This window comes from Phallusia mammillata, chromosome 7 (genome assembly GCF_965637545.1).
Source record: "Phallusia mammillata chromosome 7, kaPhaMamm4.hap1.1, whole genome shotgun sequence".
Taxonomy (NCBI): domain Eukaryota; kingdom Metazoa; phylum Chordata; class Ascidiacea; order Phlebobranchia; family Ascidiidae; genus Phallusia; species Phallusia mammillata.
The window spans coordinates 24,724,012-24,967,805 of NC_137258.1; the positions used below are offsets into that span (position 1 = coordinate 24,724,012).

The following is a 243,794-nucleotide window of genomic DNA, read 5'->3' on the forward strand; positions in this document are numbered from 1 at the left end:
GCGGTCGAATGATTCACAACTTGTGACATCAGATGTTTCGGGTTTAGAGATTAAATCTTAATCCGTCCCCCCTGTTTAAACAAACAAACCACAACGCCGCCACCTTCCCGGATCTGACGCACGTCGTCGTTGCGTACAAGTGACGTCACTCAAGGTTACACAAGGTTAGTGGAGATGACGTCACATCCACTGTTGTCATTTAAACCACATCAAGGTCATTTGTCCTTGTACGAGGCTGCATATAATCCTGGACCATGACGAGGGTTAAGAGATATTTTCGTACAGTCAAAGAGTATTTTGAACAAATTGTTTAATTTTTTTGAGTTGTTGCTTTTTAGGCCAATAAAGTCGTTAATATTTTCAATGTTTACAAGATGGTCCACAAACTAATCAAAACAATTTTAAACATTTGTTTTAATAAAATAAAAAAAAAATTTTTGAAACTAAAGATGTATTAGTACACAAATCATCCCTGAACCACTGATGATCATTTTAGGCGATTTCACTTTCCAATATTTAGTAATATACATAAAACTTTCAGCACTTTAGTCAAACTGCGTATATTTCTTATTGTTCAATAAAACACAATCAATTATGTAACAGTAAAACTTAACTTCAATCGCCACATATGAAACCTGCCCTGTACTGGAAGCTAATCCAATACATACACAACGAACGCAATCGCTAATTTACTTCAAACTTGATAATAGAATCACCAACTCGTTAGTGGATGACGACTATGGTGAACCTTATGTCAACAGATTTAAGTTGATGAATATGTAATATATGTATCTCAAAATCTTAAGGACGAACGACCAATGGATTTACATTTACGCACTTTAATTTACAGCAAAATACGTTGCAAATTTTAATAACTTGAGTAGTACCACGAATAATACCAAAATTTCAGAAAGCATTGTTACAACGAACAAGCTAAACGGTTTTTTGCAGGATTAACTAGGTTAATAAACGTAACATGATCTATGTTCACCAGCTTTTACGTCGACCACAATCGCCATTGTAAACTGGCGGTATAACAACAGAAAACAGACCTGCGTGGTTTGAAAACGGCAACTATCAAACAGCTGTGATCAGTTCGTGACATACCCACGCATGTTGTGGTATTAAAGCCACTCCTGAGGTCAATTGATGAAATGCTTTGCTGTGCTAATTACAAATTCGCCCAACAAACTATGTCAAGCACTGTAGTTACGCAACTTAGCGGTCAAGTTAACTATAACCTTGAAAATGTCATCTGACTTCCGGTGGTCGTATTCTGGTAGTTTCCGATCAAATCAACCATATACAACAAGTTGTCTCTATTTGTTCACAGTTTTGCTTTTTTGTACAGGGGAAAAATTGCATGCAATGTTTGTTTTTTCAACAACCTTGTATCAGTTATAAACCATTTAAAAGTCGTCTCAACAAAAAATGCAAACTTTCAAAAGGACATCATGGTAGTTTGTAATACTTAAATTAAATGGTAAAAATGTAGCAAGAAATAAAATAACGTGGCTTATTATGCTACCATATACTCCAGTTGGGGGGTAAAACATATTTGACGATTTTCTGGCGTACAAGATTTTACTCGCTTGGATAAAGTTAAGGGCAGTGTAACGGATACCAGGGAAAGAATTTGCATATTGTGGAGTCGATCACGAAGCTAAAAACGCACACGAACCGAGGAAGCAACACTTTCCAGCTTGTGTGGAATTTCCAAACTCGTTTTGATCGCAATAAATCAAAGTCAGGCCTTTATTTAAAGATTAACATAACTTAAAAGTTAAACATTAACAAGCGAAAACAAACTTGCAACGAAAAGTCCACAAGTAAAAGATTTAGGGCGTAGCAAACAGAAATCCCCAGTTAAGAATTAACTTCCTTCAAAAATTAAATTTAAAGTTTTATTTCATTTAACCATAAAGTTTTTCGAACAATCCAAAACTACCACAGTAAAATAAATGTGCAAACATTTCGGCTTGAATTCGACGAGCCTCGCCCCCCGATAAACGACAATGCCCTACCTTGCGCACACAATTGAGCAATGTGACGTCACAATTCACCGGAACGGAAGTGAGTTTCTTTTCAAACAAACGTCCTTGAAAGTTAGTCAAGCGTTACCACCACACAACACGTATTTTGAGTGTGACAAAGGTTGGACGTTGAATCGTATGTTATCGTGCAAATTTTATATGCTACTGTACAACTGTGTTTCGTAACTAGAAGATCAATTTAACACGCGTTGGAGGTATCGGTATTGGCGATGAAATGTTTTAGTGCCATATTTGTTTTCATACAATGCAGATTTTGTATAAAGCTCGTTTATTGTCCGTTATTTTCCTACAATATTTTCCAACAATGGGCAAACTAAAGTAAAAAGATAAAGAACATCTGCTTCACAAGTTTAAACTTTACTAAGCCGCATGTTTTAAAGGTTGTGTAGCATCAACCGAGTGCCACTGTGAAAATATTGACTGAATGTTCCGTTTTTTCGATGGCTTGCTTTGGCTACGAAAATAATGAAACATTTGTCAAAAATTCCACACTACACATAAATAACGTGAAAATGATGTCGGTTTCAGAGTGGCCAAATGGTCACAAATTTACGGTTCGCAAAATTTGACTGATTACCACAACGTAAATTTCCTAAAAGCTATATTTTTCTATGAGCGATCGAGTGAAATGTTGGCACATCGAGGGTGAAACTGATTAGAAATTCGGTCACACGTGGAACATTTGCTGTGCACACAAACCTGGATTCGCCAAATCGTATCAATTATTCACGAAAGCCACAAACGAATAAAAAAGCCTTGTCGCAAAAATAAATACCACTATTGAGTTAGAAAGAATGTTTTACGCTGATTTGCGACGAATAGAGGTTCTTACAGGTTTGAAGATCAACTATATCAGATCAAGCTAATCATATTATAATTTCGTGATATTTTATTTCGTAAAAATCAGCTCACAAACACCACCAAGTGGCGACGACCTCACAAAACGTTAAAATCATTTGGTGCTAAAACAGAAAAGTAAAACAAACAAACGTTAAAACCGCGCAGCTTATAAGCGCGTAAAAACGCCATCTTTAACTGCAAAACATGGTTATTAACAACTAAACTAGTTTTGTTTCTATAATCACACATTGCAAATATTATTGGAAGCGTATTTATGCAGCTTGCAAACACATGCATGCATTTTCTGGCTAGCTTTGGCGCGCTGTGAGCTCGAGCGATCTTGTAATTCGACACCGACAAAGGAAACGCCATTTAATCCCGAAGCAGCCTTCCAGCAATCCTGGATACTGCCGCTGCAATAATAACCGACATCCCACTTAAACTGCAGCAAACAAACGGCAAATACAAAATGGATTAAAGACAAACGGGACGGGCGTCTTTCCCCGACAGACGGTAAAATTAATTTGTTTTTGCAAACCATGGTAGACAATATCAATATTAATGCAATGTGCTGATACAATGATAAGTAAGCTGCAGATAGTGCACACTGTTTCACACACAAGGTCTCATCAGTGCAGCTGGTCACAAGACATTTGCCATACAGGCTACTGAGGCTAGTATCCACTGTACACCAGATTGCATAGGTGCAATGATGTAATGCCAAATGTTTGCTGCTCCCCAAAATTATTTGTTCAAAAAATGCAATACTTATAATATAATGGATCCATGCATTTATATTTCTGTAAGTTTTGTATGGTTGTAGTGGTATGTAACAAAAATAACACTAAGGCAACAGACGAAAAAATACCAACTGTATAGAATTAAAATGTTTAAGCAGAGAAACATAAGAAGCGAAGCAGTCCATTCTGCACTGCATGATTTAAGCAAACCAACATATTTTCAAGTTACCTTCGTGGATTAAATTGACTTAATGGTTCATGATATATTCTCGTTATGACATGGTTTTCATAAAATGCAAAATTTATGTTGTAAGAGACAAAAGCTCGAATGTGTTTACACAACCATATGCCAGCTGTCTCTAGTTATTTTAACAACAAACAAGTGAATATAAAAAGTTGGAAAGTTTCTTTTACAGGTCCAATAAGGTTTTTGGTAAAATCAGTGATAGTTGAATTACCATGCTATGAATGAGCAAATACACCAAATGGTGCAAATGGTAAAATACCAACAATCCTCAAAAGAAATCACATAGCAAAAAAAATTAAGATCAACCAATCAACCTTGTATATCATAAGAGTGACCATAACCCACAGCAACATTCCAGCAGCCCCAAATAACACAAACAAAAGTTTTATAAAAAGATGGAAACTTTGGGTTGTCCGACTAAAATCAAAAATTTAAATCATCGCAAAACACCAGGTAACAATTAAACTTATATGGTTAACTATACACATATTGAAACAGTTACACAAATGGTAATAGTTATTGCAACTTTGCCTAGTTGTTAAACATACTTGTGGGTTGTGCACACTGCACATTATGCACCGGAAAGTCTGATTTCAACTAAACCATCAAATCAATGATAAACTGTTTGACAAAATATATTTCTGGGCCTGGTTACAATCCTGCTTCTAATACTTGGTGCTTTGTGTTAAAAAGGTGACAACAAAAAGACCTGTGAGAACTTAATAACATATGTTGTTTATAAATTTGCAATCAAACAGAAAAGCTAACTGCCTATGCATATTGCTAAACCATCACTTGGAAATACAGCCTACCAAAAAGAAACCAATTTATTACACATAAAAATAAAACTATTATACAAAAAAACTATTCCAGTGTGACTTGACTGTTAAATTGCTTGAATTTCACGACACAGTACAGACATGTGTGTACTTTCATAAACTTTCAACAATTTGCTTCCAAAGCTTGGAACTGTACAATACACAAATGATGTAAGAACTGTATCTTGTCGTTTTGCTACAAACAGAAAATTCGCAATTCCCATAAATTTTAAGTTTTCTCAAAACTTGTGCTTTGTTGCCGGCACAACTACTACGTCACAGGTCATGTGACTCGTTTTAGCGGCAAATCTCTCCACGCTCTGAAGAATTTTACAAATTTTAACCTGGCTGACTGAATAAAATGCTTTACAACCCTAAACAAACACTAATTGTCATAAAAAAATAAAATAAACTAACTTCAGAAAATATATACATGTTGGGTTGCTGTTAATTGTGCAATGAATTTGCTTGTATTTTTTTTAACAAAGCAGTTATTTGGCAACGATTTAACATGTCTTCGGCCAGGCATATAGATGGATTTTTTAAGTTTTGAACACATTTATTCTATTCAACAAACTTACTGCGGCAACATGCCAATGTATTTTGTTAGTGTTCCCGCTGCAAAACATTACCAAGAAAATTATGGGAAAGAGTTTGGTGACATCGATATGGGAGAAATTTGTTTGACTCCCGCGCTTTTTTGGAACGCAGACCAAACTCGTTAATTTGCTGTTTCACAGTCGGGTGCAGCGGCTAACTTTGGTACTAATTGTATTTTTCTCAAGATTCTGTTCGCAATTTTTCACTATTTTGCTATCAGTGTTAAGGTGATGGATGGCCTAACATTGTTTATCCTTAACCCTGGATTAACTAGAAAGGTGGCTTACTAATCTACTTTTTTATATATTCTGTATCCTATTTATCAATTTGCCAGACACATCATTTGAACTAGCCTACACATATGATTGTTTTTGCAAACAAAAACGAATGGGTCTCCACATGCGTGTTTGTGCGGATTTAAGGTAAACAAATGTTGCGGTTATTTTTAGATTCGTAAGGATAAATTTTTAGACAGTATTAACCCAACTTTCAAAAAGTGTTGTCCGTATAATTTTTGCATCAATATTGTCATATCATTTCAAAAACAAATCGTTACCACATTCACATTTTATACTTCGTCGTTTTTTTGCTGCTATTTAGGTTATCAGTATACCAAAGTCAAATTCCGATTGATAACTAACATCTGTCCAAATTTGAATAAGTTTTAAGCACTCTTTCTTGACCAAACGAGCGTTACAAACCAGCGTTCGACAGAAAAAAAATACGGACAAAAACAATATGTGTCCCAGCATGGAAGGGGACCCATAATAAGTTTTAAACGGTAAAATTGAAAAGTTTCTTTGAATAAACAGACGATGCAGTAACAAGATTTATTTGCTCACAACAAACCATTATCGTTCATTATGACGCAACACAAGGTCGCGAAAATAAAACACCCACTTTTAGAAAAGAGGGGGCGTACATGTTGATGACGTCACAAAGAGGAGTTTGCGCGCGCGGAGTGTGACGTAACAAAGGTTGCGGGACGGAGTGATACTGCAAAAAGATTGAACTTTCAAAAGGTGCAAAACACAAATGATCAAATGCAAACAATGAAGTGGCGCGGTACGGCATTGTGACGTCATATACAAATGTGGAACAAAAACTGATAAGCGCAACAGGAATTGCCGGTGGTAAAAAAATCTAAAAAAACACAAACGAAACTATGGGGTCACGTGATTAAGCAGTGAGGGGGAGCGGACGATTTATTATCGACGAAATCGCGATAAATTATCGACCATTTTAGTTCAAGTTCATTTCCACAATCAACAACGCTCTACTTCGATGACGTCATCAGTCTAAGTGCGAGTTCCACTACTAAACTACGAGTATGACGTCATATACCCTATCATTGTGACGTCACGACCACTATGCGCGAAGGTCTTCCTCAGAAAAATTTTTGAATGGAAAAATTGTGATTTGAAAAAAATAAAATTGATGGAAAAAGAAAAGTTTGTGGTAAAAAAACTCCGACGTATACCGCGCAGCACACGAAGATATTTCATCTAAAACCTCGAAAACATAAAACTCCGCCAGATGAGAAACCTCCCGGTGTGCGTAAAAGTGTAACCAGCAGTCGTTGTGTACCACACGAGAGAAGAGAAAGAAAAAAGGGAGAGAGAGAGCGACCCTTTCGCTCTGGATCAATAAAATTTGTCACTTTGTGCTCGTGCTCCCACTGGTGGTCACTTTTTCGGCGATTGTGTGTCGCGGGGGGAGTGATGGGCGTGCTGGGATGCGATAAAGGCTTGTGGGAGAGTGTTGGATGTGAAACCTTCTGGTGGGTTGTGCATGTTGGTGTGTGTCAGGAACATGGGAGCGATGCCAGGTGGAATGGCAGATGCCACGCAACCTGACACGTTTAACCGGGACAGCTGGGTCGATGTCGCCTGAAGAAAATACAAGATGATAAAAATATAGAAAATAAACACACAATAATGAGTATTCGTATTCTGAGGAGACCAACTATCAGTGATTCTCAAATGGTCCCAAAATGACAAAAATTTAATTCAAATGATCCTCTTTCACCAGAAATGACTGATTTTTTTTATAATACTACCAACAGTGCGCCCTTAAAATTTTCGCACGTTGCAATCGGAAATACTTTTACTGTCATTTACTTACGTCACCACTTACGCAATCACTTCTCATTACTTACATCGTCGTAAATTACCTGGAGCGCTTGAGGCCAGTTTGGAACACGTGACGACATCATGACGTCAGGAATACGTGACGCAGGAACCGGAGATGTTGAGGTTCCTGGTTCAAATACCAACAAAGTTAGTTGGGGGGTTTGTAAAAAAATTGCAAAATGAAGATTCGAGGTTACTTTAGGTCATTCCGTTCAGAGAATACGTTAAGAAAGTTTGATGTTTCTTACGATAAACGAAGCAACGCCCCATAAGGCATATAACCTTCTGTTGGAATACCATTGACCTCTTATATTCCTAATTATGTTTTCCTATTATGAAGCAACTATTTGTTTTCTGCACGTCGCTGAATATTGCTTACTGGCGGTGCTGAAATTCAAAATTTCTAAACTTATTTTCTCGTGTTGCCCTCATTACTCTTCGAAACGATCTTGTACATCGAGTGTAACCTTGTTGACCATTGTTAGGTTTACTGAAGATATATTTTTATCAAAGCGTTAAATCGAATGCCAGTCCATTTAAGCAGGTTTGGCTCAAATACGTTTGCAATCCACGACAGAGACCACATTGCAATATCTCTCCTAACATATCGAATTAACGCCTTGGGGAAATTGACTTTCATGTGTCAACCGCTGACATAGTAAAACAGCCTCAAACCTGCACCAATCACATTCTGCCGCATCACAACTTAACCCCAGCATTGCAGTATAACATTACCTGGCATAACTCCAGGTGGGATCCGACTTTCCACAGCCTTCTGACGAACAAACCTCAACATCGCGCGTTTCTGTCGCTTCTCGTTCGGTATGAGCGGCATCACGCTGTCAAGATGCTGAGATTTCCGTTTCAAATCCTGCTCGTATTTTTTCTGCTCGGCCAGCTTCTTCTCCAACTCTGCAAGTAAAAAACCTTGTAGAGATTTACAATAGAACTTGCCTTGTAGAGATTTACAATAGAACATTAGCAAATAGAACAATTTTAGTCAAAGGATTTTGTAACGATGAAAAGTGAATGATAAACTGCACTCTGCTAATGATACCAATGTCAACGAGAAAGTACTGCAACCTTATGAATGTATGGGAATCGATATGTTAACAAATCCATAGAAATTGTTGTACTGTTTCAAACATTTTTGTAGTGGGGTGAACCGAAAGTTTTTCGACACATTTATTCTGGACAAACATTTCTATTAAAAAAAATACATCACCAAGTTTCTAAACCCGCATATTCAAATTTTAAAAAAATGTTCAAATTTTTGTTTTGTAGTATTCACCCCAAAAGTGAGGCATATTTGTTCACGATTAAGAAGCCCATGTAAAACTGCATGAATTTGTGAACAGTAGTTGCAGAAAAACAACAACATTTCAACATGTGCAGTTTCAGCAACGTTACGCTTTTAAGAATTTCTTAAGCTGAGTTCAGGTTTGAGTAAAAACCTGAAGACTGTGCTTGGTTAAAGTAAATACAGCAGTTTGGCGAAAGACAAGTAACCGTTCGTGAAGCGCAGAATCAGATGCAGGTTTGCTGTGTATCTGGTTATCCTGGATCACACACGGTAAATTTTCCCTCAAACAACCATTTAATTTTCTCACCTTGTATAGCTTGGTTGGATTTTTCAGCTTGTTCCTCCATGTTATGTTTGTAAACCGACAATCTCTGTGTGATGGTAGGAATCATCTCAAGAGCGCTCACCAAGTTTGTTAAAGTTCCAGCGTCTGTAAAATGAAAAACACATTGTTCGGCGTTTCATGGTTTTGGGATTCTTAGTTTGTTTTATAATAAGTTCGGATTAAAAAAGCTTCGGGTCGTTCAAAGCAACTCGGAACAGAACTGGAGAAAGTTGAGTTGAAATATTTTTTAGATTCTTTTCCATATTTCGATCAACCACAAAAATGTCAGAGAGTTTCTACAGAGTAAAGACATTTTAATAAAGACGCTTTAAATCGCTGGTGTCATATTCACTACATTTGACATCCGGCTCCCAAACAGTTTTGATTTTAATCAAACTAGGTTTTAGGTCCGCGTTTGGTTTTTGCAAAACTATTACAACTAGAAAGGTGGCTTTCTAATATACTTCCATTTTATATCTTCTATATCCTATTTACCAATTTACTATACACATAATTTGATCTACACATATGATTGTTTTTGCAAAAACTATCACATTTTACCACTGCATGGAAAGTAACAATTTTTTTTTTTGAATTAAGTTATTCAACAAAACGCGACATCATGTAAACGTCATCACTTCTGAAATTATCACGTGGTTAGTTGACATTGACACTGACCTTCAACTGACACGACGTTGGTGACTTTGGTTTTGGCGTGGAGGTTTGTGATGTGAGTTATAACATCCCGCACGATGTCGTCAAAGAGCTCTGACCGAATAATTCCGTTCCAGAAATTCTGAAGGTCTGAAAAAAATCAAATCTTGTGAAAATGTTGGTTTTGCAAAACATGACAAAAACCGAAACATAAAAACGGGAATTTTCGGTCTATGGAGATGCCCTGACTGGCAAAGCGGAAAACTGAACTGATATTAAAAGTTAACGGTTTGTGAAGTTCGTCTTGTTGCACCTGAACCTCAGTGAGATATTTCATGCAAGTTCAGCTGCATGTGAGCCTCGCGTGAAAACAATACGAAACTTAGCAGAGAGTTAATAAAAGGATAGCACAAATGCAGATGATAGTTCACCAACTAACGTAAATGAATCCGACAATGTAAAAATTAGGCGACTAAAAAGCTGGTAATCGAAGCTTTAATTTTGACCAGGAAAAGTCAAGCGAAAACTTATGTACAAACTCGGGTCTAATATTATGTGCGTTGTTGTCTTAATTGAATAGAAATGTGAGAATTTCACCAACCGCCCGTTTTATTATTACTTCTGTGTAAAAATCAGCATGTTTTTGTAGCGTTTGATTAATAAAGCATGTCGCTTTTTAAGTCTATTTGGGCCGTTATTTTCATCATTATTTTTCGAGTGTTGTTTGCTAAACTTTAAACCAGGGGTGGGGAACCTGCGGCCCGTTTGCCTTTTTAATGTGGCCCCCGTCACAATTTTGTTAAAGGACAACATAGCGTAAAAAAATCAATTAAATTTCCTTTTTACAAATATTCCGTTGAAATGACTTCGACATTATTGGTAATCTCCCCATTCCACATTATGACGCCAAACTTATTAAAATTGCGACACTTTCAACCGCTTGCTATATTTGTGACGTAACAGTCACTCGATTGCCTCTCATTGCAGTAACAAAACATTTGCTATGTGGTGTTAGTTTAAAATGGATGTTAGAGCTATTAGCGTGAAAATTATTTGGCCCGCCCGAAAATGTGTTGCAATTCATGTGGCCCGCGGCTCTAAGTAGGTTCCCCACCCCTGCTTTAAACAAATGAAACCAAAACAGCACGCACAAACTCCAAGTAAATACACAAAAACTAAGAATGAAAATTTTGTGGTTTTGAAAACTTTACCCTGCAATACACACGGGGGTTGAAATTCCCCGCGAGTCACCCACGCGCATGGGGTTGGGGGGGTACGTGCGAAGGGGGAATTCTACGCTTGCGGTTTAGCGGAGTTTCCCTGCCACGTTTACCAGCTATTCTGAAATCCAACCCCTGTACGCAGGAGAACTCGTTACGACCTTTTAACAACGAAGTGGTTTGAGGTGGAAAATTTGCTCTGATGAGAATTTGGTGATTTCCAACAAAGTGTTGGCGGGAAACTTAGTAAAGATGTGGGCAGTAAAAAAAGACGCAAAAAACGACAAAAACATTGTAAACTGAGAAAAAACTTGTAAATTATACCAAAAATGTAATAATACCGTTAGCAGTCGTTGACAAAATGCTTTGAAAGATACAATGCTTCGACAAAAAAATGTGGGAATTGTAATTTGATTGATTCAAATTAAGATGTTTGTGTGATTATTAGAATTTAAGATTTTAGTGTCATTAAGATAAATTAGGATGATTGTGTGGATAAGAAAATACAATTTTAGTCAAAGGTGCGGATGGAGGTCATTGGAAATGACAAGTTTAATTTAAGAATCGTCGCAACATCCGAACCACTACGAGCCACTTTACCTTGCAGCTTCTCAGCGGACGCGAACACTTCCTTCATAATGATCGAGTCGAGATGAGGGGACGGAGCCAAACCCGAATCCTCCGAACTTGAACGCTCCAATGAACCTGTGATTGACAGGCTCGTATTACCTGTTAAATACACAAAGTTCTAAACTTCTAAAAACCGAACACGGGAATTTACGATTGGATTTTTCGGTTGATTTAATTTTTCGAGTGGTATTTTCATTTTACAGTTTTTTTTCTAAATGTTTTAAATTTTGGCTTGTCTAAAAACGAAACCAGATTTCGTTTTTCTATTGTTTAAGTGCAAAGGTTTAACATTTGTATCAAGGCATGATTTGCGTTTTAAAACTGCGGATCTGGTCATTTTTATCAAGTTAACATCGTCACCAAAATTCTGTGTCGGATAACATTTAATTTCCTCTTACTTTCTTGAGACTTGGGCATTCCTTGTCGTTTTGCTCCCAAATAGGGAAGATCTTCTGAATTGGACCGAGCTGGGAGGCTGTCAGCGGAAGGCTGGGACGGCATACTCCGGTACGAGTGCTGTAACGAATCGATGTGAAGTCAAACACGACGCAGGGCAAGAAACGATCAACATTTAATCAAGCCGTAACAAGGAAAGGTTGAATGTCAATTAATACGAGGCAGATGCGGGCAGGTCAAAATAATCGATATTAGCAGATGCCTTAGCTGCTCGGGACATGTGCCGACCTTATACGCTGTCCGTGGTATTTGCATTTAAGAAAGCTCACCAGAAAATGTGGCCCGGTGGAACTGACAGGTTTTTGATGTTATATCGATTTCATTTTCGTCGGTTACAGCTGAATTATTCCCAACAAATGAACGCAAATCTCTGGGCACTAATTGCTCATTAGGTTGTTCGTGGTTTCAAGTTGTTTCTTACACAATTTACCCACTTATGGTTGTAGTAGGAATTTAAAGTGATAAACTAAATCAAACGGAAATTGGAAATTAAGTTTAATTTGCACAACAACATAAATTTTATTACCACAAATTAAAGTCAACTTTATCCGGAAAAACTCTGCAATCACAAACAACGTGACGAGGTTGTGCCCAAATTAACAGATTTCCAGCAACAAATATCCTGTGGAAATTGTTTTGGGAAACACTGCGGAAATGGCAGCAATGTTTACGTTCAAGATTTGCGACCCAACGTGTTAGTTCATCACCAGAAATAGCAAAGTAGCACTTAGATTTGCATCTAAATATGCGGCCCATGTAAATGTGTCACAGATTACTAAAACACTCGGTATATCACCATAGCAACGTCACGGTACAATTACGTAGTACGTGTAAGTCGCTTAGCGGCGTTTTGAGCTGTTTTACGTGTCGCAGAGCGGTACATCGCATAGCTTCGTGCTTGTGGTCAGATATAGTTAGCGCAAACGCCCAAATGCCAAATGTTGCGCTGCCAAAATACACCAGGACCGATTTAGTGTGAAAATGCGCCATAAGTAACAACGGGAATCTCATGAACGAACCAAAAATATCTAAATACTCTTCAAGTTATATCTGACATTATTACTTCTGGGTTTGTTTATAGGAAAAGGATGAAATTGTTCACTGATCCATAACTTACATTGCACGTTTGTATCAAAATTACGTTTGTAATAAAACGCACACCATGTTTTCACCAACGTTTAGATTCGCTTGCCTTAAACCGTGTACATAGGACGAAATTGAGAGGTTGTTTTGGTCTAAGGTTAGGAGAAATATTCCGTGGCCAATTTTCGACGGAGCAAGCCAGTAATTTCGGTGGGCGCAAATCGCATGGTAACCGCACACTTGCACGCCTACAGTGACTTTCTCATAACCTTTCCCGGGGAAGCGATCCGCAACCCACGCTCCTACGAAAATCCAATGCATCCGAAAAACATCTGCCACTTTCCCAAGCCCCGCATTGTTACCCAACACACACGATATGTTTGTTACGAAACATAGAATCGATTTGTGACGCAACAAAGACGGGCGTCGCGCTTTCGAAATGTCAGAAATGATATTTTTTTAGAGGGATTAGATTTTTCAGTTGTTTGTTAAATTACAAACACGAAACAGTGTGACATGCGTGACTTGGCACGAAAGAAACGGGTTTCCAGCAAGCTTCGTGCAATCAACCCTGACATAACGACTTTGTACAACCTAAATCAGTGGTTCTCAAACTTTTTTATTGTCGGGGCCAAATGGCATTCTTTAAGTGTGGAGGGAGCCGCAAAATAACGAAACCTTGAGAAAATCACTAAAGAAGATGACTTTGAAAGCTAAAATAGCAATGTTTGGTGGTTTTCTGAGGTCTGGTGCGAGCCGCAAAATAAGTAGTTGGGAGCCGCATGCGGCCCCGAAAACCGAGTTTGAGAACCACTGACCTAAATTTTAAAAAAAATCCAAGGAAGTTTAAATTGTGACAACGTAGTTACATAACGGTCATGGTTGATTGGAGGAAGTTGGTATGAAACCCGCTTGAGGAACTTGCGCACGCAGGCATATGGTGGTTAACCATATTTCGTGTTGTCTATAGTTGGAAACACTTGATTTCCAAACCGCCGCGGGGTGACAAGGTTTTCAGGAGGTTCAAGGCATTCGAATCCTGCCTCCTACTTGGCGCTGTAAGCCCGTTCCTCAGCTGTCCGACCTTTACACGGAGGAACGATGACCTTTGTCAGGCCACAATGCACTTACGCGGATGAAATGGTATTTTCGAAAATATTTCACAGAAACGCCACTTTTTGCGATCACACAGTCTGTGCCATTTCAACTGGTCGCAGTTTAAGCAAAATATCCCAAAGAAAACTGGTTGCAATCCTTATCTATTACTGGGTTTTTACAAATATTTGTCAAACATTTACCAAAACTACAGCGAATTTGTAGCAGGTAAGACTTGACGTTTAAGTCAACCACTATTTTATAACATGACAATTTATCCTGAGCGTTAGACTCACCAGATCTCTCGGATCGCTCTCAAACGAATTGTAGGGTTTATCCGAGTTGTCGAAAGACGAGTTCTTGTTACTCCGACACTGATTCGAGCAGTTGTTGTCGTGGTCGTAATAGTTCAGCTCACCGCTCTCGATCAGCTTCCTGGATCGATGTGAACATAAGTTTAAACACTTGGACATTTATATTGCAATGTGAAAAAAATGTTTGTTGGAAAAAAATGCGAATTGCTGCTGCTCACAATGTGTAAATGTGGTTTATTAAAATCACAGGACGAGTATGACTAAATGTTTACGTAATTCACTGTCATGCGGTTTAATCCATCACCATACAAGAGACAGAGTGAATGCGATATTTAAGGATAAGTTACAGATATTGCCCGCTTTTGTGAACGGAAATAGAAGTTTAAACTCATTTGACTAGTTTGTTTAATCAATTTTCGGCAAAGTTTGTTTGAAATAATTCAAACTTGAATTGTAAATCTCCTATTTGATGAAACATGGCGAGGTATGTATTACGGGGTTAGCGTGGTGTTCGAACCTACAACCCTCGGGTTATTATCACAACAACTATCGCATCCTGTGATTGTATCGTGCACATTGTGACGTGATGCAGATAGAATGGAGCCGCGCTTCGTTAAATTCGAGCGTTTCGCGTCTCGTGGTTCGCGCTTCCACCACAGACCGGATGTCGCTCTATGACTCACAATCATGTCGGGCGACTCTATGACGTCATAACGTCGTGTCGCGCTGTTCGAATTTGTAAACAACAAACAGCGGTGAAAAGCGGGGGACGTTTTGTGGCAATGATCGCCGCCAGTTTGGTGATTAACAGGTGAAAACTCACGCTCGTGCAAATATGAAAACATGTGTTGGTGAAGTTTTTAGTGCAAGAAAAATATTTCGTGAATTAAATCACCGAATCATCGGCAAAACAAATTGCAAGATTTCACATCAAGTGAATAAATGTTTAGACGTCTGCCAGATAGGTAAGTGGACAAAACAGTTGATGACGAGGTTTTCAGAGATTTAATACGATAGATAAAAAATGTTCAGGTGTCTGAACTTTTGGACCATAAAAACACAGTTTGTTTTCAGACGCCTTTCAAACGGTAAGGTAATATTTGGTCCATTATTGGAGCGGTAAATTCACATAAAATATGAAGTTCTAATTCCAGCCACTTAACTTGCAACTATTAGGTGACCAAATCACATGAATATTAACTCCGAAAAAACAAACATGAAACCACAACAAACAAAAGCAACATGATTTTACCGTAACATCGTCCCGTTGATTCGGATTGCTCGCTTCCAATCTTTCAACGTTGATTTTCCGGCGCAGTTTACAAATTCTTTCGGGGTCAGCCATTGATCTCCGCACTGTAGAATAATGGACGTATATATAAGTAAGTACAGACAACATACAAGCGAACTACAGGATACGAACAACTCGTGTTAATTTGAACCTCTAACAAAATTTGTATCAACTACAACACGTTTCAAGTTTAACTTGTTTATATGACATGTAATACGGTATTTTGAACCAGTGACCATTTCGTTTCTGTATAATTTCATAAATAGGTTATTTCAGACGCCATACGGGTAAACTACACCAACGACTCGTATTACTATATATCTCTTTTTAGAGACTCCAACAATATTAAATATTAGGATAAACAAAAATAACACAGAAGTCATCTTTTTGGCAAGTATATTTAGACGTAACGTGACATTGTAAACCTTTTTTTTGTATCAGTGTTATTTTCAACAACACAACCAATATAAGTTAGATTGTGACAAACCTTTACACATTTTGCGTTAATTCCAGGACAGATAAATTTCTTCCAAACCAGGTCAGCCTTGTTGTTTCCGCATGTGATGGGGTAAGTTGTGTCTTCACTCGGTCTAAACAACATCGAGTTATTTTATCAACAAAATTGGTGGATGGTAATTTTCCAAACATATTCATGGACTGCACGTTACCTTATTATAATTGAACTGGCAGGCTATGGATTTATAACACACAGTTTTCGACCATAAATTTTTTTGAGTTTTACCAAACGCTCCATAGCATAGAGAACAAGCCCAAATAGGGTGTGTGCAATGTATAGCATTTTGTTGTCGCACTAAAAAGCGCACAAAACAATGCAGAACATGTTCAAAATGGTAAAAAAGTGAACGTTTTTTTGCGGCCACAGCAATGAAGCTACTCCATTGCATACTTTTTTCCGGATGTTTTGAAGTCTTTGTATGTGGAGGAGTAGATAATGAAATACGGGTAGTTAATTTTGGAATCGACCAAATTAAAGTGGTGTCACCCAAGTTTATGTGTCGGTGGACATAAAGTGCCAATAGTGATCTCATAATGGTCCAAGACGACAACTGACGTCAGTAAGGTCATGAATTATTAAATTCTTAATCGTCAACTCAAAGGTCTGAAGGTTTTTTAAAGTCCGAAAAATGTTTAAGCTCCGTTTACCCAAAGTCGCGTGAAATTTTCGGGATTTGTTGATTGCGAAGTTGCATTCCCAGTATGAACAGAAGTTGTTTTAGCTTAAAACTACGTGCTGTGCTGCCTGTGTAAACTTTTATCACTATCAAACTTTACCAGATTATTTGTTTGGAGCTGATTCGATAAATAACCGGGAAAATGTACAATTTGGCGGGTGCCGTCGTTACTATGCCAACATATTGTCGTTGGTTGCTATGCCAACCGAGTTAATAAGGGAAGTTTGCGACGCAACCCGCTTTCAAACCGCGATTAATCGTGACATCACCGCGCGGTTGATTCATCCTACGATGAAACGAACAACTCTGCGTCGACGATAAAATGTTTCCATTCAACTGTCAGTTCACGGACACACACACACACACACACACACTCACATACACACACACACGCACACACACACATGGGGCGGTGCTGGATACGCAAGTCACATGCATTTCTGTGTGTTAACTGGCGTTCAATGTTGACTTTCGTGTTTGTTGAGCGAACGAGCCGGTTTCCTAACTTGTTTGCTCTCAGTCTGGGGGCTTTCCAATTAACCGTCTCTAACATTTATTGGAATATTTTCTGACACCAAGATCACACATAGAAACACTATACACGGACTTGACAAACGATTTATTTAATAAAAATAAAGTACTTCTGTATATAGAATACATCATGCAGACGTTTCAACAATCATAAGTTGCCATCATCAGTGCATGCTGTCAGTTGACCATAAGATTAAACTTGCAAACGTAAAATTTTTCCATTCATTTTTCGAAAATTTAATTGTAGTTTAGATATTGTTTATGCTTTGGCCATTTGACTTATAATAAGTTTTTTTTAGCACATCGTAAAAAACATCGTCAAAACGTTTTATTTCAGCCATTTTTTGTAATTTGCTCTTTGAGTTTCGCACTTTAAATTTGTTGTTGGCATTAAAACTTTTCTTATAAATCAACTCTCAAAGTCACATTGGCGCTGCAAGCTGCGTCAAGAGGTTTACGTAACCCGATTTCGGCAACCAACCAAAACCGAAAATTGTCGAAAATCAAGTTTTCTTGTTTTGGCAGAAAAACCTTAAAAACCAAATAAAACTTTTAAAAACTTTGCATTTACAGAATAATTTGAACATCGGTTCGGTGTAGTTGGGTTGTTACATGTGTTTTGGTTTGCCACAATTACAACGTTGCAAGTTGTAACATTTCACATTTCAGTTTCAACATCAAGGTTTTACGTGAATACGTGTGAAAACATCGTGCCTCTTTGGAACTTGAGTGCGCTTGGTGCATGACCAGGTGAGGGTAAATATAGAAATCGGTGAAAAACGTGAACCCGTACGATCTTTATGTGAAAACCGCGGGATTAAGGCGAGCGGAGAAAACGTGCAAGAGATGCGACTCAAATTTTCTGCGTTAGAGCGATGAGATTGTTGGGTTCATGTTTCAACCAGCCTGTGTTTTAACGTATTGAGATTTTCTTGGTCTAATTTGTTACCAGTTTCGCATTAACTGCTAACAATTCGGAACTGCACAACTATCAAACTGAAAGTCTCGTGTAACACAACCGTTGTTTCAGTTTTCTTGTCAACCGTATGTCTGTAAGTCTTAACTCTAATAGTTTAATTAAAACTCATTAGTTAAAACGTTTCCAAGTTATAAAGCCTAAAAAATGTGGTGTTAGAATGTAGCTTGACGAGTTTGGCACACGAAAAACTTTGGTTTGGTGCGTTTGTAAAGTTCAAAACCACTGCACTGTGTCGTAACAAACCACCTTAATAAAGTTCGCCGTCGTTCCCCCGTAAAAGTGAAACAACTTACTTTTCGAGTTCAGTGTGGGAATCGCTTTTGTAATCCTTTGGCAGCAAATGCATGTGTGATGCGGTTAACATTGGGTCGCTCCTGAAAAAAATAAGATTGTTTAAAAAATAAAAATAACAAAAGCCTCACTGTAAAGTACAGGCGTGAATACTAATAATAATTAGATCTCCTGAAAAATCTTGAAATTGTTTATGGGGTTTGTTTGCGCAAACAGCAGTTATTTCCACAACGTTTTACTTAAACGCAGTTTTTTTTCTGCTGCAAAAACCGCAAATCTTCAAAAATGGTTTGCAAACGAACAAAATAAAATTCTTCTTCCCACAAACCGCATTGTTGTGGCATTCATACGTCACAATAAAAAGACACTGCAATAAACGGTTTGGTGACATTACGCAGAAAAGGTCACACTGAAAAAACAAGGACGACTGGGCGGGAGGAATAAACAAAATTTCCATGCAGCAAAACTGTTTTCGTTTGAGATTATCACGAAACAATCAAGCGGACGTGGTTCGTTCCACAATAAACAATCGCGCTGTGATGTCACAAGTAAAAGTTTGAAAGTTAGTGTGACCAAACAAACGGAAAGAAAATGTTGTTTTGAAGTTCACAAAAACGCATTTATACAAACGATGACATTTTATGCAAAGCAGCTACAACTGAATAGATGAAGTTACTTTATAACAGTTGTCGGCAACCGTCGGTCCGCGAGGATTTCGTATACTTTTTCAGGTTAAATGCTTTAAAACATTTTGCCCATGGATCCCGAGGTTGATAAACTAATTTTATTTTCATTGCTAAATATTTGTAGGTTTGAAGGCCGGTCCGCGATGAAATTTCGGTTTTAAAAACGGTCCGCAGTGCAAAAAAAGTTGCCGACCCCTGCTTTAATAGAGTGACGTTCATAAACTTAACATTTAATCACGTGACAACACATCGCCCACATCCGGGACCTTTTAACTTGACGTCAGCGCAAAACATCTTCTGCTCAGCTGTTTCGACTCGTGTCATTAAATTATTTAAACTCCATCAAAGTTAGCGGGAACGTTCGACCCCCGGTTACTAGGGGTTACCGATTGACGCATTGTGACGTCAGTACGTCGATCTTGGGTAAAGGTTAGAACTCATAGGTCGCCGCGCGCGGAGGTTCGACGATATTTGTTTTAGAGTGAAGCAAATGCCGGCGGACACATCAGACCAGGGAGAGGAATTAAGTGAAGGGGAAGTGCTGCAAATATCACATGGAGCGACATGTTCGATAAACTGGATCACTACACACTGATCGAGACAGTTTTTGTTTCACACTGTCGTTGGTTTGCATCAGTTGATGTGAACATGTCAAATCATAAGCGGAGTTGTTGAAACACCATTAAAAACGCAATTACATGTTCAGCTAATGATAAATACTTGCGGACATTTACATCGGCAATTGGAAGCGTAGAGACGTAAAAATCTCAAAAAAATGAAAAAAGAAAAAAAGTAGCAGAATAGATGTATTTTCAGCGGGAAAAGTGGGTTAAATGGAAACAATTACGACGTTCTATAACAAAGCATAGATGATTGTCGCACCGGTTTATTAGTAGCATCTGAATCAGCACTACACTGTAAGCGTCACAGCGTATACCCCCTTACCTGTCATGACTGTAGTGGAATATTCCAGCTGGTCGGGTGTCGCCGTTCATCGCTTGATGGATCGAAGTTGGAGGGGTAACCGTCACTAGATGGGGCTCTTTACCGTCGTTTCTACAACATTTTAACGTCACAATGGCACACTAACGTCACAATGACAAGTTCAGCCAAGACTTGGTCGCGCAAGAGGCAATATACTAACAACAAATCACTCAATACACGAGTTTTTAGCTTTTTGCACAATTACATTTTTGGAATCTGGGCAATAAAGTGGGAAAATATATATGCTAGTGTTTTCGTTGCGTTGTGACTTTTCCTTTGTTTATCGTGCACTGTACTACGCGCGTTCGGTGTTATTTACCCTGATAAAGGCGACCTGTATAGGACGTCGAAACGTCGGAATAAAAATACTTGCCAGAAGAGCTCTATAAAGTGGGAAAATGTTCACAATACCTGGGTTCACTGAGCAAAACAACGGTTTTTTCGTGATCTTCGCTGGTAAAGTGGCCGTTTGGTGGCGCAGTCTCCATCGGACGTGGTGCAGGGGAGTCGCAGTCCTTTAAACAATCATCAGTTAACTATGACCAATATTCTGGTGATGTGTAAATTCGGGCAAACGCATATATGACGTCATACCTGCGAAGCTTGCTTGAGAAGAGATCTCGTCGGTTGCGGGCTGGGGGAATTACCCACCTCCATCTGATCAACCAATGGGGCAGAACTGCGTGAGAAATAAACTAGGTGAGAGGTCACGTTAGGTTAGGTTTGCATTAAAAGCGTTTTGACCGTTTTTGCGCTCATCGAATAATGGTAAGAGCACAATTCAAGTTACTGTTAACCGATCAGCAGTAAGGTTTGTAAACGCATAACGGCAGCTGGTTACAACATGTATGACAGAAAGATTGCGTGTACAGAGGTCAGGTGACGGTCAAAACATTGTACAGCGCAATGATCAGTCATCGTACTTGCGTCAATCGGGTTTACATAACCACTGATTATGCTACAGCAGGTGTGGGCTATGCAGGCTTGCTATGGTGGACGGACATAGTATAGAACTGCAAAGTAAATTCATGTCTTCTTTAACCACAACAAATCTTTGAAATAACTTTATAATTTCCAATTACAAACGAAATATAGGGTTCACTTGTGTGATACTTTCAGAATTCAGATAGTTTGTTATTGTGATACCACAACAAAGCTATAAATGCGCACCGCAATACCACGACAATGTATAAAACGTTGTTGTATAATACGCTGGGGCATACATTGGAAGTGTGACAGTAAAATACAGCGGTTCTTTCAAGCGTTCGTGTCGTGTTTTGCTGGTGGATGTTTGACGGAGCGCTGAGACGCGCACATCAAATAAGACACAAAGCACGCACAAACGCACCACCGAGAACCGCGCTCTCCTGTTTGCTCGCTTTTCGCGTACATTCTAAATCTTTTATTATGACGCATGCGTAGGCGCCTCTTCCGAAAACGTCACAATCACAAAACAAAGGAGCGCGCGATCTCTCGCACACAGATGCTTTGGCCCGAGGCTAGCACGTAAAAATATACGCGCGCTCCACTATTACGTCACAATAGCATCACAGTCACGCACACATGCTCGTTCTACATTTCCTTGTTGAGGCGTGTGTGTGCGCGCGCGCCACCGACTATTATTACGCCACAGTTGGTCTAGGTCGCGTGACAGTGAGGGTGTTGTGAGCTAACAACGCGATGTGAGTTCGCTCTGACTCGACTCAACGAAACCCGACGCAACTTTGCGAACAAATTTGTCTTTGGAAATTCACGGCGGAGTGCTATTTACGTTTGGGGCAAGGCGTTTCGCACAAACACTGTAAAATATCAACGCGGTTCCAACGCTTACATCGCACTGCATGACATTCCTCACAAACGCTTCTCCCACTCCGCTCCTGCCTTTCTCTTCCATTCTCCTGCTCCTCACACCGCAACGTTGAGCCTCCAAACACACAGAGCTGGCGTCGCTAGGAATTACCGAGGGCCCATCAATAATGTAAGGGTTCCACCAGACCCCTGGGACGGGCCTTGGCGTTCGCGAGGTTGCCCCTTAAGTCACGTGACCGTATAAGGCGCGTGGAATACGAGACTGTGACGTCACAAGGAGTTTGATTATTGATTCCCCAGTTAGGGAACTTTGGTCGTTTGTTGCGCTCACGTTCGAGAAGTGGCGCAAAATAACCGTGGACATAAGCGCGTTGAACGTTTTTTGCACGCCAACACACATATTCGAAGCTTTCAATTGTCGAAACTTGGGTCAAAAAATGAACCAAGCTTGGCTAACCACAGTGATTTACTGTGTTTGAGTTTCGGTTTGGTTGCAAGCATCAATAGAAGGTTTTAAGGAAGCGAAAGTTACAAACACGTAAGTGACGTCACCCATCACGTGATTAGAGGATCAACTATTCCTGGAAGAGTCAGTAAAGCGTATCTCCGCAGTTTTCGTCTATAAACAGATTTTATGAAGTTCCGTGAAAAAAATGCTCATGCGTGTCGCGTGACGTCAAAACCAAAAGAATATTTCTGTTCCGTAAAACTTGGTAAACTGTCACGTGACAATTGGGGGGTCACGTGAGTAAAACTCGTGATTCTGAACTTGGACGTCAGTAAATGATTGAAACGTAACAACGACAATCTTATGGAACCAACGGGATTTTGCCAACGGAGAAAATCGCACACATTTCACACCTGTTCAACCATAAAATTGCGCGAGATATGACAACCCAACAGTAAATTTTAACGACTTGCTTTCAATTCCATCCACTTTACAATATTTTTAATCAATACGAATTGAAATATGAAGTTTCCACTAAAAGACGGACACATAACTATCGGCACAGTGTCATAATTTCAAGAAAATGTCGACCCAAACAATAATTTTAAGTTCCACACAAACTTGGCTAATGTTTTCCTCAGAAAATGCAGAACCTTGGAACCGACGAACGATAAAAATACCTGAAATGTCAAAACACTTCTGAGCTTGTAAAATTACCCGTGTCGCGTTAAGTATTTGCGTTTCCACAATTCAAACACATGAATCTAAAAACCTGGTGCTAAAAATGGCAGTTCGAGATAAAACGAATCCCGGAAACAAATATATAACTATTTTAACAATAAAAACTTTCGTGCTGAAAATAGATCGTCAGGTTTAAACGGGTGATGTGTAATTATTTGTTACATCGGTGACCTCGGTGCAATGGTGATTCGAGGTTCACAAAAACGAGAAATTTCCACAGATGGAAGAAGCTTTATGAAGAATGACGACAATTTGCGTCACAGAATTGCGTCAGGGGAAAAATGAGACGACGAGATGTAGAAGAAACTTCACGGAAGGTCTGAAATGCGTGCAGGAAATGCCAGGAAGGGAACGGCGGCTTGTAGGCTATGTGACGTGCAGTATTGAACTTGGAACGGGGAAACGCGACCTTTTTGAATATTGTGAGGAGATTCGATGTTTGGTATAAAAGTGAAATGTCGGCCAAACAACAGGAAAATATGATAGGAACGCAGCCAGAACGAAAGGGTAAAAAACTGCCATAAAAACGACAAACTGTTGAGCCCCACACAGCAATCCCAGCACCCAAGAAGTTATATTTTACAGTTCTTTACTAAATTAGCTTTTTTAAACAAAAAATGTTCAACAGCACAGTCATGTTGTGTTTCATGATTTTTCATTTGATTAACTTTCTTTAATGTTTCATCTTGACATAATGGTGACAACCACAGCTGTTTTTTGTGTCTACAAATCTATTTTACCACCCATGTTCTTCAGACACAATAAAACCAGACTACATCGAAAATACAAATCTAGGGAGCAGTCTGGTAAAGCAAGAATCAATACCACATACCTACGAACAACTGCTTGGTTAGAATTCACTGTGAAATGTGATATGCATGTGACCTGCTAAGTAAGATGCTTCGACACAGACTTGCAGCTGTTTTTCAACAAGTAATTTAATGTTTACAAGGTGGGACAACAACAATAAACCTAAATACTTGACAAGTCAGGCATGGGTAGAATGATGCAAACAGTTTAAATCTAAGCGGATATGTGCAGTAACATTATGACCTTTAGTCCAGCTCTGCTTTGACTCCAAACCGCTGTAATACTAATTCCACAATATTAAATCTCCAACTACGCCAATATGAAACGAACATGTACACTTTGTACACAAACAATACAAAAACTACATATGCAACTTCAAATCCAAAATGCCTGCTTTAAACAGAAAAAAATGTAAACTATCCCTATCGCAGATGGTTCTAATCCCAAAACAAAATAGGGGCAAAACAATATGTCCCTTTTGCAGCAGTAGACCCAAGCAATGGTTAAAAAAGACTCTCCATAAAAATCAATAACCAACGTGTATTATGAAAATTTCCCAAAATGAAAGCCTGTCTACATTAATTGATAACACAACTGAATTAATACAAGACTCAACCATGGACATCAAAAAATACAATCAGGCATTGCTAACAGCTGTACTAAGCACACAACAACAAAAAATACAACAGATAAATGTATCCTACCTTCTTGGTCTTGGAGATCCACTACTTTGTTGTGAAATGTGCTGAGTCGTTTCAGGTGCCAAGGAAACAGTAGAAACTTGAGGTGACTCTGCAATAATTTGTAATTTTCAAATACCAGACATGTTTGTAACCATAGCACAACTAAGTAAGTACATTAGCATAACGTGTATGACGTTCAGCCTCATTAGAAGGAAAAAATCAATTGTTTAATGCTCACAGAGTGTTACATTCTAAGTAAAGCAGTCCTTACACAAAGCACAGAAATGCATTTTTGGTTTTAGGATGCATAGCTGGTATAAATTGCTATGACAAAAAATCAAAAAAAAAACATTACCTGGTGATATTACGTTGGCGGTTGACATTGCCGTTGCAACAATATTGGTTGTGGGGGAGGATGCAGGTTTTTCCATTGCTTGTTGAATGTCGCTGGATTTATTCCATATATTCCACAAATAAACGGGCAAACTTTGAAATTGCTAATTTTTACTTTCTTAGAATTCTTATCATCACAGTTTTACAGGATTGCAATTACTTTCAACACACAAGATTCAGGGTGATGCAATTTTGGTAAAATTCTATTAAACTGCACCTAGACGGAAAAAAGACAAAATATAAGCAAAACATTCTACATTTTGTTTTGATCACAGACAACATATATAACTGTTTTGTTTACAAAAATAAGCTAAAAATAATAACTTCCTCAAAACTTTATGCACATAAGTCTGTTAGTTTAATGCTTGTGTCAGACACAGCTAACCGTTACATAAACAATACAAAATTCCTTTATGTTTAATTTATGACTGTCAGCAACCAAAGTATTATTCAAAAAGTGTTGCATACAATTAATGTTAAAAAGTCCATTTTGTTGTTAACAGGTTAATAGAACTACCACATAATTTCAAAATTAGATTATAATTCTTTAACTGTGTAACCCAAATATAGACGCAGATATTACATATTAGGTTGACCAATAAACTGACAAAAATATATAACATAGGTGTTGTACATGTTATTGTGCATGACATAATACATTTTCGTAATATGGACTTTAATATACACTCTCCAATATATACCTAACATAAACAGGCAGTGAAGAAGTTGTTTTATTTTTTTTTTATTTTTTTTTTTTGCATGGACCATGTTCACTTATTTAGAATAAAAAATCCCAAGACTTGAAAATTGAGTTCACACATTTTGTCTGTCAATAATGACCAACCAAACCCTCAAAATAAATAAAGTAGATGTGACTCATATCTACAACAATGGCTCCATTGAAGCAAGCGTTTAATATCAAGGACTCAAGAAAATTGGGGCAAAGTTAATGATTTGTAGCAAACCAAGGAATGCAGATTGGTAAAGGTGGAAGTAATCACTTAACTGCGAAACTTTAGTAGATGTTGTTACTAACATGCATGATCCTATAATATCTATTATATCAAACATGTTTAACCATGTTGCCACAACAAAAAGCACTTTTAATCATTTTGCAAAATGTTCAAAATAGATTTTGACTAATTTTTGTTGTCAAATTGACTTAAAACCAGAAAATTGCTGACGTTTAGACATCTAAACAAAACTCTAAAGGTTTTAAAAATTCTAGAAACCAGAAACATTAACATGTAATCACTACACAATAACAATTTCCGTAGTTATATAATTGTGCTGGGTTGAAAATGTAGGTCATATATGCACTGGTGATGCAAATGAATCATAAATTCGTATCAAATTAGCCACAAACTAATGATTAACTCTCCAAAAACTCTGCTACATTCATAACAGGCCCGATATAAACTTTTTCTGCGCTTAAACTTCAGCAATTTCAACGAAATATGGCGACAGACCAGTTTTGCAAGTTAACGTCCGACAACCTTCATGCAGTTATGGCAAATATGCCCCACACATCCACGCATATAAGGTCAACGAACTGGGCTTTGAAGCCTAATCTCAGGCACAAGAAACAAATGCACATGTTGAAACGGATTGACGTCAAACTGAGTAGAATGAACTTTGTCGAAGAGCGAGGCCTAAATCCCCTGGCGATAAAACCTTCATCACAATCAGATTGAATTATTTCTGGCGTAATTGCGGTTCTACGTTCACTAGCTCGCGCCAAATCAAATCTAGGCTGAATAAAAACCCGACACAGGCTCGTTCAGAGCAGGGAAGGCTTCTACGCTTTATCGACGTCGTTTTGCGGAACTGCGCAATGACTGTGTGACGCGCCATTCACGCACACGCAAGCGCCACGCCACGCTCGCGCGCTGCACACACATGCGATAACGTACCTCTCTGGTTTATGCGAGTAAACCGAGGCTGCATTGAAGAAACAGACTGCTCCGTTGGCGCTGGACAAAAACTCGCTGAAATTTCTCCACAGCTAAATTGCCTGGCCTTGGAAAGAACAAGTAACACGTAGCAAGGGGAAACTCCTAAATTGTTTTCACGCAAAACTTCTAGGTCGCCACAAAGTTTCTTGAAATGTTTGAGTGTTTATTCCAGGAAAAATTGGACAAAAAATTCCGCTTCAAGATATTTTTGTCCATTCCCTATTCCCATACCCTTTATATATTTCGCTTTTATCTTTATTCCAAGTCAGTGACTTTAACTGGGCAGCAGCGATTTAGTCCGAAACAAAGTAACGGATAATACAACAACACAAGAAATACCGCCTTCCTTCGAGGCAGGTCAATTATGTTCTAAAAATATGCGCAGAGATTTGTGCCAGCCGTCGACTCTTGCTTTTCTGCGACAAAAACATGTCTTGGTGGATTGAGCAGACTGTGCCCCGCTATATTTAGACGAAATTCACCATTTAACTATGTGCCCCACTAAAATGCCAACGTCTAAATTTGTGAAATAACCTTTCGGCTGTAAAAAGCCAACACGCCCAGTTGTCTATTTCAAGTGTTCGACAAAACATGAAATGTCCGACAGAGCATCTAATGAAAACGGTTATATGTTATATTAAAATGAACAAAGCGATTTGTTTAATTGATTTATTCGAACAGCATGGTCACGCAAAGGTTAGTAAAGTGCGACCTTGTGCGGATGTTTTTCGGATATATTTCGAGCAGGAATTCGACGTAAAAGGACTAGAGCGCACACAATAAGTGTAAAGTAGCCTAAACAACAATTTTACGTTTAATCTTAAAATGTTCGGTCGAATGCAAATATTCGTACAAATCGCCTCCGATACGCCATAGTTTTAAACACAAAATATAATACTTTACTTTACGATGCATTATAGAAAACAAGAAAACAGAAAATTTAGGTCTGTAACTTACGTCTCGTGGACTAAAAATTTGTCGCTGCCATTTCAACGCTTATCTTTCAAACACAAATACCTTTCGTTGCTTCGAGTTTCGCCTGCTGGTAAAAAAAGTGCTCCCCGTCGGGGAATCGAACCCCGGTCTCCCGCGTGACAGGCGGGGATACTTACCACTATACTAACGAGGACGAGAAACAAACGTTCTAAACTACCATTATGAAACATAAACATTTTTGCATAAAATGCGTTTTTTTTTGTAAATATTTTATGGAATAAACGTTATTTTTGATCAGACGTTGTTTAATTCCACTAATTTTATCGAAATAAACGTTACGAAGATCGACTACTCCTGCTCTAATGGGTTATTATATTTCTATTATAATTGGCGGGAAAGTTGAGATACACGAAGCTGACTTGCAGGGGCATCAAGTTTTGTATAAAAGGTGGAGAGCTGTAATGTGACGCCATTACACGAGTGAAAAAAGTTGATCGCAAGAAATTGAAACAAATCAGAGAGATGAAGCTACTAGTGGATGAAGGTGGGACGATATATATAAATGTTTTTACTTCTCAACAATATTTCAATCAGTTTTATTGTATGTTTAGTTACCGAAAATTTTCAAATGAGAAATGTCGTGTTCATTTCCAATAATATTTAATAACATTTGTTGTGTTAATCTTTCCGGCTATTTAATATGGAACGTCGGGTTTCATCAATTGATAGTTAGGCTAACGTTCGGTTTAAAGTTCAATTTACCTTTTTTAATGCAAATGAACATTTATGTCCGTGTAACACGGATAGAGACCCTTCAATTTTATCCTATTGCAAAAAGCTTTGTTTGCGCATCGAGATTCATAGTTTTTTATCATAAAGAGAATGAGAAACTTGTGTTAAGATACAATTTAAAAAAACAAAATATCTTTAACATACACAACCTTACAGATTCATCCAACAAAGATTGTATTCGACTTCGCACAATCGAAGCATTAACAATCAATTCTGCTTGCGGGATATTTTGACGCGTCTCGCGTTGATTGCCTGGAAACGTGGAACAACTTCATTTATTTACAAACGCTTTGTTGATGACTTGGTAAGTTAAATTGAATTTAAATTTTACCTGTAACCCAAAAATATATCTGTTGTTATTAATATTTTTTTATACTTTTAGCATTTTCAGACCAACTGCTGCTGCCGGTGATGCGGAATGTCGTCATACACATTTGCGCAAAACGTCATTAATTTATTTAATTAATATGTCGTAATAAATTGAACCCCCAGAACCTTCCTCCATGTGTGTGCGTCTCATTTTATTTCTCTTTATTTTCACTTTCTTTATTTCTTTTTGTTCAATTTGTATTTTATGTTGGCCGGACTCGTAATGGGAAGGATGTGCACGGTTCTTCACGTTACGGCCCGGTTTGAAACAAGGTTCTGGGATGTTTCAAGCGCAATAAGTCAGTTAAAATATTTATCGAGTAAAATCGCTCAAAATCCGTCTCATCGCGAAAAATATTATTGCTTGTCGATGAAGTAATAAGTTTGGTTGTTTGAAACAACTCTGCGTTATAATTGATTCGCTCTAATCACATGTGTATGACGTCATTCAATCACCTCGCATGACGTCATCAACTTGCCCCCGAATGACGTCATCCACCTAGCACCAGGCCCGAACACGACTGCTGAACGAGAAATGTAAGTTCGATGTTGTTAATTGTTGTTAAAGTTGATGAAATAAATGTTTAACGAACGAACACATCCGGTCAAGGAGGCGTATCTGAAACAAGGACGAGAACTTCCAGATTCAAACCACGTAAAGGAACTTGTGTAATAATTGTGTTTGATGCAACCTATAATATTATGTTGTCGTCACCGTACAGGCACATCACGTCGTTTGATGACGTCATGAATGACGAAACAGAATGACGTCACTCTCGGATAATAATACGACAAGATGACGTAAGGTTGTGTGATGGTGTGGTTGTTTGACTTGTTTTGCAGAAAGAAAGGTTGCGATCCGAAGTATGAGAGATAGTGATTGGACGAGAAGCGAGGAACAGAAATAAAGAGGATTTAACGAACACAGGACAATGGAAGTGGAATCTGACGCGACGTCCAAACACTAGCGCGGACATTGAGGCAGAAGTGAGTGGAAAAATTATTTGTTTCAAGTTTCATTTATTGTGTTTTGCAACATTTAAACGTGGGTAAATGCTCTCCACTAAAGCTAAATATCTCGCACTGGTGTAGCTTCATGCAGCGCGTCTTTATTAAAACTATATAAATCTAACACACCAAAAGTTGTTTGCAACAAGCACGTGACGACCTGTGACCAACAACTTTTTGTCTATCGTGCGAACCAGAAAAAAAGAACTTTTTGCCACTGAAAGCTCATTTTGTAAGTGCTGGATTGGCAAAGCAGCGCGCTCCAGGCCAATCAACGCACCTCGTGTAGCCCTACAGGCAAAGAAAGGGAATGCTAACAACGTGCCACAAACCAAATAACACAAGGAAAAACGAATACGCATAAAAGTGCCAAATCAGAAAACAAGGTTTACAAAAGACATAATCGTGCATGACCAAAATATTCAACCACACATGTGTTGTTTAGTAATGAGATTTATTTATGTTTCTGCACATGCAATCCGGTGGTTTGATTTTCAGAAAGATGAAGAAACCACAACGGAACAAAATCCGGAAGATTTCCTGGTAAGATTTGTTTGTTGGATTTGTTTGTAAAATGATGTTCCTTTAAACCGGAGTTGTGAGCGGACCTGAAATAGAAGCCTAAACCTAAAACCAGAGGCTTCCGGGCCAAATATGATTTGTTTTCTTGACCAAGCCGGAATCGGAGCCAAAAGTTGCGGAAAAATCCCGCCCAACTTACAACTTTGCTTTACCACTCAGCATTTTATTACGTTCTACTTTGTAGATACTGCTGAAACAGTAGAAGATGTGAATTCTGCAACTATTGGATTCGAGCAGCGATCCCTCAGTGACAAGAAACAGAAAAGGTGTTTTTAGAGGGAAAATAATTGGGCTTCTTGGGTAGTTGTAAATGTTGCTGAAATAAATACTTAACCAACCAGGTCAAGGTGACGAATTGAAAAACGGAAACGACGTGGATTGATGACATCATGCATGTGGACACCGAATGACGTCACTGGGACAAGTTAACGTAAGGTTGTGTGATGGTGTGGTTGTTTAACTTGTTTTGCAGAAAGATGAAAGGTTGCGATCCGAAGTGTGAGAGACGGTGATTGGACGAGAAGCGAGGAACAGAAATAAAGAGGATTTAACGAACACAGGACAATGGGAATTGAATCTGACGCGACGTGGAAAAAGTGAGTGAGAAAATTTTTCAAAATGTTAAGTATATTTTGTTTTGATGCATTCGCACGCACATGTGGGAAAATAAATGCGTTGTTTTGTAATGGGATTTATTTATGTTCCTACACTAGTTATTTGGTGGTGTGTGTTGTTTTAGAAAGACGGAGAAACGACAACGGAGGAAAATCCAGAGGAATTCCTGGTAATATTTGTTTGTGAAACAGTGTTCCTTTAAACCAGAGTTGCAAGCGGGCTTGAAATGAGTCTAAACCAGAACGTACAAACCCAAAACCCGAACCTGTTTTTTTCTTAACAAAGTCAAAAGTCAAGCACCGAAAGTTATTGAAAATGCGGAACTGAGGTCAAATGTAGTTTCAGTCTAAATTAATTCCGTTTTGTTGAAACTTTAGCCCGAACCCGACTCGAAAATCCCGCCCAATTGACAACTGTGCTTTAAGCACAACTTTGCATTCAGCATTTTCTTACATTCAGCTTCACAGATACTTCTGACACAGTCGAAGATGTGAATTCTGCAACTATTGGATTCGGGCAGCGATCCCATAATGACAAGAAACAGAAAAGGTGATTTGTGGTGGAAAATAGTTTCGGCCTAAAAAGAGAAATTTAAGAAATATTTTAAAATTTTAGGGAATTCACCATCACTGCAACCTCTACCCCACAATGCATCTCTTCCATGAACATTTCCATCAACTTGAAACCGATAAGTTTTTGTGTTACGAGTCTGTCGTGTGATTCACCCAGGGTTGTCAGTTGTAACAAACCTAACCAACATGACCACGATTTTTCCTCAGCATTTCTTACCGGGAAAACGAAATATCTTGTCGGTATTTTTCGTTCGGTATTCGGTCATTATTCGTTCTTTGCGGGATTCGTTGTTTTGTTGTTTACGCTGTTTCTTGTTCGTGTATATTTATAAATATTGTTGATAGAATAACAATTTAACCCTGGGTGAACTTGGCAGTTTTTTTAAAAATAAACTTTTCACGTAATCGATAGCTGACCTGTGATTGGACGGTCAAAATGCACGACAGACTTGCCTTTTATATTTTTACAACTGTAGCTTTTTCAATGTTTTGACATTGTGAAAACTTTCCAACCCTAACTCTGACCTTTTCGAATTTTTAGACTTGTTGAAACGTCTAAATGTTAAAGGATTCGCCACCACCATATTAGCTATTGTATTATCTTTAAATTTTAATTTTAATCCTAACCCCATAACCTTTAATTTTTTCCGGCTTCCGCAGGTTTCAAGTTAGTTAGTTGAGTCAGATTAGTGAAAGATTGGAGAAGACGGCGGTTCATTGGTTGAATTTGCGAAACCTCGACAGCGCTGACAAAAACGGTTTAATTAAGTTTTAAAACAGTTTAATTTAAACCGCCGTTATAAGAATTTAGCAAAAAATAGCCCTGAGAAATTAAAATAGCCCATGACTAATTGGGTCCTTTTTTAAAATTAAATTTGTTTTGTTTATTTAAACTGGCCCGTAGTAAACAATTATAAATTTTTCGCCTTCCACCTGTAAATAATGGCCGAAGTGTTAACAACAAAGACACCAACAAGTCCGCACTTAAAAGCGAAAGGATCAAAAACGCTCGGTTCTGGATAAAAAAATAATTTTCTGAGTAATTTCGTGAAATTCTCGGTACATTGTTTGTTGTGTGGTTCTCACTTTTATTTCTCATTTATTTCACTTCCTCTTTTTTCTTTACATTCCTCGTATTTTTATTTTGCCGCAAACCGTAATATGGAGGATCTAGTGCACCGGTCCTCCATGTCATGTTTGCGGATTTTAAACAATGTTCCGCGTAATAAAGTTAAAATGCGTAGAACAATATTCGAAATTCCCGTCTAGTATGTGTGACGTCATAGAAGGGTGTGACGTAAATACCCCTGTATACGTCATCAGTTGTCAGAATAAACCAAAAAAATCCTAATTGGGAACCATTTTACGACACAAATAAAATTTGGAGAATTGGAATAATTTTGAGAATTCGTAATTTACCCGCTGAACCGCCATCGTCAGTAATCTAGTGGAGGTTCAGTTATGAATGGAAACAAGCAAACGTTTTGTTTACGAATGTAAGTATCATACAATAGTTTTGTTTATGGTATAATTTCTTTAAAATGAAATTTAAAATTTTTATTTTTAGATCCCATCGGCTGCCAGCGCTTTTCGTGTGCCAGTCTGTTTTCCTCGTTTCGGTTGTAGTTCTGCACCGAACGAGGGTTTCTCTACTGCCTTAGACGAAACCCATTGCGTGGGTTGACACCTTGACGCGGTGCAATGGCTTTCAAACCAAGATCAACCCGCAGAACCTTTTGTATAAAGTTTTTTGTTGTTCTGCCAAATGATTCAGCTACCAACGAGCTGGTCAAAAGATTATTTCCAGACAAACGTATTTGTGGTTGATTCTGCCATTGTTGACATGGTAAAAAACTGGGTTGGAATAAAATACATGTTGAAAGAGACTTGATGTTATTTTTATTTACGCGTAACCCGAAAAACTTACACTTTTGGATTGTAGCGCTATACAAATGAATTAGGAGGTGTTGAGTCGAATTATGCCGCCAGATGCATTTGTGACAAATTTTAAACAAGTCATTGGTTATGCATCAAAAACACTGTTTCAATGTTCTTGTCTTAAATCTTGACTTGGCAAAAAAGTGCTCCCCGTCGGGGAATCGAACCCCGGTCTCCCGCGTGACAGGCGGGGATACTTACCACTATACTAACGAGGACGGGAAATAAAACATTCCGAATTGACATTATGAAGTGCGTTAGAATCCTCACAACACTACTGTTATTTTTCTGTTCCTGCGAATGGTGCCTACTGCCTATATTTCTTCGCCAACTCATTTATGGGCTTTCCGATAAAAAAATGCATTTTTGTTACACAATGTTTTATTTTTAACATAAAACCAAGCGGTTTTTTTTTAGCAACAAACGAAAAATCCCCTCAATAAATATAGACTACTGTTAAGACGTTAAAAAAACTTTAATTTCATCTTTGCATATTTGTATGTTTTAAAATTTCACAAACGGCCATTCAGATCCAGTGTCTATCTTTCTTTTTACTTTTTGAATCTGCACATTTTTGTGACCCCTTTAGGGGCGCTGGGGGAATAACCTTGGGGGTATTTCTTCCACATTCAGTTTTAGGTCTAATCCCAGCAAATCTTAAAGGAGTTTGTGTTTGCCCGAAATTGTTGTGAGTTTGAATTCTGGACTGGGACAATCCAAGTCTCATCGGGGAATGAGTTTCGGGTCGATGAACTTTCTGCCGAGTTTGTTGTCTCACATTGGTTTGGGATATTTGGGGGTTGTATTGATTCCGTGGGGCATCACTGGGGTTGCACATCACCCATGGTTTGGGGTTAACATATGTTGGTTGGGGATTTGAAATCTTCTTCTGTAAAGCTGTAAGAAATGTATTGTTCATTTACCCTGATGAAGGCGATCTGTACAGGACGTCGAAACGTCTGTATAAAAATACAATTGCCAGAAGAGATCTATAAACTTGGTATATAGTTATAGTATACTGTATGATTTAAAATGATAATAATAAATGCAAAATATTTATATTTGAGTTGCTGTTCTGTTAACAATTACATTATGATTTAACATTACACAGAGATGATACAAAGTAACAAATCCTACCATTAATTCTCCCCTTGTTATTTTCCAGCCAATTTTGGTAATGCTCTTCATTTGCCTTTTTCTTTTCTTCTTTTTCTCGTTTTTGTTTTTCCAATTGCTTCTGTTTCTACAATATATATTTATGCTGGTATAATAATTCAGTGAACATCTGCATGATGTATTTTATATGCACCAGTTCTTTGGCAGTCATGTTTATGATTAAATTCAGTGAACATTTCATAAAAAAGGCAATGACATGTAAGTTATGCTTGATGTTGTGTGTTTTATTTATTTTTTATTTCACACCTAATTATCATTTTTTCACTTTTTTCACAACTAAGCAATATTTTTCTAGTACCTTTTGTTCATTTTCTTTATCAATTTGATCCTGCTTTCGTTTCCACTCGTCATATTTTTGTTGTGCTTCTTTTTCAATTTGCTGTTTCTTTGTGTTTTCAAGTTCTTGCTTTATTCTTTCTTGTCTCTTTTCTGCGATTTTTTGTATTTTTAGCTGCAAAAACATCGAAAGCACATTAGTAAATTTAACACAACTAATATTGTAAAAAAACCTTACTTTTAACATTTTTTCTTCCACCCATTGTTGGTGTTTTTCTTTTGCAGTTTGCAATCTCTCTTCTTTTTTCTTTTTTTCTTCCCTTTCTGCCGCAATTTTTTCCCTAATTTCTTTTTTCTGTTGAATAAAATTAGAGTTTAATAAATCTGATTTTATTTGGTTCCATTTACCCAGGAAATTATTTAGGTTTTTGTAGTTTAACCTATATGTATATATTTTAATTTTCCAATATTGTTCAAAAACAACTTCATCTTATCTTACTCTAATTTTGCTTTTTTCCCGTTCCAACTCCAACTTGTTGATCAACCATTTTTCCCACACACTGATTTCGTGGTCGGACAAAATATCATCTGTTGTGTTTGGATTTTTTTGCATTGACTTTGTGTGTGAAAATTCATCACTGAATGAATATGAGTTATCAAGTAAAGGATGTTGCTTATTGCAAGTTGATGACAACCTCGGTGGAAGAATCCTAAACAAAGTTCAATTATGTTGTTTATAAGCAGTTTGAATACAGAACAGTTGGTATTAGGCTAAAATTAAAAAGATTTAAAGCAACTAGAACTATTAAAAACATGCGCTTATTCAAATGCTTGGGGTTACAAATCAACATACACAAATGCTGTAGCAATATACTTATGTTTTTGGTATAACAAATATAATTTATCTTGTTTACATACAGTTTTAACAAAGGACAATTAGTATTAAATTTAAATAAAGTAATTGAAAACCAATAAGACTATTAAAAACATGTGCTAAAACAAATGCTGTGGTTATCTGATAAAGTTACAGAAATGCTGTGGTTATGTTTAAGCACACACTTTTGTTTTTTGCAATTACTTACAGAAGATCATCGTTTTTTCTACTATGTTTTGTTCCACCTTCTTCAGAAAGTAACGAACCCGATGAAAAGGTTTCATCAGAATCACTGTTGAATAAATCACTCTGGTACTTTCCAGATGAAATAACTGGAGATGCTGCATCCAAATATGAACCACTCATTGCAAACTTATTAAATATAAATAACTTATTAAATATTCAGTCAAAGTTCTGATCTAAAAAAATAATTACTCTTACTACCGCTCTTATAAAAGTTTAGCAATTGCAGTTCACTACGTCGCATTATGTGAAACACACAAATCAGCCGTACGCTAGTAACCAAACCCGGGTCGCTCAGCCAGTCTACAGTTGAGTTGAACAAACAAAACACACGCGACACAAGCGTCCTTCGAATTCGACGTTTTGTTGATGTTTTCACCACATTTCACTAATTCAAGCTGTTAAGTTTACATGTTTACCACACTAATGCTAAAAAATTGTATTACATATTTATTTCACAGGACTATATTTAAAATTACTTACGTTTAGTGCAAGATTTCGAAAAATAAAATAAAATTAGAATGATTGCGAATTTAAATTTTATGTATTAAAGCCGTTTACGTAAAAGTAACAAAACACTTTGACGTACCCTTCAGCGTCCAACAGTTGGCGGCAGATTGTAATCACGTGACATGTCACAAGTTAGTGTTTTTGGATAAAAACCAACAAACTGGAAAAAGTAAACATGGAAACTTGTGTTCTGAATTACGATGTAAATATTTGTATTGAACTCAAATTATTTTTCCTTGCTTGGGTTTTGGGAAAGGTACTTTACTACTTGGGAAAGGTTAAACGGGAGCCTTACAAAGTTTTGGGTTAATACGCAGAGTTTAGAGTTTAGACATATTATACGACTTGGAATAATTTTGCTACATTAAACGCATTGTGTATGTTGGAAGCGTCGGAAAGGTCCATGCATTTATAGATTAATATGTCCTTATTACAAGCAGGGTAGTAGTTTATGTTTAAAAAGTTACAAACAAATAAAAAGTTACAAACAAATAAAACGTTACGTATTACATACAAAAACCTGTTTTCCTTATAGTAGTTAACAACACAATGAATGTTTAGTGCTAATCAGCATCAGGAAGTTACTTACCCGACCATTTTAGGTGAACCATATGTCTCAGGTCTCAGCGTTCATGATATCAAATGTATAACTTGTGTTTTTTTGTTTTCTATATCTGAAACTGATCTGTTTTTTGTGTTAGAACTCCTAGTAGCTGTGATTGTGTTTTAAACAATGATTTTTGTCATTTCTACAGAAAATTAACATCTTTGGACCTTTACACATTAATGGCTTCAAAAACTGAACTCGCAAATTTTTCAGACCCCGTTAAAAATTATTCCTACACGGACAATGAGGCCGATACAGTGCCCACATTTCTGGAGCGACATGCTACGGAGATTGAGCATCTTAATCTGAGTCACAACAAAATACGAAATCTTTCAGGCCTGGAAATGTTTAAAAACTTGGAGGAACTTAATCTCGACAACAACCAAATTGATGACAGCACTGAATTTCCCACGCTTCTACCTTTAAAAACTCTTACTCTGAACAACAACCATATTTCAGAGTTGGAGGAGTTTCTTGAAAAGTTGCTTGCAGCTTTTCCAAGGCTTACCTATGTGAGTTTGCTGGGCAATGAAGCATGTCCCAGCGATGTTCTTAACCCGAAATGTACAAAGGAACTGTATCACCAATACCGATGCATTGTTGCATACAAAATCCCAACCCTAAAGTTTTTGGATTTCAAAAATGTTACAGACATTGAAAGGGCTGTGGGCTACAGAATTTGTGTTCACCAAGTTAAAACTGGTGATACACCTGCAACTGAAGGCCATGACACAGACCCTACATATGCTAGTGATTCTAACTCATCAAACAGAAAAGTTTTGCTCGGTCGTTTGCGCTATACTTATGTCGGCAAAAACTCTGAGGGCAATAGGTTTATCAGAAACAATGATTTGTAATTGTGTATTGTATGTTTTGAATTTTTCCTGTTCTTGAACAAATTATATTTACGAAGTGAAGATTTGTGCAATATCTTGTTTATGCAAACAGAGTAAATGCAAATTAGCTGTGAGATTAAGATGTTAATGCATTTGTAACATACATGTATATGCAAATTAACTGTGAAAAAATGTAATTGATCGATATGCTGTATTATAATGTACTTGTGCCTTGTCATTTGCAATATGTGGTTTATATACTGTTGCCTAAAGTTTGTGCAATTAACGAAGTATATTTATGGGTAAAATTTGTACAATTTCTTTTTTATGCAAACATGTCGTTTATAAATTAAAGTTCAAATTAACCTGTGGTCTATAGATGTTTCATGCGGTATTCTCACATTGGTCTTTTACTGTGTTACATTCTAATAAAAAATAGCGCATTGTGTAAAACAGCAATGTTTTTGGGTTTGTTACAATTGATTTAATGATTGTGTTTATGTGGTATTTTACAGATTAAAGCTGAATAAAGGAGGTTTTAATGGAACCGACCACTGAACAGTCGGTAAATTTGCCAGAGGACCTGACTTCTGATGCTGCAATAAACACGAAACAAATCACCACTGAAACACAATGTTGCGAAGATTCCAACAAAACTGAAAACAATAAAGATGATTCTCGGCTGATTGGTCAAAGTCTTCAGAGGAATCGTGATGATGCTGAACAGTTAAATCCTGTTCTGGGTGAAACTTTGCAGCAAATTGATAATATGACATTCTTAAATAGTAAAGACCAACATCCCTACCCACAATGTTACCATGACAACAGTCAATCTCCTCCCCTTGTCCAAGTTGGAGAAACTCCAAAGGAACAACCTAATGTTACTGATAATGTTTTACCTGCAGAAGATCTGGCCACCGCTCCAACTGCGGAGCAAGTCAAATTTGAGATAGTTGATGAAGAAGTGGTAAACTTGCTGGACTCTGTTGTGAACCAAATTTGCTTAGTTGTTGTTGATGAAAAAGAAACAAAAGAAAAAGAAGTTGTTGTGAAGCCTGTAACAGTTGAAGTTAAATCGAAACCTGCTGGAGTAAGCCACACTGGAAGAGTGATTGATCCCATATGTCTACAGCAAAATATGTAAGAGCTACTTTCAAAACTAAATTTAGTGGTTTTTATGCAGTTCAATCTCAGGAATTGTTATACCCAACCAAAATTAGGCATCTTCTGGGGAACTTAATGCTTTTTCCTGTCATAAACTTGGATCATCACTGGCCAATAGAAAAATAATTGCTATATCACTACTACTATGTTTGTTTAAAAGACATAAACAAATCATAAATGTACTGTGCACTGGTATACATTTCTGTAGTTTTAAGAAGTGATTTTTTTAGGGCCATTGTGTCCATAAGGTTTTTAATCTTCATGTAACTAATGCATGGGTTATTTCTATTTTCAGATTTTCTTCGATTGTTGCTGAGAACCTGGTTGAATATCAGTGGCCAGCCGACAGCTCGGGTGATTACTATATGCTACAAGAACAAGTCAGCACTTTCTTAAGCATCACTTCATTCAAAAGAAAATATCCAGGTGAGTTTTGACTAAAAGATGTAACAGAAAGCAGCAAATAACAGATGTTCATAGAATGAGCTAATGAACTTTTCGACTGGATTTAATTTTTTGTTTTTGAAATTCAGAAATTCAGCGTCGCAAACTTGACCCTGCTGAGGTGAACCACTTGTTAGCTGGACATTTTATAAGCGAAGTCCAAGTCACCTTGGGTAAGTTGATATTATTACTATTACACAGTCATTGCTTAATAAAAGAACGAAACATAATCATCAAAAATGAAAATAAAAACTTGTTGTTTGTTTATCCACTATGGTTTTTTTGTATTATTTTGCAATGATGTTTTCAGGACTTACTGCGCTGAAGAGTTCTGATGTTTGTGACATGATGGCAAAAGAATATCCAGAAAAATACAACGAGTATCAGTTGGTGATGCAGGAGCGAGAAAAACAAAAGCTGCAAAACAAATACAAGGAATATGCGTCGGTAATTGTTGGCCAAGAACACTATTTTTTTAAACTTTGGGATGAATCTAACTTTTCAAGTAATGCAAACCCCCAAATAGAATGATTTGCAAAGTTGTGTTTTCTTTAAACATGCTCTGTGGTTAAATTTTCTGACGCGTTATTGTCTGATGGGTTTTAAGTGGCTTCTAATATGTGTATATGATACCAATGATTTTTTTACTAAAGGAGGATAAAAGGTTAAACAGAAAGTCAAAATCAGTTGTTGTTTGGGATGTCTTTCAATGTGTTGTTTGTTTGTAGTCAAGCGTTCAAGTTGAAAAGTCGCAGATGCCGGGATATTTGAAGAAAGCAATGAAACAAGCTGCTGCGTACAACGCGAGTCTCAACAGACAGCGAAGGGATGAATTTGCTGCTTATTACGACATGCAAACTAATGTAGGTGGAATTGTAAAGTGTAGGTAACAACTGACCATTAAGTAATGAAGGAAATAATTAATTTTTGTTTAGTTTGAAGTTATACATTGCTGGACAAAATGTTATTTAACCAAATATTTTGTGTGTTGCTGCTTTGTTGTTTATATAAATTTTGTCTTAGCTCTTAAAGATACTCATGCTCAAAACATCTTAAAACATATGCGGATTTAAAGTCTTAAAAGAGACTATATTTTGCATTGTGTTATTGACAGTTTTTCATGAGTTTTCAGAAAACAGCTTTTCTAGCTTTAAACATTGGTGTCGAGTGTCGACTACACCATCATTCTTGAGTTTACAAACACATTATTTTCCAAGAAAGCATCTGCAAACAACTGTATTGCTAAATTGTCACTACTTTTGTAAAAGTTACACTTCTTTACAATGTCATGTTACAAAATGTGCAGTGATTTAATCAGACCAATTGTGAAATAAACTAAAAAAAAACTCTAAAACAAAATGTGCAAAAACAATTGAAATTTTGATTATTTGATTTTTACTTCAGTTTAATTCCATTCAGGTTCTTCAATACCCGAGAAACAAAGTTCGCAAACTTGACCCTGAATTGACGAGACCGAGTTTGTATCCATGTGCGTTGATCCCTGGGCAGTTTCAGGAATATTACAAAACGTAAATAAGATTATAAAAGTATAAGACTTTGAAAATTTCAAATTTGGGAATTCGATTATAGCAGGGGTTCCCAACCTTTTTATGACCCCGTACCACCTGGACGCTCTGCACTGCCACGCGTACCACCATAGAGCACTAATGTGCTCTACAGTGCTCCATGGCAGGGGTCCGCAAATACTTTTTGACGCGACCCTAAAAAATTTGCTCTAAATTCTCGCGACCCAAGCATTTTGTTAGCATGTAAGTTTGTGGAAAATACTAAACAACTAAATATCAATGTTAAGACTAGTATTATGCTATTGTTAGTTGATATTTTCACATAAAACAGTAGGTAAACGAACGTATTTATTCTAACAAATAAGAACCGCATCCTTGCACAGGTGCGCTTATCTTGTTGCATTCTTACATAGACTGTATGTAACAGTTACGTAGTCATACGTAACAATGTAAAAATTAATCAAAAGGTCGGAAAAAGCCGAAGTTCATTAATACTGTAGATGAGACGCTTATATTCATATTATATTCATGGTAAATAAAATATTTCGCGACCCAGACTGGAAGGTCTCGCGACCCACTATTTGCGGACCCCTGCTCTATGGTACCACTTCTTGCAGAACAACTAATTTGTTTGAATCATATTTCATTCAACGCTATCTTAAGCACCAAAACAGTAGATATATCTATCAAGAGCAATCATTTGACATAATTAACGCCCACTGTGCCACAGCGTTGTTCGGCTTTTCATAGCAAGTAGCAACTATGCTTTTTGTTGAGAATTGACATGACCTGTATTTTGAAGATCGTAATGATACGAAACAACAGGAATAGTTACGTAACAATGACAATAGGCCTGGGGACTGTTTTTTTGTAAACAAAACCAGACAAACAAAATATAAAGTTGCAAATTGAGGTTTTTGTGAACAAAACAGAAGCTACTCGCGTACCACCTGAAAACCCTTCGCGTACCACTAGTGGTACGCGTACCACCGGTTGGGAACCCCTGGATTATAGGATGAAAATAAAAAAAGCATCCATACTTTCTTTAATGTGGTGAAAACAATTTACTCCTAAGTAATGATTTTTTTATGTTCAGTTATACGCGAAATGATATGATGTTTATGCCAATGACAACTGCACTGTATGGACCCCCTCATCCTAATGAACCAATCAACGACATCGAAAGTTCAGGATCTGAAGTAGACTCGGTTTGTTCGCAATAAAATAGAAATGTTTTATGTTTCTGTAATGTAGAAAAAATTCAGACAAAGTTGATTTCGATTAATACTCCCTAAAATTTCTTCTGATATATATATGGCTTTTTTTAGTTGTTTGCTACATCCATCCCTGCACATTAACTGTAAGGTTTCTATAGTTGTATAAAATGCTTATGCAGCATTATTCCCTTGTTATCTGGTTAACAACAAGAAATATCAGGATGTGGGACAGAAAAATATTCTTCTGTTGATGGTTTCAACCCTAGTGGTAAAATTCCTTACATGGTTTCTCTGGAACTCTCTCATTGAGCTCATTGTCCAAACCCCCAGTCTGGAACTACTAAATTAAAGATTTTGCAAATTTTTAGTAAATAATTCAAACTTTGGCCAGTAGCCTGATGTAGTGATCAGGTTTTGCGTTTTTTTATACGGTGACATAAAATGTGTTTTACCAGGAACCAGATTCTGTGACTACTTTGTCATCGGTCCCTCACAGCATTCGATCAATTTCTTCTGCAAAACCCAAGGATCGATCGGGTAAAGTTTGGAATTGGCTTCATATGTCATGATTACAGTTTGTAATTTGAGTTGTTCAACAGTTTCTGCACGATCGTCGATCGCTGGAGACATTCAACCGATGGAAACAAACCAAAAAGAAACAAATCAAGAGGAGGGAGGCGAAAATGATGAGAGTGAGAATGAAGAATCGGTAAGGAACACTATACACATACTTGGAAGAGAAATTTAATCATAAACATAACTGCCAAAGAACTTGTGTATATAGAATACATTATAGTACAGATGTTTTAACAATCACGGTTGTCACCAGTATTCTTTATGCAGTAATTTAGGTAAACCTGCACTGATATTGACAACAGTGGTTGTTGAAACGCCTGCATAATGTATTCCATATAAGTTCTTTGGCAGTTATGTTTAAAGAATCGGTAAATAATAAAAATTTGAGAAGACCTGGTCCTGGTTAATAGCATGAAATTGTCTCTGCACCAATGTATGTCTGTATTGTGACAGTAGTAAGTGCTGTTAGATGGAAAACAGGCTTTGCATGCTAAAGCTGGCATAGCAGAAAACCCACAAGCTGTGTTTTAAATTTTAGCTAATGCTCACATGTGTTTAAGTTTATGCATTTGTTATTGTAAACCTCTTTTCCTTCGTTTAATTTCAGGGTCCGTTTAATCCCATTTGTGGTATTTGTGGGAAAGATGAGACGTGCAATAAAAAGGATGAGCCGGAAGATCTAATAAAATGTTCACAATGTGACAATCACGGTGGGTGAAATATCAAATAACTTCTGGTTTGTCAAACTGCCTCTGGTAACCAGCAATACAAAGATTTTGTCAATAAAAGTCTGACCATTATTTACATGTATTGCACACTTTTTTGTATTTTAGTCATCAAAATTAGTCATCTTCACAAATTAACATATTATTAAATGTGTAATATTAAATTACTCCCGGTTTATTATAACCTTTGGTGAACTGGAAATCATAACCAGAAATATCAAACATATTGTCAATAAAAGTCTGACCATTATTTCAATGTGTTGCATAGTTTGTAAATTATCAGTTGTGTTTATAAAGGCTTTTGTGGATTATTACAGTGTGTTGCAATTTTAAAATTACCAGTCAGCTTTACGAATGCTTTTGCGGATAGGCCACCCGACATGTTTGGAGATGTCTTCAGACTTGGTATCTGTAATTCTGACGTACAACTGGCAATGTATGGAGTGCAAGACATGCACGATATGTAGCATGCCACATCGTGAAGATCTCATGATGTTTTGTGATCGATGTGACAGAGGTTACCACACTTTCTGTGTCAGTCTACGAGCTATTCCATCAGGTAAAACATCTGCTGCTGTGCCGATGTTTAGTATATTTTATTGTAGAAAATTTGATGTAGTGTTCATGTTTTCAACAAAGGCTAAATAACAATGCTGCATGTTGTTAATTACAAACCCTCAGCGCCCAACCCGAATAGCTCTAACTGTTAACGCTTTCAAAAGTCTGCAAACTTATATTTTCGTAGTCGTGTGATACATGTGGTAGACCATGCGGTATCATTTGGTATTTAGTACCACCACCAAATAACACTCTACTCTGTTGTGCTTTTTAACGTCTCCGCATTGTGCAGATATTTTGGAGTGGTGAATATTTTAGCAGATGTGTGTTGCCTTTGCAAACTCAACTCAACCAAAACATATGTGCGTGACTGATTAAAACCACAAAAAACACACAAGGCTAGTCATTGTTCTTAGTTGATTTGTTGCAGTAAAATTTACAACTCATTATTACATGTTAGTAGCAGCTGACATTTCCCAAATGAGGCAGAATCAATTTGCATGGAAGTCTAACATCTAGTTATTATTTGCACTCTGTGATTTTCTAACTCTGTTTTATTTTGCAGGTGTTTGGGCTTGCTCCAGATGCACTCATGCCGATCCCGACTTCCTCAGAAGAAGAAGGAAGCAGCTGAAGCAGATGTTGGGGATCAAGAGCACTCGTGGAAGAGGAGGGAGAAGGAGGGGAAGAGGAGGGAGAAGAGGAGAACCGAAAACAACGGTTGAAGTGGACATGGATGACTCTGTCATGTCCATCGACAGCTTGGAGTCATCACAGCAGGGAAAAATAGATGAGGACTCCAACACAAGAGATGAGATCCCAAACACTGATACTCCACCTGTGGATGAGGAAGGGAACAGTTTGTTAGCCAATATTGATGACAATGCCCAACATGCAGATGTAGAGCAAGATCATGTTTTCCAAACACCAGAAAATAATGTTACATTAACTAGTGACACTCCAGTTGCCGACACAAAGCCAGCATTGCCAGAAACCGATTCTTCAGTTCAAAGTGTTACTTCTGAATGAAATTTGCAAACCTTATGAGGAATGTTAAACTTTTCCAAACTCGTAGACAAAATTTGACTTTGTTCAGTTTTCCCAACTGCCAAATAAAACCTGCATTTACCAAAATACTTAGAAAAAACGGTTCAAAATAGATGCTTTATTGAACAAAAATAGGTGCACATTGAAAAGCATATATGTTGTGTCAATCTTTTCTTTTCAGTCGGTCCAAAGCAGGTTTACTAAAAAGTTTCTCAAATAAAGCTTGATTCCAAATAGTTCCGTATCGAAAGGAAATAAAAAAGAAAGTGGATGAATTGACCAACTGAAGCTTGACCAGACGTTTAAGATAATTTTGAGTTGGATCATCTAACAATGGAATACTGCTCACTGGAACAGTTAGATCTTTGCGTTTGCCCCAAAATGACAAATAAGCAATTTTGACTAATTTCTTCTCTTCATTGTAAAAGACAAGTCCTATAAGTCTCCTTGTGACATATGAAAAGTACATCATCAAACCTGTTACAATGCCTCCAGCGATTGCAAAACTGTGAGCAGTGGGTGTATTTAGTTGTCCGGCAAAACTCAGTGCATAAGCAATTGGTGTGCAAGTGACAAAAAAACCTGTCTGATATAATTTTATCCGCGAAAACACACGAACCCAATTGACAGGTTGGCATCGAAATACAACTTTAAAACCATCATGGCTCTCTCTTGGCATCACTTCATGTTTTTTGTAGGTTTTTTCTTCCATTTTGTAAGATTCGTGCTTCAAACATGCGGTTGTACTTAATAATCTTTTGCACAAGCTCAGATTTAAAGTTGTTAACTTACAAAAACTCCTAACCAACATTATGGTTGTCTGCCTGAAAAGATTCTGGTGAATTTATAGGAAATTTATAACATAACAAGCGTATTTTATTGCGCATTGTATATTTCAGTACTTTTAAGATAAATACAACATATATGGCACTTTTACACGACAGGAACTTTGAATTTGTTTTCGTCTTTGTTATTTAAACAAAACAATGGAACAGACTTCACAATATTTTACCAAACTGAGTAATATTGAAATGAAAACATAACATGCAACAATGATTGTTTGACAGCAAAACAGGATTTCCTAAATATTGTAACATTAACTAAAAAACTATGCTGATTGTATTGAAAAGTTTATTCATAAACCCAGTTTTGGCTGCATGAGGTCCACTCGTTAAGTTCGCACGGTTTGAACCACAGCGCGATTTCTTTTTGAGCAGATTCCACTGCGTCTGATCCATGGCAGATGTTGCGACCAACCTGGATGCAATAATCTCCACGGATTGTTCCAGGAAGAGAATCTTTAGGATTGGTTTCACCGAGCATCTTTCGTCCCGTTGCAACCACATTTTCACCTTCCCATACCATCGCTACTACTGGGCCAGACGCCATATATTTCACCAGACCGGGGAAAAATGGCTTCTTGGAAAGATCAGCGTAGTGAAGTTTTAGGTGATCTTCAGTTGCAATGGTTTGTTTCAACGCGACAAGTTTGAATCCTTTTTCTTCGAATCGCTGGATAATTTTTCCCACCAGACCTCTTTGCACGCCATCAGGCTTAACTGCGATAAATGTACGTTCCATTTTTTCGACAACCGGTTCACTTTGCCAAACGCGAGAAAAAAATGAAAGTAAGGTGACGATCATTAATGGACACGAAGTTAGCTCCGAAAACCAACGTTCAAGTCTGAAGTGAAAATTTTCCACGTGGACAGCTGTAGGAAAAGTGAAAAGAGTTCACCTTGAGAAAAAAGCAAAGGAAATGAAAATATCCTCACCTACACAATCCTTTTTTTGAAAAAAAAGAAAACCTTTTTTAAAATTATATTTAAATGCACAATGATAAAATTGTAAAAGTTTATTTTTCGATGCTGGAATATATACAAATTTACCCGTTTCCATTTTATTTTTGTTCAGCGAGAAAAGATAAATAAGTCGGGGAAACACCATTATGACGAAAGAAAAACTTCTGGAATTAGTGCGAAAACCATAATATAGCTTCTCATTAATTTTTACGCTTGGATGTAGTAAAAAAACCTTGAAAGCAGATCGTGATTCTAAGTTTGTTTCCAGATTAAACAATTTAAATTATCCTTTATTCTTATGAATAAAACATTTGTATAACAATAATAAGTGTTCAAATAAGGCAAAAAAATTACTGGTACAGGTAAACATTAATGTGGTAATGCAAAAGAAATGCGTCGTTTCGGACGTAAACAATTTGGTTTAAGTTCAGCTGTTCAGTGAAAGACTGAGCTGAAGTTTGATTTTGACTTTGCAATTACAACCATAACTACGTAACAAGGTGTACAGTTGAGCAGTTGTTTAGATTTGACAGTAAACATAATGAACGAAAATGGTCTTCAAACTGTGTTACGATACAAAACGAGATTGGACCCCCAAACTGAAACAAAAAAGGTATTTTGATTTATTACTGGCTGATTTAGTGCATTTAAAAAAAAACTGTGACAGTTAAAACATCTTGAATTTCATCAGTACTAGGTTGTGTGTTTTGTTTCAGATTGTTCGTGCTTTACAAAAGCTCAGTGAAGTTGAAATGACAATCGACATTTTGCAGGTTTGTCTGAAAATTGCCCAGATTTTTTGCTGTAAGCTACAAGTAAAATATTATGGAATTAAATATGCAATTAAAAGGATTTGTATTTTGTTAGCCCAGTTTTGCTCTGTATGAATTAACATATATATGATATCTTTACAATATAAAGTTGTTAATTTTTCCCGATATTTTGTACTGTAAGTTAGTAATAAAATTTACAAAATTTTGTGGTATTTGATGCACTTTTAAAAAGCAATTGAATTTTTGTTGGATTTATTAATTAAAGTTACATCTGATTACAACATTGCTGTTGAGATCAAAAATTCATGAACATGTAAAAAATTCAGGAGACAGGAATTGGGAAAGTTGTGAACAATTTGAGAAAACATGATGAAGTTGGAGGTTTTGCGAAGGAACTTGTGTCGTCGTGGAAACAACTTCTGTCAAATAAACCTTCGAGCAAACACAACTCTCCAAATAAATACCAAAGTTCGACGTCAAGTCTGCAGAATGCAAATAACGATGAATATGACCCTTCGGGGAATTGGGAGATGAAGAAACAAAAGGAAAAGGTATTGTGAAAAATATTTATATTTTTGTGTCTATGTAGGCTGTAGACAGTGCATGCTGTTTCAACCTATAAAGTCTCATCAGCGCAGCTAGTGGTGAGAGTAACTGTCTGCCGCTTATCATGTATTGGCTTGATGATTTTTACATGTCTGTCTTGGTTTTGTGAATAACCTACCAAATTTTCCTTTTTTAGAAAAAGAAGTTAAAATATTCAAGTGAAAGTGAAGAATATGATCCGACTCAAAACTGGAAAATGGACAAGGTAAAGATTTTACTTTTGTGGAGATAAAACATCCAAATTGCTTTTATGGTCTGAAAGCAAAAAAATGCTTCTTATTTTTCCTGCAGTTTAGAATAAAGTTTCGGAAACAGTAGAATTGCATTAGTTTAAAGAGATTAAAAAATATTGCTTGTGTTAAGTCTCCAAAGCTTCAAGTATTTTTACAATGTTCCATATATTTGGTGTGCTCATTTTAATTATATTGATTTTACTCAAAATGTTTATTTTTTTTTTTCTTTTTTTTTCTTTCATTTTTCTTCTCCCCAAAGTTTGTTCGACTCGTTTTTCCATCAAATCCTTGATGGATTTGGATGAAATTTACACAGATGGTAGATGTAGTTATGTAGATGTGCATCCCACTTTGTTTTTGTTCATAACCCCGGTATTTACCCCACTAGCCCCCTAAAATGGGTATTTTTCCCCCGAAGTTTGTCCGACTCGTTTTTCCATCAAATGTTTGATGGATTTGGCTGAAATTTACACAGATGGTAGATGTAGTTATGTAGATGTGCATCCCACTTTGTTTTTGTTGATAACCCCAGTATTTAATCCGCTAGCCCCCTAAAATGGGTATTTTCCCCCGAAGTTTGTCCGACTCGTTTTTCTATCAAATGTTTGATGGATTCAGCTGAAATTTACACAGACGGTAGATGTAGATGTGCATCCCACTTTATTTTTGTTTGATAACCCCAGTATTTACCCCGCTAGCCCCCTAAAATGTTTTTTTTTCCCGAAGTTTGTCTGACTCGTTTTGCCATTAAATGCTTGATGGATTTGGCTGAAACTTATACAGATGGTAGATGTAGCTATGTAGATGTGCATCCCACTTTGTTTTTGTTGATAACCCCAGTATTCACCCCGCTAGCCCCTTAAAATGGGTATTTTCCCCCGAAGTTTGTCCGACTCGTTTTTCTATCAAATGTTTTATGGATTCAGCTGAAATTTACACAGATGGTAGATGTAGTTATGTAGATGTGCATCCCACTTTGTTTTTGTTGATAACCCCAGTATTTACCCTGCTAGCCCCCTAAAATGTTTTTTTCCCCGAAGTTTGTCTGACTCGTTTTGCCATCAAATGCTTGATGGGTGTGGCTGTAACTTATACAGATGGTAGATATAGTTATGTAGATGTGCATCCCACTTTGTTTGTCCGGATTACCCTAGTATTTACCCCACTAGCCCCCTAAAAGGGGTGAGTTTATAAACAATGTCAGAATTGGCTAAAACTTGGACAGCTTGTAAAGTATGCCAATTATCGTTATTGCGTCATTGCAGTTCGGGGGTTGTTAACAGCCCTTTGACGTCAGAAACATTAACAGTTGTTGCTCAAAACACATCTAGTGGTTGAAATTTTAAACGTTGGCAGATTGGACTGAAATTTTGCAGTACTATTGATTGAGTCATTGTGGTTTCCTTCGTTTAAGTTTGTGTGTGTTGAACCTCAATTAGTTATCCTACTTACTCATTGTTATCTATTGAAATGCATTATCTACAACTTTGCATGTGTGGGGACCCATGAGTTTTTGCTTGCAGAAACAACCAAGGTTATAAAAGACGATGGCTAATATAGGACCCAATATAAATAAGTGTAGGAAATCTATTAATGTTTCAAAATATGCTATAGCGTATATGCAAGGGCAATATGTGCTAAGCCACCCTTCTAGTTTTAAACAAAATTGTTTGAATTTTTAGTCAGATGAATATTCACCAGAATATCCACAAATTACAAAAACGATGAAAAAACAAAAACAAAAAGGTGACGAACAAAACAAATCTGATGTCTCACGTCATCAACCAGCAAAAAATCAAAGCGACTTTCTTCCAAATGTCAGTGATTCTGATGAAGATAATTCAAGTAACGACGATCAAGTTGCTTCATATTTACCTTCGGTTTCATCCACAACTTTATACTCAAATAAAACCCACCCAAAACAACAAGTTTTAACCAATGGGGAAAACCTGTATGAAAAACAATCTAAAAAACAGAAAAATCATAAAAGGAAAAGTGAAACAAGTGCTACACCTCCAATAAAGTCATCAAAAGGTGAGTTTCAAGAGTTGGTCATTTGTTGGGTGGTGAAGTCGTAATACAATATTTGTTCAGCTACAAAACGTAAATCTGACTCTGCCATGATGGAATCACCATCAAATAAAGTTAAGAAGTCTGCACCAGCGTCTGTTGACAAAGTAAAGAAACAAACTAAGAAAGGTACGCTTGCTTGCACTTTTTGCTGGGCAAAACATGCTTGCACTTTTTGCTGGGCAAAAATAAGCTAATTAGTTCAGCATTACTTTATTGTTAGCAGTGGTCTGTTAGTTCAATTTTTAATTTATCTAAAATATATATTTTTTTGTTTTTATAATTCTGTTTTTTTAAATTAAAAAAAAAATTGGTTCCTTGAAAAACACTGTTTTTTGTGAGCAGAATCAAGTGGAAACTTTTCATTTGAGGATTTCATGGCGATGGACACAACTAAAAAGATTAAAAAGAAAAAGAAAACTCAACAAAAATCTGCAAATACTTCACAGTTGCAGGTTTGAATCTTTTTACATTACAAGCAAATAGAAAACTGACAGAAAACTTGCTTTTGCTTTTACAGAACAGCTTATCACCGAGCAAACAAAAAGTGGAACTACATCTGCCGAAAGTGCAGGTATGAATAACAAGTTGTAGTTTGTGATAAGTAGTTGGTCAGGGTGGTGGTTCTCAAACTGGGTTATGTCACACACATCTGGGTATTTTGTAAAATAGGGTGGGCAACTCAAGCCTGGTACATCAGATTACGTTTGTGGGTAAAAACAATGTTTTACACATAACATATTGTGTAGATGCAGTGGTGTGGTGACTTAATGGGTTGGGAGACCCCATTTTGAACTAATCAATATGAATTTGTGTAAGAAATGTGTATTTAAAATATTCGTTTTGTTTAGTCAGTGTACCGGCCACTGCCCCAAATTGACCCCACCGACCCTTACTCGACCCCCTCCTCTTCTTCAAACCACCAACACTCGATGCGGATGACTGATGAAGTGGCAGCGGAACTTCACAGCCAGCGGAGTTCGGGAAGGATGCAGATTTACTCCGGGCAGAAAACTTCATATTTACCAAGTAATTTTAGAATTTTAAATCATAAGTGATATTGTGCCATTATCTATAGTCTGTAAAAAGGCTTCACAAGGCTGATCCTGTTGGTGAATAACTATTTAATGTACAGCTAATGTATGTTTAGAAACAAAGTTATCAATATTTGTGTATTTGTTTCCGTGATCTTGTTGTATATTGTTTCACGCTGCTATGAGCAGTTTTTTTTTATTATTCAGACTGAAAAGTACAAAAATACTTGTGTGTTATTAAAGAGCTAAATTCCAACAAAATAGTTTTGTTTCACCCAAATTTTGTTCACTATAATTATGATAACATCATCATTACCTCGTTTAGAAATGATGTCACTTTACGACCAATGCATGACTGTGCTGATGAACAACATTGACAGTGAGTTACATCCACATATACATATATTTATATATAGTCCATGTGTTTCATTGTTACCTTGTATTCCAGAACTTGATGTAATTGGGGTGCCTTATGACATCATAAAGCCAGTATTGGAACGTTGCACGGCAGAACAACTTTACCACTTGGAGGATGTGAATGTGGTGAGCAGAAAGTTAAAACTTGTTTTGTTGAATTTTCGCGAACGATATTGTAAGTGCTGTTGATTTTTAATGCATGTCTCAAATTTGTCCTTAGTACTTACTTGACGATACTGACGAATTGTGGAAGAAATTATCGCAACAGGATTTTCGGGGAAAAGTTCCAGATGAAATGGAATCCTGGAGGGAACTTTACTTGGTAAGTTAACTGGTTGAATTGTGTTCCGAATCAGAGTTGGAACGGGTTCTGTCGTGCTTTCTTTGATCAAACGGGCTTGATTACGGCCTTCACATTCTGTGTCCGTTATATTTTAGAATATGAATTACCTACCTAAGTAGCTAGTTGCTGGATATGACCTAATGCTCAACAACCCTAAAACGTGCGTTTGAAACAAAGACAATTATTTTGGCAAATAAGTTCCCAAGTTCCAGCTAAGCAGGAATCAGCTGTAAAACTTGCTTTATGGAAACCCGCTTTCTGTGTCGTGTTAATCAGGAAAAGTGCCAAGTTTCATTGCCGGGTGTTTCTGTCTACAATATTTCAGAAATACTAAAATCCGAAACATCAATTTTACTTGTAAATGTTGCCTAGGACAAAGTGAACAAGCCAAGATTAATTCGGGTTAGCTCCAGTTTGGTTTGTAAATCGAACATCCCTGTTTGTGGTGTTTGACGGCCTGTGGTAATCTGATGATTAAAACGCAACTTACACATTACATTTGTGATTTATTTATTATTGGTTGTAACCACTGTTCCGTAGACACCGTGCACAGCTGATGTTGCAGTGAGTGATCCGTAATATTTTGTTTGCCTAACAACGTGATAACTAAATAAAACGTTGTTTATGACCATTCCTGCAAGTAGCCCTCACAATTTAATGATTTGTATCATTATATGCTATCATCTCACGAGAATACCGTGAGTTATACTTCCGGGTTTCATATGACATATTTTCCCACAGCGTCTTCATGATGCTCGTGAAGAGAAATTGGCTCGTCTCACTCAAACCATCCAAGCGAAAGTTATCAAGTCCAAGCCACTCGGTATGAACGTGTTGTTATTTCCACACTTTAATCTTCTTGCTGGTCTGACACATTTGACTCAACTTTGTGTATTTTTCTGCAATTTCATCGACTTTCTGTGTGAAAATGATGTACAGTTAACCTCGGTTAATCCGGACCAGTTTGCACCAAAAAATTGTCCGGATTAGGCGAAGATCCGGATTAACCGATGTCGATTAGTTCAAGCCTTACCAAATTACAAATCATTTGTACCTCAAGTTTTGACCCTATTAGGCGAAGATCCGGATTAACCGAGCTTTGCTGTATTTTTGCACTTTTTTAACCATTCTCAGAAAGTTTTTGTCCTTATTCAAGTCGAACTTTTGTTTTACGAAACTCCAAAAGAAGCTGGTATTTATGTAAAACTTCATAGCGATGTTTTATTTGCAGAGAAACGCACGAAGTTGGCTTACGTGGGAATCGGACAGGCTAAAGCTCCTCGTAATGTACAACGAGCCCAGCTAAAATATGGGACGGCTGGAAAACGAACGAATCAAGCCAGCGACTGTAACGGTTCGTTCAAAGTTATGATCGTATGTTGGAGGCTCTAGTTGGCGTTGTAAGCGTTAAACCCAAGAACAGTCAGATTTCGGGCAAGCGAGTTTAAACTTTTCTGATTTACGAAAACTGAGGTTCGAATTTAATTTGCAAAAAAGCTTTTCTGTTTAATTTTTTGTTTCAACTTACGTAGAATCCTAGTTTGCAGTAAAAAAACAAACATCCTGTGTTGGATATGAAAGAAAGTTTTTCATCGAAAAAATTGCAAATAGTTTCCTAAGTTTTACCACAAACCCTGTTTGGGAATCAAACGAAGTATTTTATCTTGTGGACAACATCATACGGGTTTTCCTCGTTTTTCTGCCGCAACAAAGTCACCTTTGGGTTCTGTTCCTTTAAAACTTTGTACGAGAAACTCGTAATGACGCAATGCCACGTCACAGGTACGTCATCTCTGAAACAGCAGACGACCGAATTACGTATGTCGGTTCCGGTTGGATCGATAACAGCAGCAAGTGTTGATGCGCAGACAACATCGAAATCATGGAGTAAAAAGCAACGTGAGTACGTGTGAGAATAACAGGGCTCAACACACACAGAGTAGGGACCCAGTGCCGGTCCGTGTGAAGTTTGTTACTTAGGGGAAAACCTGATTGTGCGAAACGGCTCTCACTAAGTTTCTCTCACTATATCAAGGTCATGATTTCTACACCAAATGTTGATTATTGCTTGGAAGTAAGATCCACAAAATAGTGCCTGGTTTGAACCAGTGGCCCGAAAAAGTTTGCCCACGGCCGTGTATTATATAACAAAGCTAGTGGATTATAATTTCCTTCAAAAATGTCGAGAAGTGAAACAAACAAACAAACACAATGGTAAAACCTTAAGAATTATACAGTGTAGCTATTAGGGATGGTCCGAAACTGCAAATGTTCTGTTTGGTCGAGCACCGAACATCTCACGTTAATGCTCGGTCCTCAGCCGAACACGCTCGGGTGTATTGTGACGTCACAAACATCCCCTATTCCACGCAAGTTTTGGCATTACAAGGTGGCTTACGTCACCAGTGGTGTATTAAAGCTGTACAGGCCCTAGAAGTACGCGTTATTTTACAATCATAACGCATTTAAATAAACTGTCATTTTTGTTCTTGTGTACCCTTTCAAAAAATATTCTTATGTTAGTATGAATATGCAAATTTAACGCTCGGGTCAATTTGTGCAACTGCTCGGCCGAGCACCGAGCATCAAAACGAGCGATGCTCGGTACCGAGTACTCGGGTTCTGGCTCGGCTCGACCCATCCCTAGTAGCTATAGACCAGTGGTTCCCAAACTTTATCTACTCGCGTACCATTTTTTTGGTTCATGCAGCGTTCTCGTACCACCTACAATCATGTTAGAATTTAATGAATAAAAATGTTACTAAACTTTACTAACTAACTTTACCTTAGTAACTTTGGCCTTCAGTAACCAAAGGCTCGTAAATATTAAACAAAACTTAGTCAAACTTTTACCGCCCTCGCTACAGTGCTACTGTCAACACAACTAGTAGCTTATTACAAAAACTGACTTTAAGGACTTATTACGTCGTAATAACAGATTCATTACGTCATAATAAATCTATTTCGTCACAAAGAAACCTTGCTTAACAGTTCAATGCGGCAATACACCAATGAATTAGAATTTAGTAGGAAATATAGTGTGAAATTTCACGCTCTACGTAATTTGTGTGAATTAAAACTTGTGTGAAATAAAGATCGCTTTGTGTGAACTTAATAAGTTGCTCGCGTACCACCTTGGAGACCTTCGCGTACCACTAGTGGTACGCGTACCATAGTTTGGGAACCCCTGCTATAGACTATACAGATGTGTTTGAATCGGCGTTGGCACGTCGTGTAGTTATGCCCAGACTGTTTAAGGTATAGTGGACATAAAAAGCATAAAAATCCGTTTGTGCATTATACTAATTAAGACAATTAGCAAAAAACAAAACAAATCTGTTTGGATCAAGCGCCATTTGCTACCCAAGTGTTTGTCAAAAGAATCTTCCAACTTTAGGTAGAAAGTTTAAAAAATGTTATTTTGTGCTTCTCCAGCTCCCCGAGTTGCTCCTATGATGGCCAAAACGATGAAGACGATTCATAGACTACGGATGAGGAGATAGCGACATCTACCGGTGGCATTTTAGTGGGGGAGCAGCGGAGATGACCATTGAAAGTTTTGTTTCTTCTGGGCTTTTATTTTTTGTTTACGAAGTGTCTTATATTTGTTTGAAATTGAACTTTTCGGTGTGAGAAAGAACTGGAATGTGAAGATATGCAAGAATGTTTTTTGTGAATTCGGTCAAATACAGCAATTAATCTTCCTAACAGCAAGCTGTTGAATTTTATTGACTAAAAGTTTCTTTTACCATATCTTAAAACATTTTTTTCTAACACATCTCATCGCCACTGTTACGCGTTTCGTATCATTAGACCCAACTCACTGAAGTCAAAATATAATTTGTTTCTTTACAAACCAATAGCCAAGCGCCATAAAACATATGCCCGACGCCCATAAGCGGACAACTGGGTGTTTTTACCTTCGTATATATTAAAAAATAACTTTATTTATTGCTGCTTTTACTATTTCTCGTCTGATATTCTGTAATTTATTGAATAAAACGGTGATACAAGAATATTTGTCTCAAGATGTTTGGGGAATTCCCCTTTACACCTGTCTTGCGCATGCGCAGTAACGTCCAGGTAAAATGTTTCTTGAGACGAAGCAGGGAAAGAAAATGTTCGTTGTTTGGAAATAGGAAGAAGAAATAAACATTGAATTTTATTATTGGATTTAAAACATGTAAAACATAATAAGGATTTTTTTTTGATTGGATTTATTTTGTTGACGTCTTTTTTGATTGTTTAGTCAAGTTTGGTTCATGACAGTTTAGCAAATTAGACAAAAAGTTTTTTAGTTTTTTTTTTAAATGAAAACCATTTTTTTCCTAATATGCCACAAGATCAAAACAAAATTATTTTCTGATCTTGAACTTTTCACTTTAAACTGACAAAATTAGTTGTTTAAATGAAAGAAATTAAATTTTCTTGTGTGATTTGTATATAGATGTGTGAGTTTAAACAATTGAAATTTAAGGTCTTGCATTGAAATGAAACTTTATACCTAACTGTGTTAAAAACATTCGTCAAACATTTTTTTTAAAATTATATGTTAGTTTTGATGCTTGTTATAAACATATGTAAAAGTCATGCAACACTATACACAGACAATGTTGGGTAAATATTGCTAAATTTCAAACTTAACATCAATTTTCTTTAGGTGTGTGGAAATTGCTTCCTGTTAAGCTGATGGTTACAATTACAATTCATTCACCCATTACATTAGACTGCATTAGATTGCAGGAAACTGTTATGTTTTGCATTTTAGATGCTAAAATAACAATAATTACAAGGTCTTATACTTTCACAGCGGAAGCTTGTTTTATAGTTAAGGCTTGTAATTATGCCTTATATGTTGGCTTAAAGTCTTTACATTTGTTGTAAACTCTGCTTTTTAAGTATATTCTAAAAAATGTTGCTTCACATCTGAATATGTTGCTGTTAAACTTTAAAATACACGTTAACCAGAGTTATCAAGAGTATTTGTTTATCTTGTTCAAAATTATTACTGATTTTATATTTTGGTTGAATGAGTATATTGCAGAGATTTACAAACTACTAAGCAACAGCTTGTTTTTCCGTTCATTGCCCTTCATTTCTAATTCATACATAACCCCTCCCTGTCTGAAACCACATCAATAATTCAGTGCTTTGCATCCCACTCTACTGATGCTGCACTGGAACTGTATGTCTGATGCTTGCAACAAACTGTCATGTAGATAGCTAATGACATGTAGCTCAAACTGAGTATGAAATTGAAACTGATGATGTTTCTTTCCTATTTCTGATCTGTAAATTAAAAGTTAATCAACAGACAGTTTTAGGAGATTTTTTGTGTTTAAAGTTTAGATTTCTGTATGAAAACACCAATAATTTGGCTCATAAATGTGCTTTGTATATTTTAAATGTGTTATATTTCAGCATAACATCTAGTGTTAGAAGGCATCAAATGGTATTTGTTTGTTATCTCTGTTACTGAAAGGGAAAAAGAATATACCACAGTTATTATATTCTTTTATAGGGCAGTTTTCTGTTCTGTTTTTTTTGTTTTGTCAGAAATGCCACATGTAAAGCGTCTCCACTCTATGACGCAATATGGGTATTATGACGTAATAAGACTTTGTCGAATTTTAGCGTGTTATGAATGGAAGTTATTATTTTCGTTCCAAATTTATAACATTCCGTTGTACGTTGTCAGTAATTGCTGGTCGCAAACGGTTGCGTGAAAAGGTTGCCTCCCTTTCCGACGATGTCGTGTAACGCTTGATTGCAGATGAATAGCTTGACGTTGTGTTGCGTGCTTCACAAAAAGTTGAAGTTAAACAGCCCTGTTCTAAAATTTCGTCAGGGGTTTTACGCGAAACCGAATATCCCCAGATGCGTTGACCTGAAAGACCAAGAAGTAAACAGTCTAAAAAGCTTTGAGCTGTGTTGTTTAAGTTTAAAAATATCTACTTTGCAGTCGAGCATAAATCTTAGCCCGTATTAGCTCCGTTTTTCCTAATTAAACGTTGCAACAAACGACTCTAGAAAAAAAGTTAACTCTAGGATAAAAAATCCATGTGTTTAGAAAAGTAATCCTATGCTTTTTACCTGTTAATTTAATCCCCTTATACCGAGATTTCGTGGACATGTTTCGTTTTTTGTTCGGCGGTTCTTGCGCAAATTAGGTGGAATGTAAAGTGGAACGAATTGTCAACTCGTTCAAAAAAAAAATGATTGTCGAACTCATAAATTGCAGCCGCCTTTTAATTAAAGAATCGTTTAAACTGCCAGATAACTAGGAAAAGCACATAAAAAGAACAGCTGTTTGTGGTTGGTATGAAACGTTTTCGGAATTATTAGGAAATTAGTTCTACGAAGTACCAGTGAATATTGAAGTAGCGATGAGTTTGTAGTCAAGCGGCTTCCCACAGCAAACAGTACCTCCCTGGCAATACAAACGTCACTGTTGATATTTGCATTGCGACGTTAGTCGGCCCAACGTAAGGAATTTCTTGTGGTGGATTGCTAAGTAACAGCTTTGTTGGCCGGAAAGTTTTGTCTCTGGTCGGTTTAGCATTCACCGCTGATTTCTAAATATGACCAATATATGGTTGGTTGAAAGCAGTCTCATTACGTCTGCTTTAAAACGTTTTACGTCATTAACGCAAGCCGATTTTTGTCAAAAGCTGGTAAATTTTCAAACATACATGTTACGTATTGATGTGTTTTAATTCTATTGTGTGTTGTGTCTGATACGTGGCTGCCCGTATCACATAATGTTTTGTGTTTGGTCCCGAATCGATGCGATTGTATACATTATACTTTATACAATATCAATTAAACTGAAGTTAGTTTTTAGGAAGTGAAACGTGGCATGGATCTCTTATTTGCGATGCTGAACGTTTTGCATCCCCTGGCAAACGCAGTCATTTTACGCCTTTTTTGTTTGACCTGGCTGTCAAATTTGTAAGCCAAATCTTTTAAAGGAAAGTTATTTTGACGCCTATTTGTTAAATATTGAAACACCGGGTGTTATTTAACGAGATTTAACCAACGTTGATGAAGACACAGACATAAAATGTTGACCTTAAGTCAAATAACAACCGTTGTTCCATTTAAGCCTGGCCCTGTGCAGCTCCCTCGGCCCTCAATGGTGATGCAAAATGTCAAATCAATCGATAGATATTGATTAAAATACGGTAGGGACGACCGCTTGATTGGCTGGCTTAATTTCCCAACATGAATCCTGCAAATTGCAAACCTTCTGCTGCTGATGTCGTCGTTCATTTGACGCGCGATCAGGGATCTGTAATGTTGGCTGCTAGCGAATCTGTGTGTCGGGTATTGGCTGGTTAGTTAAGCAGGTTAGTTTTGAGGCGATGTTCGTTCGCGTAAATATTTCTGAGTAGTTTGACCTTCACCTGTAGAATTCGGTCGTTGTACGGACAAAACAAAAAAGCACGAACGCACTACATTTAAATGGGCGAAAATACCACATTATACATTGTTTTAAAGGAAAGTCAAAGCGTCAAGACTTTATGAATTTATGAATTGTGCTAACCGCGGTGTGTTTATTTTTGTGGAGATGCGTTTTTAGAAGTGTCAATTTTCATTGAAGCGAGTAAAATAACATTTTGTACAAAAGTGTTTATTAGATACGAAAACTGAACAGGATTGTTTTCAGTGATAAAATAAGTCAACTGTTCTTTCGTTTTTATGGTTGATTATGAGAGTTTTGAGTGATATAGTGCGCGAGAGTTTGTACCACTTTGACCCATTATCGGATTTTGCCATTGTTAGTTCGTCAACAAATGGTTTCACGTTTGCAAGTTTGCTTAGTTTGTTCATTAGCTACCGAATTTTAATGTCAGCACTTTCTGTCGTTTCTTATTAAATTTTCATCGATTTCTTCTCTACGTTGTGACATAATAACGCCCACTGCAGACTAGTGAGGGCCGGTACAAAAACCTTCGCTAAAGGAGGTCTTTAAACGGACCACAGATAGTTTGTGCTGTTGCCCAAAGAAAGCTTGTCACATCATAATGATTTTAATTAATTTTCAGTTTCATTTGTTGCTTTACTTGGACAGTTCTATCGTTTTTTTGCCGGTTCAGTATCTTTTAACCAGCGTAGAACGGGGTGTTTTGCCCTCCTTAAACCCCCCTTGGGCATGCGTGCTCCCTTCCCTGTCTTTTAACGTTCGTATATTTCCAGTGTACACCACATCGCGCGAGGCTTAAGTGTGCGTCGTTCAATAATTAATAAACACTTCAACTGTTCCTTCTTTTCTGCGTCCCCGCTTCGTTTTGTTTCGTTGAATTCCCTCGGCTGACGCAAATGAACGACTTCGTTGGTTTCACAACTTTGCGCTGATAAGAAATAAGACAAAATGGATTAAAGGTTTCATGGTAAAGATCGCCTTTTCTACGCACTATTACAAGTTATAAAAACTTTAAAATATTTTTGTTGAAAGTTTATGTTTCAAAACCAGAATATCGGGAAAACGTTGAAAGGTTTAGCTGTGCTTGGTTTCTTGTTTCAACGTTGTTTCGTCACAACCGAGCATTGTTGGTCACAATCGAGCTGCAGGAAACAGAAGGTTCGAACTTAATCGATAAAAATCTTTTTGAAGTGCTTCGTCGCTTCAGATAAAACCGCTTTACGAGAGAACAATCGTTAAATTCATTGTTACAAAACAAAGAAGCGCTAAAAATTCGAACAGTAAATTTAAATTCGTCTTTTTATTTGTTTTTGCCGGGACTTGATCTTTGTAAATCTTTACTGTAAATTTGAGGCACAAAATTGGCGGAAATATGAAGAATAGAAATAAACGAAATTGACAGCTACGCAACAGCAAATGTGTATTTTGTCTAGTACACCACCAGTCGAACAATTACTGTGTTAAATATGTAACCTGGTGGACGAAACGGTGGTTTAGTTTTTTCTATTAACAACTGTGTCGCCAAGGTTTAAGCGATTTAATTAAATTTTCGTGAAAACATTGCAAAACAGGAATGTAGCGCTCAACCGATTTTAACAGAAGTTTAATTCGATTTGCAGGCTTTGTTTAAATCGCCGCAATCTGACTAATTCCCCGGTCCTTCGTGATATTTATAGCATGGACTGTTGAAACAAAAGCAATTACTGTGGTTACCACAACTTTAGTGAAAGCGCAAAACCTCGGTGCTAATCAATACGCCAATTACTCTGATGACGCAATATTCGCGTTTCTCTATTATGACCTCACAGAGTGGTTTTGTTGGAGATCGTTTATCGATAATCGATGTAGGAGGGCTGTGTGCAGTTGCAGGACTGTCGCGTCTTTGCACTTTTTACGCGGTTTTTCAACTTTAGTTTGAGTCGTCCCTTGTGCAAAATGGCTCCAGGCTGTTTTTGCAGTCGCGCCGATTTTTTGCTGGAAAGCTTCAAGTGTTTGTTCGTAACTAATCACGATTCCTGGTTGATGGGAGTTCTCACTGACAGATTTCAGTTTCAGGCTTAAAATTGACGTTTTTTGCTCAGTCTAATTGTGTTTACTTTGGTGTATTTGCGAATAGTAAATTTTAAACAACATGTTCACAGCTGATTGTACAAAACTGGTTTAGAAATCTTTATTTATTCAGGATTCAGAATTCAAGTTGAAACTTGTTGACCACATTTGTTTGTCTTTGTTGAACTTTGATTTGCCTTTTAAGATTCGAAAAGATTGCTGTGAAACCTCTTTGTTACCTCGTCCATTGTTATCTCCCGGATGTTGGCTTTGGGGTTTATTGTGTGAAGGACATGGTCGGTTTCTGCTTTTCATGGCAAGATGTTTTGTGAGTTAACAACTGCCAAAACTTGAAATGCATGTTAGAAAGATTGTGCAGAAATTTGTCACTTAAATTATTTAAAATTGCAACCAAAAATGGTAAAATATAATCAATATTCACCCTTTTTAAACAGTTTGAGGTGAAAAGGTACAAAAAAACAAGCATTTTGTAAACTTTAGTAATGGCTTTCAAACAATATTTAAAAAGTAACAACAAAAAGTAAAATTATGGCTTGTGTTTTTAACAAACTTGTAAACAAACATACACTAAAAAAGTTATTACATCCATTCTGTTGTATAGATGGCGCTAAATTCCCATGTCAGGAAATATTGTGGTCGTAAATTGTTTTTAATTGTTTCCTGTATTGGAGTCGAATACCAAAGTGCATTTTGTTTTACCACAGGATGTGTTGGTGGAATATACATGTGTAAAAATAATAGTTAGTTGTAGATTTACAAATGTTGCTGGTTCTGTGAAGTGACAGAAAGGTACTGATACCTTGGCAAGCTGAACAAAAGCAGGGAGACAACGGTTTTAGGCAGCACAATTTAAATCTAATGCATTGGTTGTAAATAAAATAAATTCATACTTATTAATGTATATCAATCCTTATTTAAAAAATCTTATACTTTTCTAGAGACTGTTGGTAATTTAAAGTTAAATGTTGATGTAAAGGCACAATTTGATTGGTTGAAATTTCTGCACGGTTGTGCAATTTGTTGCATTCGGGGGTTTCGATCCTTACAACATGAATATTTTCCACAAATTGTCGAAACGTGCCGAAGGGGACACTGACACCCCAACTACTCCGGCATCCAGCGATGTTACCACGACAACCACTGAAGGTTCCAACGGTCCAGAAGATGTCATCAAAGGTGCCATAGACAACATATACAACAAACGTGAGTTTTGTTTTGGAAAAAATATTGGTTTTAATTCTTACAAAGGCATCTACGATACCCTTGTATTCGGCTCCAGCGACGATCTGCTTTGATGATGATGCTTGGGCTTGAAGTAACAACTTTACTCTTTCAATTTGGGCAACAAATAATGTAAATTGGTCAAAAAACTATGAGGTCAAATGACTTGTGTAAACCACAAATATATGAAAACTATGGGAAAATGGCTTAATAACAAATAAATAAATCTGTTTTACAGTGCCACCCTGGGCGTGGGTCCTCATTGCAATTGGAGCCGGGCTGATCTTGCTTTGTGTTCTCTGCTGTTGCTGTAAAAGATGCTGCAAGAAAAAAGGGAAGAGCTCAGAGAAAAAAGGATTGAAAAATGCGATTGACTTGAAAACTGTAAAGGACATGGGGAATAGTTACAGGGAAAAGGTGGGTTGAAATTGTTTGTGGCGATTTTAAAGAGTTGAAATCTCAACGACAAATCTCAAAGATTAGTTATAAATACGTGAATGTATGGGGAAAATTTGTAAGCAATGTAGTAGGTTTTTTTATTGCTTTGCTGCTACAAATCCTGATATTGCAATATTAAAATCAAAATGTCAAGCCGCAAACTAAACTAAAAAGCTAAATGGAAAAAAACTTCATTGGGCATTTGTTGTAAACTAAGTTAACCTCATTAGTAGCAAGCAAGTTAAAATACATTTGCATATTCACTTATTCGGATTGCTTTTCATTTCCCTTTTATTGATTGGCTGCGCTTAGTGAATATTTCTCATGACTGTTTCCCATAGAATCAATATTCATTAAATAATTCATGTAGATTAAATCTACTGACCAGAGTTAATGGAAAAATGCTGCACAGCTTGGACGAGTTATTGCCCTCTTGTGTATTAACGTTGAGGCCACGATAAAATCTGGTTTTGTGTTAAGATAAAATACATAAAATTTATCTTAGCACACCAGGCCTTTTGAAGACGTTACATATATCAAATCAAACCGGTCCCCAAGCATTCCCTTGTAGCAAGGGACAGGCTAGAAAAATCTCTTGGAAAAGACTGTCGTGGGTTCGAATCTCACCGCTGCTAGATTTTTTTGTATCCTGTGCCTTGCTACATGGCAATGCTTGGAGACCGGTTTGATTCGATATAACTTCTTCAATAGGCCTGGTGTGCAATGATTTTTAAATGAGTGTCACGCTTCAGGGCCGATCCTGGTATATGTGTATGTTCACCATAACATAAAATTTTATACGATGCCCAGTGAATTTGCCACAATTACTTTTGTTGGTCAAAACCAGTGGTGGGATTCAGCTGGTTCGCACCGGTTCTTTATAACCGTCTTATGAAATTTTATGAGAACAGCGAACTGGTTAGCATTACTGGTTACTGTCAGTGGACTTTTGTGACAAAACCGGCTGAAAAATATGACTTTTGTGACAGAACCGGCTGACAAAAAATTTGAATCCTACCATTGGTGAAAACAATGCAGTAGTGGGAGACTTGAGTTTTAATGATTTGTGATTTTCGCTCCAGGTTCAGCCGGATGCAGGTGATGTAGATGTTGGTCAGGAGAAAGAAGAAGAGGAAGAGAAGAAGCTCGGGAAGTTGCAATTCTCTCTCGATTATGACTTCCAGCAAAACAATGTAAGGCAATATTCGTGAAAGTGAAAAACACTTAATCATGCACAAAATTTTGTTTTTTCACAATATAAATGCATTTGTCTATAATACAGCGACTGATTTAAGGTTTTTACTCTGAAATTTCTTGCATCACGAGTTAATGATCCTAAATTGTTGCATTCCAAGATTTACTTGTAAGGAGATTTTATTAATAAGAAAAGATTTACTAGGGAAACAGAATTATTCTTAGGTACACTATGCTTGGTTTTGAATAATCTGAGCAAAAAAATTAAAGCCTATAATTTTGATGACCTGATGATGACAATAGTACTTGTCGAAATGTGGTCATAATTTAGACACAAATACTGGCTCTAATTTTTTGGCTTAAAATTATTCTGTACTGATAGTGATTTATCCTGTAGTTTGTCCACCTAAACATTGCTACAAACTTGAGTGTCTCAATCTGACTTGTGATTGTTTCAGCTTGCAGTTGGGGTGATACAAGCAGCAGATCTACCAGCATTGGACATGTGTGGAACTTCTGATCCTTATGTGAAGGTAACGAACTTGCTTGATCACCTAATTGCAACAATCTAACTTTTAACAGCCTCACAATACATTTTCTGATTAACTCCAACATTTACGACCGTGTATATTGAATCTGACCGGAGAAACGTGATTTAAAACTTAACAAGACTTTACATATAAAGTTTGTGGTGGTGAAAATATATTGATTTCGTACAGATTTGTGTTTTGGCCGACTTTGAAATAAACCATTGTTGAATTATTTTCTTACAGCAGTTTAGCTTAAACACACATAAAGAAAATCATAAAGATTCTTGTGGGTTGTTATGTGACGTTTTGTGACATAGATCTGCCACCTCAGTTGACAATTACCTTGATTTATGTGGACGGTAATACTGCACATGGGCGTAAAGACATAATATACTCTTATCTGGTTGATTGGAAATAAATATTCAGTCGAAGGCAGCAAATATCGGCGAACCATTTCTTATTTCATTTACTTAAAGGACCAAAACAGACTAATACAAATGCCTACCTGTTGATTTCAAAATTTTCATTTCCTTGTCTTGTTTGTTCGCAATAAAGCGCCCACTTCTTTGTGTTTGTCCTTGGAAAACAAGGAATGTGTTCTGTGATGCGAACCACCTGTAGTTGCCTGCCAATCCATTGTGACGTAACAGATGTTTGTTCTAGGTTTACATGCTCCCAGACAAGAAGAAGAAACACGAAACCAAAGTTCACCGAAAAACCTTGAACCCTGTCTTCAACGAAACATTCAACTTCAAGGTCAGGAGTTCGTGTAGTTTTGAGTTTATTCTTGTAAAAAAATTACGGCATTAATTTACGCCAGAACAATCTATGAGTTGAAACTAGTTGCGCTTTATTGTGAAGTGGAGTTTTTTGTGGATAAATATTATTGTTGTTCTGCCTGGGAGACTCACAATAGTGGCTTTACGGCAAACACGAGTGGAGACCGTTAATGTCCAACAGCTGCTTACTTTCTCACTGTGCACTTGTAAAGTAATTTACCAGTGTTTGAGCGACTGCGAACAATTCAAAGAAACACGTAATGTTAGATGACAGATTTTGCATCGTTCTATTTGGAACGCTTTTATAGTAAGTTACAAACAGTCATGTATTTTAGCATTTTACATTTTCGTTCTGCACGTAAAATTTTGAAAAATTCCGGTTTCAGCGCAAGCACTTCAAATATAAATCGTAGTTATTTTCCCGTCCAGGTTTTCGTTCTGCATGTAACCAATTTTTGAAAGTTTCAAATGCTTCACAAAGAAACGTTCGAAATACTTGGAAAATAATCGTGTTTATTTTTGCGTCCAGGTTCCGTACAATGAGATCGGGGGGAAAACCCTCGTGTTCGCTGTTTACGATTTCGATCGTTTCTCGCGTCATGACATAATCGGTGAGGTTCGGGTTGCGATGAACCAGGTTGACCTCGGCACTGTGACGGAAGAATGGAGGGATCTGATCAGCGCTGAAAATGACAAGGAAAATGTGAGTTACACTAAAATGTGATGAAAAGGTTCCTTACGTCACCAGGGGGGTATTAATATGTACAGATCCGAAAAGTAGGCGTTTTTTTCACCATCAACGGATTAAAAAAACAGTCATTTTTGTTCTTGGACACCCTTTAGAACACTAGTTACGTATGTTAGCAGGGCATGAATATGCAAATTTAATGCTCGGGTCAGTTTGTGCAACTGCTCGGCCGAGCACCGAGCAGCAAAATAAGCAGTGCTCGGTACCGAGTACTCCCGTTCTGGCTCGACTGGTAGTGCCAAACCACGTGTTTTTGCGGTGTATTTTGACCAATGGAGCTTCTGGACCTCAAACAACTTTGTTTTAACTAATTTGAAAATGTTATAATGTACATATTGCAGTAAAGGTTTTAACTTGCTTTTGTATTTCCAGGAAAAACTCGGCGATATTTGTTTTTCACTGAGATACGTCCCAACAGCCGGCAAACTTACAACTGTTGTACTGGAAGCGAAGAACCTGAAGAAGATGGACGTTGGTGGTTTGTCCGACCCTTATGTGAAGATAACACTCATGCAGGTGGGGTTTGTTGTCCAACTTGTTGCTGGAACCGATTCACAAACTGGTTCCCGTCGAGCTTTATTCACTCAAACGTAACGTTAAATTTTGACATCACAAAAAGTACATTGGGTAACGTTTTTCGACGAACTGTAGTCAAGAAAACAAGTTTTAGGAGGTTTAATTAATAAGGCGTCAGCGAACGTTGGTAGAGTTGGCAGAGCACCAGCCCCGGTATAGGCTCCTGTCGTTGGCTCGAATCCCAACTCAGGCTAGATTTGTTAACCGTTGCCGTGCTGCATGGAAATGTTACATGAGAAAGTTAATTTACGGCGTACTGTAATTTATTATTACTACTTTATTTTTGGTTGTTTAATTTTTTCACATGTAAATTGCTTTCAGGGTGGAAAGAGGTTGAAGAAAAAGAAAACAACGATCAAGAAAAACACACTGAATCCTTACTTTAACGAATCGTTCAGTTTCGAAGTTCCGTTTGAACAGATTCAGGTAAAGATGTGTTGGTAGCAGCACAACAACATAATGTAGTCCCCACTCGCACAGATGTATAATATTGATCAGGAGAAATGTCGATCGCTACTTGCGCTGTAGGTCCGGATCAATGTGTGATTGCAACTGGTCTGTATGCGACAGATGATCTAATATTGGAAAACTAGGTAGGGTTTAAAAATTGCAGATGTCTTTAAACGCGCGGTCTATTATGTCGCAGTAAAAGATCAATATTACCTTTTTAGTTGAACGGACGGTAAAGTTGAACTTCATGTTTTTAGCGAATCGCCATGTTTTTTAATGAAACAAAGTTGCAATAGGAAAGTTGCAAAAAAACACGTTGTTTAACTCATGCATATCACATTGAAAAGGTTGAACCTGGCATTCCCACTGTCCAATTTGTAAATAAATGAACCAGCAGACATAAAAACTTACTGTCACTAACCATTCAACTTTGACCCCCGCAGAAAGTCTCACTCGTCATCAGCGTGTTCGATTACGATAGAATGGGTAAGAATGACGTCATCGGACGATTGGTGCTGGGTTGCAACGCATCTGGTACCGAACTACGTCACTGGTCGGACATGCTTGCGTCACCAAGACGACCGATTGCGCAATGGCACACGCTTCAACCTTCCGACGAGGATAAGTGATGATGTCACCACTGGTGACGTAGTTGCATATATAGAAATCTTAGTGTCTGACGTCATTTTGTTTTTTATTATTTTACGAGGTCACGGTTCAGTAAGCAGTTTAAGGTTGATTTTTTTTACATTTTAACAAGTTTTTGGGGCTAATTTAACATTCCTTAACTTCAATGCAGTTTTGCATCAATTTTATGGAGATTATTCCGATCGCGTGCAATTGTTTCGTTACTTCCGAATAGTTTTTAGCTTCTGCTTGCAGAAATAATCTCGTTGCTTTTGTAAATATGAAAGGTTTGCACATAAACTTGATGCAGTAAAAAGTAAAATTGCAGTTCCATTGTTTTCCGACTAAAAAGAAGCAAATGACAAAAAAGACGATCAACCCATTGTTCGAGAAAAATCAGTTGGTTCCAAATCTATTGTTCATGTAAATACTATAAGTTTGTTCTTATGACGTCATAGTCGCCGCACTGACGTCACAATTATGTTATTGTATAGAGATATTTATGGCTGAGTAGTCACGTGGCCAGGATTGGTGCAAAAAATCTTTTGTAAATATGTTTTCTATGTTTTATTGTTGTGGTTTAGGTGGTTTTTCTCATGTGTACGGGTTCTGACCAGTCAAGTTATTCTTGCTACCTGCTTCTCATTGTAGTTGTGTGTTTGATCCAAAACTAATCGCACTTTAGTTTTTATCATTGTACAGTAATCTCCACCTGATCAGTTTAAAATTATTTCCACCTAAAAACACAAATATTTAGCCCACATTTGCACCACGTGATCTTTGGCGCCTCAATCGGTTAAATCTCGTGCAGACACTAAAAGCCCTCTTGGATAAAACTGGCCCGGATAAATCTTAACCATAAATGGACACTTTATTTGCAATTAATGTTCACATATTCTTTCCTTTAATGTTGTGGACGTAAATGTTACTTCGGCCCGTTCAAGTAGTTTCGACAATTTGTCCCTAGCGTTTCCGTCTCTCCCTTCTTTGTGTTGTTACTTCGCCGAGAGAATGACGTCAAACGTCACCCAATACGTCATAATTACATAAAACGTCACTGCTGATGATGTATGTGTGCGTTTGACGTCATTGTTTCGGCTGCTTTTTGTCGTCGGGTGCTTGTAGGTATCTCCGCTCTTATTAACATGATTTAACTTTGCACATCATTCCGACGTTGTTCGGCAAACTTCGGAAACGTTCGGATCCGAAAGTCGACGCGTCTGTAGTGTACATAGCGTCATCTTGTGGTGGATGTTGTTTTGGTGTCGATGCTTAACCGACTTCCCGTCACATCGGGATGAGAAAGGTTTTTCTGCCGGAATCAGGTCTTTGTTTCCCCGAGCACTTGTCTTCTTTTGTTCATCGCAGATCGTATATTTGTGTTGTTTATTAATGTTACGGCTTGATGAAGGCCGTAGGGGGGAATAAACATCAACCATTGCAATTACTGGGTGTCTGTGTAAATATTACTTGCAATGGCAGACCTAAGCAGCAGTTGTTCAAAGTAAGAGAAAGGCTGGTTATTTAAATTTTGAACCCAATACAATGTGAGGGCAAGCAATTGCTGTACTTATCAAACCTTGCAGGTGATAAGTCACAAAACAATTTTGGTAAATATTTTGGCAACAGCATGAACAAATTATTTGGGAGACGCTTTTTTACACAAGTATTGTTTAAAATTTGTCAAGTCTTCTACATCGAGGAACATGTAGTAAATGTCGATCCACAAATACAATGGTTCGGTAGAAACTCGAAACTGCAGGTGTTTGTACTTTAAAGGTTGAATTTCTGAAAAAAATAATATCGTTATTTACTTATTTGGTGTTTTGCATCAAAGCCAATCTTGACACCAAGAGGACGAAACAAACATTAAAAGCTACATCAGAAATTCAAACATTTCTAATAGCATGCGGATTTTAATTGAAGTAAGCCTGGTAGCTGGTTTGCATTCGGTGCTGGCATGTTTAAAGTTTGGCATGTCAAGTGCTGTATCTTCCCGACACCAACTTAACTATCTCAGCATGTTTATCTCTCAGCTCGATAAGAAAATGTTTAAATTGAAACTCTTGCCACGGTTTGTCTTCACTCTGACTGGAAATTATTACTTGACTGGAAAACGTAAGTACGTGTTAAATTTACAAAAGTTGTGATTTAAGTTTGACATGTCAAACAACGAAACAAATAAATTCTATGTTTCATTGCTATATCTGCTGCCACAAAAGTTTATTTAGAAAATTTATAAGAAATTTTAGAATTAAGAGTGTGTTCAAATTTTTCTGTTAGTGTTTTTACTCAGACGTTTGAATGCAAACTTTTAACGTATTTTTGTTGTAACAATGCCTGTATTGTTATACTTAAACTATTCTTTAAATGCAAGTCCTGTGTAACCTTTCTAGGTTTAATGTTATAAGATAAATCATCTCAAAAACAAACTTTCTGTGTACAGTGCCGGCAAAAAAAATCTTTACATTCGGTCGGCAAAAAAAAACTTTACATGTAAATTTTGCATAAGTTCTTAGCTTACTGTTTCCGCCAAAAGCATTGTGTTACAAAAAGGCTTGTAGTTATGTCATAAGCTACTGTCTGGCTACACTTCACCGCAAAGCCATTGCTCTGCGTGTCTAGTATTGCTTTACAGCTTCGTGAATAGTAAGGTGGTGAAATCACACAATATTTTTTATTTTCCTAAAGTTTTGAGTTCTTGCAAAATTTTATTCAAACACGAATATGGGTCGAAAGAAGATGCAAATGGAAGAAAAATCTTGTGCCTTGACTTTGTTAAAGAATGTAGATTCTGTGATTGCTGTAGCTAGAAATATTGCGGGTCTCAAGAAAGGCAATTTAAGTACGGACATGCTTTTGAAGCCTGAAGTAACCTTATATCCATCTATAACCGCCCTTGAATTAAAAAACAAGCACTCTGAGCTTCTCCACAACGTTTCAAACAGGAAAATTCGTCATCGACTTTAGAAGGATCTTAGGCTACCATGTCGCCAGGCAGCAAAGAAGCCCATGCTCACTACAGAAATCACAGAATCTACATTCTTTAACAAAGTCAAGGCACAAGATTTTTCTTCCATTTGCATCTTCTTTCGACCCATATTCGTGTTTGAATAAAATTTTGCAAGACCTCGAAACTTTAGGAAAATAAAAAATATTGCGTGATTTCACCACCTTACTATTCACGAAGCTGTAAAGCAACATTAGGCACGCAGAGCAATGGCTTTGCTTTAAAGTGTAGCCAGACAGTAGCTTATGACATAACTACAAGCGTTTTTGTAACACAATGCTTTTGGCGGAAACAGTAAGCTTAGAACTTATGCAGAATTTACATGTAAAGTTTTTTTTTGCCGACCGAATGTAAAGATTTTTTTTGCCGGCACTGTACAAGTAAACTTTCACATGTGTAATTACCCGCCAAATGTTTTCAGTTTTAAATCTGATACATCGCAATGGCAATGTGGGATCCCGTTCAGGCTGGGGCGGCCGCTTGCTACCTCAGAATGTCTCCGAAAGAAGTAATGGAAATGCAAGCGCAGCCCTTTGCTGGGCGGAAAGCGGTCAGTAGAAAAACATAAGTTGTTTTGAACATAAGAAATTTATATTTTGTTCAACGTGCGAAAAATGTTTGCTGCCGGGCATAATGTAAAAAATCGAGTATTAATCTACCAGCCGTTTTTATGATAAATATTCGATATTATAAATTGGAATTTTATTATAAAATAACAAAGGCGTCTTGTATGGGACGTAGAAACGTCGAATGTTGATGATAAAAACTGCTGGACAAGCAATACTCGTTTGTACAACTTAGATTTATGATGTAAACATCCATTCAGAAATAAACCACATAAAAAGTTCATAATTTTAACGAAATTAAAGATATCCAATATTTTACTTTTAGGTCTGGGTTCCTTGCAAGACGAATGTTTACCAGAAAGCCGAAGTTATTGGAGCTTCAGAGAAGAAAGGATGCAAACTTGTTAAACTTGCAGCATCGGGTGACGTAAGTCATATTATTAAGTTATTATTTCTTCTGATCATATTATTTCTGTGTTGGGCCGATTTGTTGATAACTTGCAAACAAATTTTGACTGATAATCAGGTTTTTTCGCTTATATATCGATTCAAAAATCGTGATGACCGACTAGAACAGCATTTGTATGTGATTATTTTAGTATAAAGCAGGGAATTTTTTAAATAGTAGAGAACGTTTTTAGGTTGTTATGTGATAAACAGTACTTTCTTCCCAAAGCAGTTCTAGTTACAAAAACTTTTTGAGACCCCGGCAACTATTATTATCTTTGCCAATTTTAGCACACATAAAAAACACCACTAAAATTAAAAGAATTCTACAAAATTATATGTTTAGTATGTCATTGAACTTAAAACCATGTTTGAAAAACACAGCGACACAATTTTCCATTTAATGTCAATCAGACTGCGAAGCCTGTTTTGTGTCGTAACATCTTTGTATGTTGTGGTGAGCTTGTCTGCTTTCACACATTTCTTGTGTCACAATTCATGATAAGTTTCCACTTAAACACGTCGCAATCCTGATAAAACGCCGCCATGCATATTTGGAACGTCTGCTTTGTTTCGAGCAATTACCACATTCCAATTATAACCGTTGTGACGTAACAAGAATGAACTTGGACAAGTGTTATGTCATAAAGAGTGTAATAGTTCCATATATGGTGCGATTACACATTGAAGGTCGTTTGAACGTTGTTGTGTTGTTTTTGGGGCTCGAACCCAGGCTTTACTACAAGTTACCAATCGTGATGTATGTTGTATTGCATACAATCTAAATGACGGAATCAACAAATTTAAACAAAACAATCTAACAAACTTGGTATTGTGCTTTCTCGGCCGTTTAACTAACTTTGATATTTTAATAACAACCATCTGCTGTGGGAGAACGGGGAATTTATGTATTGTTGCACCAATATAAATTAGTTTTGATACAAACGAGTTTTTAATAGAAATGTTTGTAAATGTGATATTTCAAAACATTCAATCCTTTCTCGAGCACCACGAACAACTTGTTTTTTATCGAATCTATTTTTTGTTTATTTTTACAAATTTTTTTAGGAAGCGAATGTAAAAGAGGAAAACATTCACGAACAAAACCCGCCCAAGTTCTGTTTGATCGAAGACATGGCCAACATGACGTATCTGAACGAACCAGCTGTGCTCGATAACCTCAGGCTGAGATATGAGAAGTTTATGATTTACGTGAGTAGCGGAAAAAAATACGAAGTTATGTTTAATGTTTTTGTCGGACATATTTTTCGCTACTAATTATTTTATCTGGAAGTTTGCGATTTTGGCTGTTTATTATAATTTGTAATTAATAACGCCCCATTATAGTAAAAACTAAAGAAACATTTCTGACTATGCCAATGTAGTCAAAGGATTTCATTTAATCTTAGTAGTTAATTTAATTATCAATTACTACAATTATTACAGTTTTTTTTTTATTTGTTATTGAGTTTCTTGACCAATTAAGTTTGACTTGTTTATCTATGTCGATTGTTTTCGATTCAGACGTATTCGGGATTGTTCTGCGTCACAATCAACCCATACAAGATGCTTCCGGTTTACGAGACATATGTTGTTGCTTGTTACAAGGGGAAGCGGAGAAGTGAAATGCCTCCACACATTTTCTCCATCGCCGACAACGCTTACAACGACATGCTGAGGAGTAAGTTATATAACTTATTAAATAAGCTGTAGCTGCCAGGCATAATGTACAAACGAGTATTGCTCTTCCAGTAGTTTTTATTACAAACAACCGACGTTTCGACGTCCCATAAAAGACACCTTCATTAGGATAATGACATCTTGCAAGACAAACTGCTGGAAGAGCAATTATTGTTTATACATGTAAAAAAGCAATGATTTGGTCATTAGTTCAATGATCGGGCCGGCCCGTACTGCTCTATATCAAACGACATGCTTTTCCTAAGTTGTTGGGAAACATTGATTTTTTATTTACACATCTTTGGTGGACGATCTTCGAAATCAAATAGGCGAATTTCACACAAACCGAACAAACCTAACAACATTTTCTTATTTTACAGACCGGGAGAATCAATCTATGCTGATCACGTGAGTATATGACGTATTACAATAATGACGTAACAATCACAATAACATGTTTTCAACAGCGGGGAATCAGGAGCGGGAAAAACTGTCAACACGAAAAGAGTGATACAATATTTTGCAACTGTTGCTGCGTTGGGAGATGGACCCAAAGACGGTGATCAAGCTAAGGCGAAAGGGGTAAGTTTTTGGCTGAAGGTCAACTGTTGTGTGGAGGCAAAAGCAACTACAAAAAACTCGGTTAAACCGGGCCAGTATGGACCAAAATAAATTGTGTGGATTAGGCAAATATTCGGATTAACCGATGTCGATTAGTTAAAGCCTTACCCCATTACAAATCATTTGTACCTCAAGTTTTGACCGAATTAGCCGAAGATTCCGATTAACCGAATCCGGTTTAACCGAAGTTTACCGTATTAGCAAAAAGTTTGTCACACTTTTCGCCCTGAGAAAAATATACTAACGGTTTAACTTTAAACCAATGGTCGGCAACCGCCCATCCGCGAGAAGTTCGTTACCGGGCCGTATAATTTTTCAGGTTAAATGCTTTAAAACATTGCGTTTATGAAAATTTGATAGATTCTGTGAGCGGCATAATTGTCGTTTAAAATCAAAACGACGTTTCATCCAATTAAACTTTTTTTGCCATCTCAAAACGAGCAGGGAACTTTGGAAGACCAAATCATTCAGGCCAACCCAGCAATGGAGGCGTTCGGGAATGCAAAGACAATCAGGAATGATAATTCATCGAGATTTGTAAGTTTTTGTGTTTGAACTTGAACTTCCAAACTTACTGGGTGTTTTACAGGGAAAGTTTATTCGTATTCATTTCGGCACAACTGGAAAACTCGCGTCCGGAGATATTGAAACTTGTGAGTGGTATACGGATAAATAACCAGCTCTGATGGGTTTGAAACGTAGATAAATTAGTTCTATAGGAGAAAAAAAATACCATTTGTGTTTGTTGCTGCGCATCAAATAAAGTGCAAGTTGCGTAAACGGAAATGTGCTCGACAAAAATTAAAGCAAAATTGGTTTCTGTAAATTTCCTGGTTAATTTCTTGCAATTATGGGAAACCCACACAAGTAATAATTAGAGCAAAAGTTTTGTAAACAAAATATTTGGTTAATTTTAAACGAAACTTCCCAATTTTATTGAACCAGCTGCAACAATTCGGTCGTTTTTAGATTTGTTGGAAAAATCTCGTGTGATTTTCCAACAACCTGGAGAACGAGGTTTCCATATTTTCTACCAAATTACTTCCGGAAAGAAACCGGAACTTCTGGGTGAGAATTTTACCTTGACATTGTTAAATATTTGACCATAGGTTTTTACTGTGGACACCGAACGGCGTAAAACAATCCTTGTTACTTCAAAAATATCTGTTTTAAAACTTATTTTATTTTTTGGAATTGTAATGATTTCTATGGTTTCGGCAAGCTAAACAAAGCAATGATATTTAAGTGAAAATATTTTAACCATGTTGTTGTGTTTCGTGCAGAATCGCTTTTAGTGAGCACAGACCCGTACGACTTCCGTTATTGTTCGCAAGGTGAAGTTACAGTAGATGGATTGGACGATGGAGAGGAGTTGTGCGCTACTGATGTGAGTTTGATCGAACCTACAGAGGAATAATGTGTAAAAACATGTAATAGGTTATTAGTGGTCAGAGTTCAAGCCGCAATAGGTTAACGAGCCTAGTAGTAACGGTAAAGTTGCAGCGCGTTCAGCCTCCGTTTTTGTTTTGATTTGGCGATTTCTGAACTGCAAATTTCTATTGTACTTTTTAACCAGAATTAACTAAGCGTAATAAAACAGCAAACGGATAAGCACAATTTGACTATTTAAACACTTTTTAATTTTTTTAGGAACATAAATTTTAGGTTTACGTTTATAAAATTTTTGTATGTACTACCCCTTGATGAATTCAAACACAATCTCCCTTCCAGACCGCTTTCGACGTTCTCGGCTTCACGCAAGAGGAGAAGAACGGGATTTACAAGATAATGGGATCCATAATGCACATGGGCAACATGAAGTTTAAGCAGAAACCTCGGGAGGAGCAAGCGGAAGCTGATGGGACTGAAGGTCGGTTGTCATGGAGATGTTGTCTTGACGAGAGTGAAGTGTAATGAAATGTTATCACGTGTTCATAAAATGTGTTGCGTGGGTTTGTCATTTAAAAATTAGGGTTACCATAGCAACTATGAGCAGTGCAAAGTAAAGCTGATCTTTTGTTAATGCTCAACTTACACGTGCTGTACTAAAGCAAAACATTTCTAGCCTAGCAGCACAACAAACGCCAAATTTTGCTCAAAAGTATTCTTGGTGGCAGAATTTAAACCAAATATTTTCACATCCACAGACGCCGACAAGATCACGTATCTTCTCGGAATCAATTCGGCCGAGTTCGTGAAATCTCTTCTCCAACCACGTGTTCGGGTTGGCAATGATTACGTCACAAAGGGTCAAACGGTCCAGCAAGTTTACTACGGGACGGGCGCACTTTCCAAGGTGAAACGGTTTTACTTTAAAACATGTTTTACTTGTAAGCAACTTTAGTAGCGGGTTAAAATTGTGATAACTTAAATGTCTAGTAAATTGATTCTGGGAAGCATTCCCAATTCTGTTACCAGATTCTATTTGAAAAAGACACTGAGGACGCCGGAACAAGTGAAATATATTTGTTCTGTGTACGACCGCTAACTGACTTTAGCCTTGAAACACACGTTTTAAAACTTGTGACCTAAATATCTAAGCTGTAAATTAAACAGAAATGCAACCCAACCACAGTTTCATGTTTTCATTACAATATTTTCCAGGCGGTTTACGACAGATTGTTCAAATGGTTGGTGAAACGGATCAACGAAACTTTGAGCACGAAGTTGCAACGAAACTTCTTCATTGGTGTCCTGGATATCGCTGGGTTTGAAATATTTGATGTGAGTTTCTGACATTTTGCACATAACAGTTCCAAGTTTAGAACAGTGCTTACTTTTTTCAAATTAAAATGATTACTTCCTCAATCAGTTAGACTCAGCGATCGTGGACAGTAATATGTTAACTACGGAAGGGATAGATCTCATAATAACTTAAATTTAATATTGGTTGTATTAGTGGTATAAACGTCTCAAACTTTTTCACATTTGCTGTCAGTTTTCTTTTTATTTCCCGAAACCAATGAAGGACCAAATTATCCAAACCAGGTTTACAATTTCACAAGCTAAATATTTTTTTATTTTTTTTTCAAATTAATCATCTGTTTCACCAGTTCAACAGTTTCGAACAACTCTGCATCAACTTCACCAACGAGAAACTCCAGCAGTTCTTCAACCACCACATGTTTATTCTGGAGCAGGAGGAATACAAGAGAGAAGGGATTGATTGGGAGTTCATCGACTTCGGTCTCGATCTGCAGGCTTGCATTGAACTCATTGAAAAGGTTTCTCATAAACTTGACTAAATGTTGACTTTTAATCAACAATGCCCCAAACTCAAATGAGCTTCCGTCACGTAACGCTTCATAATACGGTGTAGCTGCAGCGCGTTCAGCCATTAGCCACCATATGTGCCCTCCACTGTTTGGCGCCCCATAACGTTTTTTTCCGGCTTGGTGATTGTTCACGATCATTGTGTCGATAAGTGTTTCCATCCTTCCGCAAAGCCAAATAAACTCATTTAAACAAGTCATTCATACCTATGCATTAGTTTCAATTCTTGTAAATTGGTGGTCGGCAATGTTTTCTGTAGTGACCCACACAAAATAAAACATCCCCAACAAAATTCGATCAAACAAAGCAAAAACAAAAAACAAACTGTTTACAAAAAGTTTAGTCACTAAACATGAACGACACAAACTTTTGCTGTTTCACGTTGTCAAATCGCGCCCCCGGCCCAAACAAGAAAGTTTTTGTTTTATCAAACCGACTCACAATTCAGCGTTACTCATAGTTTGTCGATCACTGATGTAAATTAGAGTTGCACAACTCAAATCGTTTTCAACCCAAGTACACACAACGGTAAGCTGCAGACAGTGCACACTGTTTCGACCTATACGGTATCATCATTGCAGCTGATGACAAGAGATCGGTCGTATTGGCTAGTGTGGCCTCCCAACAAACCTTGATGAGACTTTGCAGTCCCAACAGTGTGCATTGACTGCAACTTATCATATATTATCTCAAAGCTTCTACACCATGTTTTATTCCCACTTATTTTCCAGCCCCTCGGCATCATGTCGATCCTGGAGGAGGAATGCATGTTTCCCAAAGCAACCGACATGACTTTCAAAGAGAAACTTTACACGAATCATCTCGGAAAGTCGAACAACTTCATCAAACCGAGGCCTCAGATCAAACGAAAGTTCGAAGCTCACTTTGAGCTCATCCATTATGCTGGAATTGTAAGTTTGCGATCACCACAGAGTTGTAAACGGGCCCGAAATTGAGGCTCGAACCCGAAAGTCCAAGCCCGAAACCCGGCCCGAACCCGAATCGTTTTTGAGAAGCCCGTTTAGGCCCAAAAGTTTGATTGACAGGCCTATACTTGAAGCCTCAGAAAAGACCAAGACAACAAACACAATAGACAATTGGTCTTGAACAAGACGTTTTAGGGCTGTTGGACATTAGGTCAGGTCCAGCAACTGGCTACTTTTTAGCTAGTTAATTTATTTAAAAAAAATACTGACACAAAGTGTAAAGTCAGCCTCGAATCAGACCTTTTTTTGAAAAAACCTAATAAAATGAACCCGAAAGTACAAGCATGAGCTCGATAAAAAAAATCAGCCCCAAAAATTGAATTTAACAAGATCAACGTAAAATTTCGACACAAGTTTAAAAGTCAGCTACGAATCAACTGGTTTTATTTCAACTCCAGCCAAAAAGCCCGGCCCGACTTACAACTCGATGTTTCGGTGGTTTTCTGGTCTTGTTTCTCTTTAAAAATAAATAAATTTGCTATTTTGCTTCTACGCATTGCGTTCAGTGTATTTTGTAAATCCTTTACAATTTCTTCAGTAAGTTTATGTTTATGACTGCCTGACCATATACAGTATAAATCTGATTTGGTAAAACAACTTAAAATTTTCTTAAAATTTTCAGGTTGGTTATAACATCGTTGGTTGGCTTGAGAAGAACAAAGATCCATTGAACAATTCTGTCGTAAACTTGTACAAGAAATCAACAATGAAAGTTCTTGCTACTGTGTGGGATACTTACTTATCACCAGAAGAAGGTAATGAACTTATTGAAGGAGAAATTTACTGCTAATGTTTTGCATTTAAATGTAAATTTAACTGGAAGGGTAGACTTTTTTTTATTAAGTTTGCCACATCATGCTACCGGACATAACTCATTTTCCATTGTATCCAATCCTACTTAAAAAAAACATTAAATTTTTGTGCACTTTAAAAGAACAAGTGAATTAACATATTTTATTGAATCGTTGTGTGTTTTAGCGATGGCTGGTGCGAAGAAGGGTGGGGGAGGCGGACGAAGACAGAAGGGAGGATCATTCCAAACCGTCTCTTCGCTACACAGAGTAAATATTTTCACTAAATATTTCTCAATTTCTGAGGCAGAAATACTCATTGGAAACTGTTTGACCTAATTCACTACAACCTGATATTTCTTAGTAAAGAGTTTATGCAGTCGTAGTTATTCGCTTACTTGACATTGAAATAACCTTGAAATGATAAATAATATTTACTGCAGTGGTTCCCCGCAAATGAGTAATTTGACATTATACTTCAGGATGTAATTATATTATTATTATTTAAATCAGTGACGTCATAGTTGGTAATTTTCGTCTGTTAACAAGAGGGTAAACAAAGCTCGTCTTGTTATTCTGAGGCGTATCGATAATAATATAAAGGCTGAGTACCACTGACTTACAGTTACAGCAAATATACTTGGGTACTATGACGTGTTGTCAGGCGTTAAACAGTAAAATTTTACTGTGCTGTGTTACACAGGAATCTCTGAATCGGTTGATGACGAACTTGAGGTCAACACAACCTCACTTCGTGCGCTGCATCATCCCGAACGAGATGAAGAAGCCTGGTTACCTTGACAGCCAACTTACACTGCATCAGCTGAGGTGCAATGGAGTGTTGGAGGGAATCAGGATTTGCAGGAAAGGTTTTCCAAGCAGAATTCTATACGCCGAGTTTAAACAAAGGTGAAACACCTTTTAAGTTTTTTTTATTGTTTTGTTAATTGTGATTGCCTTAAATGAAAACGAAAAGTAGTAGTTTGCTATATACCATTTCTTTATCATTTAAAACTCTCGTACTCACTGCATATTTTCACATAACATTTCTAGCAAACATTTCTAAACTTTAGATACCGCATCTTGAATCCGAACTCGATCCCTGATGGCCAGTTCGTTGACAGCAAAAAAGCCACGGAAAAATTAATGGCCTCTCTCGAACTTGACACAGCTCAATACAGATTCGGAAACACCAAGGTACAAACTTTGTCGCTCTAATCTGCAATGATGCAGCATGGTGTCAGGTACAAGTACAGGCCCGCGGTGGGATTCGAACCCACGTCTCTCGTAACTTATCAGCTAATCATCAACCCAGTGAGATGCAAAAAAATGGGTTGCACACAAATGTTATTTTGTTTGTTGGAAGCCGGTGAACACATAAAGGGCCGGTTTGGCATTAGCACTCAGCACGCTTCAGCATTTAGCAAAGAAGGTGTAAGTTTTACTTACGACAATCATCTGAATCTTGTGGGTTCGAACCTCGCCCAGTGTTTACTCCTCTTTCTTGCCATGGTGTATTTTGTTTTGGTTTTTACACTGTCTGTATTTTTGTAACCTATCCACGTTGTTTAGATCTTCTTCAAAGCTGGTATGTTGGGAACGTTGGAAGACATGAGGGATGAAAGGTTGACGATCATAATTACGAGGATGCAAGCCAGAGCTCGCGGCAAGAATATGAGAATCGAGTTTAAAAAGATGCTGGAAAGAAAGTGGGTTGGGTTAAAGTTGTTGTTTTTTAGAAAAGTATATATGTGGTAAACTTCCTGTTATCAATTAGGTACGTTTACAATATAACAGTGTTTTTAAAATCTGAACTAAAATATCATAATAACGTGTTGCTAACCAATCTTATGACCTTGTAATAACCTTGTAACATGATATCAAGTTTAAATCCAAGCTTCGTTTCCGTAGACAAGCCTGTTCACTCATCCAAGCTAACATCCGGGCTTATCTCGCTGTGAGGAACTGGGAGTGGATGAGGCTAATGTTTAAGATCAAACCTTTGTTGAAATCCGCGGAAACAGCGAAGGAGCGGGAGGCGATTGAGAAGGAGATGGCGGACGCTGTGGAAAACCTAGATAGAGAGAAGAAGAGGAGACAGGAGCTGGAAGACTCACAGGTGGCTCTCATCCAGGAGAAGAATGATCTCGTCCTCCAGTTGTCAGCGGTGAGAGGAAATGATTTTACATTTAATTTGTCATCTGTTTGAGATGAGAATGCATTACTGGATCGTTAAGATTTTGGTCGTATATTTTGTAAAATGCAATTATTCAAGAATGAAATCCGTTAGGATCGAAAAACTTCCAGATTTTGTTATTTGAATCACCACGTCAATGAGGACGAAACCGCTCATTTACTTCGCGAGTTTTTATTCTTGTTGTTTCGATAATTTCCAGGAGCAAGAAAACCTCCAAGATGCCGAAGATCGATGCGAACAGCTCATCCGATCGAAAGTTGATTTGGAAGGGAAAATAAAAGGTAAATTTGAACACAAAAATAATGTTTAACTCTTTTCAGGCTCAACAGGTTTGCGATTAAGTGAATTATGCGATTAAGTGAATTATGCGATTAAGTGAAATATGCGATTAAGTGAAATATGCGATTAAGTGAATTATGCGATTAAGTGAAATATGCGATTAAGTGAATTATGCGATTAAGTGAATTATGCGATTAAGTGAAATATTCGATTAAGTGAAATATGCGATTAAGTGAACTATGCGATTAAGTGAAATATGCGATTAAGTGAAATATGCGATTAAGTGAAATATGCGATTAAGTGAATTATGCGATTAAGTGAACTATGCGATTAAGTGAACTATGCGATTAAGTGAAGTATGTGATTAAGTGAATTATGCGATTAAGTGAAATATGCGATTAAGTGAAGTATGTGATTAAGTGAAATATGCGATTAAGTGAATTATGCGATTAAGTGAAATATGCGATTAAGTGAAATATGCGATTAAGTGAAATATGCGATTAAGTGAAATATGCGATTAAGTGAAATATGCGATTAAGTGAAGTATGTGATTAAGTGAAATATGCGATTAAGTGAAATATGCGATTAAGTGAATTATGCGATTAAGTGAAATATGCGATTAAGTGAACTATGCGATTAAGTGAAATATGCGATTAAGTGAATTATTCGATTAAGTGAAATATGCGATTAAGTGAACTATGCGATTAAGTGAATTATCCGATTAAGTGAAATATGCGATTAAGTGAACTATGCGAATAAGTGAACTATGCGATTAAGTGAAATATGCGATTAAGTGAAATATGCGATTAAGTGAAATATGCGATTAAGTGAAATATGCGATTAAGTGAAATATGCGATTAAGTGAAATATGCGATTAAGTGAAGTATGTGATTAAGTGAATTATGCGATTAAGTGAATTATGCGATTAAGTGAAGTATGTGATTAAGTGAATTATGCGATTAAGTGAATTATGCGATTAAGTGAAATATGCGATTAAGTGAATTATGCGATTAAGTGAACTATGCGATTAAGTGAAATATGCGATTAAGTGAATTATGCGATTAAGTGAACTATGCGATTAAGTGAACTATGCGATTAAGTGAAATATGCGATTAAGTGAAATATGCGATTAAGTGAATTATGCGATTAAGTGAACTATGCGATTAAGTGAAATATTCGATTAAGTGAATTATGCGATTAAGTGAATTATGCGATTAAGTGAAATATGCGATTAAGTGAAATATGCGATTAAGTGAATTATGCGATTAAGTGAATTATGCGATTAAGTGAACTATGCGATTAAGTGAACTATGCGATTAAGTGAATTATGCGATTAAGTGAATTATCCGATTAAGTGAATTATCCGATTAAGTGAATTATGCGATTAAGTGAACTATGCGATTAAGTGAATTAAGTGATCGGACAATCACTTAAACCAGGAGTCGGCAATCTTGTTTGTACTGCGGACCGTTTTTGAAAGTGAATCGCGGACCGGCCTTAAAAAAACCCACAAATATTTCGAAATGAAAACGTATCAATTAGTTGATCTTCCCTGGGATACATGGGCAAAATGTTTTAAAGCGTTTAACCAGACAAATTCTACGGCCCGGTAACGAACCGGTACTGGGCCGTAACCCGGCAGTTGCCGACCACTGACTAAATATTGAATTTTCAAAATACAATAACTTTGACTTTTTTCAGATCTCCAGGAGCGACTAGAGGACGAGGAAGAGGCTAACAATGACATGGTTTCCAAGAAGAGGAAGTTGGAAGACGAATGCTCCGAACTTAAGAAGGACATCGATGACCTTGAGCTGACCTTGGCCAGGGTAGAGAAGGAAAAACATGCGACAGAAAACAAGGTTACTACGTCATCAAGCTTAATCCAAGCCCCACGAGTTGATAAATATAATTTATTGTTGACACCTAAATAAGTTGATAATTTACTTTTATACGAAAACTTTTCACCAGGCAAAGGTTATTGACAACTTTTCGTAAGTGCAAGAGCCGATATTGTGTAACTTATAACGATGTATAGTCATGTGTTCGAAACCCATGTTAAGCTTTGTCTTGCAGTTCATAAACCTCGGGTGGGCCTATTTTTGGACGCTAAAGTGTAAACTGTGGGAAATGGTGCTGGTTGAGGCAAAGCTGCAATTAACTGCTGGCATAAACTTACCTACAGAAACATCTATATGTGCATAAACGTAAAGTGGTTGCGACTCCGTAAAACACGCTCCCATGTCAACAATCACTTTTGGTGGATGGAATCAACCACGTTTAATTACAACATCAGTTGTTTATGAAAAAACAGTAAAACCAATATGCGACAAAATCATTGGTTAAAACAGAATCAATTGGTTTATTCAAAGTTGATCGTCACTTTAAGCCTCGCTATTGGTGGCTTTGATCCATTCCTAAGTCTGTTATTTTGATCAGTTGTTTACGCTTCTCATTTTGTAACATTTTTGGTTCCAGTTGAAAAACATGGCGGAAGAGCTGATGACGTTGGAGGAAAGTTTAGACAAAGCTCACAAGGAGAAGAAAGCTTTGCAGGAAGCTCATCAGCAGACACTGGATGATCTACAGGCTGAAGAGGACAAAGTGAACAGTTTGACGAAACACAAAAGCAAACTTGAACAACAAGTCGATGATGTGGGTTGATTAAATGGAGTTGTTGTTGTTAGGCTGACTTACTTTGTATTTAAACTGAGAAACGCAATACAAGACATTATTTATAATCTCAGACTAAACGACTGGGACGAAGTTTAATGTAGTTGCTCGAGCGCCCTTTGACGATATCTAGCAGTCTAGTTATCGTGTGTTGTAGGCAGTTTCTGTGCGTTTTAAACCTAGCATTACAAACACCCTTATGTATGTTTCCGTCATAGAGTGTAGACTTACCTTGTTTGTATTACACTGTTATTCATCTGTGTGTCTTATTTTTATTACTGGCACTGACGAAGGCTTAATTTGTTGCCAAAATTGTTAAAACAAAGATATTTTTTCTGTTGTTTAGTTCATTATCTGTATTCTATAATGTGTTGAAATATTTTCTAAATTTGAAACGATATTTTTCAGCTGGAAGCTTCCCTGGAACACGAGAAGAAGATCAGAATGGAGCTTGAGAGGACGAAGAGGAAGCAGGAAGGAGACATCCGGTTGCTGCAGGAAACCATCATGGATCTGGAGAATGATCGTCAGCGTCTGGAGGAGCGGATCAAGAAGAAGGAGTTCGAATATAATCAGCTCGCAACGAAGCTGGAGGACGAACAAGCTCTCATCGCGCAACTGCAGAGGAAGATTAAAGAGCTGCAGGTAAAGTTTGTTTGGTTATTTGCCCGTTTGTCTGATTGAGATCATTTCAGCGGGTGTAGGCTGGAAAATCGGGCGAGAGAAATCCGGGTACGGTTGTCCCATAAAAAAGGGCCGTCTCTACAGTTTAAAACCCAAAAAATGTCAAAAATGATTTGGATTAAATCTGAAAAATTTTGCTTTTGATTTCTGAGTCTTAACAATGGATTTCTAATTTTGATACAAAAGGTCGATCTTGATATCAAAATATAAACATTGGTGAACCTAAAGCGTTTTCATGTTTACGTAATTATTGCCACAGTTTGCGTTTTACTTAATACTAATGACAAACGACTTTTAAAATTGAGATAAAAGAACTTAACTTTTTATTTTTCGTGATTTTTTTACTTTTCAACCTCTCACTTGCTGGTGACGTCATCCAGGCTCGCATCGAGGAGTTGGAGGAAGAGTTGGATGCGGAGAGATCAGCGAGAGCCAAGGTGGAGAAGCAGAGGACGGAGCTGTCACGTGAGCTGGAGGAGCTGAGTGAGAGGTTGGAGGAGTCGGGAGGAGCAACTTCCGCTCAGGTAACTATGGCAACAAGTGAGAGGATAGAACTTTCGTTCTGCAGTTTTTATTTTTAGATGAGAAACGTGATTTGCGAAATATTGTGACGTTTTGCTCGCAATAAAATGATTGTGCGTTAGTGTGCTGCGCTCTTCATTGTGCTACATTTTTAGGTTTAGTGTGTAACAGTTGTCTGATTTAAAATACTTTATTCTAAGCATTGATGGCACGCGGTGACGATGGGTAACCTTAAAGTGGTATGCGAGGGGGCCAGGTTCAGGCTGCAAGTATTGTGGTTTAAAATTGTGAAATAAAACAAATGAAAAAAACACATTTTGCTTGTTTCTATGTTTGGATGTCCCAACTTCCAACCTTCTCTTTCACAGATGGAGCTGAACAAGAGGCGTGAGATCGAATACAGCAAACTCCGGCGTGAATTTGAAGAATCTAATCTTGCTCATGAAGCGATGATATCCACCATGCGGAAGAAGAACGCGGACACATTAGCAGAGCTCAGTGAGCAGGTAAGGAGGAGGATTTAGCCCGAAGTAGAAGTTGGAATTCAATTAGTGGTGGGATTCAGCCGGTTCGCACCGGTTCTATAGAACCGTCTCACAAAATTTTATGAGATCAGCGAACCGGTTAGCATTACTGGTTACTATCAAAGGACTTTTTGTGACAGAACCGGCTGAAAAACATGACTTTTGTAATAGGACCGGCTGACAAATAATTTGAATCCCTCCACTGATTCAAAGTCTAAACTAGGCCCTAAAGTTAGAATTATCAGTGGGTGCAGGACTCATCCCGAAGTGGAGGTTGGGATTCGATTCAGCATCAGGTTTTGTTCCCAGGTCGATAATCTGCAACGCGTGAAGCAGAAACTTGAAAAGGAGAAGAGTGAGATGAAGATGGAGATTGATGACCTTGCCAGCAACGTAGAGGTCGTCACCAAGCACAAGGTGGGGGAATTTTATTGCCTGGAAATTTGAATTAAATGTTTTGGTGGCAAATTCTTTGTCAAACCTTGTTTAAACATCTTCGGTTGCAAAATAATACATTTTTACAGTCGCATCTTAGAATAAAATCATTCAAAAAAAATTTTTTTTTTTTAATTATTCAGTGCAATAGCTGAAAATACCAACTTAAGGCATGAATGTTAAATTAGCCATCGCCACAAGTGGAAACACATGCTAATCATTTGACATTATCTTCTAAACATTTTGTTACTTGCATATGTGCTTTGTCTGTCATGTGCTCAAGCCCGCCACAAAATATGTTTTCACGATTCCCTGTTTGCAGCTGAGCTTCGAAAAGATAAGTCGAAATCTGGAAGATCAACTTTCTGAAACGAAATCGAAGAACGATGAAATGCAGCGAGAACTGAACGAAGTCAACGCGAAGTTTGCGAGATTGTCGAGCGAAAAGGTTGCAATGGGGAAAAAATGTTTTTAAATGTCCGAAACATTCGTTCACCTTAACTGAAACTTCAAAAGGGCTATGGATTAAACAAAGAGTTCTGAAAAAAAGTTTTCTTTATTTCGTTCAAATTTTAAAGAAAACTTCTGAACACAACTTGTCTTTAATTCATTATTTTGTAAATGCGTTTAATGTACACAGGACAAACTATAAACAACGGAGTGGCACAAACATCTTTCTGACTAAAGTATTTAAAAAAATATACTTTTGTTTGTTTAGATGAATTTTTTTTACTTTCAAACATATTTTACTTTAGGGTGAGCTGAGCCGATTCTTAGAGGAAAAAGAGTCACTGATGAATCAATACACCAGAACTCGAAACTCTCTGCAGCAACAACTTGAGGAGCTGAAACGACAAGTTGAAGAAGAGATGAAGGTTGGAAAGTTGATATTTCGAAATTTGTTTGCATGTTTGGGAATTGACCGAACATTATTAGCAACCTTATGCCAAATGTTTCCAAGTGAATGTGCGGTGTTGTTATCCAAAAAACGGCAACGCTTACCTTTATAAAGAACATTTTAACTTGACTTGATTACTTGTGGTTTAGTCAATTATGTGATCTTGTTGTTATTTGGTTAACCACGCTGTGTGGCGCTCGAATATATTCTTGCACAAACACTTTTATTTGCCTAAATGCTGGCCTACATTAAACGGAAAAGTGACATGCTTGTGTTCGAATTAAAATTGTACACAGCAATGACACTAAATGGAGTAAAAACTTCTGATACCGATAAAATATGGGAGTAAGTTATAACTCTCAGTATGTTCCTGCTTCAGGCCAAGAACGCGCTCGCTCACGCGGTGCAGAGCGCTCGTCATGACAACGACTTGTTGAGGGAACAATACGAAGAAGAACAAGAAGCAAAGGCCGAACTTCAACGAGCTCTGTCGAAGGCAAACGCTGAAGTTGCTCAGTGGAGGAACAAATACGAGACAGATGCGATCCAGAGGACTGAGGAACTGGAAGACGCAAAGTAGGAATCTGTTTCCACTAAATTTCATATATTTTTTATTGTAAATATCTGGTTATTGTGGATGTTAGAAGCGACATCCTTTGTACATGGGAAGTTTTGGAAATAACACCGCCAAACCTTAGAGTAGAAGCAGATACAGACCCAAGATTCGAGCAAATACAGCGCATTTAGTCCTGAAGTGGTAACTTCGCTGTTCTGTGCTGGCCCAATCAATCAAGCAAAAAATATTGCGAATGTGAACAACTAGGAACCAATTGATATTCGTTGCATTTATTACTTTTCGCACACACTCAAGTTCGCTTAAAATTTCGGTACTCAGTGACTTTCTTCTGTAAATTTACATAGTTTTGTTAAAAACAAACCTCTTATACACACAACAAATTCACTCTTTTGCAAACTATTCAGAAATCATTGTCGTTATAATCATTGCAAAAATATCAGAAACGTTATAACTATTAACTTACCACTGTAATTTTTTTTTCGATTTTAGATTTCCAATCAAGAGTAGGATTTCAAGAACTTAATTTTTTTGTTTACATTCAATTTAAACCGAGCTTCCATATTTCAATCTCTCTTCCAGGAAGAAACTCGCATCCCGGCTCCAGGAAGCGGAAGAGGCGGTGGAAGCTGCTCAAGCAAAAGCATCCAGTCTCGAGAAGACGAAGATCCGCCTCCAGGGGGAGCTAGAGGACGTTGTGGTGGATTTGGAGAAATCAAACGCAGCAGCTGCAGCGCTCGATAAGAAACAGAGGAACTTCGATAAAGTAGGTTTTGTTCAATTCGAACATGGGTATAAACAACTGAAAGTGTACCGAACAATATCAGACTCTTCACCAGACAACATGGTCATTAACGATTATGACAATAAAATAACTTATATGGAAAATATTTTCTAAGTAACAGAGTCAGTCAACGAATTTACATGGAATGTATTTCGCCTAACTGGCATCTTCGGTTCCTACAAACCCACGGGATAAAATATGGTATATAAATCATTGCTGGGAATTTAGTTGTAACTTTTTGAACCTTAAATCTAATTTAAACAGGCAGTTACCGTTGGCCCATTAAAGCATTAACGTCTATATTCTTTTTACAAAGTTTAGACAACAATTAACAATTTCAGGGTCATGTCCTTTAAGAGGATAAGATTCTGGAAAATAATCCTATGAAATGGTTCATATAATGCGTAAAATTTATTTCTGACTTTTTTCTGCAGGTTTTGTCCGATCACAAAGAGAAACAGGAAGAACTGAGAGTTGACTTCGAACAATCGCAGAAGGAATCCAGAAGCCTTTCAACCGAACTCTTCAAGATGAAGAACGCCTACGAGGAGGCACTTGAGGCGCTAGAGACGATCAAAAGGGAAAACAAAAACTTGCAGGGTAACCATAGCAACAGGTTGAACTTACTTGGTTTGCGCAAAATTTATTTCAACCTTAGTCGAATAGAATACATACATCAATGATTAATATACATTATCGTGTAACATACAGAAATAGTCATACATCTACAAGTAAGTCAACATACCATAAACAGAAAATGAAAAAGCCTGAGTGATGGAATCAAACTTTGCCACAAATGTAAAATTTATTACGCACAAATAATATACAAAAAAGTTATTTGGGTAATTACAATGTTGGTCCTTCTCAGCAAACTATAATGCGTTAAACATTTCCAGAGGAGATTTCTGACATCTCAGACCAGCTTGGCGAGGGCGGGAAAAGCATTCATGAACTTGAAAAAGCGAAACGAGCTCTAGAACACGAGAGAACAGAACTGCAGGTGATTGGCTGCTTTTGTCACGGGTTTCTAACGGACTGAAATTCACTTTAAAGCTTCAGACACCCAAGTATAAAGCACAACACAAAACCTGGGCTGTTAGAGGCGTTATGTCGAATAAAGCTGGTTTCCAAGTATTTCCGCATGGAAAAGTATAGTGAGTTTCTGTGAGTTTCTATGTTAATAGCTCTACCGAAAAGTGTAGCCTGCATGCGCTGAGATTCGAACCCGGGAGTTATATCTTCAGTTTAGGCTTCATATCGTCCCTGGTAACGTTGCTACTAGCAACACTCCTCCACTTTGTTGCAGGGAGCACTGGAGGAGGCGGAAGGAGCGGTGGAGAACGAGGAGAGTAAAGTGCTCCGGCTCCAAGTCGAACTCGCTCAAGTGAAGCAAGATTTCGAACGACGGGTTCATGAGAAAGATGAGGAGATTGACAACACAAGGTATTGTGACGTCATAAACAGAACTTGACTGTTCCATGAAAATTGGATGATTAAATTTAGATTCTTTGCTGATTGTAAAAAATATCTTGCTACTTAAATTTTGAACTGAATTATTCAATGCTGGTTTAGCGAAAATCAAACAGTGGTTTTCGTTGCGTTGTGACGTTCTTGCGTTTCATTCTTTTTCCTTTGTTTATTGTGCACTGCACTAGTCGCATTCAGTGTTATTTACCCTGATGAAGGCGACCTGTATAGGATGTCGAAACGTCGGAATAAAAATACAATTGCCAGAAGAGCTCTATAAACTTTAAACACATGGTAACATAGTTACGTCACAGACGCGCTGGACAGAGGTCAATCGAATCGATGCAAGCAACGCTCGACGCGGAAGGAAAAGCTCGATCTGAGGCGGTCCGGATTAAGAAGAAGATGGAGAGTGACCTGAATGACCTTGAAATGCAACTGAACCACGCAAACCGACAAGCACAAGACGCTGTCAGACAACTCAAGGACGGCCATGCTGCCAACAAGGTCAGTGAGTTCAAGGTCACTCTAACCAACATCGGAAGTCAAGTTTATCGCCCAATGTCGCCTTGTAATTATGTCTTGTAATTAAAGTTATAAGATAAAAAACTACAATAAAGCAAAAAAGCCACAACAGCATAAAAATTCTGATAAGAGACAAGCAAGCCAATATATTTGTATACAACATGACGTTTCGACTGCAACTTGTGTAAAACCGGAAATTGTGCACCCAAGCATAAAAATTGTTGCAAAATATTTAGAGCCAGGCGGTGATGTCAAGTTTTAGTTAAACCTGATTTTCATATTTTATAATCTAATTTATCTTGGCACAATCGCATATTGTTTACTCGTCAAATGATTTGTCGATTTTTTAAGGATTTGCAAATCCAGTATGACGAAGCAACACGTCACAATGAGGATTTGGAAGAGCAAATGTCGATGGTGGAACGACGGGCAAATCTCCTGATGGTAAAAGTTTACTGAATATCCTTTTTCTTATCTTTCTACGCCTAAAAATAAAAGCACCCTGAAATAAAACCCATTCTCCAAACGCCATCTTCCTAATTGTTGTCGAACGGCTTCGCAAAAAACATTTTTCGTAAAAAAAAGTCGGGAAACTAAACTATATTTCGCGCCACTGAAATGCACAACAGGTTATTTGAGGAAAAAAGACAACCAATCCTACCAGAATGAGGTACCAGTTCCTAATGTGTCAAACTAACCATTTTCTTACGTTATCTGCCACTTCTCCTCTCCGATAACCGCAAAGTAAAAGCGAGTTCAACCTTCATCCACTAATTGTTCCCTCCATTCTTTCCTGCTTAAAAATATCTCAGCATTTCCAACTTAGTTTTAGTTCAATTTTGTCGCAATGTATTTGAACAACAGTCGAAACTACTCGCTTTAAATGATCGCAGGCTGAGTTGGAGGAGATGAGGACTTCCCTGGAGCAAGCGGAGCGCGGGAGGAAGATGGCGGAGAGCGAGCTGATGGAGGTTAGTGAGAGGTCGAACCTCCTCCACACACAGAACACGGCTCTCATCAACCAGAAGAGGAAGTTGGAGGGAGAGTTGCAGAATATGCAAGGAGACATTGAGGAGTCGATCCAGGAGCAGAGAAATGCGGAGGAGAAAGCGAAGAAGGCGATTCTCGATGTGAGTTGCTGATTGGTTGATTTGGATTTCAAAAGTTCTTTAATAGTTTTACAAACAGTGTTAACTTTAGGACTGCCTTTTCACAAATTTTGATTTGTTTCAACGTCAAGTGTTTTTGGGCTCGTTCTCACTTTGGATTTTACTCCATTCTTGGTTGCATGGTTAAACTCGCGCTTTTAAACTATAAGTTCGGTTAACTATTAATGTAAATCTCTCGGCAAAACGTTATTGAGCCTCAAATTTTGCTTTAAACTTTGTAACGTTTCGACATTGACTGTTGCCATTATCTGGTTCATATACTTCAAGTTTATAGAGTCTCTTCTGCCAATTGTAGTTTTTTTTTGCCAGAAGAGCTTTATAACTTGATATTATACCTGGCAGAAATAGCTTACATATAAGTGCCAGTGTTTTCGCAGATTCAATTCCCAAACTTTAATAATCCTTATAAGCCGTGGTTCTCACTTATTGTTTAGGCAGCGATGATGGCGGAAGAATTGAAGAAGGAACAAGATCAGTCCTCCCACCTAGAGCGGATGAAGAAGAACATGGAGCAGACTGTGAAGGATCTTCAGATGAGGTTGGATGAAGCGGAGCAAGTCGCACTGAAAGGAGGAAGAAAGCAACTTCAGAAGCTGGAGACCAGAGTGGGTGGTTGAAAGTTTAAACAAACACACAATTCGTATTACGAGCAAGTTGTAGAAGTTACGAAATAACATGTATAACTTGGTGACTTTTCTTTGTTATAAAACTGTCAGTGACTCACCAATAGGTAGTGAGCGCACAACGTTGTTATCTCGAAAACTAAAAATATATAAGTTATGGTTACAGTGGGTTTGATAACAGTAAATAGACCGCTAAACACTGAGTAAATGCCAACATAGCAATACTGGAATAGTTTAACATGATATACTTGTTACTTAATTTCTTTGTTCCAAAATATAATTGTCATAGTAACCAGTTGACAATGTACCAACGTAGTTCGAAAAATAAAGGTATTTTGACATGTTTAAAAAAGTTTATAGCTAACAACCACACTTGTTTTCATTCATATACTTCACATAACGTTGTTGTTTAGACCGCGGTTAATTTGTTTTCACTGGATGTCTTAAGGTGCGTGAACTTGAAAACGAACTTGACGGGGAACAGCGCCGTTCAGTGGATATAACGAAGCAGTTAAGAAAGTCCGAACGAAGAATCAAAGAAGTTAGTTACCAGGCGGAAGAGGATAAGAAGAACCTGACGAGGATGCAGGATCTTCTTGACAAACTCCAGATCAAAGTGAAGACCTACAAGCGACAATGCGAGGAGACGGTCAGTAAAGGCCAATAGTACCCGTTAATGGCGTGTAGCCAAGTTTTGTCGTATTTTGTTGCATATTTTGCAGTTTTGTGGCAAATTTTCGCTGTTGCCTGCATGGCTTAGTTCCAGTAATTAAACAATCCCCCCTACATCGATTTTCAAGAACTGATAATGCCATTTTAAATTGTCTGCTAGAGTTTGTAATTCTTGGCTAACTTTGCCATTTTTAAATACTTAATAAACGTTTCTCCAACCAGGTTACATATTTAGTTACATTTTCGTCCAACTGGTGTAAGTTATACAAAAATGCTCGGTTTTGGTTGAAAAACGTTTGTTAACATTTGCTAACGAACATGTTTGCGACATATGTAAATATTGATAAACGCCTTGGCATCGCGTAGGTCGTAGAACAAGTTTTGGCACTTTTTGGCAACGCGAGTTGACATTTACAACATTCTGGATTTCGATTGAACATTGCTTCGTACGTTGATTGACAGGAGGAGCAGGCTAACTTGAACTTGGCGAAATACCGTAAACTCCAACATGAACTTGACGATGCTGAGGAGAGAGCTGATGTGGCTGAAAGTGCGCTCAACAAGCTTCGGGCAAAAGCTAGGGACGGAACCTCGTATGCCAACTACGGGAAGAAAATGCGTGAAGGTGAGGAACTAATCCGTGCCATTAGAGTAGTGGTCAGGATTTATAATGGCCAAAATTTGCTGTAGAGCAGTGGTTCCCAAACTTTTTCATATTTTTTTCAAAACGGTCCCTTCGCCATTATTTCGAGGGCTCGCGGTCCTTAAGTCTTAATGTGTATTTCACACAAACGAAAGTTGATTGCAGTATTTTAGCTAGTTATGCAAAATTGCGCATAACAATCATCCAAAGACAGCATGTGACATCACAAACAGGACAAAAACATTACGATTGTGCGCGAACAATTGCATTTTTTGATAGTTGTCATTCCATAAAGGCAATTGTTTAGCAATGGAGACAGTCGATTCTCAATTCTACTTTGATTTAAACTTATTTAGTGGCACAAATGACGCCAAATAAGATTATAGAATTACTTCAACCGCTTCGCGGTCCCCCCAAAATTGCCTCAAGGACCCCTAAAGGACCGCGGACCCCAGTTTGGGAACCGCTGCTGTAGAGTGTTAAGTGTAATCTTTTGTTTAAAAGTGGGTTCGTCACTATAGAGTTGGTCGTCTCCAAACCGTTTTAAAAAATGTGTGGAAATATAACACATATATCTCTACATGTTTGTTTTAAATTGGTTTCATTTTTTTTTCAGACATGTAAACTTGCAAAATATTCTTGGAATTCACCAACTGCACAAAAAATATATATTGTAAAAATCTGCATGGAAATCGTACATCAAGTTGTACAGCACTTGCAGCAAGGTTGAAAGTGAGACCAAAATATAATTGTCGTTGATGTGCTGAACTGGTTTGCTTCCCAAGAAGTTTAAGAAGTATGCCAGCCAGTAACCGCACGTGAAGGATATTCAAATAGCACATATACATTACAAATTTGCATGGTAGACTTAAGTAAAGTGTTTGTATCTAAAACTGCTTATCGAGTGCGTTTGTGTAAAGCACAATAAACAAATAAAATCACTTGTGTGTTGGTCTTCGGCTTCTTGGGTCATACATTGAGAAGACAAGTTTTCTTGATGGAAAAAGGGCCATTTTCGGTTTTATGATTTCTATTTAGACCAGTCGACAATGGTTCGTGCAAATGTATGCATCAAATAAGTTTTTGTAGCGTTATATTGAGCAAGTTCTAATTATACTAATTATAATTATACAGTATCTGGGCATCCGTGAAGATTGACACAGTTTATGCTACAGTATCCGGGCATCAACTTTTGTATGCCTAATTTTATGAAACATTTTTTAAACTTCAACTAATATTATGGTTAAATTGCGCTCAAAAATGTATTTTTCACTTATCCCACTCAAAAAGACCAGGTCACCCCGATAAAAAGATAAACTTTAGCATAAACTGTGCCAATCTTCACGGATCGTTATGGCAACCACCAAACACCGACACGCATGACGTCAAATTGGGCAGACTTCGAACCAATCAAGTTCGTTTCTCGTGACCTTTAACCTCCAGAAGCGAAACGCATCAGCTGGTCGCATATTTTTATTTTTTTGTTAGTCGGCTTCACTAAAATCGGTGAAGGTGCTTGGCAGATGATCAGGTTTACGTCTCAATACAATTACATGTTGCGTATTAAACTAGCGGAAGTCTAATGTAGTCACTAGAAAGGGACATTAGATTTGATTTTGCTTGTTTGAATAGTTTTGTGTATAGGATTTGGTATAAAATACAGTATTAGGGAATACAAATTTTGATTGACGACAGAGGACAATTTTCGGAAGTGGTACTTGTCAAAAAACTATCGAAATGTATACAGGATTGGAAAGGTATGAAAAATGTGTAATGTTATCTGGTAAAGGTATTCATATATTTCTTTAAATTTTAAAAGAAAAACCACAACAGACAAGTGGAACAATCATACCGCTCCTGGGAGGTATACCACCTGACTTCGTAGAGTTTAACCTGCTCTGATTTTAATTCTGATATGTTTTTGTTTTTATTTAAGTGTTCCTGATGATGAAGAAATCTCCAAGTCTGCCGTCAGCATTCGAAGCATTAGAGAACAAAAAATTGAAAGACAAGTAAGTATATTGTTTTGAAAATTTGTTTGTTAACCATTTGTTCTGGTTAAATCATGCTGCTATGTTTTGTTTTACTAAGCGCAATAAACCCAATTCCACTTTGCCAAGTAATACATTACAATTTTACAAGAAAAAGTAAATGTGTCAAACTTTAAAAGTTGTTATGTTGACTAGAAACACAGAGAAGAGCAGCGACAAAGACGCAAAAAGCAGGAGCCAGCAATAATGGTGGCGACAGATCCACCAAGAGGTGGTTCCGCTGGCAAATCGAGACCATCTACTGCCTCTAGAAGAGAAGAATCACTGCCGCTGGTTGGAGGCAGTCACAACAGTAACAACAAATACAATCATGGTTAGTTTAAACCTGGCGTCAGAAACATGAATGTTTATGGCACATTATGAGTGTTCCCAGTAATTTGACTTATTTTGAAATCATGTAATATTGAGTTTGATTAGTCAGTGCAAATGTGTTCGTTGTTATTGTTATACTACCAATGTTATACTAACAGCCATGTTTATTTGTTAAGCCACTTACATCAATCCAGCTCTGGAGAATGATGACCAATCAGTAACAACGATAAAAGTTGCCCCCAGCAACAACCCAATCAGCTCTGTACCGGATAAACCTCCAGTGATGCAGGAATACTCCAGTTCTGATGATGGGGTTGATTCTATGCCACCAAAAAGGTCTGACACGGAAAGAAGAATGGCTGAGCAAGGTAAAACTTGTCGAATAGAGGTGTTACATCGGTTACGTGACATTTTCAGCCTTTAATAACATAGTTGTATTTATACATGCCTATTTAAGTCATTTACCAAAACATACATATTTATATCATAATATCTCACATATATATCTTTTATACACACAAAATTTAATTGTGCATGTAAAGATTCTCATAATGGCTGTTGTCTGCACTAAAAATACAATTTGTTTGTGTGGCAAATACAGTTTTCAGTAACATTTAGAACAAACATTTTTCTTAATAAAATGTCAACGACTTCCTGTATTGCTTCCCTAAACCACTGGGCTATGTAACAGACTTTTTTTCTTTGTCTGTTCTATTTGTTGCTGGCAAATCAGATAAGGCTTCAGGAAAACACAAAACTTTGAAGAAAAAGTTGTCATTGTTCAGTATTCACGGTAAAAAGGAAGAATCACCAGTTACACCAAAATGTTGGGAAACTCCTGTAGAAGTTATTGGTAAAAACATGTGATTGACGGAACATAGAATTTATGTTTAGTTTCCATTCATGTCCAGCATCAGTTTATTGTGGTAGAATGTTCATCAACATTTTGATGGAAGTTTTTGATGTTTACATTAGTTGTTGGGTGGCTGTTGGTTGTGAAGGTCCTGGGCAATAATTTAGTCTTCAAAATCAGTCTGATTTTTTTCTTATTTAGATCTGAAAACTTTAAAGTTTGAACCCACAAAAGCTCAGTGCCCAAATATGGAATATATATTCATTGCACTTTGTCAGTTCCTGTTGGAAAACATTCCCAACATAATCTGTTGTTTATCTGGAACAATAAACATGTGAATTGTTCATTCACTTGTATAGTGTTTCAGTTTGAGTGTACGTGTCTGACTTAATGGAAAATGCCCATTTACCTCATTAACTTGTGTTTTATTTGGAGAAAGATTTTCTGTCTGTTGAATGGTCAATAAGCAAAGATGTTTTTTGCAAATCAACGTTTTTTATTGGCATTGAAAAAATGCTCTCTAGGTTTTCCAAATGTATATGGTTACTACCACTATAAATATTGTATGTTTGTTTGTTTGTCTTGGTAAACAGATCATGGTACCTGTGCACATAGTTGTAGAAACTGTTTTTTCAATATTTTTGTGCCGAATTGTAGTGACGCAGTTTGCTGGGGGTTGACTGCATGAAGTTGGTTGCAATATCTGCTTTAAGCTGTCCATGAAATACAGAAGAATAGTTTTCATGACTCAACACTTTCTAGTTGTTTTGCTTCAACGCACAGCAGCACATGCAACTCAATTTTCTGCTTGGGTTGCGACGCACCCTTCACAAATATGTTAGGTTTCAATCAAACCTGCTACAACATTGTAACGATAATAGAAATAATAAAAGCAGAACCATTGACATTTCAGTGACCGATAAATTTATGATCTTGAATTCCACCATTATTGTGTAGAATTAGCCAAACATGTGTTTGTATTTGTTGACAAGTAGATATTTTTGTTTGTGCAACTGTTGTCAAAGTGATATCATTGCAGTATTTGAAAACATATTGTGTCAAAAGGTTTAGTAGAAAACAGTGATATTAGTTGTTACAATATAATCATGAACATTACTGCCAATGTACAGGTGTATATAGAATACATCGTGCAGACGTTTTCACAATCTCTGCTGTCATCATCAGTGCAGGTTGTCAATTAAGCTGTAGAACATTGTATATAAAGCATATCAGTACTTTGGCAGTAATGTTTATGATTAAACTACTTTTCAAGTCTGTGTATAGTGTTCCTAGGTGTTACAACTTTTGTGAGTTCAGTTTTACATGCATTTGTTGCTGTAGAATTTAAGCTTTAAACAATTTTTCTTTCTTAGGAATCCAACAAAGTATTGATTATGACCGGGATTCTGAAGAGGAAGACATAGAAGGTGGAATGATGCCTGTTGGCCCGCGACCGTCCACTGCCCGACCAAACACAGCCAACAGAAGGCCACCATCTGCAACAAAGAACTTCGATGTAAGTAAATATTTCATGTTGTAATTGTTGTGGCTCTCTATTGTATGACCCGTATGAATAATAGATTTACCTTGTAACAATGTAATTATGCGCATGAATGTTAGGCCATAAACAGGTTGTTTCCATACTGTTGGGCTCACATATGGTACAGAGGCACTTAAACTATACTCTTGCCTCATTGTCTGTTCTTATTCAAAAAGGCACTATAAACGTTTTTTATTGTCTTAAACAGGAACTTTCACTTATTTAATTTAAACTTAATTTTACAAACACTGATCACCCAACAACTTTATAACATGTAGGTTGGCTTTAGTAATCTCAGACTAATTAGGATCTATATTTCCAATTTGTATTATCAGCCCCAGCGTTTATGTAAATCACAGACTTGTATTTGAACATTTTTGGTAAACACGAGTGCCACGGCCTCTTGACATTTCACCGTTCCACTTGTTAAGGGCTCTTAGACTTTTGCTCCTGAGCGTAAACGTTTACTCAGTGCCATATCTGTTCCTAATTATAAAAAGTTTTTTGTAATATATTTTGTGTAATGACAGAAAGTTGATATGTTATACAAAACTTTCATAGTTTGTTATACTTTAAAATGTGTGACAGCATTTTTAAGCTAATGATTTGATAAAGGGCAAAAAAGTTGGTTGGAATTCTGCCCTGCCACCAGCTTCATTAAACGGTGGAAACCTTTTTGAAACGACAAGAGCTAGTGGTAAAATTATGTCCCCTGTTCCTACAACGGTTTCGAACGATCGATCAAAGTTATTATCAACTGAGTCGGGGGCAGATGATGTCTTTATCACTGCTGATGTTTTTTCACCAATTTCCCAAGTTTTCGAGCAACTGCCCGGTAGTCCGTCCACTCCGCTACCACCAGACCCAACTCTTAATCGAAGTGTAAGACCAGCAGTGCCTCTAGTGGAGGGTTTTATGCATTGACTTGCAGTTTGACAATCAAACTTAAAATAGTTGTGGAGTTGCCTGTGAAATTTTTGAATTACAATTGCTTGGAGTGCTGGGTAAAGTTTCCGAATCACAGGATTGGCATATTTTTGTGATTGTGTGGTTAGTAGTTTTGATTCTGTGCAAAAAACTAATCAGATTTACTGAAATTTGTCATTGAATTCTTTTTGAAAACTTGACAAACCTTTGGTTGTCAAAACTGTATGTATTTATGGGTGATATTGGATAAATAATTTGATGTCAGTTTTATATGGTTGAGGGCAGAAATAGAGTAAATATGTCAATTAGTTTTGAGAGAAAGTGAGATAAAGCTTCCATTATTTAAACTCTAAGTACCACTTAAAGTGGCCAGAAAGAAGTTTTTGTGTTTTATATTAAGGAGGAAACGATAGCTGCCCCAGAAAAGCTGGCAGACATGGAGCTTTTAGATTTAGATGATGACGAAATTCCTGATGATAAGATAAACACGTGTTCGAAAAGTTTTACCAAGTCAGATAAAACAGGGAGTAGAACTGTTTTGAGGGAAAATTGGACTTGTGCAAGTTACCAATTGTCAGACGAGGAAGGACAGAGTTTGTGTGATGAAACTACAACCATTGAAAACCTGGATGGGTAAAAACCTTTAAAAAATATTTTGCCTGCAGAAAATGTAATGGCATGCTGTAATGTGAAGAGCTTAGAAACCAGTTACAGCTTGTAGGTATAGTTGGCTTCATGATTACTGTTGTAGCAAATATTCTAGATGAAAACTTCCATACTTCCCACTGTTTGTAGAAAACTTGGTAACTCAAGAAACGATTATGTGTTATCCACGCCCATTGTTACGTATTCGGCCAAACCTTGTCCCTATTGTTATGCAACAATGCGACAACAGTGATGTCACAAACACGTGCGCGTTCCTTTCTAAAATTGTTCAATTTTGTTACGGTCCTCGGCCTACAGTTTTGAGGTTGTTTGTTTTTTAAGCCACAAAAAGAATAGTTTTGCTTTAATGTTTGTTTTTGTTGTTTAACTTGGGTCGTTTTGCCGACAGACTCACCTTGCTCCAGTGTAATCTTCAAACGTGGGTGTTCGGCAAACGTGTAAAAGCGGAAACAGCTTAATATGTGTTTTTTTACAATTAGTTAAACAATCCTACCCAAGGTCAGCAAGTGACATTGAACACAAATCTTAGCGAGACACAATGCGTTTGATATACAAAGGCCAACAATCAATGTGTTCTTTAAACACAATGCGGCCTGTTACGTCACAGTCGTATTTTAAAGGGAACTGATGACAAAGCGAGCTGTTTGTTAAATCGATTTTGTGTACATTACATGTCTTGCGCATATAGAGCCACTGCATGCCACAGTATAACACGAAACACACGAGCTCCTAGTATGTTCAGCTGTGTTAAAAACCGTTTAATAAAGCCTGCATATTCGCGTTGTCGCGTTTTGATAATCAGCTTTCGCTAACTATCGATTGTTACGTCACATTTGTCCAATGGGGCATGAACGCCGACATATGTTGGATTAAAACCTGATCTGCTTGTCGTTGTATAAGCACTGTTACGTCACTGATACAACTGTGACGTAACTGATACATCTGTGACATACACATAAAACGTATGAAACACGTTAGTGAAACCAAATTAAGAGCTTGTTTTTGTGAGCTTTGGGTTTTAGTAAACTTTTCCACGTTACCACGGCTTTCCCATCGATTTAAGCGGTCATCAAATGTTGTGCTTGAATTTTGAACAAACTTATAAATTTTAACTCTTCAAATCAGATTCGATCCCGGTCCCAGAGTGAGTCAGGAGCCTTGCAAAGTTGCGGCGAGATCCCCACCTAGCGGTCAGTATGTAGTTGAAAGTGAATGCCGAGATTTAAGTCACCAAGCCGACCCAGTGCTGGATGCGATTAAAAACCTCCAGCAACTTCTCACAAAGACTCAGGCTCGGGCACTCGCAAGCAACAAGTGTTCACAAGTTGTCCTACACATGCAGAACCGGATCCTACTAGAACAGAAGTTTACCACAGACTCTCCCGCAGCCTATGAACCGAATAGTGAGGAGGAATTGCGAGATTGGCAGAATATTTCAGACATTTGCGCTTATCTGAGTGGTTTGGTTTTACAATGCCAGTTGAGCACGAACAAAAGTGCGTGTGAGCGCCACCCACTGGTGAATCCAAGTTATCGAGCAGCAACTTCCGTCGTTCAATCGATCCTCCAATGTGACGTAACAATCTCACAACTTCTACTTGCCATTGATGTTGTTTTGAAACAATACGGTTTAGAATCGATTAATTGTTCCCAGCTCGCGACGGAAAAAGGCAAAAATCGCCTCGTGCAAGAAGAATCGCGACAGCATAGGAAGGTAACTTAATTAGGTTTGATCGAACGGGCAGGAAATAAAATCTCATCCCGTGCCGAGCTCATATGAGATTTCGAGAGGCAGAGCAGTTGCATTTGAGCCTGTATAGTCAGTGACAGTGTGTTTAACCGGGTACCAAAGGTTGGAATAATTGTTGACTTTGCCATTTGCTGTTCGACCCCATCAGCTGTAACACAGTTTGCTTAAAACTAACATTGATTTGTTTGTTGCTAGGTGCTGATTGTGTTACTTGACAACCGTTACTGTGTGTTAATTATTGTCGACAGTTTGACACCAAGTTGGTCGCTGATGTTTGTACTTCGATATTTAGCTTTCAATTCAGTATTTAACCACTTAACCCTTGTGTGAGTTTAAGTGCTTAAATTTTAACCAATCAAATCTTGGTCAGGTGACCGAGGATCGACCAATGAGCAGCGGAGGGCGGAGTCAAGTTCCAGGAATGGATCTTGATGATCTGGAGTCATTTTGTTTACAGCCCGCTCCACAGGTAAGCCATATCCACTCAATCACTACATTTCGTATATTGTTGCAGCGCAGGGTAATGTTTTGAAGTGGATGTGAATTACCCTCGCACATCTCTATCTTGTTTTCCGTAATTGTTTTATTTGTATTTTTCTTTTGTGAAACGCCTAACACTTAAGCACTGCTTTTCTTATGTTTTTGCATCGCTGAGTAATATGTTTTGGGTGAATGTAAATTTAAAGCATCCCACATATACTTTCTCCGTTAATTTTTGGATTCGCATGTTTCTATGGTGAGACGTTTAACCCTAACCCTACGTGTTGTTGTTTTTCAAATCCAGGGTTACACTATAAAGTGCAAGATATCACGTGACAAGAAGGGATTGGATCGTCACGCTTATCCAACATATTATCTTCACTACGAGCGGGACGACGGGAAGAAGGTAATACACCAACTGATGTTAATATAAACAGAACCCGTTAGCACAGTGAAAACTTAGATAATTCCCAGTCATAGCAAAGTAACATGTCCGATAAACTGTCAATGTGAACAAGCAATAATGGTATAGTGTGCGGTCGTAAATATTATAATTTAAGGGCGTTGGCAGAGTTAGTGGTTAAAATTTCCATCCAACCCACACTCGGGCACACAAATGTGAATCAGCACATTCTGAAACTTAAAAACTGATTTTCTCAGGGCTTTACAATTCAGATTGAACTTTCACCTACTTTTTCTGCAGACCTTTATTTTAGCTGGCAGGAAACGGAAACGAAGCAAAACGTCCAACTATCTCATTTCTGTTGACGCAACCGACCTGTCCAGAGGCGGGGAATCGTTTATAGGTGAGAATGTTGTACTTGCTGGGCTGGGTTTAATACCAGGGGTGTCAGTTAATTGGCTGTTTCATACATTGTCCCTGCGTGACCTCTTTGTGTTTTGCGAGATCTATAATTTAGGCGGAATTTTGCAGTTCAGTTTTCTACACTTGTATCACGCAGACTGTAACAAGACGTTTCGAACGTTTGTCCCAGTAAATAACTCGTCCGAAGTTAAGAACAGGGCAGCCATGTTTGTGACGCGATTTGTTTGTCATCCAGAAACGAAAGTCGTCTCAAGTTACGTAATATGTTGAGCAAGCATCGTAAAGTGATCGGGGCTACACGGGAAAGTTAGTGGGCGAATTTATAACCTCTTCCTGCGGTGGTTTACGTGTACGCGATATTACTTTCCTTGGAATTGTGACGAAACAATAGCTGCGCGTGATTCTGCTCTTGTTTGACTGTTCCATTGTTATTTTCACCATGGCAACAAACAGATGACAATGACACAGCGTAATCAGGTTCAATTTTATTGTGATGTCACAAAGGCTTACTCGAATTCGCGCAGTAGCCATTATTATATTGTCTCATGCTTTTACACCAACCGCGTACATAATATTCCTGTTTCACAAACCTGAAATTGCCATCTCTTAAATATTCATGCTCGTCCTCGTCACTTTGCCTTCCCCTCATCCGCCAACCATCACTAATTTATGATTTCTCGAATTTCATCCAATTCTCGTAATGAAATTTTCCCGCTTCCCACACACAAAACCTTTTCAATTATTGATGTCACAATGGCGTCTGTTCGGACGCTATCTGCTGTCACGTGTTTCTGACGTCACATTCAGGGTTTCCAAAGCAAATAAAACTCGAAATAGCGATAGTAAACGATGTCGCTCCTAAAATAAACACTTTATTGTCGCGTCACAAGACGACGTGAAGTCACATGATGTAATCAACCGCCTAAATGAACCGTTTGTTTGGTCATAAAGCACGTTTGTGACGTACTATTTTTGTCCAGGTAAACTTCGTTCGAACATCATGGGAACGAAATTCACGGTTTACGACCAAGGCATAAAGTGGGGAAACCCCGGAATCGCCACCGACCGGAGCAATTTGCGCGAGGAATTGGCGTCGATCTGCTACGAGACTAATGTTCTCGGTTTCAAGGTCGGTCAAGGGCGAATATGATTTCACGTTTTATGAGTGCAGGTTTGAAATGTTGTGGTATTTACAGGGTCCACGCAAAATGACTGTGATTATTCCTGGCATGGATATGTCTCATGAAAGAGTCCGGTTCAAACCAAACCACGTGAGTATTTCTTATCATTCACATACAGTTCCACCTCCCGTAAGTGTATGCATGCTTGGTTATAAGTCCACAACTCATCACGCAAGTATATGGCGTCAAGAAAACTCTTTCAACCCGTTTACAAACAAATCCTTGGTATAAAAACGGCCAGTCATAAACCGTACAACTAATAGGCTTTTCTCTACACACCCAGTCGTCAAAACGTGGTAATTGGATATAAACTTAAAATCGGGGTATTTATACCAGCGTTCATAACACAAAACCGACTCATTGCACTGTTATGTAAAAATTTCCCCAACAAATCCTCTTTGTGTGATGTTTTTGTAAATCACTTTTTCAGGATCGTGAAACGATTTTGTCTCGATGGCAAAACAAGAATATGGAAAATTTAATCGAACTTTCAAACAAGACGCCGGTTTGGAACGAAGGTGAAAAACTTTTTCCACATTTCATTTGAATTTTGTTGAGATTTTAAACCTTTATTTTTAACAGAAACCCAATCTTATGTTCTAAACTTCCGAGGCCGAGTCACCCAAGCTTCGGTTAAAAACTTTCAAATCGTCCATCAAAGTGACCGTGAGTTGAATTGTTGTGATTTCAGATTCAGAATATTTTGTCGCTAGTCACCTGCAACGTTTGGTTGTCGAACGAGCTTTGTCCAGTAAACCATGACAATATATAGGAAAATTACTGCAATGGTCAAATAGCTGGTGGGGAAATGCCACCATATGGCCAAGTTAAAAGCGGGTTTCAACGAAGCTTCTACAACTTTTTTTGCCGCGCTATTTTGTTGTAAACTTGTTTAAATAACGCCAACTAATTCTATTGTCGTGTGTGTTACTTATTCTCCAAACAAGGCTAAATGAAAATTTTGTCATAATATTAAATATAACTTCTTGTGTCTCTAAAGATCTGAAAGCAGTTGCTGCCAGGAATAATATTATCTTTATAGAGGCAATTGTATGTTTGCACCGAAGGCTAAAAAGTGCCCGCTTATGGCAATTGTATGTTTGCACCGAAGGCTAAAAAGTGCCCTTTCAGATCTTCAGACACACAAGAAGTTACATTTAAGCTTATTATGCAGCGCTAATAACCACAGCGATTGTTGAAACAACTGAACTGGAGTCAATCCACTAAATTCAAAGCCCTGTTCAATTTCGTTCAAACTAACTTGATGCTATGTGTCCGTTAATAAATCTGTGATTGTCACAGATACACAAAGTTGTTGAAATTCGCCACGAAATGTTGCCTAATGACGTAATTTGGTCATGTGATCCCACTTGTTACGTTAAAGTGTCATTATGAGTTTGACGAGCCATTGTGTTAACTGAAGTGCGCCACCCCTGATTACTAAATCCCTGCACAAGAGCGAGGAACTTTGTCAATAAACCCGCGAAATTCTACAGAGTTTTCGATCAATGTGACGCAGCTTAGAGAATTTGTTGCCAAGCAAGCTTTGTTAAAATGTTTAAAATTGCTTCATCCAGTTTTGTTTCCGTCAGTAACTTTCACAGCCCACGAAATAAACGCTGCGGTTGACTGCACATAACGGGCTGAGAAACCCACTTAAGAAAATCGTGGTTCAAAGTTTGAATGAAATTCCGATGCCAAAATACTTTTTGGCGGACTCTACCTGACTATCGCTGTTTGTTATTCTTTGTAACAATGCACTGTTTGTTTCACAGCGGAATACATTGTGATGCAATTTGGTCGCGTTGCCGAGGATGTTTTCACCGTGGATTACAACTACCCGATGAACGCCGTTCAAGCTTTTGCAATCGCTCTGTCCAGTTTTGATAGCAAACTTGCTTGTGAATAAAAACACGTTTGCCCAACCAAGTTTGATTTCAAAAATCATTCAAACCCGCCAAAATTTTACTCGTAGTTTTACATTGCGCTAATTTATTTCAACTTTGCCTGATATTTTTCCGGATTTTTAGCGAATATTCGAATGAAATAGATTTTATGTTTTGATGTTTTGTTACAAAGTTGAACTGAATGTTGTAAAATGTTGAATGTTGTGTCAGTTCCGTCAAATCTGTTCAAATTAGACCCTCAGTAGGGGATTCCCCACATCTTCAGTATTCAACGAAGTTCCCCCAACTTTGCCCCCCCCCCCCTAATATCACGTGACATTCCAGACTCTACGAAGCCATTTTTGTTTCTTTTTTATATTTTTCACAACCACGAAGTTTGCTCGCGGTCCCACATAAGTATTGTTACGTCATGTCTCGTGGTTGTGACGTCATAAACGCAATTGTATTGTGTTATTCAGCCCCTCCCCCTCTTCGATCATATACGTCATAACCCGGTGCTTTGCATTCCCTCGTCGATTTATTTTTGATACGCCGTGTAAGTACTCCCGCGCGCACTTGCCCGGTTACCATAGTTACCATGTGTTTTTACGTTGTCGCGTTGCAAATATAAATATTGTTGAAATATCGCCGAACCCGAAAATGTTGGCTGCTTGTTTTGCGTCCGCTAGGTGGTGCTTCAGAGCTGTTTATGTGCAGAGACCTTGAACTGAATCCAACTTGTGAGTTCCAATGTAATGTTTCAGTTCATCCTGCAAATCAACGAGGCAGCCAAGCATTATTTGATATTTGATGCAAGGAATCATGGTCTTACGTAAAACCATGTGGAAGAAGTTTGGAGAAACCCATGTTTTACCTGTAACTCCGCGCGTTTGACATCAGATAAATCTTATAGTTTCACAACTTGACGTCCCGTTTTTACGACCCAACAACCAAATGTAAACCTGCAAAGTGACCCGTAAATTGAGTTCGACCTTCATGAACGAGGGAACGCCGCGCAGATGATAACTGTATAAATCGAACTGAGTTTTACTGTGATCCTGAAATGTTTTGCTCGATCGGACAGAATTCAGAAACTCCTTTCATTGGAAACGCGCTTTGTTTGGCATTTGTGTTTTTAAGCTGCTTCACTCGACCACATACAACTGGAGATTGTTAGTTTGCTTGCTTGTGGTCGAATATGTCACTTGAGGGCGTACAACATATGTTTTGTGTGACAACTGGTGGTTGAATGACTGCATTTCCACCTCTACCATATGATTCCACCTAATCTAGGCTAACATGAACTGTCCGTCGCCCGCACTAAACCTACATGAAGGTTGCAACTGGGATAAGCACGCCCTGTGGCAAGATTCGATACAGAAACCTAGAATACGCGATCATGACGAATTTTATTGAATATGACAAACACGCAACAATCACACTTGTGACATCATAAACACTTCACACGTCACTACTATCCGCGTTTCCCGATCAACGATAGAAGGTTTTGATTCTGACGTAACTGGTTGATGAAATCGCGATTCGCGTTCTGCAGCGCGATCTGGTGCGAGAGGTCAAGCGAAGTTGTGATCCGTTTCCCCGCCATTCCCTCGCGCCGGTTCACGGGTATTTCCCAGTCCGGGTACACGTCATCACTCCACGTGCTCCGGTCCAACTCGAACCGGGATTCGGGTCGCTCGTTGGACCCGGATCGGAGCCGGTTCGACAGCAAAAAGTGACGTAGAAGGACTTCCGGTGATCTAATGGGAGAAGTTTTCTGGGTATAGAAATCACAATTGGTTTCATGAATCGTTGTGGGAATTCCATCAAATATTTTATTTTCAAAACAAAATTAATTGTTTTCGGTTCGCAGAAAAACCTTAAAATGCTTCAAGATTAATAGATTTACAACAAAACATGAATCCTAATGTATTCGATTGGAGATGGCAGGATTTTGTTTAAAGCGTGTTTCAGTCGCAAAGTAAGTAAACTATATTTTTTGGCGTAAACGTTTTCCTCATGTGTTCATCTATTTACAAAATATTCATTTACTATTAAGTCGTTTGGAATATCAAGGAATTTCTAATTGTTCAAATTAAAACCCAACCCCCCAAAAAGAAAAAAATGTTTCAATGGATGTAACAATGTCCCACTATTACGTCACTCTGTACCCTCTGTCGTCATGCCAACCAAATATAGATCGCGCAAAACTGTATGTGAACTTAATTTGTCATCTGACTCACACCGTTCCATGTAATGGCCGCCAAATTTACCCGTTGGAATGTTGCCCAAATGTACTTTGGCTGCGGTCAATCAACTTTGGCGCGCCTTCGCCGAATTGACACTTACATCTTAATCACACGGAAGCTAACATTTCGAAGAATTACTTTTTTGTATAATTTTGTGGTTTTTTCCTTTATTTTTCAACTTGTAGGTTTCTCCAAACAACGAAATTCATGAATCATCGCGTTTGGATCGAATATTCCAATAAGGGTTAGTAGTGTTGCAACAAATTTACCACTCAAAATATTGTTTAATTTTTATATTTATCGTTAGAAGGTGTCACATTAAATTGTCATTGTACAACACCGAGTGTCTTTAGTTTAATTGAACGACACGTCGTTGCAACAATGATGTACAAAAAAGTTGAAATTAGGTTTAAGAAAGTTACACCGCGAGCTGCAAAATCGATTAAAAGTCACGTGGCCATTGGTTATCAAACTGACACGTGGCCGGTTGCCGTAGCAACCATCATAAGGTCAGCGCTCGAGCCGTCAAAATTTGACCCTGAACATGCGAAATTGATTGAAACCTCATTAATATTTCACGTCGAAATTCGGAGCCTGTTTTTGCTGCACGAATTATTGATGGCAAATCTCCATGGCGGGCAAACCTACGACCGATCGCATTTACATCATTTACACCGGTTTAAGCCTAAGAGCTTATTTTGTTGGCCTCGTTTCAAATGTGACAGACGACGCCAAAAATCGTCAACCCCGCTGTACTCGAAATACAAGCTTGCTGCTTACCCACTTAATACATGTAATGCATTTAAATGTTTCTCCTTTAACGGAAATACGCAAGATGTTGGGAATTAAATTATGTCTGATGGGCCAATATAGGGTCAAATCGGTTTTATCCGGTTTCGCTAAAATGGATTCGATCCGAAACCGAATATTCGATCGAATCCTTGGTGACGCCGCGCGAAGTTTTGTTATTCCCTTATGTCGAGATCCCGTATGTTTTGCTGCCACCCGAACAGTAGTGTTGCCACAACATAAAAAAAATTATGATCTGCATTCGTTGCCGGCCTGCAAATGAATTACTGATCTTTTTATGAAGCGGACAACACATTAGTGTCAGTTTAAAAAAATCGGCATTAAAAAAGGCATAAAATACGTTTTTGTTGTCAAAAATAAATCGTTGGGTTTCGGCTGAATCCAAACATATTGTGGGACCGAAACAGAATTTTGGTAAAAAAACTACGGATTCATTTGTTTTTTTCAACCCTAAGCCCTGGTATTAAATTGTGGGAAATAAAAAATCGGGTTTAAAACAACATAGGATCAGTTAAAGTAAAATTTTTTCACAATATTACCTCATCCCTGTTTGTCCGAGTTTTCCCCCACAATGTAAGTAAATCAGCTGGTGAACTAAATGGCGAGTCGTTCCTGCCACCAACAGGCGCACCAGAGCATCCACATAGAAACAATACGACTAATAACATTAAACTAATCATCGTTTTAATACTTTACTTTCCTGTGAGCAAAATAAAAGTTATTGGAGTTCCTTGTATATAGAAATTGATACAGATCTTAATATACTCTTTATTTTAGCATCTTATATTATTCTATAATAAGGTTTTGTGTTGGTTCTACCACAAAAGTCATATTTTTCAACCTGTTCTGTTACAAAAAGTCCATTGACAGTAACCAGTAATGCTAACCGGTTCGCTGATCTCATAACATTTCGTGAGACGGTTCTATAGAACCGGTGCGAACCGGCTGAATCCCACCACTGGTTTTGTGTCTAAATTGAACAAAACGAAAATAATTTAATCAGTGTTTTTTACAGGTTTGTGGAATTAATTAAATATTTACAGCGCCCAACTGGCAAAATATCGTATGTCTCTATTTAATCCTGATCAACTAATTTCGTTTGTTTAGCTGCTTTGATGAAAGCGATAAATATTAGCTCACAATAAATTATTCACGTCAGCTTATTGATCACATTATGACGACATAGTTAGGTATAATGACGTCCCTCTAGACACCAGGGGTGAAAATTTTCCGACCTTCATTAATTCACACTTTTTAGCGGAAATATAAATCAAACTCATTACTCACCTAATATATCATGTAGTTTTGACAGAGTAAAACGAAAATAGCCTAAATATTTGGTTGTTTTAATTTTAACTGAATCTTCGCCAAAAGTCCAACGAACATTTTATTGTTTGTCTGTAATATTCACTTTATACGCACAACAATAAAAACTATATTTACACAAATTAAAAATATTTTGAAAAAACTCTTTTGGAGACAAAAATTACTCCCGTGTTTTCTCAACAAACTAAGTCAAAACTGTTGCAAAACAAACAAATGAACAAGTCTAGATTCTTTTTAAACTGATTTGTTTGTTTTTTGCCACAGTTTTTGCGAATTTTGAGTAAACTTATCTTGCTAGCATGCGTGCGTAGTAGTATGAGAAATAGAATGTCAATGCTTTTTTATATTCCTACCAATATAAGTCACGGTTTAGAACAACGACCTGCCGTCTATTAATTTACGACTGCACCGACATCATATTCTTTACTTCTTTCTATTAAAAACTTCCTCGAATATAGTTCTTTTACTGAAACATCGATACAAAGTTTGCGCCCTAAACTTGAACGCTTTCACGTTTATATGCAAAGTTTTTTCGTCAGTTTGTAACAAAACCTCAACGTGACGTAAATGTAGGTCATTTTGAAGGTCAGGGACATGCAAGTTATTTCGCCGATACAGGATCACACCCGTGACCTTCAGTAGCACAAGGAACACAGATCAGGGTGAAAATACCCCGCTTGACCTTGAGAAGGTCATTCGACCGCCGAGTTAATCCTCACGTACATTACGCAAAGTTTTCCGCCAAGATAATTCTAACACGTTCTGACGCAAGCAACGTTTCAACGAGTCCAGGGTAAAACCTAATTACGCAAAACAACATCATCTGTGATATTTCGTCTGCGTCATTTTGCTTGTTACAAAAATGATTCACATAATTTTAAACTGAAAGTGAAAACAATTTTTCAATTCAAGTTTAAACCTAAATGAAGCGGGCAAAGTGTTTAAAAACCGACTGTATCTAAATTTTATGTTTGCCCCCTTTGTGGTACAAAGCATTTACAAACTCGCTACAGCGACTGTTTTGAAATAAAGGCTGTTTATAAGTCTATTTGTAAAAAATAAATTGTATCAAGTAGTTTCTTAATTGACTTTGTTACAAATATGCCACTTATCGAAGCTGTAAGTTTGAATTATAAGTATTTTCTAAAAGAAATTTCTCGAGTGCGGTAAAAGGGTAAAAGATTAAGAACCACTGCATTAAAGCAACCGAACTTCACAATTGATGTGCTCTTTTAGATCGTAAACTGTATTAACTTGACAAGAAATAGAAAGCATAAAAAATACGCGATGTGCGTTATATTGCAAAAGTTATTTTTCGAGCCTAAAAAAAAACTCACCGCAATTTACTCGTTTGTTAATTATTAGATTTTAATTTGCCGTTGAACACATTTCAACCATTCTGGTTTATTTGTTAAATGATTTTGAAGCTTACGTAGAGTTTTTCTCGCAGACAGTGCACAAAACCCGTGTAATGCTAAAATTGAAAACTATGTATCCACCATTTACGTTTTCACAATCTCTACAATACTACAGACATTATTATTAACATTCACAAATTATAATTTTGTTAACAAATCATTCTTAAAAAAAGTTCCTAACTAAGATTTTTGCCCCAAATCCAGTAAAATAGCCACCATTAATTGACACGATTTCCAAAGCGCAACAACAGTAATCACTAAATTATTTAACTTCGGCCAAAATGCCTCGAAGTCCCCACATGCACTAACCATGCTGTAAATATGTTTTTCCAAAACAAAGTAAAACTGAATTTTATTTATTTCAACCTGAAATTTATATGCACGCTGCCCTTTCCACTAACAACTAACTCTCCCACCCTCCTTTTTATCCAACATCTCGCGTAGCAACACTATGACGTCACTATTGTTATCGACCACCTGACAAGCTCATTATGACATAGGTGACCTATACACAATAGGGGACTTGAAAAAGTTTGAAGATCAAATTTACATTTTTTTGTTTCTAATTTTAAACTTTTATTTTCCACAAAATCAAGTGTTGCTTTGCTTGTTTTTTTGTTTTGTTTTTTACTTTTAAATTTGGCGAAGCACAATTTTGTTTCCCAAGTAATTTATTGTATAGTATAATTTGACTTTTCTAATAAACACAATAAAATATTCTGCAGCAATTGAACAGGTGTACAAGATTTAAGTTTTCCACGATCCACTGAAAAAAACACGAAGTTTTGATCAAACTTTATTTAAATGAAGTGGCCGACTTGTTAAATAATAAACTTCCATTAAAAACCATCAGGCGTCAACCCTGATCCGCAAAAACGCAAGCCGTCATCCCGATAAACCTATTACGCCGGTTTCATCCACTTTTGTCCGAAATAGACGTCACGCGCTAAAGACAAATTACCACGCAATTATTTAAACCGCGCGGGCGGCTCGACAGCTCGATTGTGACGTCACAATGTGTCAAGCGCGCGAAGTTATCGCTACAGCCGATCGGGAGTTTTTCAAGGAACACTTCAATCTTGTGTTTCAATTATGCATAGAAGTTAGACCTGGAGATAAGTGAATGTTCCATCTGTGGAAGTTGACGCTTGGTGGCAGGCGAGAATAAAAATCAGAGCGAATTAGTCTTGTTTTATTTTTGGTCAATTTCAATTAAATCGCTTTGCATAAAATTTCGGTCCTGGTTCGAACACGAGTTTGGAATTTATTTACAGACAAATAAAAAAGGATGCTTTCAGTTTCGATGCTTGTTGTGAATTTTATTTTGCACTTTCAACCAAGGATCCCAGCGATATTTCTTTTGGCAGCAATATTTCTGCACACATGTCACATTATTAAACTTAAATACAACAATTTGTAAGGCATTTTGTGATTTATTATTTTTCGAAATGTTACTTGATAAAATCCAAAGCTTTCCTAACGAACATTTGATTGTCAGTGTTTGGCGAAGTTTAAACCTGCAACATTAACGCGGAGAATTGAAATTGCTACAATTGTAAAACGGAGGTGAAGTATCAACAATTGCAACAGACGCTTTCAAAAACAATAAAAATGTAAAAAGTTACATATGTTTTTGCCTGGTCAGTATAAACGACCCCTGCCTCCCCCCATCACACACCCCCACACACAAACCCCAGGCCGAATTACCCCTCGAAAGGGCGCGACCATTGTAACAATGACCCATTGCACTTTTTTCCCCATTTGCACACTGCCTACATACAAATAATACTGACAATAATATTTCTACAAAATAATCCACTAAACTTTAACACAAATCTTCAAATATGTCGTATTCGTTTTCAGCTTTCGTCGTTTCATCTCCGGTCACGTGACTGCTGATGCCGTGCAGGTTGTCATAGGTGCGATCACGTGATTCGTTCGACTCCAGTGATTCCTGGTTAGTGAGTGGTAACGTGAACACGTGGTCGTCTTCTGTGGAAGAAACAAAGTTGTCAGTGGAGTAAAAGTTATATTGTCTCCGAAGTCGGTTTCATTCCGCATTTTAAATAATTTGTAACTGGAATTTGTATCTCGAAGGAAAAATTTGTAGCTCAAAGGGAAAAATGGTTAAGACAAGATATAGCTTAGCTGCAATATTCGTACTAAATGAAGATCTTAACGAACAGGATCCCAAAGTACTGTCATTTTTTGGCGGGGGTCTAACCTACTATTTTTTTGTTATTTATATATTTGTAATTTTTGCACGATATTTGTTTTCACGGGTTCGAACCCAGGACGATAAATCTGGGGGGTAAATCCCGATCAGGTGCTCCACTGTGTGTTGGAAATTTTTGAGAAATGTTATGCGGAAAAATTCGCACAAAACATCGAAAACCTTTTATCGTGGGCGAAAGTTTGTTTCTTCTTGTTTCGTCATCGACTGACGCACTGCTTATCTGACGTCGGTAGTGACGTAGTTTACGGGAGGAATGACGTCGAGGTTGTGATGACGTAGTTGATGACGTTGTGGCGCCTGTCAGTAAATTTTACAAAAAGTTTTAACAATTTGTTTTGATTTGTGTATTTTTTGGCAATAACAAAAAGTCAGGGCATAATGTAACTTTGCCCCTTGATGTTCTGCAATAGAAATTTTACAAAACACGCGACTCACTGCTGCCGCTAGCGTCGCTTTCTTCCCAGTCTGATCCGGAGCAACTCGCGCCATCGTCACTTTCCAAGGTTTCATCGAAATCAAAATCCTTTAAATCTTCTTCAAGGTCATCCAGGTCATCTGCAATAATGACATATCAAGTTATAGAGCTCTTCTGCCAATTGTATTTTCATATCAACATTTCGACGTCCTACAAAGGTCGTCTTCATCAGGATAAAAAACACTGAATGCTAGTGCAGTGCATGATAAACAAAGGAAAAAGAATTAAACGAAAGCACATCACAACGTATAGGACGTCGAAACGTCGGAGTAAAAATAAAATAGCCAGAATAGCTCTTTATGCCAGGCAGCAACAGCTTAAATAATGACATGTCGCACCAAAAGTTTGACAAAAAAATTGTTGACAAAAACTTTGTCCACCGTAAGATTTTGGACCAATCAGGTCAAGTTCGGTGGAAATGACGTCATCTTCCGATCCGTCGATGTTGTGGTCACGTGGTCCTAGTAAACTCCGCAAGTGGGCGTCCAACTTCCGCTTCTCGTGGATTTCCGTGGAAATTTTTTCCAGGTTCTTCAAAGCGGTCTTGTAGCGCCCTTTAGCGGATTCTATTTGTCGTTGCAGATTGTCCACGCATTGGCGCTGTTTCTGCAAATCAGACAACTTGTTAAGTTGGACTATATGAAATCTAAACATGAATCAAGCTTTCAACCTGTAGTTTTGTTTCGAGAATTTCTTTTGTGTCGAAGTAAGGTTTCGTTTTACTCGTCGATCTTTTGTGTTTCAACCGAATTCTCTCCGCTTTCTTTGAGAGGAATTCGTATCTTTTCGTCGCTTGAGCGTGAAGACGTTCACTCCGGGTTCTGAAAAAAGTTGAAATTAAACCACTCTGTCCATTTCGCTTGTTGCGGCCAGTTGTGTGATCAACTGCATTGTTATTAGTTTGTGTGTATAGTCCATAGGTTTGTGCGCAAATTGGGACTTGGCTTTAACAGTTGCAGGCAATGTCTTCAAGGGTAGGTGCGAAAAACGACTCCAGGACATTGAAAGTGCATTGCCTAGCACAGGGGTCCGCAAATACTTTTTGGCGCGACCCAAAAAAAATTGCTCTAAATACTCGCGACCCAAGCATCAAGTCTGTGGAAAATACTAATCAACTAAATATCAATATTAAGACTGCTATTATGCTATTGTCAGTTTCTATTTTCATTTAAAACAGTAAGTAAACGAACGTATTTATTCTAACAAATGAGAACTGTGGGCTCTGTGTTGAGTACACAGCTAATCAGAAAACGCATGCATGCATAGGTGCGCTTAACTTTTTGCATTGTTACATAGACTGTACGTCACAGTTACGTAGTCATACGTAACAATGCAATAATGATTAAAAGGTTGAAAAAACCTAAATTCATTAATACTGTAGATGCGATGCTTGTATTCATGGGAAATTTAAAATATTTCGCGACCCAGACTGGAAGGTCTCGCGACCCAAATTTGCGGACCCCTGGCCTAGCAAGTGGTTTCCATTAAACGCTGATTGAAAATTGAAATCTGCTACAATAAGTTTCCAACCTGTCAGTTTCGGCCTCCATGAAACGGATCGTCTGCAAGTTCAACATTTCCTGCCACGCAGTGTCCACTTTATGTTCACCAAACTCCGACAACCTCTGTTCGGCCAACGATATCGTTTCTCTAGCGGCCCTGTAAATTCCGTTCGATTTGTGGAAGTTGTGGACTGCCCGCAAGAGGGCGGCATTGGCCTGCAAACAATTGAACCAGTAAGAAAATATCACCTGCAGCGGGATTTCCCACTGACAATTGCTACAAAGTAGAAATTAAAATCTTATGCGTTTCCGTGCGAAATATTTCTGAATCCGTTTGACCTTTCATCTAAGGTCAACAATTGTGACGTCACAAACCTGTTTTGCTTCCTTCATTGCGTCATAATAGGGTCGCGCGCGTTCAATTGCTTTTCCATATTTGTTGCTCAGCTTTGCGAGTTCTTGCGTTGCTTCGCTGAGCAGAGCTTTAAATTTTGACCTCTCATCGGATAATTTCGTTTCAAGGTCATTGATTTCGCTCGTTGATTGGTTGAGCGCGTCCAGCTCATCCTATATAACATAAAACGTTAAATTTACATGAACAGATGTGAGAAGTGTATGTGACCTCACCTTGACCCGTGGATCGACGACGTCATCACTTCCTTCATCGACGTCATTTCCGGTGTCCATATCCGTGAACTTTGATCTCGAGTTCAACCGACAATTATGTTGAAGGAGATGTTTCGTGCCAACAGGTAATTATTACAAACTTCTCGAAGTTGGGTTTACCAAGTAACAATTTCACCAAGTTGTCGAAATTATTTAGCAGCTGTGCTCAAAACTTTACATTAATCCTGTATTCCTTTGAAACACTTAAAATTTGAGATAAATCCTCCTATCTTTGTTAGTAACATAAACTTGTGTTTCAGAGTAGTTTGCCAAATCTCTGATCTGCTTTATAACAACTCGCTGGTCTGCATGAACGCTTCATGGCTGATCCCAGTTATGAATTCATGTTCATCTTAATTGCTCAATCATATTTCGCTTATTTCAACGATCCAGTGAAACCTGTTTGACCCTAGTATGTTTGTGAAACTAAATTGTGCTAAGTATCAAACTGGCAAATGCATCAAGAAACGCAGACAAATCAAGTTTCCACTTTTCAACAAATTCATGGGATATAATCAATAAACTTGGCGACGATGAATAATGTATTGGATTTCACAACAGACAGGCAATGATGCAAACACGATAAATGACGTATTGGTTTGTTGAGATGTCAAAACAAGTAGTGAGCTGTGACAATCTTAATTTCACCATGTAGCTATTGAACTACAAAACCTATTCCACCAACAACCAACATTAAAGCGCCAACGTTTTCGACACAAAGTGGGTTTCCTACCGAGCTTCATGCAGTCAACCATGACGTCGAAGCGAAAAGTTTTTAAACAGTAAAACGTTCGCTTCTTAACAGAAAATACAACGTCTGTGACTTAATAGTTTTCCATATTTGAAATAATATTAAAAAACTTCATTTTAAAAACTTAATTGATTATTTTGCACAAAACCTACACGAAATCCGGTATAAACTCGATCGGTTCAAACCAGCTAACAGCGCGTACATCGCGGCTTATTCTAGAATGCCGATTGTCACAAAGTTCTGCAATTCCGAAACAAGTCAACAATTTGCCAATGAATAACTTCGGTACCAGCCGCCTGACAATGCAATCGAACACCGCAATTGTGACGTCACAATATCCGTCGTTAATCGAGCGTGTCGCGCGTTCCATTGTACGTCACAGACACTAGTTAATGCAATCGCAACTTTACACGATAGTTGTTCCTTTGTATCGACATTTTATCGCGCTGTGCACATTGTGACGTTTACAATCAAGTTCGCTATGCTTGGCTGCACAACCGCGCATCGACGCGATTCGGTTGTTCAAATTATTCCATTAAAACCGTCTCTCATTAACCAATCAAGTTTTTCCACAAACAAATTAGGTCACATAGAATTGATTTGGAATCAAGCCACTTGAGAATGTTCTGGTTTAATTACCAATCTACGGTTCGCGGTCAATCAGTTGAATTGCTGATGTTTTGACGACATCAGCCAAGCAGGTATCGGGATTTTGAAAACTTCTAATCCATTGTTTGTCGTTTTTAATCCTTCACTTGAACGTCGCTTCAAACCCCCCGTGATTCCCACACATCGCTATTAGACAGCTCTTAATTGAACGAGCTCGTTTCAAGGTCGTTTCACCTTGACATCAGGGTTTGAAGGTCAAATATGCGCGAGTTTTAAATCTGCAAGCGAAACAATCGGATTTGTCGAAACAATCGTCACCGACTAAGATAATATCAGTCTGTGATATCATAGAGCGTAGTACGATAATGTTATTGTTAATTTGTTACGTCACGTTTTAAAGCGGGTTGGCGAACCAACTTTGTGCAGTCAACTTTGTCAAAGATTTTTATTTAATTTCTCCCAGCTAGTTCTTCTATTGACTTTTGTTTTAGTCGCGTTCGCATTAAACGTGATTGAAACGTCATAAAGAGCGAACAATGCAAAACAGTGCGTAATTGTCAGTTGTGGAACAAGTGTAGGGTGTGTTTGTGATCCTGGGTGTTGAGGAGGTTGTAGACACTTATAGAGGTGCTGCTTATAACTACCCAGGATGTACACGTGCTTCTGTCAAGGTCATACACGCAATTAGAGGTCACTACTTGTTGTTTTACTCCTTTTATAGCAGCCCTGGGACCTTAATTACCCGCTTGCCTGAAGTGGAGAGTCTCCCGATGGAAGAAGGCGACGTTGCGACCAACTTCCATCCCCGCAAGTTTAATGATTGGCTGGAAAATCTCGGTTGCGACCTTAAATGTTTTCAACAAGAAAACAGTTTTAACTGAAGTGTAGTTTGGAACGTTACATTTACTTTCTACGTCGGATATTGACTTGGGCAGAATTAATACGGTGACCTGTTTGTGTTTATCAGTTTACAATCAAAACGGTATTAAGCAGCAGTGAAGGCGAGGCAAAATGTCAATTTGTAGTTTAGTTAAGATAGAAATTAAGCATTATCGAGGTTATATTGTAGAAATATTGTAGATTGCGTATAGTCGTTGTGTCACTCTACCAGTTTGTTTGCGCGGATTTAACTATTTTTATTGCAAATTTATGGAAAGAACAATTTTATGAATAGTTTAACTCAAAAAGATGATTTAAGATCACCAACATGACTCTTAGCTGCGCGTTTCTAATTGCCCACGTTTTGCAAAAAAACTGAGTTGAAAATAACACACGTCGTCTCTAATAGGTTTTGTCCAGACGTGGGTGGATCGGTTTAAACGAAAGCGGATCGTAACCACCGGTTCGGGCAGCGGTTAAGTTATATTGCTGTAAGCTGGCAAGGTTTATGACTCTGATGGTTTCATTAACAACTTAAAGATGTTACGACTTCCACACAAGCCATAGTAAAAATTTAAAAAACTTTAGGGAGATTTAAAGTTGAGGGTGTTTGAGATTTTTTGTTTGAGATGAAAAAAATACTACACAGGAGATGTAACTTCGCCAGGCCCTGATGTTGTGTTTCAACCTCTTGTCTTTGTTTCCGAGTTGGCCACAGGTTTCATTGGAAGCTTGAATACAGTAAGTGTGTGAAGTGAAAACTTGTAAGGTTTGAACTTGGCTGCGTTTGTTTGGGACACTTACGGCAAAAGTAACACAGCAGGTGTAGCTGAGTCCAGGCCCAGAAGCTCTGTTGCAGTTTTTCGCCTTTGTTTCCGACATGGATTCATTGTTACTTGGAAGCAACTTGAATTTCGTGTCGTGATTCAGATTAACGTCACACGGCTTAACTCGACTCGCCCAGTTGTAATTATCAGTTCGCGCAGATTCGGCGCATAGCTGGAGGATTTACCCAAACGTTGCCTTCAGCACAGCTCGTCTACTCCTGTCCGTTAGACTGTAACATGAAGTGTGTGAGGGTCTTTGTTTGATTTTGAGAAAGATTTAAGTGTTTCGTCTTTGTTTGATTTTGAGAAAGATTTAATTGTATCGTTTTTAAGCACATCGCCACAATGTGGAACTGTAGCAGGCAGAAAACTAAAGGAGTTTTGTAACTACAACGCAGAATTGTTGCAAGTAAAAGCCAGAATTGTTTGTGATTGTTACATTTAGTTCAGCCGCAAGAAAGTTGTTTGTGGTTGATTGTCGGTTTGCAGTGAAATGTTTTGTTGGAAATGAAATCAACCGACATTTGATCTTGTAACCCAGACTTGAATTGCGCAACGTTCACGTTAAAAGGTCGCAACTATAAGTGGATGAACAATTAGAAATGCGTCTGGGTTTAAGGCTTGATTTCTAACGCCTGCAGATGAGCATAGGGCAAGTTTATGTTGGTGTGCGAGACAACTAAATGCGAACAAAATAGAATGCTCCGTTGACAATGTCTGCAAACCATAACAACGTGATTGAAAATAGTGATTTGTGTTCAGATAGTTGTTTTAGGTGTAAAGTTTTTTGTAGTTCCAATATTCAAACGCATTTGCATTCCAGTTCGCATGTTTGTTTTTATGCGAGGCGACAGTTAGCGATCCGCGCAACTTAAGCTGATTATATCGGTGATCCAAGTATTTGTTTGGTGAAAATAGAGGAGATCCGAAATAGCAACTGGGCTATCATTTTTTCGATTCATAGCAAAAGTGTTGTTTAACTATTCGTTGTTGTTGAGCCTTTGTTGTCGATGGTCTTGTCAAAAGAAGGAAGTTTTAGATTAGTAGACCATATAATACGTAAACCACAGGGTTTTTAAACCGCTTTTAAGAGTGAAAAAGTTGTTTCATGTTTAAGTGATTATTTTTGTGATTGTTTTTTGTAATTTTACGCTGCAACGTTTGCTACAAACAAAAGTTTAGTTTGTTAGTTTGCCACAACGTGGAAAAGTTGAAACACTGGCGTAAACAACAGACAGACTGTTTCCAAAATGAGAAAAAAATGCCCTGCAGGCTGCAATCAATTAATCAATATGACTTATTCGAAATTTGAACCAGTAAATGTGAATTGAAACACGGTAGTTGTTGGCGGTTTGAGTTGTTTTGTTGCGAGCTAGTTGTTATGAGTCGACGTTGAACCAGTCAGACAAGTGTAACGCCCAAAGTTACAAGGTCAACTTGCGAACGCGTGTTTGTTTATAATCTCCGCCCGCCAAGTGATACGGTTATGAAATAATTACCACAACCCGTGTTAGAGGGTCGGATCAAGCGGAACACTGATGTGCTGCCACCATTCCTCTATGGTTTTACTTAATTAAGTTATTCATGAACCAAACATGTATTGGAATCGGCGTGGCTCACCAATGTAAATGGCAGTACAATATTCACGACTGTATGACATTGATTGATTTTTTTGTCCCCATGAAAACAAACAGCAGCTTGTAACAAAACACAATAATACAATTACGTCTTATAAAGTTAGGGCCTATTAAAGTATTTTAATTTATGTCCAACAGTTTTGGAAATTGCGGTTCTACTTCTCCGTTATCTCACAAAGTCGGCTTCCAACGAGCTTTGTACACTCATTTGAAAAAGAACAATCCATGTCAGTTTTTTAAATGCAGAAGCATTTTTGTTTCAGAGGCAAGATGTCATAATATTGTTTGTGACGTAAAATGTAATGTAACTTTGTGTTGTTGGACATTTTGCAGAATTTGCATACAGCGTAAAGTGTGGTTGGCGTAATTAAATCCGTTTCGTATCGTCATAACTAAACAAGCAAACATTAAATGTAAAGATTGTTAATTTCAGTCTTAAATCTAAAAAAATATTTAACATTCAAATTGTACATTAGCACAGTTTGATTTGAATCTAACAAAACTACGCAGCACTGACTGAATAGCACCGGTTTTACGTTTAAACCAACAACTAAACAATATTGGTATTTGTGCTTTTTTGCTGGCAATTTGTACAGTTACATAAATCATATCAATGTGCATTTTTTGTTGTTTTTATTTCAGGAATCAAGTTGTTTAAAAAAATGATTCAGGTCATAGTCACATTATTGTTTATGACATCACAAACCGTATTCGGATTACAAGGTACAGGAACGTTTCGTTTGTTTTGACTTTATTAATTCATTTTCATCTAAGTTTTGCAATTTATGAAACCGCCACATATTTGTCTGCCGGTTAATTGTGACGACACAGAAGTAACCCGCCCAATTATGAAGTGTGAGGTCTCATACTTCTCATACTTCCACACCGCACCTTATGTTCTGGTTTGCCGGAAAGTTAATTACACGTTAAAATGTGGAATACGTCACACTAAATATGCAGAGAATTTTAATTTCCGCAGACAGAGCACTCAATTACATTAATCACGTTTTAAACAAATTTTTTTTAAAAAGTGATTTTTGATGCTGTGTTTTTTCGAAAAATCGCCTTTAAATGTGATGAATGCAGTAAAATGTTTTTTTTTCAAAATTAATTTGATATTTTTTTGTCAACTAAACTTTTTGTTTTTCAGAATCACAACATAATGTTCTAAAAATTCCCGATCCATCCACCTTTCTTACGTCACAATCGCTAACCTCGCAGGATTTAGCTTGGACGAATGATGTCATAATCAAGCCTCTCTATGATGTCACACTTTGCGTTTGGATAAAGTCGTTCGATTTAACGAAAACTGGAACAATATTTTCTTACGTCACAACCCACAAGAAGCTCGAGTTCTCATTGGTCGGTTTGAAAAATTCAGACAGCGCCAACTATGACGTATATTTGGTGGCAAAAGGTCGAAGGTCATCACGGCCGATCAACTTGCGAGTTGATGACGTAACATGGCATTACGTATGTGTGACGTATAACCGGAAGGGATTGTGGGTAGTTTACATGGATTCAGAGGAAGTCGGGTCTGGCTTTGATTTGAAGGTAAGATGTTGTAGAGCAAGTGAGTGAATTTGCACAAAATATTCCATGAAAAGCACGAAAATTGGGGAGAAGTACAATATACCGGGTAAAGACTCCGTGCCAGCCACTCCTATTTTATAAATTAAAACTATTCTGTTCTCGGAATCAGATATTAATGTTTAAAAAACATTTTTTGTATTTTTTCTGCCATTTTAGAAGCAAACGAGTTGCCTTTAAAATTCACCACTTCCATTTTTCTTTCTTACTGATTTAAGAAACACAAAACTTAAATTATAAAATTTACAAATTAAATTTGCTTTAAAATTGATTTGCAAACATTTCTGGTGCAGCCGCAGACAAAATTTTAAACAGTGACGTCAACAAAATGTTCAGTATAAATGACGTCATCAATGCAGCCGACGTGTAATTATCTCGTCAAGTTCAAGTTCGACGATGGGAGAAAAAATACACACGGATTTAACCCATAATTTGTGGTGCTGCGTGATTTGAATGCATACTTGTTTCGCAGAGTTCGGAACCCATACTAGACAATGGAATTTTGTACGTCGGTTCGTCGGGTCCGGACACGGGTCAGGAATATTCAACTTTCACGGGAAAAATCACGGGATTAAAAATTTGGGACAAAATTTTGACGGAAAAAGAGCAGGAAATTTGGGCAGCGGGATTTTGCAAAGAATCCCCACAAAATTCGGGGATTCCCCTGATAAACCTGAGGCAGCGAAAAGTCCCGACGGCAGATTATGAATGGAATCCAAGTTTGATCTCCACAAGGTGGCCGGCGAGCTTCAGTAAAAACGAAGACCTCTGTGGTACGGAATTGTGGTTTAAACAATTTAAATGGATTTTACTTCGCTTGAGTGTTGCCTTAAAATAAAAACATTGATTAGAAAACTTAAAAAACAATCCAAATCATTTGGGACGCAAACTTAGTTCACACAATATATGGCGACCAACTTAACGCTGTCTATCAAATTTGTTGCTTTACTGTCAGAGATTTCAACCAAGAAATGGCAAAATTTATTCGTTAAGTGTTTGAGATCATCATGTCTAGAATACTTTACATTAAATTCGTTCCATCAATCAATCATAAAATGTCAATGGCTTGTTGAAAGTTTTAGTGCAATTATGTTGCTACGATTTCATCCACAAAGCGAAATAAACTCAATTGCTGTTGTTGTTCAGGTGGAGACATCACGGTTGAGTGCACACACAATCGCATGCTTATTTCAGTTGATGCGTCACACCTGACGTCATACAACATCGAACAGCAAGAACTTCATTTGAACGAGGGAAACTGCACACCCACCGCTAGAGGGAGCACTGGTGGTCATTACGTGTTTGACGTCACAGATCTCAGCTCATGCGGAACAAAGCGGACTGTAGGTTGATTGCGAATTAGAGTTTTGCAAACGAGTTCCGAAGTTTTGTCAATGGGCCAACAACCTATCATTAAAGTGTTTTCTTGCAAGTTATGTTTGGGAAACACGAACTGATATGTTTAGGTTTTTATAATGTTTTTGGTGCGGCGCAATTGGACAACAAATCACTGATGATGAAATACGCTTTACGACGCTCTTGGGGATCAAAACGAGAGCAAATTAGTCCTTTTATATAAACCGAACATTTATATTTCTGCGTTCCACCAAGCTCATGTTGTCACCGTCATTAACGTATGTTTGTTGCTGGTGTTCGAAAAATGGTTAAATACCTGTACAGAAGTTGAAAGTGCTGCTCTTTTTTGTTTCCAATGCAATACTAAAACGCGTCAGGTTTCAATCTGCCCAATGGATATTTTTTACAGCGCGATTGTGCTGAATTTAAACGCATTAATAATTTCCCAACTTTTTAGGTGACAGACCGCGAAGTAATTTACCACAATCGTGTCACCAATATGGCCACGACGATTCAAGTGGTTTTCTTCGATTACCTTTTCTCTGCTGGTGTGACGTGTCGTTTTCCCATCGACCTCACTGTGAGCAGTCAACTGATCCCGCCAAGCGACAACCATGCAATGTAAGATGCTAAGAATGAAATCTCGCTTAAATGATAAAAGTCAAATCATACAATCCAAGTTTACGGCTTGCAGTTTACAGATCTTAAAGTTCTAAAATTTCTTTAAGATCGACGACAGTAGTTTTGGCAAAACTTTGAAATATTGTTAGTCTGTTTCAGCTGATGTGTTTTATTCTAATTTAATGGCAAGCAAGCAGCAAACAATACACAATGTTTCGGCGTATAAGGTCTTGTGGGTGCAGCCAGTAACAAGACATAGGCCGTATTAAATAGTGGAGCCACTTTTTATTTTTAATATCTTTTGCCGATAGCATACAGAAATATTACTAAGTTTTTGTTTCCCTTCTGTACTGTGGTTTATAAACGTTGGAAAAGATTGACAGTGGTAACATGCTACAAAATATTCAACGGTTCCTACCTGTTGTATTGATTGTGAGATGGTAACTTACCCTAACGTGATATTTTCAGATCACGCACAATTATTCGAAACCCGAAAACAAACAATGAAGATCTCGAAGCGGTAGTTTTATTGTTTCGTGACAATTCGTTTTCGGAAGCTCTCACCGAAAATCCTCGCCTCGCACCAACAGATGATCTTTATGTTGGAGTTCTTCTGCAGGTGAAAATACAAGTTCAAGGTCAAAACTTTTACAGATTACCCACAATTAGTGGTGGGATTCAGCTGGTTCGCACCGGTTCTATAGAACCGTCTCACAAAATTTCATGAGATCAGCGAACCGCTTAGCATTACTGGTTACTGTCAATGAACTTTTTGTAACGGAACCGGCTGAAAAATATGACTTTGTGATAGAACCGGCTGACAAAAAGTTTGAATCCCGCCACTGCCCACAATGCACCTCGGCCGGTACAAATACGTCACAGTTGTTTTGATCGAGTTGTAGGAATCAATGGAGCGTGACATTCCTATCAGGACTAGCGAAGGCGCGGCGACGTAGCGCTAATCGGATTTAACTTGTCCAAGTCGCTTTAACCCAAACAATTGCGCTTTTCAATTCTCCTTTTTCCTCATAATCGAACTATGACGTCACACAGGACTGACAGGCGATTAAATGAAGTCGCATCAAATCGGGTTCGTAAAACCGTCAAATCTCCACAAACTGACCTTAAAAGTAATCTGGCCATATTTTTCACAGAATCAGACTTTTTGGTCAACGCCACTACAACCTTTTATTTTTTATTCCCAAAACTAAAACTTCGACTTGTGATGAATATATAACAAACGTTCAGGCAACTCGCAAAGCAACTTGACAACTGTTGTTTTGTGAGCTTAATCTAAATGAATTTAAGCGTTACATGCAAGTTAACAACATAAAAACTTTTGTTGTCGTCTAAACTTTCGCACCGTCGCGTGAAAACAAATTATTTATTGTGTAAATGTTGAGTGACACAGTCTCAGAACATTTTCCCACCACGTTTATAATTAATGTTTGGGCCAAATAAACTGATTCATGAACATTTGGCTGCATACAAATATTTGGTTGTCCTTCTACTGGTGGCGTCAATGTGACTGCCGGTCATCGACAAAATCTTTCTGATTCCCAAAACGTTTTGATTTGTGGTTCGAAACCCATTCCAAGTTGATTTTTAATTCACTACATGCAAAGTTTAAACTCGCAGCTGTATGACCACATACTGGAACACGCTCAAATTACTGTGCCACACTGACATTTCTTCGTGACTTCGTGACAAAATGCTTCGTGGTCCACAACCACATTTCTTGCCTTATCACATTGAAGCGCTTTGTGGAGTCAAAGTTAAAAAAGTGCGTCTACCGTTGACTGCGCGGGCGATACCACGGCTCGTCTCAGCAAAGAATACGCACTTTTTAAATATAAAAGCGTGAGTTGCCTAAACTAAATGAATATAACCTTTCCGGTTACTAGCGCCAGCAATAAGCATATACTCGAAATTAAATTTGATCAAATTACCCTACCCACATAAAAATCACACACCCATGTAAAACACAATTGCCAGAAGAGCTCTATAAACTTGATACTCATATTGTGTTTCAATTGAATTATTTCGATTTCCTGGCAAATATACAATTGACTTTTATTCTCTACAATGCAATAACGCGAAACGTGTTTCAGGAAAGCACCAAAGCCAAAGATGCGATCCCAACCAATGAAATCCCCCCTCCTACAAACGTCACTGATGACGTAAAGGTGGTTGTGGATGAGTGCTTCGTCAGGTCGATCAGACAACGAAAGAAGGTTATATCGGATCAGGGGTAAGTTGTTTTACGTGCAAACTAAAAATGCGTCGTTTAACTAATTCCAAAATCAATTAAAAAAGATTTAGTGAAGGGTCTCTACAACGAAAAAGGTCTCTACAACGAAAATATAAAGCAATTTACACTTGACTGCACAAAGCTCGTTGCGAAGCTAGTTCCCTACAGCGCCACCAAACGTTGACAGTTTTATCATTTATTTTCCAGATGTTGGTCATCTGCACCCGACATTTCTGTGCTTGAGAACGGACGTCGATCCCAGGCCAGGTACAAGATCCCGTCCAGATCTCTCTCTTTCACCAACGGACCTGTTTTCCTGCAATGCAAAGTTCATCCGTGCATGGGAAGCTCGTGTGCGCCATCTTGTGGATCTGACGGGTATTCAAATATGGAAAATCTACTAACACCGTAACTCACGTCAGCCGCACATTTAGCTAATTTTCGAGAGGTGGCGCAGAGAGCACAAATCCTATTGAAAACGATATATCTCAAAATATGCCTACAGTTAGGGCTATTGGGGTTGGGGTTAGGTAATATCATTAAAAATTCAATGAAACTAACCCAAAAACTTAGTTCTTAACGTAAATTTTCAAAAACTTACTTCCCACCATACCCCTATTTAGCCGCTAAATAAATAATTCAGCTACTGCGCCACCTATCGAAAATTAGCTAAATGTGTGGCTGACGTGAGTTACGGTGTAAGTAGCTTTACCTTCAAATATTGCTTTTGAAACTTTTTTTAACATCTGAGATAGAAATATTAAACCTGAAAATGTTTAGATCTCGCCCTTCCTCACAACGTCGCGGTCAGCGATCGAAAAGAGAAGGTAACAGTGTGTTTATGATGTCACAGTCATGATTGTTGTGGCAAAACTAAAGTGATTATAATTAGAGACATCATGTAACGTATTATTTAGTCGCGGAAACCGACAATCTAGAACCTGAGTATTATGACATCACAGTTGGACCTTTGTATGCTGAAGGGTTTTGGAACGAGAACGATTGGAAGGAACAATTGCTCCGTAAGTTTGAATAATCCCGACAACGAATGTTTTGTATTACTGCATAACTTCAAGAATTTTATTGTTTCCCACAGAATTACGTCACAACGAACCAGTTTATAAAAGCCCGTTGTTCTTGGCAACCGTTTCAGCTCTTTGTGTCGTCACAGCGGTGTGTCTGGGTCTCATTATCGCCATCATACGGAAGAAACGAAGGTCAACAACGCGTAATTATGACGTCACAGCCCCAGTGCAGATCACGCGACATCGACGACGTAAAAGTATTGATCCCTCTGTTACGTCACTATCATCAGTACATTCTATGACGTCAGAAGACAGTTTTACTCGCGAAGCTCGCGAACTTTACGGCAGCAGTTTGCCGTCCATCTTTACAATAACGCGAGCAAACAGTGACGTAACAACGAGAAGTGTGACGTCATTGGGCAGTGTGACGTCACTGGGAAGTCAACAATCGTTGGATTCGATGAAGTTTTCCGCCTCCTGGCATTAGTTGCAAATTATTTTGTAGTTTATTTTATTTCTCTGCCAGTGCGAGCTGTAAATGTATTACACGATTGTATTTCATGTGACGTGATAATGATTGCTGTTATGTCGTCACAGGCGCGCAATTATCACTGTTGGAATTTGTAGAAACGGAAGCATGTATTTTAGAACATTTCATTTGAGTTCCCTTTTTCGTTTTAAATTTTCCATTTTTCGTTGTTTCCAGCATGCCAATTTTTCGCCAAAATGTTTTCAGTGCCAAATAAAAAACATTTTACCGCCAATAGAAATCAATTTATAATATGATTTCTATTTATGAATACACTTTGACACGCAGTGTGTTAAGGTTTCAATTTTGACACGCAGTGTAAGCTTGGCAACAGAACGTCGATCTTTTGTTGCCTTATTCCCTGCTGTGATGTTCGACGCGAGAAGACAGTAGGAGCGTCTTCACTATTACAAGGTTCGTTTGTGTTGGGCTAAATAATCGAATCGGTGGGAAACCAGACACCAAACTGGGTGAGCGCAGCTTACTTGTCCGGTTAATGTTTAATTGTATTTGGAGTAGCTATAATGGATTGCCACACACCGAAGTTTCAACAGGTCGAGTGTGGAGGCAAACATCAGGGGTTGAAAGTTAGTTTGTGTCCCAAGTGTATGTCGCATCAGTGGTTGCTCATGATTGGGTTTCACAGCAATCTTGTTCGAGTTAACTACAGGGGTTAAATAGCTGTGTAAAATTCAGGCGTATTTTTTGTCTGTTGTGCGTGAACAGTTTTAGTGCGTTGCTGCACTTCATGGAATGAACATGTTTACTTTACTTTACTTGATATAACCTTGTGTAGCAGGATATGGACCAGTTGTGTATTTGATCTGGCTGTAGATATTTGTTGAAAGGTGACATTGTATGGATGTTTACATTGAAGTAATTTGAACTCGCGTATTCCGTGTTATGGAATGTTTGCCTTCGGCTCGTGCTTCGAGCAAAACTCGTAAAACACTGAATTGCTTTTATTACCGTCTGGCTGAGGAGTTTTCCACACTATGTGGTTTATGTTCCAAGTCAACTACATCAAGTTTTGCAATGTGTTTAAACTGATTGGGTCAAATGCAAATATCATTTATATCTTGTCTGACAATTTCAGCACACTCAAATCAATCTGTGTATTTTTTTTACAAATCACTGTTTATTTAAGGAATAATAATGCCGTTTTTGTATGCGAAATCGATATCCGCAATGGTTTGTAGTACATTCCTTATATTCCTGTCGTGTTATTGATAGTATGTTGATGAAAAGTTGGAAGTTTCAAAACTTGCGTTCAGAACCAACTCACTTTATGGTTTGATAAGTTCGGTGGCATGTTTTGGTTCTTCATTCAACTCTAAATTGACTTTCTCTTTTGCAACGAGGTCACTGTGTTAAATTTGATTTATTGTTTACTTTGCGCAAACATGGAAGTCGAAAAGTTTAACCATTATGAGGTTGAAAGTGTTACGTCGAAACGGTGAGTGTGTTTGATAACACAAGTCAAATAACATTTGCAAAGTTAAAGCGAGCCTTGGAAGATGGTTTTGGTGTTTGGTGGAAACACACACATCAGATTCGGCGAATTGTGAATTTTTTTCGCGCTTTTCATGCCATTTAAGGGACTTGTTATTAACCGTTTGATTGTTCGTGGTCCCTCAGGCGACCATGGGCCCAGTTGAAAAAAGGTGATTTAGGGAAAACGCACCACATTTCTTATTAACGTAAAACTTTTGTTCTGATTTGGATAAAAATTCACCTAAATTGTGGGAAAGTTCATCCGAAAGTTTATTTATTTTTGTCGCTGAATTGTCAGAAGGAAATATTTTGATGACGTACCTATGACGTTTGTTTGCGCAATGGGGTTGAGAATACGGATTATTTGTAGCTGATATGACGAAGTCATTTTACAGCGTTTGACCAATGTTCGTCTTAGCAAGCCCGATGTCTTACCACAGTTTATATTTGATGATGAAATATTTGAAACTTTCACAGACACAGCATCGGAGAAATGCTTGCAGCGATGCAGCCACAAGATGGGGATGATGAGCAGAAGTTTGGACCTCCAGTGGATTTCTCGTTCAGAGACGCCCGCAAGATGTCAGGTGAGAGCTAAACTTGTTGTTTGACCGGTAAGTGGCGCTGTGGCCCATTTCGCTGAAATTTATGACGTGTCTAATACGCCGCTATGTGTCACTGTTTAATTCGACCAAATTTAGTGCAATCGATCCTGGTAGGGATCGCTTTCATAAGTGTAACCCAAACTATTCTTATAAAAACCACTGGATCATGTTCGAGTAACTACAGTAAAAATAGATCCCCAGACACGTTATAGGGGTTCGGGCCAAAGTTATATAAGTCGGGCCGGACTTTTCGGGCCAGGTTCAGGCTTGGCTTTCTTCCAAAAAACGGGCTTAATTCGGGCCTGACTTTTAACATTTTTTGAATAAATTTAACCAGCTAAGCAGCCAGTGGACCTGACCCAGTGTCATACAGCCCTAAAACACCTTGTTCAAGACCAATTGTCTCTTGTGTTTGTTGTCTTGGTCTTTCCTGAGGCTTCAACGTACAGGCCTGTCAATCAAACTTTCGGGCCTAAACGGGCTGCTTAAAAACGATTCGGGTTCGCGTCGAGTTTCGGGCTCGGGCTCCAATTTCAGGCCCGTTTACAACTGTGATTCGGGCGTTGTACTAAACTAGGGGATGCAGAAATTTTAGTTGAGTGTTCTGAAATGTTGCTTGGGACCACAGGGTTGATCCAAAGGGGTCCGGGGATATTGAATCGTTGGGTTGAGAAAAATCAGTATTTTTGACAAACAGAGAACTGGTGAGTTGCTTTGAAGAAGTTAAGAGAGAATCTTGTCGTTGCAGATTTCACAAAAGCAACACCAAGACAAGGAGTCCATAGTTACATCACAATCCCCGTGACCCTCCCCAGCATTGAACCCGCCTCCAGTACGACACCTAGTGGTGAGAAGGAACAAGTTGCTGATGACGACACTAAAACTAAACACGTCAAATATTCCAGGTAGGAAAATGAATTCTGGCCGAAGGTAAAGTTTACCACAGTAAGACCATTAAGCATTTTTATCACGTTGCCATGCTTACAGATAAATTTGCCGTTCTTAAAACGTTTAAAGCGTCCAAAATTTGTTTAAGGCAAGCGGAAAGTTTTACCGGTGTTTTTTTGCAGCAAGGCTATCCGGTTCAGCAACAATTCAATTTCATCGTTTGACGGTTTCGCCACAACTTTGCACGCGATATTGCAATCCACTGAAACTTTAGAGTGGTTGGATCTTTCCTTCAACGATCTGACGAAAATAAGTGAGGTGTGTAACGAACGAACTGGGCTTGTTTGACGCGGGTTGTTGAACTAATTAACAGCACTCTAACAAGAAGACAATGAAAACATCTGCTTGTAATAATAATATGTGGCGTAACAATCCGGATAAATCAACTTTTCCGAATAGTTGTACCAAATCTGTAACAGTTACAAACTGGATCCCAGCCGGGATATAGTTGTACGAAATGGGCTCGATAGTTTGGTTTTTCGAATGAACCAATTTGTACGCCTATACATAATAAAGTGGTGAATGCACAGATAACGGATCAAACATAACCATGCGCATACAAGATAATTAAATTTGCGAACCTGGACCTGAGCCCCAACACCGTCCGTTTTTCCCACAAACTCAAACTTACAATTCTGTGTTGCAAGCGTAAAAACCCCACAAAGTGATATTTCCAATGACAGAATACTTTAATACCAACTCATATTTTCTTCAAGGCGATTTTGGAGCTGAGCAACCTAAAAGTTTTGTATCTCCATGCCAACGTGATTGATGACATGAAACAGGTCGATAAACTTGCTGGTTTGCCAAATCTCAAAACTCTCACTCTGCATGGAAATATCATCGACGGAGCTAAAGGCTACAGGTGATGTTTTGCACCGAAAATCACAACCTAATTTCAAACGTGATTTAATTCAAATATGGTGTTGTGAACGTTTCATTTTTTTTCGGGCGCTAAGCGACGAAATCTTACTACCTCTAGATGTCAGTAAAGAGCCTTAAATCCATGGTAAAAAATAGGCTACACTATTCACTAAAACCAATATTTATTGTATTACTTGTACTGCTTTTGTTTTGAACTACACAAACCTTTGCATGAAAACATGTGAATTTACCTCCTAACCCTACACTATTATGTTGTTGAGTTTCCTGTTTTGTTTCAGGCAGTATGTTGTGACTGAAATCCCACAGTTGCAATATTTCGACTTCAGTCGGATAACTAAAGCTGATCGGGACAAAGCTGTGACTTGGAGACAACTCAAAATCATCGGACACCACAAGAAGAAAAAGAAGGCAGAGAAAAAAGATTAACCTGTTCAAAAACAAATGACTTCCATCACAAACTTTTATTTGTAGAACTTCACATCAATGCACTTGTTGTTTTATCTCTTACAAACAGTGCATGATAACATGTTGTCAAGAACATAGCGTGAATTTATGCACTTCACTATTTACCTGTATTTAGTTTTTTAAAGCAAAGCACAAATTTGTCTAAACATTGTTTGAGTTTTTCAACATCAATCACAACAATTGGAACTTAGCAGCCAAATATAAACAAAAACATTTTAGTCCTTTTCAGCCAGAATTGTGAGATAAGTGTCGACCTCATCTTCTGCGAGCACGCGGAACTGAGGATTCTCTCGTGTAACCACGGCGACCTCCAGCTCTGATGGTTTGAAGTCAGCTGACAAGATGTGGGTGAGACATGAAAGAGCGACATCCACCGTCTTCTCGATGTCCCACGCTGCATCCTTCTTCTTCTTAACTTTCTTTTCCAGAAATGTATTCGCTTCAGTCTGTTTTACACCAGCACTGGTTGCTCTGAACCCACAGTAGTAACCTGCAAAAACATTACATAAGTTTTGTGGCATTACTCAACAAAATATTGATAATATTGATTGAGAACAAAATATTGAGAACAAAATATTGACAAAGAAACTATAGGTTAAGAATCAAGAAAATGTTATTTTATTTCAATTGGAAATTAGAATGAATTTACCTGCAGGGTCACATTTGTACAACATCGGTTTGTCGTATTCCTCGTCCCAGCCAATCATGATCATGCAACAACCCTTTGGTCTCATTTCTGCATTCTGGGTGTAAACCTAAAAAAGCAAAAAAACTAACTTTCACCTCACAGCTTATATGAAATTAAATATAATACCACAACTTCAAATTATTGTGAAATAATTAAATTCATCAAATATTTCAACCCAAAGGTGTATAAACAAGCTACAGGAAAGAAAGGGGAAAATAAATGTGTTCACTTTAGTAAGAGGTTGAAAAATAAAATTATATATAAGTATGTTATCCAAGATGAAACTTTGCAGCAAAAAGTACAACCAACCCACCTGTGAGATATTAGCCATTCTCTTGCACAAACTGTCGACAGGTATTTCATATCCATACTTGTATTTCCAGTTTGTAGCTTCATGTCTTGCACGAAGAACTTGTGATCGACTATCTGCTGTCATTCCAGTCATTACACAACCGATACTCGGGGTCAGTTGAAACATGTGAGTGATTGTGGAAATGTCCATTAGTTTATCTGGGACTTTGCGTTGAGTCATAACAACAGCACAGTCATCTCCTCGAACTCCCACCGAAGTCAACCCAGCTTGGTTTATTGCCTTGAATGCATATTCAACTTGATACAGTCGTCCTTCTGGCGAGAATATAGTAATATGGTGGTCGAATCCAGCACTGCTTCCACGAGACATTATGCTATTTAAATGACAAACAAAAAGTCCTTAAACAATAAATCTGGGGAAAGTACAGATTTTAATTAACATATTTGATTACTTATATTTCTAATTCACATCACAGTAAAATTACACATTCAAACTCCAGTATAAAATCTTGTGAACTGCTCTTTTTACGACTTTAAATGAACATTAACTGGTAGTTTAAGCAACAAATTTGCTGCAATTGTCTTTTTTTAAATGAAACACAAAACAAAAAACGACACGCGCAAATTGGCTAGTGATTTGCTTGCCCTATGTTCAAAGTTTTCACAAAAAATGACCCTAAAATCAAATGAACATCGTTTTCGTGGACTTACGGTTTAAAACATTGTTATTAGTTTATTACACCTCAGCATCAGCAAACTCACAAACGTTTCTCCACTTGTGCACTGTCATGGCAAAACAATATACAAGATGCGTGAAAGGTTTTAAAGTGTTTTATATTTATTTATCGCAAATTTGTTTAGGAAAACAACGGAAAACAATAAATCTTGTAAAATTTAAAATTTGTTGTTAATAATTTATTCAAAAAATACATATTTTTATTTTGTTTCACTATAAATGTGTGTGACATTACATCTCATCTTACATAAGATACAGATTTACAAGGCAAGTAGAGATAATTGACAATTGATGCCATGGCTCATTTCGAAGAAGTGCTTGTCGATGCAGGTCACATTGGCATTATGGAACTGTGTGGCGTGAAAATGCATGATCTTGGTATAGAACCTCATATTTTAGTCCATTTGTGTCTGAAAGCAGGATTTCAATCACATACAGTTTAAAGTAAACAACTTTTTACACAAGTTTTTTCAATCTGAGCGTGTAATGTGTGTACCAATTCATCGAAGTTTTGTGGTGTGAAGCAAGCCTGTAGGGTTACTGGTGTTAAAAAATGTTTACTGCTTTGAAACATTGATTAAAGCTGGTTCGTGTAGTTGCGGTTTCAAGAAAGGATTCAACAACAGGATTAACCAAAAGGACATCATTATGCAACCACTACTTTGCAATGTCGACATTTTGCAATGAAGGCTGAAGCAATAAGTTGGTTTGCAGCAATCTTCGCTGGCTGATATGCAATGTCATACTTACAATTAAATCGAAAGGTTTGTGTTTGTAATTACTTCTCAGTTTGTTAACGTCACAGAAACGTCTCGACTTGTAATTATTTGTCACGAAAAGAGGTTTTAATTGGAATTAAATTGCCGTTTTGCCAATGGGCCTAGACTACACCGTTTATTTCGTCGCTGCAATTACAAAGTGTTTCAGGCTATTATGTGAAGATCAAAGTTTACGTTGAAACTCCGTGAAATGCGAATATTCTGTGAATTAGGGCAAACGCCCAGCTGGGATATCTTTAAACGTCACGTTTCGAAAGGTCAAGCTCATTATGATAATTTAAAATCTTTGTTGCTATTTTGTGCGGGCCAATCCAAACACCCACATGCTTTGAATTGTTTTCACTGGACCAATGGTTCTCAAACTTATTTTTATCATAACAATTTATTCACAAGTATCTGTAGACAACAACTAATATAGATGTTAACATCAGGTATTGGCACAACAACACCAATCATAAATTTAGTTAAGTTTAGTTAGTTAATGTATACATCTCATTTGTCATAACGTTACGACGCTTGTGGTATCGTTTTTTTTGCATTGTTTGCACACAATAGGCGTAAAAATATGGCTCTGACGCATACGGCTAATAGGTTGGTAATACTCTTTTTAGTTCCACAAAAGCTACTTAAGAGCGGTTTGAAAATTAAAATATTTAGCAAAATAGCTTTTATTTACGCCACGGCCGCAAGTGCATATATTTTCATATACGTGTTCACGACCGTATAAACTCGTCTCTGCGGCCGCACGTGGCCGTATACGACCACAGGTTGTGCACTCCTAACTTGTGTTTTGTTTTGTTGATGAAACACAGTACAAGTTTTGGTTTTGCGCAAAACGGTGAAAATCTCGCAAACGCAGCAAAGAAATTATCGTTTTAGTTTTTGTCGCAGTATCTCGGCGTTTTTTTGTTGAAATAATTTTCTGGAAGTTAAAGCGTTGCAGAGGCTAAACGTTGTCACGGTCGGGTAATTACGGAGCTTGATTGTTATGTAATAACTCTGCTTAATGGGGGTGATTTTCCCCGCAGCCTATTTCAAAGAGTCTGCCGCGCAGATTTTCTATCGTGTATCGATGCTTGTAATTATTCAAGCACAATTAAAAAATATAATTAAGTTTAGTTGTAGATTGTTTGGGCGAAAGAGTCGTTTAATTACCTCCTCGCTTCGTCACGGATTCGTATTTAAACCGGCGAATGTTGGGTTTCAAATCACAACTGTCTCAACCGGCAGTAGAAGCATCTCATCCTCCACAAGATGTCACTCAAGCTCGCTCTCCTCGTTCTGGCCGCGGTTATTTGCACAGTTTACGCAACTGGATCATCTAGCTCTGGATTGTCCTATCTCGCGAGTAAGTGACCTTTATACTTATAGTTTTTGGTTAAACATTTTTGCTTGCATTAACAGACAAAATATTGTAAGCATGTTGATTTTGAAAAGTGGTTTTGTATTTCCTGCAGCAAATCTGGCGATGAAAATGGTGTTTGTTAGTTGTTTGGTAAAGTTCGAAGTGGCAATTTTGATGTATTGCAGTTTGCAAGTGTGCGATCTTATCGATACAGAACCAGCTGAGGTTTTTGTTTAAAAAACATTGTTTTTTTGTTTTTAGTCAAACGCTGCTATGTGAAACGGGTCAGTTATGGAAGCCACGATTCCAAATCTAGCTACATTAAATACAGACAATACGTGACGTACAAATGCAACCCCGGTTATCAAATCAAGGGAAGCGCTAAAGTTCAATGCCGCCTCTTCGGTCGACTTTCTGTCCCATCCTGTGTGAAAATACCAGGTAACTTGAAATTATTTCCCAGCTTTTCCTTGTAACTGAGTATTCATGATAATCTACCGACTTGTTTTAATGCCCTGGGAGCACATGAAAAAACGAGAGAACTTAATCAACTAGCTACTCTTAATTGATTTATTAAATTGTACCAACAAATTTGACATTATATGATTGTTTATTTATTTGACCTTATTGTTTGCGATTTTCTAAGGTTTAGTTTTGGGTTAGTTTTCCTTTAACGTTTTTCAGCCTTATGAGTTGTATTTATATTTCCAACTTTTCGTTCCAGGCTGCAGCCGTCCATCCAACTCTCACTTCCCCGTTGGAATGCAATACAGCCCATCCAAACCCCGATACAACACATACGAGAAGGTGTGGCTGTCCTGTGTCGACGGGTATTCCCTCAAAGTGAGAAGCTCCAGTGACGAGAGCATTCGTTGTTTGCCCAGTGGAAAGTTCGAGAATGTCAGAGCTTACTGCGTCCGTGAGTATTGTGGGGCTAAAAGTTATTGGGGGGATTTCCCGTCAAAAAAACCAACCCGGGAGAATTTAAATGTGGTGCGAAATTTTTTGGGCAACAATATATTTGAAAAATAAAATATTCTGTTTCAGATCAAACTTCTTAAATATCCATCAAAGGCTAACCAATGTTATTTTATAATCCAAATCTTTGTGAAACCTACCTATTGACATCATTCAAAAATACCAAGTTTAACAAATTCAAATTGACAACAACAAAAACAGAAAAATAAATGGACATTTTAATGTTCATATTGAAAACAATTAAATTTCACCGACTTCTACTCGTCTCTAAACGCATTGTTCGAAACGTCATCTTTCGTCACATCATATTTATAACCCGATGATTTCTATGATCAGGTGTTTCTTGTCTTTTCCCTCGAGCGCCAGATAACGGTAATGTGAAAGGGAAAGCCCCCTTCGTTCCCAAGGTCAAGGTTTGGTTTTCATGCAACGCTGGGTTCGTTCTGGATGGAAAGAAAGATCTTGTTTGTCAGAACAACGGACAATGGAACGACGACTTCCCCACTTGCCGACCAGTCCGTAAGTTACAACCAACAATCCAAAAACTCAGTGTAAAAAACCCTAAGCTAAACAGAGTCAACCGCCATAAACAAAGCTATTTGCACGGAATATATATTTCAACAAATTTTTTAGGCATTTTCAGTTCATGTAACGAATACAACACTGGTGAAAAAATGACAAAATAGTTAGGCATGCTGCCAGAATCGAATGCATAGAAATTAAACAATGGGCATGTGGCTATTGTTCGCACGAACAAACTTTCACCGATTGTTTTTTTTTTGCAGCTAAATGTCGTTCGTTGGGAGACTTGGAAAACGGCTCGTTCGATTTGGACAAAAACAAATATGACGTAGGTGATGAGGTCACTTACGAATGTGACGCGGGTTACGAATTGGAAGGAGAATCTGTTCTCACTTGTTTAAAGACCGAAAAGTTCGATCATGACAAACCTGAATGCGTTGGTAAGTAGATAACTTGAACATTATCACATGAACACCATTGTAAATTGATTGAGAAACACTTAAAGTAGAAGCTGATGACTGCGGTTCTGTTGTGTGACGCTCAAACAACTAAACAACTCGTAGCAAAGATTATTTGTCAAAGAACTGTATGTTAATATGGCCCAATCGAATCATGAAAAAAATTTGTCATCAAAAGAGTTTGTGTTTTGCCGTCTTTTTGCCGAAATTTTGCTGTCTTCTGTACAAAAAGCAATCGAAACATCATTAAATTTTGTTATCCTAATAATGTATTACCAAAACAAACCAATAATTTTTCACACATAGAAATCTTGTGCGCCACAATTCCAATCGACAACGGTTCGTTTGATCCGGACCAGGACAGTGTCGTGGTCGGACAGGATGTGACGTATGAGTGCGATGAAGGATTCGTGCTTGACGGTGAAAAAACTTTGGTTTGTCAAGCTGATGGCCAATTCGACGAAGAAGCCCCTGAATGTGTCCGTAAGTTTCAACTGTTTCTCCTCACTATTGATGCTCGCCATTACTAGTTGTTTCAAACCGGGTTTCGTAATTTTCTTGGCAATTTTCATCGGTAATAAAATTAAAATTATGTTTATTATGTAGTTACTGCCCTACATATAAGCGGTTTGCAATTTTCTGTTTTGGTTATTTTTTTACTAAATGTCGAACCTCACGCAACACTAACACAATGGAAACGAAAACTTAAGGAGACAACATATTTACCAAAGTTGAAATGTCAGAAATATTTACATCGCTTTTCTCGTACTTCCAGCAATCCAGTGCGAATTTCCCGGTGAAATCGACAACGGATCAACCGATTCTGAAAATGATTTGTATGACATCGGTCAAACTGTCACTTACTCTTGTGACAAAGGATTCGATCTCGATGGTGAAGCGACTCTAACCTGCCAAAATGACGGGGAATTCACTCCTGACAAACCCGAGTGCAATCGTGGGTCTTCTTTGTTGCTTCTAGTTGTCTTCTAACAGTTTAATTTGAAAGATGCACGTTGACAATTTAATTCAAGTGAAAATGATTTCAAAAACGATATAGCCCTAAAATAACTCTTGCTTGAAATTGCTTCAACTTATTACAACTTGAAACAAATTGATGTAAATGATTTTTCACTACCTACGAACTCACAACACACAGTTAACCTGCCACTTTGTTTTAGAATTGTTTTAATTAAACTTTTTCGAATTTCAGCCATTGTTTGCCCGAGACCGGTTGAGCCCAAGTACGGTCGCATCAAAGGAAAACGAACAACCTACCGACCCAACAACAAAATCTGGTTTTTCTGTGATGCTGGATTCGAATTGGAAGGCAAAAAGGATTTGACATGTTTGTCAACTGGAGAATGGAACTTCGAATTCCCCACTTGTGTACCTTCAGGTTGGTCTCAAGCTTCTAATACGGTCATGTTCCGACCAGATCCTAATATGGTAATGTTCAGACCAGATCCTAATATGGTCATGTTCCGACCAGATCCTAATATGGTAATGTTCAGACCAGATCATAATATGGCCATTTTCAGTCAGGTCCCTAAACCACCTTTACCAAACTGAGGCTGATCATAACTTTTACCAAAACTCTTCTTGCTATTCAGGTTGCCCACACCCAACAGTGCCCACCAACGGTCGCATTAAAGGAACGAAATCTTCCTACAGAACCAATGACAAGATTTGGTTTTTCTGCGATGCTGGATTCGAATTGGAAGGCAAAAAGGACTTAAAATGTCTGTCAAGCGGCAATTGGAACTTCGAATTCCCAACCTGTGTACCTTCAGGTAAATTTCAAGCCCCTAATATGGTCATATTCAGTCCAGCTCCTAAACTACCTTTACCAAACTGTTTCTGATAAAAACTTTTACACAAACTTGTTTTTCTTTTTATTAAGGTTGTCCACACCCAACAGCACCTTCCAACGGTTATATCAAGGGAACGAAACCCTCCTACAAAGCCGGCGACAAGATTTGGTTTAAATGCAACGCTGGATTTTCTCTGGTCGGAAAGAAAGATTTCACTTGCTTGAAAAATAACATTTGGAATGGAAAATTCCCTATTTGCAAAGAAATTCGTAAGTAGCTCACCCATGCCTGTGACACATTGCAAAACAGAACCTGGCAAATTTGCTTCAACAATATGTTTCTAATTTTAATTGTACTAAACTGTATATAAGCTATTTGCTGACAGGCATAATATCAAGTTTATAGAGCTCTTCTGGCAATTGTATGTTTATTCCAACGTTTCGACGTCCTATACAGGTCACCTTCATCAGGGTAAATAACACTGAATGCGACTAGTACAATGCACGATAAACCACTAACTGTGTTTTTATTCTTTCAATGTCTTCATGTTCCGAATTGGTGATCTACCATTTATTTTTGCAGCGAGCGGATGCAAGGCGCCCCCAAGTGTCAAGTTTGCCAGCTATTGGCCGAGAAGATCATCTTACAGCGCCGGAGCGTCAGTGACGTACAAGTGTTACCGGAACTACATCCTGATCGGAAGTGACGACATCACATGCGGAAAGGGCGGAAGTTGGGCCCCTGGAAGCCAGAAGTGCGTCAGAACCAACTCGTGCTCTGGAAGATGCTACAAATATGTGAAAGGTGCCAGATGCGACTGCGATGCTGGATGCAAGAGACGTGGAACATGCTGCAGAGATTTCTACAGCATTTGTCATTAAGGTAAGAACTTGTTGTTTTGCTGCTTGATCAGTACAACAGGATCGTCATATAGGTTTGATAGGTACAATGTACTAAATATGAAACTGGGTCTAATTTGTCAAATTTGAAACAAAGGTAGCCAAATATAGAAGAGATGTTTTGAAACATTATCGAAAATCCAGCTTTTAGTAAATCCTGTTGTTCTCTTTTTGCAGAAGAACTGGACCAACCGATTTGACCAACACAAGCCATAATTGTTATTCTTGATCATAATCTGATTGTTGTTGTTGTTGTTGTGTACGTAAATAAAACAACTTCTGACAAAAAAATGTTGTTCATTTTTCTGTAGCTCGTTACAATATTTAAATCAAATTCAGTTTTCAACATACTAAAGTTTCGCGCACCCAACTAATGCAAAAATCAATTCAAAGATTTACTCAAATTTCAACTGTTGTCTCGCACCAATTATTTGGACATCTACGTGTCGCGCTTGGGCATTGTAATTGGACGCTAAAATCACGTGACTTTGTGACTGCCGCCATGCTTCGTTTTAGATTTGAGGCAGTTTTCACTTGGACCTCTGTTGTTCGTAGTGTTATGAGTGCGGTGAAAAAACGTGGTAGCGTTGTGATCTTGCATTTGATGGGGTTGGATTGGAACATTGAAAGGCGCTCTGTCGTAATCTAATGTTATCGCTTTTGTATATTTTATTAAACTTGTTTTAGTTGAGGCCCTGTTCGGTGTGACCACTCAACTTTGGTTTTAGCGTTAAGCTGTTAGTGCATGGTGACCTGGTATTTACCAAGTTAGGGGCGGTGGTCCCGCTATAATCGTGGTTATCGTTGGGTACGTTTACTTTATTGAGTAAAAGATAGCCATCTCGTCTTTCCCGAAAATCCTAGGACAAATTCGGGATCAGTATTTATTTCGGTTACAACTGCAGAGCTAAACAAAGTTTGTTCGCAGTTTTTTCTTTGAAATTTTTTTAATTTGAAATGGTTTTCATAACGTTCACAACGTAAAGAGACTAAACATCGAAAATGAAACACCTCCAAGCAAAATTTTGAAATGTTTTTGGCACACCCACACCTAATTTTTTGGGTCCTGGCAACTTTTCTTCTGTTAACAACTTTTGTCAAAGTTTGTGTAGAATTTTTACAAAGCGTCGCGCTGCTTGACTGGTCAGCTCGCTCTGCAGTGTAGCGCATTTTTAACGCCATTGTGACAACAGTTTATTGGAAGGCAGAGGGTTTACTGTTTGTGAGATAAATTCCATGTAAAGTAAATTAATTGGTTGCCAATTTTTAAACCCAGGTTGCAACGTATCTGGTTGTGAAACTTTGTTGAAGTGATTATAGTTGGTGAAAGAATAAAAATAAACAAACAACGGTTAAAAATGTTTAAACTGTTGTTGGTGATGCTTGTGATATGCCTGGTGAAATCGGAGAACCAGAACGAAGGTACAACATTTTATTTGTTAGTTTTTCAATGGTTGAAAATTACAAAAACAATAACGTAACATGAATTAACAAAACAACTACAGAGTTGGTTCCGTTAGTTTATCGATTTCCATTTCACTTTAAACCTTGTTTTGAGGAATTTTGTAATCGCCAGTTATATTTTTTGCAATATTCGCCGGGAATTAAAACTTGTGCATCACAGAAGCAACGTGTTTTACATCGCGTGAATTGTTTGAAGAAAACACTTTGCTCGCCTCAATAAATTTGCAGTGTGGCTGAACTTGACCTCGCCGTCTCGAGGCAAAATACATCGGCAACTGTCTAGCTGTAGCTGGATGACTAGCAAAGTAAGACGGGTTCGCGAGCAAAAAACTTCACCTGGTGCACATCTGCAACATAGCGGTTGCCGAGTGGCGTGTTTGCGCCACGACCTCCGTTGGGCAAAATTGCCTTTCGTGCAACATTCCTTCGTGTTAACACATCAGCAATTCGTTAGCTTGATTTTCAACTTTGTAATTAGCTGAGGTACAAAAAATCCGCCACAACAAACACGCAAAAAACACCACTAATATTACATTAAGGATTTTGCAATTTTCAAACTTGTTTTGTTACTAATTGTTGGTATTTTCGAATTGATCTTAAAATGAAGCGAGATGATCGCAATAAATTGCAATTAACCGTAACATCTGTTAAAAACATCTTAAACATAGAAGGGAGAAGAAATAAAAGTGGAAAAATGTTTCGGCCCGCGTTTCAGCGAAGGTTGCCGATCCATATGGCGATGTTTCGTTCGTATCTGTCGCAAGGTTGATAACAGCAGCACCAAATATGGTCATGCGTCCGAGTTGTAATCAACAAATTAAAAAAATATGACCCTAAGACCCTAGACCAGTGTTTCTCAATCTTTTTACTGTGCCGCTCCTTTCAGGCCTGTACGTAACTTACTTTTAAAAAAGCAAAAATCAAAACGATTTTATTTTACGTACAGGGTCAATGCGATAATAAAGGTTTTAGCGCTTAAAATATAAAAATGCGAAGAGTTCGTTCAACAAGATACCATTAAATGCTGACAGTGCACGTTGCTTTCAACTTGATGGCTGGGAAGGGCCTAAACTGTCATTGTTCTGTTTGGCCGGGCACGCTCGGTGTATTGTAACGGTCACGCTCCGCTCTCATTCATATGGTGTTTTTGCTGATTTTAACGTCTCCTTTGTAGCTCCCAGGACCGTATTCAAGTTGTAGAGGTGCCTTCTGCGTAACATGTGAGGCAACCCGACGCTAAGTGAAACACCAACGTTTTTCAAGTAACAACAGCAACTAATTGAAAACACATTTGAGTGATCGTGTTCCCGCTACTTGACGTTTTTAGAAACATTCACTATTATTATTTGAGACCCTACTTCCGTACGTCAGCAGTGAACAAAACACACGTTTAACTGTGACGTCAACAAACCCGTTTGTGACTTGCCCGTTAAATTATTGTGCAATAAGCAAGTAGTCAATTCGTAGTGCAGTTTCGCAGTGGGTCCAACGCTCGGCTTAGTTAATGCGACCCAGCGCCGAAGTACCGAGTAGCTTACTCGGGTTCTGACTCGGTTCGGCCAGGCACAAATCTATTGCCACCTGAAAATTTTGCTCTTAAAGCGCAAACAAGCCCCGACAATGCGAAATTTTAATTTGCACAAATGCATTGTTTTTCTGTAGCTTGGTACAATATTTGAAAACGGTTTTCATATCATTATTGGAATCACTTAGCAAAACAAACTTTCAAAACACCAAAAACGAATCAAATTTACTTTTATGGATCGCTGGATGACAAAAAGGACTCTGTCGTTTTATTTCGTTATTTTGAACTTCGCACATAGACAACCAAACTAATTTAAAATTTATAAATTTGAAATATTACAGGCGGAAATGACGGAAGTTCGAGATCGGGAAGCCGGAACGTGGTGAGAAGCGACTCGTGCTTTTTCAGATGCGGCCTTTATGTTGCGATAGCTACAAGTTGCGACTGCGATGTTGGATGCAAGGAACGACGAACCTGCTGCGAAGATTTCGACAGATTCTGTCAGGTATGAACCTAACAAAAGTTTGACCCCGCTTTCACTTAATCATGTTGTTTCGTTTTTGCAGAGGAACTAAGCCAACCGGTTTGACCAACACAAGCCATAATTGTTATTCTTGATCATAACTTGTTGTGGCTGTTGTTGTTGTGTACGTGAATAAAACAACTTCTGACGAAATTGTTGTTCAGTTTTTCTGTAGCTTGGTACAATATTTAAAATCAAAGTCAGTTTTCAACATACTAAGTCCTGTGCACCAAACGTATGCAAAAAATTAAATCAAACATTTTCTTAAATTTATATCTGGCAATTTTTATATCCGACGTCATATACAGGTCGTCTTCATCAGGGTAAAAATAACACCGAATGCGATTAGTACAGAAAATAAAATAAAATAAACAGCGGTTAAAAATGTTTAAACTGTTGTTGGTGATGCTTGTGATTTGCCTGGTGAAATCGGAGAACCAGAACGAAGGTACAACATTTTATTTGTTAGTTTTTTATCAATGCGGTTGAAAATTACAAAAATAATAACGTAACATGAACTAACAAAACACCTACAGATTTGGTTCCGTTAGTTTATCGATTTCCATTTCACTTTAAACCTTGTTTTGAGGAATTTTGTAATCGCCAGTTATATTTTTTGCAATATTCGCCCGGGAATTAAAACTTGTGTATCGCAGAAGAAACGTGTTTTACATCGCGTGACTTTTCTGAAGAAGACACTTCGCTCGCCTGAACTTGACCTTGCAGTCTCGAGGCAAAACACATCGGGAACTGTCTAGCTATAGCTGGATGACTGGCAAAATTGCCGCACGCAACATTCCTTCGTGTTAACAACATCAGCCATCCGTTAGCTTGGTCTTCAACATTGTTTTAGCTGAGGTACAAAAAAGGCGCCATAAAAAACACGCAAAAAACACCACTAATATTACATTAAGGATCTTGCAATTTTCAAACTTGTTTTGTTACTAATTGTTGGTATTTTCGAATTGATCTTAAAATGAAGCGAGATGATCGCAATAAATTGCAATTAACCGTAACACTTGTTTAAAAAATCTTAAACATAGAAGGGAGAAGAAATAAAAGTGGAAAAATGTTTCGGCCCGCGTTTCAGCGAAGGTTGCCGATCCATATGGCGATGTTTCGTTCGTATCTGTCGCAAGGTTGATAACAGCAGCACCAAATATGGTCATGCGTCCGAGTTGCAATAAAAAAAATAATAAAGTATGACCCTAAGACCCTAGACCAGTGTTTCTCAACCTTTTTCCTGTGCCGCTCCTTTTAGGTCTACGTAACTTATAAACGCCCCCTTTTTTTGAAAAAGCAAAAATCAAAACGATTTTATTTTACGTACAGGGTCAATGCGATAATAAAGGCTTTAGCGCTTAAAATATAAAAATGCGAAGACTTCGTTCAACAAGATACCATTAAATGCAGACAGTGCAACTTTGTAGCTGGGGTGGGCCTAAACTGCCATGTTCTGGTTGGCCGGGCACGTTCGGTGTATTGTAACGGTCACGCTCCGCTCTCATTTACACGGTGTTTTTGCTGATTTTAACGTCTCCTTTGTAGCTCCCAGGACCGTATTCAAGGTGTAGAGGTGTCTTCTGCGTAACATGTGAGGCAACCCGACGCTAAGTGAAACACCAACGTTTTTCTAGTAACATCAGCACTAATTAAAAACACATTTGAGTGCGCGTGTTCCCGCTACTTTAAGTTTTAAAAAACAGTCACTATTATTATTTGAGACCCTACTTCCGTACGTCAGCAGTGAACAAAACACACGTTTAACTGTGACGTCAACAAACCCGTTTGTGACTTGCCCGTTAAATTATTGTGCAATAAGCAAGTAGTCAATTCGTAGTGCGGTTTCGCAGTGGGTCCAACGCTCGGCTTAGTTAATGCGACCCAGCGCCGAAGTACCGAGTAGCTTACTCGGGTTCTGACTCGGTTCGGCCAGGCACAAATCTATTGCCACCTGAAAATTTTGCTCTTAAAGCGCAAACAAGCCCCGGCAATGCGGCATTTTAATTTGCACATTGTTTTTCTGTAGCTTGGTACAATATTTGAAAACGGTTTTCATATCATTATTGGAATCACTTAGCAAAACAAACTTTCAAAACACCAAAAACGAATCAAATTTACTTTTACTGATCGCTGGATGACAAAAAGGACTCTGTCGTTTTATTTCGTTATTTTGAACTTCGCACATAGACAACCAAACTAATTTAAAATTTATAAATTTGAAATATTACAGGCGGAAATGACGAAAGTTCGACATCGGGAAGCCGGAAGTTGGTGAGAAGCGACTCGTGCTTTTTCAGATGCGGTCTTTATGTTGCGATAGCTACAAGTTGCGACTGCGATGTTGGATGTAAGAAACGAAAAACTTGCTGCGAAGATTTCGACAGACTCTGTCAGGTATGAACCTAACAAAAGTTTGACCCCGCTTTCACTTAATCATGTTGTTTCGTTTTTGCAGAGGAACTAAGCCAACCGGTTTGACCAACACAAGCCATAATTGTTATTCTTGATCATAACTTGTTGTGGCTGTTGTTGTTGTGTACGTGAATAAAACAACTTCTGACAAAATTGTTGTTCAGTTTTTCTGTAGCTTGGTACAATATTTAAAATCAAAGTCAGTTTTCAACATACTAAGTCCTGTGCACCAAACGTATGCAAAAATCAATTCAAACATTTTCCTAAATTTATATCTGGCAATTGTATTTTTTATTCCGACGTTTCGACGTTCTATACAGGTCGCCTTTATCAGGGTAAATAACACTGAATGCGCGTGGTACAGTGCACGATAAACAAAGGAAAAAAAGAATTACACGCAAGGCCATCGAACCAAACAATTTCTGTTTATGTTTATTTAACCCAGCACATTTTAGTACTGCCATAAACGCAAACATCTTCAAGATGTTACCTGTATTAAATAAGTGATTTTTGTTGCCATTCGTTGGATGATTCAAGCTTATCGTGGTTTGATGGTTACTGCAGAGCTGAAAAAAAGTTTGTTTGCAAATATTACTTCAACGATTTTGCCGGATTTAAACTTAGTTGTTGCAAAGTGTTTTTTTTAATCAATCTTAAAATGAAGGGAGATTATTGCATTAAATTAACAAAGTACAATGAATATGAAATTATGATTATTATTTAAACAAATATCGAATTAGGTCGGAAGTTGGTGAAGGTTGTCAAGTCAGGCCGTTTTATTCCAATTTGATTTCGAATCAAAGCTTTAGACTTCCCAATTAATGAACCAAACTGATTTGAAATTTCATTAATTTTTCAGGTTGCCCACAAACCACGGCACCCAACAGCGGCTTCATCGAGGGAAAAAAACCTTTCTATAGAAAATAGAACCGGTGACCAAATCTCGTTCTTCGGCCGAAATGGCTTTGTTCAATTCCATAAGTTTTAGTATCAACGATTTTGGTGAACACTGGTTGCAGCGCATCTGGTTGGTATGTTGGTATGTTGGTCCTGAAAAATGTTGACGTTCCTACAAAGACTTTTACAGAAATTGTGCACGACAAGCTTTTGAAATTATGGGAGAAGATATCTTGATTATTGCTCGGCTTGCTTTGTTTTTGTGATAGCTATGTCGTATTTGTTACGACCGTTAGGTTTCGCCCTTGTGTCGTATTTGTTATGATAATTAGGTGACCGACTTACATGTGAACGTGGCAGTTAATACAGGCAACATATCGAAGGTGTTCGAGTGCAGAGCAAAATGTCCTGCATTACTTGAAAATATAACAGAAAATAAATGAATTGATTTTTGCACAAGTTTGGTGCACGCGAGCCTAGCTAGTTTGAAATCGACCTTTGTACCAAGATCCTGTAAAACTAAACAATTAATATTTATCAGAATTTGTTTTATTTACGTTCACAACAACAACAAATTATGATCAAGAATAACAATTATGGCTTGCGTTGGTCAGTTGCTTCAGATCTTCTGCAAAAAGAAACAACTGAATTAACTTAAAACCGATTTTAGATATAATCTTTTAAAATGTCACTTATACATCTGGCTAACTTTTGTTACAAACTTGACAAATTAGATCCAATTTCACATTTAGTATATTCTACGCAAGCAGTAAATCAACAACTTCTTACTTTAACGACAACACTTATCGAAATCTTCGCAGCATGTTTTTCGTTCCTCGCATCCAACATCGCAGTCGCATATCGCACCTGTCATGTCGCATCTGCGGTAACAAGAGTCGCTGTGGACGCACCTCTGTCCTCCAGGTGTCCATCTTCCGCCCTTTTCGCATGTACTTTCATCACTTCCGATCAGGACGTAGTTCAAGCTGCAGATGTACTTTACTGAGGTTCCGACGCTGTATGAAGATTTTCGAGGCCAGTAGTTTCCACCCGGGAAAGTTGGAGGCGCTTTGCACGAAAAACCCGCTGAAAAATAAAACTTAGATCACCAACTCGAAACATGCAGGCATTAAAAGAATAAAAACACAGTTTAGTGGTTTATCGTGCTAGTCACATTCAGTGTTATTTACCCTGATGAAGGCGACCTGTATAGAACGTCAAAACGTCGGAATAAAAATACAATTGCCAGAAGAGCTTTATAAATTTGAAATTATCCCTGTCAGCAATAGCTTACATACAATTTAGTAAAGTGAAAATTAAAACCTAACAGTAAAAATATTGTTGAAGCAAATGTTCTAGGTTCCACAATGTGTCACAGACATGGGAGTGTTGCTTACGAATTTCTCTGCAAGTTGGAAATGTTCCAGCCCAGTGATATTTGAAGCAAACGGAATCTTTCATTCCGACCAGAGAGAAGCCAGTGTTGCAATGGAACGAAATCTTGTCGCCGAGTTTGTAGGAAGATTTCGTTCCTGTGATGTATCCGTTGGAAGGTGCTGTTGGTTGTGGACAACCTGAATAAAAACATGAGCATATAAAGAGCTGGTCTGAACATGACCATATTAGGATCTGTTCTGAACATGGCCATATTAGGAGCTGGTCTGAACATGACCATATTAGGATCTGGTTTGAATATGACCATATTAGGATCTAGTCTGAACTAGGGTTGGCCCGATACCAATATTTTGAACCGATACCGATACCCGATATTTTACCCCAAAAGTGCTGCGATCCGATACCGATACCCGATACTTTGCAAACAAGCAAAAACATTTTCAAACTGATGTATTTGTAATGTGTTCTGGCGACAAGCGGTTTCTTAAAGGAGACACAATATTACCGGCAACAGAAAATAATCGCTCACAAGCAACACTGCTGGATAGCAGGCCTAAAAAATATTTTGCTAAATGAAATAATGCAGGAAAATTTGCTTTGTTAAGCTTCCAATTAAGTCGGCATTAAGTCGCTGTAGCGAATTAGGTCATATTATTTCATTAAATCCAAAACGAACGCGTTTTTTAATTGTAGTCCCATAAATATTTTATCACAGCCGATGATTGTTGATTTTTTGCCTCCGTTCATTTTCAATTTTACACATGATAAAGTCTCAAAAAAAGTATCGGAACTTGTACCGATACCGCTAAAGTATCGGACGAGTACCGATACTGCTCGAAGCATCGGGTATCGGCGCCGATACAGTACTATCGGGCCATCCCTAGTCTGAACATGACCATATTAGGAGCTTGAAATTTACCTGATTCGCAGGTGGGGAATTCGAAGTTCCATTTGCCACTTGACAAACATGTCAAATACTTTTCGCCTTGCAACTTGAATCCAGTATCGCAAAGGAACCAGATTCTGTTGTCAGGTCGGTAAATCGTTCGTTTGCCATTGAGGCTACCGCTCTTTGGCTCAACCGGGCTCGGGCAAAGAATGACTAAAAGTCAAAAAATATTAATTTAGAAATTTCTAAGTCGAAGTGGCGAATCAACTATGTTTTTGCATCAGGGAGTTGTGAGCAGTAACAAGTTTTTCATAAGTTTGAGTTATTTTTAAGCAATATTGTTTTTAAACTCAGTATGACTTGAATTAAACTGTCAGCTATCATCTTTTAAATTAAAAAGACAAGCAGAAGCAACAAAGAAGACCCACGATTGCATTCAGGTTTGTCAGGAGGAGAAAATATCCTGCATTTCTTGTAAATCTCAACAGAAAATAATAGGATTTTTGTACAAGTTTGGTGCACGCGAGCTTAGCAAGTTGGAAACTGACTTTTGTACTAAGATCCTGCAAAACTAAACAACAAATATTTGTCAGAAGTTGTTTTATTTACGTTCACAACAACAAAATAAATCAGATTATGATCAAGAATAACAATTATGGTTTGTGTTGGTCAAATCAGTTGGTCCATCAGTTCTTCTGCAAAAAGAAAACAACAGGATTTACTAAAGGCGGGATTTTGATAATGTTTCAAAATATCTCTTATATATGTTTCAAATTTGAATTTTTATATTCAGCATATATTATACGCAAACCTTATTTGTCAAGCCTATTGTACTGAAACATTAACCAGAAAATCAATGAGTTCTTACCTTAATGACAAATGCCGTAGAAGTCTCTGCAGCATGTTCCTCGACTCTTGCATCCAATATCGCAGTCGCATCTGGCACCTTTCACATATTTGTAGCATCTGCCAAAGCACGAGGTGGTTCTGACGCACTTCTGGCTTCCAGGGGCCCAACTTCCGCCATTTCCACATGTGATGTCATCACTTCCGATCAGGACGTAGTTCCGGTAACACTTGTACGTCACTGACGCTCCGACGCTGTACGAAGATCTTCTCGGCCAATAGCTGGCATACTTGACACCTGGGGGCGCCTTGCATCCGCTCGCTGTAAAATAAAAACTTAGATCACCAACTTGAAACATGCAGACATTGAAAATGTAAACTCACAGTTTAGTAAAGTTAAAATTAGAAACAAACAGTGAAAATATTGTTGAAGCAAATATTTCAGGTTCACAATGTGTTACAGGCATGGGCGAATCACTTACGAATTTCTTTGCAAATAGGGAATTTTCCATTCCAGATGTTATTTTTCAAGCAAGTGAAATCTTTCTTTCCGACCAGAGAGAATCCAGCATTGCATTTGAACCAGATCTTGTCGCCGGCTTTGTAGGAAGGTTTCGTTCCTGTGATGTAACCGTTGGAAGGTGCTGTTGGGTGTGGGCAACCTGAATAAAAGGAAAAAAAGTTTGTGCAAAAGTTATCATCAATCCCAGATCGGCAAAGAAGGATTTGGTGAAACATTTCCTGATTAAACGATTTGAACATGACCATATTAGGAGCTGGTCTTAACATGACCATATTAGAATCTGGTCTGAACATAACCATATTAGGATCTGGTCTGAACATGACCATATTAGGAGCTGGTCTGAACATGACCATATTAGAAGCTGGTCTGAACAAGACCATATTAGAAGCTGGTCTGAACATGACCATATTAGGAGCTGGTCTGAACATGACCATATTAGAAGCTGGTCTGAACATGACCATATTAGGATCTGGTCTGAACATGACCATATTAGGAGCTGGTCTGAACAAGACGATATTAGGAGCTTAAAACTAACCTGAAGGTACACAGGTTGGGAATTCGGAGTTCCAATTGCCACTTGACAAACATGTCAAATCCTTTTTGCCTTCCAATTCGAATCCAGCATCGCAGAAAAACCAGATTTTGTTGTTGGGTCGGTAGGTTGTTCGCTTTCCCTTGATCCGACCGTTCTTGGGCTCAACCGGGCTCGGGCAAACAATTGCTAAAAGACGATAATATTTAATTAAAAAATTCAAAGTGGCAAGTTAACAATGTGTTCACGCCAGAGAGTTCGTAAGTAGTGAAAAAAGTTTTACGTAAAGTTGTAATAATTTTCAACGATTTCAAGCCGGAGTTATTTTAAAGCAATATCGTTTTAGAAACCATTATGACTTGAATTAAACTGTCAACGTGTATCTTTCAAATTAAACCATTACAAGTCAAGTAGAAGCAACAAATAAGACCCACGATTGCACTCAGGTTTGTCAGGAGTGAATTTCCCGTCATTTTGGCAGGTTAGAGTCGCTTCACCATCGAGATCATATCCTTTGTCACAAGAGTAAGTGACAGTTTGACCGACGTCATACAAATCATTTTCAGAATCGGTTGATCCGTTGTCGATTTCACCAGGAAATTCACACCGGATTGCTGGAAGAACAAGAAAAGCGAAGTTAATATTTCTGACCCTTTATTTGTTGAAAATAAAATACCAAGTCTCAAAACAGAAAATTGCAAACTGCTTATTTGTGGGGCAGTAACTTACATGAAAATATAATTTTGATTTTTTACGGATGAAAATTGCCGATGAAGAAATGAAGAAAAACGGATGAAGAAAATTACGAAAACCCGATTTGAAACAACCACCACTGGCGAGCATCAATAGCGAGGAGAAACAGTTGAAACTTACGGACACATTCAGGGGCATCTTCGTCGAATTGGCCATCAGCTTGACAAACCAAAGTTTTTTCACCGTCAAGCACGAATCCTTCATCGCACTCATACGTCACATCCTGTCCGACCACGACGCTGTCCTGGTCCGGATCAAACGAACCGTTGTCGATTGGAATTGTGGCGCATAAGATTTCTATGTGTTAAAATTCTTGGTTTGATTTTTTTTGTGATAAATTATTAAGATGAGCTTATTTACTTATGTTTAAATTGCGTTTTGTATAAAAAGAGCCGAAATTCCTTTGGCCTTTGTAAAAATTTGAAAAATTTGTGTACATTTTAAGCAAGAGTTATTTTAGTGCTATATCGTTTTTGAAATCATTTTCACTTGAATTAAATTGTCAACGTGTATCTTTCAAATTAAACTATTAGAAGACAACTAGAAGCAACAAAGAAGACCCACGATTGCACTCGGGTTTGTCAGGAGTGAATTCCCCGTCATTTTGGCAGGTTAGAGTCGCTTCACCATCGAGATCAAATCCTTTGTCACAAGAGTAAGTGACAGTTTGACCGACGTCATACAAATCATTTTCAGAATCGGTTGATCCGTTGTCGATTCCACCGGGAAATTCACACCGGATTGCTGGAAGAACAAGAAAAGCGAAGTTAATATTTCTGACACTTAAACTTCAGTAAACATGTTGTCTTCATTAAGATTGTTAGTGTTGCATGTGGTTGGATATTTAGTCAAAAATAAAATACCAAGTCTCAAAGAAGAAAATTGTAAACCGCTTATATGTGGGGCAGTAACTTACATAACAAATATAATTTCGATGTTTCAAAGATTAAACGAAAACTCGATTTGAAACAACCACCACTGGCGAGCATCAATAGTGAGGAGAAACAGTTGAAACTTACGGACACATTCAGGGGCTTCTTCGTCGAATTGACCATAAGCTTGACAAACCAAAGTTTTTTCACCGTCAAGCACGAATCCTTCATCGCACTCATACGTCACATCCTGTCCGACCACGACACTGTCCTGGTCCGGATCAAACGAACCGTTGTCGATTGGAATGGTGGCGCATAAGATTTCTATATGTCAAAATTATTGGTTTGATTCTTGTAATAAATTAATGTGATGACGTAGGCACTCATGTTTAGATTGCGTTTTGTACATGGAGTGGACAAAATTCCTATAAAATACATTTTTCCCAATGTTTCAGGTAAAATGCATCATGCTGTCCCGATATACACCGAATCTTGTGTTGACCTTTACCCTACTTATTCACGGTATGATTTTTATGTTTACCTTCACAGAATGGAAAATCATCGGACCAAACTCCTCCAATTTCGCACCGGAGATCAGAAGTTCCGACAAGTTCGAATCCCTGATCACATCCGTATGTGATTTCGGTGCTCACTGGGTAATTGTCCTGCTCGTCGTTGAAGAAACCATTGTCGATTGTTGCAGGTGTTGGGCAGAGTTCGGCTGATGGAAGGAAATTATTGTCTACAGGTCAGTTTTGCAGAAAACCCGAAATTTGTAGATTTTTTTAAAGACATTATGTAGAGATTTCAAGTTTGTTGTAGCGGTTTTAAATCTTTATTTTTATGAATTAGTTTTATCCCAAAGTCACAAACACGAAACGAAACTGGTAATGTTCTGATTGTTTCCGATTAGTCAAGTTCAAAACATTTTGCAGCTTGCATTCTTAAAAATGTTGACATACAATTCTTTGACAAATATTCTTTGCTACGAGTTTTTTTAGTTTGGAGCATAACGAAACAGAACCGCAGTCATCAGCTGATTCTTTTAGTGTTTCTGGATCAATTTGCAATGGTGCGTTTGTGATAATGTTTAAGTTTTCTACTTACGAATACATTCAGGTTTGTCATGGTCGAACTTTCCGCTCTTCAAACAAGTGAGAACAGATTCTCCTTCCAATTCGTAACCCGCGTCACATTCGTAAGTGACCTCATCACCTACGTCATACTTGTCTTTGTCCAAATCGAACGAGCCGTTTTCCAAATCTCCCAAAGCACGACATTTAGCTGCAAAAAAACATGGATGAAAGTTTGTTGGTTTGGCGAAATAATGAAACACAAAGAAGAGCTGCATGCCCATTGCTCGATTGTTGCATGCAAACTGGCAGCTTGCTTAACTATTTACTGTTGTACTATTTTCTCCATCAGTGTTTTATTCGTTCACCGGTCTGCAGATGGCAAAAACCTTTGATAAATATATTTTCTGTGCAAATATTACTTATACTGGTTGATTCTGTTTTGCTTGGGGTTTTATACACTGGGTATTGGATTTGCTGGCGCTCGAGGGAAAAGACATGAAACACCTGAACATAGAAATCGTATAAATACGATAAAACTAAGGGTAGTGACAGACGCTGATGCAACTCTGTAATAAAATGCGTTAAGAGACCCATAAGGAACAATCCGTATATTTACGTTTTTCAAATGAACGTAAAATGTTTTTCAGTTTTTGTTGCTTTTAATTTGAATTCGACTTTTTTTGTTAAATTTGGTATTTTTAAAGATTGCTTGGTTTTAAATTTAAAAAATATTATATTTAGATGTTTGATTTAAACAGCACATTTTTTTCTCGAATACATCACTGCCCAAGAAATTTCGCACCAAATTTAAATTCTCCCCGGGTGGGTTTGAACAGGAATCCCCAAATGACCTTCAGCCCCATAATACTCACGGACGCAGTAAGCTCTGACATTCTCGAACTTTCCACTGGGCAAACAACGAATGCTCTCATCACTGGAGCTTCTCACTTTGAGGGAATACCCGTCGACACAGGACAGCCACAATTTCTCGTATGTGTTGTATCGGGGTTTGGATGGGCTGTATTGCATTCCAACGGGGAAATGGGAGTTCGATGGACGGCTGCAGCCTGGAACAAAAAGATTGAAATATAAATACAACTCATTAGGCTGAAAAACACGAAAGAAAAACTGACGCGAAACTAAACTTTAAAAAAGTTGTAAAAGATAAAAGTCAAATAAATAGACATTCATATATTCGCAAGTTTCTTGGTATGATTTATAAAAAGCAATTAGGGGAAGTTAATTGATGAAGTCCTCTCGTTTTTTGTCTTATTTTAGACCAGGGGTGGGGAGCCTTTTGTTTCTATGTTTATAAAAGCCACCAAACATTTTATCGACACTCGTTTAGGCCGCATAGACCAGTGGTCTTAAAAAAGGTTGAAGACCACTGACATAGACTAACTTATTTCCAAGACCTATGACAGTGGTGTTTAAACTTTTTGACTTACAGAATGGTCGTTTTGCTTTTCCCTTGTAGAGTTGTAGCACTTACGGTCCAAGCTAAATAAAATTCCTCACTACATTTTACAACTTACAAGGAACAGCTGGGAAATAATTTCAAGTTACCTGGTATTTTCACACAGGACGGGGCAGAGAAACGACCGAAAGAACGGCATTGAACTTTAGCGCTTCCCTTGATTTGATAACCGGAGTTGCATGTGTACGTCACGTCATCTCCGTTGTAAATGTAGGCAGATTCTGAATCGTGGCTTCCATAACTGATCCGTTTCACGTAACATGGTCGATCTGTAAAGCAAAATGCAACGTTTTTTTACACAAAAACCTCAGCTGGTTCTGTATCGATAAGATCGCACACTTGCAAACTGCAATACATCAAAATTGCCACTTCGAACTTTACCAAACAACTAACAAACACAATTTTCATCGCCAGATTTGCTGCAGGAAAAACAAAACCACTTTTCAAAATCAACATGCTTACAATATTTTGTCTGTTAATGCAAGCAAAATTTTTAACCAAAAACTATAAGTATAAAGATAAATGTCACTTACTCGCGATATAGGAGTATGACAATCCAGAGCTAGATGATCCAGTTGCGTAAACTGTGCAAATAACCGCGGCCAGAACGAGGAGAGCGAGCTTGAGTGACATCTTGTGGAGGATGAGATGCTTCTACTGCCGGTTGAGACAGTTGTGATTTGAAACACAACATTCGCCGGTTTAAATACGAATCCGTGACGGAACGAGGCGGCAATTAAACGAATCTCTCGCCCAAACAATCCACGACTAAACTTAATTATATTTTTTAATTGTGCTTAGATAATTACAAGCATCGATACACGATAGAGAATCTTTTGCGCGGCAGACTCTTTGAAATAGGCTGCGGGGAAAATCACCCCCCATTAAGCTGAGCTATTACATAACAATCGAGCGCCGTAATTATCCGACCGCGTATACGTTCACCGTTGCAATGTTTAAATTCCTCTAAATTGTTTCATTTCTACGTCACAGTTGCGGTATTTCTCGCTGTTTTGCGTTTCATTCACATTCTGCTCAACACAGACGTTTTCATTGGAACGAGACACAAAACTTTACAGTTACCGCATTTTCATTTGTGTATTCTCTTCAAACTGTGTGCATTAGAAGTAAGGTGCATAAACAATGATAAGTTCGTTTCAATATATTAAAAATGTCAATTCACATTCAAGTCTTTTCTCGCTAAACAACCTAATAATTTCACAGATAATTTGTGTTTCAGATTTCCTGCAGCCTAAAATACCCGAGACGGCTTCATCGAAGAAAAAAAGCTTTCTATAGAGCTGGTGACGAAATCTCGTTGTTTTGACAAAATGGATTTGATCTGTTCGGTGGGTGAAGCTACTAACACAGGAACTCACAACACACAGGTTTGCTTATATCAGTGGCGCATTGAACTGTTTCACATGCAGATTGTGTATAAAATGCTGACAGTTTAAAATTGGGTCCCTCCAAACGCCAGTTGAAGTAGCCCAATTTTGCCTCTGAGCCCGGCAGTAGGCAAAGTAAGAACACCAACAACAGTTTAAACATCTTCAGCCGCCAATAGACCACTTCAACACTATTCAGAACCAACCGACCAACCAGATGCGTTGCAACTTGTGTTTACCAAATGATTGACACTAAAACCGCCTGATTCATCATGTGGGGAAGTTTTAACACTTTAGAACGAAAACTGACCAAACCTTCTTTAAAACAACTGGTGTAACAATGTATTGAGTTGAGTTGAGTTGAGTTTATTTCCCTGGGCAAATCGTAGCAGCACAAAAGCGCTAAAATATTCACCAAGCCGGAAATAGCTGCGCAAGGTTGGGACGTTATAAAGCGCGACAAAGTTAAGGGCACAATTGGTAGACGCGCTGCAGCTACGCCGTTACTATGTATAGGCGTTATGTGGCAGGGACTCACATCAGAGGGTGAGGTTGGCGCATTGGGACATCAAGACTGGGGGGAAACGTTGGTGGAACCAGTCAGGTTGGGACCTAAAAGCTAACCACCCGTGTTAGGTAAAGAGGGTAGGGTTCAACAGGAAAAGAAACCACCAAAAGAAACCCTGTTGGATAGTTCCAGGCGCCAGAAGAAAGGGTGCAGCAAAAACTCAATGAAAATACAAACAACTAAATAAATAAATAAATAAATAAACAAATAAAACAAAATAAATGAAGGAAAATAAATAAGTCTATGGGTTGTCGCGTCTCAGGGAGCGGTTCGGGGTTTCAGGTGATGGTCGAGACCTAGCCGGGAGCAGCTGCCTGCGAAAACAACTGCAGCAAATTATCTGCACATGCAACTACCAGACATTAGCACGCTTGCAAGTAATTTTGTTAGTTCACACAGCACATAGTGATTAATATGTTCAAAAAGTTCAAGGTGAGGTAAAGTGCAAATCATCACAATTAAGCAACAACAAACAAACGCACACACACGCGCATATGTGTAATAACCGTTTGCGTTTATATATACTTACTGGTAATAAGCAGTGGAATTTGCAGTATGCGTGACAGAGTGCAGGAAAAGCTGTTAGTAGAAGTGGTACTATAGTGACAGTGAGTAATGCTACAAGGCGATCAGTGTACAGTCATTAACAACTCAAATGTATGGGAAATGTTTGGGGCACTATTCCGAAATTGAAGAGAAAACAGATGTTTTACTATCGATATAGGCTTTCAGGGCAACAAGACGTTATCTTAACTAATAACACCACGTATCGTATGAGACGGTTAAACAGTATGCATTTTATCAATTCAAGTTCAATTTAATATTTTAATTGTCTGATTGAAAATAATCTATAACAAGGTATTTTGAACCAATGCAACTTTGAAAACCTCAACAAGATAGATTTGTCCGAAGTTGTTTTATTTACAAGCACAACAACAACAATCTGATTGTTAATGAGAATAACAATTGCTGGTTGTTGAGTTTAAATTCTCTGCAAAAATGTCTCCTGCAAAAACAGAATAAACTCAAGTTATTTTCCTGTCAACAGTTTGGAGATCAAACATGAAGCAACTTGATAACCGGACAATTTAAAACCATTTTGGCAGAAGAACAAGATTTGTTCACCGGCTCTATAGAAAGCTTTTTTTCTTTCGATGAACCGTTTGCGGGTTCGATGGGTCGTCGGCAACCTGAAACATGAACGAAACTCAAATTAGTTCAAATTCGATATTTGTTCAAAAAATAATAATTTCAAGTTCATCTAATTCCAGGTAATAGGTTTGTACGTTATTAATTTTCGGATTACAATTCGGAAACATGACCATATTTGGTGCTGCTGTTATCAACCTTTGACACCATTACGTTATTCTTTTGTAAATCCAGTGTTAGACAACCAACCACTGGTGAGATTTAATTTTTTTTGTCAGGCCGTGCTATCACAAAAGTCAAATTTTTCAGCCGGTTCTATCACAAAAGTCATATTTTTCAGCCGGCTCTGTTACATAAAGTCCGTTGACAGTAACCAGTAATGCTGACCGGTTCGCTGATCTCAAAAAATTTCGTGAGACGGTTCGATAGAACCGGTGCGAACCGGCTAAATCCCACTCGGTGAAATGTTTATTTTATTCCAAAACTACGAATCAAGTCCGTCCTAATTATGTTTATGTGACATTACCTGACACAAGTTAGTATTTTATTCTGTTGTACTTAGAATCAATTGATTGAGCAGTATCTGACCCTCTGACAGGCAACATACTTATTTATTCTGTTGTCACTTCTTTCCACTGTTTGTAAACCAAGAGTTGTTTCGTCCCGGAGGGGGCGATTGTTCGGTCAAAACGCGCGGTAAATTCATTAAGTAATCGTTGCCCGAAAACTCCACAGGCAGAAAGGAAAAACAACATGGGTTTGAGGCTATTTTGTTATCGCTTCTTCAAACTGTTTGTAGGTTTTTTCCGAGGCGGTGATTGGTCGGCCAAAACACGTGACTGCTTGATTCAGCAATCAATGCCCGAAAACTCCACAGGCAATTTGCGCGTAGATTTGGGGACTCCAAAGTTAACTTGCAGGGGCGCCGAGGTTGATATAAAAGGCAAACAGCTGATTTGCGGCGTTAAAAGCACATTTTGCTGGAAGCGGATGGAGGAAGCCAAGCTACAGGTTCGTCGTTGTTATTGTTTTGTTTTCTTTTGTTGTTTTATAAAACACGGTTTAAAGAATCTACCCAGAACCTTGATATGTCTATTTTTTATTTACTTTCTTTCACTTCTCTTTTATTCTTTTTATTTCTATTGTATTTTTTTCGCCGCACTATACAATATAGAGGGTTTGGCCAGACTCTCTAGATTGTTTTTGCGGATTTTACCAAACAAGGTTCTGGGTTTTTGCGGATAAAGTTGTGTAACTTTTCTGACGTTATTGCCGCAACTATCTTACGGACATGGACACTAATCTGCCTTTTGTTTTGCACGCATGTGACGTAACCACTGATGATGTCATCTAATGGGAATCGCAACATGATCCAATGAAACCGAAGCACCAGCGAGAACCAGAACGCCGTCACTATTCGATGACGTCACACGACGGAGCGCCAGTGATGACTTCATCTTCGGCGAAGCAGTGCGACTACCGAAACCCGTATGACACTCCTTGTCTTTGTTGTACGATGCGTTTTAAAGCATTGTTGATTTGTGTGCAGCGGAGTGGAGACGACGGGATAAGGAAGCGACGATGATCGGATCCATGGAGCGGTTGGATTCCTGAAAGTAAGATGACTCGGCAAACCAGCGACACAACAATATCATGAAAGGAACGAGGTAGATTTTTTAAATGATAGTAGGTTGTTTAAGTAACCTTTTAGCAAATGCGTAAAGTTAATAGCACTTAAAACGCAGTTTTAAAGATTTTAACGATGTGTTTTTGCATTGTTGATTTGTCTGCAGCTCAGTGGAGACGACGGGATAAGGAAGCGACGATGATCGGATCCATAGAGCGTTTACAACCATGATCCAACAGAATTCGACAACCAGCGACACAACAATTTCATCAAAGGAACGAGGTATATTTGTTTAAATAAATGAGTCTATACAAGCTTGGTAACGTTTTATATTGCAGTCAGACAGTTCAATTTTATTAATTTGTATCATATGCTTGTATGGTTACCCACACAGCTTAACTATAACATTTAATTAAGGAACGTCCAACATCCTTCTCTGCCATCCCACCAAACTCCACCTCTCCATCGAACAACAACTTTCCTCCTGATAAGTTTTGTTACAAGTCTGTCGTGTGATTCACCCAGGTCGTCCAACCAAATATTCTAATGTTAACTATCCATTGTATTTTTATTAATTAGCACACAACTCATTATAAATCAGCCATTTTGCATATTAATACGTTCGTTAACCGAAAGCCGCTTCTATATGTTGGACGACAAATAAATACACGACAAACTTTTTTATTTTAGAAACGTTTGTGCGTGGGTTAATTTAGTTGTTTGTATTAATCAAAGATTTAAATGTAATTGTTTATGTTAATTAAGATTTTGTATAATTTAATGTTAAATGTTAATTTAAACACGATGGCGGTTTATTTGGTTTAATTACAAAACCTTTTAATAAACGTTTTAATTGTAATGCGACCTAATATCAACTAAATTGCCACATAGCTGTTTACAAAGGCCACGTAATTTTTCTTAACCGTTGATAAACCACAGTTGCTGGGGTCTTGTTTTAAACAGAATTTAGTCGATAATTGCCTGAAATCACCCGGTATTAAATTCATTCACTTAATGCTAAACTCCTAACTAAATAATATGGCTGTTTGGCCTATATCCCTATACCCACTAATTTGCCCTAATTCACTTCGTACTGAACTCGTAACTGTACAATATAAAAGCTGACGCTTTTTGGTAGATTATGTCCCTGATTACAATACTAACAACTAACATGCCAAACTATCTTGTTTTAAACATAATTTTGTAGATATTTGCCTCAAATCACAGGACATTTAATCCATCTAGTTAACGCTATTTCAAAATAATATTAGCATTGTTAAATATGTCTAACCGAATAATGTAAAAGCTGACACTATTTGGTAGATCCTGTCCCTGATTACAGCACTAACATGGCCATCTAAAGTCGTTGCTACCATGACAAATCCACACATAATAATTTTCCTTCTTGAAATAATTTTGTCCTGAATGTAGAATTATTTTATCCGTCCAATAATTTTCCGAATATAACATCATGTCTGATAACTCGTGATAATTTTCATCAAATTTACAGGAATACTCGGAACCTTGTTTTGTTCTTTTTTATTTTCTTTGATTTCACTTCTCTTTTATTCTTTTGATCTCTTATTTTTTTGCTGATTTTTTTTCGCCGCATTATTTAATATCGAGGGTGTGCACGGCCCTTTATATTATTTTTGCGGATTTTAAACAAGGTTCCGAATTAAAAAATTACAATTTTAATAAATAATTTAAATAAACACCAAAAATCAAACGTAACTCGTATCGTACACAACAAATTACGACATAGTAGGGAATTCCCGTTTGCGCGTCCCCAGCCCGTAAAATATTGCGTCATAGTAGGGGAAATCCCTATGAGCGCGATCCCGCCACTAACATGTTACGTCATAGCAGGGAAAATCCCTATGAGCGCGATCCCGCCACTAACATGTTACGTCGTAGCAGGGAAAATCCCGTATGCGTGTCCTCCAATCCTTAATGTTGCGTCATAGTAGGGGAATTCCCGTATGCGCACATTACGTCACAGATCCGTCATAATGGGTTAATTGTCTTACTTTCCCGTTTTACTGTTTCAAGGGGGTAATTCCTTGAGGTTTTGTAATTTACCCGATAAATCGCCATCGATATAATGTTGAGTAGGATTTGATTTGTAAACTTAATTATGGTTGTTACTCTGGTAGTGTATGGATTTTTAGATAATGTAGATTATTTTAGTGTATAATGTGTTTGAACATAGGCTAAATGTTTCTTTATAGTTGTTGTGTTTGTGCAATCGGTGCAATGGCTTTCAAACCAAGATCAACCCGCAGAACCTTAAGTGATCATTGCTAAACGTGCCCATTTGAGCTACTTGTGTGAAATCGAATACAAATACGCAATAAAATATCACTATCGAACCTTACTTGATCAAATTCAAAACACATGCATTATTTGGCACCGACGTCAGTGCGATCCAGTATTTATAAATACAATTTCGAAATTTCAGAAAAAAAGAATTACAAAACAAGCAATTCGTGTATTTTATTTGAACTACCGCATGCTTTTACTGACATCAGTTTTTTTTATGTTTTAAACTTATAATATTTTGTTATTTTTAGATTTGATATTCATCTTATTTATACCTGTTAGCTGCTATGGCTGTGTGCCAACTTCCTGCTGTTTAGTGTTACTGTATCTATTGTTGTACTTTATCTCTTTTTTTCCACTCCAACTTTCTCTTCCATCAAAGGCGTCTGCTGGCAGAATGCTTTGTTGTCTGTGTCTTGTACAAACGCTCGCCACTGCCTGTGCTACCGTTTAATACAAGCTCAGTAGTGTAATATCCAGTTTTATGTGTGCAATGTTACGCAGATTTGTAGCGCTGTCTGGGATTTTAGGTTAGATTCAATTTTTTTTCAGTCGGTTCTGTTACAAAAACTCCATTGACAGTAACCAGCAATGATAACCGGTTCGCTGATCTCATAAAATTTTGTGAGACGGTTCAATAGAACCGGTGCGAACCGGCTGAATCCCACCACTGCAACCAACCAATAAAATAATGTAGCCTACCTTTGTAATCTTTTGGCACAATCGGGTCGAATCCGTTCAACTCAGAGCTCACCAGGCGAATCACGAACATCATCAACAGCAGTTTAAACATCTTTTAACGCCAGCTAATCATTTAAAACTATTTAGAAGGCAGAATTTTACAACAAAATGCGTCACAGCCTGGGTTTATGCCACGCACCACGGATGTCTGGACTCTAAACGCGGTGTGTCAACGGAAACTATACGAAAATTGTTGCCAGACTGATAACCGAGGTTTTGTAATGGTGGCTACTCTGCAGACGCAACCTTGCACAAAAATTGTTCGCATGTGCGCAAGAAAAGTATCGAAAACGAAAAATATGTTTTGCAAAGTGTTGGTTTGCGGAAAACAATTTCAAACTTTTCAGTTTCTTCACGTTTTAAATTTTGCGAGAACCAAAGCGTTTTCAAAAATACTTTAATATATTTTTAATGACAGAACCAAATTCACTAGTTCTGTAGCAAAGTCTATATAAAACGTGTTTTATTTATACTTTGTTCTGCAGTATATGCATGAAAAGCATCCAAAAGAAAAACAAAAAACTGATACGATACGATACGCTTCAGTTCACACCAAAATCATACCCGTGAAAATCTGATTGTTTCATGAAATAAATAAAGTTTTCTCACAGAATTTGCGCTTAGAGGGTCTGTATCTCTATTCAATAATAACTGAACTGGAAGCTTCTGTGTGATGTTGTTTAATTGGAGGTGAAATACTTCACAGTGAAAGTTAATTAGTGATGGGAACTTCCACAGAAGTTGCTCTCAGCCGAATTGCTATTCTGGAAAATCAAGAACTTGAATCTCCGAAGGGTATTTTACCCGCTGAGCTATATTGTGAACTTCTTGCTTTGTATCTGCTCACCAATGATCTTGCTAATGCAAAGTTTCTGTGGAAGCGGATTCCTGCAGACGTGAAATCAGATTCTGCCGAACTCAAAGCTGTCTGGGAAGTGGGGAAAAACGCTTGGCAGCAAAATTTTGCAGGTGAGCAAGAAATTAAGTTGATGCAAGTTTTATTCCATTGGTGTAAGACAACATAGTCACACAACTGCACTATAACAATGACATAGCTTTTTGCACTAATTGAATTGAAACAATGACCTAATAGCTGCGCAACATTGAATGTTATGGGGCAAAAAAATTGTCGGACACAACTGGTGGATAATGGCTGAACGGTGAACGTGCTTCAGCAACACCGTATCATAGAGTTTTATGTGACGGGAACTCACTAGAAAGTGAGTGTAATGTGCAGTCAGATTTCATGTGCTCAATACAAGTGCTCTTGCAGTTGTGTGTTTGTTCAAGTTACTTTCAGATGTTATTACACTTTTCTGTTAACATCAACAGGAGTTCATACTGCCCTTGACTCGTATGACTGGTCAGAACAATGTCGTCTTGTGATGAGTCAACATAAGGAAAACTTGAGGGAAAATTGTCTTAACATGATTGCTGGAAGCTACACGTCCGTCAAGATTACTTACCTTGCACAAATACTAGGTATTTTGTGTGTGACAAGCTTTTTAAATGAGTTATACTAAAACAGGCACTCAAGGGTTTTTGTTTCTTTAAAAAGATTTTGTGTGTCATAATATTTTTTACCTTTTTGAGATAAAAAGTTCTTTTGGAAAACTATTCAAGTTTATAACACAGCTAAACCTTTTTTGAATATTGTTGTCATGTTATTTTATTCAACCATTAATAGCCTATGGTCCTATACAATCATATTTGAGAATTTAATGGTGTACCTGTTAAAATATCAAATTATGCAAAATACTGCAGAGCAATGCTCTTTTACGTTTATCACAGGTAACATGTGAAGGCAATTATCCACACTCAATTAATGTTTGTTCTAATTCTAACCTTTTGGATCATTTTAATTCCTTTACATTGATTTTAAAGGAACAAGTCTACATCACACTCAGCAGGCTCTCTCAAGCACTAATGCCTAACATTCCTGATAAACAATCCTAAAACTTTTTTCTTTCTTTTTTCTGTCAAATAGTAACAAAAGAATACATTTTTCATTTTAATTTTCTGCCATTGCGACACAAAATACAACAGATGTTTATTTAATCCAGGTTTGGACAAAAGTACTGCTTTGGAACTGGTCAAAAACAGAGGCTGGGAATATAGTGAGGAAAAAGAAATTGTGAAACCGATGAAGACAAAACAAATTATGGAATGTAAACCAAAGAATGAAGAGCATTTGGAGCGACTCACACAATACATTTTGTTCCTGGAAACATAAAAATATGTAATAACTCAATGTAATTTGGACTTGCTGTGGTCCATGCATTTGATGTACTACAAACTCAGCTTGGATAAAATGTTTCCCGTAGATGACCAACTGATGTCTTTATTTGACCCTTTTGTTTCACGTGTTAGGCTTCGTGCTACAAGTTGACACCATTTCGTTAACCTGGGTTGAAATTTGTGCGATGGCTTCATGAAACAGTTGAGCTCTTTTACGAGCGGAATAACATGAACCTTCATGTTGGTGGTTGGTTGCAACCTGTCAAGTTATGAATTGTGTATTTTATTTTGACACAGATTGTATTTAGTGAATACATCATGTTGCAGACATTTCAACAATTGCTAATCATCATAATAGATGACAACAGCAGTTGCTGAAATGTCTTCATTCTTGTTGTCCAACAACAGGATTTATGGAAGTCTTTGAAATACAGAAGACAACAACAATAAAAAACAGAATACAACAACATAAGATGATTTTTCATGGCATCAATTTGTGTGTTTGTATTGATATACTAATCTAAACAGTTACAGTGCCTTATTTTCTGCTTTTTGTAATGCCATTGTTTAAAAATCAAGTCTGTCCGCTTTCTGGTTACTGTTGATATCATCTGGTACGAACCACTATATCCACAAAATTGTTGGCACATGAAGCCATTACCACATGGAAACAACAAGTAAATTGGCACGCTCCACTTAAAGGCTGCCGAACCTGGCTATAGGATATCTTCAGCAAAATACCTGAGTTAGGTAGTTGATTTGAGTTGCAAGTTCCGTTTCTGCTTCATCCAGATTTTGTAGAAATGTTGAAGTGTGTTTGTCCAAGTTTCGATCGGTTGGTTTGTCTTTAGACAACTCCTGCATTGTTAATCCTGTCAAAACAAGTCCATTAACACTTCCAACCATTCTGTTTACCAAACATGCCATAAAAGAGGTTTCAATTTTTTTCATGCAGGTGCACAAAGTCACAAACAATACCAACACTGCTCTATAGTGAATGCTTTCTAATTAATTATAACAGGACAAGAGTCTACTTTCTTGTCAAATTTACAATTTGTCGAAAACAGTTTGGAACCAACACAGATACATTTGAAAACTTTATGTCACATAACCATTTTCCACCTGAAACAGACACAGTATTAGTTTCACATTCAAAGCATTTGTTATTCACACCTGCACTATGGATGGCACTAACTATTTTCTTCTCAATGTCCTCCAGTTTTTTCACCCTGATTTCAACACTTTCGACTTGTACTGGGGTTGTCATTGTTGTTTGATAACACAATAATTTCCTGCAACATAATGCGAGAGGGTATCTAAAGTATTTTTGGCGCTTTTAAAACAGTAACGATTAACGTAATATTCAGCTAAAAAAAGTAAAAAAAAACTTCTACAACAAGTCCAACCAAAAAAATCGCGCTCTTTTGTAATTATCTTCGAAAACTCGTGCAAGCCAATAATTTTACAAATCGTTTTCGTTTGAGGCATCGCATCACTTTATTTTCGATTGGAGTTTGTCGGTAATTGATACGCTTCGGTGAGCAACGTGCGTTGTGCTTCACTGAACACTGTTAAGCATGAATAAAAATCAATTACATAAAACCCCAAAACGACTTTTTATTCAAAAATAATCAAATAGGCACAGCTAAGTAATTTCTATTATTACACAAAAATTACCCAATTTAGGCAACTCAATCCGAAGTTTTTGTCAACATGAAATTTGTTTTTATAATTTAACCAACATAAACTCGATCGAAGTAGTATTTTATTTTGCGATATTTTAATCTTTGTTGTACAAGCACCATCAGACTTAGTGCAACAACAACAGCAAAAAAACAACAACAAAAAGTATCTTTTTTATTTCTATTTGCACCAGTTATTTTTTTGTACCTTTTGTTTTGTTGTACCATATTTTGTACCAAATGAAATGTTGTGCAACGTAAAATAGAACTACAATCTAGGAATATCAGAGCACAAATATTGATCATATAGCTTAGTTTGTTCACATATTGAAGGAAAATAATCTACGTACATGTTTCTAGTATCCACATGAGGGCACTACAACTACATTAACTACTTCCCTTTGCTTTCTATGGAAAACTGTTCCTTCCAAATAGGATCAAATTTCCTTTCTATGCACAGAATGCACCTCATCATTAGCAGGTAAAATATTCTTAGATGCAAGTTGACACTTAAATTAATTTGCACGAAAATTTACAAAATAATGCAAACAGATAATTAAATCAACTCCACTGTTACGTTATTTCGTTTTAGTTTTATTGACGAAGAACACCAGGCAATCCACGGTTTAATGTACACACAAATATGCAATTAATTTGCATATTAAACAACTCTATATAAGAGGGAAGGAGCCAGCCAGTGACGACATTCGATGCGACGATATAGTATAGGAATGAAGTTTTCAAAGTTTTCAGTTTTTCTGTTGCTTGTGGCGCCAGCGTATGGATATCGTGAGTAACTTTTACTTTGACAAACTGGTGTGCCTGTTTAAAACATGATAGTTGTTCATCCATTTCTGTTACAAAAAGTCCATTGACAGTAACCAGTCATGCTAACCGGTTTGCTGATCTCATAAAATTTCGTAAGACAGTTCAATAGAACCGGTGTGAACCAGTTGAATCCCACCACTGATTGGTGTTGCCTTGTTGGGTAAAATACAAATTTATGCGCAACAAACTCCGCGTGCGTGAAAAAGTCTAATTGCTTCAAACATTTTAAATAATTTGCCAAAATTGTTGACTAAAAAGTCGTTTCATCAGCTTGCTTCAGAAGTTTGTAGAGCTCTTAATTGTAATTTTATTTCAACGTTTCGACGTCTTCCACAGGCCGCCTTTATCCGGGTAAAACGTCAGAATAAAAATACAATTGCCAGAAGAACTCTATAAACTTGACATTATGTCTAGCAGCAATAGCATAAATATTGCTTCAGAAGTTAAAGCGTAAAATGTGATAACTAAGCATTTTTTTCTTTAGTTTGTAGTCGACCAGACAAACCCAGGAACGGATATGTGGAAAACGACCGGAGGTTTTCTTGGATCGGAACAAGACGAGCGATCAAATGCAATAAAGGTTACGCTCTTCCGCATGGTTCGCCAACTGAACTGACCTGTATAACAATATACTGGCGTCCAAGACCTACACCAAACTGCTATCGTAAGTTGAATCTTACTTCAAGTATAAAACATTTGCTGCATTACAAAGCTATGGTGGTGTGCAAAGCCATGCTGATGATAGGCATTGTCCACTTGCAATTCATTACTATGTCCAAATGAAATATTTTGTTAAACGATTTACACACGATTTTTATATCAAGTTTATAGAGCTCTTCTGGCAAATGTAAATTTATTCCGACGTTTCGACGTCCTATACAGGTCGCTTTCATTAGGGTAACAACCTTTTTTCCCCTTTTTCAAAAATTACATTTGCCAGAAGAGCTCTATAAACTTGATATCATGCAGCAATAGCTTACATACGATTTTTGACATCATGTTTATTATTTCTACTGGTTGGTCCACCCACAACCTGACATGATACATAATAACTTACAGTCACATGTTCACAACCTTCCGCGCCTGTTGATGGATCAGTGAAAGACCCACAAAATGTCTACAAGCACCAGCAGTGGTCGTGGTACATGTGCAACCCTGGCTTCAGACTCGCGAAAGGAGCAGCGGATATACAGTGTCTGAATGGCACTTGGTCGTTCGGTCCACCTTCGTGTGTTGGTAAAACGCTCTCTACTGCTCTCTACCGATCATTAATAACATCAAGTTAATTTTTATCTTTCAAAGCTTTCTATCTCACAGCTTATATAGGCAGTGGTGGGATTCAATTTTTTGTCAGTCGGTTTTACCACAAAAGTCATATTTTTCAGCCGGTTCTGTTACAAAAAGTCCATTGACAGTAACCAGTAATGCTAACCGGTTCGCTGATTTCATAAAATTTCGTGAGACGGTTCTATAGAATATATATATAGAGAGCCGGCTGAAAAATATAAAAAAATATATATATCTATATGTAGAGCCAGTGCGAACCGGTTGAATCCCACCACTGCTTATAGATCGCTTAACCGTTAGTTTACGTTAAACATTAAAAACAACCATGGTCTGCATTCAACCCTGCGTGCAGATTCGCTTGTTAAACGGTTGTAAACCACCAATATTAGGCAAACCATTTTGCTACAGTTTTCTACACATGTCCTCTCGTAAACCCGCTTGATGCGCTCAACTGTATCTTTTTCTAGCTGACTGCAGCAGACCACCAGCCCCGCAGTTCGGATCAATCTCCCCTTATAAATTAAGTTACCTCCACAATGAGAAGATAACCTTCCGATGTAATGACGGCTATACAATGTTGAGCGGGGAAGCAACGCACAGTGAATGTCTGAGAGGGAAATGGACAAACACCGCCCCGAAATGCGCCCACAAGAACGATAGGAAAGTTCGTGTCATCACAAAACAAGTTTGTTAACTTACTGGTGTTTAGAAATATGTCGAGCTCCCAAGTTACCTGACAGCAACATGGTATTGAAGCCGTCCGTTGAAACTTATGCTGCGCACGCTGTTGTTCACATACAATGTAAAGTTGGATATCAGATTATTTCGAGCAATACAAGAGTCACGTGTTTACTAACTGGCAAGTGGACACCACTACATGGATATTGCAAAAGTAAGTACTAAAATTATTTTAACATATTTTTAGCAGATTTACGATTTATGAATATTTGCTTAATTTTTGTTCAAACAGAACGCCCAAAGTACGAATCACGAGGTTTCGTTCATTCAATTAAAATTTCTATTCTAGTTTCCACAAATATTCTTAAACTTAAACGACATAATATTGTAATTCTGCGCTCTTATTGCCGATTAAGTTGAATTACGTGATTACTGAGGATATATTTTTTTGCAAATAAAAGGTAGAAAGTGCGCTTCAAACTTTAATTGGCAAAATAACCATTTGGAAATATAATAATCTTGATTAACTGTTCAACAAACTCGGCTAACTCAGTTAGATTTCCATGTTTTTATTCCATTTTCAGAAATACTTTGCCCCTCCCCGACTTTGCCGGTCAACGGTGGATTCACAATCAACAAAACTCCCTACATTGTTCGGACAATCGTCACATATTCCTGTAATCCTGGATTCAATCTTGTCGGACAAAAATCGAATATTTGCGGGAACAACGGGAAATGGTCGGGTCGTCTCCCGTCTTGTCGAGGTAATTTCCATAAATTCTCATGTTTTGTGAATGTTTTATTTTATTTAATGATGAAAATAAAGGCCCAAATAGACGTAAAAAGCGACATACTTTATATGTCAAACGTTTCGACAAATGCTCATGCCATCATCAGTGATATTTGTTGTGTTTGACATTTTACTATAAAATGTTAACAGTCAATGTTTCACTGCCGAGATCATTCAGTCTTTAAATAAATAACAACATTCGTTTTGAAACAAATGATCAATAAATTGGAAAAATATCCTGAATGTAATTATACCAAAATCTAATTAATCCGTTTTCTCAGCCACAACTTGCAGCAAGCCAAAATCACCAGGGAATGGATTTGTTAAAATTCAACTCGGACAATATCTTGTGCACAGTCGCGTGTGGTTTGGATGCAAAGCTGGTTTCACACTGGTTGGTGAGGCGAGTATTACTTGCTTGGCTGGAGGGAATTGGTCAAACAAAGTTCCTCTGTGTATGAGTGAGTAGAAAACTAATGCAACAATATCTGCATGTGTGAAACACTCTAAGCATTTGTGAGCGTCAACAAATATTTGTATGTTGTGAAGACTTTTCAAGATGCAATAAACATTAAGTTTGGTGACAACTGAAATAAATTTGGGTTACTAATGTTTTTCTCCATGTTATGTCACACTCATATTTTTGGATGAAATATTTAACTTTTGGACGGTTGGACAAGTTTGCTTAAATTGTACATAGAGGCGCAGATTGATAAATTTATAAACCATTGCCCAAGAAAAGCAAGACAGAGATGCAGGAAGGCCGATATATTATTCTAACTCGAAAGTAGGAGCTAGAAACAAAGCAAGGCCCTGAATTGTTTTAAGCAAAGTCCAAATTACATTCATCGTCGTAAAATTGCGACAGAATCGTAGCTTCGGGTAATAAACCGGCCAAACTGGATAACCCAGCATAGTTTAACTTGAAGCCGATGTTTTCAGTGCGTCAGTGCCCACCACCTCTAGCTCCACCCAACGGAAACTTCACACCACAAGCCGCTTCGTATTCGGTTGATGATGGAATCGATTTCAAGTGTAGAGTCGGTTATTCGCTGGTGGGAAGCACAAAACTAACTTGTATGGAAAATGGAAAATGGTCGGACGACTTCCCGGTTTGTGAAGGTAGCAACCAAATTGTTGTCGCTTAGCAACCAGTTGCTCATAGCAACGCTTTCTAAATTTTCCTTCTCGGCTGAAAGTTTGGTTATCAGACAATTTGTTTGTTTCTCTTGTTTTTGTGAGATACACAAAAAGTTGTTGATCTTATCCTTTGTAGTTTGAATTGTTGTTATTTCCTACAGAAGGGCTGATTAACTTCACTGATGGGCCAAACACAATCAACATGAACTTTGTGTAACTTAAATTGTCTTCACTTTGTTGCAAACCAAATACTCGCTTAAATTAAGTTGACAACAATCAGTTAAATTCGCAAGTGATTCTGCAGTTGCTTAATCAAGTCGCAGAAAAACGTCACGTGGATTTGTTCAAACCAATACTATCCACTGGTTTGCTATTATTTCACGACAATAGTTTAATGGGCCATGGTTTGTTTGAAATCGAAACATGTTTGCGAACCGCACAATTTTTATCCAATGAACCGCATTTGGCCCAGACCGTAAGTTGCACACTCCTGGCCTACAGCATTCAAGACTTGCACATCAAAAAATGTAAAACTTGACAGTAGTTTAATTTTGTCTTCTACGTTTTGCAATTAACCATTTGTTGAGGTTTGCTGCCAATTATTGTCGAGTTGTCGAGTAATTTTACGCAGCTGTGGAAATTCTCAGCAGATTTTAATGTTAGTTTGTTTTTTCCCGATATTTGTGGCCAAATCAGAAAACATCGAACTTTGTATTTTTGTCATTTTCTGTGTTTTCGTTCGTGATTAAAAACTCAAATTCCCATTTTCCCGCAGAAATAATCTGCCCCTCCCCAACATTGCCGGTCAACGGTGGATTCACAATCAACCAAACTCCCTTCATTGTTGGAACAATCGTCACATATTCCTGTAATCCTGGATTCAATCTTGTTGGAGAAAAATCGATTATTTGCGGGAACAACGGGAAATGGTCGGGACGTCTCCCGTCTTGTCGAGGTAATTTCCATAAATTCTCATGTTTTGTGGATGTTTTATTTTGTTGTATTTGATATTTTGTTTTAAAATCTCAACATATATAATGTATCTTATTATTTAATTTTAACTTTCGCTTAAAAAAAACAAACGCAAAATTACAACATAAAAGGGAAAGTTTGTTTTATTTAAACCCGACCTGAAAACCCGGCCAAACTTGAATAACCCAGCACAGTTTAACTTGAAGCCGATGTTTTCAGTGCGTCAGTGCCCACCACCTCTAGCTCCACCCAACGGAAACTTCACACCACAAGCCGCTTCGTATTCGGTTGATGATGGAATCGATTTCAAGTGTAGAGTCGGTTATTCGCTGGTGGGAAGCACAAAACTAACTTGTATGGAAAATGGAAAATGGTCGGACGACTTCCCGGTTTGTGAAGGTAGCAACCAAATTGTTGTCGCTTAGCAACCAGTTGCTCATAGCAACGCTTTCTAAATTTTCCTTTTCAGCTTAAAGTTTGGTTATCAGACAATTTGTTTGTTTCTCTTGTTTTTGTGAGATACACAAAAAGTTGTTGATCTTATCCTTTGTAGTTTGAATTGTTGTTATTTCCTACAGAAGGGCTGATTAACTTCACTGATGGGCCAAACACAATTTACATGATTAGATCGCTGACCGCAACTTTGTGCAAACCAAATACGCTTAAATTAAGTTGACAACCATCAGTTAAATTCGCAAGTGATTCTAGTCACATAAATAATTCGCAGAAAAATAGCACCGGGCACTTGGATTTGCTCACACCAATACTATCCACTGAGTTTATGGTATTGCACTTCAATAATTTAGCGGGCTACACTTTTTTGAAATCTTAACGTATCCGCGGACCTCACAACTTTTATCCAATGAACCGCATTTGGCCCCATACCGTAAGTTGCACACTCCTGGCCTACAGCATTCAAGACTTGCACATCTAATAATATAAAAATCGACAGTATTTTAATTTTGTCTTCTACGTTTTGCAATTAACCATTTGTTGAGGTTTGCTGCCAACTATTGTGGAGTTGTCGAGTAATTTTACGCAACTGTGGAAATTCTCAGCAGATTTTAACGTCAGTTTGTTTCTCCTGATATTTGTGGCCAAATCAGAAAACATCGAACTTTATATTTTTGTCATTGTCTGTGTTTTCGTTCGTGATTAAAAACTCAAATTCCCATTTTTCCCGCAGAAATACTTTGCCCCTCCCCAACTTTGCCAATCAACGGTGGATTCACAATCAACAAAACTCCCTACATTGTTGGGACAATCGTCACATATTCCTGTAATCCTGGATTCAATCTTGTCGGAGAAAAATCGATTATTTGCGGGAACGACGGGAAATGGTCGGGTCGTCTCCCGTCTTGTCGAGGTAATTTCCATAAATTCTCATATTTTGTAGATGTCGTGTTTTGTCGATTTGATATTTTGTTGTGAAATGTCAACAATGTTTCTTGATCTTTACATTGAACATTTGCTTCGAAACAAACACAAACTTACAACACATATGTATGTTTTATTTAAACCTACCCCAAACCCGACCTGAAAAACCCGGCCAAACTTGAATAAACCAGCACATTTTAACTTCAAGCCGATGTTTTCAGTGCGTCAGTGCCCACCACCTCTAGCTCCACCCAACGGAAACTTCACACCACAAGCCGATTCGTATTCGCTTAATGATGGAATCGATTTCAAGTGCAGAGTCGGTTATTCGCTGGTGGGAAGCACAAAACTAACTTGTATGGAAAATGGAAAATGGTCGGACGACTTCCCGGTTTGTGAAGGTAGCAACCAAATTGTTGTCACTTAGCAACCAGTTGCCCATAGCAACGCTTTCAAAATTTTCTTTCTCGGTTTAAATGCGGCTTATCCGAAAATTTGTCCGCTTCTCTTGTAGGTGGGATAGAAATTGTTTTGCTCGTGCTGAATGTTTGGCTGGTTACTCAAAGCATTTGTTGATTGGCAAATCTAACAATTTACTTAAATACTGTCGTTGGCGTTTACTGTGATCAATTTAATTACTTTGTTGTAACATTAAATATATTTTTTTTCCACGGGTTTCGAACCCAGGACACTCCCGGGGACGAATCCCGATCAAGGTTTTATATGTCTGTATATGGGTCAGGCGCGCCAGACCATTCGGCCAGGTTCCTGCCCAACATTAAATAATAAATAATTTTGCAGAAACAACATGCACAGCGCCCACAGTGGAAGGAGCGACACTGGAACCTGCACAAGGCAAATATGAGTTCGGACAAAACGTGACATACAGATGCGGGAGCGGGTTTGTATTGGCTGGTCCAGCGGTTTTAACTTGCTCGGAAAGTGGACAGTTCGACAAGTGCCCACCTTATTGTCTGAGTAAGTAAAAAAAACATCTTATTTTAACATATTAATATCACTAAATCAATGTCAAGTTATTCGTTATATTACCGATTGCATTAAAGTGCTACTGATGATCTTTGTTAAATCGCTCCGACTTATTTTTGTGTTTTTGTTTTCTAAAATCCCGATATGAAACCAAACACGGTTTTCTGTTCGGTGGAATTTTACATAGCATTTGTACTTTGTGGTTTCACAGGCCTTACATGCCCCAAACCACCACAGCCACTGGGTGGCGTAGTTACAACAAGCACGGGAACTTACAACTTCGGGACGAAACTTTTATACGAATGTGAACCCGAGCATGAATTGGTTGGAAGTAGAAATGTGGTTTGTCTGATAGGGGGTTCCTGGTCACATGAGTTTCCGACATGTCAAGGTATTAAGTTTTAACTTTGACTTGATTGTAGTAACGGTGTAGCTGCAGCGCGTTTACCACCAATCCTCCAATTGTGCCCTCCACTGTTTAGCGCTTTACAACGTCCCAACGTTGCGCAGCTATTTCCGGCCTGGTGAATATTTTAGCGCAATTGCGCGGCTACGATTTAATTTCTAAGATTTTAAAGAATCTTTCCCAACAATACTAAGCCTCCTATTTCGACGATCACCATTAACTTTTTTCATCAACAAACAACAGTGATGTTTTAATTTAAACAAGTACAGCCTATTATCCCCAAAGGGTGAAAGATGTCTCCCGGTTTTAAGAAAAGTCTTATGTTGACTGATCGTAACGGTGCTTTGTTGTTTTGTTGTCTAATTCCAATGTTTGTTGTAAATGAAACAAGCTGATAAGATATTTTACAAATTTTGTAAAAAAATATTCACCACTGTAGCTTAATTTCAGCTTTGGGCTAAATGCTGAATTTCATCAGATGTTTGGATTGATGGTCATTATGCTGGGAACCCTTTTGTTTATGGCAAAAAACTAAAATTTGAGAAAATTTGTTTCTTTATTTCGGCGGCATACATTCTACCACAACTATATGATATAGGAGCGACTCTACAGACGCGGGATTATTAAAGCGTGTCAATTGTTGCCCTTTTTCTCGTTTTTTTCTTTTCTGTTGTGTGTCGCTCTGTGTTTAGTCATTCCACTTTGGACTTCGCCAAATAAACAGCAAGCGATCGCCGCAATATGTTACACAACCAAGAAAAGTGTAAATAACAGAAAAAAACACACAATTAAATCATATTTACTTCAAACAAGGAATGTTTGTCCAGAACAAACCAAAAGTTTCCAAGCAGAATTTCACTTCCAATTTTTTGACACAGCAGCTAATCATTTTTGTTTTTCTTACAATGTTTAACTTTAACCGAATGAGGCAAAAACCGCTTTAGTTTCCAATTCATCGATCTCCGCTAATATATGGTCACTCAGTTACTAATGTGAAAAGGATAAGTTTGGAAAATCACCTGATAGCATCCTGTGTGTTAAATATTTTTTGTAAAATTCCACTGGTAAATGTTTGAATTAGTGCAGAAATTTTTTTAGCATCAAACACTTTTGCGAACCTATACTTAAATTGACGTGACCGAAAGAATTTGAAAATTCGTTTTAATTCTCCCCCCTCCAAATTAACGATTGCGGTGTTTCAGTTTAAACGTTAAATTATGTCCGTTCCCGTAACGTATTGACATTTAAACTGTTTCACGTTTAAAATTCCGCCTACCGAACTCAGTTCAATTTCTGATAAAACTTCTTGATTATTTTTAACCTCGCGAGCGCTCTTATTACGTAACAATAGGATATTATCTTGCGCACGCGGTGATCCACTTGAGCGATTAAATCGTCAACGAATTTGTGGGATGTAATTTTTGTCGGGCTGATTACAAGCAAACCCTCCGACTGTTGGTCCGCAAAGACACTTAATTACGCCGGTAAGTTCACTAATTGCTACAGATGTTTATGTTCGTCTGCCTGCGAGGGGCACGTTCAGGTAATTCGGATAATTTCAGTTACGCATTATTATCTTCAATTTCTTTTACTTCAAAGTGCGTAGGTGTAATCATTTTCGTCGCGAAAAAAGGTTTTCAAATAAACTGAAATCGAGTATTAACGTCATCACCGGGTATATAAGGGATTGGAAATGTGGCAAACGGCACTTGGCCGAATCCAGACGGCAAAGAAAATACAAAATGAAGTCATTGATCCTCCTGGCAGTTTTATGTTGGGCAAGCACAGTTTCGTCCTCCTACCAAAGAAGTAAGTGTTGGTTTGGCAAAGTTAAAACAATATTGCGCTGTGTGTTAAAGTAGTTTTAGCTTTCGGTTTTGCAGTAACCTGTTTTAACTATGACTATAACGCTCCATTTTCTTGCAAAAACAACGAAAATTTTCAATGTATATAAAGAATTGAAATAACTTTTGTGCTCATTTCTGTAAAAAACGGAAGGGTGTTCAAACCGCCTGTAATTTGGACATGTCGATAATTGTTGCGTCTGATTTCAGCTTGGTGCAGGACGATCAACGTTGATAAAGCAACGTACTCGCCAAGACGTCGATATTTTTGGAAGGGCTATTCTGTGACTTACACATGCAACAACGGTTATCAGATGCAAGGAAAGGCAAAACTCACGTGTTTGCAAGGAATCGGTTGGGATGCAGCAGCGCCAACTTGCGTTCTCCCATCCTGTAAGTACAACGTAACAGGCCTGCTAAAAAATATTGGACTGCAAAAATAAGTGATTCAATTATAAACATAACTGCCAAGGAACTGGTGTATATAGAATACATCGCGCAGGAGTTTCAACAATCTCTGTTGTCATATACAACAGTTCCTTGGCAGTTATGTTTATGATTAAATTACTTTTCAAGTCCGTGTATAGTGTTCGTAAAAACAATGACTTTCTTGAAAACTTTTTTTATTACCCAGCCTCTCCGGCCGGATGTGACAGACCGGAAGCCCCCGCAAATGGAAACATCAAACCTTACAACCAACAGCATTTCTATGAGGGTGACAAAATTTGGTTCACTTGCGACGCCGGCTACGAAATTCCTGATGGCGAGAAAAAAGATGTCACCTGTTTGTCGAGTGGCTGGTCTCATGGCACCCCCGACTGTATCAGTAAGTGGCTTGACAGTTTTTTGGGGGCCATTTTTTAATAGTTTCTGTTTTTGTTCATGCGTATACATGTTTAGTGGTGCATGACCAATGTGCTTTCAAGCATAACCAACCTTTTGAGAAAATTTTGCGGTAAAAACAAAAAAGTTAAACATATTGTTTTGCAATTTGCCTCAATCTGTTGCTTTTTGTTTGTTTTTATTGTACTCGCTTGTCAATATATTTTGTTTTGTTTTTAGAAGTGCCAACTGGTTGTGGTAAACCAGCAGAACCTGAAAATGGTGGACTCAAACCAGATAAAACATCTTACGACGTCGATGATAAAGTCTGGTACTTTTGTGACGCTGGTTACACACTAAACAAGAATGATAAAAAAGATATTGTTTGTAAATCAAACGGCCAGTGGTCGCACGGACCTCCGAGATGCGAAGGTTGGTTCTAAATTCTGATGCAAATATGTTGTGTTATTAACAAAAATACTTTGCAGCTATAGCTGTTTATAAACATTCTGCAGAGTATGGCAGCTGTATGTGCGATTATCACTCCATTTTTTTTTTATTGCACATGAAAATGTAGCATAAAGTAGAGATATATATTTTATAAAGAAATTTAGCATTAAGTTTAAGTATACCTATAATGCTAGTATACTGTCTGGCTTGCCTGCCCCTGTTTACCACTTGCGTTGCACCCGGGCCCGGTATAATTGGTCTTGCATGCCTAGCTAAAATATTGTTGGGAGCTGCCACATATTGCAGACTGTTTAATTAGAATGTTGACGACAAATTTGGCACAAACACACAACAAACATGCGGATAACTAAGATTTGCATGTTTTGTTGACTTAAAATGTTGTTTTTAGCCGATGAGGTTTCTTGTGGAAGACCTGCCCGTGTTAGTTATGCTTCTTACAAACCATCGGCATCATCCTACAAGCCAAGTTCAACTGTCACCTACAAATGTAGATATGGTTACAACTTAGTAGGAAGTGCCGAATCAACTTGTCAGGACGATGGGAGCTGGACTCCAGCACCAAGCTGTTCTAGTATGTAGTTTTTATTCATAATTTTTCTAGTAGTTTTTTTATGGAAATATTGGTAACCAGATTTTCTGCTGAATATAATAATAATTTACTAATGAACACCTTACACTGATTTAAAGAGTAATTTCATCAAAAGCATAACTACGATAGATGATGTCTACATAAGGTATTCTTTATACGCAAGTTCTCTAGCATTTATGTTTTTATATATTACTTTATGTATTTTCAGTTATTACTTGCTCAAAACCTGACATCCCTGAGGGAGGTGATATTCGCCCCAACAAGGAGACATACCGAAGAAATGAACGTGTTTATTTCCGATGTAACAAAGGATACACACGGACCGGTGCATCTTATGCAAGATGTCTGCTCGGAAAGTGGAGCGCTACAGCATTCTGCACCGGTATGATATGGATTATGTAATAAAGTGTGCTAGCCAAGCTCCCAAGTAGTAATTATTGAAATGTATCTTGCCCTTAACCTTAACCCATTGATTCTTCAAACACCCATGGGGCATGTTCAACCCGATTCAAATGTGCAAACTGTTCATTGTTTGGAATTGTTGAAGAATTCACGAACAGTATTAGACTTTTAGTGTATTTAACTTACATTACTAAGAGCAAACAAATTTAATTTATTAGAAAAACTGAAAACTACACAAAGTATTTTTAGCTATTCAGTGTGACGCGCTGGAAGCACCTGAAAATGGAAGCATTGATCTGGAACAAGATGCTTATGATGTCCATGATGTGATCACATTTTCTTGTGACGACGGATTCGTGCTTGTTGGTTCATCAACGAGTACTTGCCGCGAAAACACCAAGTGGTCAAATAAGGTTCCTACTTGCCAATGTAAGGAATTCACACAACATGTTTAAAACAGGTTTACCATATTTTCAGCTTTTTACATATTTGTGTTTATTTTCAGCCAATACTTGCAATCCACTGACTGCTCCAATTAATGGTGAACTTTCACCCGATCAAGACGAATACCAGGTTGAAGAGACGATTGTTTTCACCTGCGATGAAGGTTATGAACTTATGGGGGCAGAGGAGGTCGTGTGCCAGGATAACGGAGATTGGTCTGATGTTGAACCAACATGCGAAGGTAACCAATGTTTTGCAATTGTTTAGTCATATGCTTTATACATTTTATACTCAGTGTTTTTACAATAGAAACCATAAACATAGTAAATCTTTTCTTAATAATGAAACTTCCTTTCAAGTAAAGCAACTGCGATGATTCAGGTCATTAAAATCAGATCATGAAAATTCAGTGTAAAGACCGCTAAATCTGTCGCTGTGTTTTATTTGTTTCACGAAAAAGAGTGCATTTTGCTTTTCCATCATCAGTGTCCGAAAACAAAATAAAAAAACCCCCATAAAGTTCTTTATTTGTGCATGAAAGGTTTTACCAGCAAATCTATGATGAATAAATCATTGTGATCCAAATCTAACTTTTGTTGCAGCCGTTACTTGCGATGGGCTCACTGCTCCTGACAATGGTCAACAATCATCAAACAACCAAAAGTACAGGGTTGGGGAACAGGTTGACTTTTCATGTGATGATGGATTTTTCTTGGACGGATCTGAGCAGCTTGAATGTCTCGCTGAAGGAGTTTGGTCTGATGTGGAGCCAACTTGCCAACGTAAATATTTGTTACCTCAAATTTTGATGTAAATTTTAATGTATTTGCACATTGGTTGGGAATAACACATCAGTAGAAATTGTGCATATTATATTGCTAACAATAGTTTTGGTACCAACACTTACAAAAATATAATACCACTTTTATTGCCAATTGTATGAAAGATTTTAATGTATTTGCACATTGCTTTGGGATAACACATTAGAAGAAGTTTTGCATATTATATTGTTAACAATCACTTTTGGTACTAACACATACAAAAATATAATATTGCTGTTTATTGCCAAGAAAATAAATTCATTTTTTTTTGCATATTCTGTTATTGTTTTGGTCAATTGATTCGAGCTTTGATTTATTTGTTTATTTTTTGCAGCTATTACCTGTGGAGAATTGGTTGCACCTGACAACGGGGAAATGGACATAGTGCAAACCCAATACAGCGTCGGACAAACTGTGGTATTTACATGCTTTCCTACTTTCACACTGGTTGGTGCAAACGAGCTGAACTGTCAAATATCTGGGGAATGGGATGATGTGGAACCTGTGTGTGAAGGTAAATATGAAAATTTGTCAATAATACAATTTAATTTTTTACTTAATAAACTTGCCCGTATAATCACAAAATGTGGCAAGTGTACTTTTGATTTCTTTTGGAAAACTTGCTAGTTTGCCTTCTGTGTCAATTTTGCTGCATTTTGTTTTGTTTATTGGTTCAGGGATTTTATGTAACATTCTACAAGATTATTAAAAAAAAAAAACTGTTTTCTTCATAGAAATCACATGTGATGCATTGTTGGCGCCACTCAATGGAGCTATTTCATCTGATGATGTTCAGTTTAATGTTGGTGACAGTGTTGAGTTTACTTGTGACGAGGGATTCAGATTAATTGGAGCAACTTCATCAGTTTGCGAAGATACTTCACTCTGGAGTGAACCTGAACCTTTCTGTGAACGTGAGTTATTTTCCCTGTTGTGTGTTGGTCAATATTTATAGCCTGACAGGGTAACTGTTGTTTCCAAAGTGTTTTTTTGTATCACCTCTGCACATGCTAAGGATGACATAGCCCTCCTTTACTTATGTTACCACCAACATTATATTTACTTAACGATGCTAGCAAAACTGGAAGTAGCATATTTATTTGACATCTTACAAAGTTTTCTTTGTATTTTTTTTATGTTATGCTGATATTATCCCCCCCTGCATTTCATTTACTTTGTGTTCAAAATTCTTTGCATTGACACTTTATAGTTTATACATCAACTACATACTGCTGGGTACTGTTATTTAAGTGATTAACAGCTTTTTGGAAAAAGTTTTACTAAGTGACAACTAAAATAGGTAATATGAAACTATAGCACCCAGCACCACAGTATGTGGCTTACAATCGAGATAGGGTTTATAATCAAGTAAATACAGTAATGTTGTCAGTTTGTGAAGTTGTTTTCACATGGTTTGCAGCAATTGTTTGCGATGCACTTGTTGAACCCGAAAACGGTGAATTCTCCAACAATTTGGATTTCTATCCTGTTGGTGACTCGATTGATGTAACTTGCAATCGTGGATATAATCTTGTTGGTGCTGAACAACTCACTTGTGGAATCGATGGATTATGGTCTGATGAAGTACCAGTTTGCGAAGGTGGGCAAAGTTGCATCTATTAGTGAAATGTGATGTTAGGAATATTTTTTTGCTTTCTACTACAGTTGTGGAAATAAATATACAAATCTTATTGGTAGTTATTGTCAGTGGTGGGATTCAGCCGGTTCACACCGGTCCTTTAGAACCATCTCACGGAATTTTATGAGATCAGCAAACCGGTTAGCATTACTGGTTACTGTCAATGGACTTTTTGTAACAGAACCGGCTGAAAAATATGAATCCCACCACTGGTTATAGTGCATTATGATTATCCGTAACTTGAATCATCTGTATTGAGTGCTTGTTGGTTCAGAGTGATTTCTGTACGCACAGTTTTATTGGTAGTTGTGTCTTTTTTAAACACTTCTACATGATAAGCTGCAGACAGTCCACACTGTTTTGATCTATAAGGTCTCATAAGTGAAGCTAGTATTTATTACTAACATTTCTTCTTATTGCATATTACTAACTAATATTCAAATCAATCCAGCAATCCCTCATAAACTTTGCAACAACAGCTTTCTTATATTTTTTAACCAGATGCCCAGGTGTGCAAATAAAAAGCCTTAACTATTTTTTGGTGCCTTATTTCCATTTTGTTGCTAATTTTTAAATTCGTATTTGAAGCTGTCACCTGTCCCGGACTTACGGCACCTGTCGATGGCAGTCTCAATCCGCCACAAAATGATTATGCAGTTGATGATGTCGTCACCTTTACATGTGATGAAGGATTTGAATTGATCGGAAGCATTGACGTGAGATGTCAAGCTGATGGCACCTGGTCCGACTTCGAACCTATTTGCATTCGTAAGCTGAACATTCATGTTTTGTGAAAAAAAATATATTGATGTAACAATTTATCAAAAACATCAAGCTAATCAGTGGCATAACAATAAGATATAAATCCATAACTGGGATCAGCCCCTAAACATCGGTGCAAACCTGCAATCGTGGCACATTCATATAGAAATCATAGTACGCCAGGCCTATTGGAAGCGTCATACCGAATCAAGGCGGTCGCCAAGCATTTACCATATGACAATGCACAAGCTAAAATAATCCAGCCAGACAGCATAAAATAACTTGAATAAATATTACATAAAAGATGCTGAATGTATCCAACAGATTTTCATTATGTTTTTACAAATCACTATTTGGTAGCAACAACACAAATCATAATGACTAGGGATGGGCCAAAACTGCAAATGTTCTGTTTGGTCGAGCATTGAGCATCTCACTTTAATGCTCGGTGCTCGGCCGAGCACGCTCGGTGCATTATGACGTCACGAAAAATCCCCTTTCTACGTTTTAGCTCTACAAGGTCTCTTACGTCACCGGTGTTTTATTAAGCTGTACATGCCCATAAAGTGCGCGTTTTAAAGTTTTAAAAAAGTTTACCTTGGCTCACATCATTTGAAACTTACATCTTTTTTCTAATATCCTAACAGTCAAATATTAATGGCTCATTAAAAGTTTGTGATGCACCCTTGTATACCCCTTCGTACTAGTGCACCCCGTGCATATTTTGGTGCACGTGCACACCGGTTGAAGAGCACTGCTTTAGAACACTAGTTACGTATGTTAGCAGGGCATGAATATGCAAATTAAATGCTCGGGTCAGTTTGTGCAACTGCTCGGCCGAGCACCGAGCATTAAAAACAGCGATGCTCGGTACCGAGTACTCGGGTACTGGCTCGGCTCGGTTCATCCCTAATAATGACCTTGATTTTTTTTCAGCCCTCCAGTGTAGCGAGCTTGAAACTCCCGACAATGGTGAGATGGATGTGGTGAAGGTTTTCTATGATGTTGGTGATGAGGTCACTTTCACATGTGATGAAGGTTACACACTGACCGGTTCACAGTCCACCACCTGTCAATCAAGTGGAAAATGGTCAAATGATGAACCCACTTGTGTTGGTAAGGTTTCATTTTCATAGTTTTTATTTGTAAAACAATAACTTCTTACTTTTGGTTATACAAAGCTATGTATGTTTGGCTTAAAGCTCATGTTTGCAGCTGTTTATGGTCAAATATATAAAAAGCGTGTAGTAAACTGTCTACATTTTGCTTTAATATGCCTGTAATAAACTTCTGCCAGTATTAAACTTGAAAAAAGGTCTGACTTTTGTGGTATAAAGTTTTTTTTGTATGTTTGTTTAACTTAAAGTTCATGTTTTCTATTGTTTGTGGGTAGTTATTATAAAGCGAGTAGTAAACAGCTCATGTATATAATCTATCTGCCAGGTAATAAACTTAAACCGTTTCCTTCCAGCCGTTATGTGCGACCCACTCCTCCCACCTAACAACGGTGACGCAGTTCCGTTCCAGCCCACTGGTTATGGTGTGGATGACGTCATCACCTTTTCGTGCAACGCCGGTTACCTGTTGGACGGGTCAGTGACGTCAATATGCCAGAGTGACGCAACTTGGACCGAACCTACTCCCGTATGCATTGGTGGGTATTCCCCATGTTTCACGTGATGAAATGTTGCGTCATAATGCCCGTTTGTCGTATATATCTCTTTTAATTTGATCAAACTGTTGGCCCAACTTAAAATACCTTTTACTTTTTCAACCTACTCACTCATTTTACAATAGATCTAATGTATATTATGCAAAATGTAACATAATTAGGGTAATGCAGACAACTTACGCGCTTGAATCTTATCCAAGCGCCGGTTGTATGATATTTTATGTTCCATTTTGCAGAGTTGGGAAATGTTTATTTCCAGGTTAAAATCAGCTGACAGTGTTATAAAAACAAACTAATTTCGCTAAAGCATCTTCAGTGTCTATACAGAGCAATGAAATGGATTCAAATTAAAAAAAGGAATAGTTCTATTCAATTTACCAGGATTGACTACCATTTTGCAGAGGTTACTTGTGAGGCCCTACAAGCTCCGTTGAACGGCGAGCTGAACCCAGCACTGCCCGTCTACACCGTCACTTCCGAAATCACATTCACTTGTGATGACGGTTATATTTTGGCCGGAAGTGAGGTAGTTACATGCGGAGATGACGGAACTTGGTCAGATGTTGAACCGACTTGTGAAGGTGAGGGTCGGGGCTTCACTACATCAACCACGATATTGGTTGAATTACTGATGTATGTTGGGTTTCCCACTAAAATATTTGTCAGTCAAACAACAGTTTGCGTTAAATCATCAGACCTTCTCTACTATATAACTCCATCAGCTTAAAGGGGGGACTTTTTCATTTAGTATCATCGAAATATTATTAAAAAGTAAAAAAATAGAACCCTTTCGGTTTTTGTGGCAAGGTTGACTTTGATGTACGCGGAACTTTTAGAACATTCTGTACCGATATCGACAACCGGGATTGTAAAGACATCGTATTTCAATATAATAAGATTTCCGAGCTTTGTTTCTGAAGACTTGTTCCGTTTCGATCATGTACGCACGGTTTGTGCCAATCTTTGAACTCGGATTTTTGTTTCCAGCAATTCAATGCTTTGCACCTTTCGTTCCCGAGAACGGCGAAATCGAACCCCAACCTGTGCAAGATTTCTACAATCGCGATGATGAGGTTTTCTTCTCATGTAACGAAGGCTACAGACTTGTTGGAGCAACTTCCATCGTTTGTTTGTTGACTGGAGAATGGAGCGACATCGAACCAACTTGCGAAAGTAAGATTTAGTGTAATCAGATTGTTCCTTGCTTTCAACGTTTTTGCCTCTGCTGCATCTAATCACCTAAAAAATCCTAATTGCCCACGCTCTTATTCGTATTATTTATAAAAAGCTTTAAAGGAGCTTAATATTAAAGAATCCTACGTGTTAAGCAAGACCTCGACGCCTCCTTGAAAATTCCTTTCTCTGTGTGAGAATGAATATACTTAACAATATCAGACCCTCCAACAGACAGCATGGTCATTAACGATCACTGTTTATGAGAATAAATAACTGGGAATGGAAAATACTTTCCAAGTAACAGATTCAGTCCATGAATTTACAATATATAACAATTCGTTTAACTGGCATTTTCAGTTTCTTATTCAAATAGAACTTTCTCTGTGTGGCGTACGTTTCTCTTTAAGGGAGCCCTGGTTATCCACTGCTGCTTCAAACACAATACAAATGTGCAATTTTCGACTTGTATTAATACTGATATTACCTCGCAGGGATTCTGTGTGACGAACCAATCACACCCGAGAACGGCAACATCGAAAACCCACTTCCCGAATTCCCATTCAACTCTGTGGTTATTTTCTCCTGCGATGAAGGTTACATCAGAAACGGAGTTGAGTCTATTACATGTCAAGCTGACAGCACGTGGTCCGATGTGGAGCCCACATGCGAACGTAGGTTGCACAATATTTAAGCCATTGCTGTCAGGCATGATATCAAGTTTATAGAGCTCTTTTATGGCAAATGTATTTTTATTCCGACGTTTCGGCGTCCTATACAGGTCGCCTTCATCAGGGTAATTTTTTTCCTTTGTTTATCGTGCACTGCACTAGTCGCGTTAAGTGTTATTTACCCTGATGAAGGCGACCTGTATAGGACGTCGAAACGTCGGAATAAAAATACATTTGCCAAAAGAGCTCTATAAACTTGGTAGATTGCAAAAACGATCGTCGCATCACTTTAATAAATCCACCTCCGTATATTCACAGCGATCCAGTGCCAGGCCCTCGATGCACCGCTAGATGGCAGCAGATCACCACTACAAGATCTTTTCAACGTCAACGAAGAGATCCTTTTCAAATGTGATCCTGGATTCACACTGATTGGTGCCGATGTGGCGACTTGTTTGCTCAGCGGGGATTGGTCGGATGTCGTTCCAACTTGTGAAGGTGACAATATATTAACAACGTAACCTAATTAGTATTTCGTTTGCGACAGAAAATCTAAACGTTTCGAATCGATAAAGTGCCTCGTTGGAAATGTAAAATTCATTTCATGGCTCCTCGCTCACAAAATGTTAGCAACAAAACTGTTGTACTTTCATATTTATTTGGTTAAATGTAAGTTGTTGCTGCCAGGCATGATATCAAACTTATAGAGATCTTCTGGCAAATGTATGTTGTCAGGCGTTCTAAATACAAAGAGCGCAGCAAGTTTTCCTTGATACACTCGTGGTTGAAATTCAGGTTTGTCATGTGCCTCGGAATCGAGTGTCTCATGGCAACGTACTTCCTGATACAATCGCCAGAAGAGCTTTTTAAATTTGTTTGATTGAGTGAATTAACCTCCCCGTTTTTTATGTTTCAGCTGTTAGATGTGGTGAGTTAAACTCCCTGTTTTTTTACGTTTCAGCTGTTGAATGTGGTGAGCTAATCTCCCCGTCGAACGGAGGACTTTCACCAAGCCAAACATCTTACTCAGTTGGCAGCACCGTCACTTTTACATGTGATGACGGATATTTCTTCAACGGTGCCGAGGAACTTACTTGTTTGGACACCGGAGATTGGTCTGATATCGAACCAACATGCGAAGGTAATTGTCGGGTTTCATGTAGCAACGTATTTTCGAATGAAGCAAGATGTTTTGAAACGCCTAAGCTTGAAACCGGTTAAAACCCAGAATTGTATGCCAGTGTTTCCTAAAAACTTCCAAAAACATCATTTGTTTCGCAAAACTACCACTAAACTTCAAACGACGAATGTTTCAGTTGTAAAACCTCACTGGTCACAAAACATCAAATAAAATGCAAAACTATTTGTTTTTCAGCTGAGATGTGCTTCCAGCCAGTCGCACCAAACTTCGGCTCAATTATTGCGATCAAACCTATGTATCCAGTGGGTGGCGTAGCTGAGTTCGCTTGTAACCAAGGTTACCGACTTGAAGGAGCCGAGACGATCACGTGCCAGATCGGAGCAGTTTGGTCCGATGTTGAACCGACATGCGAACGTAAGTTTGTTTTCAGCATTATATATTGGGAGAAGGCGGGGTTTCTGTGGGTCAAAGAGAAGCCGGGTTACTGTGGGTCAAAGATAATCCGGGTTACTGCGGGTAAAAAAACGGGGTTACTGCGGGTCAAAGAGAAGGCAGGGTTATAGCGTGTCAAAGAGAAAGCGGGGTTACTGTGGGTCAATAAGAAACCGGGGTTACTGTGGTTCAAAGAGAAGGCGGGGTTACTGTGGGTCAAACTTTTGTGGATAAACGAGCAACTGTTGAACTAACGATTTTTTTGGTGATTTTCAAAACGCGGCTTTGTGATGTCACTGATGACGTTTGTTTCTCTTCAGCAATCACGTGCCGCGACCTGATCGCACCGGATCAAGGTTCTCTCTCACCCGAGCAGGCGATCTACAACGCTCAGGATGTAGTTAACTTCGTATGTAACGATGGTTACGTGTTGAGAGGTGCTGCTTCCATCAGATGTCTTTACAGCGGTTTGTGGTCGGACCAAGAACCAACTTGTGAAGGTTTGTTGCATTTTCTTCAAAATTATTCTGTTACAACGAAACGAATTGTTATTCACTTTTGAAGTTGGTCTGTAACTTGCAATATCAAACAGATCTTTTCGATTTGTTTTATTAATCAGGCTGATAAGACAGTATTTGTGCATCAAATTATTCGGTCGAAACCATATCCATGTAAAAATGACTGATTCAGCTGAATAAGTTCGAACATTCGGTACATTACTGCCCGCGACCGTTTAATATTTCGCCTTTTTCTTGTTTCCATAGAAACCCGCTGCCAAGCCCTCACCGCTCCGGATCAAGGCTCCCTATCTCCCGACCAAGTCGATTACGCAATCGGCGCTGAAGTGACGTTTACATGCGATGATAAGTTGAACTTGGAAGGAGACGAAGTTTTGGTTTGTTTGCCGAGCGGGCAATGGTCTGGGCCGGAACCAACATGTAGAGGTATTTACTTGTTTCTAGAGTAGAGCTAAAACTGCAAATGTTCTGTTGGGACGAGCACCGAGCATATAACGTCAATGCTCGGTGCATTGTGATTTAATGATTTCACAATTCCATGCTAGTTTTATCATTACAAGGTCACTTAGTCACCAGCGGTGCCCTTTCAAACACTAGTTACGTGTGTTAGCAGGGCATGAATAAGCAAATTTAATGCTCGGGTCAGTTTGTGCAACTGCTCGGCCGAGCACCGAAAATAAATTTTAAAAGCAGCGGTGCTCGGTACCGAGTACCCAGGTTCTGGCTCGGCTCGGCCTAGTTCTAGTATAAGTCTGTACAGGGCCCAGAAATACACGTTTTTTACCATCCAATGCATTCTTCAGTTTATGTTCCTCACAATTCACCAGTGGCTGACCATAAAATTTTCACAGGAGTAACATGCCGACGTCCAACTACTCCACGTTACGGATACACAAGACCGAGTAAATCGAGTTACTCAGCTGGGGAGAGTGCAGAGTTCGGATGTCGAACCGGATACATACTTAATGGAGCTTCTGAAATCATCTGCTTGTACACAGGATTGTGGTCGGATGACGAACCTACTTGTGAAGGTGAATATCATTTCCAAACAAACCTTTTATGTAAACCACTGGTTCTCAACTCGTTTCGCCCAGTAAAAATAATATCGTGGACCATTTCATTTTTGAGCAAGGTTGAAGTAAGCATACGAAACAACCATTTGGACATAATTCTTTAAAACCGATTTTCAAGGAGTAAGATACAATTACCAACAGCTAACGTTTTTATGCTCTTTCAACATGAAATATATAATCTGCTCTAGTTTATCACTTAATTTAGTGGACGTTCTGTGGACCACCCAAAAAGTCATCAAAGACCACCAGTTGAGAACCACTGATGTAGAAAACAGACGTTAAAAACAGATTTTTACTAACACTTCTCGTATTGCGCAATCCTACCTAACTTATAATACTTGTACGTCTCAAAATCCACTAATACTGTTTTCTTACAGTTGTGACCTGCCCGGTCCCTGACAAACCAGACAAGGGAAGTTTCAGCCCATCCAGGAACCGATACGTCTACAGGAACCGGTTGTACTTCCGCTGCACAACCGGATATGTTGTAATCGGAAGTTCAAGGTTGTTCTGCCAGGCTGACGGAACTTGGGATCATGACTACCCAACTTGCCAACGTGAGTAGTTGGAATTTCTTGATACATTTTTATAATTTCGCTCAATTTATTTATCTCACAAGCCCAAAAATCGATGCTTCTTCCTTTAGAACAGTGGTCGGCAACCGCCGGGCCGCGGCCCGTGCCAGTCCGCAAAGAGTTTGTTACCGGGCCGTATACTTTGCTTTGAAACATTTTGCCCATATACCCGGGAATGAAAAACTAATTTAGGCGTTTTTATTGCAGAATATTTGTAGTTTTTTTAAGGCTTGTCCGTTATCAAATTTTAGATTCAAAACCGGTCCGCAGTGCGAATAAGGTTGTGGACCCTGCTTTAGAAACAATTTTTGTTTAGGCCACGTTACTTATTGTGACAATCTAAACAACTTTTCAAATAAACGGTTATTAACCAAACCAGCCTTACGTATAGTACTCAATTTCTCACAATATTCTGTGACCTTGATGTAGAGGTCAGCTGCCCTGACATCGAGGCCCCAGCAAACGGATTTTTCGACACCGAGAAAGACAATTACTACGCGAACGATGTTTTGACATTTGGTTGTGACGAAGGCTTCCAGCTTGACGGAAGAGAAAGAATCGTTTGTCTCAGAAACGGCCGATGGACAGCCCAACCTCCAACATGCATTCGTAAGCTTTTAATTCTTCGCCAGTTTTTACAACTAAAGTTGTCATAGGGTTTTGCTTAAACATAAAAGATGATCATCTATGAGCATTTGTTATACGATATCATGAGAAGATTCCATGAGTTTGCATTTGTAAAGCGGTATTATAACATTCGATACGTGCGCCCCCCTTAAATCTGTTCCCCACTTATTCGGAGAGGGGACAAGTTTGAAAACCACTGATTTGCCCGATAATAGCTCCAAGCATTCAATCGCAAATCCCATTGTTATTTCTGCAATACCCGATTGATCCCTTAAGGGCCGTAATTTCAAATTGCCAAAAAGTTTCCCAGTGACATCTTGTGCAAGATGAGTGACGTCACTCGACAGTATTATCACGTGACTTTTACGTCTGCAGCTTCGACTTGTGACGCGCCCCGAGCCCCCCAACATGGGTCGTACAGCCCCCAACAAAACACCCCCTACAATGTTGGAGATTTCATCAGCTTCGAGTGCGAGGAAGGTTACGCTATTAAGGGTGAAGCTGAACATGAATGTCTCCCAAGCGGATCGTGGTCACAACGAGTTCCTTATTGTGTCGGTAAGTTAACGACTGTGGTTTAATGTTGGTTAGTGAACCAGCTTCGTGCAATCTACCGTTACATGCTTGTATGTAAGTTTAAAAGCTATTTTTTTGTAAAAAAACGACAATGTCCAAATGTCTGCGTTCTTTCGTTTTTTGTCAAACGATAGAAAACGTTATTGGGTCCAGTTTGGGTTTAAATGTTTGATGGACTTTTTTTAAATTACACAATTTGTGCAAAAAAATGTTTATTTATTCATATTTTGCCAAACGACGAAAATAATTAAACCACATTTTTTGTTCAGTCCCGAAATGCCCTGCTTTATCTGCACCCGTGAACGGTGGAGTTCATCCCGGTATAACAGGAGAAGCAAATGTTGGAACTAAACTCTGGTTCTTCTGCAACCTCGGGTACATGATGGTTGGAACGGCCGACATCGAGTGCAAACATCCCGGCCGATGGTCAGCTGGCGTCCCTACTTGTGTCCGTGGAACTTGTTTTAATCGTTGTGGTGATTTTGATGCAACCAAGGGCTGCCAATGTAACTATCAATGCGGCAGACTCGGAAACTGCTGCCACGATTACCACGACCAATGTAAGTGGTGAAACTTTCAAAAATAAATCTTCAGATTATAGATTTTCTAACGTTTTTCTTTCTGTTTTCAGGTCCTCAATAAATTGGACGAAAAAAAAGACTGAAATTCACTTTTAAATTTGTGCACCAAGCGTTATTGCCAATAAAATATACGCAACGAACTATTGTGTGATGTATTGGCGTCGTTAAAATTTTGGGTGCCCTCAAAATTCTGATTAACACACAAAATTAAATTCATTTTCATATTTATTCCAACCAGTGCAGTTGTAACTTTTACGTTAGTCAAATTTGCAATTGGTTCCACCTAATTATAATACAGGGTTAAGCATTAAGTAAATGACAAACATTTACGCAACTCCTTAGCTGCAATATCAACATCAGTTAATATTTGAAGGTGCGTTTAACGTGGTTGCATAAGTAACTGATTTATATTATACTTACCGGTAATTTCACAAACCTAATATGCGTGTTGACTTCATGCTATCACGCCCGTTAAACAAAAATCGGTATTTTAATGTCAATACATGTTTATTGTTAATCTCAACGCAGACAAACGAATCATTTAATACGACCGAATGGGTAAACTAACACAAAACAAAGTCTTTCTGGTTGTCGCCCAACACTTGTCGTACAATTACGTTTTACACTAAGCCGAAAACAAAACAATTGCAACACAGACAAAAGTTTATCCTGAAGGAAAATGTACCTGATAATTTGGTTCACGTAAAATGAAACATTTACAAATAACTGCAACGACATACCGGTCGAAATTAACTTACCAATTAACCAACTGAACAAAGTTATGAAGATTTACAATATGTCAACCTGGTCTTGTGTATATATAGAACGCCATGAAGTATTAAGCAATGTTACAGTGTTAATCACTATCTGGTAAATTGTGGCACATGTGTACATGCATTGAAAGTTTCGTAAATATAACATGCTGTATCACAAATAAAAATCGCAATAAACGCCACACAATGTAGGTTATTTTAGTACAAACACGTTGCTACTTAAACATAAACTGTATTATTGCAATTTTTTGATAAATTAAAAGACATATTTGCAATATTTAATATGAAAACGCTAATCCATGGTAGCAACATACATTCCAGCGAACACTTTAAGTAGAAGTTCAAACAAGTGAAACATCCTTCAACCGAAACTGCAGGTTTTACAATCCACACCATTCTTCTGACATCTTCCACAGTTTTTCAGCATCATCCCTGTTAAGTGCTTTGGGAAGAAGCTCTTCCTCTGCACAGTTGGAACTGTTGAACAAAAACTTTAAGCATTGTGCTAAAACCAAAAACAATCTGGATTATTTAGGGGTTTTATTGATAACGGTGTGACAATGATCGAAAAACGAAAGTTTCCCGAAATAATTTTATGATTTAGCATCACAGATATAAGTAAAAGTAAAGAATGGAACACGATGCATTTATCTGTTCCAATGAGGAATATAACAGCGCTTTTCAATGATAATGGGCATTCGCCGAAACGTCTGACAATAAAGCATGTCGCTCGATAGTTGTTACGACTTTTAAAACGTTTCGAAGTGAAGAACAATGTCATGGAAAAAAGCTGATTTCAACAAGTCTGACCTAAAATATTTTCCCGTAACATCTTGCAGTTCTGGGGCAATCGCACAAAATATCGAAGCTTGTGATCCTTGTTCAGGTGTTTTGAAAAACAATGGAAGCAATGGCCAAATGAGATTTCGGAAAAACCTTCGGATAGCTGATGTATTTTCTTCTCTCATGTGTCGTCCAAGGTTAGTGTTAACCATTCCTGGGTGCAGAGCATTGCATGTCACACCAGTGCCTGCAAAAACAATGAAGTACTAGTAAGCAAAATAAACTATACTTCGGCTAATAAATATTGGTTTCAACTTTATACAGACGAATCCGGTTGTCGCAATGTATCATATTTTTCTTTGCGACAGATGAATTTACATTAATGAGACAACCATCTGAAGTTTTTCTCCGAATGCAGTCTGGGAATAGAAAATTCCCCAAACCATAATAACGGTCACAACGCACAACCTTAACACATGCTTTCTATCCAGGTGGGTGATGTAATTTAATAAGTATTTGTTTTTAAAGAGCTACATTGTACCTGTCCCACCAGGTACTAACTCTTGCATACTGAAACAATGGTCAAAATGGAGACAAAATAAAGTGTCAGCAGTTTTGCCTCACACTAATCAGTTTGTGAAAAGCAAGTAGATACAGATCACACATTATAGTATGCTAGTCTATCAAACTAACTTATTTGATTTTTTACAATAAGGGGTGATCTGCAGTGATAATATGTAACCTTCAAGTGGTAGGGGGAAGTATTAACAAACAGTATAAGGCTACATTCCTTCACCATCGCATCCACAAAGCACAGCTAATGCTACCAGCTCTTGTCAATCAATTAAAGTCAATACTGTCAGATATTAAACAGATTGTTTCCAAACTTATCAATAATTTATGCAATTATCTGGATTATGCATTTAAGCCCGATGCGATTAACAAAATGCCTTTCAACAACCGATAAGCAATGGTTTGGAATTTACAGTTGTTACAAAATGAAACAAAATGTGTGCTTACCGGTATTCAGCAGTAAACATTATTCAATAGTTGATAAAACAGATTTACCTTCCAGCTTTCGACTGAGCTCCTGAGCAAACAAAGTGTTGGCAAGTTTGCTGTCAAAATAAGCTGGAAATGGTTGGTAGTTTTTATCGTTCATCATATCGTCCCATTTCATTTCCCCTCTCTTATATCCAGCTGATGACACAACCACGATTCGACTCGGTGAACTTTTCTGAATACAAATTACTTTTAAGTGGTGCCAAGTTAAACAATGTTACACTTGTACCAACTTTTAACAAATCCAGCAACAGATTTGTGAGGAGAAAGTGGCCGATGTGGTTTATGCCAATATGAGTTTCAAATCCATCAACAGTCTTTCCTTGTGGACAATACATAACACCTGATAGCAACAACACACAGGATTACATTGCTAGATTTCAGGCAAGGATGAATTTAAAACCAACCTGCGTTGTTTATTAGAATATCCAATCTGTCTTCTTTTTGTAAAAAACTTTCTGCAAATTCCCGAACTGATGCAATGGACCCCAAATCTAGTTTGAAAATTTCAATAATAGTTTCTGGAGTTTCTGCAAGAATCTGCATTCAAGATATACCATTGAAAACAATAAACATAAACACCAAAAAATCCAAATCATTTTTTACATCAGAAATATTTCACAAAATCAACAAACTATGTCATTGGTAAGATGGTTATAACTCCTAATTTACTCATAAAAAGGAAAAAAATAGTTTTTTAATTTTCTTTTAACCTTTTCCTTTCCTTCTTGAGCACTTTTTGTATCTCTGCAAGCCATCACAATTTTCGCTCCTCGTTTAGCTAAATTTTTTGCTGTTTCAAATCCAATTCCACTATTGGCTCCAGTAATAACAACAGTTTTCCCATCAAGCCGAACGTCGCAATCAACTTTTCCATTTTTCACAGACGTTTGACCTGGTTTTATAAATGTTCGGATTTTAGTATATTTATAACTTAGCATTGTTTTAGCAAATGTAAAATAAATGTACAATATATATACCTGCCATTGCTGTTCTTGTTATTAAAACTTGAACGATTTTACCAGAACAGTTTTATGATAAGTAAGCTGCAAAACACATCAAAAATACCACAGTCTCCAAACACAGTAAAATATTTATGATTTCATTAAACGCGAGTAAATAATTAATTAGTTTTGTTTGTTTGCGGTTATGTAACAACCAGTTCATGTTTGTTACGCAATCATTTTTCACGCATGACAACTAACAGCGCCAAATTTTTCTGGAATGAGCATAACCTCACAACAGGGAATTTACCCGTTGTCCATTGAAACTTCATGGGTTGTTGAGAACAAGTTCAACTCATGGGAGTTTTCATTCTCCTGCGCGTTGCTGGTTTTGGCGGAAATATCAAATCTACAAAACCACATCTCAAACTATAATAGACTATTTATGTGTAAAAATGGTTGATTTTGGGCTAGAAATACGTTTAACAAGTTTACCATTTCTAAACTTTCTTCGTCTAGTTTTTCTTGGTAGATACTTTAACACCAAAAACTAGCGGCACTGGAGTCCGGTTCACTTTAGGTCAAATGACAAATAGTATATGATAGTTTATAACTGTTGTTTAAACCATTAGAATGCAACTGTTGTTGTAGTGTAGTGGAAAAAACAATGCCTCATGCGCACAATTTTTGGGTTCAAATCCCGTTTAATTTTTTTCTTTTTTTTGCAGACTTGTAGAAATGCCGGCGGTGAGGGCTATTCGGGTCAGGTGAAGGTTTAAAATCATAAATAACGTTAAAAACAAGCATTTTCAAACATTTGACCTGACGTTACCTTTTTGACCTAAAGTGAACCGGACTCCAGTGCCGCTAGTTTTTGGTGTTAAAGTATCTACCAGTTTTTCTTACTTTTCAAAATAGAAACAATAATGGTGCTGGCGCCATTTAGCGGAATTTTGTTGGTAGCCTCAAAACTTTAAACGTGAGTTGGTAGTTTAATAACCATAACTTGCAAAAGTTGTCTTATAAACTAAAGATGTTCGTGTGAAGCATTAAGAAAGACGATGGAAATAAAATCACCCAAGCAGGGTTCTGCTATTTCAGGTTTGCCCTTGTCCCGTGTGAAAATTATCATGAAAAGTTCCCCAGATGTTGATCATATCAGCCCAGACGCTTTGCAAGCAATGTCCAAAGCAACGGTATGTATGCCAGATTGGAAAGAATGGATTTTTGGATTTTCAATATTTTGGATTTTCCCTTGTAATCCGCGCAAATTTAGGCTTTTGACGTGTAATCCGCGCAACTTAGCACAGATTCCATAGATAACTTCAATAAACTGTCTGTAAAATTTTAGATTTACGTTGCACAATGAAGTTCTATGTCGTCACGAGCCTTATTTCGCGAACAATCCACGTAAATCAGTCAAGCGCATCGTAACTTACCGATCGTCACGCTTGCAATAACATTTCTAATTCGCTAACGTAGTCTTTGAAAGTACATTTTATCAGTATTTTTAGGACGTAGTTATGACATTAAAGTGACTACCGGATAGGCAAGTTACATAAAATAATGTTTTAATAATTTAGGGCAGTTTGGCATTCTTAAATTACTTCATGAGAAAGAAACATAACAGCAAAAAATGTTTGAATCGTTATGAAAATGATAATTTGCAGAGTTTAGCGAAACAGCTGCGTACGCAATAGAGCAAAACTGAAGATTCGTAAAGTGTTTATTTTGTTGTTCTTTTTGTCAGATAGTGTTGCAAGCGCTACATGCAAAGTGCGTTAATCGTTAAATCCACCTGTCAATCAAAAGTCTATCAATCCGTGCAGAAAATTTTTATTCCGCGCAAAAATCCGCGCAATTATTTTGACGAAAAAAATATCCTCCGCGCAAAAAAAAACTTTCCAATCTGGTATGTATGTTGCATTCGTGTTTGTGAATTGCATACCAAGTTGCTTTATTTTTTTTAGGAAATGTTTGTTTCATATTTATCAATGAAGGCTCATGATCATGCAAACAAAAGATCCATAGAATACAAAAATTTGGCTGATGTTGTCAATAATGATGATGTGTTTGGATTTTTACAAGGTATGTTTTCGTTTTATATTACTAGCATGAGTGAAAAATACCTGGTTTGACTATCATTACAAATGTATAACATAAATAAAGTTAACAAATGTCCTGCTTGTGGCATGGACTTTGGAATATACAAATTTAACATTTATGGGATACTAATGTCACTGTTAAGTTTCAAGTATCGGTTATTGTTACATGCTAGCTTTCAAAAATCTTTTCAAGCACCAAGTGGAATAAGACTTTCATGGTTGGCATCTCCTATAGCATGATTATTCAATCAATGTGTTTACAGAACCAAACTGTTTCATTTTTATCTTGTGAAGTACATTATCTGCTACTCTGCATTAGTGGGACCCATGTGTTACGTACAGACTTTTTACCCCATCACTCCATGAGTTTCTGAAACATTTTTTTCCAGTTTCCTTTATGTGTCACTGGAATAGATATGACAAAAGTGCCTCTTACTCCCCAACTGCCATACTTTCTCCCTTAATGATAAAAAATGCTGCTAAGGGCATCAACGTAAAGGACCACTGCATTCATGTGTTTACCATTTTGCTAAATGCAACTTAGCTCTTGAAGTAATAATGTTGTTGGATTTGAAGTAAGGAACTAATCTGCACATTAGTACGAGAAAAACCTGAAAGGAAATCCAAGTAGACCTTGTTTATGATGACGGGGAAATTAAAGGCATATTTGTTGCAGAGGTTATTCCACACAAAATAACGGTGAGAGAATATTGGAAACTTCGAAACAGTCAACAACGGAGTGAAGACGAGTCTTCAGATGATCAGGGATCAGGAGACGGATGAAAAAAAACAGTCGATGTCAACAGAAACTTTGACAATCTTTGTGGTTAAAATTATGGATTTGCAAAGACATTTTATTTGTATTTCCCATGTGTGTTAAATTGCGAGTACATCTTTATTGAATCCTATTGTTATCTCATTGTTAAAATACTTTGTATTTTACTTTGTGACAATCAATCAATATTAACTCAAGAAAAAATGACAGATGTTAAAAAAATATCTGAAAAATGTCAGATGTAGCAGCTGGTACAATGGTACAGCGTAAAACCAATTGTTCAAAAAAAAAGTTTGTGCGTTTGTTTATAATTTAAGGCACAATATGTGATTTTTGTTTATCTTTGGTAATTACGAAAGCAAAATAATAATTAATAGCTGAAAACTCCAGATTGGTACTCGTCACTCGCTTGAAAAACCTGTTATGTCGTAAGTAACAAATCACATCGCCGGAACAAGGATTTGCATCGTCGCCAAAATTCTGCCCTAAAAAGTAAGAATCGCTCGTTTGTATCACGTGTTTATGGCGCAAACAACGAATCAAACAAAAACATGTTATATGAGATATAAACACAGTGGGAAACCTGTCTTTTTTGCTGCGAAACAGATCATTGCAATCACTTTGAAACATACCAGGCCATGTGCGACCGACCGAAATCAATTAATGTTTGTTACTGGGACCACATAAAAAGTAACCAACAACACAACAAGTCTTTGGATTAGTGCCGTACCATTTTCTTTACACCACCGCCAATGATTTTTGATCATTCAATATTTAAAAAATTATACAACAACAATAATTATTAAATTGTTGAGAATTTATCCGCCTAACTGGGACCAGGTCGACTGGTCGAGAATTTTTACGTCGACTCGTGTTTGTTGGTTGAGTTTTCAAGAACATTCGTGTTTGCGAGTTGGTGAGTTCGTTTTTGTAATTTTAAGTAGTTTCAGTAATTGTAACAACTGACTATGGCACCGAAAGCAGTGAAGTTTAGTGACGGGGAAAGGGTGCTTTGTTTTCATGGACCTTTAATGTATGAAGCAAAGTGTATGAAATCAGAAATTCGTGACGGAAGCAAAAGTTTTTATATGATTCATTACAACGGGTGGAACAAACACTGGGACGAATGGGTTCCAGAAACTAGAGTACTAAAGTACAACGATGTAAACTTGCAAAAACAAAAAGATCTTTTAAAACAACATGGAAAAGATAAAACCAAACGGGGAAAAATGGCAAAATTTGTAAAACCTGACAAAGAGAAAACTTCACAGGAGCAAGTTAAAAAGGCGGAAGCACCTCCAATATTGGGGGAACCTAAAAAGAAGAAATCACGGATTGATCCGTCCGTGGAGTCAGAGGATGCTTATATTGCAAAAGTTGAGGTTAACATTCAAATACCAAGTGAACTAAAACCGATACTTGTTGATGATTGGGATTTGGTGACGCGACAAAAACGAGTTTGCAAGTTACCCACCACAGATACAGTTGACAGTATATTGGACATGTATGCGAACGCAAATAGTGAAACTACGGAGAAAAGAAGTACCATGTCAGAATTCACTGCTGGAGTAAAAGAATATTTTAATGTGATGTTGGGATCTCAGCTACTTTATCGCTGTGAACGACAACAATATAATGAAATACTTGACCAACACCCAGAGTTAACTGCTTCACAAATATATGGATTTACCCACTTATTAAGATTCTTTGTTCGAGTGGGACCAATATTGTCCTACACTAATCTTAATGATAAGAACATGTCCGATCTTCTAAAGCACATGCATGAATTTTTAGCATACCTGGAAACAAATGTTTCATCATTTTTTAATGTGAATGAATATCAATCATTGACTGATCACAAAAAAGCAATTTCATGATTTGTATAATTTACTAATGGGTGAAATTCAAAACTTACTTAAAACATATCAAATATGTTTTATCTTGTAAATTGTTTTCATGTGGAGATGGTCAAAAATTACCAACTCATTTTATTTGTTTTTATGCATAAGTTGAAAGAAAACAGCTTCTTTTAAAAATTTTGTGCTTTCACACTGCCGTTATGTATACTTTTAATAATTTTAATTTCAGGGAAACCACCTACTTTAGCTATTTGTTTAAATTATTATGGCTGTTCAAAAAGCAGAAGCATTTACCATTAGCGAGACGGAAAATGTCTTAACCGACAAAAAAGATTTCATTGCAAACAAGTTGAGTGAAAGAAAGCAAGCTCGGACGAGCAAATGGACACAACAACACGAAGAATCCGAGGGCAAAAAAGTTACAGAAGAAAAGTCAAGTTTTTTTCAGAAATACTTCAATGATGAGATTTCCACCATCACCAATTTGCTGCAGTGCACTGGTATCGCTCCAACTGATCGTTTGGCATTGACCGAACACTTTGACTCCATTGTTATGTCCCATCAAAGATTGCAAAAGTTTTTCAATGATTCTGTTATGTTTTTGCCGGCTTTCAAGGCTAGAGTGGCTCAAGAACAACTTAACTTGTTAATGGAGGAAATTAATGAGAGAAAAAATAATATGATTCCTAAGAAAAAATTCACCTTCAAATCCAAGGTCAAGAAGAGTGAGAACAAGGAAAACAGCCATGAAGGTGAGTCGTGTTTGAATCTTGAGTTTGTAATCATCAGCTGGACAACCAACATAACTCAAAAATAAGTGGCCTACTGTTTATAACTTGCCTGTTTAAAGAAGTATTCAGAAACAGAATTAAATAGTTCCTTATTGTTGTGTTGGTTTTTATTGCATCACTAACTGTTAGACCAAGTGTGAGACAGTCGAATTGGTGTTAATGATTAATTATTCTTGGTTTGGCAAATAGAAAATGTAGTTTACTGCTGGTGTATGTAATTATGTTTTAAAAGTGCAAATTGAAAAAGTTTTGAAACCTAATTTCTTGTTATGTCTGTCTAGCTCCTGTTGTTAACAAGGGGAGTGGATTGCAAAAATATGCTCAAAAACTCAACCAAGGATGTGAAATAAGTGGAAAAACTGATGAAACAATTACTCTAAACAGCAATGTGGTCAACCAGAAGGATTTGACATTATCTAAGCTTGTTGGTTGCAAAGTATATTTGTTGGGAGCCCCGAGTACTGTACATATCAACAATGTGGAAAAATGCACTATTGTCATTGGGCCAGTGTCTGGATCAGTATTTGTAGACTGGTGGGTATCTGTGTGTGTTTTCTTATGCTCTTATTGTTTTATTTGACCAGAGTACAAACTGACAACTGAATTTTAAAAATTACATAATAAAAATCTCGTTTTACATCAGGGATTGCTCAGGTTATTTGTACATTGTGTATCTTCATTTGTTACACCCACCCACCTCATTATTAACAAGTGAAAGAATATGGCCATTTCATCTTTTTCTGTGATAATAAGGCAGCTTCCTTATGAACAAAAGTAAAGACTGTAATGACGTATGTAAGGGTATGTTATAAACGTCAGCAGTTGGTTAAGCTCTTCTCGTGTTTCAGCACTTGTGCACAACTTTATGTTTTATGAAAATATTTTCCTAATAACGAAATCCGACTATGAATATCTTGGAATATATATTTTGCCTAATTTCAACTTTAGTTCCTGAAAACAACAAGATATGAACAGTGACCATCGATGACCATGCTGCCTGTTGAAGGGTCAGATACTGTTCAGTTCAAATATTCTTATGTTGGTTTTGTTGTAGGTGCACTGATTGTGAAATAGCCACTGGATGTCAGCAACTCAGAGTCCATCACACATCAGACACCAACTTTTATTTGAATGTTTCAAGTCGTGCAATAATAGAAGATACAACAAAAGTTGGATTCGCTCCGTACAACTTCGATTACCCAGAACTTGAAAACCACCTCAAACTTGCTGGATTGAATGGTTGTAAAAATAACTGGAATAAAGTTGATGATTTCAACTGGCTAGCCATGGATTCAGTCTCCCCTAACTGGCAAATAATAAATGCCGAAAATCGTCGTAACTTATGGTGAACTACCCTGAAATATTGTTAAAAAGTCTATTTCATGTTTAGGTGCTATTCTACATGTAACCGTATAGTAGCAAATCTGTATAGTTAGATCACCTGTTAAGTTATATAAAAGCATTTTAATTTAACTTTTAGTTTAGGATTGTGCTGTTTGGTTTCACTTTGCTGTTTCATATCATTTGTTGTTTGCACTGTGATTATTTGTCTGTTGAAATATTCTGCTGTTCTCATAATGTGCTGTTTCAATTCATGGTAATTGTCTAAACATGGTATATATAACTTATTCTACACTGTTTTTTTCGTCCAAAGTTAGTTTGCACCGCAGTAACCTTCGTTGCGCCACACGTGTTGATTATGACGTAATAGTCGCATAGTGACGCGCGTCACGTGGTTTATGTGCACGTTGAGGTGCGGCGTATCGGGTGCAATAATATAGTTATGAGGTGAACGTTACCTTTATGTGAGATTACCAAGCGAATGACTGCGAAGTTATGTGCACGGAGTAACGGTAAAAAATGTCAAAATATTCATGATACAGAAAACCTCGGTTAATCCGGACCCGTTTGGGCCAAAAAATGTCCGAATTGGGCATATATCCGGATTAACCGATGTCCATTAGTTTTACCAAATTACAATCATTTGTACCTCGTGTTTTGTTACAATTATGAGAAGATATGGATTAACCGAAGTTTGCTGAATCTTATATTATTCGACAACGCCTGCCTATTACTTTGCATTATTTTGAATCTGCTCCACCTGTATGGTACTTGTTCCCTGTAAAGCGCTGTTTCTCAACCTTTTTGATTGTTTAGGCCAAAAGGAAGTTTTTCAAAAGCCTGTTAGGAGCCGCAAAACAAGCGAATAAAAAAGAATTCCGGTGAACGGCTAACAACAAGAATCTGAATAGTTTCTTTTTTAATAACACTTCTCTGCAGAAAGCTCACTGATTCTGACTTATAGGACACAATACATTCCATAAACAATTACCTCTGTACATAATGAATAACTTTGGAATAATGATAGTGTTTTAATTGCATTGTCAACTTTTACAAATAGTAGATTTGGAAACTTTTTTTTGGCTATTGTAGCTTTCATGGTAATCTTTGGTGGTTTTCTGGGGTCTGGTGAGGGCCGACAACAAGTAGTTGGGAGCCGCATATGGCCATGAGAGCCGCGGTTGAGAATCACTGCTGTACAGTGTTCTATAGTTTCACTTTAGTGGGAAAGTACCAATTTTTATTATCATGTTTCGTCACATTGTGTCAAGAAAATGTGGTAATTTCCTTATTGTTTTTGAGTCATCAACTTTACGCTATAAAACAAACACGGAAGTCGTTGAACAGAAGTTATACGGAGCACAGTTAACACTCTGTTGTGTAGCTAAACTATACAAAGTAGTGAGTGATATCGAATAATAGTGTTACACTTATTTATGTGATTAATTTTTAGTTGCAAAAAACGTAAAAACATGAACATAACAGAAGAACGGAAACCAGCAGTAGATTATCGGCAATGGACTTTTGTTATTATCTTCGAAACGTGTTTGCTCGTGTTTGCCACGTACCTTTTGATTTCGCTCATCCTGCTTTTCCGTGAATTGTAAGTACCAAATTGTTATGAGTAAATGTTGTTACATATTTAATTGAAAATTGCTTGTTTTTTACTTTGGCCTTTAAGTCTACCGTTTAGGACTATACGATCTTTATGTCACTGTTTCTATTTAGAATTCTAAGGTCGAGGAAGAAAGGACAGACCCGGTTTAATTCGGGCACTGTGAAGCTCCGGTTCATCCTCTACGCTCTGTTCACTGCTTCTGTCACTTTGGGGGTCGCAAAGTTTTCTCTGGCGCAAGTTGTTTATTATTCCCCAATCCCAGTTTCGCCGTCGAAATGTGCCATCATCGGGAAGTCCTACCAGTTCATCCATACTGTGGGTTAGTGATTTGTTTGTGACAAAGCGTTTAACACTTACAACTAACAAAGTTTCAGTATGAATAAGGAACTGAGGAATGAAGATGCCATTAGGCGAAATATATATTCCAAGATATTCATCATCAGATTTTGTTACCTGGAAAATACTTTCCATTAGTTATTGAATTAAATAAACGTTAATCGTCGATGACCATGCTGCCTGTTGAAGGGTCAGATACTGTTCAGTTCAAATACTCTCAACGAAGTTTCAGTTTTTTTATTTTGCAATTATCTAATAATCCGACGCATAAAAATTGCACGACGGAATTTTTGGGGTGATTTTGTTTTCATTATACGCAGAAACTTGATGACGTAACTCATGACGTACGCAACGACAAAAACGTGCAGTTTCGCATTGTTTGCGGATGACACGATAAAGCAAAATGTTTGACGGGGATTTCAGAAACTGAATGTAAACTTTTCATTAAGAACCAAAAAAATGTATCGGTACTGTTGGTACGCTCGGTTTACTCAGAGCTCACCTAAAACTTTTGAACGATACTTTCCAATATTTATTTAACTTCAACCATGTTTTGCAGGAACTACTTGTCTGTATTCATTTCTGTGGCTGCGACAAAACACTTTATACAGAGAACCAAAGTTATCACGACTCGCGACCAAACCTGTGATAAGGTGGGAAATATAATGTTTGTTGCGTGCATGGGTGTCAAGCAGTGGTGGGATTCAGCCGGATCGCACCGGTTCTGTAGAACGAAATTTTGTAAGATCAGCGAACCGGATTACTGGTTACTGTCAATGGACTTTTTGTAACAAAACCGGCTGAAAATGTGACTTTTGTGATAGAACCGGCTGAAAATTTTTAAATCCCACCACTTGTGAAAAACTATTTACTCCAGGTTCAGCCGAGTTTTGCTGTTTGTCATTTTGCTGACTGGAATCTGTGGAGCGGTTGGAGTCCTCGTGTCAACAACGGAGGCGGACTTGGCTGTGTTGAACGGAACCAACGCTTGTTATTACGTCGTGAAAACCGGGGCGAATGCGATCGTGGTTTACGTCAGCTATGCTGTCGTCATCATCATTCAGGGTTAGTACTTTAACGTAACTGCTCAACTACATTAATGAACCAGGTTTTTGTATAGTGAAGGAATTTTGCAACTTCTGCGTTTTGTTTGATTATTTTACTTTATCCTCATATACTTACCTTACTGGCCAACCTTATTGAGATCTTCTGTCAATTGCATTTTTATTCCGACGTGTTGACGTCCTATACAGGTCGCTTTCTTCAGGGTAAATAACACTGAATGCGAGTAGTACAGTGTACGAAAAACAAAGGAAAAATATTTATTTTTTTGTATTATACCTGGCAGCAACAGTTTATTTAACCGGTCAACTATATTGATAAACTAGTTTATTTCGCTTTTTAATAACTTTTGCATTTTGTTAAAGTCTTATTAAATATTTTACTTTGTAGGATCATTGCTGTTTTTATTTATTCACATTCTACGACTTCACCGAAAAGAACTTCTCTTTTATTCCTCCACAAACCCTGGAGTAAAATATTCAACTTCTAACAGGGTTGGCCGCTTGGTGCGCTATTGCTCCATCGCAGCTTTGGTTTCAGCCGGAGTAGATTTGACTCTAGTTGTGATTGACCCGCTCATCAAAGGAAGAGTTATCCAATTGGTAAGAATTTATGTGTTTTGCTGCTGTACATTTCTACGTTATCCGGCCCGAACCCGAATCGTTTTTGAGAAGCCCGTTTAGACCCGGAAGTTTGATTGACAGGCCTCTCAACATAAGCCTTCAAAACGTAACACTGTACAGCATATACTTAAAAACGGCACATTAGGGATATTGGACATAAGATGAAGTAAAGGCAACTAGCTACTTAGTTGGCTAATTTTGACTAAAGAAAACAACGGACACAGAATCAGGCCCGAATTAAGCCTGTTTGTTTAACAAAACTCAAGCCCGAACCCGACTCGAAAAGCCCGGCCCGACTTATAACTCTGCAGCGTTATCCAGGGTAAAACAGGCAGGGAAATGAAGTATTTTATAAAAAGACCGGCCAAAGTCCGTTTTATGTTTCAGTCCTTCAGGTTTCCAAAATATTATTCAAGTATTTCACCTCCAATACTGTTGGATATAATTGAAACCATAACATTGTATGTGTTAAGTTTGTTACGCTGCAATAATGATAGAAACGCACTCTCACGTACGAATCTGCCCGCTTCACGAACCACAGGTCACACTATAATGTTGGCAGGCAATCGCTACGTTAAAATCACCCCTACTGTCCCATGCAGCCCGCCAATCTCGTGTTTTTCTGCACAGGTCACTAACTGGCTGTGGGATTGCGATTACGCCGTCAACATGGCTTGCACGCTTTTCTGCTTCGCGAACTGGAAACAAATTTTGCTTCCTTGTAAATTTTCGGAGCTTAATGACGACGAAACGACCACGGCGACTGCTGGGTCTTCAACGGTTTAGACTTTTTTTGCTTTTTACCCAAACTCGGAATGTGATTCACTAAACTGCACAGCCATGTCCACAAATTGAAATGTGTTTTACTTTATTCTGAGTCTAAGTGCTTTTACTTTATACTTTTGTCATCGGGATTTCTTCCTCGGCCAATTTACTTTCAATTTCCAATTTTTTTCCGAAACAGCAAAATTTCCTGCAACGTTAATTAAAGAAACAGTTTTTTCGTCGTTAAAATATTTGGTTGATTGAAGGTGTGGCGTATCGGGTGCAAAAATATGGTTATGAACTAAACGTTGCCTTTATGTGAGTCTGCCAAGTAACCAGAACCCGAGTACTCGGTACCGAGCATCGCTGTTTTTAATGCTCGGTGCTCGGCCGATCAGTTGCACAAAGTGACCCGAGCGTTATGTTTGCATATTCATGCCCTTCTAAACACGAAACTAGTTTTCCAAAGGTTAACTAAGAACAAAAGTGACTGTTTTTTACCCGCTAGATGGCGGAAAACACGTATTTCTGGGGCTATAGTGTTTAATACGCAGCCGGTGTCGTAAGGGAACGTGGAAACCTACAAAACTAGCGTGCAAATATTATTGTTTATGACGTCACAATGCACCGAGTACTAACATGAGATGCTCGGTGCTCGACCAAACGGAATATTTGCAGTTTTCGCTTCTCCCGACTACCAACACATGATTGCGAAGTTATGTGCACTAGGTCAGTGGATCCAATCTTTTTTTAAAGCGACCCAAATACTTCCCAATTCTTTTTTCTGGTTTCTCGCAACCCATTGACATGCATTCTTACTGTTTTGGTTGTATTTTTGTCTCTAAATCAGAAAAGCTTTTCGAAAATTATAACGCCAGTTTGGAAGATAAAACCAGACAAATACTATTCGATTTTTTGACAAAACATTTCCATTTAGCCAAACTTTACATTCATGGAGAACCCTGTACATTCAACATCAAATTACACTACATTTGATACAACACTGAGTAGTTTGGGAAGCGCTATTAGGCCTATAGGAAATGTGAAAGCAAAACCAAATTGGAAAAGCTCGTTCCCGTTTTATTTAAAAAGTATAACCCTTCACCATACATAGCCTCAAGAAAGTGTCCCTGTGGCAAATTAAACGCCCAACCTTGCTCTCGAGATCACAAAAAGTACAAACAATCGCCAGTAAACAAAATATATTCAAATAGCGGCATGTTTAAGCTGATGCCCTATCGCCCCCCAACTTTAAAAACTGTCACCTCTCGGCGGACGAAATACTTCTGGTTGAGGAACCCTGATTTAGCCGTGAGAAATTAAAAAATAACGCTACGAAACAAAGGCAAAGAGTAAATCATGTAATTGTCACAAAAACAGGCGACCCAACAGAATTTTTAGGCGACCCAACTTTGGGTCGCGACCCATAGATTGGAAAACACTGCACTAGGTAACGAAAAACGCATAAAAATATTCAAGATACAGCTAACCTCGGTTAATCCGGGCCCGTTTGAACCAAAAAAATTGTCTGGATTAAGCGAAGATCCGGATTAACCGATGTCGATTAGTTCAAGCCTTACCACATTACAAATCATTTGTACCTCGAGTTTTGTTACAATTATGAGAAGATATGGACTAACCGAGGTTTACTGAATATTATATTATTCGATAACACCTGCCTATATACTTGGCATTATTTTGAACCTGCTCCACAGTACAATACTTGTTCCCTGTTGTAGTGTATAGCGTTCTATGATTTCACTTTAGTGAGAAAGTCGGAAGTTATATTATCATGTTTTGTCGCATGGTTCCAAGGAATATGTGGCAATTTCCTCATTGCTTTTGACATTTTCAAGAAAATGTGGTAATTTCCTGATGTGTTTTCGCTTTACGCGTTAAAACAAACACGGAAGTCGATGAACAGTTAAACCAGGGGTGCACAACCTGCGGCCGCAAAGACGAGTTTGTGCGGCCGTGAATAGTTATTTCAAAAATATATGTACTAAAGAATACTCTTATGGCAAATATTTTTACTTTTAAACTGCTCTAAACACATTTTGTGGAACTGAAGAAAGTATTAACAGCCTTGTAGCCATACGCGTTGGACTTTTTATGCATATTGTGTGCAAACAATGCGAAAAAGCAGATATCACAAGCGTCACAATATAGATTATGACGTCATAAACAGCTAAGGTTCATCGTCAGACTGTTCAACACAATCTGTGTATCAAGTTAGTAAGTAATCTAGGCATTTAAGGCGCCATTCGATGGTATATGTATGTATGATATATACTTATTTCTTTACATCAGTAATTTTAAAGCACAAGCGAGCAGGAAATTAGCAGCCGTTGATGAAATAAGGACTTGCGGTGGGGTCGTCATAGCGAAAAGGTTGTGCACTCCTGAGTTAGACAGATCGGAATTAACGCTCTGTTGTGTAGCAATACCGTTCAGATATAGTAAGTGATATCGAATAATAGTGTTTATTTATGTGATTAATTTTTAGTTGCAAAAAACGTAAAAACATGAACATAACAGAAGAATTAAAACCAGCAGTAGATTATCGGCAATGGAACTTTGTTATTATCTTCGAAACGTGTTTGCTCGTATTTGCCACGTACCTTTTGGTTTCGCTCATCCTGTTTTTGCGTGAATTGTATGTACCAAATTGTTATGAGTAAATGTAGTTACATATTTAATGGGAATCTGTTATTTTATTCTTATTTTGTGCTTTAAATCCACCTTTTATGATTATGATCTTTATGTAACTGTTTCTATTTAAGGATTCTAAGGTCGAGGAAGAAAGGACAGACCCGGTTTAATTCGGGCACTGTGAAGCTCCGGATCGTCCTCTACACTTTGTTCACTGCTTCTGTCACTTTGGGAGTCGCAAAGTTTTCTCTGGCGCAAGTTGTTTATTATTCCCCAATCCCAGTTTCGCCGACGAAATGTGTCATCATCGGGAAGTCCTACCAGTTCATCCACACTGTGGGTTAGTGATTTGTTTGACAAAGCGTTTAACACTTACAACTAACAAAGTTTCAGTTTTGCCGAATTTGAAATTATCTAATCCCGCGCATGAAAATAGCACGGCGGAATTTTTGTGGTGATTTTGTTTTCATTAAGCGCAGAAACTTGTTGACGTAATTTATGACGTATACGCAACGACAAAAACGTCCAGTTTCGCATAAGGTTTGTGGATGACACGGTAATGCAAAATATTTGACGGAACTATTAGAAATTGACGAATGTGACCTTTTTAAAAAACGACTTCGAAGATACTTTCCGATATTCATTCAACTTCAACCATGTTTTGCAGGAACTACTTGTCTGTATTCATTTCTATGGCTGCGACAAAACACTTTATACAGAGAACCAAAGTTATCACGGCTCGCGACCAAACCTGTGATAAGGTGGGAAATATGATGTGTTTTTTTGCAGGAGTGTTAAACTATTTACTCCAGGTTCAGCCGAGTTTTGCTGTTTGTCATTTTGCTGACTGGAATCTGTGGAGCGATTGGAGTCCTCGTGTCAACAACGGAGGCGGACTTGGCTGTGTTGAACGGAACCAACGCTTGTTATTACGTGAAAACCGGGTCTAATGCAATCTTGGTTTTCATCAGCTACGCTGTCGTCATTTTCATTCAGGGTTAGTCCTTTAACATAACCGGTGAAATCCACAGTTTATTTTTAGTAATATCATTTCATAAATTTTGCATTTTGTTAAAGTCTAATTAAATATTTTACTTTGTAGGATCATTGCTGTTTTTATTTATTCACATTCTACGACTTCACCGAAAAGAACTTCTATTTTATTCCTCCACAAACCCTGGAGTAAAAAGTTCAACTTCGGCTAGGATTGGCCGCTTGGTGCGCTATTGCTCCATTGCAGCTTTGGTTTCAGCCGGAGTAGATTTGACTCTAGTTGTGATCTAGCCATTCATTAAAGGAAGGGTTATTCAGTTGGTAAGAATTTATGTGTTTTGCTGCTGCACATTTCAATGTTAATCGGTCTAGCATATGTGCCCAGCCTTATACCAGGTTAAACAGGCAGGAAAATGAAGTATGTGACAAAACGATTGGTAACCGTTTTCCAGTCCTTGGTGTTGCAAAAGATTATTTAAGTATTTTACCTCCAATCTGTTGGATATAATTGAAACAATTACATTGCTTGTTAAGTTTGTTACGCTGCAATAATGTAATCCACTCTCACGTACGAATCTGCCCGCTTCACGAACCACAGGTCACACTATAGGCCTAATGTTGGCAGGCAATCGCTACGTTAAAATCACCCCTACTGTCCCATGCAGCCCGCCAATCTCGTGTTTTTCTGCACAGGTCACTAACTGGTTGCGGGATTGCGATTACGCCGTCAACATGGCTTGTACGTTTTCCTGCTTCTTCGCGAATTGGAAACAAATTTTGCTTCCTTGTAAATTTTCGGAGCTTAATGACGACGAAACGACCACGGCGACTGCTGGGTCTTCAACGGTTTAGACTTTTTTTGCTTTTTACCCAAATTCGGAATGTGATTCACTAAACTCCACAGCCATATCCACAAATTGAAATGTGTTTTACTTTATTCTGAGTCTAAGCGCTTTTACTTTACACTTTTGTCATCGGGATTTCTTCCTCGGCCAATTTACTTTCAATTTCCAATTTTTTTCCGAAACAGCAAAATTTCCTGCAACGTTAATTATATAGATGCAGTATTGTTATGGTTGAAATATTCGGTTGAAATATTTTTTACCTGTTTTCCATCTGCACGGCTTCAGGTACGCTGTCAGGCAGTGGTGCATTGTGGGTATTGGGAAGTAAGATGTAAAGCAAGGAGACAATGATAGTGAGAATACCGGAGGCGAGGTACGGGATGTAGCTATCACCGTTTTTACCTGCGCAAGAGTATGTCTGGTTATTGACGTAAATTCAAGACAAACTTTGCGGTCAAACCTGAGAATATTATCAAGGGAGCTAACATTCCCCCGAATCTTCCGCAAGCTGACGCTACAGACATAGTTGTGTGCCTCAATGCGGTCGGGAAAAGTTCTGGGGTGGAAATGTACACGACATAATAGCCCACTGTGACGCAAAGCTTGCTGAGCATTGTCAAAATCGTCACCGCTACTTCACTCCCTGTAAACATAAACAAGACACGTCTTGAAGTTGCACAACATTTTTGGCGAACACAAACGTTTTGTCCAAGCTCGGTTTGTCGGTCTAGACCAGAGCAGTGATTCTTGAGAGATTTCCAAGTGTGCCGCGAAATTTTCTCTATTTTAAAGTGCAAACATTCCCTAGTGTTTTGGGACCTTATGACGAAATATTGGTGAGCATGACAACGTTTCAAAGCTCATGCTTTTTGTATTGGTAATGAAAAGTCACCTTACCAATGAAAATAAACATTCTTTGAACAATTTTTATTATGTTTACCTGCGAAGAGTGCCGCGGAAAAAAAGTTCTGCGCCGCATGCTTAAAAGGTTTGAGAACCACTGGTCTAACGTTTTTTCGCATGTTCGGCGCATAACTGATAATAGGTATAGAATACATGTCGCTTTTAACGTCTATTTGGGCCGTTATTTTCACCATTAAGGTATAGAATACATTTGGTAGTTTTGTGTTTAACATACTATTGCGTAACATTTGCACGTCGAATCAAATGGACGAACAAAAGCGAACAACTAAACCACGCAGGCCACCACGCATTCCAACAACTTACACAGTTTAATGAACGGAGTTACGATGATTGCTAATCCAGCCGCGACCATGAATCCTATGTAGGTGTTTTTCCTGCCTCCGCGCTCAACTGTTGCGAACGATACAATGTAAGCCAACAACTCGACAACTCCAGCATAGAAACAGTTGAGAAATCGGCTCCCAGTCAAACTGTTTGTGTCGAACAGGATGGCGTAGTAAGTCATGTTGCAAATCACCCTGTTCAAATGTTAAGCGCAACTTTTACGTTCCCACTCGTCGTCGTAACATAACATAGCAGAAATTATCAGGTACCATAACAAATATTTTCCCCCTAAAAGTCTGATCTTTTGTCGCAGTGCATTACAACCAGTAGAGGGATTCAATTTTTTTGTCAGCCGGTTCTATCACAAAAGTCATATTTTTCAGCCGGTTTTTTTAGAAAAAGTCCATTGATAGTAACCGGTAATGCTAACCGGTTCGCTGATCTCGTAAAATTACGTGGGACGGTTCTATAGAACCGGTGCTAACCGGCTGAATCCTACCACTTATTACAACACTATAAACAATATGTGGCATGGGTTGTGTCCGATATTTACCAAGATGAGCAGGTCAGCAGCAGACGAAACATCAGAGAAGGAGATTTTAAAAACTCCAACCACATTTTTAGAGTCGATTTTGTTTCTGGTTCTTCCGCTTTCTGCATCTCTATTTTTCTTCCATTGTACTTGCTGATTTTTTCCAGTATTTTTTCGGCTTTCTTTGTTTTTCCGACCGCGTTCAACCACCGCGGAGATTCATCGATAAACCTGCAAAAAGAATGAAAAAGTTAACACACAGTTGCCATCTGCAAAAACGTTCTCATCAAATCATAGCACGCCAGGCCCATTGAAGGCGTTAAAACCAGTTAAGACAGCGCAAGTCTCGAAACGACTCCAATCGTGGGTTCGAATCCCACCGCCGATTAGTTTTTTCTAGCCTGTGCCTTGCTGTGTGGTGGTGAATGCTTGGTGACCGTCTGATTTGGCATGAGGCCTTCAATAGGCCTGGTGCACTATGATTTATAAATAGGTGTGCCTTAATCGCTGGTCTGCATCGACGCTTTCGAGCTGATCCCAGTTAAAAACTCAAGTTCATTTTAACTTCTCACCAGTAGAAGGGGATGTAGATCACTCCAACAAGGCCAGTTGCGAGTGTATATCGTCGCCATTGCTGAAGGAAATACGCAATCGCCGGAACGAACATGTATCCGAACGCGTAACCCACCGATATACCGCTACAAATAAAGTTCCGATGTTGCTTGCCAACAGTTTCGCTACCTGCACAAAAACGTGGTTAGGTACGCACAGAGGACCCAAGCGATTTAGATGTACCGAGCATGATTGCTGCAGCGTAATTTCCAACGCTCCCGATTCCCATGCAGAACACCAAAGCCAAATACATTTCAAAGTTTGCAGAGAAACTGATGACGCACGCAGCTGCGAACTGAACGAATGTGAAAAGGAAAAAGGCAACTTTGCGGCCAAACCTGCAAATAATATTTCGAAAAATCAGAATATGTAACAGACTGTGTAATAAACTATGTACGGGTTTTCCATTGGAGCTGACTTATTTCATTTTACACAATAATTTACATCAATTTTTGTTTACTGTTTGCTGCTTTATTGCACATGTTGCGCTGCCGACCTACTTTATTAGTTACTTTTAATTGTTTTCTGCTTATTTCCCGTTTTGATTGCGGCAAATGATTTATGATAATTTCCCTTTCCTTGATTTCCTCAATGTGCTTGATAGCCAACATATTGCTTGGCGTAAAGTAGCCGCAATAATAAACCTTTCTACTGGCGGCTACGTGCAAAGCAATTATGTTGACTTTTCACAATCGTTTGTTGATTTATAAGTGCTTTAAATCTACTTCGAATTGTGCTTTAAGGTTAAATCTGGATCATTCGTACCAGACAATCGCAAGTACCGTTTTGACTCCGGTTAAACTTGTTTTTTTTTACTTACTTGTCTGAAATCCATCCGCTTAATGCTGTCCCCACAAACTTCCCAATCATATAATTCACCCCAACCATCGGTTTCTTCCAAGCGTTTCCACAAACCATCCCAAACTGTGCGAGATATCGTTTCAACGAGAGACGGGAGTTAAAGGTTTGCAAAGTTAATGCGGAGATTGATTCTCATCATATAAAGTGAAATAACCACAGGTTTACATTGTTTAAACCACAAAACTTCGATATGGCCTTTACCGTTACTAAAGTTTGACATATTTTAAACGTTTAAGGCCCAATCATAGATCAAGGGGCACTATTTTCACCCGAACCCGCTAAATAACCTTATACCTCTTGGGCCGCGGATGTCGTATCTTTCTCGTAATGAAACTCAACAAAATTGCAGGGGATTTTTTCTCCGGTGTTATTGTTGGTCTGCATGGTTTCTTCACAACAACGACAGAAGTTGGTTAAAGTTAAAATTTCATCTCCATGGCAACAATGTACAAACCTGCTGACTCAGCAAATTCCCGTAACTCCTGTCGTGTCCGATTAAAAACAAAACAACGACTTTGCGATATTTTTCCGAGCAAACTTGTTTCTTCAGGAATCAAGAATTCGCGAAGAGATACTTTTTCCGACAAGTTGTAGGAACGATTAAATTTTTCGCTGTGCTGAAATGACAAGATAATTGTTGTTGCTGTCGAGGCCTTTCAAACCCTAATGGGTTTATTGTGTTTTGCTCTGGACGTTATAATCTGTTGGGTCATAACAGTATACTACTGACACCAATTGTTGGTTAATCTAAAGGATAAAAAAATTGTAATGTGGAATGACTCTAACTAATCGACATCGGTTAATCCGGACATAGTTTTTCGTCCAATTGGGTCCGAAATAAAAGAGGTTTATTATGATTATCGGAAAAACAAGGCAATTCTGAAAAACTCTACAGTAATTGATAAAATTGTTTTGCTACTAATAGCCTATCTTCCATTATTTAACGTTCATCTGATTGTAACAAAAACTTACCATAATTTCGACGCTTCTTTCTATATTTGTGACGTCACAATGATAGTTAGGCGTGTAATGGAAAAACAACAAGCTTAAAACGCTGAACGGGTTTGTGAATGAAGTGACGGCGAGTAGAACACAAAGTCTGCGCTCGTATTTTCCCATTTGTTTCCATACTTCCATTGTGATTGTCTTCAAACGCTAAAACCTAAAAACCTGCGAACAGCAGATGCGCAAAATGTGCAAGAACTCGAAGTTAAAAACGGAAAAGTAAATTCGCCAAAAAATACGGAGTATTGGTTAACTTACATCAAGAAGCGGCTCACTGAACAGGCTTAAAACACCGGGACAAATGCGAATAGTTTAGGCGAAGTTGCTTAAAATAATCAAAAAACAAAAACACACAAACATACAAACACACAAACATACAAACATACAAACACACAACGTAAAACCTGCAAATAATAAACAGAAGACCTTCCTTCGACCTTGAAATACCAAAACTCGCAATGTTGAAAACAATAAACTCATCGCAAAGTTGCAAACCAATAAATGCTCAAACAACAAAATATCAATGTTCAATTATTTAATTTTTCATTGGAATGTTTACACTAAATGCCTGATTACGCGCGCATTTCATTCATTTCCTCGGCTGACAATAATTTCCTCTCGGGAAAGTTGTCCGGTTTGATAATTTCAGTTTGTTTACTGATAAAACTAGCGGATATAGCAGGTTTTTCCAACTCCTGCCGTATCAAAACACAAGCAGTTATTGCTGCAATGTATATCAGTAATTTAATGACAGCTTGTGTAGAGCATTAATGAACCAATTGGTTCTCAATCTTATCGGATCGCGAACCACAACTTTAATATCGCTGCTTACCACCTGAACCAGTGGTTTCCAACCTTTTTATATTAACGGACCCCTTTTAAAAATTGTGTAGGTCTGCGGCATATTCTACCTCCAACATTGCACAGAAACAGACAAGGTATCCCCACAGCGCATAAAACAACTTTGTCGTTATTGTTTCCCTGAGGCGATGTTCCATGTAATCGCCCTGACACGTGACACCGATGCAATATAAGAACCAGTGCGATATTTTACGATAGATTCCCGTGAGATAAAGGAGGTGTGAGTCTGGCAAGGGATAATGACTTGGATGTGTTTAGACCGCACATGCATTTCCTCCTAACACGGGCGGCCGTGTCAGCATCTTGGTTCAAATACCTTCACAAACAATTGTTTTTACTTACAGGGCAATAATAACGATGTTCGTGTTTTATAATTCGCCCGACAACAAAAGATTTTTTTTAAATCCTAAATTAAAAAAAAACACTTAAATCAATCAACTATACGAGAGGAACCGTTTGGTTTACGATCAGTCTTAGCTTCGGGATTTTTTTAGTTTTCGCGGAATATAAATGAGAACAACATTTACTGAGCGATTTTTGTAACAATTGGACACAAAATTGCCGAGAATTCGCGCATTGTTTAGCTGCTTTACCACAACCTGCGTTATATCACCACAAAGGTTATGTTTACCGTTCACTTTAAAGCAAAACAACAATAACGCAACAATATCTCTTTATTTCATCCCTGTGAGCAAATAATAAGCGAGCTATGTGACGTCACAAGAATCTTTCACCGCTAATCCCTTAAACAATGGGTAGGTCACGTGGGTCGCTACGGTTTAGTACCCCTGTCTCGCTTCGTTGCGTTTGTGTAAATGTTTGAAATTTTACTCGAATTTTTTAACATTTTGTATTTCTTGTGTTTACAGCTGTCGCATTGCTGCGTATCGCGGTGTTTTAGCGACATATTTTGGCAATGTACCAGGTTTTGTTCGTTTGTTGTGTTTGTGTTACGACACACACAAGCAAACAAAGCATGTTTCCGTTTAATTTTCGACGACTTTCAAACGACCTTGCGATTACTTTGTGGTTTCTCGTTTGAAAGCAACAGAACGAGGGGGTTTGGGCCAACCCTGTTAACTGGGGCGTGACGACCGTTCTTGTTTCGACGACAAACACGGATTAATTTTGGCAGGGGTCGCGTGTTGTGCGTTCAAACATTGCACTTTGCTAAGTACGTTCAACTTTTCATGGTTTACTTAAAAGATCGCCAACATATAGACAGGGTTCGCGTGTTTTAGATTCCTTCATTTGTTACATAATTCCACGCGCAAGTGTCTCACCGCCCAACATTGCTATATCACGTCACAATGAATGCCGCGAAGTGTCAAAAAGCTGAGCTATTATGACGTCATACACTTCTTCCCCTGGTGCACCGGATTAGTCGAAGCGATAGAAATTGCTGGTTACTGGCAGCCTCGAAAGCTGGACGCGCATCTCTAAGTTTCGAAATCAGGGGAAATATTCGGTGAAAACATTTGTCAGGTTGCGCTGCTTGAGTTTAACATTAAGAAACTTGTTTCAACATGAACGAGGTTTATCTGCAAGTGTTTTCGCGTGATGTCAATTATTTGGAAAGTGAGTTTTGCAGCTGGGAAAGTTTTTTTGTGAATTGCTCCTCGTCACATTACCAATTATGTATAGTTGTGATGGCCTGTGTATTATCAGTTGGGTGGGTGAATACTTGATTGTTTTTCAGTAGGTGTTGCGAAAGTATTTGTGTGTTTTACATGAGCAGGTGCTACGTAAGTAATTGTGAGTTTTACTTAAGTAGGCAGGAGTGTTGTGCTTTGTTGGATAAATAGCGGATTTATTGGTCACCTACCACCTGATGAGATAGAATATTCCAAACTCGGCTATCAAATGTCGAGTCCTGTGTTCAAACTTCGCAAGCAAGCCGCTGTCGCAAGCAAGGAATCTCACCGGTTTCGCGTTGCTGTGTTCGGACAAAAGGGAGTCGGAAAAACAGGTAAGCCATATTTTGTACGAGTCCACAAACCAAGCTGGCACGCTGTGAATAAATTGTGCGAGCTACAAAACGTAATAGTTGGTTCACAAATCGCTCCTTGCTTCTTATCAGTGAAGTACCTTCCCGCAGTTAATGGTCGTAGACGCATTAACATGCCGCGTAACATGACTTTGCACTTTAGATGTGACAGAGAATTGAACAGGGAACGTTGTTGTGACAATTAATGGATCTCTAATGGATGTGGTTTCGGCCACGTTGACTCCAAGCTTGTGTTTGTGTTTTGCGTAAACGGGTTTTTGAAGCCAACCGATAAAATATAATATTTCGCATAAAATCCAGTTTTCGTACAAAAGTTGTAAACTGGGTTTTAGAGAATTTTGTTGTTAATAACATGGTCACGGTTGACTGCACACAAGCTTAACGGCAAAGTTACCATGGTAACGTTGAAATCAGCGGAAATATAAAAAAGCACACATCAAAGTTTGATAACCAAGTTGTTTCAGTGATTCGAATTCGCTGGTTAGTCGAGCTACATGTTACCGCATAATCGGGTTCTATTGTTTACAGCTTTGACAGTTCGATTTGTGACAAACCGCTTCATCGGTGAATACGACTCGACGCAAGGTAAGTCACGTGACTAATGTATTCTACTTAATGGTTTGAAGTTTGAAACGCTGGAAGGCTACGAGCTGACTTTAACTGGTTTACGTTCCGCATAAATTCACGCGCCACGAAAACAAATTCCTTCAACAAAGTCCTGCGAGCAAATGGAAGATTAGGTTAAAAGTTCGCCTCGTATTCATGGGCAAAGCGTTAACCCAGCCGCTTCACAGGCCCCTGCAAAATAAAAATAACATTTTATCGCAAAAGGTTTGCAGTGAATCCGTCAAATTCGTAAAATATTCAACTTTTTAAATATTTCAACAAAATGAGGTTTCTGTGCGAAAGCGGAACGAATTACTTTGTTCCGTCATAACACTTCGTGTGAGGTCACAAACAAAGTTTTTTTTTCAGATCGGGTTTATCAACGAGCATGTCGAATACCTCCAGGCTTTTCGGTATTTTACGAAATTCTTGACTCTACTGGCCAGGTAATTTCACTTGTTAGCTTCGCACGTATTTCCAATCCTGCTCTAACTCACGTCAGCCGCACATTTAGCTAATTTTCGATAGTTGGCGCAAAAAGCGCAAATCCTATTGAAAACGGCATGTCTCAAAATATGCCTGCGGTTAGGGCTATTGGGGTTGGGGTTAAGTATTATCCTTAAAATTTCAAGCCAACTAAACCAATCTTTGCAAAGATTTAGTTCTTAATGTAACATTTTCAAAAACTTTCTTCCCAACCCTACCCTTATTTAGCCGCTAAATAAATAATTCAGCTACTGCGACACCTATCGAAAATTAGCTAAATGTGCAGCTAACGTGAGTTGTGGTGTTAGTAGCTGTACGGCTAAAGTTCATTTTACTTTGATATTTTAAGGACGAAAACGACGACGTTTTGACCGAAAAAATTCTTTGGGCCGATTCTTTCATTATTGTTTATTCTGTGACGGACCGATTGAGTTTCGATGAAGTTATTCGGCTTAAGTTTCGAATTTCACACACGAGCAGCAAAAAGGTGAATTCTGTGCAACAAATCTGTTTAAGAGTGTTTGAGAATTTTTTTGGATTTGATTTTTTTTGAAGAATTTAATTTTTATTTTTTTTATTTTTATTTCCTTTTTTAGTCGACCCCGGACCCGGTTACTTTTATCGTTGGTAACAAGAACGAGATGCAGGGCAGACGGATGGTTGAACGGGATGAAGGCTTGCAACTTGCGAACAGCATAGACTGCGAGTTCCACGAAATATCAGGTTGGTATGCTCCCCTTGACAACTAACTACGATTATTGCAAGCGGTTTGTTTTCAGTCCGCGAATCATCGGATGAGACCTGCGAAATATTTGCGAAACTTTTTCGCGACCACTGGATGACGCTAAAGCAGCCCCAGCGGATGCAAAGGGGTGCGGGATCGGGGGTGCAAATACCCACAATGCCCGAGCACTTCTCGCCCCTCCCGAACCGGCGAAAAAACAAAACTTTCAAACACGTGGACAAAATCCCGCGACTCCGGGGATCGCCGACCATATTTCGTGACTCAGCAACAAAGCCTGATGTAGCTAAGCATGACGCAGCAAAAACTCCAACTCAGGTTAAACAATGTAAAGCAGCTGCGCAACCTGCAGCGGAAAATAAAATTGAAGACGAAGAATGTTTAACCACTAGCGGCGCTGGAGAGGAATCACGTGATCCGAAGAAAGTCGCTGAGGAGTTTGTGAGAAAAACTATTTTGCTGAATCTAGCAAACTGATTTAGTTGTTGATGCGAAGTTGATTCGTGTACACTATGATTTATTTCTTAAATATATTACTTTTATTTTGTTGTCGTCGTGGCTTAGAGACAGCTCACGCAGCGGAAACATTGATACGGCCAGTTTGTATTAAAGCATTCGCGGGCAAAAACTTGTTTTGAAGACAACTACTGCACATGAATGGTAAAAATGTTAAACAGCAAAATTTTTGAACCTGTGGGATAACCAACAATGAAACCAGTCAAGTGGCTAAATGTAAGACGATTTGGGCGGTACACAAACGCCACGCAACCAACATATTGTGTAAGTCGAACTCGAGTAGAAGTTGTGCAATATAATAAAGCAAAGCGAACATCGGTTAAGTTAAATGTTTCGGCAGTTGATTAATCGCGATTATTGAGCTTTGCATAACTTATCAACTCTACATAGATCACATTGTTTGTTTAATTTGCAGAATGACATTACTTAAAACTATCATACAATGCAGTAAAGTACACCTCGAGTTTGGCGCAGTAAACTCAAGAGATGTTAAAATAAAAAGGCTAGTCAGAATAAAAAGTTTAGTTTAGCGTTGTACGGCGAGCCGGACTATTCCGGATTGCGTTTTCAAAAAATGCTGTTCACGAATAGGAATTTATACAAGGTGTGTTTTGATTAGTTACACACAACCTGCATAAAAACCGGCAACAAAATGTACAAACAGTTGTGACACTAAAACGCCGATGTTTTAGAATCTCAGGAAATTTGTGGTCGCTTGGTCGAATGAATTCAAGTGATTGACCAAAATGTTGGCAACTTAAGAACTTTTGGATTGGAACTTCGCGCAAACGTAACAAGCAAAGCATTTATCATTAAGAAAAAACGCCCTTAAAGTTATTTGATTGTTTGTATGATATCTTTTCAATCACGTGGGATAGACCGCGATCCCCAAAACGTGATCGAAGTCTACTGACTAATGAGTTTCGCCCTAACAGCGTCTTTTGGTTGGTCATGAACACCAGTAATTGTAGCAGTAATGCTTGCGGAAGGCAACGACAGGGGAAGTAACGGAAACAAAGTGTGGTGCGCGAACGTGAACACAAAGTGCCAAGGAGAAATACTTCAACTTTAAAATGGAAACAAATTTATGGCCTCAAGCTCGATAAGGTTGGGAAGTACTGTTGTGGTAAATACATTTTACTGAGCTATAAACAACGACAATTGCTAAAACAGATTTGATGTGCATGACACGAATCAAGTTGGTCCTAATTATGTTCATGCGAAATCATCTGACACAAGTTAGTGTTTGGTTCACTTCTTTCCACTGTTTGTAAACCAAGAGTTTACAAAACGCGCTGTAAAGTGATTAAGTAATCGTTGCCCGAAAACTCCGCAGGCAGAAAGATTGGGACTACAGGTGTTTGTAGGATCTTTTTCCGAGGCGATGATTGGTCGGTCAAAACACGTGACTATTTCATTACGCAATCAAGGCCCGAAAACCCCACAGGCAATTTGCGCGCGGAAACCCCACAGGCAATTTGCGCGTGGGGACTCCAAAGCTGACTTGCAGGGGCGCTGAGGTTGATATAAAAGGCAAACAGTTGATTTGCGGCGTTAAAAGCACGTGTTGCTGGAAGCGGATGGAGGAAGCCAAGCTACAGGTTCGTCGTTGTTACTGGATTTTTGTTGTTTTATAAAACACGGTTTAAAGTTTAGGGACCAACCCAGAACCTTGTTTTGCTTTTTTTGATTCTCTTTATTTCACTTCTCTTTTATTCTTTTTACTCCCAGCTTGTTTTTTTTGCCGCACTATATAATATAGAAATAGAGGGTTTGCGCACGGCTCTTTATAATTTTTTTTGCGGATTTTTGCCAAACAAGGTTCTGGGTTTTTGCGCATTACATTGTAAATTTCATTCGTATTATGACGTTATATCCGCAACTACCTCACGGACATGAACACTAATCTGCATTTTATTTTGCACGCATGTGACGTAACCATTGATGATGTCATCTAATGGGAATTGCAACATGATCCAATGGAACCGAAGTACCAGCGAGAACCAGAACGCCGTCACTATTCGATGACGTCATCCTCGGCGAAGCAGTGCGACTTCGAAACGCGTATGACACTCGACATGTTTGTTGCACTATACACTTTTAAGCATTGTTAATTTGTCTGCAGCTGAGTGGAGACGACGGGATAAGAAGCGACGATGATCGGATCCATGGAGCGGTTGGACTCCTGAAAGTAAGATGACTCGGCAAACCAGCGACACAATTCCAAAAAAGGAATGAGGTAACTTTGTTTAAATTAGACTGTGTAGTTTCCTTAAAACAACAATACAGGAATCCAACCTCCTTCTCTGCGATCCCACCAAACTCCACATCTCCATCGAACAACAACTTTCCTTCTGATAAGTTTTGTTACGAGTCTGTCGTGTGATTCACCCAGGTCGTCTAACCAAATCATAACTACATATTTTCATTTAATTTTACAAACTCTGTCTAGATCAGTGGTTCTTAACCTTTTTTCCTTGCTGCACCCCTTTCAAATCACCAACCAATTTTCGCTCCCCCTTCTGTAATTGCTTAAATAGAATAGACCTAACCAACCTTAATGATTCAGCATCCCCGCACCCCCTAGGAACAGTTCTCGTGATTTATAACAGTTCATGATCTTGTTACTTGCATTAATCGTAATCGGGTTCTGCTTTTCTACTTGGCCGACAAAAATGCACGACAGACTCACTATATGAATTTTGTAAGCTAGCTTAGTTTAAATAGATATTTTTAAATATGTTTGGATAGCTGTGTTGGATATTTGTAAGCTAATTGGGACATTTACGGAGGGACCACGATGGCGGTTTTACTTGGTTAGTTTGCTAAAACTCGAGATTAACAACATTTGATGTTGTAGAATATATCACTTGTTAATGATTCCCATATTTATAATTTGCTTTATCCACGAGTTGCAAATTCTTCCAAGACATTAGAAGGGTGAAATTATTGCGTATATTAGTGATTCAACTACATCACAGTTAGATAATCGCATTTTTAAAGCGAATTAGTCTTTCTGAACATAATTTTTAAATTGCTTTCCAACTTATTAATCTTGTTTTAACTGCAATAAATCGTACACAATAATTTCCACCCCAGTTTGTACAATGTTCAATTATATAGCACAAATAACAATCACACACAGTTAATGTTATAACATACAGGAAAACTCGAAACCTTGTTTTTTGATTTTCTTTATTTCACTTTTTTTTTTTTTTTGTACTTTTTTTCGCCGCACTATGTAATATAGAGCAGTGCTTGTAAATCTTTGTTGAAATGGTACACCCTTCTAACGTCCACTCAGAAATTGTACCACCTTAGTCAAAAACTGCTTCACCAATCTATGGTCTCAGCAGAAATATAGATGAGCCCAGTGTTAAAAAAACATCACCACCGATTGTCACAAGAAATATTAAAGTGTCCCAATAGAATATAGTAACTTAGCTACGTGAGCCTGTTCTAAAACACTAATCTGCCTACTTTGATAGCTTGTCATAGGTATATTATATTTTATATCTGCTACACCCTAGTACACCCAATCAAAGTAGTACATCCTTTAAAATTTATGGTACACCCTGGGGTGTACGATACACCCGATTCTTACGCCATAGGAATTTCCCATAAACGCGACCCTTGCCCCAAACACGTTACGTCATAGCAGGGGAAATCCCTATTAGCGCGACCCCCGCCTCTAACACAGTACGTCTATTAGTATATTAAGAAAACACAAGTGATCGATTCTCCCCGATTTGAGGTTTTGCAATCTACCCGTTGGACCGCCATCGTTTAAACATTCAGATGAGTGCTTACAAATTTGTAGAAATAATTGTTCTCATGAGAATAATCGTATCGCGTGTATGTTTGTCAATTAGTAATGGGGAGTTTAAACAACTGTTGTACGTTATGCTGTAGACACACATTTCGTAACATATTACATTATCAGTAGTACATGTTTGTATATGGACACATTTACTTTACGTCATCGCTTTTTATTACCATGTTTTCAGCTTACGCTTTTCGTGCGCCAGTCTGTTTTCCTCGTTTCGGTTGTAGTTCTGCACCGAACGAGGGGTTTTCTACTGCCTTAGACGAAACCCATTGCGTGGGTTGACACTTTGACGTGGTGCAATGGCTTTCAAACCAAGATCAACCCGCAGAACCTTTCCCTAAGTTTTTGTATCAACTTAAAATTGTAAAACATGCTGTTGTGCTCTATTTGTGAGAACCGAGTCCAAGTTGTAAATCAGGTTAAACCGAGCCCTGTGTTAAACCATGTTACCTCGTACAAGAGTGTAGTCGTACAACATTGTACAAGCATTTTCATAACAATGTTCCATTGTTAACACATGCGTTTAAATTAAAAGGGTAGAGCTACTAACACCATACGTTTCTCCTGATCCAAAAGTGCTTAATTTTCGACAGGTGGCGCAAAGAGCACTTTTTTCATTTAAAACGGTATATCTCAAAAAATGCTAACGGTTAGGGCTATTAGGGTTGGGGTAAGGTATTAGCACTTAAAATTCAATAAAACTAACCCAAAAAATTAGTTACTAATGTAAAAATTTTATGTAAATATTTCCCAGCCCAACCCATTTATAGCCGCTAAATAAATAATTCAGCTCTTTACGCCACCTATCGAAAATTAAGCACTTTTGGATCAGGAGAAACGTATGGTGTTAGTAGCTCTACCAATTAAAAGACCCGTAATGAAATCGGATTTTTTCTTGTGCAATAATTGAGAAAACGTCAATTAACATCATCATTATCGGGATTCCTGGCAATTTAATATTTTGGTAAATGTCAGTTCGAGACATTTTTGCGTAAATATTTTGTGCACATAAACTAATTTGTGTAATTTCGCAACCGAAAACAGTGGAACAAATATTGAGAACAGTTTGTTTATTCGTAACAGGAAGTCTTGCTGACGTGCGGGGCTTGGGAAGTGACAATCATCTGCCTGGTTTGCTGAAAGCGGAAAATAAAGTTTGGAAACAATTGAGACCGCAGAGGTATACATATTTAGTATATCGGGTTTAGTAAGCAGCGTGGTTAATCCTTTTTAATCTGCTCAGATAATTCACAATTTCCAAACTTGCAAAATTTTGGTTGTTTATTGAGAAAACTTCGCCTAAAAAATTTAGGAAGAATGATGCACCACTTCGTGAAAAGGTAAGCAAATCATCTTTCACATGAAATTTATCATGAGAACACGCTCAGGGAAGACGAAGGTTCAAGTTTGTCACTCATGCATTTCTTTACAACGCCGCTGTTGTTGTTTTTTCAGATATTTCATCGTGATGATTTTCAACCTTTATTTGGTTCATCGCACCGGCTCCATGTCAAGCAGGGAGTAAGTTTGAATGTTTAATTGTGAAACAACAAACTAACGCTTTGTAGCTACGTTTGTTTGGTGACTTAATTAAGTAATTTAATATTTTTTTTATTTTGCTGTGTTTATAAATGGTTCAATTATAGCGCATTGGTCAATTGTCAACGCGCCCCAGTACGGCACCGGCGCCCATTCTAAGAATCATTTGCTTAAAATTTGTTTTATCTAGCGACAGGTTTTTATTTTTTAACCCAGCTCAGCGGGACGATGCGATTGTTTTGACATTCATGGAGTCCGTCGCTATATAATCGATCCAATAATCGCTTCCTGTCAAAAAACAAAAGAAGATGTCTGTAAATCGTATGCGCATCGTGATGGAAATTACCCGTGCGAACATCTCTGCCCCTCCCACTTCTGGTGTTCGGAATCGGTTTGCTGGAAGCGTTCATCGGTGTGTGATGGCGATCCCTGCAACAACTGCCCTACGCTGCCCCGACCGAACGGACAAGGCTTCAAGTGCATCGGAAACGGTCAAACTTGCACGTTGCCCCAGCAGTTGCTGTGGGACACCGTACAAGACTGCGACGATTCTGCTGATCTCTGCTTCACATCGGTTGATGAAATGATGAGGTCGGATCCCAGGTATGTTAGACCGCACACAATCCCTGATGTTTCAACCGTCCTTTTTCAAATTTAATATTCCCCTGCAGGGACATCCGCCGCTTGCCGTCTGTCTCCTTTAATCACTCTTTGTGCTTCCAATGCATAAATGACCCCATGATGATTTCAAGGTCAAGTGTGTGCAATGACGTCATCGATTGTCCTGATATGAGTGATGAGTGTCTTTGTGAGACGAAACAACCAACAGATTGCGGAAAGTTTTCAATGTAGGTTGAAACACGTATGTTTAAGAACTAGTCCAATGAAAACGTCTAACAATGTATTTTCATCGTCGCTTCTTTCCTTACCTTGCTACCTCTTTTGCAAACTTAAATTTAATCAAAAATAAATTCCCATAAACATGTTATTTTTATATTTCACGTAAACATACATTATTTACACAATAACATAACGTTTTTTTTTTGCTTACACGAAACCTGAACATTTCGAGTGCACAAAACGACCTGCGTAAACCCGAGCAGCTGAAAACGCAGGAAACGCTCAAAGGCTGGAAACGCTCGCATTTTTTTAGGAAGTTAAAGCTCATATTATTCTCGCGTTAACCGAGTCATCCTTCAATTCACACCATGTCTATAGACCAGTGGTCGGCAACCGCCGGTCCGAGGAGTTTATTACGGTGCCGGGTACGTAATTAGACCAGAAGTTTTAAAACATTTTGACCGTGCTTCCTGGTAATAATATACTAATTATGCGCTTTGTATTGCTAAATATTTGTAGTTTTTTGAAGGCCGGTCCGCGATGAAACATAAGTTTCAAAAAGTATAAAAGTACATAAAAGGTTGCCGACCACTGCTATATACAAAGTGGTGGTGTGATTGTTTACAGTGGGAATGTGAGTGCCGAGATCGACTGTTCCACAACTAACAACATTACGGAGGACGGGTGGAAATGTAAAACGGTGAGTAAAATGTCAATTATGTGTTGGTTGAATTTAGTTGTTTAGCATTCAATGGACAAATTTATAAGTGGGGTAATTGAAAATGTTTTTAAAACTGAAAACACAATGTACCGTTTCCCACAAAGATTATATTGCGTTTTTCCGGTTTTTCGTCAAAGTTAGCTCATTTGCTGATTTTTCTGTGCACTCAGTCTTGAAAGATTTATATCGTTTCGATGAAGCACCAGTTTTCAACAACTTGCTTGTATCATACGCCTAAGTTATATTAACTAACGCGATATCTTGTTTTGCATGTTTCCACAAACTGTACGCGTGAGCAACCAACAATAGCGGGTAAGTTATTACTATTCATAGAACGAAACAGACCTGACATGTGTGATATTTTGTTCAACTAACGCGATATCTTGTTTTGCATGTGTTCACAAACTGTACGTGTGAGCAACCAACAATAGGTGGTAAGTTATTACTATCCATAGAACGAAACAGACCTGACATGTGTGATATTTTGTTTAACTAACGCGATATCTTCTTTTGCATGTGTCCACAAACTGTATGTGTGAAAAACCAACAATAGCGGGTAAGTTATTACTATCCATAGAACAAAACAGACCTGACATGTGTGATATTTTGTTTAACTAACGCGATATCTTGTTTTGCATGTGTCCGCAAACTGTGAACAACCAACAATAGCGGGTAAGTTATTACTATCCATAGAACGAAACAGACCTGACATGTGTAATATTTTGTTTAACTAACGCGATATCTTGTTTTGCATGTGTCCACAAACTGTACGTGTGAACAACCAACAATAGTGGGTAAGTTATTACTATCCATAGAACGAAACAGGCCTGACATGTGTGATATTTTGTTTAACTAACGCGATATCTTGTTTTGCATGTGTCCACAAACTGTACGTGTGAACAACCAACAATAGGTGGTAAGTTATTACTATCGATAGAACGAAACATACCTGACATGTTTGATATTTTGTTTATCTAACGCGATATCATGTTTTGCATGTCTCTACAAACTCTACGCGTAAACAACCAACAATAGTGGGTAAGTTATTGCTATCCATAGAACAAAACAGACCTGACATGTTTGATATTTTGTTTAACTAACGCGATATCTTGTTTTGCATGTGTCCACAAACTGTACGTGTAAACAACCAACAATAGGAGGTAAGTTATTACTATCCATAGAACAAAACAGACCTGACATGTGTAATATTTTGTTTAACTAACGCGATATCTTGTTTTGCATGTGTCCACAAACTGTACGCGTAAACAACCAACAATAGTGGGTAAGTTATTACTGTCCATAGAACAAAACAGACCTGACATGTGTAATATTTTGTTTAACTAACGCGATATCATGTTTTGCATGTCTCTACAAACTCTACGCGTAAACAACCAACAATAGTTGGTAAGTTATTACTATCGATAGAACGAAACATACCTGACATGTTTGATATTTTGTTTATCTAACGCGATATCATGTTTTGCATGTGTCCACAAACTGTACGCGTAAACAACCAACAATAGTGGGTAAGTTATTACTATCCATAGAACAAAACAGACCTGACATGTGTAATATTTTGTTTAACTAACGCGATATCTTGTTTTGCATGTCTCTACAAACTCTACGCGTAAACAACCAACAATAGTTGGTAAGTTATTACTATCGATAGAACGAAACATACCTGACATGTTTGATATTTTGTTTATCTAACGCGATATCATGTTTTGCATGTGTCCACAAACTGTACGCGTAAACAACCAACAATAGCTGGTAAGTTATTACTATCCATAGAACAAAACAGACCTGACATGTGTAATATTTTGTTTAACTAACGCGATATCATGTTTTGCATGTCTCTACAAACTCTACGCGTAAACAACCAACAATAGGAGGTAAGTTATTACTATCCATAGAACGAAACATACCTGACATGTTTGATATTTTGTTTATCTAACGCGATATCATGTTTTGCATGTGTCCACAAACTGTACGCGTAAACAACCAACAATAGCTGGTAAGTTATTACTATCCATAGAACAAAACAGACCTGACATGTGTAATATTTTGTTTAACTAACGCGATATCATGTTTTGCATGTCTCTACAAACTGTACGCGTAAACAACCAACAATAGTTGGTAAGTTATTACTATCGATAGAACGAAACATACCTGACATGTTTGATATTTTGTTTATCTAACGCGATATCATGTTTTGCATGTGTCCACAAACTGTACGCGTAAACAACCAACAATAGTGGGTAAGTTATTACTATCCATAGAACAAAACAGACCTGACATGTGTAATATTTTGTTTAACTAACGCGATATCTTGTTTTGCATGTGTCCACAAACTGTACGCGTAAACAACCAACAATAGTGGGTAAGTTATTACTATCCATAGAACAAAACAGACCTGACATGTGTAATATTTTGTTTAACTAACGCGATATCTTGTTTTGCATGTGTCCACAAACTGTACGCGTAAACAACCAACAATAGTGGGTAAGTTATTACTATCCATAGAACAAAACAGACCTGACATGTGTAATATTTTGTTTAACTAACGCGATATCTTGTTTTGCATGTGTCCACAAACTGTACGTGTGAACAACCAACAATAGGAGGTAAGTTATTACTATCCATAGAACAAAACAGACCTGACATGTGTAATATTTTGTTTAACTAACGCGATATCTTGTTTTGCATGTGTCCACAAACTGTACGCGTAAACAACCAACAATAGTGGGTAAGTTATTACTATCCATAGAACAAAACAGACCTGACATGTGTAATATTTTGTTTATCTAACGCGATATCATGTTTTGCATGTCTCTACAAACTCTACGCGTAAACAACCAACAATAGTTGGTAAGTTATTGCTATCCATAGAACAAAACAGACCTGACATGTGTAATATTTTGTTTAACTAACGCGATATCATGTTTTGCATGTCTCTACAAACTCTACGCGTAAACAACCAACAATAGTTGGTAAGTTATTATTATCGATAGAACGAAACATACCTGACATGTTTGATATTTTGTTTATCTAACGCGATATCATGTTTTGCATGTGTCCACAAACTGTACGCGTAAACAACCAACAATAGTGGGTAAGTTATTACTATCCATAGAACAAAACAGACCTGACATGTGTAATATTTTGTTTAACTAACGCGATATCTTGTTTTGCATGTGTCCACAAACTGTACGTGTGAACAACCAACAATAGGAGGTAAGTTATTACTATCCATAGAACAAAACAGACCTGACATGTGTAATATTTTGTTTAACTAACGCGATATCTTGTTTTGCATGTGTCCACAAACTGTACGCGTAAACAACCAACAATAGTGGGTAAGTTATTACTATCCATAGAACAAAACAGACCTGACATGTGTAATATTTTGTTTATCTAACGCGATATCATGTTTTGCATGTCTCTACAAACTCTACGCGTAAACAACCAACAATAGTTGGTAAGTTATTGCTATCCATAGAACAAAACAGACCTGACATGTGTAATATTTTGTTTAACTAACGCGATATCATGTTTTGCATGTCTCCACAAACTCTACGCGTAAACAACCAACAATAGTTGGTAAGTTATTACTATCGATAGAACGAAACATACCTGACATGTTTGATATTTTGTTTATCTAACGCGATATCATGTTTTGCATGTGTCCACAAACTGTACGCGTAAACAACCAACAATAGTGGGTAAGTTATTACTATCCATAGAACAAAACAGACCTGACATGTGTAATATTTTGTTTAACTAACGCGATATCTTGTTTTGCATGTGTCCACAAACTGTACGCGTAAACAACCAACAATAGTGGGTAAGTTATTACTATCCATAGAACAAAACAGACCTGACATGTGTAATATTTTGTTTAACTAACGCGATATCTTGTTTTGCATGTGTCCACAAACTGTACGCGTAAACAACCAACAATAGTGGGTAAGTTATTACTATCCATAGAACAAAACAGACCTGACATGTGTAATATTTTGTTTAACTAACGCGATATCTTGTTTTGCATGTGTCCACAAACTGTACGTGTGAACAACCAACAATAGGAGGTAAGTTATTACTATCCATAGAACAAAACAGACCTGACATGTGTAATATTTTGTTTAACTAACGCGATATCTTGTTTTGCATGTGTCCACAAACTGTACGCGTAAACAACCAACAATAGTGGGTAAGTTATTACTATCCATAGAACAAAACAGACCTGACATGTGTAATATTTTGTTTATCTAACGCGATATCATGTTTTGCATGTCTCTACAAACTCTACGCGTAAACAACCAACAATAGTTGGTAAGTTATTGCTATCCATAGAACAAAACAGACCTGACATGTGTAATATTTTGTTTAACTAACGCGATATCATGTTTTGCATGTCTCTACAAACTCTACGCGTAAACAACCAACAATAGTTGGTAAGTTATTATTATCGATAGAACGAAACATACCTGACATGTTTGATATTTTGTTTATCTAACGCGATATCATGTTTTGCATGTGTCCACAAACTGTACGCGTAAACAACCAACAATAGTGGGTAAGTTATTACTATCCATAGAACAAAACAGACCTGACATGTGTAATATTTTGTTTAACTAACGCGATATCTTGTTTTGCATGTGTCCACAAACTGTACGTGTGAACAACCAACAATAGGAGGTAAGTTATTACTATCCATAGAACAAAACAGACCTGACATGTGTAATATTTTGTTTAACTAACGCGATATCTTGTTTTGCATGTGTCCACAAACTGTACGCGTAAACAACCAACAATAGTTGGTAAGTTATTGCTATCCATAGAACAAAACAGACCTGACATGTGTAATATTTTGTTTAACTAACGCGATATCATGTTTTGCCTGTCTCTACAAACTCTACGCGTAAACAACCAACAATAGGAGGTAAGTTATTATTATCGATAGAACGAAACATACCTGACATGTTTGATATTTTGTTTATCTAACGCGATATCATGTTTTGCATGTGTCCACAAACTGTACGCGTAAACAACCAACAATAGTGGGTAAGTTATTACTATCCATAGAACAAAACAGACCTGACATGTGTAATATTTTGTTTAACTAACGCGATATCTTGTTTTGCATGTGTCCACAAACTGTACGCGTAAACAACCAACAATAGTGGGTAAGTTATTACTATCCATAGAACAAAACAGACCTGACATGTGTAATATTTTGTTTAACTAACGCGATATCTTGTTTTGCATGTGTCCACAAACTGTACGCGTAAACAACCGACAATAGTGGGTAAGTTATTACTATCCATAGAACAAAACAGACCTGACATGTGTAATATTTTGTTTAACTAACGCGATATCTTGTTTTGCATGTGTCCACAAACTGTACGTGTGAACAACCAACAATAGGAGGTAAGTTATTACTATCCATAGAACAAAACAGACCTGACATGTGTAATATTTTGTTTAACTAACGCGATATCTTGTTTTGCATGTGTCCACAAACTGTACGCGTAAACAACCAACAATAGTGGGTAAGTTATTACTATCCATAGAACAAAACAGACCTGACATGTGTAATATTTTGTTTAACTAACGCGATATCTTGTTTTGCATGTGTCCACAAACTGTACGCGTAAACAACCGACAATAGTGGGTAAGTTATTACTATCCATAGAACAAAACAGACCTGACATGTGTAATATTTTGTTTAACTAACGCGATATCTTGTTTTGCATGTGTCCACAAACTGTACGTGTGAACAACCAACAATAGGAGGTAAGTTATTACTATCCATAGAACAAAACAGACCTGACATGTGTAATATTTTGTTTAACTAACGCGATATCTTGTTTTGCATGTGTCCACAAACTGTACGCGTAAACAACCAACAATAGTGGGTAAGTTATTACTATCCATAGAACAAAACAGACCTGACATGTGTAATATTTTGTTTAACTAACGCGATATCTTGTTTTGCATGTGTCCACAAACTGTACGCGTAAACAACCAACAATAGTTGGTAAGTTATTACTATCCATAGAACGAAACAGGCCTGACATGTGTGATATTTTTTTTAAGTAACGCGATATCTTGTTTTGCATGTGTCCACAAACTGTACGTGTGAACAACCAACAATAGTGGGTAAGTTATTACTGTCCATAGAAGGAAACAGACCTGACATGTGCGATATTTTTTTTAAGTAACGCGATATCTTGTTTTGCATGTGTCCACAAACTGTACGTGTGAACAACCAACAATAGTGGGTAAGTTATTACTGTCCATAGAAGGAAACAGGCCTGACATGTGTGATATTTTGTTTAACTAACGCGATATCATGTTTTGCATGTGTCCACAAACTGTACGTGTGAACAACCAACAATAGTGGGTAAGTTATTACTATCCATAGAACAAAACAGACCTGACATGTGTAATATTTTGTTTAACTAACGCGATATCTTGTTTTGCATGTGTCCACAAACTGTACGTGTGAACAACCAACAATAGGAGGTAAGTTATTACTATCCATAGAACAAAACAGACCTGACATGTGTAATATTTTGTTTAACTAACGCGATATCTTGTTTTGCATGTGTCCACAAACTGTATGCGTAAACAACCAACAATAGTGGGTAAGTTATTACTATCCATAGAACAAAACAGACCTGACATGTGTAATATTTTGTTTATCTAACGCGATATCATGTTTTGCATGTCTCTACAAACTCTACGCGTAAACAACCAACAATAGTTGGTAAGTTATTGCTATCCATAGAACAAAACAGACCTGACATGTGTAATATTTTGTTTAACTAACGCGATATCATGTTTTGCATGTCTCTATAAACTGTACGCGTAAACAACCAACAATAGTTGGTAAGTTATTACTATCGATAGAACGAAACATACCTGACATGTTTGATATTTTGTTTATCTAACGCGATATCATGTTTTGCATGTGTCCACAAACTGTACGCGTAAACAACCAACAATAGTGGGTAAGTTATTACTATCCATAGAACAAAACAGACCTGACATGTGTAATATTTTGTTTAACTAACGCGATATCTTGTTTTGCATGTGTCCACAAACTGTACGCGTAAACAACCAACAATAGTGGGTAAGTTATTACTATCCATAGAACAAAACAGACCTGACATGTGTAATATTTTGTTTAACTAACGCGATATCTTGTTTTGCATGTGTCCACAAACTGTACGCGTAAACAACCGACAATAGTGGGTAAGTTATTACTATCCATAGAACAAAACAGACCTGACATGTGTAATATTTTGTTTAACTAACGCGATATCTTGTTTTGCATGTGTCCACAAACTGTACGTGTGAACAACCAACAATAGGAGGTAAGTTATTACTATCCATAGAACAAAACAGACCTGACATGTGTAATATTTTGTTTAACTAACGCGATATCTTGTTTTGCATGTGTCCACAAACTGTACGCGTAAACAACCAACAATAGTGGGTAAGTTATTACTATCCATAGAACAAAACAGACCTGACATGTGTAATATTTTGTTTAACTAACGCGATATCTTGTTTTGCATGTGTCCACAAACTGTACGCGTAAACAACCAACAATAGTTGGTAAGTTATTACTATCCATAGAACGAAACAGGCCTGACATGTGTGATATTTTTTTTAAGTAACGCGATATCTTGTTTTGCATGTGTCCACAAACTGTACGCGTAAACAACCAACAATAGTGGGTAAGTTATTACTATCCATAGAACAAAACAGACCTGACATGTGTAATATTTTGTTTATCTAACGCGATATCATGTTTTGCATGTCTCTACAAACTCTACGCGTAAACAACCAACAATAGTTGGTAAGTTATTGCTATCCATAGAACAAAACAGACCTGACATGTGTAATATTTTGTTTAACTAACGCGATATCATGTTTTGCATGTCTCTATAAACTGTACGCGTAAACAACCAACAATAGTTGGTAAGTTATTACTATCGATAGAACGAAACATACCTGACATGTTTGATATTTTGTTTATCTAACGCGATATCATGTTTTGCATGTGTCCACAAACTGTACGCGTAAACAACCAACAATAGTGGGTAAGTTATTACTATCCATAGAACAAAACAGACCTGACATGTGTAATATTTTGTTTAACTAACGCGATATCTTGTTTTGCATGTGTCCACAAACTGTACGCGTAAACAACCAACAATAGTGGGTAAGTTATTACTATCCATAGAACAAAACAGACCTGACATGTGTAATATTTTGTTTAACTAACGCGATATCTTGTTTTGCATGTGTCCACAAACTGTACGCGTAAACAACCAACAATAGTGGGTAAGTTATTACTATCCATAGAACAAAACAGACCTGACATGTGTAATATTTTGTTTAACTAACGCGATATCTTGTTTTGCATGTGTCCACAAACTGTACGTGTGAACAACCAACAATAGGAGGTAAGTTATTACTATCCATAGAACAAAACAGACCTGACATGTGTAATATTTTGTTTAACTAACGCGATATCTTGTTTTGCATGTGTCCACAAACTGTACGCGTAAACAACCAACAATAGTGGGTAAGTTATTACTATCCATAGAACAAAACAGACCTGACATGTGTAATATTTTGTTTATCTAACGCGATATCATGTTTTGCATGTCTCTGCAAACTCTACGCGTAAACAACCAACAATAGTTGGTAAGTTATTGCTATCCATAGAACAAAACAGACCTGACATGTGTAATATTTTGTTTAACTAACGCGATATCATGTTTTGCATGTCTCTACAAACTCTACGCGTAAACAACCAACAATAGTTGGTAAGTTATTACTATCGATAGAACGAAACATACCTGACATGTTTGATATTTTGTTTATCTAACGCGATATCATGTTTTGCATGTGTCCACAAACTGTACGCGTAAACAACCAACAATAGTGGGTAAGTTATTACTATCCATAGAACAAAACAGACCTGACATGTGTAATATTTTGTTTAACTAACGCGATATCTTGTTTTGCATGTGTCCACAAACTGTACGTGTGAACAACCAACAATAGGAGGTAAGTTATTACTATCCATAGAACAAAACAGACCTGACATGTGTAATATTTTGTTTAACTAACGCGATATCTTGTTTTGCATGTGTCCACAAACTGTACGTGTGAACAACCAACAATAGGAGGTAAGTTATTACTATCCATAGAACAAAACAGACCTGACATGTGTAATATTTTGTTTAACTAACGCGATATCTTGTTTTGCATGTGTCCACAAACTGTACGCGTAAACAACCAACAATAGTGGGTAAGTTATTACTATCCATAGAACAAAACAGACCTGACATGTGTAATATTTTGTTTAACTAACGCGATATCTTGTTTTGCATGTGTCCACAAACTGTACGCGTAAACAACCAACAATAGTTGGTAAGTTATTACTATCCATAGAACGAAACAGGCCTGACATGTGTGATATTTTTTTTAAGTAACGCGATATCTTGTTTTGCATGTGTCCACAAACTGTACGTGTGAACAACCAACAATAGTGGGTAAGTTATTACTGTCCATAGAACGAAACAGGCCTGACATGTGTGATATTTTTTTTAAGTAACGCGATATCTTGTTTTGCATGTGTCCACAAACTGTACGTGTGAACAACCAACAATAGTGGGTAAGTTATTACTGTCCATAGAACGAAACAGGCCTGACATGTGTGATATTTTTTTTAAGTAACGCGATATCTTGTTTTGCATGTGTCCACAAACTGTACGTGTGAACAACCAACAATAGTGGGTAAGTTATTACTATCCATAGAACGAAACAGGCCTGACATGTGTGATATTTTTTTTAAGTAACGCGATATCTTGTTTTGCATGTGTCCACAAACTGTACGTGTGAACAACCAACAATAGGAGGTAAGTTATTACTATCCATAGAACAAAACAGACCTGACATGTGTAAGATTTTGTTTAACTAACGCGATATCTTGTTTTGCATGTGTCCACAAACTGTACGTGTGAACAACCAACAATAGGAGGTAAGTTATTACTATCCATAGAACAAAACAGACCTGACATGTGTAATATTTTGTTTAACTAACGCGATATCTTGTTTTGCATGTGTCCACAAACTGTACGGGTGAACAACCAACAATAGTGGGTAAGTTATTACTGTCCATAGAACGAAACAGGCCTGACATGTGTGATATTTTTTTTAAGTAACGCGATATCTTGTTTTGCATGTGTCCACAAACTGTACGTGTGAACAACCAACAATAGTGGGTAAGTTATTACTGTCCATAGAACGAAACAGGCCTGACATGTGTGATATTTTTTTTAAGTAACGCGATATCATGTTTTGCATGTGTCCACAAACTGTACGTGTGAACAACCAACAATAGTGGGTAAGTTATTACTATCCATAGAACGAAACAGGCCTGACATGTGTGATATTTTTTTTAAGTAACGCGATATCTTGTTTTGCATGTGTCCACAAACTGTACGTGTGAACAACCAACAATAGGAGGTAAGTTATTACTATCCATAGAACAAAACAGACCTGACATGTGTAATATTTTGTTTAACTAACGCGATATCTTGTTTTGCATGTGTCCACAAACTGTACGCGTAAACAACCAACAATAGTGGGTAAGTTATTACTATCCATAGAACAAAACAGACCTGACATGTGTAATATTTTGTTTAACTAACGCGATATCTTGTTTTGCATGTGTCCACAAACTGTACGCGTAAACAACCAACAATAGTTGGTAAGTTATTACTATCCATAGAACGAAACAGGCCTGACATGTGTGATATTTTTTTTAAGTAACGCGATATCTTGTTTTGCATGTGTCCACAAACTGTACGTGTGAACAACCAACAATAGTTGGTAAGTTATTACTATCCATAGAACAAAACAGACCTGACATGTGTAATATTTTGTTTAACTAACGCGATATCTTGTTTTGCATGTGTCCACAAACTGTACGCGTAAACAACCAACAATAGTTGGTAAGTTATTACTATCCATAGAACGAAACAGGCCTGACATGTGTGATATTTTTTTTAAGTAACGCGATATCTTGTTTTGCATGTGTCCACAAACTGTACGTGTGAACAACCAACAATAGTGGGTAAGTTATTACTGTCCATAGAACGAAACAGACCTGACATGTGCGATATTTTTTTTAAGTAACGCGATATCTTATTTTGCATGTGTCCACAAACTGTACGTGTGAACAACCAACAATAGTGGGTAAGTTATTACTGTCCATAGAACGAAACAGACCTGACATGTGTGATATTTTTTTTAAGTAACGCGATATCTTGTTTTGCATGTGTCCACAAACTGTACGTGTGAACAACCAACAATAGTGGGTAAGTTATTACTATCCATAGAACAAAACAGACCTGACATGTGTGATATTTTTTTTAAGTAACGCGATATCTTGTTTTGCATGTGTCCACAAACTGTACGTGTGAACAACCAACAATAGTGGGTAAGTTATTACTATCCATAGAACGAAACAGACCTGACATGTGTGATATTTTGTTTAACTAACGCGATATCTTGTTTTGCATGTGTCCACAAACTGTACGTGTGAACAACCAACAATAGTGGGTAAGTTATTACTGTCCATAGAACGAAACAGACCTGACATGTGTGATATTTTTTTTAAGTAACGCGATATCTTGTTTTGCATGTGTCCACAAACTGTACGCGTAAACAACCAACAATAGTGGGTAAGTTATTACTATCCATAGAACGAAACAGACCTGACATGTGTGATATTTTTTTTAAGTAACGCGATATCTTATTTTGCATGTGTCCACAAACTGTACGTGTGAACAACCAACAATAGTGGGTAAGTTATTACTATCCATAGAACGAAACAGACCTGACATGTGCGATATTTTTTTTAAGTAACGCGATATCTTGTTTTGCATGTGTCCACAAACTGTACGTGTGAACAACCAACAATAGTGGGTAAGTTATTACTGTCCATAGAAGGAAACAGGCCTGACATGTGTGATATTTTGTTTAACTAACGCGATATCTTGTTTTGCATGTGTCCACAAACGGAACATTTTTATTTGTCGTTTAGTGGCTTCCTTTAAGCAACGAGCTGTTGTGCGACGGGAAACGGGATTACCTGTTGGAAATTCGCAATGTTGATCAAGGAAGCTTCAGCCACGATGAGGATCCTCGTCTCTGCGCGCATCGTAAACATTGCCCAACAACAAACGATCGTCTCAACATTCCTCAATCCAAAGTTTGCGATGGCGTTGCTGATTGCAAAGACGGAAGTGACGAAACTGTGACCGAAATCGTTGGAAAGTTTCGTTCAAAAGTTTGCAATGGTTTATTGATTGCAAAGATGGAAGTGACGAATATTCGGA

General features: G+C 37.8%; 31 protein-coding genes, 3 long non-coding RNA genes and 2 other non-coding genes across 49 annotated transcripts; 23 read left to right on the forward strand and 13 right to left on the reverse strand.

Annotated features, from left to right (window-relative positions):
- Positions 1-6,115: 6,115 nt before the first annotated feature.
- On the reverse strand, positions 6,116-25,588 carry LOC145237249 (glucocorticoid modulatory element-binding protein 1-like). 4 transcript variants are annotated; one of them, XM_080100052.1, is made up of 16 exons: positions 25,313-25,588; positions 24,979-25,066; positions 21,061-21,145; positions 20,878-20,981; positions 20,428-20,538; positions 18,799-18,879; positions 16,290-16,392; positions 15,764-15,867; positions 14,494-14,632; positions 11,962-12,079; positions 11,534-11,638; positions 9,738-9,863; positions 9,042-9,164; positions 8,167-8,358; positions 7,458-7,558; positions 6,116-7,188 (listed from the first exon to the last, which is right to left on the reverse strand). In XM_080100052.1, exons 1-16 carry the CDS (start codon positions 25,386-25,388, stop codon positions 6,985-6,987), a joined length of 1,860 nt encoding a protein of 619 aa, XP_079956178.1. In that variant the 5' UTR covers positions 25,389-25,588; the 3' UTR covers positions 6,116-6,984. The 4 variants fall into 4 exon arrangements, with proteins under 4 accessions (XP_079956178.1, XP_079956176.1, XP_079956177.1 ...); XM_080100050.1 differs by having other exon boundaries at positions 8,167-8,343; positions 11,534-11,662; XM_080100051.1 differs by having other exon boundaries at positions 7,473-7,558; positions 11,534-11,662.
- Positions 25,589-28,362: 2,774 nt separating this feature from the next.
- On the reverse strand, positions 28,363-28,434 carry Trnad-guc (transfer RNA aspartic acid (anticodon GUC)). Its single transcript has one exon. It is a non-coding gene; the product is annotated as a tRNA-Asp (tRNA).
- Positions 28,435-28,722: 288 nt separating this feature from the next.
- On the forward strand, positions 28,723-30,951 carry LOC145238948 (uncharacterized). The gene is made up of 6 exons (XR_013862210.1): positions 28,723-28,785; positions 29,190-29,337; positions 29,416-29,939; positions 30,013-30,057; positions 30,125-30,389; positions 30,909-30,951. It is a non-coding gene; the product is annotated as an uncharacterized LOC145238948 (long non-coding RNA).
- Positions 30,952-31,181: 230 nt separating this feature from the next.
- On the forward strand, positions 31,182-32,511 carry LOC145239108 (uncharacterized). The gene is made up of 5 exons (XM_080102391.1): positions 31,182-31,258; positions 31,334-31,588; positions 31,732-31,776; positions 32,067-32,156; positions 32,223-32,511. Exons 2-5 carry the CDS (start codon positions 31,557-31,559, stop codon positions 32,509-32,511), a joined length of 456 nt encoding a protein of 151 aa, XP_079958517.1. The 5' UTR covers positions 31,182-31,258; positions 31,334-31,556.
- A 1,550-nt stretch (positions 32,512-34,061) lies between these two features.
- On the reverse strand, positions 34,062-37,012 carry LOC145239511 (uncharacterized). Its single transcript, XM_080102838.1, has 6 exons — positions 36,652-37,012; positions 36,069-36,279; positions 35,808-35,924; positions 35,592-35,744; positions 35,255-35,360; positions 34,062-35,014 (listed from the first exon to the last, which is right to left on the reverse strand). The coding sequence occupies exons 1-6, from the start codon at positions 36,807-36,809 to the stop codon at positions 34,644-34,646; spliced, it is 1,116 nt and encodes a 371-aa protein (XP_079958964.1). The 5' UTR covers positions 36,810-37,012; the 3' UTR covers positions 34,062-34,643.
- Positions 34,264-34,335, reverse strand: Trnad-guc (transfer RNA aspartic acid (anticodon GUC)). The gene has a single exon. It is a non-coding gene; the product is annotated as a tRNA-Asp (tRNA).
- A 914-nt stretch (positions 37,013-37,926) lies between the features above and the next one.
- On the forward strand, positions 37,927-39,153 carry LOC145237254 (leucine-rich melanocyte differentiation-associated protein-like). The gene has a single exon (XM_080100055.1). The coding sequence runs from the start codon at positions 37,983-37,985 to the stop codon at positions 38,658-38,660; it is 678 nt and encodes a 225-aa protein (XP_079956181.1). The 5' UTR covers positions 37,927-37,982; the 3' UTR covers positions 38,661-39,153.
- A 14-nt stretch (positions 39,154-39,167) lies between these two features.
- LOC145237248 (PHD finger protein 10-like) lies at positions 39,168-45,983 on the forward strand. The gene is made up of 12 exons (XM_080100048.1): positions 39,168-39,779; positions 40,099-40,229; positions 40,337-40,420; positions 40,558-40,694; positions 40,976-41,110; positions 41,667-41,776; positions 42,870-42,981; positions 43,446-43,527; positions 43,590-43,699; positions 44,174-44,276; positions 44,662-44,850; positions 45,415-45,983. Exons 1-12 carry the CDS (start codon positions 39,181-39,183, stop codon positions 45,876-45,878), a joined length of 2,256 nt encoding a protein of 751 aa, XP_079956174.1. The 5' UTR covers positions 39,168-39,180; the 3' UTR covers positions 45,879-45,983.
- A 767-nt stretch (positions 45,984-46,750) lies between these two features.
- On the reverse strand, positions 46,751-47,630 carry LOC145237255 (nucleoside diphosphate kinase B-like). The gene has a single exon (XM_080100056.1). The coding sequence runs from the start codon at positions 47,538-47,540 to the stop codon at positions 47,028-47,030; it is 513 nt and encodes a 170-aa protein (XP_079956182.1). The 5' UTR covers positions 47,541-47,630; the 3' UTR covers positions 46,751-47,027.
- Positions 47,631-48,050: 420 nt separating this feature from the next.
- On the forward strand, positions 48,051-57,190 carry LOC145237250 (elongin-A-like). The gene is made up of 16 exons (XM_080100053.1): positions 48,051-48,311; positions 48,415-48,471; positions 48,798-49,022; positions 49,214-49,282; positions 50,993-51,344; positions 51,405-51,509; positions 51,726-51,835; positions 51,901-51,954; positions 52,232-52,409; positions 52,740-52,793; positions 52,863-52,957; positions 53,052-53,153; positions 53,916-53,997; positions 54,406-54,528; positions 54,957-55,073; positions 56,610-57,190. Exons 1-16 carry the CDS (start codon positions 48,240-48,242, stop codon positions 56,675-56,677), a joined length of 1,863 nt encoding a protein of 620 aa, XP_079956179.1. The 5' UTR covers positions 48,051-48,239; the 3' UTR covers positions 56,678-57,190.
- Positions 57,191-63,585: 6,395 nt separating this feature from the next.
- Positions 63,586-70,677, forward strand: LOC145237251 (synaptotagmin-1-like). Its single transcript, XM_080100054.1, has 9 exons — positions 63,586-63,873; positions 64,130-64,308; positions 65,412-65,522; positions 65,982-66,056; positions 66,717-66,809; positions 67,362-67,535; positions 67,953-68,096; positions 68,478-68,582; positions 69,050-70,677. Exons 1-9 carry the CDS (start codon positions 63,720-63,722, stop codon positions 69,233-69,235), a joined length of 1,221 nt encoding a protein of 406 aa, XP_079956180.1. The 5' UTR covers positions 63,586-63,719; the 3' UTR covers positions 69,236-70,677.
- A 2,008-nt stretch (positions 70,678-72,685) lies between these two features.
- Positions 72,686-76,112, forward strand: LOC145239109 (myosin-7B-like). The gene is made up of 7 exons (XM_080102392.1): positions 72,686-72,793; positions 73,135-73,236; positions 74,325-74,468; positions 74,781-74,937; positions 75,317-75,344; positions 75,404-75,518; positions 76,002-76,112. Exons 1-7 carry the CDS (start codon positions 72,686-72,688, stop codon positions 76,110-76,112), a joined length of 765 nt encoding a protein of 254 aa, XP_079958518.1.
- Positions 76,113-77,330: 1,218 nt separating this feature from the next.
- Positions 77,331-96,202, forward strand: LOC145238487 (myosin-4-like). Its single transcript, XM_080101682.1, has 32 exons — positions 77,331-77,427; positions 77,705-77,853; positions 78,162-78,281; positions 78,611-78,781; positions 79,562-79,741; positions 80,439-80,571; positions 80,795-80,877; positions 81,311-81,516; positions 81,681-81,804; positions 82,180-82,316; positions 82,519-82,774; positions 83,004-83,085; positions 84,785-84,945; positions 85,562-85,738; positions 86,165-86,401; positions 86,821-86,964; positions 87,331-87,468; positions 87,796-87,903; positions 88,244-88,369; positions 88,677-88,796; positions 89,199-89,395; positions 89,976-90,159; positions 90,612-90,777; positions 91,074-91,177; positions 91,484-91,620; positions 91,959-92,151; positions 92,521-92,613; positions 93,063-93,299; positions 93,773-93,943; positions 94,410-94,610; positions 95,096-95,258; positions 95,893-96,202. The coding sequence occupies exons 1-32, from the start codon at positions 77,346-77,348 to the stop codon at positions 95,898-95,900; spliced, it is 4,788 nt and encodes a 1,595-aa protein (XP_079957808.1). The 5' UTR covers positions 77,331-77,345; the 3' UTR covers positions 95,901-96,202.
- A 631-nt stretch (positions 96,203-96,833) lies between these two features.
- Positions 96,834-108,409, forward strand: LOC145238312 (tubby-related protein 3-like). Of its 3 annotated transcripts, XM_080101442.1 has the most exons (15): positions 96,835-97,033; positions 97,096-97,140; positions 97,213-97,288; positions 97,463-97,640; positions 97,816-98,007; positions 98,373-98,492; positions 99,866-100,008; positions 103,746-103,844; positions 104,160-104,261; positions 104,559-104,661; positions 105,662-105,810; positions 105,878-105,952; positions 106,293-106,380; positions 106,445-106,528; positions 107,638-108,409. In XM_080101442.1, the coding sequence occupies exons 1-15, from the start codon at positions 97,014-97,016 to the stop codon at positions 107,769-107,771; spliced, it is 1,608 nt and encodes a 535-aa protein (XP_079957568.1). In that variant the 5' UTR covers positions 96,835-97,013; the 3' UTR covers positions 107,772-108,409. The 3 variants fall into 3 exon arrangements, with proteins under 3 accessions (XP_079957569.1, XP_079957568.1, XP_079957571.1); XM_080101443.1 differs by lacking the exon at positions 97,096-97,140 and having other exon boundaries at positions 96,834-97,033; XM_080101445.1 differs by lacking the exon at positions 98,373-98,492 and having other exon boundaries at positions 96,844-97,033.
- A 729-nt stretch (positions 108,410-109,138) lies between these two features.
- Positions 109,139-111,502, reverse strand: LOC145239192 (uncharacterized). Its single transcript, XM_080102476.1, has 2 exons — positions 111,347-111,502; positions 109,139-109,525 (listed from the first exon to the last, which is right to left on the reverse strand). The coding sequence occupies exons 1-2, from the start codon at positions 111,485-111,487 to the stop codon at positions 109,223-109,225; spliced, it is 444 nt and encodes a 147-aa protein (XP_079958602.1). The 5' UTR covers positions 111,488-111,502; the 3' UTR covers positions 109,139-109,222.
- Positions 111,503-114,849: 3,347 nt separating this feature from the next.
- On the reverse strand, positions 114,850-118,640 carry LOC145239563 (SH3 domain-binding protein 5-like). 2 transcript variants are annotated; one of them, XM_080102918.1, is made up of 8 exons: positions 118,392-118,640; positions 118,140-118,331; positions 117,793-117,980; positions 116,933-117,083; positions 116,643-116,868; positions 116,223-116,342; positions 115,947-116,084; positions 114,850-115,540 (listed from the first exon to the last, which is right to left on the reverse strand). In XM_080102918.1, exons 1-8 carry the CDS (start codon positions 118,449-118,451, stop codon positions 115,377-115,379), a joined length of 1,239 nt encoding a protein of 412 aa, XP_079959044.1. In that variant the 5' UTR covers positions 118,452-118,640; the 3' UTR covers positions 114,850-115,376. The 2 variants fall into 2 exon arrangements, with proteins under 2 accessions (XP_079959044.1, XP_079959043.1); XM_080102917.1 differs by having other exon boundaries at positions 114,850-115,543.
- Positions 118,641-123,775: 5,135 nt separating this feature from the next.
- On the forward strand, positions 123,776-130,746 carry LOC145238906 (uncharacterized). Its single transcript, XM_080102189.1, has 11 exons — positions 123,776-123,856; positions 124,284-124,687; positions 125,196-125,496; positions 125,870-126,066; positions 126,537-126,700; positions 127,169-127,319; positions 128,812-128,951; positions 129,159-129,329; positions 129,732-129,778; positions 129,869-129,973; positions 130,048-130,746. Exons 1-11 carry the CDS (start codon positions 123,796-123,798, stop codon positions 130,461-130,463), a joined length of 2,157 nt encoding a protein of 718 aa, XP_079958315.1. The 5' UTR covers positions 123,776-123,795; the 3' UTR covers positions 130,464-130,746.
- A 105-nt stretch (positions 130,747-130,851) lies between these two features.
- LOC145238909 (leucine-rich repeat-containing protein 51-like) lies at positions 130,852-134,950 on the forward strand. 3 transcript variants are annotated; one of them, XM_080102194.1, is made up of 6 exons: positions 130,852-130,919; positions 132,477-132,586; positions 133,353-133,509; positions 133,675-133,810; positions 134,269-134,417; positions 134,716-134,950. In XM_080102194.1, exons 2-6 carry the CDS (start codon positions 132,493-132,495, stop codon positions 134,861-134,863), a joined length of 684 nt encoding a protein of 227 aa, XP_079958320.1. In that variant the 5' UTR covers positions 130,852-130,919; positions 132,477-132,492; the 3' UTR covers positions 134,864-134,950. The 3 variants fall into 3 exon arrangements, with proteins under 3 accessions (XP_079958320.1, XP_079958321.1, XP_079958319.1); XM_080102195.1 differs by having other exon boundaries at positions 130,914-130,975; XM_080102193.1 differs by lacking the exon at positions 130,852-130,919 and adding an exon at positions 131,820-131,961.
- An 88-nt stretch (positions 134,951-135,038) lies between these two features.
- LOC145238910 (proteasome subunit alpha type-6-like) lies at positions 135,039-136,337 on the reverse strand. Its single transcript, XM_080102196.1, has 3 exons — positions 135,904-136,337; positions 135,552-135,657; positions 135,039-135,392 (listed from the first exon to the last, which is right to left on the reverse strand). Exons 1-3 carry the CDS (start codon positions 136,270-136,272, stop codon positions 135,118-135,120), a joined length of 750 nt encoding a protein of 249 aa, XP_079958322.1. The 5' UTR covers positions 136,273-136,337; the 3' UTR covers positions 135,039-135,117.
- Positions 136,338-137,126: 789 nt separating this feature from the next.
- On the forward strand, positions 137,127-143,413 carry LOC145238907 (sushi, von Willebrand factor type A, EGF and pentraxin domain-containing protein 1-like). 2 transcript variants are annotated; one of them, XM_080102190.1, is made up of 12 exons: positions 137,129-137,402; positions 138,543-138,765; positions 139,024-139,203; positions 139,487-139,681; positions 140,077-140,259; positions 140,526-140,702; positions 141,027-141,203; positions 141,496-141,675; positions 141,931-142,116; positions 142,331-142,510; positions 142,621-142,800; positions 143,114-143,413. In XM_080102190.1, the coding sequence occupies exons 2-12, from the start codon at positions 138,672-138,674 to the stop codon at positions 143,410-143,412; spliced, it is 2,031 nt and encodes a 676-aa protein (XP_079958316.1). In that variant the 5' UTR covers positions 137,129-137,402; positions 138,543-138,671; the 3' UTR covers position 143,413. The 2 variants fall into 2 exon arrangements, with proteins under 2 accessions (XP_079958317.1, XP_079958316.1); XM_080102191.1 differs by lacking the exon at positions 142,331-142,510 and having other exon boundaries at positions 137,127-137,402.
- Positions 143,414-149,853: 6,440 nt separating this feature from the next.
- On the reverse strand, positions 149,854-153,380 carry LOC145239110 (P-selectin-like). The gene is made up of 7 exons (XM_080102393.1): positions 153,373-153,380; positions 153,190-153,233; positions 152,967-153,065; positions 152,569-152,751; positions 151,652-151,828; positions 151,044-151,340; positions 149,854-149,923 (listed from the first exon to the last, which is right to left on the reverse strand). The coding sequence occupies exons 1-6, from the start codon at positions 153,378-153,380 to the stop codon at positions 151,045-151,047; spliced, it is 807 nt and encodes a 268-aa protein (XP_079958519.1). The 3' UTR covers positions 149,854-149,923; position 151,044.
- LOC145238905 (sushi, von Willebrand factor type A, EGF and pentraxin domain-containing protein 1-like) lies at positions 153,124-159,297 on the reverse strand. 3 transcript variants are annotated; one of them, XM_080102186.1, is made up of 13 exons: positions 159,151-159,297; positions 158,707-158,886; positions 158,013-158,207; positions 157,172-157,348; positions 156,606-156,785; positions 156,212-156,388; positions 155,757-155,936; positions 155,313-155,489; positions 154,874-155,053; positions 154,443-154,628; positions 153,867-154,046; positions 153,407-153,706; positions 153,124-153,233 (listed from the first exon to the last, which is right to left on the reverse strand). In XM_080102186.1, exons 1-12 carry the CDS (start codon positions 159,248-159,250, stop codon positions 153,408-153,410), a joined length of 2,211 nt encoding a protein of 736 aa, XP_079958312.1. In that variant the 5' UTR covers positions 159,251-159,297; the 3' UTR covers positions 153,124-153,233; position 153,407. The 3 variants fall into 3 exon arrangements, with proteins under 3 accessions (XP_079958312.1, XP_079958314.1, XP_079958313.1); XM_080102188.1 differs by lacking the exons at positions 155,313-155,489; positions 155,757-155,936; XM_080102187.1 differs by lacking the exons at positions 154,874-155,053; positions 155,313-155,489.
- A 3,386-nt stretch (positions 159,298-162,683) lies between these two features.
- Positions 162,684-164,570, forward strand: LOC145238913 (uncharacterized). Its single transcript, XR_013862205.1, has 4 exons — positions 162,684-163,210; positions 163,272-163,389; positions 163,516-163,631; positions 163,767-164,570. It is a non-coding gene; the product is annotated as an uncharacterized LOC145238913 (long non-coding RNA).
- Positions 164,571-166,971: 2,401 nt separating this feature from the next.
- On the forward strand, positions 166,972-169,122 carry LOC145238911 (COP9 signalosome complex subunit 8-like). Its single transcript, XM_080102197.1, has 3 exons — positions 166,972-167,381; positions 167,745-167,894; positions 168,476-169,122. Exons 1-3 carry the CDS (start codon positions 167,135-167,137, stop codon positions 168,643-168,645), a joined length of 567 nt encoding a protein of 188 aa, XP_079958323.1. The 5' UTR covers positions 166,972-167,134; the 3' UTR covers positions 168,646-169,122.
- LOC145238912 (mediator of RNA polymerase II transcription subunit 11-like) lies at positions 168,411-170,145 on the reverse strand. Its single transcript, XM_080102198.1, has 3 exons — positions 169,824-170,145; positions 169,392-169,522; positions 168,411-168,909 (listed from the first exon to the last, which is right to left on the reverse strand). Exons 1-3 carry the CDS (start codon positions 169,915-169,917, stop codon positions 168,772-168,774), a joined length of 363 nt encoding a protein of 120 aa, XP_079958324.1. The 5' UTR covers positions 169,918-170,145; the 3' UTR covers positions 168,411-168,771.
- A 3,016-nt stretch (positions 170,146-173,161) lies between these two features.
- LOC145238908 (P-selectin-like) lies at positions 173,162-179,533 on the forward strand. Its single transcript, XM_080102192.1, has 11 exons — positions 173,162-173,339; positions 173,710-173,889; positions 174,197-174,376; positions 174,858-175,037; positions 175,831-176,010; positions 176,247-176,426; positions 177,214-177,393; positions 177,626-177,805; positions 178,206-178,382; positions 178,603-178,782; positions 179,248-179,533. Exons 1-11 carry the CDS (start codon positions 173,192-173,194, stop codon positions 179,256-179,258), a joined length of 1,776 nt encoding a protein of 591 aa, XP_079958318.1. The 5' UTR covers positions 173,162-173,191; the 3' UTR covers positions 179,259-179,533.
- Positions 179,534-180,483: 950 nt separating this feature from the next.
- On the forward strand, positions 180,484-195,770 carry LOC145238904 (sushi, von Willebrand factor type A, EGF and pentraxin domain-containing protein 1-like). Its single transcript, XM_080102185.1, has 29 exons — positions 180,484-180,606; positions 180,852-181,034; positions 181,276-181,467; positions 181,704-181,895; positions 182,323-182,505; positions 182,732-182,905; positions 183,175-183,354; positions 183,431-183,610; positions 183,972-184,151; positions 184,525-184,704; positions 184,925-185,104; positions 185,611-185,790; positions 186,418-186,597; positions 187,528-187,707; positions 188,063-188,245; positions 188,665-188,844; positions 189,251-189,436; positions 189,931-190,110; positions 190,426-190,605; positions 191,069-191,248; positions 191,483-191,662; positions 192,001-192,180; positions 192,445-192,624; positions 193,050-193,229; positions 193,649-193,828; positions 194,276-194,455; positions 194,849-195,031; positions 195,319-195,609; positions 195,681-195,770. Exons 1-29 carry the CDS (start codon positions 180,540-180,542, stop codon positions 195,689-195,691), a joined length of 5,085 nt encoding a protein of 1,694 aa, XP_079958311.1. The 5' UTR covers positions 180,484-180,539; the 3' UTR covers positions 195,692-195,770.
- Positions 195,771-196,118: 348 nt separating this feature from the next.
- On the reverse strand, positions 196,119-199,604 carry LOC145237989 (retinol dehydrogenase 14-like). Of its 2 annotated transcripts, none has more exons than XM_080101003.1 (7): positions 199,503-199,604; positions 198,962-199,143; positions 198,656-198,788; positions 198,482-198,591; positions 198,255-198,423; positions 197,214-197,433; positions 196,119-196,880 (listed from the first exon to the last, which is right to left on the reverse strand). In XM_080101003.1, the coding sequence occupies exons 1-7, from the start codon at positions 199,522-199,524 to the stop codon at positions 196,784-196,786; spliced, it is 933 nt and encodes a 310-aa protein (XP_079957129.1). In that variant the 5' UTR covers positions 199,525-199,604; the 3' UTR covers positions 196,119-196,783. The 2 variants fall into 2 exon arrangements, with proteins under 2 accessions (XP_079957129.1, XP_079957130.1); XM_080101004.1 differs by lacking the exon at positions 199,503-199,604 and adding an exon at positions 199,229-199,430.
- A 548-nt stretch (positions 199,605-200,152) lies between these two features.
- Positions 200,153-202,205, forward strand: LOC145237992 (chromatin accessibility complex protein 1-like). Its single transcript, XM_080101006.1, has 3 exons — positions 200,153-200,388; positions 201,163-201,280; positions 201,974-202,205. The coding sequence occupies exons 1-3, from the start codon at positions 200,254-200,256 to the stop codon at positions 202,078-202,080; spliced, it is 360 nt and encodes a 119-aa protein (XP_079957132.1). The 5' UTR covers positions 200,153-200,253; the 3' UTR covers positions 202,081-202,205.
- Positions 202,206-202,705: 500 nt separating this feature from the next.
- Positions 202,706-204,159, forward strand: LOC145237991 (mortality factor 4-like protein 1). Its single transcript, XM_080101005.1, has one exon. It carries the CDS (start codon positions 203,041-203,043, stop codon positions 203,947-203,949), a length of 909 nt encoding a protein of 302 aa, XP_079957131.1. The 5' UTR covers positions 202,706-203,040; the 3' UTR covers positions 203,950-204,159.
- A 36-nt stretch (positions 204,160-204,195) lies between these two features.
- Positions 204,196-206,350, forward strand: LOC145237987 (tubulin-specific chaperone C-like). The gene is made up of 3 exons (XM_080101001.1): positions 204,196-204,683; positions 205,004-205,256; positions 205,777-206,350. The coding sequence occupies exons 1-3, from the start codon at positions 204,197-204,199 to the stop codon at positions 206,069-206,071; spliced, it is 1,035 nt and encodes a 344-aa protein (XP_079957127.1). The 5' UTR covers position 204,196; the 3' UTR covers positions 206,072-206,350.
- Positions 206,351-206,833: 483 nt separating this feature from the next.
- On the forward strand, positions 206,834-210,716 carry LOC145237988 (uncharacterized). Its single transcript, XM_080101002.1, has 6 exons — positions 206,834-207,666; positions 207,792-208,000; positions 208,577-208,670; positions 208,895-209,082; positions 209,470-209,681; positions 210,333-210,716. Exons 1-6 carry the CDS (start codon positions 207,536-207,538, stop codon positions 210,486-210,488), a joined length of 990 nt encoding a protein of 329 aa, XP_079957128.1. The 5' UTR covers positions 206,834-207,535; the 3' UTR covers positions 210,489-210,716.
- A 2,254-nt stretch (positions 210,717-212,970) lies between these two features.
- Positions 212,971-214,121, forward strand: LOC145239112 (uncharacterized). The gene is made up of 4 exons (XM_080102394.1): positions 212,971-213,123; positions 213,251-213,459; positions 213,787-213,880; positions 213,932-214,121. The coding sequence occupies exons 1-4, from the start codon at positions 212,993-212,995 to the stop codon at positions 214,119-214,121; spliced, it is 624 nt and encodes a 207-aa protein (XP_079958520.1). The 5' UTR covers positions 212,971-212,992.
- Positions 214,122-215,029: 908 nt separating this feature from the next.
- Positions 215,030-220,160, reverse strand: LOC145239286 (organic cation/carnitine transporter 2-like). 2 transcript variants are annotated; one of them, XM_080102591.1, is made up of 12 exons: positions 219,474-220,160; positions 219,183-219,380; positions 218,665-218,827; positions 218,505-218,599; positions 218,170-218,273; positions 217,533-217,687; positions 217,310-217,478; positions 216,759-216,968; positions 216,185-216,399; positions 215,418-215,600; positions 215,218-215,359; positions 215,030-215,151 (listed from the first exon to the last, which is right to left on the reverse strand). In XM_080102591.1, exons 2-12 carry the CDS (start codon positions 219,345-219,347, stop codon positions 215,073-215,075), a joined length of 1,680 nt encoding a protein of 559 aa, XP_079958717.1. In that variant the 5' UTR covers positions 219,348-219,380; positions 219,474-220,160; the 3' UTR covers positions 215,030-215,072. The 2 variants fall into 2 exon arrangements, with proteins under 2 accessions (XP_079958717.1, XP_079958716.1); XM_080102590.1 differs by having other exon boundaries at positions 219,183-220,160.
- A 1,188-nt stretch (positions 220,161-221,348) lies between these two features.
- LOC145239681 (ras-related and estrogen-regulated growth inhibitor-like protein) lies at positions 221,349-224,465 on the forward strand. Its single transcript, XM_080103062.1, has 6 exons — positions 221,349-222,045; positions 222,613-222,669; positions 223,060-223,136; positions 223,526-223,663; positions 223,773-223,899; positions 223,956-224,465. The coding sequence occupies exons 1-6, from the start codon at positions 221,940-221,942 to the stop codon at positions 224,393-224,395; spliced, it is 945 nt and encodes a 314-aa protein (XP_079959188.1). The 5' UTR covers positions 221,349-221,939; the 3' UTR covers positions 224,396-224,465.
- A 1,463-nt stretch (positions 224,466-225,928) lies between these two features.
- On the forward strand, positions 225,929-229,436 carry LOC145238732 (uncharacterized). The gene is made up of 3 exons (XR_013862171.1): positions 225,929-226,498; positions 226,560-226,673; positions 229,347-229,436. It is a non-coding gene; the product is annotated as an uncharacterized LOC145238732 (long non-coding RNA).
- The last annotated feature ends 14,358 nt before the right edge of the window (positions 229,437-243,794 follow it).

Coding starts and splice junctions, on each gene's coding strand:
- LOC145238487 (XM_080101682.1), top strand. CDS start 77,346: ATGGGATCCATAATGCACATGGGCAACATGAAGTTTAAGCAGAAACCT. Junction 84,946..85,561: donor AACATGCGACAGAAAACAAG/GTTACTACGTCA, acceptor TTTTGGTTCCAG/TTGAAAAACATGGCGGAAGA. Junction 87,904..88,243: donor AGGTCGTCACCAAGCACAAG/GTGGGGGAATTT, acceptor CCCTGTTTGCAG/CTGAGCTTCGAAAAGATAAG.
- LOC145239112 (XM_080102394.1), top strand. CDS start 212,993: ATGAACATAACAGAAGAATTAAAACCAGCAGTAGATTATCGGCAATGG. Junction 213,124..213,250: donor ATCCTGTTTTTGCGTGAATT/GTATGTACCAAA, acceptor TTTCTATTTAAG/GATTCTAAGGTCGAGGAAGA. Junction 213,460..213,786: donor CCAGTTCATCCACACTGTGG/GTTAGTGATTTG, acceptor CATGTTTTGCAG/GAACTACTTGTCTGTATTCA.
- LOC145239192 (XM_080102476.1), bottom strand. CDS start 111,487: ATGATTAGTTTAATGTTATTAGTCGTATTGTTTCTATGTGGATGCTCT. Junction 109,526..111,346: donor CTCGGACAAACAGGGATGAG/GTAATATTGTGA, acceptor TTCTATACCCAG/AAAACTTCTCCCATTAGATC.
- LOC145237250 (XM_080100053.1), top strand. CDS start 48,240: ATGAACGAAAATGGTCTTCAAACTGTGTTACGATACAAAACGAGATTG. Junction 51,345..51,404: donor TCCAATAAAGTCATCAAAAG/GTGAGTTTCAAG, acceptor ATATTTGTTCAG/CTACAAAACGTAAATCTGAC. Junction 55,074..56,609: donor ATCATGGAGTAAAAAGCAAC/GTGAGTACGTGT, acceptor GTGCTTCTCCAG/CTCCCCGAGTTGCTCCTATG.
- LOC145239563 (XM_080102917.1), bottom strand. CDS start 118,451: ATGGACACCGGAAATGACGTCGATGAAGGAAGTGATGACGTCGTCGAT. Junction 116,869..116,932: donor TTCTCGAAACAAAACTACAG/GTTGAAAGCTTG, acceptor TCTGATTTGCAG/AAACAGCGCCAATGCGTGGA. Junction 116,085..116,222: donor AAGCGACGCTAGCGGCAGCA/GTGAGTCGCGTG, acceptor ATTTACTGACAG/GCGCCACAACGTCATCAACT.
- LOC145237992 (XM_080101006.1), top strand. CDS start 200,254: ATGGAAATAAAATCACCCAAGCAGGGTTCTGCTATTTCAGGTTTGCCC. Junction 200,389..201,162: donor AAGCAATGTCCAAAGCAACG/GTATGTATGCCA, acceptor TATTTTTTTTAG/GAAATGTTTGTTTCATATTT. Junction 201,281..201,973: donor TGTGTTTGGATTTTTACAAG/GTATGTTTTCGT, acceptor TATTTGTTGCAG/AGGTTATTCCACACAAAATA.
- LOC145238905 (XM_080102186.1), bottom strand. CDS start 159,250: ATGTCACTCAAGCTCGCTCTCCTCGTTCTGGCCGCGGTTATTTGCACA. Junction 155,937..156,211: donor AGAAGCCCCTGAATGTGTCC/GTAAGTTTCAAC, acceptor TTGTTCTTCCAG/CAATCCGGTGTGAATTTCCC. Junction 154,047..154,442: donor CCCAACCTGTGTACCTTCAG/GTTAGTTTTAAG, acceptor CCTTTTATTCAG/GTTGCCCACACCCAACAGCA.
- LOC145238904 (XM_080102185.1), top strand. CDS start 180,540: ATGAAGTCATTGATCCTCCTGGCAGTTTTATGTTGGGCAAGCACAGTT. Junction 193,230..193,648: donor TGACGAACCTACTTGTGAAG/GTGAATATCATT, acceptor GTTTTCTTACAG/TTGTGACCTGCCCGGTCCCT. Junction 193,829..194,275: donor TGACTACCCAACTTGCCAAC/GTGAGTAGTTGG, acceptor ACCTTGATGTAG/AGGTCAGCTGCCCTGACATC.
- LOC145237988 (XM_080101002.1), top strand. CDS start 207,536: ATGAACATAACAGAAGAACGGAAACCAGCAGTAGATTATCGGCAATGG. Junction 207,667..207,791: donor ATCCTGCTTTTCCGTGAATT/GTAAGTACCAAA, acceptor GTTTCTATTTAG/AATTCTAAGGTCGAGGAAGA. Junction 209,083..209,469: donor TGTCGTCATCATCATTCAGG/GTTAGTACTTTA, acceptor TTTACTTTGTAG/GATCATTGCTGTTTTTATTT.
- LOC145238911 (XM_080102197.1), top strand. CDS start 167,135: ATGGGAACTTCCACAGAAGTTGCTCTCAGCCGAATTGCTATTCTGGAA. Junction 167,382..167,744: donor TTGGCAGCAAAATTTTGCAG/GTGAGCAAGAAA, acceptor TAACATCAACAG/GAGTTCATACTGCCCTTGAC. Junction 167,895..168,475: donor TTACCTTGCACAAATACTAG/GTATTTTGTGTG, acceptor TATTTAATCCAG/GTTTGGACAAAAGTACTGCT.
- LOC145238909 (XM_080102193.1), top strand. CDS start 131,909: ATGGAAGTCGAAAAGTTTAACCATTATGAGGTTGAAAGTGTTACGTCG. Junction 132,587..133,352: donor AGACGCCCGCAAGATGTCAG/GTGAGAGCTAAA, acceptor TTGTCGTTGCAG/ATTTCACAAAAGCAACACCA. Junction 133,811..134,268: donor ATCTGACGAAAATAAGTGAG/GTGTGTAACGAA, acceptor ATTTTCTTCAAG/GCGATTTTGGAGCTGAGCAA.
- LOC145239110 (XM_080102393.1), bottom strand. Junction 151,829..152,568: donor ATTCCCCACCTGCGAATCAG/GTAAATTTCAAG, acceptor GTTTTTATTCAG/GTTGTCCACAACCAACAGCA. Junction 151,341..151,651: donor TCCAACTTGCAGAGAAATTC/GTAAGCAACACT, acceptor TTTATTTTTCAG/CGGGTTTTTCGTGCAAAGCG.
- LOC145237989 (XM_080101003.1), bottom strand. CDS start 199,524: ATGAAGTTTCAATGGACAACGG. Junction 198,789..198,961: donor CTCAAGAAGGAAAGGAAAAG/GTTAAAAGAAAA, acceptor TCTTGAATGCAG/ATTCTTGCAGAAACTCCAGA. Junction 196,881..197,213: donor GTTACGGGAAAATATTTTAG/GTCAGACTTGTT, acceptor TTTGTTCAACAG/TTCCAACTGTGCAGAGGAAG.
- LOC145237251 (XM_080100054.1), top strand. CDS start 63,720: ATGAATATTTTCCACAAATTGTCGAAACGTGCCGAAGGGGACACTGAC. Junction 67,536..67,952: donor CTGAAAATGACAAGGAAAAT/GTGAGTTACACT, acceptor TTGTATTTCCAG/GAAAAACTCGGCGATATTTG. Junction 68,097..68,477: donor TGAAGATAACACTCATGCAG/GTGGGGTTTGTT, acceptor AATTGCTTTCAG/GGTGGAAAGAGGTTGAAGAA.
- LOC145237254 (XM_080100055.1), top strand. CDS start 37,983: ATGGCTTCAAAAACTGAACTCGCAAATTTTTCAGACCCCGTTAAAAAT.
- LOC145238312 (XM_080101442.1), top strand. CDS start 97,014: ATGTATACAGGATTGGAAAG. Junction 104,262..104,558: donor AGCGGGACGACGGGAAGAAG/GTAATACACCAA, acceptor CTTTTTCTGCAG/ACCTTTATTTTAGCTGGCAG. Junction 105,953..106,292: donor TCCGGTTCAAACCAAACCAC/GTGAGTATTTCT, acceptor TCACTTTTTCAG/GATCGTGAAACGATTTTGTC.
- LOC145239109 (XM_080102392.1), top strand. CDS start 72,686: ATGGCAATGTGGGATCCCGTTCAGGCTGGGGCGGCCGCTTGCTACCTC. Junction 72,794..73,134: donor CCTTTGCTGGGCGGAAAGCG/GTCAGTAGAAAA, acceptor TTTTACTTTTAG/GTCTGGGTTCCTTGCAAGAC. Junction 75,345..75,403: donor AATCAATCTATGCTGATCAC/GTGAGTATATGA, acceptor TGTTTTCAACAG/CGGGGAATCAGGAGCGGGAA.
- LOC145237248 (XM_080100048.1), top strand. CDS start 39,181: ATGGAACCGACCACTGAACAGTCGGTAAATTTGCCAGAGGACCTGACT. Junction 41,111..41,666: donor ATTACGACATGCAAACTAAT/GTAGGTGGAATT, acceptor AATTCCATTCAG/GTTCTTCAATACCCGAGAAA. Junction 42,982..43,445: donor CAGGATCTGAAGTAGACTCG/GTTTGTTCGCAA, acceptor GTGTTTTACCAG/GAACCAGATTCTGTGACTAC.
- LOC145239108 (XM_080102391.1), top strand. CDS start 31,557: ATGGGAATTGAATCTGACGCGACGTGGAAAAA. Junction 31,777..32,066: donor AAAATCCAGAGGAATTCCTG/GTAATATTTGTT, acceptor TCTTACATTCAG/CTTCACAGATACTTCTGACA. Junction 32,157..32,222: donor AATGACAAGAAACAGAAAAG/GTGATTTGTGGT, acceptor TTAAAATTTTAG/GGAATTCACCATCACTGCAA.
- LOC145238912 (XM_080102198.1), bottom strand. CDS start 169,917: ATGACAACCCCAGTACAAGTCGAAAGTGTTGAAATCAGGGTGAAAAAA. Junction 169,523..169,823: donor TAGTGCCATCCATAGTGCAG/GTGTGAATAACA, acceptor TTGTTTTGACAG/GATTAACAATGCAGGAGTTG. Junction 168,910..169,391: donor AAATCAACTACCTAACTCAG/GTATTTTGCTGA, acceptor ATAACTTGACAG/GTTGCAACCAACCACCAACA.
- LOC145238906 (XM_080102189.1), top strand. CDS start 123,796: ATGATTCAGGTCATAGTCACATTATTGTTTATGACATCACAAACCGTA. Junction 126,067..126,536: donor CATGCGGAACAAAGCGGACT/GTAGGTTGATTG, acceptor CCAACTTTTTAG/GTGACAGACCGCGAAGTAAT. Junction 126,701..127,168: donor CCAAGCGACAACCATGCAAT/GTAAGATGCTAA, acceptor TGATATTTTCAG/ATCACGCACAATTATTCGAA.
- LOC145237249 (XM_080100049.1), bottom strand. CDS start 25,388: ATGGAAAAACCTGCATCCTCCCCCACAACCAATATTGTTGCAACGGCA. Junction 25,067..25,312: donor CGCCAACGTAATATCACCAG/GTAATGTTTTTT, acceptor AAATTATTGCAG/AGTCACCTCAAGTTTCTACT. Junction 14,633..15,763: donor ATCAACGGGACGATGTTACG/GTAAAATCATGT, acceptor ACATCGATCCAG/GAAGCTGATCGAGAGCGGTG.
- LOC145237991 (XM_080101005.1), top strand. CDS start 203,041: ATGGCACCGAAAGCAGTGAAGTTTAGTGACGGGGAAAGGGTGCTTTGT.
- LOC145238910 (XM_080102196.1), bottom strand. CDS start 136,272: ATGTCTCGTGGAAGCAGTGCTGGATTCGACCACCATATTACTATATTC. Junction 135,658..135,903: donor GAATGGCTAATATCTCACAG/GTGGGTTGGTTG, acceptor TTGCTTTTTTAG/GTTTACACCCAGAATGCAGA. Junction 135,393..135,551: donor GTACAAATGTGACCCTGCAG/GTAAATTCATTC, acceptor ATGTTTTTGCAG/GTTACTACTGTGGGTTCAGA.
- LOC145239681 (XM_080103062.1), top strand. CDS start 221,940: ATGTCGAGTCCTGTGTTCAAACTTCGCAAGCAAGCCGCTGTCGCAAGC. Junction 222,046..222,612: donor AAAGGGAGTCGGAAAAACAG/GTAAGCCATATT, acceptor TATTGTTTACAG/CTTTGACAGTTCGATTTGTG. Junction 223,900..223,955: donor CGAGTTCCACGAAATATCAG/GTTGGTATGCTC, acceptor GTTTGTTTTCAG/TCCGCGAATCATCGGATGAG.
- LOC145239286 (XM_080102591.1), bottom strand. CDS start 219,347: ATGGAAGTATGGAAACAAATGGGAAAATACGAGCGCAGACTTTGTGTT. Junction 218,274..218,504: donor CGACATCCGCGGCCCAAGAG/GTATAAGGTTAT, acceptor TATCTCGCACAG/TTTGGGATGGTTTGTGGAAA. Junction 217,479..217,532: donor CGCTGCAGCAATCATGCTCG/GTACATCTAAAT, acceptor GTTTTTGTGCAG/GTAGCGAAACTGTTGGCAAG.
- LOC145237987 (XM_080101001.1), top strand. CDS start 204,197: ATGGCTGTTCAAAAAGCAGAAGCATTTACCATTAGCGAGACGGAAAAT. Junction 204,684..205,003: donor CAAGGAAAACAGCCATGAAG/GTGAGTCGTGTT, acceptor ATGTCTGTCTAG/CTCCTGTTGTTAACAAGGGG. Junction 205,257..205,776: donor GGATCAGTATTTGTAGACTG/GTGGGTATCTGT, acceptor GTTTTGTTGTAG/GTGCACTGATTGTGAAATAG.
- LOC145238907 (XM_080102190.1), top strand. CDS start 138,672: ATGTCACTCAAGCTCGCTCTCCTCGTTCTGGCCGCGGTTATTTGCACA. Junction 141,204..141,495: donor AGAAGCCCCTGAATGTGTCC/GTAAGTTTCAAC, acceptor TCGTACTTCCAG/CAATCCAGTGCGAATTTCCC. Junction 142,511..142,620: donor CCCAACCTGTGTACCTTCAG/GTAAATTTCAAG, acceptor CTTTTTATTAAG/GTTGTCCACACCCAACAGCA.
- LOC145237255 (XM_080100056.1), bottom strand. CDS start 47,540: ATGATCGTCACCTTACTTTCATTTTTTTCTCGCGTTTGGCAAAGTGAA.
- LOC145239511 (XM_080102838.1), bottom strand. CDS start 36,809: ATGAGTGGTTCATATTTGGATGCAGCATCTCCAGTTATTTCATCTGGA. Junction 36,280..36,651: donor AGAAAAAACGATGATCTTCT/GTAAGTAATTGC, acceptor AACTTTGTTTAG/GATTCTTCCACCGAGGTTGT. Junction 35,745..35,807: donor TGGAAGAAAAAATGTTAAAA/GTAAGGTTTTTT, acceptor ATGTTTTTGCAG/CTAAAAATACAAAAAATCGC.
- LOC145238908 (XM_080102192.1), top strand. CDS start 173,192: ATGGTATTGAAGCCGTCCGTTGAAACTTATGCTGCGCACGCTGTTGTT. Junction 177,806..178,205: donor CGACTTCCCGGTTTGTGAAG/GTAGCAACCAAA, acceptor ATAATTTTGCAG/AAACAACATGCACAGCGCCC. Junction 178,383..178,602: donor GTGCCCACCTTATTGTCTGA/GTAAGTAAAAAA, acceptor GTGGTTTCACAG/GCCTTACATGCCCCAAACCA.